Genomic DNA, 246,620 nt, shown 5'->3' on the forward strand with positions numbered 1-246,620 from the left:
TTGAACAATTTAGGAAGGCACTTCTGGGGTGTGCATCAGGACATCCCACGCTACAGAGCGAAAGGACTGTGGTCCAACTGTAGCTGATCTTTGTGGATCCTGGAGCCAAAACACCACTGAGCAACTGGGAGGCGTTCAGAGAGTAGCAACATCATTAAGGAGAACCTGGATGCCGGGAATAATTGGAAGAGCTGTGTATCTCAATATCTCACACTGGATTTGAGTACACAAAAGACTCATTAGTGGCTGGATAGCAAGAGCTTTGTTGTTCAGTTGACCCAGTCTTGTAGACACGCACTCACACACACAGTATTTGGTTAGAAAGGTTATTTGCAAGCTGCAGTGGTCCCCAAAATAGTAAGAATATCCTGTCTTCCCAACCGGGATACCTAATAGTTGTACCTTAGATGTTAGCAAATCCATCATCAATTACTAGTCATATATTAATATAAATTGCAAAGTGGTTTATATGTTAAAAAAATCACACCTGAAATGAATCAGATTCTGTCTACGGGACTGTGAAGCCACTGACTGTTGTTTTCTGAGAATAGGACAGTGCTATGCTCTTTTCTCACCCTCTACAGGTAAATTTAAGGCTACTGGAGAAGTGGAGCTTGGAGCCAGCAGCCACTGTGGTTCACCCAAATGGACTGGCCATCCAAATGTTGCTCCCTTGGGGGGGGGGGGGGGGGGCTGGCAGAAAAAAGGGTTCCTTGGGGCAGGAAGTGCTTTTTTCATGGTGAACATCACTAAAAATTGATGCTCATAATCTCATGCATATCTCAACTTCTTCCAAAAGGAGTAGCCCCAAGTACTGCTCGCCTTCTACAACTTCTCACTTTCAGCACCTCTTTTCAGCTAGAAAAGATCATGATCCACAGGAGGAAGCAGATCCAGCTGAAGATTTATCCCGGGAAAGAAAAAAAAGGTCACTATTCACCATGCAGGCACAAAATGACTTGTGCTGGCAGGATCAAGATGGCCCCTTTCATGAGGCAGGTCTCAAGACAGATTAAATTTTTGACTATCTGTGACCTTCATTCTGACTTTTAGTTGAGTCCCAGCAAGGATTTGAGAGGACCCCCTTAGGGTCATGTAAGTGCTGGTTGCCTTAGTTCAACAGCACCTGCCAGTTCTCCCACCCGGGCAATCAAGTATATCTCAAGTATATAGGAGCCTGAGATTGTTTGGCTTTTGGGGTATTTCTACATTCACCCTCTTGCTTTACTTTAGGATATTTTTAAACAAGTATTGTCTTAAAAATAGGCTGCAATGGTTCTGGCACTATGATTCACAAGAATTAATTTGAGAAGTTTAGGTTTTGTTTTTCATTTTTGTTTGTTTAATGATGATGGCTTGGTTTTCTGCTTGGAAAAGTCCATTTCACTTGCAAGAGGCCATGTACCATCCATCGATGAGACAAGCCCATGTGCTGAAACCACAAGTCCGGTTGCTGCAGCAGCTGTCCTGGCCAAGTGAGATCCTGTGTTGTATGGGCAGAAAATCTGAGTACTGTTAGAATGGAGCATGGCTAATTTGGAAAAGGGGTGGATGCCACAGTGCCTATCAGCAGAGGGTCTAGACTGAGCAACATCTCTTCTCACCCAGAGTTGTTGTCACACATGCTTACATGGCAACCTCATATGGATGAGCTTGACGGGACTTCAGTATACAATGCTTCATCTTGGAAATAGGTGGAAAAAGGAGTAAATATCACTCAGAACTGATCTCTAGACTAAATGTATGTTTACATACCAGCATCATCATATGAGCTTGGTGTCTAAGCTCCCACGTGAGAAAGCAGAGAGAAGCACAGCTCTTCTGTTGACTAAGTAAACTGAATTCCATCCCTCAAATTTAGAGAATGGAGAAAAAACCCCCATATTATGAGTGGAAGATGAGAGATCTCTGCATATGACAGCTGATCTGAAAGAAAACATCCAGACTTAGGAAATTTCTACACAATAAAAAAGTGACCCCCTTCCCTCATCTTTTTGGTAATTCAAACCTAGAATGAGTAGCAGGATCCAAAAAACTCTTCTCTTTCCTCTTATTTTCTTTACCCTCTTACTTCCCAACTGCATCCAGAACATCGAACTGAAATTCATCTTGATTCAGCTCTGTTTAGAAAGCACTGCTCCATCCCAAGCAGATTAACATGAAGGCCATCCATTCCCTTGCAGAAAGGTACCTTGATCTTTACAACGGCAGTCACAACACTGTCCTCTGTCCTGCGCTTGAGGCTAAGGGTTATGGAGCACACACCAGTGTGATCCTAACAAATAAAGAAGGGCAAACTCTCACTTCCCTCCTCATCAGCCACTCAATAAAACTCTACCCATGACTGTACAAGCTAAGGCAGGGTGTGTGCATGGCTCTTTCCATGTATAATTAATCAGTATCAGTGCTCACCTGAACACCTGAAATTGCACCCCTGATGGTGCCAGAAGCAATGACCCCTTTAGTGCTTGTTCAGTGGAGCATGTGGTTCTCCATCAGGTTCATGCAACCCACAAACAGGCAGTGTGGGACGTGACAATTTGCCCAGGTACTTGTCTGTCTAGAAAAAAAGTGAATATTGATGAAAGGACTTTCTTTCTGCATCAGAATTCAGCTCCACAGTCAGATCATTGAGTTTTGTTTTTAAAACACTCGTGATTCCCAGATGAAATTATGTCATTGGACCCACTGACCCTGGTGTTAAGCCATCAGGCAGGGTATATGGAAGGAACAGACTTGACTGTGAACAAGCTGAGACTGGAAATTAGGTTTCCAGCCATTAGTAGTGTGAAGTTTTGGGGATTTATAGGGACAATGTGTCTACATGTTTTAAAAAGGAGTGTGAAAAGCCTATGGAAGGCACTGAATTAACTTGATATTTGATGTTTGTGATATGAGTGTTTAAGCATCTGATCGGGTGAAGACTTTGAAGAGTCATATCGTTGCTGTTTGTTAATCACATCTGCTTATCACATAGGTTATTATAGTAAACTTATTCCCCTGAGCTTCCACTGGTTCCCTTCAGGAGACATAAAAAGACTTGCATTCTCTTCACGGGTATCCTGTTTGAAAGAAGGCCTCTTTTTTCCTTCCTCTAAAGCATCCAAGAACTGCAAACAAAGACAGAGTGCACTTAGTGGTATTAACAGCTTGCAGGTGACTGATGAAAACTTCTTGGTTACACATTCCTCATCATGCCAGTAAGCAATCTGAAGTCAAGAAGGCATTTTCTCCCCAGATCAGATTGGCAGTAAAAAAGGGTTGGTGGGGGTGTTTTCTGTTGTTATTTTTTTTGTTTGTTTTTATTCCTTTGCCTTCCTTTTCCCTCCCTCTGAGATGTAGTCTGGATCTTTGGATTACCTTTCATGTTCCAGAGGTTCTACAACTTATAGAGAGCCATCACCAAGACCTGCAGTCTCTAGGTCTCTTCCTGCATCAAATGGGACTTTATGATAGGCCTAGTATTAAAAAAAAAAAAAGAAAAAAAAAGAAAAAAAAGGTTTTATGGGAGATCTAAGGTTTGTCTTATGATGGCGGGAGGCGTGTTGTGGCTGATCGTGTAAGAGTGTCTATAAATTAACTATCTGTGACCTGCTTTAAACATCTACTCATATTTGCTGCAGCTCCCTATAAACATTTGTAAACGTGTTTTATAGACCCACCCTCCTGTGAATTAAGGGAGGTTAGGAGGGAGATCCAACTACATTTTGGATGCTGGTCTTCAACCCATTATTTGTGAAATAGGTTTCTGTCTTTTGTAGAGCAAGTCTGGTGGGAAGGTGGCCTCACGTCTGCACAGAGCTGTGGGAATCCTGCGGCTCTTCAGGATGGATTTAGGAGCTGGGCTGGAAAATAATAGATCTAAATAAAGCTTGCAAGCTGCATTGTACCTGTTGATCAATCCGTGAGGCCAGGTTCACTTATCAGGCTCTATCAGATCTCTAGGAAATGATTAGGCTGCCTTGTATTACACTCCCTGACACTTAATGGAACAAGGAAGTTAGTTTATGGTAATTAGACAACATCCACAACCTAATCTCCCTGAAACAGCTTATAAATGTTTTTTGGATAGGCAGACCCTGTTTTTCATCAAGTAATTTCTGATCACACTGGATGAAAATCCCTGAATAGGATTATACTTTTACTTCCCTTTCAAAATATACAACAAATAAGTTGCTCTCATTCATCTCAGAGAGGATTCTAAACTCTCAGATCTTCAAAGAGGAAACATGACAATTTTCAGGATTCATTTCTTCTTTGCTATCATTTTTTTCAGAAATGTAATTACAACACACTTCAAAATGGAAGAATACCTTTAAAAAGGAGAAGTACATTTTTCTACACAGCCTAAGATCCAGACTGGTTTGTTTTTTAGAGATCTTCCTGTGTCTAAAACTCTACACAGCAGTAGGCACTCCAGCTTGATGTAGGTAATCAATGAAGACTAAAAACATAAGAGAGAAAAAAAAGATTAGGTTTCAATTTTAGTTTGAGTGTGCTTCCCTTTCTACCTCCCTTATGTTCAAAACCAAATAATAAAAATAAAAAAAGAATAACTATGTTTGGACTACAAATATTTATGGGGAAAAAAAAATATCCAATGCAATTCTCAGTTTTAACAGCATGGTTTACAATAATTTCACAGGGTGTTTGATCGTCATCATCTTTTCACAGGGAGACAGCATCCTCTCTGTTGAAATAGGCAACAAAAATGGTACTTCTATTGTTCAGTGGTGTGAATCCCCAGTGTTGAAGCCATTCAAGTACATGAATCATTTTGCATAAAAGTATTATTCTCATTTAGTGAATTCTCAAACAGAGATTTGGAAATTTGCATCCATTATTTGCTATGAGCCATTATTAGCACAAGAAATGGATTTTTTGTCATTTTTTTTGTGGGACAGAAACTGTGAGAAAATTCAGTGAAAAATATCATACTGTTGTGTCTCAATAATTCAGTTGAAGAGAAACATCGTAACTTTCCTGAAATTGAAATGCTCTAGTTTGACTTGTTGAAATGAAACTTTGTTTGGGGCTTTTTCATCTTTAAACTGTGTTTCTCTGATGTGGTGTGTTAGAGCTAGAATCTCCAAAACAGTCTGAATCTTTTTCTTTTTGTAGGAAGAAGGCTTTATGGTCAGATTACATCTCTTGTCATGCACCAAGTAAAACTTTGTCAAAAAAATGCATGCCTTACAGTAAGCACACGGTGAGAACAGTCTTCCAGGCAATTCGTTCTATAAGAGTGAATGAGATTTTGAACTCCAATTCCCATAAAGCAACGCCTTAATAGGACAATACTATTGAACTGATTGGAAACAAAGTACCTCACAACAGATCAGCGAAACAAAAACATTCTGATATGATTTGCTTCATAGACATTGATCATCAGTACGTTTGCCAACTTCTTCAGAATATTTCAATTTTACAGGACTGTATTTTCTGCCCAGAAACCATTTAGCTGGAAAAAAATGTGACTGTCCCTATCTATTTCAGCCTTTTCAGGGTTAAGCTCCCAGGAGAGGCTATCAGTGTAAGAAGTATAGCTAATAGTCTATAGACACTGTGTTTCTATATATGTTAGTTTTACACATGTACATAGATATTATGTATAGTACTACAGGAACTATATCTATATATTTGTACTGCATCTGGTATGAGGGGATCACAGTTATGAATGGAAGCCATAAACATCTCAGTAAAATAATAATTAGATACTTAGAAAGTCAAACTTCTTCCCCTTTACAGCTAACAAGTTGCTCCTTATTCAGTGAATTTTCCTTTGCACCAGGAATGGGGTTACTTAGGCCAAGAAAGGGATTGAAACTCGGCCCCATATTCTGGGGCTGGGATCCTTGAGTCTGAGGCTTGAACCAGCTTTGAAAAGTTTGGAAGCAGATGCCTTTTGAGGAAGGGAAAAAACTCATGGTCTGATGCACCGGACAGCTACTGGAGTATGGCATCCACCTATGGCCGTGTGTGCAGGAGAGCAGCACAGCTGGGAACATTCACCAGTCACTGTGTCCCAATCTAACTTGAACCACTGTCAATCTCCCATGAGCTCAGGGAGGGAGAAAATAGCATCACCAGGCAAGTTCCTCTCAGGTCACTTACGTGAAAAAAAAATAAGGGAGGCTGGAAAGGTGGACAAGAGGATCCTGGTTACAGCAGAGTGTCTGAAGTGTTTCTCCTCAAGCTTTGCCAGCAGCAGGAGAGAGTGTTGTGTTTTGTTCCTATGCACAGAAGTGAGATCTTATTGAGGCTTGGATTGCCCTCTTAAAATGTACAAAAATTCTTGAAGAAAAAAACATACACACACACAGAGCTGGCTGGCCCTTTTTTTCTAGGTACTGGAAGTCAGACTGTCATCTGTGTCAGATTTCCTCTTGGCACCAGAGCTGGCTGGCTCTCCCATACAAGACTGCTAGCCAATGGCAACAGAAAATTTATCATGACTCGACTTCTAATTGAGTTTGCCTCTTCTTTCTGCTGCAGCCACAGCAGGCTTGGTCTGCTGGTTGTGAGCGGATTTGCAGATGACACCCAAAATGTTCCAGAACAGCAAATCTACACAAATAGGGCATAGTTTCTTCTGTTTTTTCAGTCCCAGAAATAATAATAATAATAATACCCTGGCTGATTTATAAATAGAAACTGGAGAACCCATTGGAATTGACTCCATATCTGCTTCAACTGGATGGATGCAGTGTTTATTCCTGCTGGAAGCTAAAAATCTAGGAACATACCAGGAGTTGCAGCAATGGAGAGGAAGATGGGAGGAAGAGGGGCTCCTGGGTGGGGGAAGATATTTTTCTGCTCTGCCAGCTGCTGTTTCTGCCATGGCTGCTAGTGCCTGAAAAGGGGGAGTAGAGATTTGTCAGCCAAAGAGAAGGGAGTAGAGGAACAAGGGAGAATGAGAGGTGTGCTGAGAAGGTGTTCAAGGTGACGGAGACCAGAAGAAGTGGGGAAGATGTCATTCCCAAATGTCTTACTACAAGTCTTCATGTGCATGGCTTATTCCTCAATATCAGGATTTCTTCTCTTTCTAGGGGTGGTGATGATAGATGCCAGCAGGGAAAAAGGGAAGGAGGTTGCTTGCATCCAAAGCAGAGGGCAACATACTTGATAAATAAGTTCTTGGGACGTATAGGGAGCAGGGTGATGACTTACAGAATGGGAGAGGTGTCAGTGTAAGGGATGAGAAGTGAAGGAGAATCTTGCAGGTTCAAGCAGGGGACTGATTAACAACATGCAGGGCCAGAATGTCCTCCCTTTGCACCTCTGCATGTTGTCCTGGTCAAAAAAGAAAGCAGTGGTGTTACTGGGATGGCTGCAGGGACAGGAGACTCTTGGACTCAGCTGCTGAGCCTCAGGACCCTCTCTGAGGCAGCTGAGAGGCAGAATGGACAAAGTGCAGGAGAGGCACAAGGTGCTGCTCAAGGTCGTAAGAAAGGTCAGTGAAACTGAGCAGTATGCAATCTCACCGACATTTAAACATGAGGCCATGCTATTTAGTTTTCATGCATGACCCCCTCTCCTTCCCTTTCCTGCTTAATTATGCGGTACATAAAACATGTCAGGCCCTGCTTTCTGTCCCTGAGGCCAAGTTACACATCATGACTCATGTCCACACACAGAATCTCTTTCCCTCCCCCTCCTCCAAATAAGAAAATGGCTACATGCAAACTGTCCTTTAGGAATTGTCTCTGGCTCCTGCTACCTCTTGAGCAAGGGATCTTCACAAGTTCACAAAATCATGGTGCCTATGTCCAAACTATGTCTGTTTTATTTGCTAACAGATGTGTAAGCACTATGTCTTTCTTTCTGGGTTAGAAGGAGACAGTTGCATATGTGGTCTCCCTGAGACAGTAACCCAGTTATTTCAGTTCGAAAGTCTTCCAATGTTTCACAGCAATGAATGAATGAATATCATTGTCCTTATTTAATGGGTGAAAGCCATCAAGGGTAAAGGGATTAAGAGATTCATTCAAACTATATAAACTCTAATTGATGGGGCAATAACTAGGATTCACATCTCCAGACTCTTAGACAAATCCTTATTTACTAAAGTATGTAAGCACTTTTGCCACCTCAGTGTTTCCCTCCCAACTTCAATAAATACCCAGACTGAAATCACAAACTTTTTTTTTTTTTGAATTGCTTCTCTGCCCACATCCTTCATATAAGTAAGGATGCATGTTCACATGGTTATATATGATTGAGGAAATTCCATCTAGCAAGCTGTACATTATCTCACGAGTAACAAGTTGCTGGCATGTTCTCAAAAGCTTTAATATATGCAGTCTAAATGCACAGCATTTAAAATAAGGGACCATGCTCTATGACTGCAACGGATGAGGAAGATGTACACAACTCATTTCCTAGGGCTCAGCTGACACTTGATAACCTGACATGCAGTTGTGGCAACATGGTTGATGATGGGGAAAACATGTTCAAAGCCAGAAAAGAGTAAATAAATCAAATGATTTATCACCAAAATGATCTGCAGGAAACCAGCTTCTGGAGTGTCTAAGATAGGACAGAACTACAAAGCCAAGATTTTTTTGGATTTTATGTGAATTATGAGAGATCAGAGCAGGAATGCAACTCTAAAATAAGTAATGAAAGATGGGTTTCATTTGGAAGAATGTACATTGATTTTTATCTCTGTCTAGTTTGACTTTCCCCTGGATTATTCACGATCTGTTTGACAGCTTTCTCTGAATGTGTTTTGCAATGACAGGCCAACCAGGGAGATGCTCATGAGCACAAAACTATGGGAAATATCAAGAGAAGAGCATGTTCTCTCTGGCAGCTCACGATACTGTAATTTTTCTGGTTATTAAAGTCAAAGTTATTTAAGTGACTCCCTTACAAAAAGCTGGATTGTTTGGACTTCAGCTGACCTGTGCCAGTTTAATCCAGCTGAGGGGGTTTTATTTTTCTCAGTGTACTTGTCAAATATTCTCTTCTGACTGCCTCTCAGCCTTCCCCTCACCATGTCTCAGTGTTGCATAATTTTCTGCCTTTTCTTCCATACCTTAAGATGAGAAGGGTTATCAATGAGGGAGCAGAAGCACAATAGGGCTGAAGAACTTCACTGAAGTCACATCTTAAGTTTTCAGCAGAGGCAGATGTGTGAAAAGGGTCCTCTGGGACCAAAACTGATGTTCCATTTGTTGCTTACACTTTCATTGCATCATCCAGCTAAAAGTAATTTTGAGAATACACTTCCAAGAGTGCCTGGAAGTCTTGGTCCTAGATGAAGTTGTTCCTCTAAAGCTCCTCAAAGACTATAGGTGAAGCAAATAATAAAAACAAGACAGCAGAGAAAAATTATTTCACTAAAGTTGCAAAGTGGGGTATGAGAGTATTGGTTCCTCACAGGCCCTCATACCAGTGTAATGGCCTTTGGATCTTCAAATCCCCTTCCTGAATTTAAGCCTGTGGACATCAGTTCATCTCTCTGAGTAGTTTAGCAAAGGCTTTTTAGTTGCACCTCTATGTTCTCTTTTAAGCCTTAGTACCTCATAAGCCTTAAACCACATAATGTCAGTGCTCAGGAGAACAAGCTGAACATAATAGGAAGAGAAGACAAGCAGTCCAAGCTCTGTGAATGTCCTGCAAAATTAAGCAGTGTGGATCTTTTAAATGGCCCTGGAGAGAAGAGAATTCAAAGTCATAATATTGCCTGTGTGTCCAAAAAAAATGGTTTAGCCACTAATCTCTCAAGCTCTCCTTGCTCTGCTGAGCTGATAGGGCCATGCACCAAGGCAGATGAGCTCTGAGCATGGCATGGCCATGGTCTCAGTAGGCATGGCTGTACATGTTAACCTGAGTGACACCAAGGAGTCAAAGTGAAGCCAGAAAGCCATAGAAGATGATGTCCTCCATCAACAGCCTCGTTGTGCAGCTCACAACAGCAAGCTCTTCTGTTTGCTAGCAGCGAGGACGTGTTGGAGGACAGATTTCCTAAACCTCACACACTAGAACTATCCATTTCTTGTTGTTCTCCACAGGTCGGTGTTCAACTTGCAGTGGCCATCTACATGACATGTTCCCTGCAGGGAGGCTCACAAGAGGACTCCTCTGTAGTGATTTTTGGCTTGTCCTGCACACCTCCCTGTTGTTTGGCCTGATACAAGACTCTCTGGTCTTGTAGAAGGGATGACACAAAAGAGGTAGGTGGTTGCTTTACTCTAAATCTATGGGAAAAAGTCAGAGACAACTTCAAGCTGGTGTGATGATGCATGCTTTTATTAAGATCGCCAAGACTCTTGATCCCAACCAGCAAATACGTACAATACCAACAACTGTCATTCCAAAGCTACAAAACAACAAGGCCTGGAAAGTTCTCTGATGTTTCCAGCATTGATTAGTCACCCTTCTGGTAAGGCTTTGGCAGCTCTTATTAATGGTCAGTCCAACAGGTGGGGCTGACATACCAGGGACCTTACTTCATCCCTCTGCTCTGCCAATACCAGGATGTATCCTTCCTGAGCACTGGGGAGTGCAAATCACACCAGCTTCCAGAGAACGGGGCTTGTTCAGCACATTCTTATGTTCAGGGTGTGAAAACACATGTACAACATAGTCCTGCAGCCTGGCTGCTTTTCTGGTGACATGCAAAATATTCCTTCCTGTCCTTGCTTATTCATGGTTTTTAACGGTTGCCCAGCATTTTTTCAGAGGATGGGTGATAATTTCCATTTTCTGGTTGAATTCAAAATTTTTCTTTCTCCTTAACTCTCCTGTCATTGCCGTTTGATACAATCTTTTCTTTCCCTAGAAATTGCGTCTAAGGATTTAATAAGAGATGCAAGAGCCCTATCAATTTAGTCTGCAGAAATAGTGCATTTCAGTAGTAAGTGACAAGGAGGTTAAATTTAAAAGTACTTGCAATGAAAGTTGAGAACGCTAAGAAGCCAGACTTCATTTTCAGTAACTTGTACCTAACTTGTGACCATATCGCCATGTTTGTGTAACTGAGACATCAAGCTTTTCCAGATCAGGAAATACCAGAAAAAAATCTTCTCCCGTTACAATTCCATCTTCAACCACATGGTCCCAATCGTGTTTGGGACCCCAGCCCATGTTGTAAGTATGGACTTGGCTGACACTCACTGCTCTTGTCTGACCCTCTTAGCCTGCAGAAGGAATGTCTCACCCAACATCATTAAACCACCCACTGGGTTGTGTACCACTACCCCATCTCCTCCTTTGTCCCACTGTCAGCCAGGCAGTCCTCCCCATCCTTTCTGCTTCCTCCAACTCTCTGCAGAGCTGATTTAACTCACTAAAATGGCATAATAATTACCTCCTTCTCCTCCACCCTTGTTTAGTATTTCGATGTTTCAGTGTGTTAACCTGACTTGTGGAGGAAGGTGGTGAATGCAAAACTGGCTCAAGGTAAGAGGTATGAATGTGTGGCAGCAGTGTGGGTGGGTAATGGGAGCAGGTGGGGGGAGTGAATTCTACCTTACCCATCTGGAAATAGTGAGCTGGTATGTTGGCTCACTTAAATCTCAAGAAACTGCACCCCAAACCAGACCAGACCAATTGTTCCTTGTTTCTCTCCAGAGCTATAAAGAGAACATTGGACTCTCAATATCTGAAGTACCTCATTAATATTACCTGGCTGATTTTCACAAATGACCCTTAGAAGAGGGTGTGTTATTAAATGTGGTCGAATACATGGAGACTGCAACATGTACAGAAAATATCCAGAACTTCCCAGGATTTCAGGTGGTGAAATGTCTAGGATATGTTGTTTCAGAGTATTGAGCTTTTTCAAGCTCAGAGCACAGCTCCCAGATGAAAGCTACATTTTTCAGTTTCCCATCTGTTTTGGAGCCCAGTTCTTCTTGGTTTCACTGTTGTGGTTGTCAGGTTGAAGTACAGCTCTGCATAGTTTAAACTGAGAATGTTAATGGATCCAAGTGCAAAATCTGTTTACCTTGGAGTTTTTTAAATGTCATGCAGCCGTTTCCATTGCTGTGGCTTTCAAAGTTATTATTTTTAATAGTAATAACACTGTTGCATACAAGTGTCCCACTTTACAACAGAGACTCATTATCTCAAGTTCCTACAATAGTGTCATCCATCAGTTTTGGAAATTCAGAAATTTATCTGTAAAAAACAGAACAAAAATGGGTAGAGAGTTTGTTGCTTTTATTGTGCTATTTGCTTTTATTTGGCTTCTAAATTTTGAATTTCAGGGAAATCATATTGCCAAGCAATTCTCTGCAACAATTACACCTAAGTGAAGATCCAAGAAGGCATTTAGACTCCTAAAGAAAGCAAGAGTTAGAAGCCCAGGTGTTCATTTAGTTCTCTTTATTTCATTGAACTGAAAACTGAGTCTGAATTTCTTGTTAAGACACTTGAGTCCAGAAGACGGGGGTTTAGATTTCATCATAAAAGGCAAGACTGAAAAACTTGGAATGTTCATTACAAAAGTAGTGTTACATTTTATAAGAATGCACTCAAAGGATGAGAAAGAAAGTGCTGTTACTTAGATTTTCATGGATGGATCCTCCTAAGAGCTTGGTGTTCAAAAAAGGGTCAGGCTCTTCAAGCTATTTCAGGGCCTCAGGGATCATCTTCTCTTTTGCTTTGCAAAGATGCTTCTCCGGACATGTTGGGAAAACAAGAGTGATAGGCATAAACTTAGATTTGAGTATATTTCTTTATTCTGCTCCCACTGAGAACAATGCCTGTCTTCCTGTGTTGATTATGAACAACAGGAGCTAGGCACCTGAAAGCTGAGATAGAAGTAATTAGGTAGATATGTGTCATGTTAGCAATAGATGAATTTTTCCTTCTCTTCAGGATAATTTTGAGCATTTTCACTGTTGCACTCTTCCCCCTGCAAGGCAAGAGAGCTCAGTCTGTGAAAGAATTACTTTCACAAAGATCAGGCTATTTTCTGAAAAGCAGGCATGGTCTACAAGAAAGTCTTTTGAACTGTCAAATCAAGTGCTTCCAGAAGGAGATGGCACAAAGTTGGGCACTATCCTTAACTGCAGGTTCAGACTCCCTTTCTTCCCACATGCTCACATTCATTCAGGGCTCATGCTCTTTGGGTGTTCACATTTTTAGAAATCTGTACCATCATTAAGGCTCACGCAGAACACCCAGTGACAGAAAATGTGATGGCTCAAATGAAAAAGAAAAAAGGAAGCCACAGCTTTTATTTTCTTAAGCTGCAACTTCTTTTGTGTCTTTGATCCTTGTTCCCCATCTAATGATTTAAGTTGGTGAAAAGTGCTTAATATTAGCAGTCAGAGGCTGGAAACTGCTCAGCTGACGCTGAGCTTTTGCTTGACAGAAATAGTGTTCCCATGAAATTCATCACCCATTACAGCCAATTTTCAGCATAATGCACTAATAGACATAGGGCTGCTGCTCAGCATAAGTGAACAGAGTGGCAAAACTCATTTAAACAAAAGTGAAGACCCCTCTTGCAATATCACAGGCAAGGTTGGTACAATGTGTTTGCCTAAACAAAGGTGTCCTGGGCTCTTCTAAATGTTTTAGGACTTCTGCCAGACTTCCAGATGCCTCTTTACCTGGCATAGGTCTCTGCTTTCTCATCAGTGCATGCAAACTGACAGGTTACAACTGTGTGGGGCAAAGGATCCTTGGAAAGATTTCCCATCCGGATGGCAGATGGTGGAACTAATGGATGGGACATCATGAAAGTCAGGATTAATTTGCTTAGATATCAGTGTCTAGTGCCATTTGCTACCCTGGGATGTTTCACCTGGCCTCCATCTTCCAGCCCCAAATGGTGTCGTGTCTACAGACTCAATGGAACATTACAAAAACAGGGGCACATCTCTCATGCTGTGGGGCATCAATGCCACTGTCAAATGAGCTGAATCACTCTGGGCTCTGCTTGTGGTATTGGCTGGATCTGTGATGACTGAAGCTGAGCCACAGATACCCCAGACACAAGAAGACACCTGCACTTACATTTCTTAATCAAAAACTGAACGCTGCATACAAAGGCTACCTTTTGCCATCTTTCTCAGAAATGTACTTGAAGATATTTTATGCAACATATTTTCTGCATTGTCACTTTTGCAGTCAGGCCTCCCACTTCTTGAAAATACACCCAGAAGCTCCTCTGGTATTTAAGCCAGTGAGTTGGGAGTCATTAGCACTCCAATTAAGTTACTTAGATTTGCTACAGACAAATTTCTGCATAGAGCTAACTTTGATGTAGCACAGCAAATACAGAAATGACAATTAACTTACTTCTAGTTCTATTCCAGACACTGTTTGAGTTTTCCTGCTCAGCAGATCATGGCTAGGACCCATAGCAGTTAACAAAACTGCAAAAATTGCACAGGTAACAACACAGTGCAATGCAATATGGAAGAAGCAGCAGAAACTTCCTGACACCTGCTAGCTGTTTTATGCTTTAAATATCGTTTTGCTCTGCCAAATCCATGTTTTCTGCTTATCAGGATGATTTCTCAGAACCAAAACATATTGTAAATCTTTCCAAATGTGTTGTTAAGAACCTAAGTGGGGCCCCTGAACTTTTTAAAGCTTACCAATCTCTTTGGGTTTAGAAAGGAGCAGAGATTTAGATCCATGGAAAGAACATGAAAAGGTGATGAAATTCAGTGCTGAAAAAAAAAAAAAACCAACCCAAACCCCAGAAAGTACAAGAAATCCCTGTTTACTAGCACTGCCAGATTTTCCAGAAGTTTCTTAGATTTAAATATCAATGTAAGTTGTGTTACAAAGCCCTGCCAATATTACAAATATGTTTTTACCTTTAAAATGCCATGAACATGGAAATTGGTTGCCGATTTTGCAGGTGTTTCATTGCTGATAAATGCGCATGTGTATGTTTATTAAGAGATGTGCGGATGTGTTTAGATGCTGTATCCCATCCATCATGGGGAATGGGACGTTATACACCCCGTAAGTAAGCCTCAGACTCACAGTTCAATATTCTGTTCATACCGATCCAAATTTTGCTCATTTTCTGCTGTTGGTGGTTGAGGATTTTTAATTGTGTGGAGATTCAAGAATGTCAAGTTTTATAAACTCATGTTTGTTTCCTGATGATTTTGACAAGATCCAAACTCCTTGCAATAAGATGCTTGTGTCTTCTCTACTCACTCCATCACCTACTGCTAATGACATGCGATGGCAGTTCTGATCAGGCTGTCATAGGACACACAAAAAAGTAGCAATCCAACAGAAAATAATTCAATTATACATATAAAAATGAATACATCTTCTCCCTATCCCCCACAACTTTTGCTAATAATTTAAAATGAATAATGCAGCAAAAAATTTAATGTGGAAGTGGAAGAATGAGAAGGCTTTGAATGGCTAAAAGGCAAACATGAAATTATCTGGGATATGACTGGGATACCCAGAACTCTGAAACTTGTTAGCCAATATAAAGGAAATAACTGAAAACAGTAGAATTTCATTCTCTGAATAGGTGGTGAGAAGTTCACCACTGACCTCAACAAATGTGGGGTAGGGCCAGGTAACTGGACAACAGGAGGCAATGTTATTTCCTATATTCATAAAAAACATTTTTTGATAGGAAGTGAAAAAAGAAGCCAACAGGAATCCTTGAAAATACAGGCAGATATGTATGTGATTTTCTACTTTACTTTTTTTTTCCTCCCTCTGGTGAAGGGATATTTGTTATGCAAAAAGTGCTATTCTGTAATGCTCAGTGTGTGGAAAGCTGAATGTGGAAATGATGAACGAGAATTTTGGCTGCCTGGACTTCCATGTGTGAAAAGACTTAAGAGGTTTGGATGTCATCTTGTTTTTCCTTTGCTGAGTGAGGAATCTGATCCAATCTCTTAGTGAGGTTTTTTCCGTTTTAGATTGGCTGTGGAAAATAAAATATCTTTTGAAGCATTTGAAATGGTTTTGCTTATGATTGTCCCATCAGTGAAGGGGATGCACCCCCTTTTGCACCCCTAAATAGGACTGGCAGACCAACCCAGCAGCCTTCCTGCTGGCACATGCAAATGTATCAGTCTCCTAAAATGTGGGTTATGAGCAGAAAAATAACAGCCTGATATGTGTGTTATTCAATGAAGTTGATCATTAGAATCACAGAATCACAGAATTGTCTAGGTTGGAAAAGACCTTGAAGATCATCCAGTCCAACCATTAACCTAACATTGACAGTTCCCAACTACAGCATATCCCTAAGTGCTATGTCAACTCTACTCTTAAAGACCTCCAGGGATGGGGACTCCACCACCTCCCTGGGCAGCCCATTCCAACGCCTGACTACCTGTTCTGTAAAGAAATACTTCCTGATATCTAGTCTAAACCCTCTCTGGAGCAATTTGAGGCCATTCCCTCTTGTCCTATTGTTTATTACTTGGTTAAAGAGACTCATCCCCACCTCTCTGCAACCTCCTTTCAGGTAGTTGTAGAGGGCAATGAGGTCTCCCCTCAGCCTCCTCTTCTCCAGACTAAACAACTCCAGTTCCCTCAGCCGCTCCTCATACGACATGTGCTCCAGACCCTTCACCAGCTTTGTTGCCCTTCTTTGGACACGCTCGAGTCATTCAACGGCCTTTTTGTAGTGAGGGGCCCAAAACTGAACCCACTCATCGAGGGGCGGCCTCACCAGTGCCGAGCACAGGGGTAAGATCCCTTCCCTATCCCTGCTGGCCACGCTAGTGCTGATACAAGCCAGGATGCCATTGGCCTTCTTGGCCACCTGGGCACACTACTGGCTCCTGTTCAGCCGGCTGTCAATCAACACCCCAAGGTCCCTCTCTGACTGGCAGCTCTCCAGCCACTCCTCCCCAAGCCTGTAGCGCTGCTGGGGGTTGTTGTGACCGAAGTGCAGAACTTGGCATTTGGCCTTATTGAAACTCCTACAGCTGGCCTTAGCCCATTGCTCCAGCCTGTCCAGATCTCTCTGCAGAGCCTCCCAGAGTGGCAGAGACTTGTGTTTCAATGCTGAGTGTGTCAGGTTCAGCTGGCACAAGTAGGTCAGATCTCCATTTGATAAGTCTCTATAACATCCTACTCTGAGGAAGAGGCAAGTCATTGATGCTGACTGTAAAACCTTTCTCCAACCTTAGTTTATAACATTCCCCATGACACCATCCTCCTTATACTCCTTGCTGTCATCATTAGTAATAGGGTAACGTGTTCTTCATCAAGTCATCGAGCCACCCCTGTAATCCTGTCCTCACAGTGCTTGCAGGATTATTAACCAACATTGGGAACTATCATCACCCCCCATCTTTCTTACTATCATTGAGGAAATTGCAGCCAAAGAGAGAGGTGTTTCTGAGTTATAATACGTTTATTTTATGAAAGATTTTAGTGTGGACAAATATGAGGTTGAGAGCTATGCCATGACTCTATCCTGCTCTGTCAACTCCCACCATTCTCAGTACTGTGGAATAAAACTGGAATCCAAAAGAAGAAATGTGCGATAGTCATTCATTTTTTTTATATTTTTGTCCCTTACAAAATGCAAGACGGAACCAGGTTTGTTGTTTTAGCAAGTATGAAGGGACCTTTTGAACTTTCTGTAACCTTGAAGTATATTCAGCCCGTAATGTGGAAGTTGTTTGTAGCATACAAGAGTCTCCTGAATATGGCCAAGTGCCAACAGGTTATTCCATTCTTAGTATTACATACTAGGATATGAAGTCTCAAAGTTTATGTTCCATGAGACAGTACCTCCGTACCAGTGCTGCATGGACTCTGTGTTTGGTTTGTGTCTGGAGGACATAGTGCCCATGCTGACAAGTAGAGAAGAGATCTTTTATCCTGCAGGTAAGTCGCAGTCACACAGCTCTTACCTTTACCTCCAAAAATGTCATCTTCTTCCACCCACTGGTTTCATGGAGTTTTGAGTTATCAGCAGACTTGCTCAGTGTATGCTCTGCCCCATTAATATCTTAATGAAGATATTAAATAGGACTAGACCTTCTATTGACCCCTGGGGTACACTGTTAGTTACTTAGTTATGATGTTCTTGTACTTAATGTGCCTAGAAATGTTTTTCAGAATCAGCTGCTCCATCACCTTCCCAGGGATCGAGGTAAGGCTGACCAGCTTGTAGTTCCCTGGGTCCTCCTTCTTGCCCTTCTTGAAGATAAGAATGACATTGGCTTTCCTCCAGTCTTTGAGCACTTCTCCCAGTTACCAAGATTGATCAAAGATTATCAAGAACAGCCTTGCAATGACATCTGGTGGCTCCCGCAGCACTCACTGATGCATCTCATCAAGGTCCATGGATTTATATATGTTCGATTTGCTTAAGTATTCCTTAACCTGATCCTCTTCCACCAAGGGTACATCTTCCTTGTTCCAGCCTTTCCCCTTGGTCTCTGGGACCTGGAATTCCTGAAGGCCAGTCTTGCTAGTAAAGACTGAGGCAAAAAAGGCATTCAATACCTCAGCCTTTTTCATGTCCTATGTAACTACGTCCCCCCTCTTATTATACAATGGACCCACATTTTCCCTAGTCTTCCTTTTGTCACCTATTACTTATAAAAGCCCTTCTTCTTGCCTTTGACAATCCTGGCAAGATTCAGTTCCTTTTGGGCTTTAGCTTTCCTAACTGCATCCCTGGATGCTCAGACAATGCCTCTGTATTCCTCCCAGGCTACCTATCCTTGCTTCCAGTCTCTGTATGCCTCCTTCTTGTGTTTGATTTTGGCTAGGAGCTCTTTGTTCATCCATGCAGGAATTTTTGACTGACTTATTTGTTGGGATGGAACACTCTGGAGTGTAACATCACCTTGTACTCTGCCTGTCCCCTCTGATCCCTCTGATAAGGGTGTCATGATGCCTCGAACTGTTTGTGGCAAAATGAGGTTTCAGGAATCAAGACAGAAGATTTGCACAGCCACTGTAAATCAAACTTCCTTATTTTCCCTGCTGCTTGAATTACAGTGTTTCCAAATTACAACAGGGCCCCATTGTTAATCCCAGTCCTGGATGTCATCAACACACTCTCCCTGGGCTAATTTTTCAACACGTTCCACCACCTCCTCATACATAATTTTCCTCTTAAAGACCTTATAAATGCAGCAATTTAAGATCCAGCACACTCCTTCTTCCTCTGATGAGGCTCTTTAGGCAAACTCTTCACACTTTAATATTACAGTAGAGCCACTGAGAAACTTGAACTTCTGGAAATAACTTTGGCAGCCAATTGGCAGTTAATGACAATTTGACTTCATACTATAGAAACATGTCCAAGAAAACAAGCACAATCTAATGGACATTTGTTTTTGCTACTATTGCCATTTAAAACATTTTGTTGAGTTTTTTTCAGCTTCCTCTGCTTCTATCTGAACAGCGTCTGTTTTTTTTTTTCTTTTCCCTTTTTTTTTTTTTAAATTACAGTAATTTTTAAAGCATTTGTGAATTTGAAGAGTTATTATTACAGTGTTTCTTCTTCAGATCAAAACACTGAGAAATCAATGCTTAACTTTGATAAAGAATAAATCTTGTCAGATAAAGCTTTGGTATGATTACTTTCTGTCATGAATGAAAATCTTTTATTGTAATTTTCAAAATGTAGCAAATGGTATATGGCATAACCTTACACAGACATTTCTTTTTGTAGCTCTAGTTACATTTGGGAGCAGTGTAATGAAACAGGCATGGTACTTTCTTGGTAGTAAGGAAATGCAATTTCTAGTTCTTGTACTACTTTCTGAATAAAAATAGGTACAGTTTCTCTGATCATACATTTCTTCAGGATAAAGCCTCTCTGTTAGTAGATCTGTGAAGGACCTCTCTCAATAAGAGCATAAACTCGATATTTTGCAGAGTTGCTTGTGATGTGAATGGCAGCACATTCTTTAGGTCTCTGTCCCACTGAGATCGGGAGAGACGGTCAGTATCAAAGGCTAGAAAGGAGAAAGTCACCAGGAGGACATCTTTCCTATTGCCTCAGGGCTGCCTTGCCCACACATCCTACATCCTCCTCATCTCCATCGCTTGACTCTACAGAGCTCTCTCCCCAGTTTAGAAAGGATTTCCACATTCATTCCTATGTTCATCTCTACTGCTGGACATGAAAAGTATATCCTAGAGTAGTGGAATGGGAAAGATCAATCCTGATTTGTCTACTGGCCACCACTTCCTGAGACATTCCCTGATTTTTGCCAGATGGCATTGTATGTCTATTAGATTGAGTGAACTTTTGCCTTCAGTCTGGTTTTATTGCCATGAGGTACAGGACAGTTTGAGGGAAGAAAATAGGACAGCCCATATATATGGGAAGTATGGGTTTATGGTGAAAGTTATGGGCATCTCGACCACTTCATGAACGTTGACTGCTTTGATACATGCTGTTAGATCATATGATACTGTGTAGTACCCCATCTCTCCCTTCCTAGACATCCCATACACACTTTATAGTACAATATGGTGCAGATGATCATAATAATCTCTTCGATGTCTGATGTCTGCAGAGGGGAGCTATTTATTTAATCTAAATTTAGCTGTTTGCAGTGTAGAGAACTTTGTCTGAGCTCATCTTCCCAGACTCCCTTCTTATTTGATAGCAAAGGCAATCTTAACTCAATTCACCGGAACTACTAAACTTCAATTTGAGACAGATTGCGTCCTAGGTCCCGCAGACTTCCCTGGCTGGATCATCACTGATGTCCATTTAGTGACTGAATGACCATCTGAGACGAAGGTGTCAGAGAAATCAGTGTTTCATTTCTCCAATATGTGCATAACTGCCATTCCTTCTAACAGCTGGAGCAGTAGGTAGAAAACCTCACCCAAATCCATTAGATACAGTATTATCTGATTTCTCTTTCTCTTTCTCTTTCTCTTTCTCTTTCTCTTTCTCTTTCTCTTTCTCTTTCTCTTTCTCTTTCTCTTTCTCTTTCTCTTTCTCTTTCTCTTTCTCTTTCTCTTTCTCTTTCTCTTTCTCTTTCTCTTTCTCTTTCTCTTTCTCTTTCTCTTTCTCTTTCTCTTTCTCTCTCTCTCTCTCTTTCTCTCTCTCTTTCTCTTTCTCTCTTTCTCTCTCTCTCTCTTTCTCTCTCTCTTTCTCTCTTTCTCTCTCTCTTTCTCTCTCTCTTTTTTCCCCTTCATCACTGAATTTATTCCTCTAAAATAATTGCTGGTACCATTTAATTCATTGTCATAATATTTTTCAAGGGAAAATGAATTTTGATCATATGTAAATTAGATATTTCTTCCTTTCTGTAGTAATCACAATTTTTTGCTCTGTAATAGACTCTAATTAATGGCATTTGCTCTTTTTCCTCTGCCCATCTACTCAATTAATTAATGTAATTTGCTTTTTCAATAATAGCATTATGTTTTTAGAATGGTTACTACTAATCTTGATATGTTCAGCCTGGGGAATCCACTGTGAACAAACTTGACAACACTTAAAGATTAATTAGCTACAGAATGAGAATAAGCCTCAAAAGTCACGCAGAATTTGAATGAACATTCAGACATTTTAGTTAGCCATTGCATGCCTTGTTTACGAATTTTGTTGAGAGACAGAAGTACACAGAGATGGATGGCTTTCAAGCAGGACTAAAAAAGCACCAAAAACTTCAAGGAAGAGCCTGAAAACCTGACCTAGACTTTCCATGCTGACAGATCAAAGGCTTCTGGATAAGCATCTGGATTCTTGGTTTTTTCTATCTGAGTCAAACTCTCCTTTTGAGATTCTCCTGTGACTTGTAACAATGTCTGCGTAAAACTCAGCTTTGTTTCCTCCTCTCTTGCCTTCCTTCCCCACAGAATAAACACAAAGAAAGAGGCCTATAGATCCAACTGCACCTATTTTCAGCTTGGATCAGTGCTGGGGAACTCATCACAACTGGAGCTTGGCAAAGGATCTCCTAGCTGGCAGACCAAGCATTTGGCAACTAGCAGAGCAAATGAATGGCTATGGCTGGCAGCTTTCCTTGGATGGCTGAGCCAGCCAGCAGTATTGTGTGAACACGGGAGGTAGAAGGCCAGCTCACATTGGACTGTTATTCCCTGAGTTGATGATCTCGATGATCTTGTCAGCCTAAGAGTCTTCATCCATTGCCACTTGACTTTGGAGATGTGGACATTAGCTTAGAGGGGAAAAATGACTTTAGGAATCAGGACAGTATGAGCACTATGTATCAGATGACAAGAAAAATAATACAGAAATCTGAAAAATGTTAAGGGCATTAGCTTATTAATGGCACAGCTATTACAGCACTAAGCAAGCACCTTTCCTGACCTCCAGCTCTGATGGCTGCATCCCAAAGTGATGAGGAGACAGCCTGGATTTAGTCAGCAACATAATTGATTCTGTGCTGGGAAAAAAAGCAGTCCAACTTTTTGCTTACGTTTGAGATCTTGACAAGAGAAAGGGCATGTACCCATGACAACAGACATACCCAGTACCATGGGATGCCACGTCAAGCTAACAGGCTCTGTTCAAGGAGAAGCATTTGTATTCCTGATAAACAAAAGCTTACATATCCAATTGGACACAATACTAGCAGCCTACAGAACTGCCAAGAATAGCATCCCACCACAGACAGTCAAGATTCTTCTCCTAGAATGACATCTAATCTATTACTCTTAATAATACAACATTTTGTTCTGTGGCAATGTCTACGAGTTTTTACTCTTAATTTCAAACGCGTCTGTCCATCTTTTCATGACATTTAAAATATTATGAACTCTGGTGATGTGTGGAGTCTTCTGAGAAGCTTGAGAGTTGCCTAAATATAGGCAAAAAATCCTTTCTGCAAATAAAATTAGATGCACTGATGAATCTTCACCCAATACTTGAACATATATCACTTTTCCTCTCACTGTTGTCATTCCTGAATATCTTTTTTCCCTAAAGATCAGAAGCAAAAAGTATAGAAGAGTATGGAAAACATGGAGAAATGCAGCTTCTTTAATTCTTGGCCAGGCAGTAACTGAAAGAACATTTGGAACCGAACACTTGTGTATCAAGCTTACACCAACCTTGTAAATTTGTTAAGAGAAGAAAGTGCCTTGACTTAACTGAAAGCCTAATTAGGTAATAACTACAAAAATCACCTTATTAAGGTTTTCTTAGGTATGGTGCTTCTTTGAGCTTTCTGTGCTGCTACATTATCTCTTTGATACAAGCTGTTATACTGTCTTGTGTTACAGAATGAGCTGCCTGAGGGCCTTAGTGGAGGATGATTTAATTACCTGGAAATCACTGAGTTTTCTAAATCATGAGGTAGCACCAGAAGCATGTTTTTCCTCCAGCCTGTATTGTATATCTAGTAACATTCTCTGGCAACAAAATTAAGCAAAGCCCTCTCTTGCTATTGGTCCTGCTGTTGTCTCATTCAAACTAGGATTTTCAGCTTGTCTGCAAATGCAGTGCAAGAGTATTTGTGCCTCCATAGGAACTCTAGAGAACAAAGCTCAAGTGCAAAAATGGGAATAGGACTGCCCTCGGATAAACACACTGTAGCGGAGGTCCCAGTGGTCTTTTCTGTTTGAATGGCTTCCTTCCACCACCTTAGCAGGGGAACAGCTTTCATGGGATGCTGAGTGAGAATGAGTGAGGTTTTCTAGAGGTCTGGTGGAGCATGAAACTCTTCCCTCAGCCAGAACTTCCTCTGGAGCCTGGGCTGTAGGTCAGCTTGTAGGTCCAGACCACAACGCCTCCAACAGTTTCCTGACCTCACCACCCTTTTCTAAGGAATATATTCCTTCTGCATTAAGGAATTTGGCCTGCTTTACCCCGAAGAACCTAGTCTCAAATTGTTTTCCAAACTGCAAACTTTAGTTAAAACAGGACTTAGGGGAATGACTGTTCCATGAGCGTGACCAAGGTACACCACTGGATACACTTGCTAGGAAGCAGAGATGCCGAGAAGGGCTGGAATAAGGGGAAGATCATTTAACACATCTGTCTTGCCATCCAGCTCCCCGTGATGTGCTACACCAGGTTGCTAGGAACACACACCTTCAAGGGAACAGAACAGCTCTAACAATGATGCAAACCCACAGCAACAATACTGAAATTGAGCCTTCTGCGAGAGTCAACAGACTGCCTCATTGAGGCCTTAATTTGTAGCTGTAGCTACAAAATGCTCACCTGAACACACAATGTTCTGGCAGCATGAGTCTAATTACCTTCTTCTCAGCCACTAATTTGTGGCTATCATTAGTGCAACAGTCTCCAAGTTTGCTTTGAGGCGGGGAAGCTGACGGGTAATTATACACTTCAGCTCATCTTCAGAGGAGAAAAAAATGATTGCTTGAGGAAAGTGTCTGTGTGATGGTTTGGTTTGTTAAACATATGCTTCAGCTAGCCTTGTGAGAAAACAGTGCTGGGGGAACAACCTCAGCTGCATCCCAGCAAACCAGCAACATGGGTATTTCATTCCAATTAACTGTGGTCTGAGACTTATTTTTATCAATTATGAGTTTTACGTAAGTCTCCAAGATTGGTAGTTTAGGAATGGCAATGGATAATGCAGGGCCAGAGAAATACCCGTCTGGTCTATTATCCTCTTTTGAAATGGCTGATAACCAGCTACTTCAGAGGATGCTGCTAGAAAACCTTTAGTGTCACAGCATCCCGCAATTTTAGTGAAGAGCCTATTTTGGAGAAAAGCACTTTTCTATTCCCACTCCTTTGACGGAGGAAAGATTATATGTCTTGAAGAATGGGGATTTACTTGGCCTTCAAAACCAGTTTGTTTTTAATTTACTATTTTAACTCCAGACACCTGTCTCTGTCGACTCAGTCATCTTTTGTCTCACGCGGTAGTAGCAACCTATGGTTTAATTTAACATTAAACTACATTGTTCCAGTGAACCCACAGGCTAACTATTTACTGTGGGCATTTTATTTTTTTCCCATGAGTTCTCATTTTGCTTCTTATTCTGCACTTGTTTTCCTTAAATACGTTTCTTCTCCACTCCCTACACCCCCAAACTTGGTATCTCTTGGCTTAAACAAAAAAGGAAAATAAATACAGTGAAAGAGGAAGTTTTTGTGATGTTACTCTCCTAATGACCAGCATGTTATGATGTCAAATCTGAGTAGTAGCAGTGACATTTAAAATAAAATTTAACTCATGGATCAAGACTTAAGTTTGGTGTCCATATGTGTGCTGGATGTCCCAGCTTCCACTGCAAGAAATGCAGAGCTAACCAACAATGCTGTTCTTCCTAAAGAAGATGATCATAGAGGTATTGAGCTGACCATATCTAGGCATGTAGTATCCACATGAAATGCCCTAGGAAACCTAATTTGCCTTCCAACTGGCACTGCAAGAAGGCATGGGTCTCACTTAGCTCATGCATAAAATTTGGCAGGCCTGTGTGCATAGCTCACGTATGCTAAGGTGTTTCAAATACTACCAGATCTCTAAGTTTAGGAAAGTCAGTCTCACTCACACTGTTGCATCTTGTTGAATCACCCTCTAAACTCTGATAACTTGGCTTTCCCCTGATGATAATGTGAACTTGCTCTCCTAACTCACATGCAGACATCTCCATATATCCACCTCCACTTAGGTATCTTCCTCTGCAAGTTGTCTGCTACTCCTTAAGCCAAAAGGCGAACATTCCCTCTGTCCTGAAGTGGTGATTTCCAAGTAAGCTACATATCACATTACAAAATAGGAATGGACAAACTCAAGAGCTAGAAGTTTCTCCTCTTTTTGGTAAAGAAATCTGGACACCCATTATGAAAAGCCCAAATGGGTATTGGGTCTGAGCTCTGCTCTGAAAAAGGCTGTGTCTGTGTGAGCCTGTCACCTTTGCCATATATGTAGAAGAGATGCAACCATTTGATATTCCTACCATAAACATCTATTCTGTAGTTGTTTCAGGGCTGTGTTTGGGCCAAGAAGTTTTGGGATCCCAAATCTGTCTGCATTCCTGCAAGTAGATGTGACCTTAGTTCTGCTTCTTCCATTGGGTATTGTCCAGCCAAATAATTTTGCTCTTTGGAATAAGGGTCGTCTCTAACATTTTATTTGTAAGGCACCCAGCACATTGGGCTCTGATCTTGGCTGGGAACTTCACTTGTGGTTTCATTGAAGTCATCAGTGTTATTTCATAATCTAAAATATCTGTGGAGGAAAACAGAGGAATTATGATACAATATTTCTAGCTCCTATTCTCATGTCTCTGTCCGGGGCTAGAGTCTGTAAATAAATAAATATGTATCTGTGTTCTTCCACATATTTATTTCATTTTTTTTCCTTTGCATTTATTTCCTTTTCCATATGAGCACTAAACCAGAGAAAGTTTGGAAGAGAGGCAATTAGATTCCTATTAACAGAAACAGCAGAATTTGTTTGAATTGAATTTTTAATCCCTTTTTGTAGTGAAAAGAAGGAAGGATGATTCGTTTACTGACCCCAGCTGGCAACACTATATTTTAAAAAAAAGGGGGACACACAACCATGACAGATGATTTGTTAAAGTCTGCGTCTCTATGTATTCTTCCTGAACTGGTTATTGAGTGTCAAACGTTGGAGACACGCAAGCATTGAACCTGCTGCATGAGATTTTAATGACTGTATTTTATTTTTTGGTATTAAATTAAAAATTAACTATCAACTCCACTCTTTATTATGCAAGATTTGTACAGTATTTGGATAATAACAAGCATGTCATGGATTGAACCGTATTTGGGCATAATCGTTTCCAAATAATCCTCCTAGGAGCACACCCCAAAAAAAGTGCAAGAAAGACAGACAAAAAACCACAGATTAACTATCCCTTTTTGCATGCTTCTACTCTCCAGATGATTATTTAATTATTCAACAATTTTTACATGCAAACTGCAGGAGCAGGTCAGAGAGAGGAGTCTAGGAATCAGAATATTCCTGTTGAGAGTCCTAATCTCTTGGATACTGTCCTGCTCCTCCTTCCTTGCTCTCCTTCTAGACCCAGGACAACCATGCGTGCCTTCACAGTCAGAGGCACAACTTCAGCAAGACGGGATGATGTGTGAGCTCTGGGTGTGAAATGTAGAAAAAGTTAAGTAGCTGTAGAAAATGTTAAGTAGCAGCAGAGGGGGTTAAGTACTCACTATTGTCCCAAATCCTCTTTTCGGTACTTATATGGGCATTTTCCTAATACATTTCTCAATGGTTTCCCAGGAAAAGGAGGTGGGTGTCTACAGACTCTATATATTTTTGCATATTATACCTTTCCTCTCTTTCCCAGTTGAACCTGCAGGATAGTTTTGGTCAGCACCCAACTGAAGGCAAACAGAGCCACTTATTCACATCCTATTAGACAATTACTGTGATAATTGATGACTCACAAACCCTTCTGAAACCAGGCTCTATCTCTGATGCATACAGCTCGGAAGAGATCTGAGAAATGAACCTTAATCATTTAGCTCAGAACCCAAACTGCAAGACCACCTTTTCTTTCTCCCAACTGAGCTGGTAGAAATGCTGTTTTATTTTTCACGCTGGTGTTTCACGCACATTTTTAGAATGGAAGATGTTGTTCCAGATAAATTTAATGAAGCAAAATACCTGATCACCTGCAATTCCTTCTGATGAAAATGAGAAATACAGCACATTCTCTGACAGCAACTGTCCAGATCTATTTCTTACAGTATTTTCTGTAACAATTCTCCAAAACAAAAATGACCACTGAAGGTTGGATTTATTACCAAAACAGAAGAGCAAAGGATGAGTGAAAGTTTTCTTCATTATTTACTGCTGTCATGAAAACCCACGTAAGGACCAGAGAATTTTAGCGTGGCACAGGCACTCACCTTTTTGTGATGGACATGTCAACTTCTCAAAGATATTGACACCTTTACCAAAAAAACCCAAAAAACCCAAAAAACACCAAACCCAAACCCCAACAACTGTATATCAAGTCTGTTGTTAAATCTTGCAGTTGTGAGATTCCTCTGTCACTCCCTGGTCAATTTATACCAGAATTTATATCAGAAGAGAACCTCCATTTTTCAGCACTCTGGAACCAGTGGACAACTACATAGTCCTCAAGGGGAGAGAAAAAAAGGGAAAAGAACCTTCAGTTTCTGTTTCAGTTGCAGTCAGAAACTATTGACAGCTGAAGGCTTTTTCCATGTCACAGGTAGGCAGCTGTGTTTCTCGTCCTTAGGTATTCTCCATATAAAATTGACCATGAGGCTAGGTCAGGCCACCTTGCAGGCTATCTCAGTGAGGACCACTGAACAGCGGAAGCTGACCTGTTCTTGAAATTAAACTTTGGCACCACTCACCCTCTTTTGCATGGGAAGATTTCACTTCCGGACTTTCCAAAAATGTGTTCTCCATACATAATTTATTCTCTGTTTGGGCAGTGGGGAAGACAGGCTAGTGCATTAGCAATAATGCTAGCCTGTGGGAGATCTGCATACCTCTTCCCAGTTTCTTCTCAGACACATCATGTGACTCTGCCAACTCCCTTTGGGTGGGATTCATCTTGTCCAACTTTATATGTCTGCAATACAGATGTCTACAGCTTCACAACTCACACTTGGCTGCTTCCACAGTCGATGGAGACAAATCACATTTTTAAGATATGGTTCATCTGACTTGTTTTTGCCATCTACTTTAGGATGATGCCTACATTTGGCCAGATAAATTCCACTGCTGAGCCTCAGCTGTGTCTAAAATAGGGTCAATATTGTGGCTTTACTCTTCAGCTGAGTGTTAAGGGACACTATGAAAGCTTGGATACTGTGTAAGGTGCCATGTAAAGGTAGGACAACATCCCAAAATCTATTGCTTTAGTTCCTAAACTTGCAATTGTATGCACCGTAGTAATACATTATGTACATCCTGGGATAATTGTCCCATTGAACTCTGGCAATTATGAAATTCCTAGACAGAGACACTGAAATTTGGAAAAATCAAGTACTGGTGGCCAGCTGGCAGCTCTTGAGCTTCACCAGTAGCATAAGAAGTTCAAATCCGGTACTAGCTAGAGCCCAGCTGGCATAGGGTACACAAATCCCCGGTTGTGGGGGAAATAAGCCAGCAAAGGCTGTTGTCACTGGGCCATCCTGAAGCCTCACCATGCTCCACCCCACAAAATACTGGTGGAGACCTGGAGAAACACGACCATCTCTCACCTGTGAACGACTCTGAGCGATTCCCCTCACTTCTGTTCCCCAGGGTGTGTGGCACAGGTTAAGCGTTCTTGGCAAATACAGCCGTTAGGCTTATACTGTAAGGCTGGCTTCGTACCCAGACCAGTCAGGAGCAGGGGAAGGTCATAAAGGACACCTACACCCTTTCCACTGTGATCCATTCTGAGCACTTCTGGAAAGCCCTGAAGATAGTTCAACACGTACATTTTCAAAAGAAAATTGCCAAGCCAAACAAAACATTTATACTCACATAAATGAATTCCACATGCTTTTCAGAGTGTTACTTTAGGAAGGATCCACAGATGGTGTAAATCAGAAGAATACTGCTGATTTTGAAGGAAAAGCATCAGCTGACCTCTACAAAGGAAATGCCAGATCTACTTGTTGCAGCACAGTTGGCAAAACACATTTTACACTAAAACTTTTTTCTTTCTTTTTTTTTTTTTTTTTTTGCGCTAAGGGAGAAGAAAAAAAAAATCTATATAAATAACTATACTGTACTGCTCTGTCTAAAAGGTCAGGGAACATTTTACAAGCCGGACTCCTAGCCAGAATTTGTGACCTGTGTTTTTCAAATGCATCTGCAGATGGGAGCTCTTTATGCAGTAGTTAAAAAATGTGGGAAAATAATAAAATGAGGAATGTCTCAGTTTGAAAAAAAAAAAAAAAAGGCAATCCAAACCCTCTAGTCTGTATTCCTAGTTTTTAATGAATTAAGTACAGGGGAAGCATTCTTTAATTTGTGTGTGCTTGGAAGGGAGGGGGAAAGTTCTAAAGCTACCGGAAGAATTTGAGCATTTAATTAAAAGCAGCTGAAAATAATAAAATTTAAAATAAGAGTAAAAAAAAAAAAAAAAGGTAAGTCCAAATACTATCACTGTTATTACAGTTTACACCAATCTTTTTCTGCTTGGGATGCAGGATGACCTGGAAACTCTCCTGTGGCCATGACCCAGTTCAGGGAAAACTTAACAGAAAGACACCCTGAGAACTTGGTGCATCTCTGGATTGAGCATTATATGAGGTATTGGTCTTCTGGAGCCTGACTTGCTTCTTTACAGAGATGGGAGACACTCACAGGTTTAGATGCGTCAGGTCACTCAGTGTGAGATTGCAGAAGATGGTTTGTATCATCTGAGACTGATTTTGCAGCAGCTGTCTTCCTGGGGACTTAATCTAAATAACTTGATTCATGTCAGGGAGACCAAGAGAAGAAACTGGTCCACAAGACCAGTCAAAAACATTTCATGGGAACAAAGTTTATCTTTCTCACTAGATTTCTGGTATTTATTGTTTCTGGCAGAGGTAGAAGTAATACAGGAGTGGTGTCCCTTGTGGTATTTCTTTTGTCTGACCACAGATGGGTTTTGCAGATGCCACCATAAAAGAGGAAAGCTACCTGAAAAACTTTAAAATTCCCACCACTTCACTTTCTGCAAATGGCATATTTCTTCCTGATAGAATGAAACAATCTACCTTTTAAGTGTAGTTTGTAATCAAATGGTAAAGTCTCCTTTAGCTGTGCTTGTAGCGGTTTCACCTTCAATTACCAGGGATAGAAACTTGAACATCCTACCCACACCATCATTTGAACTGCAGCACTAATTATGCCGTATGAAAACACCTGTGTTATTAGCCATGATTCCCTTTATCTTTAGATCTTTATCCCCTCTACCAGTGGTCTGGAGCAGATGTTTAGACAGTCTCTGTATGTACAGAGTTTACGTAGTGTGACTCTTTTTGTGGCAAAGGGTTTCCAACAATCAAGACCTTGGAGACTTCCACAGATGCGGGTCATCCTGTCTAACAGTCACCAAACATTATTTCTTCCATGAGTATTTCTAATTTCTTTTTTAGGACCATACTATATTTTATGCCCCAATATCTTATGCCAACAAGAGTGACCACTGAATTATTCTTTATATGAAAAGAATTCTGTGTTTCACTTGTTCTTAAACATGTTTCATAATTTCACAGATGTCTCCTCCCCCTATTTTTTTAATTTAAGGAGAAACAGTATGTGTCCTAACAAGCTTCTCAGTTCAATTTATGATCTTTAAAAACTCTATTATATTCTATTTTAGTCATATTTCCCCAGATTAAAGTGCTGTTGTCAGTTTACTCTTTGGATGAAAACTGTCCCACATATCTCATTTCCTTTTTCTTCTTGTACGCTTCATATAATTAGAGGATATTTAGAACTCTTCCAGAAAAAGGAAGGAGTCACTGATACTCTGGAAATTTACTTGTCTACCCCAGATAAGAAAGGCCCCTCTTTTCTTCATTGGAACACTCCTAATTTACAAAAGCCAAACATCTGTGGTCACATGCAGTAATAAAAATGTTCATGCTTTGGAGGTATGGTGCTAATCTGAATGTTTTCTCCTCATGACTGTACCCTCTTCCACCCTCTGTTATTTTCCATGACTACAACTGATCTATGTCACTCCAATATTTTGTCCTTGGGGACTTCAATTGTTTTCTCCTACTAGCAGCTGTGTATCAGACCTACCTAGGCCATAACAAATGCTTCCAATAGCTGTGATTTCTGGATAGAATGGGCTTAACTGATCTGTCTGATCCAATGACACTCAGATTACAGGTCCATGAAATGTTTTCAGGTTGGTTTTTATTGACTGAAATGAAATGCATTATTTTATTTTATTTTGAGGAGGCAGGATGCTTGCTTCACAATTTGTATTTTTAGAATTGGGCAGGAAATGGCTTTCTGGTTCAGTCCTGCAAAAAATTTTTGACATTTAAAAAAATAATTATTTGCTGTGAAGTGGGATGAAACAAAAACTCTGCGAGTATTTTAATGGAAAGAAAACGGAACTCAGAATAAAATGTTGAGACTTCCTTGGTTGTCATGGTGACTGGAGTACTCAGTCAGAAGGTTTCATAATTTTGCAGTGTATAAGCTTTTCCTTAGTTATAGATCCAAACATATTTTGCAGTGGAGTTGTAATCCTGACATAGAGAGTTTAAGTTTATGGACAAGGTGATTGCTTTTTATGGCTTCTTAGAAGTAGCTCCTATACCTCAAGAGCTCCATAGAAAAGCCTCCAAGCTAGGTCTGGTTCTTGCTAAGCTGCTTTCCTGAGTCTGAGAAAAGAGGGGACATGCTTTCAGTCTCTTCAACTGAAAGTATTCTAACTTACTGAAAGGGCAAAATTATTTGAGTGAGGATTTATAAGTGCTTCTCTACAAACTTCAGGAATGTTATTGCCATCAACTTACAGTCACCTCTCTAAGGTTTTGATCTTATCATGCAACCTAGAAGTAAGGTATCATTTCCAATGACAGTTTTATCCTTTAAAAGTCTTATATAATTAAATTATTTCCAACAAAATCCCCTTTCAAAGAAAACCAAACAAACAAAAAAGAAAAAGCTTTTGTCCAAAAGTTCCCTCGATCTGGAAATGTTCTTCCTGAAGGCAGAACTTCTAAAGAAATGAACGTATGGAATGAGCCATACAGTCATATCTCTCTTGATAGTATCATTATTGTATTGTCCCAAACCCAGAATCCAGAGTCCTGAAACTATTGTGTATAGAAAGCAAAGTCAATGTTGAAAGGCTACTTAATATTCTTTAAGACTCACTGGAGCAATTTCATGTCCTGTGATTGCTTCTGGGCACAAATCAAAATTTAACGAGGTGCAAGGCTGAGAAAAAGGAGTAAATGGAGGTGACATGTACAATACCGGGATTTTTTACTGCTGTTTGGAAAATTATTGGGTAGTAAAACTTTGAGCTATTTCATAAATGTGTCATGGTAAGATAGCATCCTTAGAGCAACAATCAATCTGCAAGCCCGTCAAAAAGAAATTTACAAAAAGGAGTCCTTTTCCCTTCCAGGCTAAGTGTAAAGAGCCAAGATTTCCACTCAGGTCAGCAACATAACGTGCAGTTGACTACTCACTTTGGCCTGAAGTTCATAGTCCTGTTGAGCTGTTCAGTGACTAAGGAAGAAATAGGGTGGGAGCTGTCTTAAAAAAAGGCAGAGTAGTCTATGAAAGTAAAGCTTGCCCTAAAGGCCTGAAAACTCTGGATTTAATTCATGGTTTCCCTTGCTTGTGTCACTTATTTTTGTTTCAACTTCCTTGTCCTTGAAATACTATGATAACCCGTAAAATTTCCCATTCTTATTAAAAATGCTGATTAAAAGCCTAAATATAGCTTGACCTCAGTTTCATTAGGTTGATTTTTTCGATTCTCTTAATCAAAACCTGAGAGATCATGTTCTGGCTTCTTTCTTCCTGAATCCTGGAAGGACATAATCTCTACGGTCTCAAATTAGCGGTCCCACTTTCCTGCATATGCATTTGAGATCAAAGGCCCTTTGTAGTTGATACCATAAATATTGTCAGAGAAACCTAGTCTCCAACATATAATGTATTCTCTAAATAAAGAGAGACTATAATGTGGCAGCAATAAAAGAAGCCAAAAAACTTGACCAGAATTGGAGAGAAATTGTGCAGTAGCGTCCAAGTCATCTCCATCTCTATATTCTTGGACATCTCTATATTATTCTCTCTTTAAGTGAGCTGTGAATTATTTTTTGTAAAATGTCTGTTATCCACAAGATGTACAGAGAAACAACAAATTCATCTGCATAGAAGGGCTTGAGATGAGGCAACTGCTCTGATTTCTGGAGATCTATATTCCAGTATCAACTGCACTATATATTAACTATCTGATTTCCTGTATCTCTCTTTCTAATTCTTGCACGTTGGTGATGGTAGTTTCTTGAATTCTCTCAGCTCTTTAGGTCTTTGAATCAGATGCAGTGAAATAAAAGGATATAATTAAAAACAGGAGACAAATCATCAGGAGACACATACACATGCATGCACACATGCATGAATGCAGGCAAGAACATAACTGTCAGTCTTGCATGTTCCTTTGGGTGCCCTATTGGCTTTGAATGTTTCTTTGCTCTAACATTCATGTAGTTCTTTTAAACAGAATATCAAGGAGCTGCACAAACTTTTAGCCCCATAGCATACCCATGTAGCAGAGGAAAAGATTTTGGCCTTGCTTCATGGATGAAGAACTCTTGAATTTTTCTCTGCCTGTACCTCACTGAAAGAACTGGAGTGGAGCACGGGGTCTACCTCCATAAGGACCCCTCCATCAGCCTTTCAACTTGTACCCTTGACCAAAAATGTTCTGTTTCCAAAAAGATTAACCTTAGTTTTTCTCTTGAGGTGAAGCTTGTTTGTTAAGTAGCAGGTGAGAACTATTTCACTCATCATCTTATTCTGAAGTTCAAGGAGACAGCATTTTGACTGAACACCACAAGGAATTTATTGGAAATATTCTCTGCAGAAGATCCCAAAGAGTATATTGCTTATTGATAATGACGCTCTTAGTCATATGGTTTAGTTTTAGGTAGTCCTGTGAGGAGCATGGAGTTGGACTTGATAGTCCTTATGGGTTCCTTCCAACTTGAAATATTCTATGATTCTATAAATTTATGTACTTGCATAGACTTTGATGGATCGACACCATCATATAGCTTTACCCTTCAGCGTTATGTGTTGCCGTAGAAATGGAGTTCCAAAAATTCACCTCATGATGTCATTCTACAGCACACAGTTTCACTAGTCGTTTGAGCCTGCTGAATGACTTGATTAAACCTTATGAGAACATCTCACCAACAGAACAGCTTAAAGCAGATGTGTCCTTTCCTTCTGTTATAAACAAAATACAAGTAGGGCCGGTGTTTTGTGGGCGATAGATATGCTTGTCATTGCAGTCATTTAAATGTAGATGTACAGGTAATTACAGCCCAGGGTGCAATTATCAGAGAGATGGCATAGGCATGCTTGTGGTCTCTTTACTGCTGGGGAATGGTCAGTCAAATGAAATTTCATTTGTGTGAGTTATTTAGAGGAGAGATTTTGGCCTGTGATCAGTCTTCATTTGTAACCATAAAACATCTCAGGGAAAGGGAGTTATTAAAGAGCATCACTGGCAGCTATGTGTTTGCTAATGAGGGAATCTTTATGGAGCTCCCCGCTGAGTGAAAGGGAAAAGACTGGGGTTTATTTCTTTATATAGCCTGTGTTTGGCAGCTAGAGATGAAACTACGACAGCAAGGCAGGAAGATTAGGCATTGTCAGCAAATTGGACACTACAGACCATAGAGAGCCAGGAATTTGATGGCAGAGGGAGGGAAAGTGGGGGAAAACAGGGGTTCTGGGGAGAGGTAAGCCTGACTTCTCTCCAGAAGTTATCAGCAAATCCATGTTTCACTTTTTTAGTCTGACATGGAGATTTCAGCCTGAAGAGCTAAAAACAGTGACAAAGAAGATACAATAGCCAAAGTAAATGTTACTTAGGAAAAGGCTGGGAGATGGATAGAAGTAATTTAGATATAGTTGGATTATTTTATTTTAACTCATAGTCAACTGGCTGACGTCAAGAAAAGCATTTTGGCTGGAGCTTTCAATTTTGACATTTTTTGAAATGGTATTTTTTGACATTTCTGTTTAAAATAGATGTTTAACAGGTGAGGGGTTTTTTTTGTTGTTTGGGGTTTTTTTTTGTTTGGTTGGTTTTTCTTGTTCTTTTTTTTTTTTTTTTTTTTTTTTTTTTAAAAGATGAAAGAATAGCAAGCTGTCTTGTAAATACCTATTATCGCTTTGGCCCAAATCAGCTTTTTGACCTTCTGCTTTTACTTTGCCAAAGTCTCTGCATAAGACTCTGTCCTGCTAATGTTTTGGTTAGTGTTTCAAGCCAAAAAATGGACTGTTACTTATCTATGTCTAATTTGGAAGAACGTTTTATAAAGACGACATAAATGAGTAATGGGGTAGAATTAGGATAAGAAAAAACGAAGTAGATTTTCAGTACTGAACCCCTAAAATTGAGGTTGATTTTTATTAATTTCACTATAAAAGGACTATGGAGGGAGTCCTACAAAAGGACTAATAAAACAGACTGTGAGAAACATCACTGATATGAACATAATACCGTGAACAATATAAGCCCATCAGTCATCTTTGGTTTCTGCAGATAATATCAAATAAGTTGTTTCACTCTGAGTGTCATAGGGGTATTATTCAGTGATTTATGGAATAGGTGCACTAATAATAAACAATAGGATTGAACAGCATGATCCAACAGTCCTTCATATTTAATAGCTTCACTCACGCGTTTGTCCTCAAATGCTCTGATCAAATGAGAGCTTCATAGAAAAGATTATTCTCTCTTCTCCATATTCAGGTAGGAACATCTTTTGGGAGCTTCTATTTATGTTTTGTTTTTTCTTTGGTATCCATAGAAAGGTTTCCATGTTTAGTACACAGTCTGACAGATGCGAGGAGTTCAGTGCAACTGTTCTTGAACTGCGGTGACATTCAGAAATGGTAATAGCTTCATGAAAGCATCCATGCACTGATGCAGCGTGGCAGCCAGCCTCTTCTGCACAAGGGACTCTGCTATTGCTAACTGTCACATCAAATCATTCATGTTGTGCAAAACAGAATGCCCATAGGTTTGTGTCACTCTATAGACTTTAAATACCTAAACCATCTTCACAGTGATACCAAAGTATGCCTTACAGCCAGACACAGTTCTGTCGAGAGCAGACTGCAAAGTATACCATACCTGAATTTAATCTACCATAAAGGATTATCAAGCAGTTTACAGAGATCTAGCCTTTGGTATTTTCAGACAACTTTATACTGGATACAGACAAATTTGCTCTAGCTGAAAACTTAGGTCTTTTTATATATCACTGTAACAGTTTATTTGGTGCAATAAAAAGAGATCGATTTATCAAAGAAGGATAATCCATTACATGTGGCTTGGGAATTTTGTTTCAGACTTGATTTAGTTTCATGTCTGGACTGAACACAACCATCATTCATGTGGTAAGAAGCTGTCTTAAGGATTAATGATTTGTTCAGACTCTTGCCGTTGAATATTTTCTGTTGGAGGACATCTCTGGAAGTTGCCAGGTCTAACTCCCCACTCAGATAAGGATCAGTTTAGATCAGGTTCCTGGAATTGGTCTAGTTAAGTTTTTAATATGTCAAGGGATGGAGATTCCCTAACCCCTCTTGGACTGTCTTCCACTATCTGACTAACCTTATAATGAATTATTTCCTAATATGTAAAGGGAATTTCCCTTCTTTCAACTGGTGCCTGTTGCCTTTACTCCTATTACTGTGCACCCCCAAGAAGAGTCTGTATATATCTTCCTCTTACTCCTATTAGGCAGTTGAAGACAGCAATCAAGGCAATCAAGTCGAATAGAATAGAATAGAATAGAATAGAATAGAATAGAATAGAATAGAATAGAATAGAATAGAATAGAATAGAATAGAATAGAATAGAATAGAATAGAATAGAATAGAATAGAAAGTTGGAAGGGACCTACAACAATCATCTAGTCCAACTGCTAGAAAAATTCAGGGCTGACCAAAAGTTAAAGCATGTTATTAAGGGCACTGTCCAAATGCCTCTTAAACACTGACAGGCTTGGGGCATTGACCACCTCTCTAGGAAGCCTGTTCCAATGTTTGACCACCCTCCTGGTAAAGAAATGCGTCCTAATGTCCGGTCTGAACCTCCCTTGGCACAGCTTTGAACCACTCCCATGAGTCCTATCACTGGATCTCAGGGAGAAGAGATCAGCACTCCCATGTCCCCTCCTTAGGAAGCTGTAGAGAGTAATGAGGTCACCCTTCAGCGTCCTTTTCTCCCAATTAGACAAACCTGAAGTATTTAGCTGCTCCTCATAGGACATTCGTTCCAGCCCTTTCAGCAGCTTTGTTGCCCTCCTCTGGATGCATTCAAGGACCTTCACGTGGCTTCTCTACTTAAGACTGAAACCCTCTTGTTTCCACGGGAGTCTTAGGGACCATATATTGGGTGTTTGCAGTAGAGCTGTCCTTTTGATTTTGGCTCAAAGGATTGCAGTTTTCACATCCCAAGCCACCCTACTAGATGAAAAAATGGACAATAAATGAGGTGACTGTGGGTTTCAGCACCAAACTGCACATTTACTGCAAAACAAACCACTGTTCTATTTTCCTCCTATAATCTCTACCTTAGTTTTGGAAACAAAACAGTGGTTGAACATCAAACTATAAGTGCTGCCATGGTCAGACTCAGTTTTGGCTCTTCTGAAAGAGTATTTCATTGCTGAAGACCAGCCACTAGAAATGATCTGACTGCTCAAAAGGCACTGGCAGACTTTTACAATGTCTGGGGCCCAGATGATGAGGATGTGGAACTACATCATGTTGAGGAAACTGTGATGAACGTACACAGATTTTTACACTTTTGTGTTTTTTTTAGCAAATCCTTGGCTCAAGTTAGCACAGTCTGCTAATTCTACTACTCCAGCTGCAGCAGGAAGGTCTCCTATGATTAACAGGAACAGCTGAAGGGCCTGTTTTCTTCTGACCCCCATCATGCTCCTGACCTCCAGACAGGAGTTGGGTACATGCAAGTGGCAATAGGATATACCAGGGAGATTCTCTGTTGGACACAGAAATGCTTTCCAACACTTTGTGTTTTCTGAGCAACACTAAAGCGGGATTCTTTGGTTTAATTTTAGACATCTGCATGTCATCAGATGAATGACATGCAGAGACCACAACATGGAAGGAAATATTATCCTCTCAGTATCATTGCAAATGTTCACAAAGTTTTATCAATTCACAGATGTTAGAGCCAAAAAGAATTATTGGACTATTCAGTTGGACTTATTGAATTACACAAGACCTATAATTCACTCCGTTTCCCTCATGATGAGCCACAGACTGATTTTGCAATACAGAAAAAAAATACAGCGTTAAGCCCTGGTCCCAGGCAGAGCTCTCCAGTCCCAGATGTGTCCTGATGCTCCCATGAAAGCAAAGTGTGGTATCCAAAAATTAAATTCTTGCTGTTTTTTTAAACTAAACATTTTGTGGTTGCAAAATGAAACATTTTATCCTAAACCATTTTTGAATAGGAAAAGGTATATTTTGAGAAAAAGATTTTCTGAGTGGTTTGCTGGTTTATTTTTTATTTTATTTTGTTCAAAGCCACTAGTGGTTTTGGATTTCAGTTGCCAAAATCCATTGCCTATAAACTGAAAATATAAACTGGTGGTGGCCAAAAGCCAGAGATTTTTTTTTTTTTTTTCTCCTGTATTTTTGCATTCTTTTTTTCAATGAAAGCCAGAAACTTATTTGGGGGGTGAGGGGTGGGGGGGGTGGATGCCGACAGAGCAGAGAGAACTTTTCTATCCATTCCTTTTATTATTTCTATGACCACAACTTTTGCTTTCTAATGACAGAAGGTGTATCTTCCAATGCCTCTAGCACTGCTAGGAAAGGGTGTTTAATTAGTGCAGAAGGATTTGGTGAGGGTAGCATACTCAGTCATCTTGAGATTGAGATAGTAGGAGGAAAGGATGGTGATGTTTTCACACTGAAAGAGAGGAAAAATTAACTTGCATCATTTTTTGTTATTTATTTTAAGTATCACCATCTGGCTTGTAAATCTTCCTCTTGGCTGTTAGGGAGTGCAGCCTGCCTTTCTAAAGTTATGTTTTTCTGGAGATTTAAAAGCAGTGGGAGGAGAAATATAGCTAAGAACGTAATTTGAATCCAAATACAGATGTCTATTGAATCTAAATACACTCTCAGCTCTCCAGAGGAACTGTCTGGAGGTTTCAGCAGACCTTTTGCTCTAATGAAATTTGTGAATCACTCATGCTGAGCATCTGGATTAACATTAGGGTTAGCATAACAGTGGTGGCCTAGATTCAGCTTGACATCAATAGGTGACTTTACTTTGATTAGCATGAAGCAAGAGACCAAGAACATATTCCTTGTAAATGGCTTCCAGCACAAATCTGATTCATTCATAAATTAACAAACATCTTTTCCACTGGCCTGGGATCAGAAAATGAAGCTTCCTGCTTCTTATTTGATCTCCATTCTTAAATACTATCCTCTTGAAGTTTAGTTGGCAAAAGATGTGGTGAAATGAAGGATGGAAGACAGCATCCAGCCAATCATCCCATCACTGATTGGTTTGGGGGAAACAGCAGTGACATATGAGGGAGGTGGAGGTGCCAGTTTTCCTGGAACCTCTTTGCTGAATGTCATCATTTTATTTTGATAGCAGATGTTGTCTTTGCTCATAACAAGGGAAACCTTGTAGACTTCCCTGATCTGAGAGATTTTAGGGTTTTGCTCTAAAAAGCAGGTTTTTTAATAACTTAAAAAAAAATACATTTCAGGATATGTCCAGAGACTTTGCTGTTATAACAAAGCATAAGAAATAAGGCGCACCTTCATAAAAGCAGCAGGTGCCTAATCAAAATTGAGGCACTGACACACTGAGCAGGCAGCTGAACACAGGCAGAGGTATGGACACAGAAGCAAGAGATGGTTGCTTTAAAAAGTGAATGAAGCTACTCATGAAACCGCTGATCTCTTTTTCCTACACAACCTGTGCTTTCTGCTATTTGCTGACCTCTCTTCTTCATTTTCTCCATTCACAAAAATACACTTGGACTGAGTTTAGTCCTACTTTGAAAATCAGATTATATTTACTGGGGAAGAGTTTAAAAAGGGATTTACTTGACTAGTTTACCTTAGGCAGGTGTAGAGCCCCTGCTGCATACTGTGATGGAAAAACAACCCCCTTTCCACATAGACCTCTGCCCCAGGTGCTAAGGGAACCTGGAGCTATGATGTTAATAAAAGTCTCAATCTCCTATTCTTTGCAATGAGAGGTGGGGGGGAGCTACTGTTTTGAGTTAGTTGTGCTTTTCATTGACTTTGCATGAGTATAAATGGATAGATTAAGTTCAGATACACTTGGACTCTTTTTTTTTTTTTTTGTTATAATAGAATAACAAGATTAAAGTGATTACAGTAGATATAAAATAACTGGTCTGTGCCAAAACATGTTAGACGATGTCTCATGAAGTCATTCTTGCCACATAAATTAAAATCAGCCCCTCTGTGAGCAGCTGCATAGCCTGATCATTAACTGAAATGCTGAAAACAAAGAACAGAGGGTAATGAATCACGCATAATATTACATGACATTGCAGGAAAGCAGTTTAGTGGAATATCCACATGGATCAGTGTTAGTTAACATCCTCATTCATGATCTGGCAGAGAAATGAATACAAGTATGAATGAAATTCACAGATCTTACTCAAGCGGGAAATGCCAAGAATATCTATGAGGACAGAGGATTTGTGGAAAGGAGCCAAAAGAGGTAAGGAGTATGAGCAGCCAACAACAATCCAAAATGATAACCAGTGAAAAAGAGAGCTGGGAATTGTCCATGCCAAAAGAGATGTAAAGGAGATCAAATTAAACAAAACTGCAAAATGTGAATATGCCTGTGTAGATATACAGTGGAAAAGAGAAGTAACATTACTTTCGTGGTTCTATTTCCGCATAAAAGATGAAAACAATCACTAGAATTTAAATAAATATGGGAGACACAAAGATGGTTTTAGTGTCTATTCAGCAACTGTGTGTAGAAGGGATTCCCAGCATTTGCTATCCCAGAAGGTGAGTAAAACACTAAGTATTTCATAAATATATGAAAAGACATTGTAAATTACATGTTTAGAGGGAGAAAAAAAGAGAGGCACTGCCTGATGAGAAGAGTCTGAAAGATCTTTGACAGCCATTGCAATGGGTAAGTATGGGTCTGAATGCCACCACGGTCATGCTCTCCTTGTCTGCGGGCAGAAGTTCTCCTGCAAGTGCTAGTGGATGCTTTTGTTCAGTGATACACAGGCTCCTGAATTTATTCCTCCTGGGAAGCTGCCATCAAAGAAGAGGAAGTTAAGAAAAAGGAAGCAGTATGCTGGGAGGTTTAACAGAGAAACAGGAGGACAATTAATTACAATTTCCATTAAATCCCCTTGGGACTTGATGAAGGTTCCTCTGTGGAAACCACTCAGTAGCTGCCAAGAAAATAAAAAGATTAGACCAGGTTTTGTCAACCAAATGGTTACTTTTCACCCTTCAGTTTCCTGGCAACTCACCATGTGTTAATATCTTGTAGAGATGTGCCAAAAAAGGTGAACTGTTCAGTTCTTAGTCTCCCAGACTTACCAACTCATGAATTTCCAACAACAATCAATGAGTAAGACACATATACAGAGGGTAATAAGAATAGACCAAGGAGAAAAGAAAGGGCTGGAAAGAAAAGACTGCAGACATAAAAGGGGTGGACTGAGAGAGGAAGTGAGGCAACTCTCATTTTGGTATTTTCCTAGACTAACTTTTAAAAGCAGTGTTCTCATGAATGAGTTTAGAGAAGCACAATAAAAAGTCAGTCTTGCTGGACAATTGTTAAGGTTGGTGTTCAATACTGTCATGTCAGAAAATTAAAAAGAAAACATATTTATCCCTTAATATGGTGCAGTCTGTGGACACTAGTTCTTCATGCTTTGATCCTTTGGCTCTGAGAAAACAAATGAGCACAGAAGCGTATTAACAATAAAAGGTGACAGAGACAGAATGTTTCCCATCTGGATATATCTGCAAGAGAATAACTGCATTGAGGTGTATGGCATCAATATGGCTTTAAAATTCAAGATTTTCAGTGCTTGAAGTAAGATCAGAGCTAGACCTGGCTTCTGTAGAGATTTTGATTTGGGGCAGGGGAGGAAGGCATTTCCAAAGCAATGAGTGATTTGATGGGAAATCAGTTTTTGGAGCCCAGTCTTAAATAGCTTTTAGTAATGCAAAGCTCTATGTTTTTCAGAATCAGCTGTCTTTTAATTCAAGCAGAGCTAAAGCAGAGACACCCCAAATCACTACCATTAATGCCAGCTCTCCACACTCAAATCACGAATATGGGTCTCTCTTCATAAGACATGGCTCTGTTTCAGGACTCTCACTACAATATCTTCATCTAGTAGAGAAGGGCATTACACTGGACTTTTATGGCATTAGGAAAGAGATATACATTCTCAAAATCCCTCCAGAATACACATATAAAAATTATTTTTTCCCTGGCTGCTTGGATAGTTTTCTTACGGGTAAGCAGCCACTGTGTCTCGCTTCATCTCCCATTTCCATCTCAGCTCTCTGACTGCCTCTCTGCTTCTCAGCACTTCGGCACTTAGTCTTTCTCCTACAGCCCTGCACCACGGCAGATAAGTTACTTCTTATTAACTTTATAGAAGATACAGGTTGAATCAAAATGGTGGCAGAGTTTTCTGATCACTGTAACTTCACCTCCTCTTGCACAGCAGCAACCCAGGTGAGTCAAAAGGGCACTGAGATCTGGTTCTGAAAGCAAGAACATCCGCAAAATAATATTATCAAAGCTCTTGTTTGGCTGAAATTTTCCAACATTACTGTTTTTCATTGCACAATTTAATTTTTAAATTTTCTATTTTGTAGAAAAATGTAGTTTCCTTGTGTATGTGTGTGTGTATTTCTGTGTACCTGGATTTTAGCATTCGTTATTTTGCCAAGAGTTTATATAGGGAAAGAGATAGATACAGGTAGAGATCTATTAATGACCATAGTATTGTTGTCAGTGCTTGCGGGGAGAGAAAGTAGAACAAGTTTTTTCACATGGTGTAATCTAAATTTCTTTCCACTAGATAAAGGCTGCCTTAGCCATGCTAAGTGGTGTTTAATGTAGCCACTATTTCGTTGGCAGACTGTCACATCAAGTTTACCTCAGATCCCGTCTCCTGCTCCAAATTTTCTCATTATGAAAATTACAGGGTACATCTTGGCCTTGTTTGCCCAACCTGAATGGCTGTTATTCCCTCCCTCAAACACCCAGTTATGAAAATCCTCTCTTCCCCTAACACATACACTCGCATGCTCACACACACATATTACTTGACAGGACTCTATTTTAAATGCTAATAAATGTTTATGGCTGATTTTGTTTGCTTTTCTGGTTAACCATCTTTACTACTCCACCTCATCATCTCTTTTTCCAGGAAGAATGTTCCATGTTGACCCCACAATTAAATTCCAGACAGCCTGTGAATTCAGCACTAGGGGAGTTCTTGGGAGATTTCAGCTATTATGAAAGATAGACGAAAAAATAACAACCATTGGTTCCTTCCAAGGTGCACAAACTATATTTGACCACCCAAACACAAGGCAATGTTCCTTCCAGTTATAGGAAAAAAAAAAAAACAAACCAAAAATAAAAAGCTCAGCTCAGGCACTGTTGGAGCCTCTCTTTTTGGAAAGGCAAACGCTTTTAGTACAAACCAAAACTAGAGGAGTTCAACCCAAACTATGAATGCAAGAAAAGAGGCAAATATGGTTTGCTACTTTTAATAAGTTCCCACTTGATCCCAAGAGACTTGTTTATATTTTAACTACATATGGGACATAGGATCTCTATCACAGAAGAGCAATTTGCAAATTAGAACATCTACTTTGAGGAGATTAAAACTGGATTTAGCTGAAGCATAATCATGCCACCGCCTCTTCTCAAGGTCTTCTTTATGCTCCATTGGACTCACCTCCACAGTCCACTGCTAAGCCAAAGTATCATTTTGAAACTCCAGATGGGGATAGGACAACAAAGCTGACATTATCATCCACCTAAATTTCCTTTTGTTTAGAGCTGCTGTACCCAGAATTACCTGAAAGCATGGGGAAAGGGACTTCCACTTTGTCAGACCAAAGTTGGGATAGTCCTGCCATAGGAAGCAGCCTCACCAGGATGGAGAGTTTTGAGGAAAAGAGACAAGAGAAGGCAAGAGCAGATACTTCTTGGACAAGGTGCTCCGGCTGCCTGATCAGATACCCCACTTTAACACAGCACAGACAAAAGCCCTGTAAATCCTAAGCACAGAACCTTTGGCCCATGAGGCTTCATTAGGAAAAAAAAGGGCTGATAGTACATCTGTAATGTTCCAGCCAGCTGACAGACTGACATGCTTTGCTCTTGAATTTCTTGATCATCTAGTCCAACATCCCGGCTCAGAGCAGGGTTGTCTACAGCAGTGTACCCAGGGTCATGTCCAGCTGGGTTTTTAATTTCTCCACATACAGATATTCCATAATGCCTTTGGGCAACCACTTCCAGTGTTTGTCTACCCCACAGTAAAAAAGTTTCTTCTTCTGTTGAAGCAGAATTTTCAGTATTTCATTTTTTGTTCACATTGCCTCTTCCCTTGTCACTGGGCACCACTTAGAAGAGTCACCCTCAGTCTTCTTCACTTCCCCAATTAGATATTTCTATAAATGGACAATATCCCCCTGAGCCTTCACTTTTGCAGGCTGAACACTCACAGCTCTCAGCCTTTGAACTTTATGGCCCTTCACTGTATTTTCCCTAGTAAGTCCATGTCTCTCTTGTACTAAAGAGCCCAACACTGGACCATCTGGTGAGATGTGTCTCACCAGTGCTGAGCAGAGGGGAAGGACCAACTCCCTTGACTGGCTGGCAACACTCTGCCTAATGCAGCCCATGATGTTCTTGGCCTTCTATGCCCCAATGGTACATTGCTTGTTCATAGAATCATAGAATCATAGAATCATAGAGTCAATCATAGAATCATAGAATCATAGAATCATAGAATCATAGAATCATAGAATCATGGAACCATGGAATCATAGAATCACAGAATGGTTTGGGTTGGAAGGGAACTTAAAGAACATTTAGTTCCAAACCCCCTGGCCTGGGCAGGGACACCTTCCACTAGCCCAGGTTGCTCAAAGCCCCGTCCAACCTGGCCATGAACCTTTCCAGGGAGGGGGCATCCACAACCTCTCTGGGTGACCTGCTACAGTGTCTCCCTCACAGGAAAGAATTTCATTCTTATATCTAATCTAAATCTCCCCTCTTTCAGTTTAAAACCATTACCCCTTGTCCTATCCCTACCCAAGTGCTTTCACGCAAAACATTTTTTTCCAGCTGGTTGGCTGCCAGCCTGTACTGGTATAAGGAATTGTATGAGCTGGAAGTCTCACACCTCCTCAGGATGTCCCATATGTACAAAACAGCCAAATTTACGGTCAAATCCATCAAAACCCTTGAACTCCACTGGACTGAGAATACTGGGAAACATGGCGGTTCCTTTTCTTCTCTCCCTTGCTTTTATGCTGTCGGGAGAGAAATGGTGTTTGCTCCATTTATTGCGGATGTTCTTGTGGCCATCACACAAGGCATTAGAGGCCAATAAGAAAGAAATTTGTGGAAGAACTGAAGTAATGAACAGTATCAATTGGTCCATATATTTTTAATCTCCAAGTAAATATTCCTATATAGGCAGAATTCCTGGATATCCCAGAAGAAATTTACATATTTTTTAGCTCCATATTTTTGCAAACCCATGAAGCATGTCCTTCAAAAAATATTTGATCATTTCACATGTATTCTATTTGACATAGTTGGAAAAGACTAGTATTTGGAAGATGAACATGCTCCGAGATTAAAGTGATGGACATATTTATCAAAGAGGAAGGTAGGTAGGTAAGTAGGTAGAAAGAAAGGAAGAGAGGAAGAGAAAAAGATGAAGAAAAGATACAAAGTTTTGTTCTAGTCTGACTGGATATCCTACAAGAATAGTGTTGAAGATTGCAATAAATTCCACACCACTATCTGAGCAGAACCATGAAGACCAGCATCATAGAGAAGACTAAAACCAAACTGACATTTAAAAGCAGAGAAATTTTTGCTCCACTTCACTTAAAATTTCAAAAGATGACATTACAAGTTTAGCCTAAAAACTTGACAGGGATTCAGCTTGTGACGTATGTTATCCAAATGTATTCAACTGTCTTTGACCCTGAGTGTGCAAGACAAGTGGAAGGCAAGAAGTCACAGCATAGAAGGAATGAGGATCTCATGATTAAGCCGTTAGACCAGGCCCCAGGACATCTGTTCCCATTCCTCAGTTTGTTCAGACTCCCCACATGAATATAGGCAACCGGTTTAATCCCTCTGGGCCTCCCTTCACTTCTGTGATGAAAACATACCAATGATCCAAGTAACTTAAAGCCAAAAGGAGCTGACATGAGTGGCCACTGAGTCTAGTTCTGCATGATGCAAACACTAATTCTTTTATTAAACCGAGTGTCTTTCTTGCCTTGCCTACTAAGAAGAGAGCCTTTTCCATGGCAGGGTTCTCTTATTGCTCATACATAAAAACCCAGAGTCATCCATTTGGCTGTGGGCACTCAAATGAGATGCCTGAATTAGGACCTTACACAATCAAGACTCTTTTTAGTTACTGGAGAAAAGCATCCAGGGCATAAGTCAGATCTCTGATGGGCTGAACCATCTTCAGGACCTACCTGTTTTTCTTCAAAGTATTCAGAATCACAGAATCGTCTAGCTTGGAAAAGACCTTGAAGCTCCTCCAGTCCAACCATTAACCTCACACTGACCGTTCCCAACTCCACCAGATCCCTCAGCGCTGGGTCAACCCAACTCTTAAACACCTCCAGGGATGGGGACTCCACCACCTCCCTGGGCAGCCCATTCCAACGCCCAACAACCCCTTCCACAAAGAAATACTTCCTAATATCTAGTCTAAACCTTCCCTGGCGCAACTTGAGGCCCTTCCCTCTTGTCCTATCGCTTATTACTTGGTTAAAGAGAGTCTGTTGTGATTGCACTCCAAATACACTTATCTTGGTTGAATGTGGAAAACATCCAGTATGATGCATCTAGCATACTACAGCCTTGATGTGTACAACTGCAACCTTGATGTAGTACAAATGTTGACATGCACAGGTATTATATATGCAATCCATGGAGACAGATAAAAATTTAGATGAAGTTACAGTACATGAAGTCAATAGACATCTTTGGATCTGGGATTTTTTTCTCCACCACTAATAAAGATAAAAGAACATGATAAATTCGGAGTCTGATTTATCAAATTAATAAATATTTTTTATCAAGTTTTAAGTGATTTATCTTCTTAATTGTGAATAGGTGAAGGCTGTACTGAGCCCATAGGCTGTTGAGCTCTCGCTCTGTAAATTGCTAATTAGAAGGTACCAGTAAGATCTTTGTCATTATGAGGACCTCAGGCAGGAGTCATGCTTTAATATTGGATATCACCCCTCACACAATTAAATCCTGGCCCATGGCTGGAGCTGGTAGGCTCAATGACTATTTCAGACAGACTACTTGGACACCTGGATTTATGAAAGGGAAAAGCAACTGAGATGTCCAACTCAGAGATATGAGAATGGGTTGCACAATTGGGGAAGGTCAGCAAGGATTTACTTGGACCATCTGTTTCCAAAATAACACAGTCTATTCACAAATTCTATACCAAATCATCAGAAATAGCATGGCCAGCAGGGATAGGGAAGAGATCTTACCCCTGTGCTCAGCACTGGTGAGGCTGCGCCTCGACTACTGTGTTCAGTTTTGGGCCCCTCACTATGAAAAGGACATTGGATTATTGAGCATGTCCAAAGAACGGCAACGAAGCTGGTGCAGGGTCTGGAGCACAGGTCTTATGAGGAGCAGCTGAGGGAACTGGGGTTGTTTAGTCTGGAGAAGAGGTGGCTGAAGGAAGACCTCATCGCCCTCTACAACTACCTGAAAGGAGGGTGCGGAGAGGGGGGATGAGTCTCTTGAACCACGTAACAAGTGATAGGCCAAGAAGGAATGGCCTCAAGCTGCACCAGGGCAGGGTCAGACTGGCTCTTAGGAAGTATTTCTTTGCAGCAGGGGTTGTTGGGCGTTGGAATGGGCTGCCCAGGGCAGGGGGGGAGTCCCCATCCCTGGAGGGGTTGAAGAGTCGGGTTGACCCAGCGCTGAGGGATCTGGTGGAGTTGGGAACGGTCAGTGTGAGGTTAATGGTTGGACTAGGTGATCTTCAAGGTCTTTTCCAATCAAGATGATTCTGTGATTCTGTGAAAGATATTGAACCTGTATGCTGTAGAAGATTTCTGAACAGAGCCCTGTGGAAAAATGACTAATAATATTGACTATTATGGGAGCTTTTAAAGTCCTGTCTTCAGCAAAAATAGACGAAAAATGACACTTTCCTTTAGATTCTCTTTCACCTCCAGAGTCTAAGGCCTCACTTACACTGAAGAAAATATTTTCAAGTCTGTGGCATTTGATAACAGTGGCTTTTTAACCTGCTTCTATCTCTAAGAACTGTCACATCTTAATATACAGAGACAGACTTCTCGAACAGGACCTGTAGCAGTTTTGCAGTTGGCAAACAGTGGACACAAAGTGACATGTGCAGCTCATTGTGTCCAGAGGGTAACATGTCTACACTGATGTCTTCCATCGCTATAATTGCTCTCTGCAAATGACCCCAGGGCTGATTCCAGGATGTTTCTCTCTGACAAGTTGTCAGGCCTCCAGCTTTCTTTAAACATATATAAACAAGGTGAAAGTTGTTTTCTCACCCTTTGGGTGATAAAGCAACCATCTTAAGTCTTCATGCTGTTCAAGGAGAAGAAGAGGTAACATTGTTAGGTGGAAAGGCACCAGGTCTCCCCCTACCCATAGCAAAAGACAGCTATCAGTATTCCTTTGCTGATAGCAGGTTAAAACACTCTAGGTCTCTCCGAACCACAGAAATAAGTCAGGCAGAAATACAGTGGAAACAGTGAGTTTCTTTCTCTGCTCCAGGCTGCACTGATCAGCCAGAGTTCGTGCTGCACAGACTGCGGAACGGCTCTGTTCCCATTATTTCCTTCAGGCTATATTGCCTTTCTGCCCTTTTTCTCTGAAGTTTTTCCCTTTATAATCTCCAAGCTTTCCTGTATGAACAGCACTCCTCTGTTTGCACCTTTCTTATTGCCTGTGGTTTTTGTTACTTTTATACCTTTATTATTTATGATATTGTTCTGCTGTTAAATTTTCTATTTTTTTGTCAACTCTGGTAAACCAGTGTTCCACTCCCCCCCTTTTTTTTTTTTTTTTATTTGTAGTGTCAGGGTGAGCCATCTTCATATATATGACTGCACATTTGTTATCTGTAACATCCTGAAATTTCCTAATATTGTTACCTTAATAGCTAATCCATCAGTCAGGATTTGATATCTGAATACCCTAACTACATGCACTGAACACAAGGAGCCAGCCAGTTGCAACTTCGTCTTGCATCCTCACACACAGAGTTCAAAGTTGATAGTCCTCAATGACCACATGGTCCAGAAGCAGCTTGCCAGCTCAAGCTGTCCTCTGCTAGGTGGGTTTTGCTCAGGTGGAGGGGGACATGTTGGGGGAGAAGTCACAGAGCAGTGGTGCAAATGAGCAGTGAGTCACCTAGGAAGACCCTGCTCTCAGAGGACCCAGTCAGGGCATCTTTCCCCCACGTTCATTCTTCTGCCAAAACAGAAGTTTGAAAAGACCCATTAAGCCTATTCACGTGTCTCGTTTTTCATACAACTGACATCTGGACACAACATCCCTGTCACATGGAGCTTTACAATATAGGCATGAAGATGTTAGTGAAGTCTGGTAAAGAGTAGGGACTGGTTATCACAAGGACGTTGCTACAGAAAGACAAAGAAACCATAGAAAAATGTTGAGGTTTCTGGTGACAAATCCTGAAAAAAAAAGGTAGTTACTCTAATGCAGCACTGCTGGGGCAGGATCAGGGAAGCCTTTCTTTTTGTTGGCTTTTGCTAGGTGACAGACTGGGACAGGGAAGGGTTGAGTCACTCGAAGCGCAGGAAGCTGTTGTTGGCTGGATGAAAGAAAACAGAGGGCTGCCATTAGCGGAAACAGGAGGTGCACAGTGGTGGTTGGAGCATAGATGTATGGTTGCCATGGCACTCAGTTCTCCTTTTTCATTAAATGTTTGCCTGCATATGAATAGTCCCAACATAGATAAGCCTTCATGACCCTTTCAATGTAAACAACTCATTTCAGTCTCTTCATGCTGATGCTGACACTGAATTGTCTGTGCAGAAAGATCCTATGAAGGGATTTAGCTTCTTTATTTAAATAGAAAAATTTAACATGATCCAGCAGTTTCCACAAATAAGGTAAGGGAAAATATTTTGCTTTGCCCAAGTTAAAAAAAAAAAAAAAAAGAAAAGAAAAATTGGAATTTGGAGTCATGTCTCTTTCTAAAATAAAATTCACACACATTTGGCAGAAATATAAGCCTTTGAAAATCGCCCTTTGCATGAGAGATTTGCAACTATCACGTAACTCCTCCATTTCTACTGAGCATACTACTTCCTTACCAGACACTTCTGTGGTCAACCATCTGTGGGATCCGTCTTCACAAGACATGTTTGCAGCCTCACAGTGACCCTTTGGGAGACTTGGTGCATGCTATAGGTTGGATGCTAAACAAATATATCTAAACCTTCTTTCTTTCATTCATCCTAGCTATGCTGCTATGCACTGAGCATGGTTTCAGAGGGCTTTCCCTCCATTTTCATAGAATTGTAGAATAGTTTATCTTGGAAAAGACCTTTAAGATCATCCAGTCCAAGCGTTAACCTAGCACTGCCAAATCCACCACTAAACCATGTCCCTAATCACCACATCTACAAGTCTTTTAAATACCTCCAGGGATGGTGACTCAACCACTTCCCTGGGCAGTCTGCTCCAGTGCTTGACAGCCCTTCCAGTGAAGAAATTTTTTGTAATATCCAATCTAAATCTCCTCTGGCACAATTTGAGGTAATTTCCTTTTGTCCTATTGCTTCTTACTTGGGAAAAGAGTCTGATCTCCACCTTGCTACAACATCCTTTCAGGTAGTTGTAGAGTGCAATAAGGTCTCCCCTCAGCCTCCTCTTCTCCAGAGTAAACACCCCCAGTTCCCTCAGCCGCTTCTCATAAGACCTGTGCTGCAGATCCTGCACCAGCTTCGTTGCCCTACTTTGGACATGCTCCAGCACCTCAATGTCTTTCTTGTAGTGAGGGGTCCAAAACTGAACACAGTATTTGAGGTGCGGCCTCACCAGTGCCAAGTACAGGGGGACAATCACTGCCCTAGTCCTGCTGGCCACACTGTTTCTGATACAAGCCAGGATTCTGTTGGCCTTCTTGGCCATCTGGGCTCACTGCTGGCTCATATTCAGCTGGCCATTGACCAACACCCCCAGGTCCTTTTCTGCTGGGCAACTTCCCAGCCACTCTTCCCTGAGCCCATAGCGTTGCATGGGGTTGTTGTGACTCAAGTGCAGGACCCAGCACTGAGCCTTCTTGAACCTCATACAACTGGCTGAATACAGCCCATTGACCCAGTCTGTCCAGATCCCTCTGTAGAGCCTTCCTTCCCTCAAGGAGATCGACACTCCTGCCTAACTTGGTGTCGTCTGCAAACTTACTGAGGATGCACTCGATCCCCCCCTACCAGATTATCGATAAAGATATTAAACAGAACTGGCCTCAGTACTGACCTCTGGGGAACACCACTTGTGACTGGCCACCAACTGGATTTAACCCCATTCACCACCATTCTTTGGGCCCGGCCATCCAGCCAGTTTTTTACCCAGTGAAGAGTATGCCCATCCGAGCTGTGAGCAGCCAGTTTCTCCAGAAGAATGCTGTGGGAAACAGTGTCAAAAGCTTTACTAAAGTCTAGGTAGACAACATCCACAGCCTTTTCCTCATCCACTAAGGAGGTCACCTTGTCACAGGAGATTAGGTTTGTCAAGCAGGACCTGCCTTTCATAAACCCATGTTGACTGGGCCTGATCACCTGGTTGTCCTGTACGTGCCATGTGATGGCATTCAGGATGATCTGCTCCATAACATTCCCTGTCACCGAGGTCAGACTAACAGCCCTGTAGTTCCTCGGATCCTCATTCTGGCCCTTTTTGTAGATGGACATCACATTTGCTAACCTCCAGTCAACTGCGACCTTCCCTGTTAGCCACAACTACTGCTAAATGATTGAAAGTGGCTTGGTAAGCACTTCTGTCAGCTCCCTCAGTACCCTTGGATGCATACCATCCAGCCCCATAGACTTGTATGTGTTTAAGTGGTGTAGCAGATCACTAATCATTTCCCAATGGATTATGGGGGGTTTATTCTGCTCCCCATTCCTGTCTTCCAGCTCAGGGGGGCTGGGTACCCTGAGAACAACTGGTCTAACTATTAAAGACTGAGGAAAAGAAGGCATTATGTAACTCAGCCTTCCCTCAGCTTTTGTCACTATGTTTCCCCCCGCATCAAATAAAGGATGGAGATTCTCCTTAGGTCTCCTTTTGGTGCAAATGTATTTATAGAAAATATTTTTAGTGTCTTTTATGGCAGTAGCCAAATTAAGTTCTAGTTGGGCTTTGGGCCTTCTAATTTTCTCCCTGCATAATCTCACGATATCCCTGTAGTCCTCCTGAGTGGCCTGCCCCTTCTTCCAAAGGTCATACACTCCTTTTTTCCTGAGTTCCAGCCAAAGCTCTCAGGCCAGTCTTCTTCCCCGCCAGCTCGTCTTTCAGCACATGGGGATGGCCTGGTCCTGTGGCTTTAAGATTTCCTTCTTGAAGAATGTCCAGCCTTCCTGGACTCCTTTGCCCTCCAGGACTGCCTCCTAAGGGTCTCTGTCAACCAGTTTCCTAAACAGGCCAAAGTCTGCCCTACAGAAGTCCAAGGTAGCATTTCTGCTGACCCCCCTCCTTACTTCTCCAAGAATTGAAAACTATCATTTTGTGATTGTTATGCCCAAGACAGCCAGTAGCCATCACATCACCCACAAGTCCTTCTCTGTTCACAAACAACAGGTCCAGCGGGTGCCTTCCCTAGGTGGCTTATGCCCCAGCTGTGTCAGGAAGTTATCTTCCACACACTCCAGGTACCTCCTAGATTGTTTCCTCTCTGCTGTATTGTATTTCCAGCAGACTTCTGGTGAGTTAAAGTCCCCCACGAGAACAAGAGCTAGCAGTTGTGAGACTTCTCCCAGCTGCTTATAGAATATTTCTTCTGCCTCTTCATCCTGGTTGGGTGGTCTATAACAGACTTCCACCATGGTATCTGCCTTGTTGACCTTCCCCCTCCCACCATGGTATCTGCCTTGTTGACCTTCCCCCTGATTCCTACCCATAAACACTCAATCCTATCATCACCATCATTAAGCTCTAATCAAAACACTCCTTAACCTACACAGCTACCCCATTGCTTCTCCTTCCTTGTCTCTCCCTTCTGAAGGGTTTATAACCATCCATTGCATCTTCAGTTGTGCCACGGCGTTTTGATGATGGCAACTATATTATAGTTTTCCTGCTGCACAATGGCTTCCAGCTCCTCATGTTTGCTGCCCATTTTGTTCCTTTGAGATCACAAGGATGACCAGCATTGGGAGGGATGGGAAGAAAGCCTTTCTCTCTTGCATTCTCAGGCTGGTGCCTAGGCAAGCTGGAAAAGAGGAGCACTAAACCTCAGAGATGAGGATAAAAGCCAAGGGAAAAGAAGGTGGCAGAGAAGTGTGGAGGGAGGCAAAGCAATAGGATGAAGACCCCAATCAAGATCAAGACCAGATCAGATCAGATCAAGACCAGAGCTTTGATATGGGAATTACTATGAGGAGTACTCATCCAAGCAAATGTACTTATTAGACATCTATGTCTGGCCTCCCTTTATGGTCTATGGATACTGAAGAGGGGAATTCACCTCCTCTTCCCCCCTTGTATTTATGCAGATTTTCCTTTTATTTTAGAGATACCTTATACCACTCAAAGCAGCAGGAAACAAAAGCAGCTTAATCTCTGTTGGTTTGACTGGTGCCAACCTGCACATCTCCATTGAGGATGTCTACATCTACACATTCCCACAAGTCTATTTGTGGAGCAGCTGAACATTCAAATCATGTCTTTTTATTACCTCTACAATTTTCTGTAGAGTATTAACCTGGTTCGACACAACCTGACGTACTGCTTCCAGTGGATCCTTCTGACTGAAGGATAGCTGAATAAATTGTCTGGTGCTTGGGGCTCCAGACTGGTCTGGCCATAGGGTCCTTGATGACGTTCAGTGAAGATTCACTGAACAGAGGGTGAGATTCATCTCCTCCTACAGCAAACATCTAAAATAGGGCTGATGCAAGGCACCCCAAAAATGTCTATTTCTCAACAATGATTGTAAAGAGAGGGGTAATGAGTTCAGCTGGAGACACCTACATTATCAACACCAAAAGCTAGCTGAAATGACACAGGCTTTTGACAAGACCTTGTGCAGTTTGCTTACCGCCTGATCATACACACATTCACACTTTATTCCTTCTCCTTGGGACTAATTTGAAATGTCAGAAATGTAACTTTCTCTGACATTGCCCTTTAAAAACTCCCAATGTATTAGCTTGAAGCAACACCAAGAGCTTGCTGGTGGTGTTTTCTCTGCAGACTTGCTTCCCTGTGTTAAGCCCAAGACAGGGTCAACTGGTTAATAGCATTAACAAGGGTGAGATTTGCAGTGGCTGTTTAACATGAAAGACGTAAATGTCACGCAAGCAGGGACGAGACCCTAGTACTAAGGTCAATGGTCCCATTGCCTGAGCCAGTGAACCAGCACAGTTTTGTCCCTTATCTCACTGTTTCCACTGGGTTCACATTCCTGGTCAGCCAGGGGGGCAGCTCTGGCAGAACCAAGGGAACAAGACAGTCCCCAGAGCTATGCCTTGCCAGATGGGCTGAAGTGAATGTATTTAGCAGGTGCTGGAGGCAGTTCATGCAGAAATCAACACATTCCCTCTTCCTTTTGAAAAGCTCTTTGCAGACATGAACTTGCATGGCAGGTTTTTTTTTTTTTCCTTTGAAGCAACCTAGGTTTTAACTAATACTAATTTGGCCTAAGATATTTTTAAATACTATATAAAGGCTCCCAAGCCCTGTGGCATGAACTTATTAGAGACCAGCTGTGGTTATATTACATTTTTCAATTTCACAGGACGCGGCTCCAGTAAGAGTGTTTATCATAGAATCATAAAATTCTAAAATTATTTCGGTTGGAAGGGACCTTAAAGATCATCTATTTTGAACCACCTGGCCATGGGCAGGAACACCTTCAGCTAGACCCGGTTGCTCAAAGCCCCGTCCAACCTGGCCTTGAACCCTTCCAGGAAGGGGGCAGACACAACCTCTCTGGGCAACCTGTGCCAGGGCCTCACTACCTTCCTTACATCTAAACTAAACCTCCCCTCTTTCAGTTTAAAACTGTTACCCCTTGTCCTATCCCTACACTCCTTGATAAAGAGTCCCCCCATATCCTTCCTGTAGGCCCCCTTTGAGTACTGGAAGGCTGCTATAAGGTCTCCCCAGAACCTTCTCTTCTCCAGGCTGAACAACCCCAACTCTCTCAGCCTGTCCTCACAAGGGAGGTGATCCAGGCCCCCGATCATCTTTGTGGCCTCCTCTGGACCCGCTTGAGCAGGTCCATGTCATTCTGATGTTGGGAGCCCCAGAGCTGGACACAGCACTGCAAGTGGGGTCTCACAAGAGTGGAGTAGAAGGAGAGAATCCCCTCCCACGACCTGCTGGTCACACTTCTCTGGATGCAGCCCAGGACACAGTTGGCTTTCTGGGCTATGAGCACACATTTCTGGGTCATGTTGAGCTTGTTGTCAACCATCACCTCCACATCCTTCTCTGCAGTGTTGCTCTCAATCCACTCATCACCCAGCCTGTATTTGTGCATGGGATTGCCCCGGCCCATGTGCAGGACCTTGCACTTGGCCTTGTTGAACTTCATAAGGTTGGCATGGGCCCAACTCTCCAGCCTGCCTAGGCCCCTCTGGATGGCACATCCCTTCCCTCCAGCCTGTCAACCACACCACACAGCTTGGTGTTGTTGGCAAACTTGCTGAGGGATCACTCAATCCCACTGTTCATGTCACCAACGAAGATGTTAAACAGCACTGCCCTCAACACTGACCCCCAAGGAATGTCATTCATCACTACTCTCCACTTGGACATTTATCCGTTGACCACAACTTTTTGAGTGTGACCATCCAGACAGTTCCTTATCCACCAAGTGGTCCACCTGTCAAATCCATGTCTCTCCAATTTAGAGACAAAGATGTCATGTGAGACAGTGTCAAAAGCTTTGCACAAGTCCTGGTAGATGATGTCAGTTACTCTTCCCTTATCCACCAGCACTGTGCCCCATTGCAGAAGGCCACCAACTTTGTCAGGCATGATTTGCCTTTAGTGAAGCCATGTTGGCTGTCACCAATCACCTCCTTATTTTCCATGTGCCCTAGCATAGTTTCCAGGAGGATCAGCCTCATGATCTTGCTAGGCACAGAGATGAGACTGACTGTTCCCCGGGTCTTCCTTTTTTCCCTTTTTAAAAATGGGGGTTATGTTTCCCCTTTTCCAGTCAGCAGGAACTTTACCAGACTGCCACAAATTCTCAAATATGATGGATAGTGGCTTAACAACTTCATCTGCCAGTTCCCTCAGGACCTGCAGATGCATGTCATCAGATCCCATGGACTTGTGCTCCTTCAGGTTCCTTAGATGGTCTTGAACATGATCTTCTCTTACAGTGGGCTGTTCATTCTCCCAGTTCCTGTCTTTGCCTTCTGCAACTTGGGCAGTGTGACTGGAGCACTTGCCAGTGAAGACTGAGGCAAAAGAGTCACTGAGTACCTCAGCGTTCTCCATATCCCCTGTAACCAGGTCTCCTGTTTCATTCCAGAGAGGGCCTATGTTTTCCCTAATCTTTCTTTTATCACTAACTTACCTATAGAAGCTTTTCTTATTGCCCTTGATGTCCCAATATTTTATTTGATTAAATAAAACAGATTTAATTCTTTCAGGGCTTTAGCTTTCCTAACCTGAACCCTGGATGCTTGGACAGTTTCTCTGTATCCCTCCTAGGCTACCTGTCCTTGCTTCCACCCTCTGTAGGCTTCCGTTTTGTGTTTGAGCTTGTCCAGGAGCTCCTTATTCATCCATGCAGGCCTCCTCTGAACTGACTTCCTCTTTGTCAGGATGCATCAGTCCTGACTGGAGGAGGTGATCCTTGAATATCAACCAACTTTCCTGGGTCCCTCTTCCCTCCAGGGCTTTATCCCATGCTACTCTGTCAGGCAGACCTCTGAAGAGGCCAAAGTCTGCTCTCCTGAAGTCCAGGGTAGCGAGATTGCTGTGTGCCCTCTTTGCTGCCCTAAGGATCTTGAACTCCACCATTTCATGGTCACTGTAGCCAAGGCTGCCCTTGAGCTTCACACTCCCCACCAGCCCCACCTTGTTGGTGAGAACAAGGTCCAACATAACACCTCTTCTTGTTGGCTCCTCTATCACTTGGAGAAGAATATTATCATCAATGCATACCAGGAACCTCCTGGATTGCTTATGCCTTTCTGTGTTGTCCCTCCAACAGATATCGGGGTGGTTGAAGTCCCCCATGAGGACCAGCGCTTGTGAATGTGAGGCTGCTCCTATCTGTCTATAGAGGGCCTCATCTGCTCAGTCTTCCTGGTCAGGCAGCCTACAACAGACCACCACTATAATGCCACCTGTCCCTGCCCTCCCTTTAATCATGACCCATATTGTTAGTTTTTCTTTTTTTTTAAAGCCAAGTTGAATTTCAATTTGGTCTTGGAAGAGGTCAACTGTCTCACTTTTCCTATGTGAGAAAAGTGAATCTCATACTTTTCTTTCCAAATAAAAGCTTAGTTTCATTCATACTGCTTTCCTCTAGACTTCCTGCTACAGAAGAATAAGGAGACTTTCCTGTATTTCCCCAGTAAAACATCTATTTCTGTCAATTGTTTGACCTGGGCTCCAAAGCCAACAGCATTTGACTATCTGAACAAATCTTTCCAGGATGGTGTACTCAGGTAAAGGGGTTTTGCACTGTTTTTCCCACCTATCCGCAACTGGTAACTGATAATACTATTCACAACCTGGTAAGTGTTGGGAATTGAGGAGGAAAATCACATCGTTGCCTCCCACTGCTTTCCATTTCATGCGATTATGTCTCCTTGCTCTTTGTTGCAATGTGAGCTGGTTCTAACAGTGCAAGAGTCATTCTCACTGGTCTATCATTGCCCAGTTGTGAGTCTCTGTGTGACAGATGTATCTGGTTTTCCCGTTCTGAAGAGTATTTGCTCATGTTTCTTGTTTATGGAGTACTTGAGGGGAAGAGAAGGTGAAAAGAGTATTACTCACTCAAAATGATGCTAATTAGCCAGTCTAGCATCACTGCCCACTACATCATACAATTTTCTTTACATCCTCCAAAGCAGAGGATACACAATGGTACTAACATAAGCATTGATCTGCCATACAAATAAATTTAATGATGTTTAATAACTGTTAATCATATGAGGTTGAGCAGCACACATGCTAGCAGTCCAGTGGCTCAAAATTTATGTTTTTCACCACTTTGTGTATTTATGTGCTGCTATTGTACTGGGTCTAGATTTTGTCTTGTATCAACAGTTGGAACTGATTTATAAGCACTGAAATTCTCTCTCTTCTTCCCCTAAAAAGTGACACTGAAGGGGTTAATCAAGCCAGGAGGCTGGAGTAGACATACCACTAACTTGTTGCCTTTAATTACTTTGCAAGGCATGAGGAAAAAATTATTGCCTCTAGGACCAAAGTGCTTTATGGCAGGACAAGTGGAATAAACAAGGAAAGCAGCATCACTAATTAACTTGCAGTGAGCTGCAGCACAACCTGTGACTTTGTAAGGAGGAACTAAAAGAGCTGCTGAATTGCTCTCACGACCTTGTTATCTGGTGCTTCTGCACCAACAGAGGACATGGGAAAAGGGAGGACTGCTCCAATGTGAATGAAACAACAGGTCAACTATGTCATCTTTAATCTGCACAGGTTTTCAAACCACAGAGTTTTCATATATATTTTGTATGACTTCAAATATACAAGACTCATGGGAAAGACATCAGGTAACGATCGGCAGTTGTATCAATTAGTGTGCCAGTAGAACAGAGTGTAAACTAATTTGGCTCCCTGAACAGATGAGAAATCTGGGTAAACATGCCCATGCAGAGCTCCATGATGCAGAGCTCCATGTTATGGGAGCTAGCTGGCTCCTGCAACCTTAGTTAGCTTATAGTAACATGGTGTGGGTGTCTCTATACCATGTGACAGTATTGTAGAAGTACCTGGGTGGAATTCATCCCACCCAGCCTCAGAATTTTACATCTGGGCTGTTGCCTAAGCCCCTTTTGTACCACTGAAGAGAAATAGGCACTTCCAAGGCAAAATTCATTTTCCTTATTTTACTTATATTCTTTTGGATGAGGTAAATCAAACTATCAATATCTTGAATGAAATTCAGTTGCCCAGATATAAACACTTGGTAACACTTCAGGTATCAGCTGAAACCCTCACATGTCTGGCTTCCAGCAGCTGAAAGGTCCTGTCACATTTGCCAACCCTGTATGGATGTCTCAGTTCCCTCTAACATCTCATGTGGCATTGAGCAACAGAACCCTGTCTTCTCCATTTGAATAACAGTTGGTCACCCATTGCTATGTACATTCAGCTGTTTTGACATGATCAGAGCTCATGTAACTATACCTGAGCTAGCTTCAAAGCAGTTACCACAAAGCCTGCCACCATGTAGCCCTGAGTTTGTGGAACATCTTCATCTCTGTTCAGATGGGTTTTGCTTTCTTCCATGGTTACATCAACAACAGGGCCTGATCTAGATTGGTTAAAATCAGTTTGAGTGTGCCTACCTGATGATGTGTTACAATTCTGAAGTCAAGGCAGACGTCCGTTATAGAAAGGGTTAATTTGTTAGTCCTGACTTTAAAAGACAAGGAGTACATAAATGGGCTGAGGTAGGCATTTTGAGCTAGCTTAGACTGAGAAAGAGAATGCCCAGGTGAGGAACATATTAGTCTTCTTATATCTAAAAGGGTATTTGAAAAAAGAAATAATCTGTTCTCCAGAACCCATGGAGAATAGAATAGGAAGTCATGTTCTTGGAGTAAAGAGATTAAGATTAGGTTTTAAGAAGCCTTCCATCTCTACTGGAGTGAAAAATGAGGCACTGGAAATAATTGTGTGGGTATAGGTCTCCCTTACCAAAAATCTTTAAGGGTAGATTTGACAAACATCTGTCAGAAATCATGTCACTGGGAAGAAGGGGTTAACTAGCCCCCTGGAGGGTTTTCTTCAGCTCTTCTGTGATTCTGCTCTGGGAAAGGGCCAAACCCACAACAAATCCCAAAGTGGGTATTTAGATGGATAGCAAGAGAATCATAATCATATTTAATGCTACTATGAATTTTGGAAGGATTATTAAGCCTCCTAATTCAGGATTTACTTTTACTGGGCTGGTTTACAACTAGATCTCAGCTGTGGCCAGATTATTTTACATATGCTGAATGTGAATGTTATAGAACCTAACATAAGATTTTTAATGAAGCAGAGGAAACCAGTCCAAAGAAAACTTTCTTATTCCTTGCACTCTTCCCTACAGAGGAAAAGAGAAGCCAAGGTCATAAGATCAACCTAGATTCAAAGATGAATTCTCCTTTTAACAGAGGACAGCTGGGAATATCGAAGAAAAGAGAATAGAGGCGGAGGAAGTAAGGAAGTTAAACTTTATATAGTCATAGATGATCCTTTCACCCTTGTCACTTTCCTTGCCAGGGGCAAGCTATGTTTTCTTGACAGACCTCTGCTTTTTCTCGCCCTGATGTTCCATGTCTTCCTATCTGTGGCTCAGAAGAAGTGAAGCATTTAGTTGAGTTTGACAATGCTATTAATAGTGTGCAGGAGCCGAATACTTATTTAGAAGGCGATCTAAGAGGCTTAACTCATGGCTCATTTTGAATACTCTGTGTCCCAACGCTCTTTTGACTTCATTGCAATTAGCTAGGGCTATCTACACTTATTTTCAGAACTGGCTGAGGAAAAAATATGCTTAAGCGGGCGTATTACAGAGCTAATCTACTACCATTTCAATGAGCCAATTAAAGCTCGAACAAGGTAACGATTTTGTTGAGGCCACAATGCAGAATGATTCAGTAGATCAATACAGTTGAAATAGTCAAAATAATACTGTGGATAATGAATTCCAATTATGAGAATAAGACTAAAAAGAGTGTCATGGGGAATCATGGAAGATTTTGAAAGATTATGCAGTGCATGTCTATGTCCTTAGGAAAGAACTGCACTATAAGCCATCCCTGACTGACAATTACCCTGTACTTAAAGATGCCCAGTGGAGGCGACTGCTGCTCCAACCAATTGATTTTACTGTATTGCTATCATTTCTGTTATAACATTTGTCCTAACCACCAATCTGAAACTTTTTTTAGTAATTTATGTCCAAGGCTTCATGACCTAGCCCCCATGGACACAGAGAACATTTCATCATCTTCCACTCTGAAACAGTTTCTGAGTCACTCAAAAGCTGTTTTTGTACCTCCTCCAGCCTTTCTTCTCCAAACTAAGGAAACCCAAATTCGTTCAGCCTCTTGCCTTAAGCCATGTCTTGTATTTGTCAGCCAAAAGCCCTGGGCATTGTCACAGACATTATTATAGGAGCATTCATTCTTGCATACAGTAGTTCTTCTCTTGCCTTCTCTTCTTAGCATATGACTAATTAGATAGATGCAAAAAGTGATAAGGCCACAGTCCCTCCCATAAGGCAATCCTTATGCTCTCCATCATGGTGAAAATGTATACCAAAACTAAGTCTTACTCATGCCTAACCCTTTGCACCACAATTTGTACTTCAGGAACTGGAAAAAAGTCCCAGATTGTTCCAGGTCTGAGCTGTGGAGACAGATTTGGATTTTTGGATGAGGAAATGGTCTTATAACCACATCCATCAGGTCATATTGTTTATACAAATATGTAATAAACCAGCCAATACTATCTGGCCTCTCTTATCACATACTCTTACCAAGACAATTGTTTCTGCCTTCTCATTGCTTAACAAAACACCCTGCGTTTTGTACTGACAAAAGGATAGAGAACTCCTATGAAGTCATAACTGCCCTTTTGTCTTTTGACCAGTGTAAAATTTTTTTTCTTTTTACATTTTTTTATCAGAACCCATACTATCCACAATTAAACAAATAGATTTTTCCTAGGACTTGTTAAATCTGGGCCTATTGCAATAAATATTTCTCAATTTGAAATTAATTTGAAATTCCATTCTCTGTGGGATTTTAAAGTCATATTTCTAGTCTTAGAAGGTTTTCCTGGCTCCTTCTTCAGGCAGTGCAATGACAGTTATATATTCAGAAAGCAACTGAGTCTACTGAGTGGGAGACAATTAAGAGAAGCAGTGAGAGTCACACGTAGAAACCAGCATGTCTCCACGTACTTCTCATTTACTTATTTAGACTATCTGTTCCCTTTTGACTATGTTGACTTTCACCTCTGCAGAGCAGATCATCCCACCTGTTTCAAACACTTGTGTCAGGATGAGCTCAAGTGTGTACTTATCATTACTCCACTGACTACAAATTGTGTCTAGACTCATTATCTTGCACGTTTTTCTGCATGGCAGTTAGGCAATCTTAAATAAAATTAATCCTGTGGTAAGCATTTATATGTATGTTCATTGTTTCATGTGATGGATCCTCATCTCCACATTGTTTCCTAGCAAGGGTAACAGAGATGAGAAGTAGCTTTTGTAGCCCAGTTGAGTCTTTTTTTTTTTTTTTTTCTCTCATCTTCTTTATCATCCAAGTTCTGTTTGAGAGATGACTGTGGCAGGTAGCAGGCCAGGGTGAAGAGCTGGCAGTATGAATATCTTCAAATACTGTATCTAGATTCACCATGGTTCATCTGTTAAGGTCCATCCTTGTTTTGTTTTGAACTTGCTACCCACTAGTTTTCACGTTATTTCTAGTCTTTCTAATTCTTGCATTGAAAGAAATAGTAAACAAGAATATCCTACACACTTTCTGTGGGCCATTCATGCTTCTGTCACATCCTCCTCTGTCATTTCTTTTCCAGGAAAGAAAGCTCACATAAGTTTGAACCTTTCTTATGCAAAAACAGTTCAGTAACTTTACTTACCCTTCTCACTCATCCTTGCAGACAGTTCTGGCTATAGTTTTCCTTAGCCTCTGTCAGCAGGAAATTTACCTTATGGATAAGACAAATGTTTAATATAACAGTAGAGATTATGAGGGTCAGAAAGAGATCAGTCTTCTGGAGGAAGGCTGCCAAGTACACTAGAATATGTCAAGTGGTCTTACAAGTTAGCCTCAGTCTCTCAGCAGCAATAGTTCATCCCCTGCTATTGCAGTAGTACTTATTCAATCTGGTTTTCATAGGAGAAATCAGTCTCTGCTTGAGAAGAGACTTGACTGCAGCTGGGAAGGTGCAATGAAAAATTTTCATTTTGAGCAATCAGCATTTCTGGATGGAAAAAAATAAGAATAAAAAACCACCAACCAACCAACCAAAAAAAACCCTGAAAACAGAACAAGTCACCACAGCAGCAACCTGACTGCTCACCTTGAGTCTTGTAGTTGGGCTCTGGGAACAAGAATAAATGCAAACCCTCTTTTACTTGGAATGGGCTTCCTGAGTTTTTGCAAGGTTTTGATGAGATCATGCTAAATTTGATCTCTGCTGTGGTTTTGATAATGGGCCCTAAAAAAGAACAGGATGGAGAAAAAAAAATAAAACACCACAACTGGCTGGCTGCTACAGACAAACACTGCCCATGACATTTGTAAATACTCAGAGGTGAAGTGAGGCAGAGAACAGACTTCATAGTTTCCTGAGCACTTGTGAGAAACAGACTTGGCTCAGAGCAGATGAGCACGATGGGGATGATGGTCTAACTAGTCTGAGATCCGGCCTCCAGATACTCCACATGAAGGGGAGAGATGCCCTCTAATGGGTGATCATAGAATAATCTTTTTTTCAAACTTCCCTTTTCCCCAGTCTTAAAGGCTTATGTATTCACTGAAGTGTGAGCCCATATCTCTCAATACCCCTCTTTGGGGCCTGGAAAGGGAAAAGCAACCACAGAGGATCATTGCTCAGTCAGACCTCTTTCATTTTTCTGGCCTCAGGTCTCTTTCAGTCCCTGTTTTCCCTTCTACCTCTCTACTGGGAAAGTTGACCAAAGCCCCTTTTGAAGGAAAAAGAAGAGAAAGGTTGGCCCCATGGAACAGTAAACCTCTTGTGAGGCACAGGAAAAGACATTGCGCTTTAATATGCATGACAAATGAGTGTCAATGCATATTGGGTCAATGCATATTTGGGTCATATGATGGGGAGGACTCATGGTATAAAGCTCCAGCAGGTGTCTGAGTTCTCAGGGGGGACTACGGTTGTGTGGGTTGCCCCCATAGCAGACATAGTTGGCTAGCTGATCCCAAATTTTGTACAACTCATACTTGTGCAATAAGGAAGAGTCTTCACATCTGGATGTCATAGGTGGGAGGTGTGAACCTCCTTAAGGATGCTTGAGACTTGAGAGGACTCTCTAGGACATACTCAAAAAGAATAGATTTCTGTCTCTTTAATATTTTGTGTTACTAAGTAACATGAAGGTGATTCATAGTCTGATAGGTTTTGACCTCCAAAAAATTTCTTTCAAAAAATCTGTGCATTAACACAGAAACATGATAATACCAGTGTTACAGCCTTCACTGAATATCAACCCAACACTCCAGACTACCTAGCAAGGATTCAGACATTTAAGAGAAGCCTTTCCTAATCTTACATTCAAATGAAAGCTGATTTTTTTTTTCTCCAAGGTTTTTTTCCTCCAAGTTGCCCAGCTGATTTGACATTGTTGAACACTATTAAACAATTTACATTCTGTGCTTAAACAAGGAAGTTAGAGCTTCTGTTTTTAGCTAAATAATCCAGAGAAAATTGTGCTTTCACACCTCTTCTGAGGAGGACCTGCACACCCGCCTACTGCTTTGCTCTAACTGCCTCTACTAGTACTGTTTAATAGAGAAGAACAGAAGCAAACAGACTCTTATCATGTCACTGAATCAGTACAATATATCTGATGGCATAAAGGTTAATATGCCTCTGATCATTCCTTTATAAGGTTATGCTTGCCATAATCATCAACACAAACAGCCAAAGGCAGATTAGATAGGACAGGTGGATTTATCTTTGTTTCAAGAGAAATTGTATCACAAAAAATAATTGCTATGATTTTTTTCACTGCTCCATTGGCACATATCCAAAGTGAGATAGGAACAGATTGGAAAAGTGTTTTATGTGTTGTCTGCATTTGATATGTGTGTGTGTCAGGATCCCCACATGGACTAGAGGAGGTTCAATTGAATATTTGGTGCCAATTTATGCTTTCCCTTGTATCTGTAAGATGCCATTTTCTTTGATACTAAGGCTATTCTAAGCTTTTGGACAGTGGACAAGGGTCTTGAGGAAAGTTTAAAATTAATCTGACACCTGCCCTAAGGCTCCTGCAGCAGAGCAGTCTAAAGTAGACACTGGGAAAGTACAGTTTGGGTTGTGCCTTTCCCTTCCCTTCCCCCTTCCCTTCCCTTCCCTTCCCTTCCCTTCCCTTCCCTTCCCTTCCCTTCCCTTCCCTTCCCTTCCCTTCCCTTCCCTTCCCTTCCCTTCCCTTCCCTTCCCTTCCCTTCCCTTCCCTTCCCTTCCCTTCCCTTCCCTTCCCTTCCCTTCCCTTCCCTTCCCTTCCCTTCCCTTCCCTTCCCTTCCCTTCCCTTCCCTTCCCTTCCCTTCCCTTCCCTTCCCTTCCCTTCCCCTCTTTTTTTTTTTTTTTTTTTTTTTTTTATGATCAGAAGCATGAAAAATTCGAAAAATTATGAAGTTCTGCAACATGATGCAACAAACAAAGGAGTCTTTTAGGTTTCATCACACTTCAAGGATATATCTCTAAGAGAATTAGTATTAACTTGGGCAAAAGGATTACAGGGTTTAGTCTTACATCTCACACCATGCACTGAGTTAATCCAGACAGTAGGCATTGTGACTCCACTCAGAAATTAAGGAATCAGTGTAGGTGTTTCTGTGCATATCGGGCACCCAGTCTCCACTGCAATCAGTGGAGATGCAAAGGTGAGCTGAGATGCCCGCGTACTGTTTGAGTTGACTTCATGCACCCAGTCTGACCTCCAGTTGTCAGCGCAGGATACAAAGGTGTCCATAGGTCCCGTGCCATATTTGAGAGTTCCCTGTGAATGTCTCAGATACCTTAGTGTGTCTAAAATGGCACTAGAAGCAACAGACTCTTATCGTCTATTTCAGAAGCCATGGAGCCTAGAGATAAGATCCGCTCACCCATATGTCACCAACAACATTTGATTGATTCAGGCTGCTTTGACCATTTCAAGTGAACCTCCATTGACTATAATGGGAACTGACACACCCAGCGTATGCAGTAACACCAGTTAGACATGCACCTTAATTTGTGAGCTGATGCCTACCTCAGGTGACATGATAATGCCAAACATTTATTGACCATCTCCCTTTCTAGCCTCACAGAAAATTGCTGACAGATTTTTCCCAGTGGTCTTCTCCAAACAGAGAACAAATATATGCAAAGTGTGTGAAAATCACAAGCCATAGGGTGGAGGGAGAGTGGGACAATGTCTGCAACATCCTTCCAGGGCGTGGGTGGTGTGAAGTTGTACGGTTGGCAAGGACTTGCACTGTGCTGGCCCTGGCATCAGCAGGAAAACTGGGTCACAAGGAAATGCTATTTATTCTGAAACAGGGCATCTCAATGCCTGTGAGAAATAGCAGTTCTTTGCTTTGCTAACTTTCACTTGGATGAAACATCACCAAGAGCAACTCACTCCTATGTAGGAATTGAGTCCAGGGTTTGGCTGTGTCTATACCAACAAATTAAATTGTGCCAGGGCATATTACACAGACTCGATCAGTTATATTTTTAAATTCTTAACATTGTTCCCTGGCATGCTTTCGACCTGTGCCAAGCAGTGCTCACCCTGGCAATTTGTGGGCTTGGTTTCGGTGTTGGTGCAGGGCAGAGAGCATTCCCAATAGGCAGTTTGGACGTGGTCACTTCTTTTGGGAGAGTAAGGGAGTTTAATAATGTGGATGTGGCTGGGTCCTGCCAACTGACATTAGGACAAGACAATGTGACCTGGTCCTGTTTAGGTTACTATTATAGATGTCACCTTTTTGTGCAGATGGCATAAGGAGGATGCCAAGACTGGTTTTGAGTGGTTGTCCAACATTCCTGAAGGAGTGGAAAGCAAACACTGGATTCTGCTTTAAAAGAGCTGGAGACTTTCTCTGAGTGGACACAAGGCAGAATTCAAGAGCAGATGATGTTTTTGTAAAGACAGAGCCTTTACCTCTGTGCCTCTGCTAGCATCCAGGTTCCTCATGTTGTTTCTTCCCGTCAGATGAGGAGTGACCTGTTTGAATTCCTGACATACTACTTAGTCCGAGGTGCAAATAGTTGGGTATCACCTGAGGAATACAGAAGGTCTGCAAACTTTCTTTTACCTGGATCAGTTTTTCAGGGGCTCCATGTTGGAGAGAAGCAATGAGACTCACGTTGCCTGATGAGGTGCACTGATATCTGTAGATATTTTTAGCATCTTTGTATTATTTCACCCAGAGCACTATGGCTTAAAGAGTGGCTCTGATTTTTTACTGCATTTAGGGGCCCTAGAGAATGATACAGGACTTGTGTAGGCTTCAGATCTCCTGAGCAATCAATAATTATGGGCTAGATAATAGTCCATGCACTGTATATCTGTCTAATGATAGGGTACATTTGGAAAGAAGATTATATGTAATTTTGTTGAAGTTATTCTTAATTTTCTCCTAAATTTAGGATATCAAGAAGGATTAGAGAGGAAGACCACACTCAGTTTTCAGAAGAACCATCCAGATACACATTGGTAAAGAAAGAACAATGCCAAAAAAAAAAGTTGACTTTTTGCAGCTCACTTTGTTGCTCTCTGAAGTTAGAACATTCCTCGTCCCTTTGTCGCTCTATGACTATTTCTGTTTACATAAGTCAATTCAATTATACAGATCCACAGCAAAGGCATCCTCAGAGATGTTAATTCATAAAATGGTCTTACGCCACATCTTCAGTATTTGCTCCTTAATTTCCTCCTCCTTGAGTGAAAGCAATAATGACAAAAAAAAAAAAAAAAAAAAAAGACAAAAGGGAGCCAATCCATTTTCTCAAAGTAATATGTTATTCACGAGGTGCTTTTAACTTACTGTTTGATAGTTTCCACAATAACCCATGAGAATAAGCCATGTGTTCTGTCTCACAGCACTGGAAATTATAAGGATATGCATCCCACAAGAGGGACCCTGTGGATGACACCAGGAGGGAGACAAACCATAGCTAAACCCCAAACTGATTCTCAGCCTGCTGTGAATCTTGTTCTGGTGTGCTGAAGTCTTCCAGGTTCCCATCCTTACTCTGCTGTTGTGTTTCTGGTTTCATGATATTTGACCTACCTTCTGGTTGTGATCTCGGTCTTTGCTCTTTACTCTATGTATTTTATCATTCCTCCAGTTGGAAATCTAAACTGTAAGGCAAAATTATCATTTTGGTCATCACTGAAACAAGGTTCATTTATTTAAGGCTGCTTCACTTTCCTTAGATAAAAGAAATTCCAGGAAAGGCTGGCCCAAGATCCAGTGAGTTTGGCAAGCTGGTTGGGATTGAATCAGAAGAAAAAGTGGGTTTGTCAAATCTATGACAAGTCAGCTATGGGAAAAAAAGAGATGGCGTTTTCCCAACCACCTGAAGGGATATTTTCCACAAAATGATAGTTTGACAGCAGTAAAGCTCTCTAGAAATGGTTTGATGGATGCACAGGGGCAGGTCTTGTAATTAAAACTAACCTTGTAGAGAACATGTAGAAAGACATTGCCAGTGAATGTCATAGCAACTTCTATCCTATAGAAAATATGGCCAGACTTTGCATTCTTTGGGAAAAGAGAAGGGAATTAAACCAAACTATTTTCTTGATCAGCAAAAGAACTTGAATTTGCCATTTCCCCCTCCCCCAATATCTTTATCTGGGCATTTTTTTATATTTGCAATATTTCTTCTTATTTTTCCCTAAAGGTGGTAAGTTTTGGAGAAACCTCCATCTCTGAATGTTTATTCTTCTTGGCTTTGCACAACTGGTTAGAAGACAACAATTGTGTCTAGGTACTGAAGAAGCCAGGAAAGCAAAGAGAACTGTGATAGCTACTCATGAAGCCTGTCAGCTTGGGGAATAAACAAAGAGCAACAGTACCAGGTCACTTCTGCAACAGCAAACCCTGGTCCACTGTGCAAACAAGGTGATAGTTTCATACATCCCTTCTGCCTGGAGAGCTGGAAAATTGGCAGCCTGAATCCTGGTCTGGATGTTACATAGGTGGCTGTGATGCCAGAAAGCCTGGGAAGGTGGGCTGGCAGGAGACCAGCTGACTAACCTAACTGCTCACTTGAAGAACTCATCACATTCCTGCAGAACATTGCAGCACTGCACAGACAGCATTTTCCAATGGAAAACTCCTACCTGAGAAACTTGGACCAACTGTACAATGGTGGGAGCAGACTAAATTCTTGGAGGGCTGGTATTGTATTGAGTTTGAATCATAAAATCATAGAATCCTAGAATGGTTTGGGTTGGGAGGGACCTTAAAGGTCATCCAGTTCCAACCCCCCTGCCACAGGCAGGGACACCTTCCACTAGCCCAGGTTGCCCAAAGCCCCATCCAACCTGGCCTTCAACCCTTCCAGGGAGGGGGCAGCCACAGCTGCTCTGGGCAACCTGTGCCAGGGCCTCACCACCCTCACAGGAAAGTATTTCTTCCTTCTATCTAATCTAAATCTACCCTCTCAGTTAAAACCATTAACCCTTGGACTATCCCTACACCCCATGATCAAGAGTCCCTCCCCATCTTTCCAGTAGCCACTTTAAGTACTGGAAGACTGCTATAAGGTCTCACCAGAGCCTTCTCTTCTCCAGGCTGAACCCCCCCAACTCTCTCAGCCTGTCCTCATAAAGAAGATCTTACCATTTGCCTGTGTAATTGTGTGGCTTCAAGAAGCACTAGCAAAGGTTTAGAGATAACTTACATATACTACTGGGAAGGGAAGATGGTGGCTAGCTGTAGAAGAGAAACAAGCTACAGAGAGAAGTGAAAGGTGGAGAGGTAGAGGATGAATAAACACTGGGTATGAAGGTAAGGCTGGAGTCGTTCTCCATGCATCATCTGAAATGGTTGGAGGCAGAAATGCTAGTGAGTGTAGGGTAAGTTGTCCTTGTGGTGTAGTGTCTTTTTTATCCCATGCCCAGCAATGCCCTCCTGCCAGTCATGGGAAGAGGCTGTGCAACTCCATTAACACCAGGGCAGCTCTGTCAAGTGAAAAAGGCAAACCAGCCTTTAAGTCTGAGTATTTTCTATCCTGACCTACTGAGAGGCAAAGGGACAGATAGGGTTACCTGGTGCAACAGGTAACAACAGGTCTTCCAGCAGCTCAGATGTATGAGCCAGTCAGTACGACTTGGTGGACCATCTCCCACCTGTGGTCTGTGTTGCTATTCCTGTGTGAAAGTTCTGGAGCACTTAACAACTTGAGTGGTATTCTTCAGTTAAGAGTTTGTAAAGGGGGGATTCATCAGTCAGTGGGAGATGCTCTGGTGTGCAGGTATACTTTATAGCACCACCTTATAACATTTGTGTTGCTCAATGTACATTCTAGACAGCTTCAAGCTAAGCTTCCAGCTGTGACTGTAGCTAATTTCTCTTGCATTTAGGGCTTAGGTACTGAATGGAAGCATAGGCTCTAACAACTTTTTAGTTGAAGTGAAAGTTTGAGTTATAGCACAATATTAAACAGATGAATGTTATATGAAAAAAAAAAGTGTTGCTTTTACATATGTTTTAACAAAAACAAGTGCAAAATTTAGCTAGCATGAAAATAATGAAACAGGAGACTGACATAATAGGACTGCAGTGAATTTAACGGTTTGTTTCCTTTTAGCTAAAAAGTATTTTTGTGACCCTGTTGGATTACCCACTTATCCCTTGCTTCATCAAAATAGCTCTTTTACAAATGAAAACTTGTTGTCAAGAACAGATGCTGAGAGCACACAACATTGTTCAACTGTATTAGCACAGTATTTAAGCTCTGCTCTGTGCTCTGATTCCTGATCCCATGACAGAGAAGTAGTTGGACTGACCAAGCAAAGGTCAAGCTGACCAGGGGAACAGAGAGGATGAATGGACATTATACTGCAAGGAAGATCACAGCTCTGTGCAGCTAACACGCAATGCAATGCTTTTAAACACTTCAGTAATAAGATACCTGAGAACATGAATTTAAGAAACAAGTCTATGTCTCATTAAATGCTTTTCTGGTGTTTAGCTGAAGAGGTGGGTAAAAGGCTCCTGTTCCTATTAAGTAGTGGAGTTGGTCTGCCGGCTTTAGTGGAAGCGTTTGGTACGGTAGCAGCATTAAAAGGCCTTAATTTGAAATCTGCTTGAACAATCATGCTGGAAGTTGCTATGTTCTCAGAACAAGGTGTTTTTGGCTGTAGTTGCTCAAAACAGGAAACAAAATGAGGCAACTTTAGCTCTGCCTTCAGTCTCACCATATAAGCTGGGGACAGGTGGTGGGAGGGAAGAGCTTTTTGCCACCTTCCCATGCAGAAATGTGAGCATCTTAAGATGAGCACATCTGATAGCTGTTGCTACTGACCACATCCTTCCTGTTCGCTGAATCACCACTTGCAGACTGTGCTTGGGGCTTCCTGTGCCACCACTGGTAAGACAGAAGAGAGGCAGCTAGCTGCCTGCCCTGCTGCTTCTCTGCACAGGGAGCCTATAGGCACACATGGTAGGGCCAACATGTCTGTGGGGTCCCTCTGATACCTACCAGCTCCCCATAGCAAAGAAACAGGTTTTTCTGTGCAGCCTTCATCCGATACAGCAAGTGCAAATATCACAATGCCAGATTTATAATGTATTTGACAGATATTTACCTGGGGTTTAAGAAATTGAGGAAATGTAAGGCAGATTATCAGCCCTGTGGTCCAATGAACCCTGAATACCATCTCTGACTATAGCTGTCACAGATGACAATGATCAAAGTAGGCATCTGAGATACAGCGTGGGATCCCCCCAAGACCTTGTGTCTAGTATTACTTTTAACATTGGTTATTGGAAGCCTGGTTGCTCTACATATGATGGAAAGGGCCCATGGTGGTTAAGGCTGTGGGTTGGACTGCAGCCTCTGGGGTCTCTCCTCAGCCCGCAGCCCATGGACTTGCAATGGTGAAGAGTCCCTTGACCAGGCCTTGGCATTATGGAGATGTCAGGGACCTCTCCCACACATTATCTGAAAGGGAATGACTCTTTACCTCTGTACTTCGTCACCTCATTTCTTGGGTTTCCAATTTTAGGCCTTCCCGTGCACTTCAGAAAGCCACAAGATATCCCGACATCAGTTGCCTGTTTTTCTGAGCTTATAATGAGCAAGCAGCTGTGAACAGCCGTGGAGAGGAAGTTTTCCACAGTGAACTCAAAAAATATGTTTGCCAGTGCTCTGTAATGCAGCATTATCAGAAATATTTCCCAGGTGACTGCAGGGGGTGTAAAGAGATAATTTTATCTGGGAGCACTATTTTCTTGATGGTGTCTATCTACTGTAGTAGATAGACACCATCAAGCAGTAGCCAATTAACTGACAGATGTAAATAGCTCTCAAATATCTTGCCTGTCAGTGTTTTTTGACTTATGCTAAATTTTATGTTTTAGATACTCAGACCTCTTTGGAAGAGACAGAACAAAAATTTACTGCAAATGGAAACGGAGAAGGTTGATTTGGCTAGGATGTTGCTGTAGAGCTGCTTTTTATGTTATACAAAGTTTGTTCCCTCTTAGAACACTTGTCCTCTGTTCTTGTATTTAATAAAAACCAGGGACTTATTTCTCCAGGAAGTAATCTTTCTGAACTAGCCAGGACATAATACATGAAAAAACAAAGCAAAAGAAAGAGGAACAGTTTGATAGGATTTCAAAACATGCTGCATAACACAAGAGAATATAGAAGCAGCCTGGTTGTCACTATGTGCTTGAGACACCATGCTTAAGCTGAAGATATTGATGAAGTCATCATACCAAGCGTACCAGTTTTTCAAGACTACTCTACATATTTACTGTTCCTGGATTCAGTGTCATTGATTTACACTGGTTTTGTGGTCACCGTGATCACCTGGCCTTGAAAAGCACACAAGCTGGAGAAAACACAGCACAGGAAGAGAAAAATGCATAGAACTGGAGAGGGAAGCATAGAGTAAGGAAGATGATGCAGGAAATGAAGACAAACATCATTACTTGTTTGGAATGGGCTAATCATCTGAAGGTTTCAGAAAGATTTCATTTGGGGATCAGAAAGACATCACATGCCAGAGATTATGGAGTATCTGCACTGAACCCTGCTCACCCAAGAGAGATGCGGGTGTTGTCCCTGGAAGTGGAAATGCATCTGCCCACGTGGACCTACAGCCCTGCAGGATTTTGTTAGCTCAGGTGCTCTGTCACTCACCTGTGCCATTGCTGAGAACCCATGTGCCACCAATACAACATGTTGTCAAGATGCTCCAGTCCTGCCAGTGCTGATTGGAGACACTGACTCCTGCCGTGGTCCCTTCTTCCCTCATTATACTTGTCAGGATTATCTCCAGGAAAGCATGAAGAGATGCCCAGCAGTTATGAACAGTGCTTTCATAATAGCTTTTCACAGTAGTCCCATCCCTGAACTTCTATCCTTTGGTCCCCTTCTGCCTCCCTTTCCAAAAGAAGGTAGGATTCAGGCAAACAATTTGATTTCTGACTTTCTGGTGTCACAGCCCAGAGTTTTCATTTACTGGTTTGTCTTATCATCAGAAGGGGCTGTCAAATATTAATGGGAAAAATAATGGAGATTTTCCCCCTCATCATTCAGATCCAAGAGCAAGGACCATAAGGAAAGCCCTGATATCACAAGACTTACAGCTGTGAGGAATCTGCTTTTCTTCCCTCAGGGCTGAACTGAGACTTGGCTAGCTTCTTTTTTTCCCCTTTCAATCTTCCCTGCCATTTTCAATCAGAGGTATGATATTTCATGCACTGCCCTTAACCCCAAGTGGCCAGGCAACAGCTCCTTCATGTGCAGCCTGATGAGCATAGGAAGTCTGTCTAACTTCATATTATTATTCATGAGGATTATAAGCAAAGACAGTACTAAAACGCTCATCTTCTTGTGCAAAAGACAAGTGACTCTCCAAGGCTGGAGAGGTGGAAGCTCTAGAGCATCATTCAGATCCAGTAAGCAGTACCTAAAAGATACATTTTGTCAAGCAAAGATTAGATGTCTCTTGCTGTTTACTTCTTGCAAATGAACCCTGCTAATCACTCTCAAGTACATAGCACAGTTGTGCCAGAAAATGGGTTAAGTGATTAAGATCTGTAGAAAATGGCCCATGGAGAGTGCAACAAGGTTTCATTATGAATCTTTCCATCAATTCTAAAAGCTGAAGGGTTGTCCAGATCCCTTGCACTTAAAGATGAAGCGCAGCATGAGTAACTCCAACTTTGTTAAGAGGAACACCTTCTCTCCTACAATTCACAGCACCATCTGTCAGAGGTGCCAGTTGGGTGCTGAGGATTGAGGTCTCTGCCTCCTGTACCAGAGTGCTCTGAGCCTCCTGGGTTGTGGTGTTGCAAGCAGAAAATATTGGTAAGTTATATTCAGACAGACTAATTAGTCCTCAATTAAATCCACCTCTAGAGTTCTTTGAAAGATTTCTCAATTATCCTGGTGTTCTTCCATTTTCTATTTCTCAGTTCACCCATCCACGTGCTTTCTGGAAATTTGTGAGTTATTCACTCACTGGATGGGCTTCTATCCACAGAGGAGCAATTTTTTGTGCTGCCTCCCACACACCTGTAACTGAGGTCATCTTCAGCACCAAAAAGTAGGACAATGATCCACGTTACCTTGATCAGTTTTCAGTGCTGATTTTGGTTTTACTGTTACAATTTTATACAGTACTATCAAGCAATGACACCCATATCTCATGGTGCTCAGAGCTTTAATGGTTCTGTATGACCTTGTCCTGCTTGCCATAGACACATGGAAGTTTTGGCTGCCAGACTGTCTGCCTGCCTGAATCGCCTGTCTTTTCAAAACCACTGTGGGTTGATTTCAAACCTCAGAGGAAGACCTAGAAGAGGAAGACCTAGGAAGACCTAGTCCCTAATCCTGTTGTTTAGGAGAGTGTTGGAAAATTCTGATTCCCTGCTCGGAGTTCTGAGAGATGATGGGGAGAGTCTGATGTTTAAGGACTATGTTAACAAAAAAGCTGTCAAGAATAGTGTTGGTGTATTTGATGCTAGCTGAAGGGGGACAAATAGACTGGATGACTGCTGAGGTCCTTTCTACCCTTTTTCTTTTCTGGAGCTACTTCTTCAGGCCCTTGTGTGAGCAGATACTGTGTTCAACCCAGGCACTGGTTCCTGGAAATCCTGCATGTTGTGTATGGTCTGTACCAGCGGTTAGCAAAGCTTGTTTAGAATTCTTTCTTTACAGAGAATTTGTATTAGTTTTTCAAATTTTTGTAAATCGGTTAATTGACAAGTGTTTTGTACCTGATCTAAATTCCATTAAAGTCAGGGGAAAAATTTCCTCTCAATTTCAGTGAGTTTTCAAAAGGTCTTTCTGTGTTTTCTTATGATAGATATACTGACAGCATATGCCTGACACTAACAAAATTGCAATGCCCCAGTCTCTTTGTGGAAAAACTACAAATGTTTCCTTTATAATTATGTTGTCAAATCAGCTTTGCTATCTCAGTACAGCATTAGTGATTTGTGTATGGGTAGTCACTTCTGCATACTTTTTTCTTGCCTCCAGAATTCACATATCATGGCTTTCATTTTTGTGATTGCAGATTATTTCTAACCACCTTCAAGCCATAAAAAGAAACAAATCATCAAAACACTTTGCATGAGCATAACAGGAAACCAAACAGGAAATCTTCTGCCTCTTACAAATGCAGTACCAGAAAGAAGATGTTTTAAAGCAGCAAAATCTCTCATAACAACAAGAACAACATAAAATGTGAAAGCTGACACGATTCAGAGCAAGGTTACTGATTCCAAACCTCCTAGCACATCACAGGGGGTTTGATCAGCAGGCAAAATACAAAACCTGAGGGAAAAGAGATTAGAGGGGATTTTTGGGTACCAGACTATGGTTTAAAGTCAGCTGCAAAGCCAGGTATGAGCATATTTCCCCTTTGAGATAATGGTGATAGGTGTGACTCAACCTGAACACCACCTCCAGTCTTCTTCTGAGGTCGTTGCTTTATTCTGATTCACCCACACACAGGAAAATGCTTAAAGTTTGCTTGAAGTTATATAAACACATGCTCTTCCATAGGAAACGAGGCTACAACCAGTTTCTGCCCTTCTTGGTTCAGCTTTCTGCTCCATCTGACATGCAGTGATGAGCCAGGCTTTGTCTTTAGGAACAATAAAGATATCTTTCTTCTCTTTCGGTGTAGGATTCTTGTGCAGGAGTCAATAAACAAGTGGATAAACGCACTTGTTTGGTATTCCAGGGCCACCACATGGAGCTGTAAACTGACAGCTGCCCACATTAGAAGAGGATAAACTTTGTTTAAGTCTGTTCATCCTTGGCTACACTTACTGGAGATAAATAATTCCTCAGTGGGTGCCAAGCATTACAGCTTCCTGAATTGTAAATGAAATAAGATGTAAAGCTCCCGCAATCAGTTATACCTCCTGAGAATCAGCCTTTTGGAGGTGTATTTGCTTTGAGAGAAAGACTGTAAAGCTATTTGCTCTGACTCTTAATAAGGCAGAAGCAAAGTAGCAACATCTGTGTGCTCTTCTGCCAGAGGGAGTTATCCCCACCAAGGTATGTCACTGGAGGCAATCGTTGTTCGAGGTGAAAATAGCAACATCCATCCTACTTTCGGAGTGCTTCTGATGTCCTGATGTGGTGAATTTCCTGCTTCACTCTGCACTGTGGCCCTCATGCATAAAAATGTATTAAGGAGTAACACTGAATGGTGGTAGAAATCCCAGTTTATTGCAATTGTTACTTTATTTTTTTTTTTTTAATGAGAAATATTCTGTAAGTCATGCAGTTAACTGGCCACTACTGGAATTAAGGGAATTTAGAAAATGAGATCAATCGTACCAAGAAAAAAAAAAAAAAAAACAGAAACAGTCCTGTCCCCGCTCCCAACCCCTGGTAGTCCTCGAAAGCTACAGTAGAATTCTGAACTCCTGAAAACGAGAGATTGGAGGAACTCAAAATAATCAAAATGAATTTTGATTTCATAATCCCCATTGTGTATAAATTTATTTAAAAATAAAGAGCTGAATTTAAAAAAACAAAAGGAATATATCTTAATGAATATTACCAGCTATGTCTAGCTGATACAAAGAAAGTGGAGCTCCAGAAAAGGAGATGGTTTGGGCATTTTTTTCTTTTTATTTTTCATCCAAGGGAGCAACAATATTCTGTATTTTAAGATGTTATTTCCTCATTCCTTCAAAATCATGCCATCAGCAAATTCTTCTTTCCTTGCATCATTTTAAGTTAGAGAGATCTGGTCCTAGTAAGTAAGTTATCTATCACATGCTGCATCCCTAGGATGAAATTACTGGCTGAGATACAATGCCTACAGCCTAGATGATTCCTAGCCCATTTTAGTTCATATTTGTGGCCGTGAATTCTCTTGATTCTGTGGTTTTGATTGGCTTCTTAAACACCAATTAAATCTTTACAATCGTTATGAAAAAAAGCCCAAACAAACAGAAAAACTTTGAAATATCTATGTGTATGTATTGCTGCTTTATCAGTGCAACTGGTATTTTACAGTCAAAGTTTAAGGTCCCTAAGGATATCCTGATCCATGATTTAATTATACATCTATAACTCTGAAGAAAATAAGCAGAGGTTTGGTGGTTGTTTGGTTTTGTTTTTGTTTTTTTCCTTAAGTTTGCTATTTTTGTCACTCTAATAATGGCAACGGTCTTCTCTTCAGATAATTACACCTATTTTGCTGAATGCTGCTTCTCATTCACACTTTATACCCAGCCACTGGGTTTGTATTGCTACCAGCTATTACTGCAAAACTTTGAAAAACCAACTCACTGTTCCATCTCCCACGATTGTTCATTAAAACAAGGAAAATCTTTGACATTTGTCAGAAAAGGAACAGTGTGTTGGCTGCAAGTTTTTCTAGAAGTTCTTGAAATTTGTGCTTAGTCAATTTTTTTGGTAACGAGAAAAACAAGCAACTGGTTGAAATGTTGTTACTCGAGTTTGAGAGAGACTGTGTTTATAGACAGGAACAGAATTTTAACCTGGTGGCGGTTGCAGATTAAGACAGATTCATCCCCCTCTGTCACGTGCTTTCCTCTCTGTATGGAAGCACCAAGTTCTGTATTTCTGCAGGGATTTTCACCCGTACAAATGCAGGATGTGGAACGGCTGGTTGAGGTCTAGAAGGGAGAGTGGATCCTAGGCTCCCCATATGTCTGCAAAATGTCACAGATGCCACAAAATCCTACGCCACACTGAGATCCACTTTAGGCAAAAGCAGCATCTGCAAGACCCATTCCAGGGTCCTTTAACTCTTCTCAGCTTTGGGTATGGCCCCAGATGTGGGGCCAAAAGTGATGGAGCAGCAGTAAAAATTATTTACACATCTGAAAGGGATTGTTCAGTGTAGAGATACAACCCTGAAAATATAAGGGTGCATGCCTCCAGAGGCAGTCAGCTAAATCACTACTAGTGTTAGCTGATCTGAGAAACTTCCAGTTCCAGGAATCCCACATCATTTCTTGGTCTTTATCTTAGGGCTCCTCTGCTCCAATGATTAGGAAGTTTCTTCTAAAAACTGAAATGATTTTACCTGCAATTTCAGCCTTTTCCATGATAATTGTCTTTAAACGAGCAAAAGGTGATTCTTAGTGAGGCAAACATCTCATCTCTATATCCCAAAGAACAAGCCTTAATTTTTTCTCCAGTTTTCAAGAAAATTATACTTATTTTTCCTTTTTTTAATCTAAGACTACAAGATCTCTTTTTTTTACCCCATAGTGCAATCAATCAAGTCCTAAAAGTGTTTATACTATTAAAGACGAAGGTTTGGAGGAAAAAAAATTATTTCCTGTTACAGATTGGGAAGAAAGTACAAGCTCCTTAGAGTTTTAAGTGACCAGGCTGTGACAGATGTGTGACACCAGGCACCATTTCTTGTGCCACTGAAGTAATATACTTCACTAATTTTAAGATGTAAATTCTCTTTAACTGGAAGTTTGTATCTGGCAGCTTTGGAAGAAAATATTACTGTCTCTGAGAATTTCTTAAAACTTATAATTGAGTCATATATGATTACGGGATCTGACTCTGGCACAGAGAAATTAAGAGTGGAAACTATCATGTAAGCTAGGACATCTAATTTATACAATTGAATGTGTTTTGAGTAATTAATCTGTTATTAGAAGGATCGATCGATCTGGGAAAATATCTGATTGCTCATTTGAAGGCATCTAATGCCATTTGAATTGCCCTAGAGGATCCCTCCTGATTACTGGTTTCTGGTCCAAAAAGTACAAACCACTGATGTTTAGGTAACTGAGTAAAACCTTCTGTGTCTATAGGAAAATGCAGATCTGATGATCTGTGAACGCTGCTTGTGTTTGCCTTACCATCCCGAGGCTCCACCTCATTTGCTCTCTAGATGACCTGGTCCTTGAAAACATTTTCTATTGCTCACTTTCAGACACAAAAAAGTTGCTAATGCATCACCTTCCTGTGCTTTAAATTTATATACTTTATTATTTTTTCTAGCTTCCTCTTATCAGACCCACATTGTTACTGACTTTTTGTGTAGAAGAAAATGTAGATGTACTGATTTTATTTTGTGTTGCCCATCCTGGGTAGCTCTTGTCTTTTATGATTTAATTGCTTTTTTTAAATTAACGCAATTTGCATTAGAGCTGAAAGGTAATGTATATCCAACAGACGCTGTGCATGAATATGTAATGAGATTATGAGATTCATTTCAAACACCTCGTGTGCTGTGCATTAACTGAAATGTCTCCAATGAATTCATAAAATCAAGGCTGTCCCTGTAAGTAACTTCTTAACAATTTGCATGGTATTTTGCATATTAAACTCTAGGCCTGATTTTATTGACACTGCTGATATATTCACACTGATAATTATGCCTCATGATTGGTGGAGTTTGTTTTGTGGTGGGTGTTCATCTCAGCTTACAAAGACAAAAGCTCAAAGTGATCTTGAGCTATGCCTATGTTCTGCATTAGACAACTGTTAGACTCAAAATCTCTGAAAATATCGCAGCAAGGATCATCCATCAACCTTTGTTGAGCCTACAAATGCTTCTTAATTTGTCTCTCATTGATCTATTGCTATTTGCAATAGAAGATTCAACAGGAAGGACAAAAGATCCCCTTGATCAGAACATTTTCTCTCCTGCTAGTTAAGAGGTGGGTCTGACAAAGCCTAGATTTCAAGGTTCCCCACACTGGGAAGTGCTTTCACCTGGAAGCTGTTAAAGAACAAGAGGACAGTCCCTCCTCTTCAGCCTTGTGTTTCGATCTGACCTCCATGCCCTCTGGGTTTTCCCAGAGTGAGTAGGGTCTCTGACACGAAAGTGAGTGTGAACTCCTCTAGCTTTTGGATCTCCCATGACTCTGATGAGAAATAGTCCTTTAGCTGTGTCAGTTCAGTCAAGAATGCAGAGATAATGAGCAGGCACAGAGCAGAACACGAGGTGAGTAAAAATTTGCCAGGAACAGGATATACCTGTGAACATCTAGATGTTTAAAGTGGTTGTTGGTCTTGCCTTCTTCCACAAAAGCCTCAAATCCTCTACTCCTGATTATGAGGCATGAGTACCATTTGGGGTTTCAGGTCTGTACCTGGTTTCCTCTTTCCATGGCCAGAAGTGTGTCCCTGAATCAGTGACACAAACAGATGTACCATGTGGCAATTTTTCACAGATTTGCTGGTTCTCTATCTGTTTTTTACAGCAAAGAATTAATTTAGGAAGCAAAGATTAGAGATGCATTCAAAAAAAAAAAAGTAGACATTTCACTTAAGACATCTGAAAAGTTTCCAATGTAAGAGCAAACGTAAAAGCTTAAACTCTAAGTCTTGCCTAGTAGAATACTCTCCTTAAGGTTTCACAGCTATCAGACCCCATTCATTAGCCTTCAAAACGGCAATCACATGCACTGCCTTTTTGAAACCTTTTAGATACGAATGTTATTTTTATTGAACAAGTGACAGATGAGTATCCAAAGTGAGATAAGGTGGCTCATTAATAAAACAGCTTTAAGCTTGTACATAATTTTTCATCTGAGGACCTCATGGAAAGCTCTGAACATCTGTTACATATGTGTCAATACACCTCACTATCTTCCTTAGAATAAATGTTGTTCACCTCCAGCCACGTTTTGGTATCTCAGCATAGAGCATCCTTGGGATGACTTAAAAGCTACTAAAGCCAATGGCAATCTTTCCCTTGTCCCTTCCAGACTTTGGTTCAGGATGTGTATTCAATACTGTCTTGTAGCTGTGATGGTTTAAAGATATAAACAAGACAATTTTTACTTTGTATGAGATTGGCTGCTCCTATTTCAGTCCTGAAAAAGGTGTTGAGTCTCTGGAAGCTCCTTTATTTCCTGCTGTATGAGTTGGTCTAATAAAATATATCAGCCCTTAATACAAAATTTATATCCTGTAGACCAAGCAGACAGATTTTTGATATGTCCTGGACAATAATCAAGGCTACAAAGCATTTCTGAGAAGGCAGGTCCTTGGTTGTGTTCTCAGAGCAAAACAGAGATGAGATTAGGCATTGACACCGTAGCCTTGGTGCAATGCAGAGAACTAGAGGAATGAAAGCAACATAGCAGCAGGCGGTTGGAAAGGCTCCCAGTCTCCAGAAGGACTCAGAGCTTCTGAAGAGTTTAAGCTTCCACTCCAGAGCAGACCTTGAGCAATGGTCAGTGGCTTGACTCACTTGCTGCCATCAGTGCTGGTTAGACAACTGCTTTTAGCAGGCACTCCAGTGTCTGTTGCCTTTACCAGCTCTGTCTAGACATATCCATAGAAGCAACTCACACATTGTCTTTCCTGGGTGAAAGAGGCAGTCTGAGACATCTCCATCCTCCACGGACACAGCCTCACACATAGTCCTAGTTAGCAGTCCAGATCTGCTTGAAGGACTATGCTGCAAATCTTACTGAGAGAAATATGTGCATTAAAAATAACCCTTCAATGTGAAGAACAAAGGTTTGATAAGAGCCCAGATCCTCTCCCTCACTGGGTTCTAAGAGCACATATAAGGTTGGCATTCCACAAACACTAAATTAGCATTTCTCTGAAAACAAGTAGGTGATTTTATCTTACATTTTTTTAGACATGTACTTGATCACAGGGAGGATCAGCTTTCTGAATCTGATTCTAGAGGGAGCCTCAAGTGACCTGCCCAGAGTTAGATTTCTGGCACCTAGATATCTACCATTAGCCAAGATAAACCTCATATGCAGTGCCAGGCATGTGACTTGTCAAGCTGTAGCAGAATTCTGTTCAAAAGGGCATCACAAAGTGTTAACATTTTCATTGCACAGATGACTTAAGAATGAAAAGGAATGAACCGGCAAGAAGATTATTTTTTTAAATCTCCTGATATAAAGTGGACTTGCCAAAAATTTTCTTGGCTTATAAAGGCATTTGAACAGTTTAGGCAGCTGCCAGGCAAGAAAGAGAGAGGAAGATTTCCAGCTATCAGTGGAATGGTAACGGGATACTTTTTTTTTTTTTTTTTTTTTTTTTTTTTAAGATAATGCCTTATTTTTGAAGCCAGAAAGCAAAAAAATGAACATTTCATTTGAACTCTGTCAGACCACTTTGCCTAGCAATTTGTATCAATCCTCAGGCTCTCTGTTCCTTGCTGTCTCATCAATTTTGGAATGACCTTTAGGATTTCAAATAATGAAGACTCTACCACAGGTATCCCCAGGAAAATAAGATCGTTGCCAGGAAGCCCTAAGACCCAAGCCTGGGTTTTAACAACTCATGACAAGATATAGAGGAAGGTCTCTAAGCAATCTTTTTTAAAAAAGTCTGCTCACAACACAGGACTGTCTTTTTCTATGTCATCTCCCAATGCTCATTTTCCATTTCCCAAAACTGAATGTGCAGCTTCAGAAGAATGGATAGGAATGAGTTTTCCTAGGTCAGTTCCCCCATGGGTGTTGTTCATGAAGAAGTTCTTAAAATGGAGCAGTTCAAAGAAACTCAAGGTGCTCTATTCCAACAGAAACGAGGCATACATTTCCTCATAGAGTTTTCAGTACCCAGTGGGTTATAACAGAAGGTAGAAGGCTGTGTAATAAGGGACAGATCTCCAAAGTGAGTCACCCAACAACTCAATTTTTGTAAACCTCTTGCAGCCTGGCTAGTAGCACAGATTCCTGAACAGTGAACAGTTTCTTCTTGAGACTTCGACATGACCGAAGAGCTACTGTCCAAGTGCTTTGAAAAAGGTTGTGCAAAACCCTAGAATACATGAATAGATGTTGCATAGAATAGCACAACAATCCAAATCGAGTTAAAAGGTATAATTAAGTCTTTTTCACCTTTGTTTCAATTTGAAGTAAAACACTCAAAATTGAATAAATTTAAGAAAGTTCATATAGATTTTATCAGGGATTTACGCTTTCAACTTTAATTTATCTCACAGAAAAGATACAGAACGATTCTTGGTGTTCAGTGCCCAGATGAGTTCATTGCCATTGTCAGTTGTGAGTTTAGACCCCAAAGAAACCTCATCAGCCTTGTGCACGCACTCCTAAGGACATGTCTGTGCATTGAAAGGGTTCTGGTTTTTTTGCCTTAGATATTTCACTACAATACAGTTCCTTATGCCCCAAATGGAAAAAGAAACAGTACTGTGAGGAAGATCCTTCTCATAACAGTGGCAGCTGGAGGAGAAATAGGAAGCACCAAAGTAGGAGGATCTGAACATCACAAGTTCAGACCCAAGTGATTGGGTCTATCATCTCTTTGCTGGCAGAGAAACTGCTACTTTACTGCTGGCGCCCTGAAGACAGCAAAAGTAGAACTGTTGGTCATGCGAACAAGTCTGTTTTTACATTTCCTATTGGTGGTTCTGCTCAGCCAAGCCAAAAATCTGTATAGCATGTCCAACAATGCAATGCATAGGGAAAGAGTGGAAGAAACATGGAATGTAAAGAGTGATCCTCTGTCTGGAATAACCTCCCAGGATCTGACACTACAAAGCTCAGAATTTTCCTGAGCTGGAAGTTGAATCCAGACCCTTGAATTTAATCCCGTGAGATGGATCCACCATGGTTTTGTCTTTATTTTATGAGTCTATCTATATATTTGGACGCCACAGCTTCCTGTGACTATAAGTTACAGGATATGAGCTTGGCAGAAAAAGGCTTCCTCTCATTTGTTTTTGAAGTGTGTTACTCCAAATATTCACTGAGTGCTCCATTTAATTGGTAGAGGTTCCTGTTCACTTTCTCCCACCTCATCACCCTTCAGGAATTTACAGACCTATTTCACTATTTAACAAGCTGAAGAGCAGGGGGCCTGTTTTCGGATGTGACCATATGATTGTCTCTGTCACCCTTCTCTGAACCTTATCTGATCCCAATGTGTCCTTTCCTAGGTGGAGGAGAGGAGAACGATAATTGCCAGAAGCATTCAGGATGTGGGTGCACTATTTAGCTATGTGATGTTTTTGTCTTCTTCTAACATGGAGATATTTCTGTCATCTTCTCTTCAGCTCAGTGTTTTTATAGTCACTGCTAATATTTATTGTGTCCATGAGCACTGAGCTGATTTACAGAGAAATCAATACAAACTCACTTAACCTCTGTTCCTCAGTCTAAAAATAAAATATCTTAAAAATTCTCTTGCCCTGTAAAATGTTTTAATTTAATAAGAGAAAAGAAACTCAAGAGCAATTTGACTGAAGTAAGTAGCGTTACACAGAACATAATTAAGCTCACAATCTTATGTTAATAGTACTGTCAGGGTTCATATCTTCAAAAGATGTATTAAATCAGAAAAAGGGGTCATTAAAGTAAGTAAAGCAAACTTCCTACTACATGACCCTCAAGCTGCTTGGGTCAAGTGGCCATGGGGTTAGCTGGCACTGAAGCAAATGCATTAGAGACTAAGGAATTTACCAGTTAAAATGCACAAGAATAATAGAGCTAAGGTCTGGGAACGATGATGATGGTGACAGGTCTGCAAGCACGAACCGAAGAGGTATCATTAACAGCTTTCCAGTTCATCTGAAAAGAGACTTGAAGCCCAAGAGAGATTGAATGAAGAGAATACTTCCAAGCTGTACACCTGCCTTTGGGTCACCATCTCTGCTGAAACTAAAGGCACATACATTTTACTCTGATTTCCTCTGGAACTCCACAGCTTCTGGGGTGCAAGGGCTGCTAGCTCACATTCTCCATGCAAAATGGGAAGAGAATGTGGATACAGGACACAGAGGGCTTCATTAGACTTAGAGTCTAAATCACTCTGGTATCCCATCTCTAATAAACTGCAGAAACTCTTTCAGAATAAAGTGAGTGAACTCTGCATAAGATATCTAGGGCATCATCCACCCTAGACAGGTTTTATCTTGGGCTCTTGCTGCTTCACAGAATCACAGAATCGTCTACGTTGGAAAAGACCTTGAAGATCATCCAGTCCAACCATCAACCCAACATTGACAGTTCCCAGCTACACCGTATCCCTAAGCGTTATGTTGACCCTACTCTTAAACACCTCCAGGGATGGTGTGGTGGCTTAGGCCCTGCCGGGGTCCGAGACCACGCGGCCGCTGCCCCTCCCCCACAAAGGGAGTGAAATACAAAGCCCCGGGGATGAGATAAGGAGAGGTTTAATACAACAGTGCAACAGCAACAAAACAAACAGCAACAATAACAATAACAATAACAGTAATAACAATGAACAGAGCAAGAAATATACCGATACAGCAGTGAGGAGAGCGATTGCACAATACCACGGGTTCACCGATTCTCCTGCGCTTGGGCACCCCGGACGTGATGTCAGCATGGTATTGAATAACCTGGCTAGAGCTTCCCCCCACTGCTGGGGAAACTTAACCCTATCCTAGCTAAACCAGGACAGATGGGGACTCCACCACCTCCCTGGGCAGCCCATTCCAATGCCCAACAACCCCTTCTGGAAAGAAATACTTCCTAATAGCCAGTCTGACCCTGCCCTGGTGCAGCTTGAGGCCATTCCATCTTGGCCTATTGCTTATTACTTGGTTCAAGAGACTCATCCCCCCTCTCTGCAACCTCCTTTCAGGTAGTTGTAGAGGGCAATGAGGTCTCCCCTCAGCCTCCTCTTCTCCAGACTAAACAACCCCAGTTCCCTCAGCCACTCCCCATCAGACCTATGCTCCAGACCCTTCACCAGCTCCGTTGCCCTTCTCTGGACACGCTCGAGTAATTCAATGGCCTTTTTGTAGTGAGGGGCCCAAAACTGAACACAGTAATCGAGGTGCGGCCTCACCAGTGACGAATACAGGGGTAAGATCCCTTCCCTGTCCCTGCTGGCCACACTATTTCTGATACAAGCCAGGATGCCATTGGCCTTCTTGGCCACCTGGGCACACTGCTGGCTCCTGTTCATCCGGCTGTCAATCAACACTCCCAGGTCCCTCTCTGACTGGCAGCTCTCCAGCCACTCCTCCCCAAGCCTGTAGCGCTGCTGGGGGTTGTTGTGGCCCAAGTGCAGAACTTGGCATTTGGCCTTATTGAAGCTCATACAGCTGGCCTTAGCCCATCGCTCCAGCCTGTCCAGATCTCTCTGCAGAGCCTCCCTACCCTCGAGCCGATCAACACTCCCACCCAATTTGGTGTCATCTGCAAACTTACTGAGGGTGCACTCTATCAGTCTGACTACTAGTAACTGTTCAGCCTTGAATTCTCAAATTGTTTCAAACTCGTGAGCCAGTTTGGCCCACATGTCTTGTAGGTTTATCTATGAAATTATCTCCATCACTCTCTATATCAGGATCTGGTCAACACATTGACTTGTTCCAGACAAGACCCAATGGAGAAGACCATCGGGAGGTGCAGGTGCTTGTTCCCCAGCCTAACACATCAATATAGGCACAGACTACTGACAGGTAAAATGCAAAGCATGACCCTCAGGACCTACTCCCAGATTTTCTCATTTAACTATAACGATCTTACCTATTCAGGGTAGAAATAAACATGGCCAGCTTCTTATTTAATCTAAGCTCTAGGACTAAAAAGCTTCTTGTCCTTATCCTCAGTCCTAAATGTCTAGAGGTCATGAAAGAGCTCTGTAACTATTCAGTAATAAATTGGGATTATTTCATATTACTGTAGCTATCTAAGAATTAGGTATCATGTCTAAACTGTGATGTCTGAGATTTTAGTCTACAATTAACAGAGAGAGAACCATACTGCTGCGTTTTCTTTCTTTTTTTTTTTTTTTTTTTCCCCCTATGGCAATCAAGACAAATTCACAAATTCTTTGACTGAAACATGACCTGCCCTAAATATCCCATCCACCAACTTTATATAAGATGCTTGGATAAACCTTTTTATTTTCTATCTCATTGTAAACTCTTTCTTTGTGTGTGTACTGCGCAGACAGTTAATGGAAACTTTTGGGATAAAACACAGGTGTATTTCCAACCACCAGCTTCTGTGTTGAATTAATGTCCATATTACCTGCAGTAGCGTTTTTACCTTTGAGCTTCTTCTGGTTGCCAAGTGAGGGAATTTGCAGGAAACCCAAGACAAAATAGTTTGAAAAATGTCAGTTGCTTATAAAAGTATAAAACTGCAAATATTCTTATAGCCAAGCCGGCTGTTAGGCAGTACCAAAATGTTTCACTAGGCGTGTTTACAGTTTCACTGTCAGTGAAATCCAAATAAGTGTCCATTCTTAAGACCACTGTCACACGCCCACTTTGTAAACCCTCAAGACTGCTTCAGGTCCATAGTCACAACTTTTAAGGAGACCATCTACTTGGGGGAAAAGTTTGAATTCTGTTGGGGCTGAACATGTTGCATGTTAATGCAGCCCAATGCCTATCTTAAAATCAGCTCTTTCAAAAACACTTGAGCACTTCCAACGTAGCCAACAACAAGGCCATCGGGGTTCAGAGCAGGGATGGGATTTCTCTGCCCTGTCCACCACTCATCTCTGAACAGAGACCCAACCCCTACAGATGGGTGCTTGAAAGTGGAGATGTTTCCTGTCTGCCTATTTATTTATTATTTTTGCTATCCTATTTAGATTTGTAGCTATTCAGGGCAGAAGACAGTTGTTAGTAAAGGTTTATGCAACACAGCATCATGGGGCCCAGATCCTGTTGGAGGGCCCTGAATGTTGTTGTGGTACAAATTATTATTTTTATTTGCTATGTGAAGTTATTGCGTGATGAATGATTCTGGAGTAGACCCAACGGCCAAAGCACACACAAACATGCACACAGATAAAAGCAAATTCTTTGGATTAGCTCTGCAAAACTCACTGAATAAGTGTCATTGCTCCTCTTCAGCCAAACACTGCTGGATGCTTAATCTTTTTTAAATGGTTTTCAAAACATAATTTTGATCAGCTGCAACTTGCTTTTTGAAAAATAAGGAAGTGGTATCAGATGGGGGGCACATTTCTATAGCATTGTAGTCACATCTGAAATAAATGATGTCTCAGATAATTTCTTGTGATATCTTTGGACACTGCAGATATTAACATCAAGATGTGTCTCTACAGTAATGTACCCCATTAATGCACTTAGAAACAGTAAGTGGCTAAACACCAATCTGCACTCTACTGCACTCTGATCCTTCTGGAACAGGGTGACTTACTTGCCAGTGAAGGAGATGCAACCAGAGATGCAGTGGTCACAAACCAGGTTTTGAGAATAGGTTTTGAGTGAGACCATGCCACCACTGGGAGAGGAAATCATGTTTCAGCCAAGGTTGCCACAAAGGACCTTGAAAGAGAATAATCATGTAGAGTCATCTTTACCATCTTTTCCTGATTACCCAATGGATCTGTGATGGGATTGAGCTCTCATGAGCACTGAAGGAAGAGCAAGGGGCAAGCTGCTACCTCCAGTTTAGGAAAGGACCTCTTGTATTACCACCTTCTCCACTTCAGGTCTCCGTGTCCAGGCAATATGAATGTCCTCCTCAGTGCATAACTTTATGAAGAACTTTAGCCTTTTATTTCCTTTTAAATCCAGGCAGAAATACACCAAAGGAGGAATAAGAAGGTGGTGGTAGCCTCCCTGTTAAGCACCACCCAATATAGCAGTCTTTTTGCATAAGGTGATAAACACTAACAACAAAAGTGTTCCTGCATTCTGTGTGGCCTCCAGTTCCCTAAACCTCTAGCCTCACCTAGGTCCTCACTAGTCCACACCTTTAAACACACTGCCTAACACACACCCAGAATATATTTTGTCTTCCAAAAAAGAAACAGTCTTCTGTCCTTCCACTCTCTTAATGGAGTCAAGGACTCGCAAAAATTCAAACAATGCCCCAACCCTGATTGTTTTAAATTTTTTTAATCTGTATTTTAGTCAAGATCAACATTTTATGTAGAGAAGAAAAAGAAAATAATCTTGTTGACAGACTACTCAGTTGCTTGCTCCAAGTTTTTCAAGGTCCTTTGGAGGTCTGAACCTTTGGACTCTTGACTGTCTGTAATAAGATACATAAGATTTTTCTATACAGCTTTGAGAACTGGTATGGTTATAGTTAGGAAAGTGATTCTCTAGGAATATAAGCCCCTTTCCCCAAAGATCTGTTTCATTGTGTCTTTGAGTCATAGTGGATTCTTTAGCAAGAGAAAGTAATATTTTACTCCTGTTGGTTCTGCAGAGCCAAAGCCATTAATGGAAAAATCATCTCCATTTGGTTCCAGCTCATGCATCATCAACAAAACGGTTGGCCAAATTCCAATGGCAGAACTTTTGGGGAGGACTTAAGAAGCATACACAAAAGGTTTTCATCCAAAGCTGAATTTGTGTTCCTGGTAATTAGGGGAGGAGGGGAGCATATATTTCATTTTGTAAATCAAATGGATGCAATCTGGAAGCCATTGAGTGAAACCAGAGAGGGGGAGAGAATTTTGAACTTCACCATTTTTATCGAGCCTATTTTCTGATGAATAGCTAGACTGCCATGTGAAAGCTTTTTTGTTCTGGCTTGTGTAAGGCTGCTGGATGTGGAATGAAGGATGTGGAAATACATCTGTGCCCAGAGATCGATGATATTCATGGCTATTTTCCTTTTGTTAAGGTTGCAGAATGGTGACATTAAAGAACACAGATGGGCCACTTAATGTTTAAAGGTTGGATATAAAAGCCTGGTGTTTCACTTAAATGAAAAGGCAATGCTTGTTTTCTTGTAAAAGAATCCAGTCTATATCATCCTTCAAAGGCTTAAGCTAAAAGTCATCCCCCACAGCAAATATTGTGATTCTTTTTATGGTGTTTAAAGTTTATGAAGTACTCAGAATTCTGGGTTCTTTGAGGTTGCTTTTTTCGCAGGGCAAGGCAGAGCCAGAGAAGAACACAGGAAGGTCTGTAAGTCCATTAATTCCCTTGTTGAACCTTTTCTAGGGCAGGGAGGCTCCCATGTTCTCTAAACAGGTGGTCAGGGTTTTAGAGGGAGGCAAGTTCTCAACAGCAAGCTTCTTTGGATCATCATGTCATCAACTAGTAGGAACTGCAACCCGGGCAACTTGATATTGGAGGTTTCCTTCCCTTTCCCTTTCTTTCTCACATCATCACCCTTTAGCAATGGGTGTTTTATCATTAACCCCTCAGGTTTAAGAACCCATTTTATGTTTTTGGATCTTCCACACAGTTTTCCAGGCTGTCTCAGGGACCACAGTTTCGGGATTCCCTTTACTATCCAAGTGTGTAACGCCGAGATGAATATCCCAGGGCTCTGTGGCATTACTCATCATCGCTTCCTGCTACGAGTGCCAGACCTTGCCACCCTTCTCTGCATTGCAGTAGAACACCGCATGGAGAGAGGAACCTCAAATGCATTTAGATTTCTACAGTGTAGCCACACGCCTCTGGTCTAGTGACCCTGGACTCTTTTTGTAGTCACTAAAAAGAAATAGAGCCTTTTAGGGAGCAATTCGTTTGATCTAGTGTCTACCTTAGAATGAGAGGACCAGTGCATCAGGAGCATTTATTTCTTTTAGCAAGCTGTAAAGGAAGCCTGGGCTGCCTTCACCAGCTGTAGATATCGGCAACTCAGATGTCTGCACTTAGTTACAGAACTCCTGGTTTTGTGCCTTAGTTTACCCAGCACCAGGAACCCAAAGACCCTGGAAGACACTGGAGACTCAATCAGTGATTCACTTTCTCTCCCCAAATTGCATTGTTTAAAAGGGCCAGCTTCACTCAGAACAAAGCATCTGCATAGCTGGCACCCCTCGTGCCAAGAGCTAAAGGGTTTGAGAGCAGCAGCAGGTTAACAGTCTTATGCTGGCTGACTTGTTTGAAATCTCTGGGATATTTAGCCATTGGTTTCAATAGTCTCGTCCTTACCAACAGTTTTCCAGGTGTCTGTCACATTATTTGAACCCATACAAGATTAAGATTATTCCCAAACAAGCTGAAATTCATTATTTACATCTTATAGAGGCCTTACCTCATGCCTTAGAGAACACCTTTCTCCTTATCTAGTTAGACTATTTACTTACCAATTTGCTCTCTTGCTTGCTCCCAGGCTCCATGTTACCTATGTCAAGTTGCCATCTTGTTCCCTGAGTGAAATTAATTTTCATCCATACTGATGCAGTTCCTTCACTGTAGTAAATGGATAGCCCAGCCCTCAGACCATTCTTTACAACAAATATTTTCTGACTCACATCTAAGAGTACTGCAGGGAGCCAACACTTATTACATGGTGTTCTCTTGACAAAGATTTTATTGGCCTCAATGACTGGTGGCATCTCTGGGATGTGAACTGGTAAATATTATTACCCATCAGTGCCCTGGTAGGTAAAGAAACAGCTATAGCAATCAGTTTTTAAAGCAGCTCCAGAAGCATGTGTCTGTGTTACAGTTCACCTGACTTACACCCGTTCAGTCTGTGAATCTTCACCAAGCCTAAAAGTTCACACTAAAATATTTAGGTTCTTTGTAGTCACCTGACGAAGATTAATCCTTCTAGCTCCACATTAGTTTTAGCACGGCTATGGACAGCTAACTGCATCTGGGCCTGTATGTATGTACTGTTTCCAATTGCTCATCTTTGCACCCACCGGATATCATGAAAACCTTTGTAGTCTGTCAGTTGAGTGTAATTGTTTGCCACTCTGCCTAGGGCAAAAGCAACCAAGTTAGCCTGAGCCATGGTTTTACAGTCATTAAAACCCTGTCTGTGTGCTGTCGGATCACACAGAAGTGCACGGACCCATAGCCACATTGCTCTTAAATCAGGCAGGAGTTCAAGGTGTCTCAGCTGTGTGCATGAGTGCCAGCTTCATATCACAGGGTAGGAGGTGAGCTGATGCCCAATCCACCCCAAAGCCTGCAGTTATAAACTCACACTACCCAAATGGTCAGTCTGAGAAGAAAAGAACTGAGAAGGGTCTAAAAAACCTTGAGCAGCTTGAAAATACCTATTTTCACTGCCTTCTCCATTACAAGAAGTAGGGGACAAGAAATGAAGCCCATAAGAATTAGTTTTGAAATAAACAAAAGACAGTGGTTCTTGACATAATCAGTAGTAAACCCGGGTAATAACTTTCTATCAAAGGGCATCGTGGATGCTGAAAGCTCACATGAATACCAGAAAAGACTGGGAAAAAACAAGGCAAAAGACGCATTCAAATGTTCCAGAGCTGAAAATAATGTCGCATAGATTAGACCTATTCTTGTTCTTCCTTTCTACATGCAAAGGTGTAAATTTTCTTTCTTCCTGTTCAATCCCTACATACTTTTTCATACTTATGATCCTGGTTTGTTCTTGACCCGTTCTGTAGCAACTGTGCTAATGTAAGAGAGATTTAGCTTAATGTTTTCTATTTGCTGGAAAGGTGACTTGGACAGAGACTTGCTCATGGACACTCAGAAAATGATTTCCAGTTCTTGGAGCAGGAATGGTATGCTTGCGCTGTTGGGTAGGGCCACAAAACAAACTAGATACCACATCCTTCAGTATTTAGGACTCCAGAACCTATCTACACTCCTAATCAGAAACAGTCTTTGAAATATCTGATAGGTGGACGCTTCAGTATGAGCTGGGGTGACAACAGGAATCATCACCAAGGAGTCTTTTCATTTCACTACACTCAAGCATGTAGTGCTGTTTGACAGGTTCTGAGGTGTACAAGGCAATCCCACGATGTTGGTAGATCATATAGGAGACTCAAAGGTACCTTATGACACAGTTGCTCTTTCCTGGTCCTCTTTTCCGATCTCTTCCACTTGCCTTTTTTCTCATTAGCCTCTCTCCATAGTGTGCCTTGGTATGAAATCCCACATCTGAGAAACCTATGTATGTTTTCCCAGATAAGAAATGTCAAATGCCTTTTACAAAATCCCACTGAAAGAGACAGGAGAAGAAGAGAAAAAACCCTAAGACAATGACAATAATCAAAACCCCTCCACCTCTGAAAACACAGGAGATTAAAAAGAGTGGAGATAGAAGAGGTGAATAAACACCACTGCAGATGGACTGGAATTGGTAGCAGCTTTAAACCATTTTGATGCCAATCTCCACTTGAGGTTAAATTCTCTAACAAGTGACACTGTATTTCATCATTTTTATTTTGTCAGCATTTTATCATTGAGTCAGACAGTTTCACAAAGCATACATGCAAAGCATATCTTCTAAGGTTTTCTGATTCAGTTGGCAACTTATTCAATGCTGCTTTAATAAGCAATGTCTCCCTAAAAAGTCTTCAGAGATTTATTCTGTGACTATTCAACTCTGTTAGAGTATTGCTGCTTTACACTTGCCTCTGTATTTCAAGGTTATGCAAAAAACTCTCCTTCTCCCTGACTCTGTTGTCTTCAGAATATCTGTTTCCAAGATAGCAAATTTGGTGTCTGACAATGTCTCTGATTTTTGTCAAACATTTATCACCGTGTTGTGTGTGTGTCTAATATCAATGACTAATTTGGAAGAATGGAAGTCTGACAGCAATAAAATGAAACCTTCTACATATATTAAGAGAATGGGAAGCACTAAATTATGCTGAGGCTATAAATATTGGATCTGGCTTGTCCCTTGGAAGTGCTCCAATGGTTTCATGGGTCTTATCTATACTTGTAAAACAAAAAGGAAGCTGGAGAGTGAGCCAAGACAGGAGACTTCCATGTTCTCCATTCACATTCTTTGGTATGATCCTGACTCCAGGTATAGATACATCTGAATCTGTAAGTAAAATGGGCCAGGGTCTTTCTGGTGGTCCTGAGGCCAGCTGGCACAGCGCAGCCTACAACCCTGCAGCTGGGTTCTTCTACTTTTAGGCCATGACAACCTGAAATGGGATATCTTAATGTAGTACATATTAGGAACAGTCTTTGGCCTGTGCAAACCTCAAAAAAGGTCCAGGCATTTGCTGGAAGGATGTTAATTGACATTAGTCAGGGACAAAAGAAATTAGCTATATGGATGACAGTATTCTTGCACGGGACGGGGGAAGTCCCTTGTTGTTCTTTAACTTATTAGTATAGACGTAAACAAAACCTTGGTATTACCAGTTTTGAAGGAGGGAGAAGTTCTTGGTTTATTCTTTTAGAATTTCCAAGCATTTTTTATACATTAAGGGTGAGTTTCTCGCCTACATGATTATATTTGGGTTTTCTTATTCAGCAAAGTATGCCACTCTAAACAAATACAGCCCTTCAGGATACTGCAGGAACAACTTCTAGAGCTCACTTTCATGTCAAGAGCCTGCTTTAAGCATCTTACATCCTCAGATATTCTACACCTACCTTGAGAGTGATACCCTACTTGAACAGTGACCATGATTGAGGGAGCAGAGTGATGAGGCAGCTGGTTTGGGTGAAGGATAGACATGGAAGGAACAGTGACTCTGAAGAAGCCTGTCTGGGATCTTTCAAAAGATCAAGGACTTCTTCAGTCTCTCTAAGGGCCACCCTGGGAAAAGCTGGTCCAGGAAGGAGGAGTCAGGGGGAGTCCAAAACACATATGAAAAAAGTGGGTACACAAGATACATTTACACTTATGTTTTTGAAGATACTTCTTGGTTATAGGCCAGGCTGGTGAGATGTTGAGTTCCGATTCATGTTGTTTGAGCTCTTAGGTTTGGCAACATGGAGCATCCTAAACCAGCCTCTAACAGGTGATGATGAAGAGTGTTGAAAAATGATTCAGAAAGAACACAATATTTAAGGTTATAAAGGCAAAACGGCTTCTGGGAAGCAGGAGAATGAAAGTTATTTTAGGAAAGAAAGGACAACAAAGTCTTGTCTACACTGTGAGTTTTCCCCAACTCCCAAACTGGTCTGAAAGCTGTCTGAAATCACTGTGTAAATAAATTCGCAGTTACCCTAATCAGTGTTACCACCGTTTAGTTTTAACCAGATTTCAGAGGGCTTATCTGCTCTGTTTGCCAACAGGACTGCATCCTTGAGTTGTAGTACGTTGTTCCTCACCAATAGCTTCATGAAACAGAGCAGAGCTCGCTCTTTCCCCTCTACAGAGACAGCGGTCACAGCACAGACAAGAGTAATTATTCAAAAATGAAGTATGTCACAAAACAGGGTTTTGATCCCAAGATTTGAGCCATTGCACTACCTCATTCTAACTGCTTCAGATCTTTCAAAAACTACTTAAATTTTGGAAGGACAGATGACTTGCATAAAGAAGATGTTATTTTTTGCCACAAAGAAGACAACTGATAGATTTCAAATCAACTTTTAAACAATATTTTTTTCCATCTTCTTTGTATTGGAAGAACAAGGCCTGGAAATATGGAGTAAGAAGCTCTGAAAGCAGAAAGTCCTAGGAAAAAAAGGCATCCCCAAAACCATACTTTTAAAAACTATTTAAACGGGTCTCATAACTTCTAGTCTGAACTGGAAATCTGGCACATCTTGTGTGTGCAAAACCAGCACCTTTCTACTCAAGATATTGTCTAGTTCTATGTCACAGCCCCAGTGTTGAATCAGCTCCACCTAAATCAAGCATGACTTGCATCTAACCTGTTCTTAAAATCCTAAAATGAGGGAGATTTCAATACTTCATTCCTCTCATTATGTGGAGTCTGTTCTACCTGTCCTAAATGTCTGTTTCTATAATTAAGTTCATTTTCACTTTTTCTGTCAGCAGTGGACCAGGAAAACACAATATTTCTTTGATCCAGTTAGTGATCTTTGAGGTTTTCGAAAACGATTTCCAGGCTTTTCCTTGGCATTCTCTACAGTAAAACTTTGTTTCATTTTTCTTTGCAGGACATTATTTCCACTTCTCTGATGCTTCTCCTCACCTCTGTCTGAACCTCTTTGACCTTCACCATTGTCTCCAAAGGGATTGTAGGACATGTCAACCTTCTCAGATATTCACAGTAATTTTTTCTTTGTTTCAGCATTCATTAAACCCTTGCCCATCATTTTCCATATTTTCCACTCTTTTACAACGAAGGAGTTGCATTCAGCCACTCCTTTCCTATTCACAAATGTGTGAATGTTGAAACAGTGTTCGGAAAAGTGTGTTTATGTTGAACTGAAGTAAAAGAACCAAATAAAATACGGGTTTAATTTTCTCCAAATCTTCTTTATTTCCTCTTAGTCATTAGCTTCCTGCACCACCGAAATGCTTCTCTGAAAGTCCTCAGATTGAACTGTTACATATATGCCCAGTAAGTAGAATAAAATGGACTCTTCTTTCTGTTTGTCTCTTTCCAATACATAACAGGATAAAGTATTCAGTTTGGAGAATTTGTCTGAAAAGGTTTGGCAGTCTTCTGAGATTTTTTTGGGCAGTGGGACAATCTGATCTGGCAAACTAGCTAAGAAGTTGTTGAAAGTATTAAACCGTATTATTGGATCAGATGTGATATGGCTGTTTTGCCAGAACTATGTTTTGGAGGTCTCATTTCCACTGGTGAGTATTTTTCAAATTATACAGGCTAGGTGGTTTTCTTATACATGTGTAGTTAAAGGTCCTTGGATCCCCCACACAATAAACATGTTAGTCTGAAATGAAAACGGAGCAATTTTCAAGCATTTTTTTTTTTTTTTTTTTCTCAGAAGGTCACGTTAAATGTCTAAGTCATTAAATATCTAAGTCATTAGGCCTCAATTCTATTGTAAATTTACAGTTTATTTTATGGGTAAAATCCCAGCAGACAGCAGGTCAGTGCTTAAATAAGTCACATTTCCTTTATCCTTGCCAGTTCCTGTGCTTGGTTGAGTTTTTCAAGTCTGCAGAGGAGAATGATTGCTGTCTGAAAGACTCAGATCTGATACTTTTACTTACCCCTTTTCTGTGGACAGGAAACTGCATCCCCTTGAGGATTTTCCATGAGGAATGTGTCCCTCAAATCACTTTCATGCTTGAAAAGGTCCTAACTGGAAGAAAAAGTGCTGTTTGGGAAATGTAGGGCATCAGTTACAGCTTATACTCGGCAACAAAGTCACACTGAGACTTATACATGGACTAGGGGGACAGAGGTTTCTTGAAGAAAGTTTGGTCTAGTTACCTGGGGTTGAACCTATTGTCTTTGGTAAATGCAGGACCTCTCATGCACCAGATAAAATGCTCAGGTCACTTGTGTCAGACTTTATAGTTCTTCTTTTAAGTCGTCTGAACCCCCTAATGAGAGAAAAGGCCACCTTTTATTCCAGCACGGTTCCACTGTGTTCAGCCTTGGCTTCTATTCAGTCCTTATGCTAATGCTTCATCTTTAATTAACATCTAGGTTTCGTATGTGTCAGAATTATGTAAGAACATACATTCATGGAAAATCCAGTGGTTTTATATATCTTTTTTTGCTAGGTAGCCCTGTTTAATGAGATTATCCTGGAAATGTACATAAAGGGCACCTGTGACAGGTGGATATTAACTCAGATGTGTCACCAATCCAAAGTCCTCCATTCACTAGTCCCCTCATTATGATTTCTGGCAAATTTATTATGCAGCCCACATTTAGCTTCCTTGGAAACAGGTTATAACCTGCCCTATAGTTTCATATCTCTAGAAATGAGAAGACCGAAATGTGGCCCACCTTCTGCATCACTCTGACAATCTCCCAAATTTTAGGTGTAAACCCAAACCTTAGAAATGCACAGTCTTTGCAGCACCAAGGCAACGGATCATCTCAGTGACATGGTAAATAGCCCAGCAGAGCAGTTTCCGAGTGTCCTCTTTCTACAGATCTTCCTTGTGCCCCTTGAATGCTGGTAAACCAAAATATAGGCCACCTTCCCATATTTTCACTGAATGCCCTGTAATTATCTGGCTTTGTTGCCTGGGGGATTGTACCCGAGGCTGGTGCTCAAAAACTGCTGAGTTCTGTATGCAGGGATGTGAAACACAGCAGTTTATTCAAGCTCCGCTGTCTTCACCATCTCTTTCACATCAAAGTAAGAAGTCTCAGCAGCCTTTTCTTTCCTCTACAACAAAGCTAACAATATTCTGAAAGTGCAAATAAAGCTTTTCAATACAGGAACACCTCCAGAAATGCCCTAGGTGGGAAATTTTTCTAATATCTAGAGCTGGTACATGACAAACCTCTGGCAATCAAGGAAATTCATGAGTCACTATTTCCAATAACTAGAGGACATGAGGTCTCAGAATCTCCTAAATAGGTTTCTTTCCAATCAGACATGGACAAATCATTCTACTGAAATAACTTCCCATTTCCCCTCAAAAAACCCAAAATGTATTGTTCTTGAGAAGTTATATTTTTTCCCAACTGTTCAGAAAAAATCTGGATGGAAATTTTACATTAAATTGAAGCCTCTTCTTTATCTTGAGGTTCTGTTTTAGAGTTGCTTTTCTCAGGATGCCATCACTGGTCTCTGAAGAACAATCTTATGGGCATCAGAAATCACCCATAGGACTGCTCTTGGACACACAAATGGATGAAAATTGGGAATTAGGCCCAGGATACTTCTCTGCTGAAGAAAGGAAAAGGAGGAGAGGCAGTTGATTTATGCTTGGCAGGCAGCCATTTGTAGCATGGGCATATCTCTGATAGGTGGTGGGGAACCTTAACAGCTAAGACTAGGCTGATGTTACATTGCTCTGTGGGAAATGGTGTGGATTTGCAAAGCACTGTACAAAAAGCAAAGGTTTTGACCCAAAGTATCAGGGAACAACATACCTAGTGAGCCCACAAAAGAAGAGAAAACCCCATGTGTGGGGGGTCTGCCATCATCTACAATTTCCATCAGCAGACTGTTAGCATTTACTGTCTTTATACCAGCAACTCAACAAGACCAGGAGATGGGCCAAACATTGTTCTAATACCACCTATGCTGTTCATTTTTTAGCTCAATCTCTAACATGGTTTTGGTCCAGGTTAACTAACATTTTCCAAAACTATTCCTGGGTATTGTTCAGACATTATCACTAGCCAGAAATCCTTCCAAATGCACAATTTGGATGCAACCAGACTGTTTCAGATTTCAGCTAAATGGATGTATGCCCTAGTGGAGCAGATGGCTTCTGGGCCAGGGAATGGATGCTGGCTCATTTCTTTACCAGCATAGGTGTGTCCTCTGAGTGCAGTGAGAACAGGATTTATGCCCAGAGTTGACAAGTGTCTATCCTAAATTGGACTGTGCTTCATTATGTTATGGCCATAACAGTGGGACTGTGAGAGTCAAGCTGTTGGATGTTTACATCCATGATTCTACTATTACCATATGTCTGGATCTTTTTTACTTTTTATGCCTGGAATTTTTTTCCACATATATGTCAGGCTGCTTACTATATCATTCCTTGGATCGGCTGACTTCTTTGCCCTTTCCCAGCTGTCTGGCCTAGTGAACACTGTTGCTTTTGAAGATGAAGTTGCAGTTCTGCCCCCTCCAGCTCTGAATTTCTAGCTTTTCCCCTATTGTTTAGCTCTGAAGTTCTAGCTTTTTTCCTATTGTCTAGCTCTGAAGTTCTAGCTTTTTTCCTATTGTCTAGCTCTGAAGTTCTAGCTTTTTTCCTATTGCTGTCCAGCTCTGAGGCAGGTTCTTTTTTACCTTGCTCCTACACAGCTCTGTCTCGCCTGGTGTCCCTTCTCCACTATACACACCTCAGGAAGGAGCCAGGCTAAGGCAACGAGGATTCTAAGCAAGTCAACTGTGTTCAGTTTTGGGCTCCTCACTACAAGAAAGACACTGAGGTGTTACAGCATGTCTAAGAAGAACAAGGAAGCTGGTGAAGGGTCTAGAGAACAAGTCGTATGAGGAAGACCTAATCTCTGTCTACCACTATCTGAAAGGAGGTTGTAGTGAGATGGGTGTCAGTCTCTTCTCCCAAGTAACAAGTGACAGAACAAGTGGAAATGGCCTCAATTTGTGCCAAGAGATGTTTAGATTGGATATTAAGAAAAATTTATTCACAAAAAAGGTTGTCAAGCACTGGAACAGGCTGCCCAGGGAAGGGGTTGAGTCACCATCCCTGGAGGTATTTAAAAGACCTGTAGATGTGGTGCTTAAGGACATGTTTTAGTGGTGGACTTGGTAGTGCTGGGTTAAAGGTTGGACTTGATGATCTTAAAGGTTTTTTCTAGCCTGAATGATTCTATGCCTCTTTGAAAAGCAAATACAACTGTTTAACCAAATGAAAAAGCTTTGTTTCGCCTCCTTGATCACATCACACCTAAACCTGACCAAATCAGGGCTCTGAGCTCTGCCTCCCTGTCCCTCTCAAACCCTCCCTTAGTAAACCAGGCTCATTCCCATGCTTCTCACCCATTCACCAGCTCCCCAGACCCATGAAACCAAAGTCCTACCTGCCTCCCTATGCCATATATGACTGTGGACATCTCCCTTTCAGTGTTTTCAGGTGCACAATCCAGCACAGCCACCACAAGCTGTTGTTCTGCTGTTAGGAACAGAGGCCTGGAAAAGGTCACATCTTTTGGGTGCCCCAAATTATAGAGCCCCAGACATTTGCTTGTACCTAAAGCAAGTTCTGGCCCAAGTCCTGTTGGTTCAGGGAACCCTCTCTGGAAGAGGGCTTGTTTGCAGGCTGTACTCCTATGCTCCACATCTGCCTTTGAGAATCTGTATTCACAGCCTCCCCATCCATCTCCATTTCCTCATAGCTGGCTGTTATAACAACCCTGCAAGTGCTGATAAGGACCATTCCAGCGAAGAGGTCAGCTTGCTTCTATTTCTGCAGTGTCCATGCTGACTTGCATCCATTCCTTATTTTCCTGCCCCTTGGAGCTCAAAGGCTCTGTAGCTTGAAGCTCACTTATCCATCATGCAACTGGTCCTGCTCAGGGAAGGTGGGATTTCAGAAGGACCTCAGCATGTGCATCTAGAGACATAGGAGAACATGTGATCCAGCCCTGGTATGGATGGCAGTAGAAAGTTTGTAAGACTCTGGTGTTTACCACAACAATGACAGTATTAAACAATTATTCCTTTGTAGTCTTTCCCTCAACATTATGTCTCCAGAGTGGTAATGGACAGTAACAAATCCCTGCTATATTTCCAAACGTGCATGTGAGATAGTAGTTTTTGATCCCCCCAAAAAGGTCTGGGGCAATCAAAGCCATGTCTGTTTCTTGTACAGGGTGAAGATGGTCCCATGGAGCACACATCTTCTGGAAAGTGCTTCATGGAGCTGAAGGGCTGGTACTCCTCGGGTTGTGTTTGCTGTTGCCTGATAGTCTGTGTTCCCCATGTGAGAAGTTTCCCAACAGCTATGGACATCTCCCTGGTATCTCTCTCTCTCAACCCCATGCCATCACCCAGTGGGTCAGCTCAGCACAGGTTTCCACCTCTCTGGCTAAGAGAGAAAATTAAAAGGGGAAATGTGTGTTAAGCCCTTTCATTAATAACTAGAAACACACAACACAAGTGACCCTCAGTGAACATGTCCCCCCCCCCCATCGTCCATGTATCTGCCATCCCCAACAACTCACCCCTGCTGGCACATTCCAGCCAGGACAGGACTTGTGCCCTACAGAGCAGTTCTGTCCCTCTTCCAGCTCAGCAACTCATCAAACAGAAAGCCACAGAAATTAAATGATTAGTCTTTTTTTCTATACACATGGGGCATTGATCCTAGGGTTTGTTTTATGGGCTGGGAAGGGGGGAAATGAGATGGGGACAGGGTGGGGGAGACCATGAGTGTGTTTCATTTATAAAGTCAAGCCCTGTTCTAGTGAAAATCGAAGTTCCTGTTTCTTTCCCTCTGTATTAGACTCCCTGTCCTCTTACAGGAAGTCTTAATAAAGTCTCCAGGGATGTTTAAAATAAATTTTTAAAAATCATAATCCCCATATGGAAGCATTGGCATCAGTAAGATACACCACTGTGTGATAGCATGGAGCCAGGGAATATGTGAAAGCCTGTAAAATAAACTCATTAAATTGGTATTCTGAATGCATTGCCTATGGAGAAAACCCTCCATAAGCTACTTCCTATCTCTTGAGCAAAGAAAAAGATGTGACTGAGTTTAGAGTAGAGCTGTTTGAGGTTGGGATGGAGGGAGAGCAGCACTACATTATGTGGGAGGGACAAACAGCAAGAGACAGACCCTCGCTGCAAAGCACAGAGCTGACTTTCTGCTTCAGGGAGTTTTGTTTCAAAGCCATCCCTCCTCGTACCAAGGAACAAACAGTCCAGAGCTCGTGTTGTCAGCTACAGACAGACTTTTCACATGCAAGGGGATGGCAAGAGGTCTTTGAATGCTAGAAATAGTGTCAGCTAGAGACCACCACAATGGGTCTCAGTTTTTGAGAAACAGCAAGGCAGGACCAACCACCAAAGTGCTTGGAAGCGATGGACGCAAATGGCTGCAGACCCCAGGCAGCAAGCAAGACACACTACAGTGGATCATAAGTATAGGCTATCTGTCGAAAGACCACCAAAATCCAGTATCCCTTCAGCATTAGACTAGCCAAAGCCCAGTCTCTTGTCTGGATCATAGAAGAAAAATGCCCAGGAAAGGCAAAAAGAACACGTCAAGTATGGACTGAAGATTTCCTGGAGGACTCTCCTGGTTTTGATGTAAAAGGAGACTTTTTCTTCCCTAGAATCAGAGACTTGAGAGCTGTGAGTAACAGCTCAAGGAAAGGCAAAATACAAAAGTCTTTACGTTTGTTTTCCTTTTCCCTTCAGTCTCCTCAAAGCAAAATTAATTCCTCCAGTGCACTGTATCACCTCTTTAGTTTCTCAACAGCAAATTTTGAAAGTGAACATGCATTTCTATTGTGTCTTAAATAGGAGAATTTCTATTGTGTCCTATGACTTCCCTGCAAATGACTTTGTTTTGACAGGCAGTTTTATAGTAAGAGAAGATAGCGAAGTTCAGGGAGGCTTCGCCACTATTATTTTAGATCAAATCCCTGGAGCATCTTAAGAAGGAAATGTGCACAAAGCCCTGTTTCACAAGATCAGTGCTCAGGTCCCATCTATTGTCCCATATTTTGCTTCTGACATTAAGCAGATTGCCTTTTGTGCCCCAGTTACCCTGTATGACACTTCTTAGTCTGCAGGAGTCCAGACTAAGGAACTCAGTACATCAGGGACTCAGCAAATGAAGATGTATTTTGCTTAGCCAGAAAAGATTAGGACCATAAAAGACTTTTGGGTCTCTGTGTAGAAATGAGGGGAGTGCCATGCAAAATGCCATATGAAATTAGGAACAGTGGAGAGCCAGAGTTATCTCACAGTCATTGTCTGATGCATCTCTAAGACACCTTAGGGGTTTTGGAGTTATACTTCATGAGGGTGTTTAGCTGGCTGGTGCATTTGCAGGAACATGCTCAAAGGACTCCAGTTTCTCCCTCCATCCCCGTCTCAAAAAAAAAAAAAAAAAAAGAAAAAAAGAGGGAAAGGAGAAGTTTTACAGCTCTTCATTTCTGAAAAAGACCCTTTTCTTTAAGCCTACAAAACCCTGTTTCTTTGAAAATGGCCACCCATATCAGTAGCATAAAGCCCAACAGATGAAAAGCTCCATCTCAAGTCCTGAAAATACTTGGGGGTTGATCCTTTTCTTTTTTGGTCACTGGAAGGAAAAAGCCATGGCTTTAACAGCTCTACATCAGGTTTAGGCCTCCACATGTCACCTGCTGGAAGAGGAAAACTCCCAGTCCCAGTGAAGACCTCGTTTGTTCACCATGTGCCTAACCATGTGATCAGAACAGCACAGGTGATCCAGATTGCTTCTTGCTACCTCTCAAAAGGGAGCTGGGCACAGAGTTTATTTTCTGAAGGCAGACCCAAGACACTTCTAATATTTAGATCTGTGTTATGAAATAAATAAAAACCAGCAGTTCTTATTCAGACTCCCACTGTGTAAGAAGTACACAAAGAGAGGGGAAAAAAAAAGACCATATTTTTCCTTAAGAGCCTCTGGGGCAGCTGTAATTGCTCCAGAGGATTTCATCCTGTGGAGAAAGCTGCAATTTAATGGTGAAAAGCTATTTTGACATTTCCTAGCACCTTTTGTGTAGTATCTCCTGGCAGATCAGTACAGAACTTACGCTTAGTTTTTCACTGCTTTTCATTAATACTAAAAGGAAAACCAATGAGGAAAAGGGAGCAGGAGGAAAATAATGTGGACAGCTTTTCCGTGGGCTTCTTTCCCCAGTGAGCCAGGAATGAAATTAAAAAAACTTCAGCTTCCCATCTCCTCCTGTTGACCTGCTCATCCAGACTTATCCTCGCCACAACTCCTTGAGGACACCTAGTTACACTGACTTAAGTTTTATCCACCAAAGCCAATGACTATTTTCTTGATATGTCTTACATCAGTGATGTCCTTGTGGTATTAAGCTACAGTCAGTTGAACTCTTATCTCTATTAACCAGTGGAAGAACAATAGTGGAAGCAGATGTGATGGCTCAGGTAGATAAACCAATGCCATGGTATAGACCAGAGAAATGTTACCAAAGCCAGGCTTGATTTAACACAAATGAGACAAAATATATCCAGCACAAACTATCTTTAAAACTGTCTCCAGATATTACAGAGGAAGAACAAGGTCCCCTCTAGTGGAAAGCTATGGAATATGTTGAGCAGGAGATCCTGCAAGTCATTCCTTGTCCTGGCTCTGCAGTACCTCGGTTTGTTTTCTCCATGCCACCCTTTCCATGCACACACCATCAGGCTCATCTAATGAAAGCAGAGCTACTGTCATTACTACCTGGATGTCTGAGCCTTGGGTCTTATATCCTGCTTTTAGCCTCTGGGATTTGTTGTTGCACTTATAATTTCAGAGAAATCGGTGTATCTCCAAACTTGTCATTTCGCAAAGCTCCAGCAGCTGCTGGTGTAATTTTTCCAATACAATTTCTCCATCTGGTGGTGTAAAAAGCAGCTCCCAAGCTGTTGTTGGTCAGTGTGCTCCACTCCAGCAGTGCTCTTTTACACCCACCACGATCTGGCTTTCAGATTTCACCTGAACGTGGTAATATGAGCTAGGGGAAAATGCACATCAGTTTTGGACCATACCTGTAAATTTATTTCCCTTCATGTTCACTTCAGACATTATGACAAGTTTTGTTAGGCAGGATGTTTCCCTGGAAATCTGTAACCTCAGTAATGTATTCCCTTCGTTCCACCCACAGTCACTCTGACAGCTTAGGAACAAGCTGATACATCCCCTCAGGTGACACTGGGCTCATTTTTCTCAGAGGAGAAACATTTTTTTTTTTTAACAGAATGTCTTTTTTTTTTCAGTAAGACATGACCAAAAACTAGTGTGATCCAATATGTAAGACTGAAGGTATTTGCTGTCTGATATTGGTAGAAATGAACTAAGATCAATTACAGAGTCTCCAGCAGTCCCAGATTCAGTTTGAGCTTTTTTTTTTTTTTTTTTGGTGTGTGAGGGAAGGTGTTTGTATTGGGGAGAAGGGGGTTAAGGGAAGTGCTATTTTACTCTATGATAGTGAGCTAGATGACAAAATGAAGGGGCAGATTTTCTTCATTGAAGCTTTCGGATCAAGAACATATCTGTCCCTCTTCCCTCTCACCCAATAGGTACCGACTGAGTTGGCATCCTCATTCTGCACGTCCTAAGGAGCTTTAACAGCAGGATTAACAGCACCACATCATATTTCCAGTCACAGGACAGGGAATTCATCCTTCCCACCCAAATCACAGCTGGATCCCATCCTACAGCTGCTTTACCTGTGAACTGGAGTTAAAAGACATAAGTATCCACTCAGTCCCCCTAAAATACACAGCTGAGCTCATGCAACCTTGTGCAGGTCCCAGGGAGTGACATCGCTGCAGGCCGGCAAAGAGTATGTCCTGAATATTATTTTAAATATCTTTTTTCCTTTATTTTCTTTGTGACTCCTTAAGAAGGAATCAGTTAAACAGGGAGAGAACAGCAGAAAGCAGGTAACTGGAATATAATGATTGACACCTGTCACGTTTCTGTGTGTTGGAATCAATGTGCTTTCATTAACTCTGGCACTAGGAGTCTCTGCAGATCCCTGAGTGAAGATGTGTTAATAGGAACTGATACCTCATCAGGTGTTAAACATGCACATACACACACAGAGGCTGGATTACAGACCTGTTGTCCTGCAGGGTTGCCTCCTCCCCAGTTGGCTGTGTGAGTCTTGTATTCCCTTTTGTTCCAGCTGAAAAAGTGGATAAAAGTCCTTTTCCTGGTCTTACGTACATCCTGGGCCATAAACCTGAATGTATGAGACCTCTCAGGCTGAGGAGGGAATTGAAAACAGGACCCTTGCTCCAGCCTGGAAGATGCAATCCCCACTCATCTTCAGCCTTTGAAAAATTAGGGGTGGGACTGAGATTCAGACCTAAACATAGATGTCTGTAACATACATATTCACACTCATCATTTGGTATCATTACAGTGGATGGAGATTTAGGGGTCCAACCACTTGTCTGCATATAGAGGCAGAATTTCTGACCCTGACATCTCTCCGTACTCCTCTAGCATGGCAGATCATACCAGGAGGAAGTGAATTGTCACTGTTCATGCTCTGAGTAAATATTTCCGTGGTTGTGAACATCTTTCCTATCCTTGCTCCTCAAGTCTTACACAACCTCTTCAGTAGCTCTGGTGCTTTTGGGGCCTTTTATGAACTGATTGACCTCATTAACTCAGCAGAACATGCTTTTCATTTTGCTGGGTTCATTTTCTACCAGGATGGGTTGTGTAAGAGAGGAGAGAGGATAGGTGGGACAAATGAGAAATATCTTTGCAGTGATAGACCAGCTCTCTCTCTGTGTTGAAACCACAGGGTGAATAGAAAGTGGTTGGATTAATATGAATCTAACTCATGGAGCTTGAGGTGAATAAACTACTGGACATAACTCCCTTCTTGTCCCATGGAGTAGACAAAGCCATGCCAGTGTATATACTCAGAGATGGTGTATCCAGCAGAGACAATAGGTAGAGCTTTAGCCATCATAGAAGCTTGCAAACTATCCCCCATTAGCTTTTTAGCTAAATACCCCATGGCTGTTAATATTAAGACATAAATTGCTGAGATATTTACAAAACACACTAGGAGAAAATCTGTTCCTGCTAAAACTACTCTTCAAAATTTTCCAGGAGGTGAGAGAAATAGCAGCCACATAAAAGCATAGCAAAATCCCTGGTTTCGGAAATGCTCAGGGAGAGCAAAGACGTGAATGCACTCAGCCCGGCTCCCCTGAGACCCTGACTTTCTGTTTGCAACATGCCATGCACCTTCACCTCCGCTTCATCCCAGGGGGCTCTTCTCGTCTCCTGCCTTCCCTGAAGGAACGATGAACTGAGGACAGCTACTGCCTACAGCAGCACAGATGCAGTCTGCTTTTTTGTATTTTGTGCACATCCTCCTACAGCTTGATTTATTTGTCTTTCATCAGAAAAGAGAAAAAGGTGGATAAATATTCTAGGAGATATGCAGTTCTTTGTATTTCCTTCAGCAGTTCAGAGAAAGAGACACCTGAGAAGGAAGGAAAGCTTTCTCCCCTGTGTCCCAGCCACCTCTCAGAAACCACATGAGCTATGACTTAGAAAACTCCATTCTTTGGGTTTTAGCATCCAGAATTTACTTGATCCCTAAAATTTCCCACATGTAAATCCTTGTTAGGAGGAGATGAGTGCTAGTCAATATTTACCAAACTCCTTCAGGTCCTCGAGAAGAACAAATTTTAAATTAATCATGTCCTCCCATTAGTTTAGATCTTCACCTCTGTGCATTTCCATGCTTATCCAAAGTCCTGATTCTCACTCCAGGATGGTTCCAGTTGTTGTTATCATGTAGCTCTGCACAGTGCATTTTATTTACAAGATACTGTCCAGAGAAATGCCCAGGTTTTCCTTTGGTGGACAAAAAACCAATGATGGTCTTCAAAAGGTAATAAATCCATATATCCAGTGGCACTCAACAGCCTGAGTATATAGAGACAGCATGTCCTATCTGCTCCCAGTGCTCTACCCACGGCAATTGACAGTGTCCTCCCTGAAAGACTGCCAGCACTGTCTTTTAGCAAAGTCACTTCTTCTTTGCTGGAGCTTTGGCATTCCCACCAGCCTTGCCATTAGTTTTGGTGCCTCCTCCTGATTTTACTTCTTCACATTCTTTTCCACCTTTCTTCCCACCACCTTTCTTGTCAGCATTGTCTTTTCCCCCCTTTTCTCCCTTCTCTCCCTTTTCTCCCTTCTCTCCCTTTTCTCCCTTCTCTCCCTTTTCTCCTTTTTCTCCCTTTTCTCCTTCTTTCTTTTTGGTTCCATCCTTCCCTTCTTTCTTGGATCCTTCTTTCTGGTCCTTTTCACCATCCTTCTTCTTGGAGTCTTTGGATCCATCTTTCTTACCCTGAGCCTTGTCCACTTTTTCAGATACAGTGGGGACTTCTTTTTTTTCTTCTGCAGCCTGACCTGTATGCAAGGATGGAAAAAGAAAACAGGAAAGAAGTAAACTTGGGTTGGCACTAGCCAGGAAGAGGGCAAAACTCCTGCTCACTGCTGGCAAATCTTGGACAAAGGGAAAATACTTCTACTGGGTCTTTGTCTGAACAGCTGTTTTGCTCACTGACTACCAGCTTTTCATGTCTTTGTTTTGAGAAGATAGACTAATGGGATAAAGCAGAACTGGTAATTTCAAGAGCGGACTTGTGGATCTATTGAAGGAAAAGGCGCGTGTTGGTAGGAACTGATCCACGAACATTACAAGCACAGTCCGTAAGCACTTCCCCATAACGATGTTCAATGTGGAGTTGTCTGCTTCCACAAGAAGGAACATAAACACCTCTCAGGCTATTCATTAGAGACCTGTCTTGGGCTTGGGTTTTTTTGGTTGGTTGCCTTTTCTAATTCTTTGTGTATGGGGTATGTCTCCTACAGCTGAGAGTGGACAGTAAGGATTCTGATGGGGATCTTTACTTTTAGAGGAAGACAAGCAGAAGATTGCTTGCCCAGCACAAGACTACAAGGTAGGCTTAGCTTATGTCCTATCCATATCCAGTCACCATGGGGGCTTCCAACCTGTACCACTGTAATTAATGGCAGCAACATACCATGGGCATATAGCACTTAACTCTAGTGCATAGCTAGCCCTCTTTTGGTATGTTTTAAAAAGCCATATTTGTTATAGGAAGCTTATAATATCTTTACTTATGGAATATTTTTACTTAGGAATATCTTGGATTCAGTTCCCACATTTCAGGTGAGAAGACTCATAAATATCACACTGACTCTGCAGACTTTAATTATTTTGAGAAATGATTTGGTAGCAGAAAACTTTTCCTCACCTTTCTTATTTTTCTTCTACTGGAATTGGTTCATTTTCTCAAAAGCATTTCTGAAGTCAGAGCTTGATGCACTAAACTCTTATCTCAAGCAGCAATTTGACACTTAAACACATCATATTTCATATATTTCTTGTGGAATGTTTTTCCTTTGCTCAAGACCAGCAGAGTATAAAGTTTTGCAAAATCAAGCGAAAACATGTTAAGTTTCCCATGACCTCCTTCTCTGAAAATCCCGAGTATAGGACTCATATGTGAATAGACAAGCATGTTAACACAACTTAATAATTAAAATCAGCCAGGATGTAGCAATGACCTGGGAGTGACCTCAACAAATGGAGGATGATTGGTCACTATTTAGCTTTCTTCAGCCAGCATTTAGGCTAAGTCAAATTATTTCATGTTTGTCACAGGCTAAGAAACAATGACAGTGATCTGGAGTAGGAGGTAATTTGGTATGGACCTTTGGTGAGATGTCTCAACCTTTACCTGGAGCCATTGGGATCCAATATGTGTAAGTAGCCCCAAATTTCCCGTTGCTATGGATGTCTGCAGTGTCACTTCCAAATCACAGTGGATCAAACCTGAATTTTTTACTTTTACTTAACATATTCCTTCAGCGTGCACAATAAAATAAAATGCCATCCTTGGGATCTGACGATTCATTTGTACGTACAAATGGGAGTAGAACGATACAGACTGTTTCTTACAATCACAGGGAAAATCCTGACATCTCATATAAAAAAAAAAAAAAAAAAGAGAGGGAAGAATAAAAAAAATGCCACTACATTGTCTGCTTCCTGGACAAATATGGTAGGAACCAGGTGAACTCCCAAAAATGTCAGCTGGAGCATCCTCAGACCAGAATATCTGAAGATCTCTCAGGCCATGGACCCAGACAGTACATCTCCACCCAGAGCAAAGGTCAAGTTCTGTTGGTACTTCTCCCACAGACTGGGAGACAGAGCACAAATGAATCACTTTGTATATAACATTTTATACACTGAACCCTAACGTCCATTTTATTTATGTCCAGTAAAATGGCTTGTCATATATGACACTTAAAAAAGTACATGGAGAGCCATTTGACAGTTAGAATATTCCATCATAGTAAATGCGAGTAAAATAATGCCAAGAAATTAGAGTATTTAAACATTGTAATATATCAATGATTAATAACATTTGACACTTACAGAAATCTTTACGCATTTAATGGCCACTCAGTAATTAAAATCACTCAGGTCATCTCTCTGGCCTTGACTGGGTCTACCAGGGGTTGTCACAGTGTTAGTATATAAATAGTCGACAAATACATACATTATATTTCATGATTGCATAAATCAAGGTGATTACGAAATGTCAGTGGGACAACATGGCAGAGCATCACACTCTGTACAGATGAAAATAACAGCACAGAGATGGAGCCCAAAGGTTTGCACTTTCCACTGTAATGCCTAAATCATGTAGAGAAACATTTCTGGGGCCAGGATGCCCACAAATCTCAAGAGGGAAAAGCAGTGGGTTTGATCACACATAGCTTTTACATCTAACAGTTTAGGTGCTGACAGCTGAGTCAGTCCTTTTGGGTCCCCAGTGTCGGAGACATGGAGGCATTCTTAAGGCACAATTTACCTCTTCTACTTTAGCACCTCCCCTACCATGAAAAGAATCACATCCTTTTTATTTTCCACCATGGATAAAAGAACTAGTGCTGATGCAGACTTCTCCATAGATGTGGATAATGTACTTGTGGATAGATGACTCAACCCCAGTACCAGTTCTTTCAGGGAAACTTGGACAGATCTGCCTAGTCCCAGAGGACTAGGAACTTCAAAGAACACGGATTCACGAGCCGTTACCAGATATCACCAGCCACTCAGCAACATGTTATTCACCAGCCTCCTACCCTGCACCATGCCAGGACCATAATTCTGGGATTCTTAAATGTCAAAGGGTGGTCAAGTACTCAACTTACACGTTTACCTGGTTAAAAGTTGGTCAAATACTCAATTTATACATTTAACTGGTTAAAAGTTTAGGTAGTCTTTATGGTGCAGATGACTTTGCATAAATTGCTTTCCTCTAGCAATTTATTCATGAGTTCATGCTGCAATAATTTACCATGGTCTGATTAAATCTACACCAAAGTAGCCAGCCTTTGAATGGAGTACATGTACATGTTTGTGGGATGTAAAGGCTGCAAAGGATGTAAAGGAGATCAAAATTATTAACATTCTGGGGTGAAATGGCCATGCTGCTGTCCAGGTACCCTTTCTGTCTCTTCTGGATATTCTCATGCTTAATTTATTGGTTTTCCAGAAGTAACAGCTAGGCAGGAAGAGGATGCAGCAGCAAATGAGTGAATTTGGCTGTCTGCTATCTACAGGCATGATCCTTCACACCTTCTGGGATCTACCAATAGGTGGTCCTTATGGAGTCAGAATTTGGTGTTTTGGGCAGGAAATCAAAGGATATAATACTAAACACTTCCATGTGTGTTTGCTTATACATATAAGAGTGCACTAGCTAGACCTTTGGATGACCTTTGACTTCAAAGTAGATTAAGAGAATTTAACTGTACTGACAAGGGCTTATTCATGCCAGTTGGGTTCAGCTCCAGAGACTGGTCTGGCCATCCTCAGTATAGGCATAGTCTGATGTCTAAACACCTCTGAAATCCTGAGGTATACGCAAGTTCCTACTGTTAAGCACTTAGCTCTGTATTTTGCTGGTGTAGGACTAAATTTCTACAATTATGTTATCTGCCTCTTTCACCAGTTTCATGGACTGAAGCATCACATTTTGAGTTAAGGAAATTTCCAGTTTCTATGAAGTTATAGATCACAGGGCTTGCAGAGGCACAGGAAAGAGAAGAAAAGTTCATTAAAAGGTATTGAGAAAAGAGAGGTCAAATGCAGAAAGGGAGTGGAGAAGCGGAGAGTCTAAGGTATGATGGAACTCATCAGAAAAGAGAAGCCATAGACAGACAGACAGGAAGGCAGTCCCCTAATTTCCTTGCAGGGCCATTTCATCTTCTTCTTTCACCACAGGCAGAGAGTTGAGAGGTCTGGACTGGACAGGACCAGAGAGAGTTAGGAGAGTTTCAGTAGAGCCTAGGGTACAGAATCAGGAAAGATGAGTGAGAGCAGCAGAGACCAGTGACAGAAATACTTGCCATCCAAACAGGGCAAGCCATTTATGGGTAGTGTGAAACTCTAACAACTTTCTTCCTACTCATATCCCCCAACCCAGGAACTGACCCTTAAAATGAATCAGACTCTGGAAATTTTAAACATGAACTGCAAAGGAATGACCCCGACTTGTACCAATGGAGAAACTGTTCCTTTCATCTAAATGACTGTGCCTGCTGCCACAAATGCTGCAGGTTTAGTGCATGTGAATGGGAGGGGTTTAACAAGTCATGGCAATATCTTAATGGTTGTGCCCAAGGAGCCACACTGATTTACACTAAGGGAGGACCTAGCTCTTTGCATTCATGCATACAGAAAGCAACCCCAAAAGAAGAGATGAGTCTCATGTGTAGGTGTGGGCATGGGAGGTACCTCCAGGGATCTCGGTCAGCTCGTTGAGTGGTGGAACAGTCTCCAGTTTGTCTGCATATGTCTTGGCTGCTTGCCGTTGAGCATATCGTGCCTCAATCTCTTTCCTCGTCCGGGGAATCCGACACTTGAAGATACAGCACAGTGTGATAACTGGGAGAGGAGAGAGGGAAGCAAGAGCATGCAGTTCAGTCAGCAGATCTCTGTTTAGTACAGGCTGGCCCATTTACAGTGGGGAGACAGCAGGAAGAAAAATTAATTTCAGAAGAGTTTCTTCCAGTGGGAACTTGTAGTCATTTACCTCAGTAGAAGTACCTGCCTGGGGGATATGGTCACAGTCTAAAGCAATTGAGTTACCTGAAAATAAAGAATTACCACTCTTCAGGTGAGCTGTGGTAAAGGACTGACCATGTCCTTCCCACCAAAACCGATGTAAACCATTGCCTTAAATCATATATGCCACTGGTGTCTCTGAGCATCAGAGCATCAACAATTTAAATTCATGATCTCTTTGGAAATGGTATCAGCAGTTAAGGTGTACTGCCACCCTTCAATGGTGTGTTATTGCTAGAAGATCCTGACAACACATCTTAGCCGTTCATTTTTGTGGTAGGTAGATGCTGGAGCTGTGGACCTCCAGCTGAAGAAAGTAATGAGGAATTTGGCATGGAAACCCTCCAACATAGATCCAGAACAAGAGGTCAATATATGCCTTAATTTGCTTTCATGCAAATGCATTTAGGGCAGGCCTAGAACTCAGGTCTCCTAAATCTCCCCATCATGCGCTTACTATCCCATCATTCTCCTTTCCATGAGCTAGGCTTCTTTACATGTCTTAAGGATTCAGATGATGCTTTTTCTCCTAGTAAGATATATTATTCCTTCATGCTTAAACCTACATATTATTTCTGAATTTCCATCTGCAAATCTAATCATGATTCAGACAGTTCATTGTAATGAAATCAATATCGGTTTGTTTCCTAGACTAGGAATGCACAGGCTTGAGCAGATCATTGGATTCATCCATGTACAGTTTTCGACAACAACAAAGAAGCAACTTCAGGGAAAAGATCAGTGAAACTCAGAAACAGGTAATCATAAAATTAGCTGGCCCACAGGTCATAAATGCAGGTCAAGAAACATGAGATCTCATGGTCTCCTGGTTTCTTTGTGGGCATCTTTGAGGGATTCTTCAGTTCTAAATAAAAGCTCAACTTGCCAACCTACATAAATTCATAACCTTGCTTATATACCTTATGGAAATGGGTTCTGCAGGCAGGCAGAGCCTTGTGCTTGGAAAGATGTTGTGTTACCAGTTTTACATGGTCTATCTCTCATTTTAACTGGAGTTCCCCCATGCCACACCAGTGTTACGAGAAAGGAGCAAGCATCCAACTTTTTGGACACTTCAAAAGTCATGTAATCTCATCTGGCTTTATATCATATGAACAATGTATTAGACCTTTGAGACTCATCCAAGGAAATGAGAGAAATAATCTGTATGTTTGGTTCCAAGTGTGAGCATTTCTCGTTCACCAGAAGTAAAACCATTTTGCAGACAGCCTCCACAACACAAGCATTTGGTGGTGTAAATTTTACTCCCTAAAAGTTTGTCCTGTAGCTGTCCAGCCTCTCCTAAGTAAAGAGGGATCATGTTAACCAGAAACAAGCTCTGCATGACCTCTCTGTATCACAAAAGAGAAAAGTGAAGTAGTAAAACACTTCTCTCAGTGTTTTGAGGTTGGTGTAAAGTTACCGAGCAAAATGTAGCAGCTTCTCTATCCCTTTTCTGAATTTTGCTGCCAAAAATATCACTCCCCTTAAATAGTTTGCTGCGGAGGTGCTGTAGTGGAATCACACTAAGGGCCATCTAAATGTCACAACAGGATGAGACACCTGAAGCTGATGTGAATTGCCTAAAAAACCATGAAATTGAAACAATCTGTAATTGTGGAAGCAATCAAGATGCTTTTATCCCTGCTCTTCCATGAGGGTCATCAACAAGCTGAGGGTAATTGAGTTTTTATTTGTCTTACAAAAGAAAAGCAAGGTCCCCATAAGGCATTATTGGCGGCACAACACTGGCAGCCTGAAAATGGGTAACGTACCACATCTGGAAAGCACAAAGCTGGATCTGCTCTGCTTTCAGGGCAGTAGGATTTTGTGCACCTGCCCACAGAGCCGGCTACAGCTATGTCACAACCAAGGGACAGCACAGACCTTTTCAGTCTAGCAGATAAAAAATTCCCAGTAGCTGCGCAAGGACTCAAGGCAAGGTCAGACTAGACATAACCGCATTTTCAACTGTGACAGCAAGCAGGAAGACAATTTACTGGGGGGAATAGGGTATGTGCTTTTTCTCTAACCACTTTTAAATCAAGATCTATTGTTTTCCTAAAAGCACTCTGGAATTCAGCCAAGCCAGGAAATCCTCTACTCACATTTGAGAAAAGTTTGCCAGGAAACTTAGCACCGTATTTCCTGGAGATTGATAAACAATAAGGCTGTCAGCTTTCAAGTAAAGCACAAAGAGATTGGTCAATGCCCTTGAAATCAAGGACAAAATACCTGCCAACATCACAGTAGTTGGCTTAGCCCTGCAGGAAAGAGTAGGGGTTGTTCTATATCTCACAGCTCTACCAAGCACAAAAATGGTCGTTGCTATATGACAATCACGAGCTGGGCTCTATGTTCAACTTTCTAATGGAGATGAAGTGTTACACTGAGGTACTGGGGACTTATGTTGCTTTGGGGTGTGAAATAATTCATAACCAGCCACTGGAGCAAGAGGCTTATGTGAAAATAATACAGTACTATTCCTATCTCCATCCCCCTTGCAAGCTGTGGTTAGTGTAAGGTTCAAGTCATGCAGGGGGGTAACTATTTGACTGAATGCCATTATTGTTTTAAAAGAATAGGCCGGTGAATAAGCTTTAGGACACTGAAACTAATGCCAGGAATGATCACTTCATTGCTAATGGGAAGATATTGCCTGTTGGATATCTTTGTTTTTCCCACCAGGTCAGACACAGGAGACAGTGGGTGGAATTCATCTGCTCTGGTTTGTGTGTCCCAAAGCTAGAGATTACAGTCTCAGTCACTCCAGGCTCCCTTTATTATTGATGGAGAGAAAGAAACATCTCTGCAGGGTGATTAATCTCATCTTAAAACAGAAATTTAAGGTATGCCAAATAAATCATACTCTGAAGCTGCCTTTCTCTCCATTAACTACAAAAAGAGCTTGGAGTGACCAGTCTGACACAGGTGGGTGGAAGAGTTGCGATCCCCTGGAGTGAGAGCCAGAGGCTGGAAAATGTGCCCTAGGGCTTCCCAAAGGGTGTCAGAGATCGGGTGCAAATTGTTCCCTCAGTTAGAAGAGGTGAATCTTATATTTTGGCAGTTAAGAGTGAAATGTTTGTTGCATATTAGAAGTTTGGAGCTTTCTTAGCATCATTTCTGTTGTGCCTGGTAGATATTTTAAGATTTTTCCTGCTTCAAAATGGTGAGATTATATTTGCTCCACTGATAATTTATCTACCAAGTGAACCAGAAAGCAGTGTAACCTGTAATGTTTCCTGGGCTTTTGTTGATGCCGAGGTTAACATTGTATTCCACTGGAAGAGCAGAGATATTTTTGTTCTGAAGATAACCTGGGAAACTGAACATGCCTGTAAGGGTCCTCACCACCATTATGCTTTCTGGGGTTTGGCTGCCCGGGTTCAGGGACACATGAGAAGTAACGCGGCTGGTGCCCTTCAAAGGAGTAGTTAGAAGAAGCCTCAGTGGAGGTTCCCCTTTTCTATTCTTGGAGTGACTCTTAAGCTGATGCTCTCATGCCTGGCCCTCATTGGAGGTCCTCTGCAGTGGATGTTGTAGTTGTGCCCATGCCTGGCCATATGTCCCATTGACCCAGACCCTGACCCATGGGCATGGCTTTCTGGTTTCACCTCAGACCTGCTCCATCACTACCAATTTGGCTGCATCTGATGCCAGTTACACGTCACTGTTGTGTGAGGGTGGTTGGTAATGAGGATTGCTGTTTAAAAATGCCCATTCCTGTAAGATAACAGATCAATAAATTGGACTGTACTCCCTTACATGAGAGTTAAACTTCAAAGCAATACTCTTATAAAAGCTTAGTATGTGACATGGTATCAGCTGAGCACGTTAACTGACAGACCCATGTTCTCGGGGTACAAGAATTACAAAATCTAAAAAAACCAACACTAAAACACTCCATGAGGGTTATATGCACAATGAAAGAAGCTTAAACTAAAAGTTTTTGTTTGGGATACGAATATGCGCAGGAATATTAGTTGCAACTCAGTTGAATAGTGATAACTTGTTCACTTTTCATTCTGGGTCCACAGGATGAAGTATTTGGGGAACCAGTTAGCTTGGATGTAACCCGAGAATTTGTTATTATGCTTTTTTTTCTGGCAGGCAGATGACCTGACTTCAAGCCTTGAATATCTGTTTTATATTCGACATTTACCAATTCTCTGGTTCCTGAGGTGAATGCTTTATTCACACTGCTATCAAGCAATACTTAGTCCCTTTTTTTCATGCTGTGGGTCTCCTTTTCCTTTCCAGGATTTCAGCTTTCATTTTAATTGTCGAGAAGGCTTCTAAAATGCAGCTTGAGTAAACCATTGCCTGTCTGATGCTACTGTGAGCTTAAAGCACCATAAGATGTATCAGTGTCCCATTACCACCATGGAAGGTCCATGAAAATATTCACCATCAAGGCTTGGGATGGTGACATTATTCATGGTTTCTCTGCTATCAAACTACATAAAGCAGAAGAAACATCCTGTGTGACAAAATATAGTGGGGTAATTTTCAATTCTCTCATTTTCTCAGCTTTTCTGTATTAATAATATATGGCCTTGTGATACTGTGATAATAAGCATCTTCCGTGAACCGCACAATTAAAATACAGGCTTTTTCTTCAATAACATTCTGTTTATTGCTTTGTTGTTTAGCTTCTAAATATCATTTTCTCACCTATTTTTTTTTTTCCTTTTCAGTTACACAGTTGAATTTAGCCACATATTCTGAAGGAACATTTCTATTTTAAATTAAAAGTCAGGTCTGATCCTGCACATGGTGTTCTCTTTCCACACCAAAGATTGAAGCTAAAAACGTATCAAATAATTTTTCATTGTTTCTGCCAGGCTGATCATGTGAAATGTAATTTTTCAAGAAGGAAACAAATACTTAGTGTTCCTTTATGAAATGGGTATTTTAAAGGAGTCAACTTTTTGCTGTCTGTGATGACAAAAGAGGTATTGTAAGTGATACTTTTTTGTTCTTCAGCAGATACTCAAAACCCCTGAGAAATAATGAACGCTGAGGCTTGTTCCCTTCTGGATTTTTAGCATGTTATCATTAATTTTACAGGGTGTAATGTCTCCCTAATATTCATATCCAATACTATTCAGGTTGGAGGAGCTGAGAAATGGCCCCAAAAATCTCTCCTCTGAAGTACAGTAACAGAGCAAATGTTAAACACATAATTTCCACCATAAACAATTAGATGCTTGTGACTAAATAAGGGGTGTGTGTTTACTCCCACTGGCTTAAACCAAAACATTTTGTTTTGTAATTGAAGCAAGCTAAGAGCATACACTAAACACCATGAAAGGAGCTCTATTGACTTAAACTAAATATCCATATAGCCAGGTTACCCTGTTCATGGACTCTTTTTTCTTTTCACTTAAGTGAATTTAGCTCATCAACACTAACACAGTTACCTCTAGTTTAGCTGGGCAATAAATTAAAAAAAAAAAACACCCAAACAAAAAACAACAGAAAGAAGAAGAAAAGCAGCAACCTGGTTCTCCTAGGAGCTGGGAAAGGTGTAAATGAAATATCTTCTCCAGAGACCGCTTGGTGTAATATTGCAGCAGAGCTGTGATTGAGAAATGAACAGTTTTATAAATCGAATGGAAAGGTAGGTTTGTTCCCTTTGAAGCTGAAAAAATACAGTCTACTAATGAAGCATTTAATTAACATTTAGCAAAGTAGCCTGTGCTGCTCTGAGTTGATTAGGCAGCCGTTCCGTTAATGCAAGCAATTAATGCAGATGTATTCGATGGCAAGTTAACTGCAGCACTTGTGTTAAGTGCTCTTTGAGAAGCTTGTAGAGTTCCTTACTAGGGGGCTACCATGATGCTTTAAGGAAAGAGCTAGCATATTTTGGTTGTTCAAGCTACTCATGGCAGTGTTAATAGCTGGCTAATTGTGATAATACAGTGATCACTGAGGTCTACTAAACTCCTAAGAAAATTAACTAGTGCTTGGGTGGCTGCTTGTAGGACTGGTCCGCCCCGAGTGTTGAGATTCTGAGACAATGATGCTGCTGCTGGTGCCTGAACCACCTCATTTAAAGATGCCACAGCTGCTACTAGAGATATTGCTGAGATACAAGTGCTTCAGAAGGGGTCCCTGAGCTGGGCGTTCCCTCTAAAGGGTGTGCAATTATCTACAGGGCATGTAACTGCATCCTGGCTGTGGCTCGGACTTGGGATCAGGTTGCGACAATAGGGACTCAGGATCCAATTTCTTCCAGAAAACAGACTTAGATGGTAAAAATGTCAGATTTGAAGTCCAAGTTGGAGATTAATTAGATGCCCTCTCAAGATCCTTCTTGGTCCTGTATTTATCCCACTCTACGGCTGTTCTTTCAGTGGAAATCTAGTACTTGGATTAATGTACTCATTTCCTACAAAGCAAAAATAAGAGCCAGAGAATGAAGAGATCTAGATTGTAGTCCCAATAGCTGTGCCAATAGGACTTCAAGTAAAACATGTTTTCAAATATGTCCACCTTTGTAAAATGCCCTGAGGATATGCTGAAAAAATTGCTTCAAGGTGTCAGGGCCACTCTAATATTTGCTCAGTCATTAAGCTTAACTGTGCCTCTATATATGATATTTTCCTGGTGTCTGGAAATGAGGATCTGTCCACACCATTAGATCTGACCTCTCTGCACATCACAGGTTATTATGTTTAATTATGGCCTGAGTGGAATAACTTGTGTTGGATTGAATCCCACCTTACTCTGGGTGACTTGTTAAGGGGTGGAGAGTGTGGTAATGTTTAATCACCCTCCCTGACACATTTATTTCTAAAATTCTCATTTCAATTGACCTGATTTTAATTTCCAGGCTCTACTCTCACCTCTATCCGCTAGACTAAAAAGATCTTTAATACTTTTTTCTCTTTTCTTCCTGAAGCCCTTCAGTGCTGCAGTCAAGTGGCCTTCGTCCTTCCAACAAGCTAAACAAAGTTCATTCAGTGAGAATCTTGTTTGAAGACCTTTCTCCAGGCATCGAGCAGAGGTGAGGATTTCTGGCCTTTTTTTTTCCTGCAAGTCTTTGTTTTTTCAGTATTTGTTTTCATACATAGGCACAAGCATCTCACTGAGACAACATACAGAGCTCAAAAAATCTTCCTACCTCTGAGTAACCAACACTAATACATTTAAATAACTTCTTACTGCAGCATCACCCTGAACTGTGTTGCTTAACTGATTGCTTTGCTCTGATAATAGTTACCAAATTTTACTAATTATAATTCAGCCACTGAAAGTTTGTTTATTCTGTAGATGCGGTCTACATTGCTTTCTCCCAACCACACATCCTCGCTTCTGCTGTCATTCACTGCATTTTGTTTGAACGGATTCAGCCAGCTCCCTGTGTGGCTCCTTCTACCTTATTTATTTATTTATTTCCTATTCTCCTGTCTACTGGCAAGGAGGATAGCTTTAGCAGCAGCCACTTTGTATTTATTCTGAGCTCACCAGTGAAAAATATGGGTTAGGGTTGGACCTCTCATCAGAATAAATGTTTCCTTAGATACTTTTGGTCAGAGCAGAGTTAGATTTCTGGGCTAAGAAACATTGTGTTGGACAAAAAGAAGCAGGTAGTCACTGGGAGATCCCTGAAGGATCCCTGTAGATCCAGGCAGGGTATCCAGGCCACTTGATGACACAGGTCATCTCACCCTTAGGTAGACGTCTAAAGCAAACAGATTAATTATTCCCACTTTTTCTCTTATCTGGTCACTTTAGATGCCTACCCTGAAGGTATCTCTAGATAGGTGAGATGAATCATAGTGACAAAGTCCATATTAGATGTTTTGGCTGGCAATCTGAGCTATAATTAACACAAGCCCTAAATAAAATAAAAGCTCCTGACTGATTATGCTTTCTGTCTCTTTCTTGGAGTCTTCTATGCCTGGTGCAATAACTCCTAAGGCTAAGGTGGAGCTCCCTAACTTTCTTTCCCCATCATCTTGTCTTAAAGGCTGGGAGCAGGAGTGGGATTTACCATCATAGGCAGTGAGAGGTTTGGGACTGAACCCTTTCCATGGCCTCCATGCAAGGAGAGGTGCTGTCACAAGGAGGAGCCAACACTGCAGCTGTGTGAGGCAAGATCTAGGGATGATTGTTCCATAGCAAGGAGAAATACCTCTTGTGAGGCATTTATTCAGAAAAATAGTCAGTAAGCTGGGCCTGTCTTTTCTGTCAAACTAGAGCTAGCAACAAAACCCAGGATCCCAATACCCACAGCTACTCTTGTGACTTGGGAAGATCAACACTGGATTTGGATCTAATCTGTGCAGCTCAGACCTGTCTACTCCCAGACCTCATGTATCCTATGGATACATACAGGTTTCAATTCATAATTAATTGTGAGCAACATAGGGCTGCTACCTATGCTCATTTACACCAGCTGAGAAGCAGGGATATGGGCTATTATTTACCCTGCCCTGGGAATCTGAAAAATCCCTATTGTTTGGTGTTAGCTGGAATTTGTGTGAGATGGTGGCTTGTGTCTGTTCTTTGCTCTGGATAGAGAAAATGCACTGGGGCAGGGTCATGCATGAAATTGCACATGAAGGGCAAATGGGAATTAGAATTATGATGGTCTATTAAAATAACAATAGTAATAATAAATGAGAACATGAATTAGCCAAGTGGGTTTTCCCAGGAAGGCTGCAAATCTGACTTTCATGTTCAGATCCATAAAGGCATACACAAGTGAGACTTGCTTGTCTCATGTGGAATCCAAGCACACCTGATTCATGCATTGTGCCATACAGCAAAGCAGCCTCTTCTCACAGTCCCCGCCTCTGACACCAGAGACCACCTGTGCACGAATCTGTACTCCATCACCCGGTTGCCTTGACCATGAATGGTTACCAAGTGGGAGGGAGGATGAAGAAGCAGGTTAGGCTTCCAACTGGTGAGGACACCCACACAGAAGCTGTTGTGGAGCCCCACCATGGTCCTGCAGCCCAGTTCTTCCCCTTGCAGATGCCAGACACAGCCCCCTCTATGTGACCTGATAGCTGACATGTTTAAGAGAAGCCAGCCTCAGGCAATGACATCTCCAATGCTTTTTTAGCTGATGGGGATCACAATGACTGATTTTGTAGTAGCCCTGGGCATGTGTGTGTATATGTGTGTGAACATGCACAACAATGGAAGTTTCTGATAACATTATAGTACAAAACAAGAACAGCATAGGTTATTTGTTATCAAAGTAATCAACAAGAAAGAATATTTACTTGTTATTATTTAGAGTACTTAAAATAGTCCTTCCTTTGTAAAAGACACTTAACTTTCTCTTAAGCACCCCATTTTGTGCTCAGCTTGAACTACATATGCTGGTGCCAATAAGTTTGGAGGCCTGGGCTATTTTGTAGGCACACAAGTGCAGAACAGCTCTAAAACAGAAGGAAATGTCTCACCTGTGATAAGAGGCTTCCTTGTGAGAATTTGGGCTGAGAGCAAAAGAGGGGCTAAACCTATTGTCCCCACATAAGAGCCATCCCTTGTCCCAAGTGATGTTCTCTGTGATAGAGGACAGTACTCTCCCTCTTGCATCCCTCTCTGCACATATTATTCTGTGCACCCTGATGAGTGTTTCTCATATGCTGGGCTGCTGGTGATGCCCTGTTTGAAGATAAACAGCTAAAGCCTTTGTCAGAAAGCACCATGTGAAACATCCCTGAGTCAGCCTAAATTATCCATGCCTCACTTGAAATTCTGCACATTAATGGAAACATCTGGGTAGTTTTTCCATCCAAACAGTAATGGTTATTCAATAGTGTAAATCTTTTGCCTGGCATTTATACTTCAACACCCGCAGCAAGCTGATGAATAAAACCTCTAACACTTCAAATTAAAATGCACTCAGTTAATTGCATTCAAGATGTTTAACAGCTTTTTTGATACTCGTTAAATAATACTTGATTCCTGGGAACACGTTTGTTCAGTGTGAGCCTTCTTCCCTTGAGCTCTCACACTATTTTATACTCCTCTTGAACTTCTGACAGGTTCAAGGGAAAGGTTCCCAGTTTATGCAGGGAGATAAGCAAAAGCTTTGCATTCGTGACTCCCAAGCATCCCTCCTGATGACAGACCTGCTTCTTCAAGCTTTCATGTCTGTGGTTATATGTCAGGAGAAAAATTACTGATGCTCATGTCTGGGGCTACCTGTTATTATTTGACTGGCATATGTGAGAATGGGAAAGCATCTCCGGTAGGTCTTGCAGAAGGTCACAAAGATAGGGAAACAGAGATCAGAACTGAGTTCTACTTTTGCAACCAGCTTCTGCTTCAGCCCACTACTTTGTCACTCCTCATCCAGGTAAGCCCTACTTCCCAGTAGTACTAGACCTGGTGTGGACTACATGTAAGGATGTGCAGTGAGAAAACTGTTTTCCGTGGCCCCAGAGCTGTTCTGGTGTTACTAAAACACCAGCACCCAATGAATTAAAGGTCCACTACTCATGGACACAAGGTGGTCTAAAGTCCACAACCAGCTTAGGTAGCTCAGGAGTTCCCCGGCGTGATAACCAGGTATCATCCAAAACAAACTTGGTCTTCGGTTTGAGTTGAGCACAGGGCATGAGCTTATGCCTGGAACACAGCAGTGGGATGGAGAAACAGCTCCGCAGCAACCCCACCACATGTAGGAACCTCCTGCTACAGTTCCATCCTACCTTCTCCCTCACTTCCTCCATTCCATGGAGTACAGATTCAAAACAGGGTGATAAGAAAAGGGGTGTCTCCCTGCCTCTGGTACCTGAAATACATCTGTCATGTATTTCAACATCAAGCTGGCATGATACAGAAGAAGGAGGACTCTGGACAGGAGCTGAGAGGCATTGCTTCCCTACTCCCATCAGCCTCTTCATGCCCTCTCTCCTCTATTCATGCCTTTCACTCCAGAGGGATATGCCAGGAGGGATGTTGAGGCATTTTGCCCTGCATCCAGACCCAGTTGTTTGATTGCTTCTGTAGAAATCAGTGGAGCATTACTGGAAGAGGTACTGCCTGCACCCTCCTGGGTGGGCTGCTGTCAACAGCCCTGGGGGTGTACATAAACAAGGAAATTAGCAGACCTTGAAACCAAAGTAACATCCAGAGAGGAAAATAGCCCCCAGGTCTACTTAAAAACATTGATGGTGGTTGTGATGCCAAAGAAAAGGAGAGCACATGGGGCAAGCCTTGGGCCAGCTACTAGCTTTCCCAGGGATGGGTCAGGGCCACCCTCTCCTCCACCACAGCACTGCAGTTTGCAAAGGGTAACACTTTTGGGGCAAAGTCCTCAGTCTTTGTAGGTGAAACAGGCTGTGCAAGATTCCAAGGTTATGACTCAGTTCCATCCTATCAGGGTAGTAGTGTTGGGTCTCAGTTCCCTTTTTACAGCTTTCAAGGGACAAAAAAAAAAAAAAAAAAAAGCAAGACCAAGATACCAGATAGCAGTGCTTCTGAGTGAATCAGATCCTCCTGACAGCTAATCTCATTTTAGCTGTCTGTTGTCTCATCAAAGTATCTCCAAGAAAGAGAGAGACCGCTGCAATGCTTGTCTCTGCTCCTGCCTGCAAGGGGTCTCTTATCAACCAGCACTCATGGGAGCAATCCAGAGCAACTGAACTATGCTGGGTGCTGAGAGGCAGCGCTTATAAGGACTTCAAGGTACACTGTCAGAACTGCCTTCCTCTACCTTATTCAAATATCCAAAAGGGAAGGTTTCCTTTAACCAAGGACAAAATGACTGAGTTAAAATCTTGGGGCTTACAAGAGGAACAGCAGTGAGTTGACCTGCTGTGTGTGGTCCCTGAGAAACCTTCCTTGTCCTCCCTTTCTTTGCAGATTTTTCCCTGTAGAGGTTGTGTTTGCTTTAAAAATGAGCTCTCATGTGCCTTCTCCAGTTGTAGCAGAAAGATTTGACATTTCTGGTATTTTAGTAGATGTGTAATGATACACACATCCATGAGCATTATGCCTCCAGCATCACCTGAATGATGCTCTGCATGTGCTACTAAGTTATATTTTCTACTGTAGGTTGGTTTACTCCCAAATTTTTTTTTCCTCTTGTGACAAATCCTATCACAGAGCAGAAACAAAGGAAAAAGATAGAGGTGGATGGGTCTGACAGAGAGATGCTTTCATATGGCATCTGAGAAAGTTGGCTATCAATTGCTGCAGGGGAGACAGAAAAGCCTTCTGCTAACTGGTGTGCAAACGTTTCATCTCCTGGTCTCTGATGGGTAAAGCTAGGAGTTGCCCACTTTGGTTTGTAACCTGACCAAAATCGTTTTTATGAGTTAGAAGATCTCCCCAGAGACTTTTTACCCATTTCATTGGTGTGTATTGACAAATAAGATATTTTTATATAGGGTTTTTAAGTATTTTTTTTTCATTTCATAAGGAAATGCAAGCTTTGGCTTTGACCATTTTTCTACCTTTTCTTATGCGATGATGCCATCTTGTGGAAGTTGCTAAGAGCAAGAGTTGGAAACTGCACCTAGATCACACCTATAATTTGGAAGTCCTGTCACTCAGCAGGATCAGGTTTGTGTGGTGGAAGAGCATGGAGGATCTGCCATCCACACTCTGCATTTCAGGTGGGGTACCCCGGTTTGGTCCTGTGGCTGCCCTTAGCAACTATCATACATCTCTTGAGACCTTTCTGGAGCAACTATCTTCTATTTCCATTTCAACTGAAAGGAATCCAGTTCAAGTGCTCCACAATCACCCACAGTGAAGTAGCTAGGGGCATTTACTTTAAAAACATCTCAATTCCCCTCCTCATCCTCATTTACTCCTCACCTGATTTCACATGACAAAGTAGACACACCCTTGAAGCCTTGATAACAAGGTGAGGTGGTAAGCCAATGGGGTCATGTGCAGGCCCCAAGAAGCCCTGGAAAGGATGCTCTTCTGTCTCCCAGTTTCAGAGGGTTAGTGCTGTTAAGGGGTTGTGTTACCCTCTTGCTCTGGCTGGGAAGGTGCTCCTGGAACCAGGAAAAGGAAGGCATACTAAAACTCTTCTCTGCTCTTCCCCCATTAAAAAAAATAGAATGTTGCCTGGTTTTCTGGACTGATACCAAGGCAGTCAGTCTCCAAGAGCCCACTCACAGAGAAACCTGTATCTGCTCCGAAGAGTTAAAGGTTTGCTGGTAAAGCTGGGGAACCATCAATGCTTTGGGGATCGCAAAGCAAAGGAGGAGGACGATGTTGCTGGAGCAGGAAAATTGGTGAGAATCGATTGTATGATTCAGTTATTCTAATGTCAATAAGTTTGAACCTGCCTTGTTTTGACTTGGATCACAGACTTGGTTAAATAGTTGCTGCCTTCACCAAAAGCTTACTGTTTTCATGAAGCTGACTGAGCTGGTACAGTTGTTTTCAAGTCCCTCTAATCATTGGAAGAAAACTTCTTCAAACAGAAAGGCTGTAACAGAGCAGTAGAGCTATAAACTGACTCCATTACACGTTGTGATGCACTGGATCTATTTATCACTCTGAGACTCAGCAAGCCAAAACCCTGTGATCTCCTAGCAAATACTTTCCTACTCTTCCAGTAGTATGTACCTCTAGCAGGCTGACATAATGGTCTAAATTTGTTGAGCTACCTGTGTGTGTTAGTAGGAGCTCAAACCTTAAAACAGACGTTACTTTATTGAATTGCACATAACCTATTTGTTTGCTTGTCTAAACACAGATCCTTTATAAAGTATTTCAGTTTCTCATAATTCACTGCTTTTGGCACTTTAAGTAACTAGTCTGTAACTTTCTTTATATGTTGTTTTCTATAATACATTTCATTTCTGGGCTGTCACTGGTTGAGTAAATTTTCATGGGTGTTTGCTTCTTGCTATTAATGTTTTAGGTAACTATTTTCTTTTCTGCAAGCAGTCCACCATCTGATGCGTTGGTTTGCCAGCATGGCAGACTTTCCATGCTTCTAACCCTAAATAACCTGGTTATGCTAGAGACAATTTCTAACAAACAACAAAACACTCAGCTCTACTGGGCAAAAATTTCTTTACAATTTGATGCCCACTGAACCAAGAATAAACAGCTAAGTAAACCCCTTCACCAGTCTACTTGCATTCTAAAGCTCGTGTTGTTGATTTTGATGCCTATTTCACATGGTGTACAGAGTCACTAGGGTTAAATACTTGGCCACGTTCACTTTGCTCTGTGGAGTTTCTTGTGATTGTTTGCAAAGGGTGTTGTAGCATGTGATGAATTAACATAAGCTTCATTGATGGAGAGCAGGCAAGTTGTAGGAGTAGTTATCCCTCAGACTTTGGATGTAAGGTGAGGTGTTTGCCCAGAAAGGGCAATGAGGGGAAAAGAAAACAGAGGAAAATCCTTGTACTTGCTTTGAAAATGTGAATGTCTGGTTTAAACTGAGCATGGGAACAAACCAGGAAGGTTATCAGGGGAGGACTGATACCTACAGCAGCCAAAGAGGTCATGGCGGCAACACGAAGCAACTTGATTCCCCCAATATCAGCAGAGACAGCAACACACAGACTGCTTTGATTAGATTAGGGCTACATCTAGACAGGGTTTAAGCAGTAAATTAAAAAATAACAGGGAGCGCTAGAAAACACTTGTCTGCAATCCTATGTTTTTAGAGCTGGCCCAGCAAACCCGTGTTCTAGACAAGGACTGCTTGTAGGTTAGGGTTGGCATCGTCTGTGGCTGCTCCCCACCAGGAGCTTGCATGTGGCCGCTGTTTTGGAGAGTGCTCATCGCTTATGAGGAATAAGAGCAGAAGTGATGCAGAAAGCTAAGGCACTCAAGACCTTCCTTCAGTTGTTTTAAAATGCTTCGTTGATCCACTTAGGAAATTGATTTCAACAAGCAATTAGGGCCACAAGCCAGAATGAGAACAGAATGTTAAAAAATGCCTAGAAGCTTTAGATGTATCTAAGTCCATGTGGCTGGATGATGTCCCTCCTGGAGTGGGTAAGGATTTGAGGTGATCTTCAAGTTGGTGGGATTTACCTTCAGAGACTAAGGACAAGCTCTGTCCCTCTGCTCACCTGTCCCTAACAGGAAAAACAGGAGATTCAAGGGAATTGTAGGTGAGTCAGTGTAACTTTGTTTACTGGAAGAAGTGAATTAGTTATACACTTTGCAAAAGTCTAGAGAGTAACAAGAAGATGGGAAAGAAATGGATTTATTACATTTGACTCATATCAAACTGATCTAATTTTTTTGTTGTATGAAGTTATAGTTGACTCAAGAAGAGAGCAGAAGATCCTTCCTTTGAATTTTGATGGGGTTATGACAGTGTCCTAAGTGATATTCTCATGAGGAAGCTCATGATAGCAGTTTGTAATGCACAGTGAAGCTGGCTTACACTCTTCCCAGGGAGTGAGCTGCAAGGGGATGAAGCTGGATGAAGACACTCAGGTGGGGAATCGGCCCTACCCAGATAGATCCTCAAAGTGTGCTGGGAGAGTGTCTGATCCCATCCCATGCAGTCACCAGGTCAGAGCCAGTGGCTTCCTAGTCCCTGGGTCCTAAAAAAGGAGGTTTTTAAGCCCTGAAAGCCCTGCTAAAATCAAGTTGAAAGTCTTGGCACCCAGAATAGGAGCTGGGGATCTTAACGCCAGATCTGGCTGTAACTGCAAACCTCTTGAGGCTTCTTATCACAGCATGTGGGACAGCACAAGAGGAGGTCACACATAGTTGTATGGCTGTGCGACAGGGCAGGACCATGGCTAAAACATGTATTTGGGCTTGAATGTGGTACTGTAGCTGAATACAGTCCCAGCTGTGGCACAGCCCTATGGTAGCTCTTCTTCTCTGGGATGCTACCAGTTAGGACCTGTGTGACAAGATGAAGCCATTGTGGCCCATCTATGGTTCCTTCAAAGATCCCACCTGCCTCTCCCTGCTGCAAAAACCCCTCAGTGTGTAGCCCTGTGATGCCAAAGACCAAATTGCCTCAGCCTGTGACCTCCATGGCCATCTGGTCTGTAGTCCTCCAGGAACAAGTCCCACTTGAGGTGGTGCAAGGCAGAGAATTACAACTTACTGACTGCCAGGACAAAGATGGCAAAGATACCAATCACCTGCCAGAGGCGCAGCCCCCAGATCACCACCGTCTCCGAAGTGACAGGGTCCGGTTTCTTTTTTGGGGGTTCTGTGGTAGCCTGGGAAAGAGGGAAGAAAAAAAAAAAAAAAAGTGTTTTAAGATTTGCAAGGGTCCTTAAAACAGTCAGAAAGATACCAATAGCATAGGAGATGGTGGACCTCAGTTTACTGGCCCTCCAACAATTTGGAAATCTTTGAGGAATAGACTTTGCTCAAGAACTTGTATCTAAAGCTTTTGCCATTTTGAAATTTATTTGTCAATTTTCATGACTCCAAAGCAAATCTTTTTGCTGTTATTTCTTAAAGTCCCAACTTTTTCTTCTGTGGCCAGGAGGACATTGCATTCCTATCTTTAAAAGATATTTTAAAGACTCAGCTGCAAAATATAACATGGCACCTTTTCTTTTCTGAAAAGGCTTCTCCGCAAGTTGCATCGAAGTGGTATCTGCTCTGCTAGGGCTAGGTGAGAAGGGAAGGAGGAAAAAAGCTAAATGTCAAGAGCCAGCTGCTCCCTAAAGATGGAGAGCTGAGGAAGACAACACAAACAGCAGGGCAGAGGTCTTCACCAGCAAAATCCCATCTAACCATCCCCAAATTAGGTAAGCAGGACAAGCCCAGGGTGGCAGCCAGGGTGAGCAGAGAGCCCAGGTCACCAGATCTGTCCATAGTGATGGGGCATGTTCAAGTGTCAGCAGAGCCCATGGCCAGGCACAGGCAGGTGTCAAACACTGGAGCCTTGGCTTAAAGCAGCTCCCACTGGACGGGAGTCAACCCTTACTGCGCTATCTTGCAGTTGACCCCAGCAGCCCAACTTCAAGGAGGATGCTCTGGGTGCCTGGAAAGTAATTTCTGCCTTTCTCCTGAACCTTGGTGAAATACTGCAGTACTCCAAGACCAAATAGGACAGAGGTTATTGTGTGTGAGACAGCAGTCAATGCTGGCCTTTGAGTATGGTTGTGTCTGTTTTTCTTTTCATGCTATATTGTAAGATTTGCCAGGAGAATGGGGCAGCGGCTTCCCTGGCTCAGACTGGCATTCTGGTGCTGAAAGATGCTGGGTCTGTTCCTGTTCTTGGTGTACATTCCCTTCCTGACCCCACACTGGTCCCTTTTTTCTCTGCTCAGACTTTGTAAGGTCTGAGAGGAGGGCTAGGGTTTAGTGCACACTGGTTCCCACCTTCTTTAACTGCATAATAACTATCACAGCCTACAGCTACCCCTGCCTGATGGAGCAGTGCAGGAAGGGACCAGGTAACCTGTCTGCTCTGCACAGGCCTCACTAGAGCTGCTATAGGAGTAGAGAATTTGCCTGTTGAGCAGAGATAGCTCTGGCCATGCCTGGCTCACCTGCCTTGCAGGCAGGGCTGGTTCTGGGGCTGCTACAAGAAAAGATGTGTATCTTGTTTCCAGTTGTCCTGCTGTAGAGCTCCTCCAGGCGTGTACCTCTCTGTGGGCTCATGTCCAAGCTCTGAACATCGGCACTCTGATGTTGCCTTAACCCCCCTTTCTAGGCAGGGAATGCAACTCTGGAGTGGAGGAGGACTCAAACTTGAGTAATCTGCAATTCTGTGGTGTTGTTTCATAGCTGCTTGTCTTTAGAAATGTGAGTGGGGGTAAGATTCAACCTATTGAATATAGACATCTAGCCTTGTCTGAGGTGTTGTGGAGTATCCTCCATCTGCCCACCCAGCAGGGTCTTGCACTGTGTCATATGTGCCAAATCCTGTACTCATGTCAGATACTGTAGGACATCTCAAATGGCAATAGACTTCATAGCAATGTCACAGCAGTGGTCTCATCACCTGTAGGCACCAGAGAAAACCAGGAAGTCTCATATTTATACCTTTCACTGTCTGTCACATGTTGTATGAGCAGCCAGTGCCTCAGTTTCTCCATGGGTAACAGAGGAACATTGCTGCTTCCCTAATTTTGCTCTGAGATATTTTGAAGGCAAATGCCATGTGGTTTTGATTACAGGGACAGATACTGGTGCTCATTTATAAGATCAAAAAGGAGCTTGATTTAAATCCCATTATTGCTGAGGAATGAGGAGTTGAAGGATGCTTGAAAGGCAGAACAATATGTGGGCAGTAATTCCTACACAGCATCTTCTCTAGTTGTCAAAACAGCAAAGTTGAATAAGATGGCTATTTGAGTTGCATTTCACTACTGGGGTTTCAATCATGTTGCTTTAACCCTGTAAAGTTAATATCAGAAAGCACAGATGTAAGATTTCATTAAATGCAAGGAAAAAATCATAGAATCCTAGAATGGTTTGGGTTGGAAGGTACCTTAAAAGTCATCCAGTTCCAGCCCCCCTGCCACAGGCAGGGACACCTTCCACTAGCCCATGTTGCCCAAAGCCCCGTCCAACCTGGCCTTGAACCCTTCCAGGGAGGGGGCAGCCACAGCTGCTCTGGGCAACCTGTGCCAGGGCCTCACCACCCTCACAGGGAAGAATTTCTTCCTTCTATCCTGTTACCCCTTGTCCTATCCCTACACCCCTTGATAAAGAGTCCCTCCCCACCTTTCCTATACCCCCTTTAAGGACTGGAAGGCTGCTATAATGTCTCCCCAGAACCTTCTCTTCTCAGGTTGAACAACCCCAACTCTCTCAGCCTGTCCTCACAGTGGGGTGCTCCAGCCCCCCGACCATCTTCGTGGCCTCCTCTGGACCTTCTCGAGCAGGTCCGTGTCCTTCTGATGTTGGTGCCCCCAGAGCTGGACACAGCACTGCAGGGTGGGTCTCACGAGAGCAGAGCCGAGGGGTAGAATCCCCTCCCTCGACCTGCTGGCCACACTGCTCTTGATGGATCCCAGCACACGGGTGGCTTTCTGGGCTGCGAGCGCACATTGTTGGCTCTGTTTTCTATCCACTAATACCCCCAAGTCCTTCTCCACAGGGCTGCTCTCAATCCACTCATTGCCCAGCCTGTGTTTGTGGTTCAAAACAGGTCATTCTGGGCTAGGTGCTCCAGCAGAATGATAGATTCAGAGCAGAAAGCAGGATATACCATAGGAAGATTAAACAACAGAGACACCATCAAGGAGTCGAGATTAAAGCTTAGACCAGGGATCCTATGGCTTTTTTATATATGTAAATAACAGTATGAACAAACAGCTCTTTGCAATGAAGAACTTAAATAACTCGTATTTGCTGAGAGACCCTGAATTACTTGAGAACACATTAAATGTGTAGAGAAAATCCAGTTGTGCTGTGAGTCAAGGAGGAAGGTCCTGGCTTCTCTCAATTTTTCTTTCACAGGAATACACCGCAAGACTGCCTTCTGGCAATGTAGTGTTGTTTCATTTCTTTTTATGTTGTTGCTTGTAGGTTCCTTTTGTACTTTCATTCATATATACATATATATATATATGTGTATTGTGATCTGGGAAATAATTTAAGTAGGAGACATGATGAGAAATGCCTTCATTTCTTAAAAATATCTTGGTTTTTACAATTAAGTGGACATTTCCTAGCTGATAGTGTACTTTTTCTTTCAATTTGTATTTGTTTCGGGGAAGTAAATATTTTAGTGCTGTTCTCCATTAAACAAAAGTCTTGAAATGAATTAGTAATGGATTAAAATGAAATGTAAAAAAATAACTGAGAGAGTTCTGGTATTTTTCTTCATTCATAAATAGTACATTTTCTTTGCAGTCTTGCTTCTATATTGAGTCTCTAATGACGTTTGACTAACGAAACCTGCTTTTAAATTGTTTTGTAGGTGTTACATTAGCCTGGTTGGCATTCAGAAAATTACGTCTTAATCAGTTAGGTTATTCAGGCTAGCAAGGAGGTCTTTGAATTAAATTCTGTGGCTGTAATGTATCAATGGTGGGAAAAGATGTGATAATTTCCTGCATGTTCACCAAAAGAGAGGGGATTTGGGTAAAGAAGGGAGTGGGTTTGATGAAACATGAACAGCACTCTAGTTTCCACTTCCTGAAAAGGCTCTATAAGTTAAGTGTAAGGGGGGAATGAGAAAACAGGTGAAAAAAATGAATAATAATCATGAGAGTCTTATCTTGTGAAGATGCTGTGAGCTTTCCTTATGTGGTTTAGTGGTGATTTGGTTAGTACTTCAGATGAGGTGAATTGCAGCCTCAGCTCCACTGAGATCCATTGAGTAGATCCTCAACATCTATGGGACGGTCTGGGCCAAATAGCTTTACAGATACCTGCCTTTGGTAGAAGAACAACCATTTAGGTAGAAATGGGATAAGGACCTGATGGCCTCCATAGTAGCTAAATGTTAGACAAACAAGGCACCTAAGTCTCATTGCAGATCTTTTCCTTAGTTCTTGTGTGCCTCAGTTCCCCGTTTCTGAAATGGAATTGAACACGTTTCACAGATGTCTTAAGAGCACAAATGTTACTAGTGAAACAAGTTTTCTAGACCAACTCCTGAGGTCCCAGCGCAGTGATGATATGGTAGGGTCACACACACCAACAGGCAGCATTTCTTCTCTTGGCTTATGGCTTAGAAAATCAGAGGTTAACAACCTCTCACTGCTAATGAACTTCATGTTATGATGTGTTGCGGTGCAGCAAATCATGGAGTTAAAACCTGCTAGTGACCTTTCAGAAGGGTTGTTAGCAAAACACCCTCATTGCCTTGTATCTGAATGTAGGACCTGGTCTGAATTGGCAATAGCCTTTTGATCGAAGCTGAAAACACTTCACTTCTAAAAAAAAAAAAAAAATTAAATAAATCTCCTGAAGAGGCACATCTGATTCCATGCAGTGCCCTTCCCTTCTCAGCCCATGAAAGTGCTGTTAAAACACAGCTGATACCACAGAGTGAATTGGAGCTGGAGCTGCTCTCCAATTACTTGCCTATTTGTGCGATACAAACCATATTTTAGTCTCTTCCTAATGAAGGATGCTTCCTGCCGTAGCTGGAGTGCTTTGTCTCCCAGGGGCATCCTATTCAGAATCCATCTGTGGTGAATAGGGCTGCTGTCTGAGCCTGCCTGTCTCTTCCAAGCTGTCTTGGCTACTCAGCACCACCCGGCCCCACCTCATTGCAATTTGTGACAGCCACCCCTCTCCCATAGTGCAGAGACTGGCCATGGGGCATCTAGTGCTCAAAACCCAGAATTGCTACAGGTGAACTAAGGGAGGAAGAATGTCTGGCCGGAGTAGTGGGGTTTTGTAGAGGCATCTGGGACAATCAAAGAGGTAAGAATCTGTGATACTTGACACTGAAAGATCTCCCTTTTCAACTGTAGGATTTCTTTCTACTCCTTACAAAGCATTCAGCAACAAAGAAAAGAAATTGAAGAAGCTGCAGTAGGCAGCAGCCCTGGGGAGGGATCAGGGCATCATTTTAGGTTCAGAAAATTTAGTGTAATTAGAAGTGCTTGCCCCAGAGATCTAAGTTTACTTCCTGCCGTGGATTCAGCTTTCCTTCCTTACTACTGATCTTGGAGTTAACCTCTAGGGTAGCCTCAATCTGATTCACAGGAGACACTTCATTTGCAGAAGTTGGCATGATTTGCCATTTTGTGAAGCTCCGCTGTCCAAAGGATGGGGTTTTTCTGCCAGACTTGTCTCTGATAGACAACTGAGAAAGGAAGCCAGATATTAAGAGGAAGAATGGTGAGAAAAGGAAATTGTGGGGCTTCTGCTGGAACTCTGCATATCTGGGTAAGTCTTAAGTGCACATCCAGAAGGAAAAAGAGACAAAAGGGGACGTGGTTGGTGTTAGTCCTGCCAAGGTGATACCAGATGGGAGCAGAGGTGAAGGGTTAGTTTTGTAGATGGCTGGAGATGTAAGGCTGACTGTAGCTGTTGCTCCAGACTGCTCTTAGGAGTAAATAACTTAACAGTAGTGTAGGGAGGGGAGCTGCAGCTCTGGAGGTTTTCATGCATGTACTGCCTGCTCAGCTGAGCCTTGCACATTGCCAGTGGTCCGTTCTTCCTTTCCACAAAAGCTGCACGCTTTCTTGACTACAATGGAACGCTCACTGAGAGTGGTGGTCTGCTACAAAGAGTCCTAAGACAAGAGAGAGTCTGTAGCATTACTCTACATCCTCACGATGGTCTGTTCTGAAGAGACGCATGCTTGTGGGTATATTCCCTGTCTACAACTGTGAAGAGCGAACACTTGTGGGTTGTGTAACCTGGTTTCCTGTCTCATGACCAGCCATGGGCTATGTCACACACCAGAACCTGATGATCTTCAGCAGGTTGTTTTACTTTACAGTTGCTAATTAATCAGCAATAATAATAAATATAATGTCCTCAAAGAATCCAGACTAAAATAAAGTAAACAAGGCTGCAAATTGCAGATCTGAAGGTGGGGGAACAAGAATGCACCTTCAGCTCCATGGCTTGGAGGTGATGGTACTGGTTTTCTACAGCACACACAGAGCTGTAGGACCAGAGATCCATGCTGAACCTTCCAGTGTTAGTCTCTTTGCTCTGGGAATCTCAAAGCACCTGATGCATCGTCATTGTTCAACAGAAGAAATATTACCAGTACGAAGTAGAGTAGCTGAGATGGGAAATTAAAAATTATTCTCAAGATGACAGCATGGATCAATAGCTCTGGAAGGGATTGCAGGATCCTGCTCTAACTGCTGCACAATTTATGTAAAGCTGGAACATGTAGTAGGCATTAGTTTGATATTTAAATGTTCTCCAGTCTAAGTCTTGAAGGAATGATGAACAAACTCTTGGACTAGTAAAAAGATGGGGACGATGTAAATAGACAGAAAGGTAAGGGATGTGCTGAAATATTGGGTGCTACAGCAATTATGTGCCTCAACAGGAGGACAGCCTGAGACTCTGGATCACTATAGAAGCATGTGCTTACCATCAGTAGCAGGAAGGCTAGTGATCAGAGCACTTACTACCTGTTTATAGACAATTCTGGAGGAAGTTGTGGATGAGGAACAGCATAACCTTAAACAAGGCCGAAATTGCATTGGAGGGAAGAAACAACAAGATTAAGGATCTCTGCCACTTCTCTTGGTTTCACAAAAATTCTTGATGTGAAACGTACATAAAGTAGCAAAATATATTGCATATTTAAGACAAAAGTGCAGAGGGAAAAAGCATGAAGCAAGACTTCTACAGAGTCCCGACTGTTCATGTAGATACTTTAATCTAATCACCGTAACTTTTCTTCATATTATTAGAGTGAGTGTGGAATGCTAGGGCTAAAGTATGCAGTGAAATTACTGTAGGATCATGGTCAAGCTACAACAGCTTAGCAAAACACCACCTATAAGTTCATCTATGGCAACTGCCTGTGCGTGCATACTGGGACTTGTTAGCGGATGTCTAAATTTGCATTGCTACATGTGTTGACCAGGCAAGGCGTCCAGACTCTTAAGTGGGTTGAAAGATGCAACACTGGCCCACATCTGGTCCTCTTAGCTTTTGGAGATGATACGTACAGCAGGAGGGAAAAACATCTTAATGAAAGTAATTCTTCAAGAAATGAAAGTAATAGCTTCAAGAAATTGGAACTGTTGATTTGTGTTTGGCAATAAATGTCAAGATTTGGAGTTACTGATTTGTGCTTGGCAATAAATGTCAAGATAACTGAATGATTGGATTGGGGACAGAAGGAAAAGATATCAGGAGGTGAAAAGCAACAGAGATGAAACTGTGCAAAGTGATTCTTATGCAGCCCTGAGGTGAAAAATAACCTAGTTCCATCAAGGGTGAACTTGTGTCCTTGGCCACCAATGTGGTCCAGAAGTGGAAGACGAAGAAGTTTCATTTGGTATGAAGAATAACAGCATTGCTTTATCTATGCAAAGAAGCTGCACTAAATGAAAGACTCCAGAAAACTGGAAGCAGGAAAGAAGACTTCTGAAAAAGGTATCAGCCTTCAGAGGAGTCATCTTTAGATGAAGAAAGCTGTTAGGAACAGAGAAAATGCAGACAAGAAGCAGCATTGGCAACACTCAGGTCATAATTCAACAGGGAAAGATTTTTGAAGGTAAGCAGATGAGAAAATATCAAAGAAAATGATGTAAACACACCTGAAGTTAGCCTCACTACAATGTTGCTACCACTTAGTTGTCTAGGCAGTGCCTAGAGGAATATGAAAAAGTTGGGGCTCCAGGAGGAAATGGCATTGAGCAGAAAGGAATAACAAGGAGGCTCTGGGCTGAAAGAGTGTATAAACTTGTTCTATAAAAGAGAAACTTATGGCTTAGTTTAGTACCCTAAACATAAATGTAAAGGAGGAAATGATGTAGGTCTTGGTAAATATTCCAGGTAACATTCATAGAAGACCTGCGCTCTCTGGAGCAGCACCTGGAAACAGGTGGAGTACAGCACAGTGCCTACAATAGGATTAGACTGCTATGTTTAGGAAAGTGAAAGCAACTCCTAGCCAATACCAATAGTGAATATTGAGACCAAAGATGGACTGTTGATTGGGGAGACTCTTAGAGGATGGTGGAATAGCTCCTTAGCCTCTGACGGCATTGACTACATCTCCTATGGAAGCTGAGACACCCAGATCACTTGTTGATGCCAATACTGTAGACACATTTTCATGTCTTAACCTTCAGGCTAAGTCTCTCCCTCTAAAGAAAAAGCATTTAACCTTACTTAAGTGCTTAAAAATGTGTGGTACAAGTAGTTAAGCCTAAGCTAGTTATTCCAGGGTTATTTATATCTGAGAGAGAAAGTGACACTTACATAGGGCTTTTCATCTCATTGAGGAAACCTATCTAGATCTGATGAATAAATGACTATTTATCTTCAGTGATTATTAGTGGAGCCTACAGTGACTAGCTCAGATTTGGGTGTCCAGTTTCTAGATGACCAATTTAGAGCAGGTAAATCCTGCCCTTGACATCCAATTCTTTGCTTGATCTCTGGGAGTAGGAGCAGGGAAGAGAGACAAGGGGATTTTTGGGGTCCCTAAGGATCAGGTGGCTCCCTGGCAGGAGCTAGAACAGGGGCTGGTGGCCCATTACTTTCCCATGCTTTGGGCTGCCAGTGCTTCAGACCTTGTAGGGCTGGCTTGGGGGGGATCTAAAGTAGGAGCCAAGGCTGGACTATGTTCATGATACCCTGGCTTCTCTTCTGCTTTATTAGCTGCCATAACAAGTTTCCTTAGCTGTGGAGGCACAACATCTGCTTCCAGTGAAGACTGGTCTATGCCAAGGACTTGGACCCCAAGCCCTGCCGGATGGCATGTCCCCAGGTGTGGTGGGGCCCAGGCACGTGTTCCCCATCCCAGTGTGGCTCAGAGTTGCACTGAAGAAAGAATCTCTGCTTTGTGTGTAGCCTGAATAACCTTTGCAGCTTCTCCAAATGCCCAGCGAGGGCTGGGAGGAGAAAAAAACTGCTCTGTAAGGAGCTGGACTGACATTGGACATTCAGGGCTGTAAAACATCTATTTAAACCCCAAACCATTAAATCATTTCTAGACAAGTTGCATTTTTAGGTCAGAACAGTTTGACACCAGTTTTTCTAACTGGAAAAAAAAAAAAAAAAAACCAAACCACCAACCCAAACCCAAAGATGATCGCTTTGGTTTTGATTCATTTCAGGCAGGCAGAAAGTGTCAGTGGTGATGGTGGGTGAAGCAGAGGCATCATCCCTGGTGGAAAAGGAGACAGCTGCTGGAGACAGTTTTATTTGCTTCATTAAGCAGCACAGAAGAGAGACTGTAAAAGGCATTGTTTTTCAAGGTCTTTTTTTCTTTTTTTTTTTTTTTCCTTTTTTAAATGTCCCTTCTAATTAGGCTTGACTGGTGTTACTGCTTTGCCTTCAGCGTGACTGGGCTTTGAAAAACTAACAATGTTTATTCCTAATTGCATTTGATTACACGTATCTAAAGGCCACAGGTGGCTCAGGAGGACTGAGCTTTAGATACATACACACACACACTCTCTCTCCCTTCCCCTCCTTCCAACTAACAAGAAGGAGATGGACAATCTGACAGTGGACCTCCATTCAGGCAAAACTTATCTAGTGAGGCCATCAAAATCCTCTGCAGTGGGGGGGAAACCCTGGCAGAGTCCAGATACAACACTGAAAATAAGTAATAATTGATCTGTGGCTTCACAGGACAAGGATTATGTATTTGGAAAAAAAAAAAAGACTGATCATAGTGACTGAATTTAAGTGTGATAGCTGATGAATCTAGTAATTAATCTTAAATTATGATGTAGATATAATTGTTGTCCTGCTTGTGAGGCTTGCTTGTGCCAGGGCTTCTCCTGGGCTGGCCCAAGGGACCCCTCATGTGGACTCAGACCTCCACCCTTCCTAGTTCCCAATAGGAACCTCATTTTTTTCATACCTGTATCATTTCATAGTCCTGTGAACAGCAGTTTCAGATTAAAACCTGATGCCTGTTCTCATCTGAGAGTGGCAGCAGTCACACAAAAGCCTCTTTAGCATAGCTGTAATGCTTAGGATAGTTGTCTATTAGCAGAGACAATAGATTTAGTTATAGATGCAATCTCTCTTCAAATAACTGAAATGCTCTGAGAGCGGGTGTAATTCTTTCCTTAACGTATATGTGGGTTTGGGTCTGTGAGGGTCCAGTGACTTTGTGCCCTGTATAATCTCCATCCCTCTCTCTTGAGCCTGTCTCCTCAGACAGATCATGAAAAGGAATTTTCCAGAAAATGGCTTTTATAATTTTCTATATTTCTAGCTGACCCAAAATACTGGTATCCTTCTTAAAGATGCCATTCTTAAAGCAAACACCTGTCAAATTATTATATGTGTTGCTTGTGTATGTCCTCCTGAACTATTATTTTCTTGTTTGTTCTTTTTTTTTTTGTCAGCTATTGAGTTAAATCTATGCATCCACATGGGAAATCAACCTCAGGAGTCCACTATAACTACTCAGCAATTTTACCTACCTTCATTTAAACTACAATTACACATGAGCATTTTCAGATTATTGCATACAGCATCACATCCATCACATTCACTTGGAGGCTACATATGAGGGTTACTCTCCCTTGAGCACAATATACATCTAAGGGTAGTATAAACTGAACTCCACTTAGCACCCTGTGTACCAAATATATCATTTGTCTAGATGGCAATTTGAAAGTGAAAGGACTTGGAAAACATCTGAAAACCTTTATGTTGTAGCTTTTCCAAGCTAGAATTGATGGGAGACCAGAATCATCTTTATTTTAATTTCTATCTTGATAGAGAGAAGGGGCACCTTTTTCTGGTCTGATAAAGCTTCTGAAGAGTTCCTTTTTTGTGATTTCCTAGGACAGAGTTTAATCTCCTGAATAGGAAGCTCCAAACTCCAATCCAGAGACCAAGAGCTTAATAGAAGTCTGACAGATGCAGAATTGACTACATAAGGGGATTGTTGACTAAACCAGATGCTACATCCCGAACACCTGATGTTCCTTCCCATCCCAGGGTCTAACTTCACACTTGGTGAAATCTTTTAAGAGCTGACCTGCTGCACATTATCCTGATCAGGTCACCCTGATTGTTTTCTCCATGATGAGTTCATCACATCTGAGGCCACAGCACCCTGTGATAACCCACAAGGCTGATGGGCCTAAACTCTGCCAAAACAAGGTGGACCTCTTATAAAACACTGCGGTTTGCAAAGGTTCACTTTTCAGACTGCTATTTATTTTTTACATTTGTTTTTATCTAGCCTGATTCCCTCCTTTAGGTACCTGCAGACAGACTGGAAAGTTTATAACAAAAGAGAAAACCCAGGTAAATCAAATGAGGGCCAAGGAAAGCCTTGGGATAGGAATGAGAAGATAATTATGCCAGTAATGAACTCAATAATGAACCATATGGGGATGACTGGGGAAATGTGGTACATTCCAGCTGCTTTATCAGTTCTTAGTATCAATAAAGTGGCTCACAGAAATTTCCCTGTGCTTTCCCAAAGCAAAGTCCTGATGGTTTTCCTGTTATGCTGCAGAGTAGACTATTCCTTAAGCCGATTACAAACCAGTCATAAAACATTACGGTGCTAATTTTCAGTCCTGTCCCAAAAGAGGGCCAAATCTAAAAAGTGGTGGGGTTTATATTGGCCTTTACAAGAGGAAATTTCTGTTCTATAGGCAGTGGAAATGTTGATGTTCCTCCCTCTCTAACTTGTACTGATTCTATTTCCAGAGTGTCCCTTGAGCGTGTCGAAGGTCTGATCAAGAAAAACAGTAGTAGTATGAATTGTGCTATGGGCTTGCCCTCCTTCCCTGTGTAAACTGTGTGACCCTTGAAATGCAGACTTTACCTAAGCTGGGGCTGTTGGACAAATGATGGGGAAGGTGGAAAGCTAAGGAATGGGCCAGTGCTATATGCATTTCATGTAATGGGTATTATTTTATGGGAGTTAAATGCATTGTCTGAGCAGTCCTGTGCAAGGGGGGGAAAAAAAAAAAAGCCAAAGCTGTGCTCTTTGTTCTTCAGTCTTCTTGGTGCTAGAGCATTGGTGTGATGCTGGAAAATAGCTTTTCCCCAGTCTTCTAGGTGTTTATCTAGCATCTGCTAATGTCTGAGCGTGTGAATGCATTTTAGAGGTCAGGAGGGGTGCCTAGGTAGAGCTACATGGGTGTGTATCTTCACAAACCTGTACAAACTACAATTGAAGTTGGGCAAAGGGCTCCTAGGGAAGAGTCCGTGGCTCCGGGTGAGGTGCAGGAGGTCCCTTACAGGAGCATCTCCCAGCGCCTTACAGGAGGGCTCCTGGCGCACTGAATGGAGCAGCCCATGGAGCTAATTCCAACCTCCGGGGACTAAGAATTCTTCCAAAAGATCTATGAAAGAGGGAAGCTTTTTGTCAATATAATTAAAATCAATATTCAGAGGTTTTTATTGCCTCTTTGCTCCTAAGTGGAAAAGTGTACATGAATCTGCACATTTGAAAACACTTGAACACCATTAAACAAGAGCATCTTCTTGTTTCTTCTCCTTATTGTGTGGGGTTTTTTGGTGACATTTTGCGTTTTTTTCAGGGGGGTGGGGGAGGGGTGTTTGGTCTTTTTTAGCTCACTGAAATGCTCTGATGTCCAGTCCCTTTGAGCTCTCTCTGTTTGCTTTGGTGGGCTGGCTTAGCATAAATTGAATTATTCAGGATAACTACATTGTATAATTATTTGAAGCAAAAAAGTGCCCGCAGAGCTTCAGAGCAGCCTGTAATTCATCTGCTTTTAGAAATACAGAAACTGACTCTTCTTCTAATCTCATTTTTGGATACCTGGTAGTTAACCTGCCAAGCAGCTTGTGTTTCCAGACAACATTTGCTGCCCCTGACATGCTGTAAGAAGTAGAAAAGCTTTCAAGAAAATCTTTTATATGGAAAGCAGATGATAAAATTATACCTGTTTTATAACAATTTTTGTAGTTTTGCCATTTATCTTTGCTTTGGCATGAGGACAATTCCTGTAAAGTGTGTGTCTGAAACATAAGGAAAGAGAACATCTTCTTGGTGGGCTGGATGCTGTGTCTGCATGTTGCCTAGGGCTCAGTGAAGCATGCTTTGTGAAATGTGCACTGTAAGAGAAAGTTCTGCCTCACTTGTCACCTTGAAAACAGCTTTAGGCTGAACAGCTTGGAAAAAGGTGAAAAATACCTACAGCAGAGTTTGTATGAGTTTGCAATTGAGTTTTAGGTTCCTGTTTGCCTTGTTGGGGATGTTATATCGTGGTCAGATAGGATGTATTGGTAGATGTATTTCAAAATCCTGAATTAAGTAACTTTAAAATGAGACAACCAGAGAGAGGGTCAGGGCAGAAGATGGACCATGAGGTGGGTATATGAACTCAGCACAGTTGTAATTGTCTCTGATATGTTGGTGATGAACTGCTAAAATCTGCAGACCAAGAACTGTGGAGATCAGGCCTGGCTTGGTGCAAGGGCAGGTGAGGGGAAGGGCAGCCAGGGATGAAAAAGTTTAAAAACATTGAAAAAACCCTTTTCTTACGCTAGCCCATCAGAGCCCTTAACTTAGTTATACCTGCACGGATGCATTTTTGAGCAGTTTAGCTAAACCCAGAAGTCTGAGCAAAGCAAGTTCTGCTGCAAGAACATGCTGCTCATCAGCACTGCAGCACTGGGGCTCTGACCCTGGACCAACACAGCAGCGCCTCTAACATGGCACAGGCCTTAGGAAAAGCAATGAAGAGGTTGAAAATGGCTGGGCTGCAAAATTTTTGGCAGCTGTAACCCTGGGGGGCTGTCCTGTCAGGCAGGATTCTCACTTCTGAAACTGCTGGCAGTAAGTTACAACTGTTGCCAGGGTGTAGTCCTGGGCTGTGAAGCTGCTTGTCCCTCCTGGTTCATTCCAGCCTTGCTGGGGCCATGCGAGCGCATAGTCATCCTCAGGGGAAAGCTCTGAAACTGAGCTGTGGGTGAGGAACATCACCTCAAAAGTTAATGTTTTTGTTGAACTAGAGGAAATGAGAGAAGGCAGAAGAAGAAAAACGCAGCCCAAACTTTTAACTTGGACAGGTACATCCAGGGGCAGGATCAACCCGGTCATGCCTCGTCCTTCTCTTCTTTCCCTGCGCCTCTGATGTGGGGCACTTGTTGGACATGCAGTACCGGGCTAGTAAATGCTGTGCTGTGACTTTGGCCCTTTGCACTTTGTCAAGCCCTCTTTGGGGCTTAAAGCACCCCTTAAGTGCTGACTGTTCTCAGCAGCAGCTATTGGAATTTAAAAGCACCTTCTTTCTAGTGCTGGGCCTGTAGAAGGCAACAAGCGTCTCCCAGAGAAGCCTCTAACTCCTTGGAGCCACCTTAAATTCCCTCCTGTCTGCCCTACCTGTTCTTCCTGGGTAACATGCATGGAAATGACATATTCCTGGACGCCCCTGAACCCCCAGTCTGTAAATCAAGTTGCTCCTTACCTCGATTAACTGTGCCATGGCAGCTCTCGAGCAGGACAAGAAGAGGGAGGAAGATCTCACCCAGGAGAGAGGATGCTGCAAGGGTGGATCCCACGCCATCTTCTCTTCCCAGTATATCTCCGACTTGTGTGCTGCAGCCCAAAGCAGGGGAGGTTATGTATAACCCAGCCAGCTCTCAGCAGCGTTCAGCATTTACCAGAAGCAGTCGCATGCTGTCCTGGCCCTTCTTTACTGCCTTCCTTTCTTTCTAACCCAGCAGCCACAGAGCTGACGCAGGGGAGTCATTAATTAATTAGACTGGTGTCGCTTACAGGCTGGTCTGCTGTTCCTCAAGCCGGGCTTCATGAAGGGGGGGGACAGGGGGAGCAAAGTAGCACTCAGAGCTCTTGCTGCTTCCCCAGAGGAAGACGATTTACTCGTTAAGACCCTGGGTTTGCTGCTTTTTTTTTTTTTTTTTTTTTTTAACAGCTGCCTGACTGATTCCAGCTCTCTTCTTGCTCTTGTTTTCCTCCTGGCCTGTTGAGAGAATTCTCTTCCCCTAATGAAAAAGGGCTGTAAGCCAAGCTGATGCATCATCAGCATCATAGCTACCCTATGCTAGCAGAATCCAGTGTTACTAGAGATGAGTGTTTCACATCTTGGGATTTTAAAAGCATCTTTCATCCCTGAAGGATCTTGTGGATGTGTTGCTACCATCTGCAACTTCACCCAGACTTGATCTGGGAAGGGAGCAGAAAGCAACTGGAAAGAGGATGTGCATAGCAAGTTGTAGAAGGTAAAGCTGCATGGCCACCATCTCCAGCTCAGCTCTGCTCGAGGGACTCCAGAAAATTATCTGAATCAGATGGACAGGGAAAGCATAGCTTGAGGGTTTGAGGGAGCGTGGGACTCTAATCTGGACTGTTCTTCCACCAAGGAGCAAACAAAACCTTTGGCCATGGAGTGAAAATGACGGTCAGAAGGAGAGTGACTGGATGAACCAGGTCTACTATATTCTCCCATACTCATAATTTCTTGTAGTATCCTTTACTGGAGGAAGTCTGGAATTTTAGTCAAGAAAACAAGCAATGAGATCTAGGATGATCTAGTCACTTCTGCTACTGTGTTCTAGCACTTTTAGAGAACTAAGCATAATTTCAGGAAAAAGAGCCTCATAGCAAATTAATATTTTACAAGCTCAAATAGGCAAGCCAGCTTTTAAGGTTTGCATTACTCATCAGATTGTGAAGATTAGAGGGAGGTGGAATGATGCCAACACGTGCATTGCTCCGGAGGAACAGCAGCCATTCGGTTCTCTGCTGCATTTGGGTTCGCTGCAGACTTACACGGTGACTGCTGGGTTGCCACGCATGAGATGATGGAAGACTGTGTGCTCAGAAAATCGATATAAGAATTAGGTGCTGTGGAAAGGGAACGCAGGATGCGGTGTTACGAGGTCTCATCAGCAGACGACAGATGGTGGCAGCATCGAGGCAGGGAATTATGCATCTGCCTCAAAAGTCGTGCAGCTTGGTCCTCCTTTCCCGGATGAAAATCCAGTCTCAGCTCAGATCCTAAGCAGTGGTTCACCGAGCTGGTTTTAATGTTTTTCAGCTTGATTTCTTAAGGAAATGGGACTTTTGGACATGATACTTTGCTTGCCACTCTACTCCTCCCTCCACCCTACCTTCCTCCTCTGGACTTCTAAAACTTTCCTGTTAACTCAGCTGAAATTCGCCAAGGTCCAGGAGACACTGAGTTTCTGTGCATTTCATTTTTAAAAAAAAGTGTGCTGTTGGGTAAAAAATTAAATCAGTTGTAGTGCCCATGGAAGGAAGAAGGATAGTATGGGCCATTCTTGCTGAACACCAGAGGATCCATGCTGGGCAGAGATGTCATGACAAGCTGAGCCATGGGAGCGTTGGTTAGCATCTTGATAGACACCAGTGAACGCAACCACAGGGCATAAATCCATGGCAAACTGGGCTCCACTCCTGCTGCTTTTTAGGAAACACTGTGGAAGCACGAGTACTAGTCTGCTTAGAGCAGCTTATGGAAATGCACCCGCTGTGCCCTGGGTCAAACACAATATAAGCTCCCTAAGCCTCTGGGCTGCTATTTCCAGAGTGCAGTTTATTAGTAGTGCCTTGCCCATAAGCTGGGAGTTCAACACTGCTCCCATCCTTTTATTTGTGGGTTCTCAAGAGGTGTGGGGTTTGGGGAATTTTCTTTTGTTTTTTAATGCAGTGAGCAAATTAGACTGTGACTTTCCTGCCGCTGATGGGGAGCTATCTACTCTCCGTGTGCTCATGGACCGGGCCTGCTGTGGCATCAAACCACCGCTGGAAAACATTTGTGCCAAGAGTTATGCAAAAACAGCACAAACCAACCCGATCACTTTTTTTTTTGCCAGCCTCCGGATTTCTTATTCTATATGTGGGTGACTGAAGTGAAGCGCTTCCTTTAGTTTTCAGGGGGAAAAAAAGAAAAAAAGTAGATTTCTGCAGACTCCAGACCTTCCAGCATTTTATAATTTCATTTCAGCTTCTTTCCTTGGGACAATTTGAAAATACCTGGAGTAGATCAGAGCAGAACCTCCTGCTGGGATTTTAAATTATAAGATTTCATATTGGTCTGCTATTCCTTTGAGTTTTCAGTTTGTTGTTGTTTTTTTTTTTTTTTTTTTTTTTCTTTTTGTTAGAAGTTTTTTCGTGACAAGAAGGACAAAAAAAACCTCTTTATATGCAAACATCTACTTCTAGTTTGGTGACCTGAGCCATCAAGCTGGATATTTTGTAGAGAGAAAAAAAACTGTTACAAAACTCATGAATTTAGCAACAGTGAGGAAGTAGGCTTTGCAGAGAGAGGGGAAATAGTTGTCTTTTTCAATACACACCCCAACCAGCGATGACCCCTCCCTGGGTAAGGTTGGTCATAGCCCACATTGCACATGCTGTTACGTCCTGACTAGTGGATGACCACCAATCTCTAAGTGAAACCACAGGCGCTGCGAAACTTGTCATCTTCCTATTTATAGCTTGTGCCTTTTGCATCCTCTTGGGAAAGAAATGAAATGTGGCTCTTGCTAAACATGTCACCTCGCCAATCGCTGCGGTGCTGGCGTTGGTGCTACGCAAAACTGTGACAATGCCGTTTGGGAGAACACTGCAGTGTTCATCTGTGAGAGTTTGCTCAGTGTGGCAGCAAAAGGCCCAGGGGTCAAACCACTGAAAGAGGATGTGGCCCTTGCCTGCCTTATCTTCTCCCCCACCATGCAGCTTCTTTGCTATCTGCCTGCATTTGGAGCGATGGGCAAATGGATGAAGAGCCATGGGGGACTCAAGGTCTGGTCTCCCTGGAAATGCACTGAGCATGTAAGAGGAGAGCAGGGAAGTGAGTGTCCTTGCTTTATTCTGGCTTTATTGATAGCGATGTCTGCCAAGTAGCTGGGATTTCTTAATAAGGTTTCTATTGCAAATGTTATGAGGGGCCCTGAAGAGAGAAGTTGTGTGTCCCACATGTGCTCGTGCTCACTTACTTGTGGTAAACTTGTTTGCAGGCACTGTTGACAGAAATCTGAGACTGGACCAGTGGGTAACTTTCGTGCACGTCACAGCTGTTATGCTGCTCCTTCTGCTGGGTACACACTGCTTCCCTTCCTCCACGTGCTTCAAAGTACATTGAAGCCGTGGTCATGGACACTGTGCGGGGTTACAGCATTTGCAGAGAAATAACCCCTTGCCATGAAAAATGCATGTTCCTGAATGAGTGGGAATAAGGGATTTGGGGGAAGACGAAGGGTCTCTTTTCCTGGCCAAGTGTAGGATCATCTCTGTCCAACCACCCCAGAGCCTCCATGCCCTCCACCAATCACTTCCAGGCTTTCTCTGCTCTCCTTGCTCTTCTCCCAGAGCAGTGAGGTCCCAAGCTCATGTGCTTGCCTGCGCTCACGAGTGTTTGGAGATTTCCAGGGAGACCAGGCTCCCAGTTCCCCATCACTCTTCAGCCCAACCATGAGCAAAGAGGGGGAAGCCCCAGGGTGGAGGAGAAGAGCTGGGAGCCAGGAGAGGGGAGAAGCCAGGAGAAAGAAGGAACGAGTCTTTTTAAATACCTTTGGCTGCAGTTTAATCCCCAGAGTGTGGTGAAATGTTTTTCCCTTTATCTTTGCAGTCCCCTTTAGGTAGGCTGCCCTCTGTCCCTGCAGACTGTGGCTAGGAAACCTCCTTTGTTGGAGAAATGTGGAGGCTGCATTTGTTTTCAGTTGGCTCCGTCATAACTTGCCTGCCCTGTGTACCGAAGAAGCATGACAAGCTTTCCCGCAGAGCTGAAGGCAAACTCAGGAACACCCCTAACGCTTGCCTATAGGGAGCAGGAGCCACATCACCCGTCTGCAGCTGCCGTTTCCCTTTAAATTCTCTAAAAGCCATTCAAGTGTTGAGTAGCTCGCTGAAATTTAATGTGGAGACTGGCCAAACGATGGCAGCCTGCCAGGGGTTTCCATGTCTACCAAGAATGTTTTGCAGTGCAACTTGGGAGAGGAACATTACTTCCTTCAATATTTCTTTCTTTTCCCTCCCCTTAAAGTGAGTAAATAAAGCAGCTGAAAAGTTAGAGCAGGCAGCTTTCACCACCAGCTCCTCTTTCCATTCACATGGCTCCATATCCTGGCTGACAGCTCGACCCATGGTAAGGCGGACTTTTTGCTCAGGTGGCATTTGGCTGCTGGGAGATGTTACTAAACCACTGTTGAAGTGGTCTCATGGGAGATTGTGGTCCTATCGCAAAAGATTTGGCTCTGTGCCATCATGAAGATCAGGGGGTTACAGCTTTGGAAATGGGGTGATGTTCAGTGCGTGACTGTCTCTCTCAAAAGTTTATTGATTGGGTGTTTTGTAGGGTTAGGAAAGGATGCATCCATGTTTAAGACACAAGACAGTTTGGGGAGGCTGTGAATTCAGCAAAATCCTGTAATTTCTGCTTCAGTAAAACAGGAATGTTGCTCATTTCCTACTTGCATCAAGGCATTCACAAAATCCGTCCTGCTGCTGATAGGGCATGTGCCGCGGGAGCAGGATATAATGGTGTGATTCACCACAACACTATGGGACAAGGTGCCTTTGTTTCTCCGGCAGCATGTCTCCAGGCGGTTGGACTCGTCATGTAGCCGACATGCCTCATGGTTGTAGGTGGCTTCCAGCCCAGTGGGACAGAGCCTTGCTGTCCCCATTTGGCTGCTGAAGGAGGTTGGACACGGCCAGTGTGGTGTCATGGGATGGTTACTCAAAGGCAAGTAGAAGTTGGACACTGTTCTTATGTCACCACAGAAAGAAGGTCATCTCCTCCTGGTTTGCTCTATCTCCAGGGACAATGTTGCAGTCACTTGTCATTGCTCTTGTGGCAAAGGTGGGTTGCTGATGGGCTGTCTGGTCTATGCTGTTACCTCAGTGTGGGATTTGGGAACCAGGAGGGATAGGAATGGGGGGAAGGCTGGGCCAAGACTCGCTCCACTCTTTGGAGTTGCTTATGTGCTAGCTGACCCTCGTCATCTTTTCTCATGCTGCCTGCGTTTGAGGAGAGCCTTTCCCAGCCCTCTCAAATCAAATGGTGGCTTTCTCAGGAGGTACCCATAAAACCCGTCTGGTGATGGGGGGGGACTAGTCTTGGCCACAAGAAATGTCTCATGTGTTAAGAAAGGAAATCTAGTTGACTTCTGCTCTCCATCCTCCTTCAGGGAGTCTCTCGCCTATCTGTAGCTTGACACCCTTGCTCCTCTTTCATATCTCCACGTGCCAGATGCCTCTGGCTATTGGATTGCTCTGATCTGCCGACTGGATGAATCTGACATAGCTTGCCAAGGAGTGGGAAGAAGGGCCCAGCATTGCAGCTGGGGTTGTGTCACCCTGCTCAGAGTGTTTGGAAGAGCCCTGGTAAAAATCACTGTCCTCCTGCAGCTGAGCACTGTAGACTTCTGTGCTGTTCCCCAGTTGGGCTGTTCTGCAGCCCAGAAGACTCATGCAGTTAAGTACTTGCTTATCTCACTAGTACCACCTCTCTGCTCCAACTCAGACAAATTTTCACATCCTTTTCAGAGCTGGAAGGGTTTTAATCATTCTGCTACAATGAAAGAGCAATATGATTTTTATTATTACAGTTTTCTGGAAACTTATCCATCCAACTAGCCACTGAAAGGCTCATGGTTTCAGAGAACTTTGCACAGAGGAAGAAGCTGTTCTGAGCTGAAAGATGACAGCTTGACGCTAACATAAAAGTGGGTTTCTTTTTGTCTTTTTTTCCTGTTTTCTGGCTTCCTGCACGTACAGCAGCTCCTGTGGAATTGGGACTGACTGACAGAGGCAGTTTTCCCCTTTAGCAAGGCCTTTGGTTAGACAAGCTACCACAGAGCAATAAATAGTTTGGAGTCATGAGTCATGTTTCATTCTTGTAACTAACCAGGCATCCTAGGTTTATTTAAAAAAGGCTTCTTTGTTTCTGTGTTTGTTGTTACAGAGAAGTAATCCTCAACCAAAGTCCCAATGGATTTCTTGGGCTGGCCAGCTGTCACTGTCGAAGGTAGCTGCTCTAAGGACTGGTATTTCTATCTGTTTTGTTCTGCGGAGTAACAATTAGAATTGCTTTAGTGAGCAGTAAGCATATTAGTCATGTAACACTATGTGTTATGGTGTGCCGAATGAGCTTGTGTTTTTGGATATGATGTGGGGCTTGGTGCAGTCGAGGAGGTGCTTGGTATCTTCACAAAGTGTCTGTAAACCATCTGGGCTTTCCAAAGTTCTGAGAGCGATGTAGCACCCTGACCTTTGGATAGTAGCTATGGCCAGATGGACGGGTATCCTGACTTGCCCCTCTGCCCTCAGGGTAGAAGCAAGTACCACAGGTCATGTGGAGGGAGACGCACCTTGAAATGGTGATCATCCCCACCATGACCATCTAGTTCTCCCACCTTGGCAGCCTGATCTCCTGTGCTGGGTAGGACAGGGGGAGGATGGGACCAGTTGGTGCAGCTCATGATGCACAGTTTCAGCACCACCTTGTTGCAGTTGGAGTTTGTCCAACAGGCTAAGGAACTGGTACAGCTTGACTAACAGGCACAAGAAGACATGTTACTCTCGGGTACTTTTTGGTCCTTGGGTCAGGACCAAAGTTTTGTCCCTTATGCTGGTGGCAATTGTGCTCCTGTTTAGTTTTGCCCCTTTCCAGCTCTTCCTTACTCTAAAGAGAACCAGGTGCTACCTGGTGAAGGCCATCAGCCAACAGCTATAGTGTTTTGTTAATGCCTTGGATGACCTTGGACTTCTACAACTTCAAAGTTACAGCAAGTCCCTGCTGGTGATGGACCTTTGGCAATGCTGGTGCTAAGAACTGGGTCTGCCATAGACCAGTCACTGCATGGACATGTCATTAGAGACAATACCGGGACCAACTGCTAACAGAGGAGAGCACAGGTGGAGTGGACTTGCCAAAGGTCATGTAAACAGCTGGGGAAATGGTATTTAGGTCATCTGGCTGCTCAGCTAAGGCTAAGATGTCTAGACAGTGCATATTTCCAGGGATTAACTCCTGACTCTTCAAGCTGAGAACCTGTGTGTGATCAATACTGCGACATTCAGTTTGCATCTACATAAGGAAATGAGTGTGGTAAGGAAAGATGTTGAGTCTATGTTGCTCTTTTCCATGCCTTCTCTCCTTATGCTTGTTCTGTGCCTGTCCTGCTCCTGGCCAGTCTTGTGCTGCAATATGCCCCTGGTCTTGTCTGATTGTCATCTCCTGCTTGTGTGGACAGGAATATAGATGCAGATATATGGCTGTTTGCAGTGCCTGTTACCTGCATCCTGACATGAGTCTGGAGAATTTCTAGAAGTGTTTGATTTCTATACTGATTTACTACTGGATGGTAGCTCAGATGTAGAAAACATGCCTGTATCTATTGTTGATCCCAGTTTCTTGTTCCTTGTTTTCTAATCCTTCCTGCCTTCCATGCCTCTCTTACCCTTTAGGGAAAAGACTTTTGTTGTCTCAGTGAAAAGAACCAGGACAAGTTTGATTATCAAGAAGATTGTGAAACTTCTTTTGCATGAGATATGAATAATTGCACACTTAGCTCCTGTTCCATGCATAGTTTCCTAATGGCATGCACAAATACCCTGTTTCTGGGCTTGAAAGGCACATGAGTTAAACAGTACGTGCTTGGATTGGGCATCCACCTCTATGCTAGAGTCCCCTGGGTGAGTGAATCTGAGTACTTCAGCTTGTTGCTCCTGTCTGGGGTGGGTGCTGTGTTAGATACTTACCTGGCTGAAGTGTAACAGACTCAATGAGGTCCCAACTGCTGTGACTGCCCTGTTCCTTGCCAAAGCCTCAGATGGTCCTGTAGCATGCCTGTAGCAAGGCAGCAGAAATATCAGGTTGGTGTTAGCTGGGATTATGGGCCTGGTGCCATTTTAGATTTGCATTGCCTCCTCTGTCTCCCAACTCAGTCCTTTTAATGGACACTGATGTGCATTTGAAACTCCTGGATGTTTTGAGGGGTAAATGAAGTTGCTGATTTTTTAAAATAACTTTTTGGAAGGAAGAAAGTTTCTTATATGGGGGCCCCCAATATAAGAAGAACACAGACCTGCTTGAGCGGATCCAGAGGAGGCCACAGAGATGATCAGGGGGCTGGAGCTCCTCCCTTACGAGGAGAGCCTGAGAGAGTTGGGGGCATTCAGCTGGAGAAGGGAAGGCTCCGTGGAGACCTTAGAGCACCCTTCCAGGACTTAAAGGGGCTACAGGAAAGGTGGGGAGGGACTCTTGATCAGGGGGGTAGGGATAGGGTGAGGGATAATGGTTTTAAACTGAGGGAGGGTAGACTTAGATTAGATAGAAGGAAGAAATTCTTCCTTGTGAGGGTGGTGAGGCCCTGGCACAGGTTGCCCAGAGAAGCTGTGGCTGCCCCCTCCCTGGAAGGGTTCAAGGCCAGGTTGGACGGGGCTTTGGGCAACCTGGGCTAGTGGAAGGTATCCCTGCCCATAGCAGGGGGGTTGGAACTGGATGACTTTTAACATCCCATCCAACCCAAACCCTTCTATGATTCTATGAAAAGAAAGCTATATAATACTGGAATTTATGCTAGAAGGAACTATCTTTTGTTGGAGGAAAAAAATATATTTTTCTCATATCTTCACATAGCCTCTACCTAGGGGTAAGCAGGAGCTGAGGTTTCTTTGAGTGATGCTGTGGGAACGGGAGGCTGCAGGTTGTTTGCTGCTGCTCTGGGACATGCTTCAGTAACCCCGTATTGGAGCTGGTATAGTCAAGGATATTCTTGTAACTGAGTGAGTCATAAAGCTGCTATTTCCAGAATGGTTGGGTTTTGTAACATGGGATGGCATTGCCCTGGTGATAGAAAGATGTGCTGGCCAATAGAGCTGACTCAGCATTACTGGCCCCAGAACTCAAGCATTTGCCTGAGACCTAGTTTCAGCAGAGAAAATTGGACTATAAATAGGCTTTGGTTAAAAAACAAAACAAAACAGAAAAAAACTCCTTGATGGAAAAGGCAACTTGTTTCAGGGAAGCCGTGTTTAGAGGAAATCATGAGGATTGTGAGATGCTTGACTGTGAGGGTGGTGAGACACAGAAACAGGTTGCACAGAGAAGTTGTAGACGCCTCATTATTGGAAGCGTTCAAAGTCAGGTTGGACAGGGCTTTGAGCAACCTGATCTAGCAAAAGATGTCCCTGCCCATGGCAAGGGGGTTGGACTAGATGATTTTTTAAAGATCTCTCCAAACCCAAACCATTCTGTGATTCTATGAAAGGAGACATTTTCCTACAAAGTATGAACTGGGGTGAGATTTGGTGGAGGTTTCTGTTCTCATGGTTAAAAACCCTAAGCAAGAGGAGCAAGATGAACTCTTTTTCTTAGAGTTTTTTTGATCAAACTTGGTTTGGTATTTCTAGAGAGGTAAATGCTTTTAGTTGCCATAGGTGGTTGAATGCCAATTTGCTGTGTTATCTATTTAAGGGAAGACCTCTTGGAGACTGTATATTTCACAGAATCACAGAATCAACCAGGTTGGAAAGGACCTTGAAGATCATCTAGTCCAACCATTAACCTAGCACTGCCAGTTCTCATATTTGTTGCCACCGCACAGCAACTGCCTCTCCCCAATCCCTTGAGTAGATGTTTCTAGCAATGGTGTTAAGCCTAGCTTTAAACCATGATCCCCAGAGTGACAAATGCAAGCATAGGAAACAAAGATTTAAAACTGAGCTCAAGAAGGAAAGCAAAATATAAAGCCTGAATCATCTAATATTGCTGTCTGTAGACAAATGCTAGTAGCAGCCCCTAAGCTTACGTCTAGAAATGGTATCGTATGCTCTATGTTTAAGATCTGTGGCTGCAAAAAACCAGCAATAATTTCATTAATAACGATCTGATCAGATAACGGGAGAGACACATAGAGCTGACAGGGAAGATTTCTAAAGACTTCCACAGAAAACCACTGTGTTTATTTAATAAAAACTGTTAGTAGAAGCAGCTTAGTTCTGACAAAACTTCAGGCATAGACTACTTTTTTTTTTTTTTTTTTTTTTTTCCAAAAAGAATAGCTGCATCTGTCAATGTGTCCCTGATTATTTTAGTTGTTGTTTATTTTTTAGAATTGAAAGTCTCTCAGGTCTACTTTCCTTTATTTACTTCAAGGTTTGAAACCAACAAGTTCCCAAGACCAGAACAGGACTTTTTGTATTTGGGTTGATCAGGAGCAAAACTCACCTATTTGCCAAATAGGTCTTTGAGTATGTTTTTTCCCTCTTTTTCCCCCCAAATCAAAGCAGGATGGGGAACCAACTGGAGTATTACAAGATGTATGCATGTGGTTACAGTAGTATTACAAGATGTGCATGTCTCATGCACAGCCTTAGATGCTCTTGAAACACCTGTGTCCTCATCACTGTCCTGTCTACTGTAGAAATGTTCTAGACAGCAGAGCACTATTGACACTTCACACACAACAACCACTTAACCAAAACCCTACAGAAACAAGCCACAATGCTGAGCTTGAGGCCCAGACCCAAATGTTCTCAGTGGGCTGAACATGGAGGCTGTAGATGTAAGGTGGGCTCTCCAGTGTCCATCTCCCCCAGCATGGAGCAGAGCTCCTAGGCCTCTCATGCAATGCTGCAGGGGAGCTGGAGATCCCCAAACCTTTGTGCTCAATAGGGAAATACTCAGCACTGGGATCTCTGAAACCCTCCCCCCTTTCTGGAGGGTTGGCACTATCATAAGCTCTGCCAGGGAGCGACCTCCATCTGTCTAGGGACCTGAAGGCTGGGAAGTCCTCCTGAGCTCAAGCATCTATGTAAAGACTTTGAAAGAACTTGAGGTGCTTGTCTGCCATCTAGTCCCTTGTGGGTGAGCCCTCCTCAGGATATGGAAAATTCTGATTTCATTCCAAATTTTGGACTGGAAGAAAAAGGTCGGTAATTGTGCTGAAGTCCTGATCACCAGCTCTTTGACTTCACAGCTTGCAGAGCAGGTAGGAGGCTGGCAGTGAGCTCATTGCTCACTCATCCTTTCCATTCCCCATCTGCATCCTTCCTTGATTGTTCCCCGCTGTGTGCGAGGACTGCTGCTCTGAGGGTTGCTACTCTGCCTGCCTGTGTGGTGTAAACCATTGTGTTGAGGCAGACAGTCAGTTATGGGCACGTCCCTCTTGGAAAAGTCCCCAGGAGTTCGGGAAAGTGGGAAGGAAGTCAACAAAATGCAAGAACCTCGCAGAACAAAAGGTGATTGAAGCATTTCTTGTCTCCTGTTACACCCTGAGAATCCTCGCTGTAGAAACCGACTGATCCCTCAGCCTGCAGTAAGTTCCAGTAGTTTGTACAAGTCCTTGAAATCAGGTAGCTGGGGAGGAGGGAAGCTGCTGAGTCGTAACATGTCGGAGCGCCTGGGAAAGAATGGGGCTTTATTAGTACTCTTTGGCACACTCTGAAGCAGAAGGGGAGGGCATGGGGCTTTCGTCAGGCAGTGTAACTGCTTTTTCTGATGTGGAGAGCAAGTGCACGGTGGTGGCTGCTGCTTTGACAAAATGCTTGTGGGAATTTGCTGTAACTGGGGATCAACTCGAAAAAAACTTTTGTACTTGTAGGAGGCGGGGTGGTGGCTGAGGTCGAGTGGATGGGCTGGGGAGGACTCTGGGTCTCCCTGATAGATGGACTTGGGGGTTTGGGGTTTGTTTTCAGGTTTTTTTAGAAGGAGGGGAAATAGTTACTGCTGGCTGAGGTGTAGCAGAGGACAGACTTTGCATGCATGGTGTGCAGGCTGTCACACGCTCTCAACAGCAGGCTCTGAATAGCAGGAAACGTCCTGTTTCCCAGGGTTTCCATCTGTGAGCTACAGCCAGTGCAGTAGTCGCGTGAGGGGAGAAACTGGCAGCAACAGGAGATTCATTTGGCAAACTGCTATGGGAATGTACTGTAGGTGAAAAGGGACTAGAGCTGAGGAATGGCACTGCACAAGGGAAAATACGTCCTGTCCTTTTCTCTTTCATTTTCCTGTATTTTAAGTTTCCCTAACACATGAGCTGCAAGAGCGTAGATCACAAAATGTCCTTTTAAAAAGGCAAATAACAAATAATTGCTTTAGAAACCCTATTTGCACATATTTCGTAACTGTTTCTCTGGGCTCTGTGGGTGTCTAATCTAATGAACAGGCCCAGATTTGTGTTTCAGCAAACGAGGCGGCTAGACGTGGGAGGGAGAGGTGGGAGGGGAGAGCAGTGGCTCTGACAGAGTATTTCAGGACTCAGAAGCTCAGAGGAGCCGCTGCTGTAGCATTTACCACGGGGGAATTTTAATTGGCTGCTTTATGCAAGGTACGTTGCTCTACGCGCTGGTTGTTTTGGGGTTTTGCGACCAGTGTTCATTGGTTGGTTGTTTTCCCATTGATCCCGAGTCTCAGTTTTATCTTTAGCCATGTATTATTGGAGGGATATAAGACCAGCCTTAGCAGGCTGAAGGGACTGTTAGAGGTAATGTGCCATGAGTAAAAGCTCTGAGGCAGAGCAGTGTTTTCTACAGGTAGAAATTTTACTGGTGCAAATCCCCAAAGGCATGGAGTGCATTTTCCTGGAGTGTAAGATGCACTTGCGTGCACTCCTGTGCTTCATCTAGACAACACATTGGCCTTGCACAAAGAAGGTACGTTGTCGTTAAGGTATTTAATTCCCAGAATGGTCTAGACTTGTGGCGTTAAATCCTCCGCTTGCTCTCACCTTATGTTTTCCAGAAAGGGATGCTGGAGAAGCATGTGCACGTGCAGTCCCTCTCCTGCAGGCAGCTGCCTGATGCTGTGTGTGTTGGGGCTTGCTCCTGTTTTGAGGAAGGGATTTTCCACCCATGCCAGGCAGCCTCGCCTGGCAATACAAGCCTGGTGAAGTAAGGCTGGAAGCTGTGCATTCACACTGGGGTTGCACAGCTTGTCTGGCGCAGTAAAGAAAGCAATACCCAACTAATTAGTCGGGGCAAGAGAGGCAGATAAGCTCGCCTGGGTTTCTGCAGGGGAGGGAAGTGGTCAAAAGCTTGCAGGTGTCTTAGGTGTTAAGTGAAAAGTCTGGGTCAAAGGCCTAATTATAGGGGAACAGTAATACACTATAGACTTTTAAAAAGTAACAAATAACTATGTGTTTAGAGCCAGAGGAGGAGGAGCTGCAGATCACAGGAGGGACTGGTTTTTAAGCTTTAGCTTAGTTTAATTTGGACTTGGACCAAAGCTGTGTCTCTTTGTCTGTGGAAATTTCCTATGGCCTGGAAGCTTCCTAGACCTTGCAGCTGCTCCCTGAACTTGGTAGTTTCATTACCGCTACTGCAATGACTTCAATTCCCAATGAGCTGCAAGACAAGATTTTTGAGAATCTGCAAGGAAACCAAGCAGAATCAAGACCCTGCCTTCAATTTACTAATGCATTTTGGAGGCAAACAATATCAGTGTTGTGGTTTGAGCTCAGAGGACAACTGAGCACCACACAGCCATTCTCTGCCCCCTTCCTCCCCAGCGCTGAGAAGGGGAAAATAAGCAAAAATGCTGCTCACTCCCCACTTATCCCCAGCACTGAGAAGGAGGGAAGCAAAAGACCCAGGAACTTGAGATAAGGACAGGAAGGGATGACCTCATCGCACAGGCAAAACCCAGGCTCATTAGGGGAAGAAAAAAAGAACATAAATTTAATACAGACACTAACAACAATAACATGTAACAGACAAAGTAGGACCATGAGAAGCATTACCACATCTTGAAAACACCTTCTCCCCACCCCTCCCTTCTTCCCAGGCTCAGCTTTGCTCCTGATTTCTCTACCTCCTCCCTCCAGCGGCACAGGGAACAGGGAATGGGGGGTGCGGTCAGTCCCGCTGTGTCTTCCACCTCGGGGGAGGTGGGAACTTCTGGCATTCCTCCCCTGTCCCAGCACGGTCCCCCTTTCACAGGAGACAGTCCTCCACAAACCAACTCTGACGTGAGTCGCTCCCACAGGCATGTGGGTCGCCCCTGCATGTTGCAATCCTCCCAGTGCTGGACTACGAGTGGGACTGCCTCCCCATGGGGTCCCAGCCTTCTTCGGGCACAGTCACCTGGCCCGTCATAGGCCACAGATTGGCATCTGCTCCACCATAGACCTCCATGGGCAGCATGGAGAGGTGGCCCTGCCGTCTCACCATGCGATACAGGGGCGACTCTGCTCCCAGACTCCTCCCCCCCTTCTCCTCCTTTCTTCCACTGACCTCAGTGCTTGCACAGATGTTGTCCTCACATCTTCTCACAACTCCCACAACTCCTCCCAGGTTCCCCTTCTTAAATACGTTATCACAGAGGCACAGCTAATTGGCCCAACCTTGGTGCAAAGACTTGGAGCCAGGGGAGCTTTGAGAAGCTTTTCACAGGGGCGACTGCTGCAGCAGCCTCCCCTGCTGCCAAAAAACCCCCACCACTCACTCAAACAAGGACGATCGGCAAGTTCAAGAGGGATAAGATAAATTCAGGGAGAACAGGTCCATAGGCAGATACTAGGAATAGGGTTGCACCTTTTGAGATCCCTAATGAAACAGTTGTTGGGGCAATACAAGAGGAATGAACTTCAGAAAGTGGCCAAGCTTATGTTTGTTCTCTAAATAACAGCTCTTATTCTTACTGCCAGTCTAGCTAGACTACTGGCATGACCTGGTCAGGTATTGTTTACATTCCTGATGAATTGGAAAGGGCTCATGCAAAGTACTTTGGGCTCAACAAAAAGGAATTTTCGTGTGAAACAGTTTTGTCAGAGCTTTGACCAGCTCTTCAGGTCATCAAAAGACCTGGGTTTTGGCACTCAAAACGCCTCAGTGAACTGTAGCGTCTCAGGTGATGATTAGAGGTTAGGAAGCACTGGTGACTCTTTGCAGGTCTGTCTTGCCTTCAGTAGCTTCTACTTTGTCCTCCAAGAGCACCTGAAGGGTTTTATGAAGCACTAGAAGCTTCCTACTACACTCAGTCTTTGGAAAAGGCCTTGGGCACTAGAGGAGAGGTGAAGAAAAATTTGGCAGTTCAGGACTATTAATGTTTCTGGACATGAGTGTGTTTAAGGAACCCAAACAGAAAGCAGAGAAAGACTGGGTGCAGGGATTAAACTGATCCAAGCAAGTGGGTTTTTTTAATCCTTTCTTGTTCTTTCACATGGACTTCAGCCCTGCCCTATTTCTGGCAGGTGTTGGCGATGCTGTGAAGTGCCTAGGCTATGCATGGGTCACTTGGTAGAGAAGATCTGGGAGGATTTTGTAAGTGGCATTTTGTAGTGACACGTTGTTAGCTTTTCGATAATGCCTCTAGCATAAGCAAACATCTGTGAGATGGGGGGAGAGGCATGCAGTGGTGTCAAAAGATAGGGCAGCTAGAGGATGGATCAGAGCCTCACTTGTGAAAATCTGGTGGAGCCAGCCATCTCAAAAGTTGCTATTGTCACAGCTTTATGATGATTTTCTGTCTTTTAGCACAAAGGAAGTGAAATCCCCTTTAGTCCTACAGAAGTTCTGGAGGTGCTGAGTGGAGAGGATGTTCACAGGGATTACATTACTATACGTTGAACTCCATCTGTGAAGCAGTTCTGCTACCAGCTCTCCCGTTGTCCCAGGGGACACTCCTCTGATATTGTCTGTGCTTCTGGGTTGGTTTCCAGGCTGTAATTCAGACTGATACTCAGGGTCTGACTCAAAACTGCTTTGATGTAGATTATAACACATATTCTAAACCCCAGATGTGTAGCGCTCTGTCATTTTTCTTGCTTTTTGAGGCCACGCTGAAATCCTATTTGCTTTGGAAAAGCAGAGTAGACATATTGGGAGTACGAGGCCAAGGGAGAGGAGTTCCTGCTCCCAGAGCTGTGACACAAAAATTGTCCCTAGCTGTTATCTTCTGTCTTTCCCATATTTCCACTCCAGTGGAGAATGATTGAGTTCTCTCTTCTCATGATCTCCTTTCCTTTGCTGCCTCCAGACAACCTGTAGTTGTTTCAGGTTTGGCTTGGAGTTTCATCCAGTAACATCATGTCGTTCTGTGTTGCATATGAGTTGCTGTGTCAAAATAGTTATGCTTCTGCATGCATAAGCTGCTTGTGAGTAATAATGATAATGGGAGCTACAAGGCCATGGGGGATTAAACCACTAAGTAAACATCATCTCACCTGTGGCCTTATCATACTTGCCTTGCTATTTGCAAAGGCTGAATGATATCCTTAATTGTGGTGAGAATGATCTTCTCTAGCCTTAGTTGTCAACAAGTAAAGGGTCTTATCTGAGCTGTTTAATTCTGTAGCTAGTGAAGAGAGACCAGGTATACCCAAAGGTTCACTCATCTCACTAAGGCTGGATTAAATTGAGCTTCTTATGTGCCTCTTTTTGGTTACAAAGGATGTCTGGGGTGGGTAGTTCAGCCTTCAGACACCCAGAAAGGGCAGATGGATTTTGTCCTTTTGAAGTCAACTAAAGGTTTATGGTTGTTTTTATGGGCCTCAGGAGTGAACTTCTAAAGAAGTGACATAAGCTTCCAGTTAGGGTTTGGAGAAGAAAGAAAAAAGCTGGGTCAGATAACGTTTGTGTAAAGCTTTTGTGTTGCCCGTTTTTGAAAAAAAAGAGAAAAACACATTCCCCTCCCCCACACATAGCTTCCTGTTTTTCCTGTTTTTCTGTGTTAAAGTCTGGGAGAGGAAAAAAAGTTCTCCTTGGGGCTGAAAAATCAACTATGCGATTTCAGTGCTTTCTGAAAAGAGTACTGAATGCTTGTTTGATCCTTCGTAAGCTCCTGGCCACACACTGCTATCCTAAATGTGCGGAGATTTTAATGTGGTTGATATTTTGACAACCTTTCATTGTTTCTTCTTTCAGTGCTTGAGGTCCTGCCATGCAGGTGAGCAACAATTTTATGATTGATGCATGAAATCAGCAGTATCAAGCCAGGTTGTCTCACCTCTCATAATGCAGAAAAACATGTCTGGAAGAGAACACCACAAAACCTGGAAAGGGTTGTAGTAACACTCCCTCTGTATGCGCTTCTTGTCTCCTCAGGGAATTCCTGAGCTGGAGTTGATGCCTTTGTTTTTATTAGCTTTTAACTGAGTTTTCCTCCATGAACTCGTCCAGCTGCTTCTGAGTACAGTATTCGCACAGCAATGACAGACTCGTGGTAGTGAGTTCCATGGCTTAATTAGATGTGGTGAGGTCAAACGTCCTGCTGTTCATCCTGAGCTGCCCCCACTGCTTGAGGGTAGAGGTGGTTGCCCCGTGCTTCAAATGTTTGCTGTATGGCCTAGTCTGTGCATGAACGTGAAAACCTTGTGTTCACGGTGGGAGTCCTGATGGGTCTGTTCATTTTCTTGTGTTTTTTAAACTGTGCCTACCGACTTTCACTGCTGTCCTGCTCGGCAATTTCCCCTTGTAAAGAAAATGTTGAACCAGACCCTGCCTAGTTCTTTCACATGGCTGGCATTGGCACACTCCCTGTACCCCATGCTAAAGCCTAATCCAAATAACTGCTAGCTCTGTTTCTTTTCCTCTTTTTTATGCTGCTAAGAGCTGTTTTAAGATTGGACGTTTTATTGTCTTTCTGCCCTGTTTATTCCCAATTACCTCTTACGTCGCACATTGTGTGTTTTTGTCCGCTTATGAAGAGGCTCCAGTAAGTTGAACGCTAATTCATCCCGAGTCATGACTATCTGAGGTCTGACAAGAGCAGAGTCTGAATGGGAGAATTTGCTCCAGCGTGTTGGTGTTGGTTAAACAAAGTCTGGAATTGTTTTTCCACATGACAGAATGGTCTTTGTCCCAGCCTGAATGCAGACTCAGCTGGAGCATGACACGTAACAGGGGATGTCAGTTGGAAACACAATTAGGATGCATGAGGATGCTGGGCCCCCGGAGAAAAGCAGCAAACATTGGGACGGAAAGAGGAGCAACATCTCGGCGTTGGCCACCAGAGTCTGTCCCCGTGGCCTAAGGAGCTCCTGAGTTTATGGACTCTGAGCTGGCACTAACTACTTGAATGAGGAGATCCCACCCTGCTTGCAGGCATGTTTATATGCTGGTACGTTAAACTATGCTGCAGAATGGATCCAGGTTAAAAAGTAATCTGGCAAAGAAGGCTTGAGTCCATGGTCCAAGCTCAAACAGGTCTTTCCTCTTCCCTCACACCCCTTAAGACCAACTCTTAATGCTAATCCCTTCACCACCACGTCCAAAAAAAAAAAAAAAAACCTACTATTTTTGATCATATTATATACAAATATTGATCTGACCACGGGGAGGAAACAGATAGTTAGGTCTGTGTTCATTGTGGTTTAAGGTCCCGAGGTTTGTCTGTTATGCCACACACTGTGAAATAATGTGAAGGAAAGTGCCGGCCTGTATTAACTCAGTCTAACAATAAACTTTTCATAAGTTTATCTGCTAATTTCTGAGGAAGAAACTCCCTGCTGGCACGTTTTGTGCAGTGCTCTATATTCTGCCCTGTAATGTGCATCCTTTAGAGCTAGACACTGCTTGGGGAAAGACAGTGCTCATGCAAAGGGTGAGTGAGTGCTTTAACAGCAAGGGAGGAATTCTGGGCATCTAGAAGACAGCCTGGCAAGAAGGAAGTTTTAAATTTCAAATGTTTTGGGCTGTAACCTCTTACAAAATAGAGGGGCGTTTACCAGTCCAAGTGTAAGTGCTCATGCTCTATATTGCATTCTTAGATGGTTTTCGATGCTTTAGTTAGAAGCAACACCATTACTGGCATGAGAGAAAGTGACCTAGACAGTGAAAAGCAACATCTGAGGAAGAGTTTCAGGTTTACCCTGACAGAGAAGGATCTTTAGCACCTTTTGGCTTCAATTTGGAACGCTTTTAGTTTCTTCTGAATTAGAGCTTGAACTAAAGCAGCTTTATCCCTGCCTCTGCAAAGGTGATGTACTCACTTTACACCGGCTGTAGGAGGCAGGTACCTCCTCAGCTGCATGGTATCAATAACTTGACTGCCTCTCGAAGGGCAGGGAAGGGAATGCTTGGCCTGTTTGAGGACTGCATGTGACAAAGTGGTGGACTGGCCTCATTTCTGTGGCAGTGGGTAGTAGATCATGAACTGCAAGGATGCGTGAGATTGGAAGGGCTGCAGAGGCACAATGCCTTTTAGGATGGCTGATGTAGGGAAAGAGAAGAGTTTAAGGAGGGGAGGGGCTACAGCAAACATGGTGGTGGCATTTATATCCCACCTGGTTTAGTATTAAAATGTCCTAAGCACTCCCTAAATCTGGCATGATTCATGACAGGTTTCTCCCATCTGAGAAGTGTTTTTGTTGACTGATAATCTTAACTTCAGCACAGAGGGGGATTCCCAAGAGGAAGATGGAAAATGAATAGTCCTTCTGTGGATGTCCAGTTTGTTCCTTAACATACAGGAGCTGACAAGATTCTTTGACTAGTGTGTTTCCATGAGAAACTTTGTGTCACATCTGAAATCTATGGGGCTTTCCAGACATTTTCCTGGTGGAACAGCTGCCTCAGAATTACAGACTCCAGAGTAGAAAGGAGTTCTACGCAAAGCTGACAATGAGGCTGTTGTGGATTAAAATATTTGACACAGTTATGATTTAGTAATAATTTAAGATTATGAATTAGCAATAATTCAAGATGTATTAATAGTGTAAGGTAGATCAAAAGGTTGAACTTCAGTAGCACTTAATGATTAATCAATTTAAAGATTAACAAGGTGATTTGGTAAAATGTTATGATTAAAACAGCGACTTAATTACAGATTCGAGCATGCCAAGAGTCACACTAATTTACTACAAGGTACCCTAAATTGAAGTGTATGTATATATATACATATATATGTATAAACACAAAACATACACACACACACAGACAGGGCAGAAATATTTGGATATCCAGTGAAGCATGTAGACATCCACACTCGTGAAGGCAAATGTGTGTATTCAGGCACATAGATAGGTAGAGAGGTGGATGGAAGAGTCTAGTCTACAGTCAAAATTTCCCTCTTCTTGAGTTTAGAGCAAATACGCACAATGCTTTGGTATTCCTCAACAGGCAGTAATTGAGACTCAAGAAGTCTGACTTCACCCTGGCTTTTCATCAGCTTTGTGGGCAAATGATCTTCAAACCTCGAGGAGTTTGTGCCTGAGAGGTGTCCCACCTCAGGGGAGATGCTGGTCACAGCCCGCTGCAATCCAGGAGAGCTCAAAGGGCCTCACTTAGGGTCACTATTTATAGGGTCTGAGATAATTGACTTTCATCAGGTACTTTTCCATTTCAGCCCAGCTTGGATGCCAAAATACTCTGGTATTTCCCACCCAGTTGCGCAGGCCCAGAACTTGGCAGATCTTGAAGTTCTGGTATCACCCCCTTTGGGCCATGACCCAGGTACAGATGTTCTAGGCGCCAGGTGCATTAAGGGGGTGCCTTAATGCTGTGGTCCACTACCTTTTCCAATTCATCTTGGATTGGCATGTGGCCTGGGGTGTGGGACAGAAATTGCACCAAGCACCGAGTGGCCCAAAAGAAGGGGGTGAGTTGTACCACCACAGAGGCTCAGCATTCCACAAAAATGTCTCTTTGCTTGGTTTCCTATCTGTTCCACCCACCCTTCCACCAGTTTCCTGAAACAGGGTATAGCAACCTGTTGTGGCTCCTCAGGACATGTATTTACTTGCTGTAATGTGCATTTAGCAGCTTTGGACAGACCCTATGGAGGATGAATGTTCCTCCAGATGACCCAGGCTGCTCCCATCTCTTGGATGCTCAGCAACCATTTAGGTTGGTATAAGCTGCTGCATCACCCAGTTTTCTGCCCTCATTGTCATGCTCAGTGGACAGCTAAGAACGTGATGAGCCACAGAGGTCTTGTGACTTCTACAGAAGTTGTTTCTCAAGGTCTTTTTCCCGTTTCTACACGAATACTATTATGTGTCCCTTCTCTAATTACAGACCTGTGCTGTACAGTTTTCTTGTGCCTTCATTTAAGGAGAACAGATGTGTCTCATATTTTGGAAAATGTTATCCTAGGGAGAACTCATTCCTCATGGGAGCCTGAAGCAGACTGGTGGCTGTTTTGTTTTGCCAGTGGAAGTCTCTCCTCAAATGCCATAGACTTTCTGATTTTGACCATAAAACCAGAATGCTGTCATGCTTTGTGGAGCTAGTGGATCCCTCCTTGGAGGTGCACCTCCTTCAATTCTGTCCATCGGGAGTGCATCATCTTCAAAGGTCTTGACTCCCTAGCAGCAGAGCCATGCATGAAGAGCAGACTAAAACCTTGTGAACAGGCTTCAGAGTGGCTCTGCTCAAGCTTGCCTTGCCCTTCAGCGAGAATTACAAAACCACCAAATCACGTGAAAGTTGTATCCAAGACGGGGTGAGACTACATGTGACAGCCCCAGGTTTCTGCTCAGTGCTCCCATCACCCAACGGCACTGCAGTTTGCATTCAGTTTTCACATGTGTGAATGTACAGCATGACCTCCGTGTGCCCTTGGTTGGTCCCAATTGTTTCCTTTGCCTTCTGTGGCTGAGCCAGTGTTGGTTTTGTTCACTGGGTGACAGACTTCAAATCTTCTTTGCCTGACTGGGCTAGAATAAGCGTGCAAATGCTGTTCTCACAGAACGAATGGGAAAAGCCTGGAAATGGAGACGGAAACTCACTCCGACCTTATTGGGTGATGTGATATGGCAACTTGGGTATTTTTGTGGTGCTGGAAGGGCTGTTTTGAAAGCTGGCAGGTGCTGCTCCCCCATTCAGCAAATGATCCCTGACTGTCATATTCAGGCAGGAAGTAGCCCACAAATTTTTCTAGGAAGGGTGAGAACATGACTGCTAAAAAGAAAAAAAAAAAACCACCACCAATCCCAAAACAAAACACTGTTAAATCTGGATCAGGTTATAATGGAAAAGAGTAAATGCATCTGTTTTTTTGCAGAGTTGGCTTGGGTGTCTGTACGGTATTGCTACTGCAGGGGTTTGTCAACCCACTTGCTGCACCGTAGAAATGCTTTGGGGTCATCCCCATAAGGCCTGAGCTCAGATCTTCATAGGTCTTCATAGACCCTCAATGAACCAGCACTGCAGAGGGGCAGGAGACATAGTGTGGGACCAGATGACAGTTGGAAGGAGCAGTACTGCATCCAGATCAGTAGGTCCACCTTGGACATACATAGTTCTTCCAAGTGACCATTACAGAAGTAACAAAGTAATGCTTACGCTGAGGCAGCGATGTTCCTGTGGTGTTGCACATGTGCTCTTCAGCCCTGAGGAGGCTCCTCAGCCTCCTGCCTCTGCTTACAGACTATCATGGTCCTGTAGACAAAGCTTTGGATATCTGTACCCTTGGTTTGAGACATTTGGTTTACATTAAGACATCTGTATGTAACAAATGGGTGGATTCTCTGGTTGTTTTGGTAAGAGTTTGGGGAAGACTTTCTGAGTTTGTCATCTAGCACCCATTCTTTTTGTTTCATACAGGATAAAACATTTTCCTCAGAATTGAATAAGGACCAGTTGGAGACACTCTCTCACGTCAGAGCCATCTGAAATGATGGAATCGTCTTCCCTCCTTTCTCAAAACCAGACAAAATAGGCTTAAAAAAAACAAATAAATAAAATCCACTCAGTGAGCCTAATATGACCCCACTGACTACCTGCTGGTCTGTTGAAGCATTTGAAAACAAAATGCTGTCACACATCCAGCCTGATTTTACTCACTGATTAAGCATGCAACTTATGCTTAGAAGCATCTAACAAGCTTGAGTGCTCTCTAGGACCTGTAAGAAACAACTTTACCTTTGTGTCTACAAGATGGGATTAAGTGGTGGCAAAAAATAAGCTTTTGGATCTGTCTTGTGTTCTTGGTTCTCTGTGTGAGAGCTGGCTGCTGTTTTGTTTTGTTTTTTTCCTGGCTCAGTTGCCTTCACTGGGAGGGTCCAGGAGGAGTTTAGATTCCAGCTTTTTGACCTGTTTGCATGCCTAGAGCTTTCCTCTGGGACGAATCGCCAGTGTTTCTGCAAAAAATAGCCTTATGGTTGTGCAGACCTTGATGTATGAAAACATGCAAACTAATGAGATTATGGAATTTTTTAATGCTTCCCATTTTTCAGAAAAATGAAATTTAAGAGGCAGTGGTTACTAAGGAGAAAACATTGTCATTCATCTGTGCAGTCGATTGTGTCTAGATCTGAACAACCACTTAAAACCAGACCAGCTAACCATTCAAACTGCAAAATGTCCCTTGTTCTGTGACATCATTTCAGCCCAAGCTCCAGGATGACCTGGAAGGGGAGTTCTTAAGCAGAATTTGGTGACTTTAGAGAGCTCAAACTCTTGTTTAGGAAGGAATCCGCCCACGTGTGAAACTTAAAAATGAGGCATTCCCACCTAACTTAGTCACCCCACCCGGGTGACCTTTTTACAGTCCATGCTGAGATGCTCGAGGTATTTCTTCCCATAAAGTAGGGTTAGGCCTCTGTGTCTGACTTCCCAACATCTCAACACAAGGAGAATGAATCTCACCTGTTGTTTGTAGCAATCAGGGTAGAGGTTCCGGATGTCTTAGACTATGCCACCAGCAGATAACCTCAGTTCAGCTCTTCCTGGAAAGAGTGCAAAGACTCTAGTTACATCTCCATTAGTAAATAAATCACGTCTATCCCCACAGCCAAGTGGTTATTGCATAACCTATACATAGCTAATGTCTCCTTCCTCCCAAAACAGCATGATCATGTGTAAGCTACTTGTTTCAAGTGGTCCCTGGACCATACCTTGGAATTGTCGGGGAGAGGCACTAGTTGGCACACATCAAAACTGCGCCGAGGTCTCTGCCACTGATTCAGCAATATAAATCTTTGTAACATAATGCCATAATTGCAAACGTAGCCTTTGAGCATGCACTGCAACCAGGCGAAGGATAAATGTGGACAGACCATATTCAGCCCCTTGAGCTTGCTGTTTTGCTTCACAAAGTCAAAAGAATCTCAGAGTTTTTTGTATTTTTATCACTATTAGTAATATCAGCTGATTCTGCCCATAGTATCTTCACCACCTGGCCTTTTTCCAGAGCAGTCTCTTATGATATGCTATTAGCTGGCTGTGTTCACTTCCTCTGATGCATTTCTTTCAGGAGTTAAGGCTTGGAAGGAGGAAGCTACTGGAATTTGCTCCCCCTTTTTTTTCCCCTTTTTTTTTTTTTTTTTTATTTCTAAGTGCTGCCCACTTCCACATTAGGCAAGCTCTCCTTGTTGACGCAGCAGTTGTGACATAGTACCAGCAGTGTAGTGTCCTACTCAGAAGGGAGTAACACCAGACCTCTGTTCCTCTGGAGGGTTGCATGTTTGGGCATGGCTGGCACGGCTCTGCAGCTCCGTACAATAGCTTTTAATGCCAAAAGATGCAGACTGAGGCACTCTGGCAGAAAACTGGTGAGAGATATGGGAAGAGATGCTCTGCTTCATCCTTTGCTGCCTTGTACTTCAGGGATTTTCTCTGGGAGAACAAATCTGGCACTAACCAGGATTAACACATACCAAAAAGTTTAGGGCCTTTCCGGTCACGTAGAAGAGGTATCGTGGTCTACCTGAGAAGATCTTCAATTTGGGGCATCAGGAAAATGGGCTGTAGCCTTGGTGGTCTTCTGTGACATCAGCTCATGTTGAGCTATTGGGTTTCTGTTTCCTCTTCTAACAATTTCAAATGCTTTTTGGGGACAGCAATTACAGCTCTGTGTGCTGTCAAGCGTAGAAAAGGCTGATTGTTTGGAATGAGCGCTGAAGCCTTGGTAGATGGATACTTTTGCAGGAGAGTTTATGTGTGCCTTCTGTGTTGTGTCCAGGATATGTGCACAGCTGAAGCAACTGCATCTCTGCTCCAAGTGGAGGAAACCTTTTCAGCATGCCTGGCACGGATAAATACACTCATCCTCAAGCCTCTGCTCCAGGCAGGTAGGTCAGAGTAGACTACTTTCTTGTCTGTAGTTTTAGCCTTGAGTCACTGGCACACCTATGAAGGGATTTATAATTGAAACGCTGTGGCTGAGGACTTGCTGGAGGCTGGTTTGCTGGAGTAAGAGGTAAGTAGATTTAAGATAGTGAGCTCTTAAGGATGCCTATGGCCTTTCATTCAAGTCTCGGACTGGTTCCTGTTGTTTTTAGAGGTGAATCCAGATTCTAACCTGTATCAGCCTGTACACCTGCTCCAAGGCTTGTTTCCAGCATGGTGTGTGGAAATCCAAAATACATCTCACACATACGTGACCCCTAAACTGTGCCCATTCTGCCTCCCTGCTCTCAGTCCATGGTCATGCCCATCTTTGAAGATAAAACTTGTGGGTGCAGGTTCTGAGCTGGCAGTAAATCAGAGCAGCTCCACTGAAATAACAAATCCATATAAATATTCACAAGCCTGTCTAGCCAAAAGTGGTATGACTGGATTAGGCCCGTTGGGGGTTCTCTCTCTCATGTCACTGCCTTTTTGGTCTAGCCTCCAAGGAGACTGGGAACAGCCCTTTGGGCCAGGGGTAGAAATTTTCCTCCGCTGTTCATGTCTGAGCTGGGGCTGAGCCTCACAGGCTGCCCTGACCACATGCCCCACAAGAATGGGAAGGACAAAGCCTTAGCATGACAGCCCGTGCAATCACTCACAGGGGCACAACACTAATCATCATCTCTTTTCTCCCTGGCATTGTTTTCCTCTAAGAATATATGTGATTTACACTGAAAAATTGGACTGAGTATTAGACACAGGCAATGTTTTCCACAAGATTTCTTGGAGTTGGGGCTTTCTGATAGCCTTTTCCCCCCATCTTTTCCTCAAAGAGCCTAGTGACCAGAAGGGAAAGGAGAACTTTAAGCTCTTCCTGCTCCTGAATGATCGATTTCAAGCTCTCTGGAACCTCACAGAAGAAAATTACTGCATGCTGAAACAAAAACACAGCAGCTCTGAGTCATTCTGCATCCAGGACATTTACACTGTCTGGAAAGGAGACCTGTTTCTAAGCCTCTACATCCAGTAAGTACAGAAGCATTTTGGAGTAGCATAAGGGACCAAACTTATCAATTAACTGGTAGGTCGGTGCAATTAATTTGTGCATTTAATTTGTTCATTCCTGTCCACTAGTATTCAGTCATTAGGTCAAGAAGTGATTGAATTCAGTCCTCACGACAAGTGCTGCAGAATATAGTGTCTGTGCAGACAGTGTAAGTAGCCTTTTTTGTAGCTGTGAGTATGCTTGTAAGAGGCAGAATTTTTTCATGCAAGTATAGTTTTTTTAATGCATCTTAAAAATGGGAAGAGGACAGGGGGGTAGAATTTGTGCCTGGGGAATTTATGAGAACAAATCTTGAGCTGTGATCAGGAACAGAAAGTCATGCATAAGCAGGTTTAAAGGACTCACAGGGACAAGGAAAGAAGATGTCACTAGACATAGTTCATATTACCTGTTTGTGCCACATTTTTATGCTTTTGGCAAGGGATATGATAGCAAGTGATGGATGTAGCATGATCTGAAAAACATACTGCCACACTGACATTTCTATAATTAATTACGTCTGCTCCCCATCTGTCTGCAACGCAAAATAAAATGTTTACCAAAAGCACCGTACCGTGTGTAACCTGGGTGTTGATGTCCTAGCACAAAAAATGGCATATGGACATCTGAGATGACATAAAGATCAGACAGTGTTCAATCCTTCATTCATCACATTGGCCATAAATGTGGCCAAGCCTTTGCCAGATGGGCTTGTACCGTCTGTGCAGTTTGGCACCCACACAGAAACAGGAGATGGGCACACTGGCTCCTGGACATTGCTGTTCATCTAGTCTTGGTTTTGTTGGGTTTCATGTATGTGTAAGGAAGGAAGAAAGGACAACTTTCTCTTTTGTTTTTACTTGGACAGTATCATTTTAGCAAGTGAGGCACAACAAGCTTTGCCTTTATGGGAATGGGGTTTGGAGAAGTGTGTCTTGTTCGTTTGGGAACTGATTCAGTGAATTAGAACTGGTTTGCCTTATAAAGGCACGTAAAAGATGGAAACTGGTGCTGAGGTTTCAGATGACACAGAGAAGTTTATCTTAAGATCTAATTTCCCCTCATTTTGAAATTAAAACCTGTTTTTGCATGCAAAAATGAGCTGTTTCCTACCCACCTCTGCTGACTCACTCTGTGCTGTACTGATCCTACAGCGTCTCATGCTTATTGGAGTGATATAGGAGCTGTTCAGGGGCCTGAAAATCAGCAGTAAATATATGTCCCTGAAAGATGTAATAAATGGTAATTAGCCTGGACACTATACATGACTTATCTGAAAACAGTACTGGGAGAAAGCATGGTGTTTGCTAACAAAATATGGCTCGATCTCCCTCTAGTGTGAGATGAGCTACATTGGCGTGGGACACCTTGACTTGAATTTACCATCAGTAATACGGACCCGATACTTTTACTTCAACCAGCAGAAATTCATATACATCCAAAGCTGATCTCTTCAGCTCAGCCTTTGCAGGTTTGCTTTCCAGAACAGTTGTGCAAGTTTACTTCTGCTTATGCTAAATGGCAGGATGATTTAAACTTCCTGTAACGACACTAGTGCGAACGTCAACAAGGCAGTTAAGCCAAGGAGCTGGCAAAGGGGACAGAAGGGGAGTGAGCCAAGGTGGGAAGTACAGGAGCTACGTCTCTCTGCCTCCCTTGGGAAGGTGGACCTGACCTGACATTTTCAAATCAGCTTCTTCCCTCTATCGCTTAAACCTCGTAGCTAATGTGCATCTCTAACTCAACTCGTACTTGTGTGTGTGTGTCTGTTTTCTTGCCAACAGATATTTCGTCACTTTTGCAAACTACGTTGTAGTCCGCGGCTTTGAACATGCCACAGAGAGCAAAAGGTCAGTGGGCTGAAAAATGCTTATTGAAGGGGCTAATAGGAACACAGGGACATTGTACGGGTTAAGACACTAAACTGGAGCGAGCAGTAGTGAGCACTGCACCTCACAGGGATCTCTGTTTCCTGGTCCTCTGAAACTCTGTTTCTCCTCTGCATTGGCCATACTGGCTGCTCCTGCCATCTTCTGAGACCATGGCAGCAGCTGTTGGAAGCTTTCCTCTACAGATCTCTCTCCCTCTCTTTCTAGACACACACGACTTCTTTTGTAGGAGGGGAAGCCTGTAAATTGGTGGGTTCAGGTAAGGGTGGGACCCGAGAAAGGATTCTTTGGGAATCTGGCAGGAAATTTCCACTGCTTGTCCCAGATGTTGTCCAAGTCTTATGGAAATAGCAAATGAAAGCATGAGCTCTACACCCAAGCAGATTTGCAGCCACTTTATCTGAATCATCTTCTTGATGTGCAAACCATTGTGAAAATCATGCTATATTCTGTATGTCTGTGGGTGTGGTTCCTATTTGCAAAGACCGCTGGGCCAGAGGCAGGATGGATGGAACTCTTGTTTGCCTCATTGCCTTATTTCTGTGTGGTTGGGGTGCAAATATGTTTGCGCTATGTCATCTCCTGCTCTTTCAAATCTTTCTGTACCCTGTCTGGGAGTGAGGTAGCGTATAATGTTTGGAAGGCAGAGGAGTGGCAATTTGCAGAAAAACTAATTAATGAACCTTTGTCTTAATTCACCATCTTGCAGTGAAGCCTGGAAGCACCATAAGACAGTGCTGAAACAATTCCTCACAGACTTCACCTCTGAGACGTCCATGTCACTGGCCTTATACACTGTTCTTCACAAACCTATCCGAGATCACATTGAGCATTATATACTGCTCCTTACCAAGCTGAATGAGGTTCTCAAAGAGGTAGGAAGCTTTACGTGATATTACTTGACTGGCTTATGCTAACACCTTTTGCAGAGCTGAATCCAATGCAGGTTGGAAGAAAAATGATTTCCAGTGGACAGCTGGGGTGGTACTAACCAGCACCAGTGGAGTGCAGACCACCTGAAGGTCTCAAAGCAATGAACAGTGGCCACTCCAGTGTAGTCCGAGCTACTCATCATATAGAGATGCCTCAAAGGGTCAAGTAACTGGCCTAAGGTTGCACACTTCTGATGGTGGCAGAGATAATGTTAGATTTGGGAGGCTTTCCTTCTTTCAAAGGGAGTTGGAGGGTTAACTCTCATTAGCCCTTTGCATTTAGAGCTGCTGAAGTTTTTTTGCACTGTAGCACAGAGAGTAGATGTCCTGCACAACCGTGCCTGAACTGTTGCTCAAGTCCTGCCTTCTTTTATCAGGGCCCTGAAAAGGACGTGGTTACCAGCGCCATCAAGGAATATGTGAAGCTGGAGTCTTTTGTCAGCCAAGTCCTGGATGAAGCTTGTTTTACCAAGTCCTTATGGAAATCCTTGAGCTACAAATTCACAGTGAGTCATGGATATAGGAACTGGCTTGATGGGGAGATCTTTTGGAGGTCTTACACTCCTGCTTACCCATGGAGGAAATTTTATATGGATCAAGAATTTGAGGCTTGGTTTGAAGCCAACAGAGCAGGGCAATGTGGATGTCCTGGAGAAACCTCATGGTCACTGGGTACTTTAGAACTTGAGTGCTGTGTCCAGTTCTGCTGTCACTGTCAGCCTGTGGCATGAGTCAGATGGCCTCTGCAGGAACTGTTGGCTTAAGTTGTATATCCTCTCCCAAATCCTAATGTTTCTTGATGTTTTTGGTCCTCCATCTTGACCTCTGTGGTTCCCTCTACAGGACATGCTCTGTGTACCTGAAAGAAGGCTGCTGGAAGATAGCAAAAATCTTCCCATCTCTGCCAGCACGAATAGATCGGACCGGATCTTGCTCTTTGATGATGTCCTTGTGTTAATTCAGGTGAGTTTGCAGTCTTTCAGAGAGATTGGAAGGGCAGAGCAGATAAATGACAGTAAATTTCAGGTTCCTTTGATGTTGAAAATGCAGCAGAGCTTGGGTGTTGGCAAAACCTTGTCTCAGATCCATGCACCTGTGGGTTGAACTGGAGAATAAAAGAAAGCCTAATGACAAAAGAATAGAGGAGTATCCACATAACATTTTTCCCCGGTAAATGTGTACTATCCAACCACCACAGGCACCTTTCTAGTAACCCAAACCCATGCCTGCATATATATCTATTGATTTCTGTCCTTGCTTATTCAAAAGGGGCTTGCCTGGTGGGTCAAAGATACTATACTGTAAGCACTCATGCATAGGACTGAATATGATCTCGCATGGTTGACCCTGCTAGTAGCATGGGAGCAGAAGTTACAGGTGTTCTTGGGGCTATTTTAGGGATTTGGGGCCTGGGTGTGGGGCAGACAGGGAGTGTCTACAGGCATGGGTAGCTAAATGAATAATACATGTTCAAAGCTCTTCTGAAGCATGTTAATTAAGTCCAGTTTGGCTTGCTCTGGCTGACAGCACCTGTAATCTAGGAGGGCTCTCTTCATATGCACCTCTCTCTGCTTGCTCTTTAGTCATGTGCCAGCCCCTCAGGTGTCCAAACACAGGGCTGCCTTGTGAGCTGATACATTTTATGGCTCCTCCAAACATGAGCCTTTGTGATAACGCTGAGCAGTCCCACTCAGCTTGCAGGGTCTAAGCCTGAGGATATGGGGTGGTGATTATCTCATCCAACTTTACATTGTAGATTTCTTAGTACTGTAAGTGATCTCGGTGTGAGCAAGTGACCCCAGGCTCCCTTTATAGTCAGGGGAGACAAACATGCGCTGTCTGGGTGTGGTTTATCTGACCTATTTTATATGCCAAAATTAGGATGAGTTGAATCATGTCCTCCACTCCATTGACTAGGATGAGAACACAGGGTAACTAGCTCATACAGAGATTTCTACATTGTAGACGTCTCTGTTCAGTCAACAGTTCCCACCCACTAGGTCTCATCTGCTGCTATGACTGTTATTGAAGGTTGGGGAGATGTAACAGCACTGGGATTGAACTGGTTAGCTTGGGCTGCTAGCAGGAGGTTGCTGGTGAGGGCTCTGGTGCTGGGAATCTGAACTTCTCTCCCTTTCCTTTTCCCCTAAATCTGGTAGATACATCAGTGATTAACTTGTGGTGAACTCCGTAGTGCTAGCACCTAATCTTGGCCAACGACATCCTTACAGACAGCAACTCTGTAGTGTGGGCATCTGGACTTTAGACAGGGAAGGGAAATGTAATATTAAATGCAGTCTTTTCCTAATATTTCAACCATTTTATTTTCTTCTGTTTGGTGTGCTATTGATCAAAATACTGACCCTTTAAATGTTGTGGGCCATTATTGGCTGTGCCATCTGGAGTCCAAATCCTAGATAGATCATAAGCAAAACTAGTGCATACTGGGTGCCAGGGATGATTTAGGAGTGTTGTCAAATGATAGGGAAGAAACTTGGGGAGATAAGTGCCATCTAAGAAGGTCTGTTACTGTTAGTTGTAGCCATGGCATTATGGAACACCACTTCAGTGTGAAACTAAGAACTTTCTTCCTTCTCCTATGTTTCTTCAGTCTCTGAGGTCTGTCATCATAGTGCAGGATAGATGCGTGGACCACAAAAGAGGGAATTTACAGTGCTGCCAGTCTTGCTTTGCTGTTCAATGGATTGACAGAGTGGAGGCAAAGTGTGATGTTTACATCAATAACAGGAACATCTTCTCCCTTTTGTTCCAGGGAAACAGCTTTCAGAGTTTTGATCTGAAGCTTGTGTGGGTAGATGAAAACTGCAGGGAGAAATTGGCTCCAGGACTGTAAGTGAAAAATTTCTACTTGGAGGTTAAAAAAAAAAAAAAGTGTTCAACTTGATTGTGAAACTGAGAAAATGATTCAAAACTTTGTCCCATCTCCTTTCCACACAGTGGGATTGGTTCTGGGCTACAGATAGTTGCAGCACCTCTCAGATGGGATCACAGCAGCTCGGACTTGCATTGCTTGCCTTTACTGATATATTGAAATCGATCAATAATAAAATGGTTTAGGCTCCAGGCCTAGAGAACACAGATGAGTTGACTAGTTGAGTACCTCTTGAGAAGGAAAAACTGACTGCAAAAGCACCATTAGCTTCTTAAGAGTAATGGGAAGAGCAGGAACTGCTGTTTGACTGAGAAATGTGTTTTTCATAGTCTTTGTAATGTCTTTTGCTTCACAGGTACAGACTCCGCATTATAACCCCAGAAGAAACGTTCTTCCTCTCTGCCAAAGACCCACAGATGAAGGTCAGCAGTGGGCAGACTCTTTCTGTTCCATCTGAAATACTGTGCACCAAGTTTTGAAATAGGGGAATAGCATAGAGATGTAGTGGAGGCAAAACATTGACTACTGAGTGGAAGTTGAAATCCCATGAAGTGTCAGGATTTTAGCTTCCCAATCAGAAGACAGATTAGCGGGCTCTGCACCTGCTTAAATGCAGCTGAGGCTGTTCCTCTGTGATTTTTGCTATTTTTTTTAATTATTTAAAGCAGAATAATAAGCAGCGTGGGGTTTGTTGGGTTTTTGAGGGTTTTTTTCCCCCTCTGTGGAGCCAATATAATATTTGATAGTCAGAGGTGGTTTAGGCAGTTGATGGTAGATGACAAATATCTGCGTGCTAGAAGTGGTCTGCCCTGGCCAGTAGTGTGTGCTGCAGAGCTTGGGACAGTACAGTCCCATCAGCACTGTCCTGTGCCAAGGCTGATTAGTGGTGGTGGTGAAAGTCAGGCTTAAATGACATGAAAATGTTGTGCATTAGTGCAGGATTCAACTTGCAGGACACAAGATAACACCTCCTGTTGATGCTGTAGATGGGCCATAACTCACCATCCCAGCAAGCCAAATGGCATGGAACTGATGGGAACCAAACAGCTTCTTGTTGCTTCTCCTGAAGTATCTCTTTTTGGGAGCTATTATGTTTTCTTCACTGTTAGTCCAGCAACCCCTTCCTCTGCCCCCAGGCTGTTTGGCAGTGGAAGCTGAACCAGGCTGTCCGCCAGGCACTGAACGGGAAGAGAGATTTCCCATTGTGGGGTAAGACTGGAGAAGGCACCAAGCCCCCGTCCTGCCGCTTCTTCACCTATGTCTTCAGGCTGGAGGGCAAGTTCAAGAACACATCCTATGAGGGCGAGTGGCACTGGGGAAAGCCGCATGGCAAGTAAGGAGCCTTTTTTGTCCCTTTCTTAAGCAAGAACATGCAAGGATGGCCCTGCTGTCTTTGTGTAGCACTGCCTGGATCCAGTGGATGCACAGGTGGAGGTATAGATGCCACAGAGTGGCTGTGGACATGGGGTGATCCATCCCATGCTGAGGGCCTGGACCACAGACTCTGTGCTGGTGATCCCCCAGGGTGTGCCAGCCTCTCTGGTTCCTGCCTCACTTGTTTCCAGAGGGAAATGTGGTGTTGAGGACAGATTCAGGGGGGCAGTTGGGACACATTTGCTTGATTTCAGGGCTTAGTCAAAGCATGAGTCCTGACACGTGATCTATTGTACTGTAGATGTCTTCCTAGCGATACTGGTTTATGCAGTAAATAGTAAAGGCTGCCCCCAATACTGTGGAAATGATCACCTTGAAAGTGCTGCGTTGGCTTATACCTGTAATTAGGACTTAGACTTGAGCTAATGTTTATTTTCAAGATCTCAGCCTGAGGCATAAAATCTTACAATCATGATGACCCAATAAAAAGCCTTTGCTTGTGAATGAGAGAAAAGCTTTATCCTGTCCTATTAATATCTATTTTAACATCCAAACTATTATCAAGGGAAGTAAAAAAAAATCTAATTAAGTGTAAAAGAGGCTCAAATGCTTTTCTTAGGAACACGAGAACTCTTCATTAAATCCAACTGAAGTTCAAGAGCGAGCTCTGCCAAAAGGGAATGGTCTGTAAAGGTTAAATGGTCCCAACCAAAATCTCTTTGACATAAGGTAGAGCATAGTCTCCATTTTAGTGAAGAAACGTGAAATATGACCAACCTCCTCAGACACCAAAACAGGCTGATTTGGAAGTTTCATATTTCCTGAGTTTTACACGGTTTGTTTACAGTTGCTATTGAAGCAAAAAGGGATGTAGAGATTTGGTTTGAAAGAGCTTTAAAGTAATGAGAATATCCAAAATCAAAAGCTTGATCCTGAATCCTCTGTGGAAGAAATTATGCCTTGCCCCAGAATAGCATTTAATAGGTGTTTAGAGTAGTGCTATGCCTGCGGCAGTCCTTTACATCATCTCCACCTTCCCCAGCACCTGCAAGCCTAACAGAGCTCTGGAAACCACTGCATGCCAGACACAGAAAGACAAGCACCTCTCCTTGCTCTTTGTCTCCTCCTTTCTTAAGGTTGGAGAAATAGGATTAATAAATACCTCTGCTGCTTCAGATTAAGTGACTTGACTGAAGCACCCCAGGAAATTTGTGGCAGAATTAAGTGACTTCAGGTGCTTTTAATACCTAGGTTTTTAATTGCTTAATTGCTTAATCTCACTCCTGAAATTGCTCTTCTATATGACTTGCTACTAATACAAGGTTACAGAGCAGCAAGGCTTATCCACCTCTGAGGGAGAGGCTGGTATGGCAAAGCACATGAGCAGAGAGCTGTGGCAGTGTGAATCAGAGCTCTTCAGCAAAAACATCTGCGTTTTTCACTGTTCTGTCCCAGTACTCCTGATGACCTGGTGTGGGGGAAGGAGGTACAAGTAGCTTAAACCATCCCCATGGCTAGAGCAGGCATTCTCTCTGACTTGCTCTCCTTTGCTGGTATTCATAGTAGCAAAGAAAAAGGAGATGTATTCTATATCCACTTAAAATTAATCTGACCGCTTCCTTGTAAATACCAGAAAAAAAAACCCCTGTCTCATGTGGGTGTTTAAAGCAACTACCTCAGTGAAAGTCAAACAAATACATCATGGTTTTGGTACTGTACCATCTTCTATTGTCTCTGGTTGGTGAATGTGTAGGGAGCTCACTGTGTCTGGGATGATGCAAGAATTAAAACAGTGAGTGGGTGTGGGTGGAGTGGGAGACCGGGAGGGAGGGAAATGCAGCTGGGCATGGCCATGCAGTAATTTGACCATTGCATTGACTGTTCCAGTCTCATTTTGCATTGTTACCTCGTGTAATCATTTCTACAACCCCCACATAAAACAGATGGAAAGATATGATCCCTTTAGGCCAGTCCTTGTCTCTTGTTTTCATAGTGTCTGGCACAATGAAGTTCTGTACCGTGGTGTCATTATGTTGTCTACAGGGATGTGCCACGCTGGAACTTCAGCTGGCTTAATCACATGGTGCACTGCAATTACAACGGGATCATGTGCAAGGTCCTAAATGGATAACCCAGCAATTCCACAAAATGCTTTTGGGATTAGGGAACTTGGAAGAGGATTCCTCCAGCTCATTCCAGGGCATGAAAACATTATGGTGTTAAATCCTTATGGTGCAAACCAAGGCCCCAGAAGTGCCTGGAGAACATCTGTGTGTCTGTTCCCTGAGGAAATGTTTTGACGTTAGGCATTTCTAGGTTGTGCCTTGATACCTTCTGTTGCAGCTCTGAATGTTGCTGGTGATCTCCCTTGTGTGATGCTTGCTTTGAATTGCAGGGGGACGCTGAAGTGGCACGATGGACGCAACCATGTTGGAGATTTCAAAGAGGGCTTGGAGCATGGGTAAGCCTGAAAAAAGGGAATGTTTCTTGCCTTCAAAATAAACTAAGAAATGGTTCCTCCCAGATATACAGGGACACTGACCTCTTGTAGAGGGATTCTGTTCACTATTACAGCCCAATTCATCTGACACCAGGCTTAAGGTTGACTAGATTGTAACCTAGATAGGGAGTGTGCACAGATGACCGGTTCACATGCAAACATTTCTTCATCTGGATGAATCTTACCCCAGATCACTAAATCTGGGTGTATTTATTCATGTGAAATACCTCAGATGAGGGGTTTTCAGGGAAAGGAAACGATACTATGAAATTCAAACATTGTTTTCTAAAACTACTTGAAAATAAGACTTCTAGATTTCTCATTTCTACATGAATTTCAGAATAGGTTAGGGTTTTAAAGGGAAAAAATGTCTCAAATACTTCGGGATTAAGAAAGCAATTCGTTTGCACTAAAGCAATCACTTTGGTAGTCTAACTCAATTCCTAAAATGGGGAATGGGGAGAGACAGGAAAAAAAACAACACTGAAAATAACTCTGTAGAAGAAGCAATGAGAAACCGTGACTGCAATTCACAAGGAGATGAGCTCTTCCTTGGAGCAAGTCTGTAGATACCTGGAAATAGTGTCAGAGGTAGAGCTGACACCAACCATGTAAATCAGCTTGGAAGTCTGGATGGTCCTTAGTTTTTAAACTTCATCTAGCACAACTGAGTCACCTTTTGCGATGCTGACCTCTGTCATATGCACCTTGTAGGTTTGGAATATGCCTTGTCCCACGCAAATCTGAAGACCGGTATGACTGCTATAAGTGCCACTGGTATGAGGGCAAGATGAGAGGCTATGGAATCTGTGAGTAAGTAAAACTCAAAGATGGACTCTGGGGAAAAAGGGGACTCCATGTATTTAATGTTCCCACCTCACTGTGAAAGGCTTAGTCACAGTGTAAAACCCAGGGTAATTCAGGCTCCAGAAGCTTTTGCTTTGGAGATGGACAGTATGGCTTCTTCACAAGCCTGCATCTCATGAGCATTAGAATAGTAAGGGCTTCTCTGCAAGCTGTGACCATTGTAACTACCTGACATAGCATCCTTCGTGCCCTATAGGTGAGGATATAGTTTTGCATTCATGGTTGTGGTTGAGGAGCACAGGGCGCATGGTGTGCCATCAGCCCTGGGCAGCCTTGGTGGAGCACACAGCTCGCTCTGCCTCCCCTGGCCGTGCTATCTGGATTAAATCCTGTATAGAGTAGTTCCTTAATGATGGATGGGATTGTTGGTCTGGGAGCCGTAACTGTTATCCTGAACTGCTGAAGGGGGCTGGTTCCCCCAGTTGGCTTTTTTTGCTCTCTCAAATTCTGAGCTTAACCTCAGAGCTTAATTTAAGAAACAGAGTCTAAGGGTTTTTTATTTACTCATCAAAATGCTTCCGGAAACAGTCATTTGCACACCTGTGTCTCATAGCAATGCTGGGAATTTGGATGCAGTCTGGTGTGTAAAGCCCTGTGTTGTGGGCACATGGTGGTGCCCCAGCCTTACCCACCGTCTACCTTCCATTTAGAAAGCCAGAAATGGCAGCAGAAGCCTGCTCAGCAGGTTGTAGGTATAAACTGGTTTCATTTGCAGCCTGTGGGGTTATGTGGACAAGGCCAGCTTGCTTTGTTTACACAGCAGTGAGCACAACAGCACCCTCATCTTTGCTTAGGTCACACATGGCTTGTAGCCAAAGGGGTTGGTCTGTACAAAGACTGGACTGCCCATACTTACTGCACATACTTACCCCTGCTTTCACTGAGCCAACTGTGGCAGAGGAAAGCACACAGCCCAGCTTTCCAGCTACTTAATAGGGGATAGGCCACCTTCGTTGTTGTGCTCCTTATTTATGCACCAAACTCATAGTACAGGACATGCAGAAATTTCTAGGGAACCTGGAGGCAACTGAGCAGTGCTGAGCTAGTTTCTCTGGTGTCAAGTGTGAGAGCACGTTGATAATTATAGCTGATAGCCCTGTTTAGCGTAAGTGATGTAGCAGTGAAGATCTGCTGGCCAGTATGGACAGAGCTAAGGGGAACTCTTCTCAGGGGAATGAGCCCAGGAGAAGGGGTAGTTGGTGAGCATAGGAAGGTGAAGGTAGACCTGGCTTCCTGCTTGATCTTATCTACTCCTACTCTGGATTAACCAGTGGTCACTGCAGCCTGGCTGGTGAGAGATCAAGGACTGAGTGGCCTCTCCCAGGACAACTGCAAGCCTAAGTGTTGTGTCCTTAGATAATGTTGAAAACTACCTGTGGAGTGACTAGCTTGGGTGATGCGTGTTCCTAATAGTGAACAACTACTGTCTCCAGAGCTATCAGTCAAATATTTGGAATATTTAGCAGGCAGCTGAACCCAATCTACTCAATTTCCTGGCTTCCTACCCCAATAGTAGCTATCAAATAGGCACAGTCTTAAATTCTGTCTGTCTCTCTCCCTGCAGGTATGGGAATGATATGGTCTACAAAGGTTACTTCAAAGACAACGTGCGCCAAGGGTTTGGGATACTGGAGAACTTCTCAGCTGAGCATCCATTTAAATACTCAGGACAGTGGGAAAATGACAAGAAGAATGGATATGGAGTCTGGGAAGACAAAGATAGGTAAAGCTGGTATAGATCAGAGCTGGCTTTGGGTGCCTGACAGTTTTGTCCCTCTATGGGCGGGGTTGAAGTCTCATGTTTTGATGGGGAGACTTGGGAGTGAAGGGGGTATGTGTTCAACCTCTGCTATAAGACTTGAATTCCTGGGGAAGTATTATATGATTTGAGTTTGTGCTGCATGGAGCATTATATCAGGTAAAACTAGCCTCAGTAAGTGATATATCAAATTGACTAAGATTTAATAAAACAGGGAAAAAAAATAATCTGTTTTCTGTTGCATTCCAGAGGGGAGAGATACATAGGGACATGGCTTGATGATCACAAACATGGACAAGGCATTGTAGTAACCCAGTCAGGTGTCTGCTATCAAAGGACATTTCATGCTGATAAAATGGTGGTGAGTACCCATTTTCAGTGGACTCTCTAGATCGATGGGACATGGACTTTCCCATCAAGGACAAAATTAAGATTTTATTTCATAATCTTTGAGAGAAAATAGAAAGCAAGAAAACGTAAGCACTGGTATTTTACTATAATAATGTTTTTGAAGAACAGGGCCTAGATTAAATCTTGTTTCTGGAGGTGCAGGTAGGAACTAGATGTAAGAGTGTCACTTCTCCTTGCTCATGCTTAAGACACCTTATAGGTCTAGCTGTTCAACTGACCATCAGGTCACAATTGTAGACCCCAACTCATACGTAAAGTGCTGTGCCGTTATATATGATACAACATCTATCTTAGAGACCATTAAGCCTTTACCTTTCCCATGTGAGTTTACCTATGACAAGCTGTCTGTCCAGTTCATTGAAAGTTTAGATGTTTGCAGGGAAAGCAAAAGGGATTGGCATCACTAGAACTGGCTTGGAAAGAAAGGCATTTCTTCTCATGAAAAATACGCGCTTAAAAAAACAAACAACCCCTTCCCCACTCACCAAATTAGGACAAAATGTTTAGCATGGAAACTTTGTCGGAAGGGCTTTCCATAAAACCTCCATCTGCGGGAAAACAAAATAAAGCTGTCTTTTGGTTTGCCAGCTGCCAAAGGCTCCTTTAACTTCACAAGGCTTCCGGGTGGGGAGCAGTCACTTCAGTTTTCCTAGTGGAAAATTGGTATGGCCAAGAAGCTTCCCTTGGAAACGTTTTATTTTTGCCAGAAAGGGCGCTTTCCATCAAGAAAACCATTCCAGTGGAAAATGTGTTACAGCTCTAAAAGTGACCACATTTTCTGGCTGTTATGGGTACGTATAAACCTTTGGGCCCAAACCATGGACTAAGCCCCAACAAGAAGAATCTTTCCCCATTGGTTTGAGTTATCCAGTGTCTGTTCTGCATCTTGGTGCTCCTTCCCTGAAATATGCACTACTGTAAGCAGCCGAGGGAGTTGGGAGATAATGGGACAAGTCATTTAATGAACGCTTAGGAGCAGCTCATTAAAGACCCGTTGACTGCACAGCCAGGGAGAAAGCTAATTCTACATAGCAGCTGCCTTCCTCTTTTTTCTTAATAGCCTTTCAAACAATGACACAATTGCCTACAGTCACCTAAAGGTCATAGGATTGGGAGGACCAGGAGCTTGACCCATATGGCAATTCTTGGCGACTGTTCTTAGAACAGGAACCTGCCTTTTATTCCTTCTTCTAGGGAAATAAATGCAATAGTACTGTTGTTTAAAACCTCCTGAGTACCCAGGACTTCTGTGTGCAGTGATGCCTAATGGGTTATCTCTAGAATATCTCCTTGTTTTTCTCTTGAGCATTGCAATGACATGTCGGGCTTTCAGAAAGATTCTGAGTCTGCAGCCCATAAATAGTTCAAGCCAGTGGCTGTTTCTAGATGAATTTGAGCAGATAGGAAGTTAATGTCATAAATTCACCACTTCTGCTTTCAAATGAAGGGTTCTGGGATTCTGCTCTTGGAAGATGACTCTGTCTACGAAGGGAACTTCACAGAAGATCTAACATTTGTTGGAAAGGTGAGCACTTCCTTCATCTCAGCCTTTCTATACAGTTGCTTGCTTTCCATGGGGCTCATGGATTAATCTTCAAAGTTCACACCCTCTCACTCCACTTCCTTCATTCCCCTGAAAAGAACATTTTCCTGGTTTTTGGATATTTATTTTTTTTTCTATTATCAGTCTCATTCACAGAAGGAAGGATGCAGCTGAGAGACTTCAAGTAGCTGGGGGCTTTGTGCATTGTTTTGGTTTTTACTATTTTGTTTATTTTGAGGGGTTTGGGTTTTTTGTTTTTCTGTGGGACATTTTTGGCTGTGCTTCACAGCTGCTGTTGGGATGCTTTTGTATTCTTAGAACAAATGTTTTAGCCTTTGTAGTGCTTGGGAACACAGGAAATGATGTATAAACCAAGCAGAGTTGCAGTACCAGCACTACACTAACGTAACCGAGATGATAACATAGCTGAGGGATCTTGGAAAACATAGCTGAGGGATCTTGGAAGCTTAATTTTGCAATCTGGATGCTGCACTGACATGTTCAGCATTTTGTGGTTGATCTTTAACAGAAATATCTGGTCAAAGTGCTCATAAAGTGCCCCGTTGCAGAGAAGACTATTCCTCCGGCTTGTTACAGAAATCTATGATGAGTCTGACAGGAAGTGTGTGGTTATATCAGAATGAGTGGATGTCAAAATAGACACAATAGACACTTGGTAATGATTACAAATGAGCCCTGTCATTTACTCATTTGTCATGGGAGGAAAAGTTTGTCATCTTCTTCAGCCAGAAGACTTGGGGTAGATTTTTCAGAAACTGATTATAGTGCTTAGATACTGCTTCCTCCAAAATTAATGTTTAGTTTTAGTGGTTAGTCTATAAAATCTGTTCTTTAAAGATGGAGTGCCTCCTGCTATTAGCAGTGAGGGCTTCAGGCTTGTAGTCAAAGCCAGACTAGTTACAATATTGTTTGGCTTTGGATTGGATTTAATTAAAACTTCTAATTTTGAGTCAAGCTACTGCATGTCTTCTGTATTTGCCTCAAGAGACTTTAAGGTTTTTCTTGGTAGCAGCAAACATATTGAAAGCATTTATGATGAATATCATGTGATTCCCCTTACCTGTGAGGCCAAACTTGCTTGTGTTTTTAATGAGCAGAGGAAAAACAGAGGGGAAATTGAAGTTTCATGTGTTCACTCTAGGTTAGAAATAACTATACTGTCAAATTTAAGCCAGAAAATTTTATAACTCAAGATACCAGGTATTTGTAAAGCATAATGTAAATGTTTTACTCTGCAGTTGTGGCAGTCTTTCCCATCCAGAATCCTATGTGTGTCATTCAATAGCAAGGACATGTTTTCTCCAGTGACTGCCACCTTAATGACTCTATTGCTTTGGAAGCTGAAAATGTGCACCTCCATGCTGGAAGATGTTCTTAGTTGCCGTTTCAGGAGCTGGCTCTGTTGAAAAGAGAATTTGAGATCTCGGTCCAGCTTCTTTCCTCTCTCTAATGAGATCTTGGCAGAATAACCCTTTATTTCTCTATTGCAGGGGAAACTGTCATTTGCCAATGGCTTCATTTTGGAGGGAACCTTTACTAACAAATCGGGCCAAGGCCTTCAGACGCACGGCATCCTGAACACTTCAAACGAGCAGCTGGATGACAGGATAACCAAAGTGTGAGCAACAACAGCTGACTTCTTGGGTCATGGCTTGTATTTTGACTCTACCTAGAGGAGTACTGGATCAAACCCTACAGGGATCAAGGCAGTCCTTGCCTGAAAGAGTTGATCTTAAAAACTGGTTTATATGCAATGAAAGGAGAAAAGGAGAGCACAGTTTGTCATTTAATTTTAATGTCACATAGGAAGCAGAAACTAGATAATCTACTCCCATCCTGCCACCATCCACATACTCCCATCCTCAGACTGGAGAGAGTTTTGGAGGCATAACATGTTCAGTGATTTGTGCATGTATGTGCGCACGCACACATTCGTATCTGTGTGTACACACAGGTCTGAAGCTATACAGGCAAAGGTGGGCTGCTAAAATGCATCACTTGCTCCTTTCCTGTCCCTCTGTGCTACTACATGAATATTACCAGCTGATACTGTAGAGGTAGGAAAGCTACTGAAAATCAAGAAGCGAAGCACAGCACATAAAGATCTGAAGAGATTGAACGGGGTAGTGCTTTATGTGGAGGAAGGCTGTGGAGCCAGGATTTGAGCTTCACCAGTCATGATGCTGCTTTGGCAGGCAATGGTGCGAATGCAGGGCAGGAGAAGCTGAGCTGAAGCTATCAGGCCACATCCTTTGGTATAGACTCTTATTCTGAGGGCTGAACCCTGCAAAGGGATGCTCTGGTTGTCAGGGTGGAGAGCCTGGGTTCAGCTGGTTTAACCCAAATGAGTGAGTCCCACTGGGAAAGACAGCTGCCTGTCCTCTGAGAGGAATTCCTCCCACAAAATCCAGTACCTTCCTCTTCTTTCCTCTTCAAAACATTTCCAGTCCAGCAGGGTATCTGTGTGCAGGAACAGTTCCTGTTTCCTGTGCTATTCAGGCAGCAATAGCTACTGGTGGTGGTTGCTCAGCTGTCTTCTTGCCATCAGTCTTTTCTGCAGGCTTTCACTTGAAATAGTCTAAATTTAGAAACATCCATAAGTGGAGCAGAAAGCCTGTGATCACTTCACCAGCAAAGATTCAGATGATAGATGTTCCATGCACCAGGAATTATTCTTCGCCCAAAGTATCTCCTTGTCAGGACAATAGTCTTGAGTTGCTTTTCACTGAATTACCATTTAGGCACTGCCATCTTTCTCTGCTCCCATAGTTCTTGTGTTAATATCTGATTCTGGAGAACCTTCCATATTTGAAGGTAAAGTCTGAAATAATTGAGGAGGGACACAGAAAAACCTAATGCCATGTTATGTTTCACAGTCAGTTGGGCCTCGAGGAGTTCCCAGTGGAGAAGAGATGGAAGGGAATCTATGACCAGTTCCTGGAGTTCATCCATTCTGGTTGCAAAGAAGAAACAGAGGAGTCTTTCACAGGGTTCCACATACAAACAAGCAAGGAGCTGAGGAAATCTCAGGAGTACCTCTTCTGCCAAAAGTATGAGTATTGCCTGCCCTTGTTGCGACAGAGGAGCCCATTTGTGTAGAGGGGATAGTGGTTTACTTTAGGGTCTGCCATGTGTTAAAGTTATAAACCCAAGCATTATCCAGTTGTTCCTGCTCCTGAAACAGAAGGATGAATTTTGAGTCTGAATTTAAGGTTGCGCTGTTGAGACTGATTCTTATAAGTGAAAACTTGGATGGGATTCATTTGATTAAGTGTAAGCATCTGCACATGACCCAGTCATCGCTGCCTCCTCTTGTATTTGGGGGAGGCCTAGCTGACATCATCAGCTGATGCATAGCAAACTCACCTCCCCTTAAGATAATATTTTAAATAGATAAGACAAGCATGTGCAGGATGCAACTGAGGCTGGTTGTAAGGCGAGCCGAAGGTGATGAATTTAGATAATCACAGGTCTTTGTAAGTCAGTGGGGCAGTTCCATTGAAAAGGGTAGAGAAAAATTCATTTGTTCTAATACTCTCACTGCACCCTTGGAATCAACCTGCAATACCACTTGGGATTGATCTCAGTGCTTCACTGTGTGATCTTCCGTCCTCACCTCTCATTTTTCAGGGGGACTGAGGATGTGTCCTGGAAGACAGAAGATATTCTTGAAGAGCTTGTCCAGCACCAGGAGCTGGAGTCACTACAGAGTTATTTAGAGAAGGTAAAGTTTAAAATCATAATGATCCATGTCTGTCCACCAGCCATGGACACAGGTTGTAGCAACTTTACGTTGCTTTCGGTTAGCACATATAACATTGCCACTGACTTCAAGAGTCTTCCCTAAATTATGTGTGAGTACCTATGCTTGTGAAGAAGAGGGTTATCCTTCATGCTTTTTGGACACTTACTTTATGTACAGCTATACAGGCCAGGAAGTGATGATAAAGCTTCACTCTTGGTTCTCAAACTGTGTCAGGGAATAACCAGCTGCTGGAAACATCTAATAACCTTCCATGCACTCTCGGCAGTTGTTTTTCACTCAACCAGCCTTTCCCTGAAGCAGCCTTTGCTCTCTCTTGAATATCACAGCAAATATCATCAGAACAGCAATTCTACTAAGCACATTTCTGCCTAATAATGGGAGGAGCTTGTGGCAGCAAAAATAGACCAAAATTACAGTTGATTACCTCTAGGCTTGTTCTCCTTTGCTGACAAGAGAAGGTTGGGTGGCGTTTCAGTGTTATCCTCTACTAATGGCAAGGGCTGACTTGTAAAATTTAATTTTTCTCCATCATGTAGGCATTGAAGTCTTCCCTGCACCCACTGGGAAAGCTGCTGAAGGCCTTGACGATAGCTTTTCAAGCAACATATTCTGGGATTGGGGCCAACAGGCACTTGCTGACTATGGCACAAGAGGAAGTCAAGTACTATGCAAAGAAAATATGGGAGTTTTACCAGTAAGTCAAGCACACTGACTCCTTCCAATGGGTATGAGCATAGAGGGCTTGTGGATTTGGGATCACTTTTTCAGGTGACAGGGCTGCTTTATTTCACAGCCTATTTCCTCAGAGAGTTGTTTCAGAATGGTGGTAGTTAAAGAGTTACTTACAGTAACTGAGGTTATATGGACCTAGAAAACTTTTATTATTCCCATTGCTCGGTACATGATCCAGGGGCTTCAATGTGACTGAATCTCACTGAGTTATGGTAGCTCAATGAGCTGTTGCCCATAATAAGACTTCATCTAGACGAGCACAGATATGAGCAATAAACCTCACTAAGTAACCAGGACAGTGAAGTATATCAGAGCACACAACAGTGGTGTTCGATATCTATTTTGAATAAAAAATAGCTTAAGCTTAACATGCCTCAACTCAACAGGAGTTCAGAACATGCAGTGTAAGCACGTTGTTGAGGCTTGGCTGATGTGGGTAGTGACTGTAAAATGAGGTTTTCAGTTGTGTGGGTAATTGAGGACTGGATCAAAGGCATGATTGGGGTCCTGTTGCTGTTTGAATATCTTTTAGGAGAAGATACAAGAAATGACACAGTAGGCAGAGGTGGGGAACTCTGCCTCTAGCTGCACTCAGTGTGGTATTGCCTTAAAAATAAGATATTGGATAAAAACTCTGTTATCAGTGGAGCCTTGTGTGCTTGAGGAAGGCTGCCAGCTCTGTGATGAGGGGTTGTGTGTCCTGGAGCAGTACAGCTGATGGGAACAAGGCAGATTTGATTCAGTCCATCTGAGCTGTGTTCATGAACAGTACAACAGAGCTGACACCCTGAGCACTGGTTCATGTGAAGGCACTTCTGAGCTCAGTGCATACCTTGGAAACCTTGGTTCATGTCTCAAGACCTTTCAGATGCAGTGTGGGGAGGAAGACCCACCTTGCTCTGCTGTGCCCCGGCTAAGTTTCCTAGGCTGATACTTCCATACCAAAAAAGAGGCAACTTCTCCCTAATCCCCATTTTAAGATTATGAAGTTTTGGCTTGGAACTATCAAGACAAACCTAAGCTACTTTTTCAGAGTATGAACATCCTCTAATGTTCACAGATGGTTTAGAGAATTGGATGGTATGAAACCTCATGTCCCTTAAGTGGAAATACAAGGAGATGGTGCTCAATGCAGACCACAGTTAGGATCTCCAGAGAGACCACTCTACTCTTCAGAAGCTATGAAGATTTTTGAAACACTTATTCATTCCTGGCAGCTTCTGCTGGTAATGGAGAAAGCCCCCAAATAGTGGAACTTGATTACTGAAACAACACTGCAAAGATTACAGAGAGCTTTAATAATACTTCACTTGATTCTGGGACAGCTGAGCTCCTCACTTGTGAATAACAAATTACCCTTAAAAGAAGGAGGAAGGGAACTAAACCTTGGTTCTGCTCTTGTTTTAGGGGTTTGCTCCATCTGGCACTGGAACAGAAAGGCCAACTGCCCTCAAAGTGTATGGATGAAGATACAAGGTATGTGTCACCGCTTGTTGTTTTATCTTAAGCTGCTTGGACATATGGGGCATCTTCTAAAATACATTAAGTGCTGAACTGATTTGTCCATTTGAGTTGGGTTTAGTCCCAAACTTAGTCTCTGAGCACAAAGCTTTCAGTAGTTCTGCTTGAAGCATGAGAGCAGCTTCGAATCATGTTCTGTAGCAGAATAGAGTGGTGGGTTGGTGGTGTGTGTGGTACAGAGCCGTGCAAGATTACCCACATGAGCTACTGTGAAGTAACATGGTTGTGTGTGAGGTAGCAGTCCCAACCCTATCACGCGCTTTGCATTAGTCACAGGAACTTGTTCATTGTGGGGATGGTGACTTCCATACCAGCACTGAGAGAAAGGCAAGCCTGGAAATAGGGAGTACAATGTGGGGAATGTGGCAGAGAAGGTAGAAGACATGACGTTCCTGGAATAAGAAGGTAGGAATAATTGTGTGAGACCCAGGTTTAGGGTTTTTGGGGATGGGAAGAAGCATCTTTGTTCAGCTGTCCCCATTTGGTCTGGATTTCTCTTTGCTGTAATGTGCAGCCATCCACACATGAACGAAGTCAAGAGGTTGGTGGAATGGTAAGCAGCTGGAAAATGGCTTTATCTGAATTTATTTTGTCTTTTAAGAAATAACAAATGCTTTACTTATACCGCTCAGAAAGAACAGCTGGAGATAGGTGCTCCAGGTTTCTCACAGTGACTAAGGAGATCTTGTAGAGAAACACTACCCTGTCCTGTCCTTCAGCATAAGAGACACTTGCATCTTCAGCTTGTGAGCGTGAGCGCATGCATGAGAGTGTTTTAGAGGTCACTACTGTCCAACTGTGACATTGAACTTGCAGGTGGAGGGAGGGGAGAACAAGGAGGACACCTTGCAGTCTCAAAAGCTGCCTCTTCCGTTGTGTGCCGTGTGGTTCAAGGTTATAGGTCTCACTGTAGGACTTTGCTTTTCTCTGCCACAGTGACGAGAAGGCATGCAGTGTGGTCCTGCCGCTGATCTTGCCCTGCTTCTACCCTGAGCTTTTCATGCTCTACATGCTCTATCATGAGAGAGAAGATGATCTCTACTGCCAAGGGATTGTGGACCTAAGTCTATTTCCTGACATCAAGCTCCTAGAGTTTCTGGATGTGCAGAAGTAGGTGACATTTTTTCATCCCAAGATGCAACCCCGTGACACCAGTTGGGAAGGTAGCAGCCAGGAAAAGCTCTGATGGCACGAGAGGAAAGGACATATAACCTGTTCCGGGGTCCATCATTGGCTGTAGCACTGAAGCTTTTCCTAGCCTGCCAGAGGATGTCCTGTCGTGGAGTGCCTGCAGTACTATCTGGAAGGACAACATTGACTAGTGGAAAGCTGCTATTATTTATACTAATTTCCATTTTTGTGTAGCAAAAATCTTTTCTAGCTCATCAAACAATTGGTTTGCTCCAGTTCAGGGCCAATCAGACAGAGTTTCTAAATGTGTCTTAGGAAGGGCTATAGTCCATCCAATGGTATCTGCTGTAACAATGTAGGCATACAGTTCCAAGACAGGGGAAAGGCTGTGGAGCCAGATGTTTCCTTCATCCATTCCTGCAGCTAGATCCATCTTTAGAAATGATATTTGAGGACCAATGACTCAGACTCAAGAGGCATGTAAGCTTTTCTAGCACAGCTCAAGGACTTAAGGAGGATAGTAGGACACCCAGAGTCTCAATTTGGCAATTTGATTCAGTCTAGACTTAGTGAGAAGAATTGAATCTGAAAGTACCAAAACTCTCCATTGTTTGTTACTGGAGCATTTGTGGGTAAAATGAACCCAGGTTAATGAGTCTAAGCTATTAATTCTTCCTATAGCAGTGTAATGAGAGGAGCAAAGTCAGCCTCATGCACCTACAAGACTTTAGCATCACCTTAAACGAGGAGATAAAAACAGTCAAAACTGACTAAGGGTTGAGTTAAGACATGGACATCTGCCTTCTAAATGTTCTCCCTGTAATCTCCTTCCAGACACCTCTGGCCTCTGAAAGATCTCACCCTGACAACCAACCAGGTAAGAAATAATGCTAAGATCTAGCTTTGGTGTGTTAGTGAGATGGCACTGGGGCTACGTGTTGGTGCTGGCTAACGTTGGAGCTTCACCTAAGTAACCACAGGGCAGACTGTACTCAGAAATCAGACCTACATGACATGTGTTGATTAGTCATGGTCTGTAGCTACTGTGTATGAATTTCCATGGATGGAAATATGAGCTTTGCATAGGATTGCTTTGTAATGCTCTATTCAGTGATGTTTCAAAGACACTGGTGTTCAGAGTGGCATTGTAGCCATCTGCGTGTGTTCAGAGTGGCAGTGTCTACAACAGCTTTATTTTGCCTTCTGTTCTGGGCAGAAAACATGCTTATTTTGGGTCCAGCACTGAGGAGCTGTGTGGTGGCTCTTGGAGAGATACTCTTACAGAGGCACAACTCTTTGTCTTCCTTTCAGAGGCGGTCCCTTATCAAAGACAAGTGTTTCCTGTCTGCCACAGAGTGTTTGCAGAAGCTGATGTAAGTCATTGTCTATAACCTCCAACCAGGGATTTTCTGTTTTCTGGGGAATGCCATAAATTTACACCTGTTTACAAAAGCATTTCTGGGTCAGCCTGCAAGAAAAGTTGTTTGTGATATTATTTCTGTTTAAAAGGAAATGTAACATCTGTACAATTATTTTTGTCCCCCCAAAAAATCAAGACAACATTGATCGTGTTTAAGTACAACCCACCTGGGGCTAATATCTCCACTTAATTTTTCAGAGATATTCCTACGCAAAATCTGACTTTGATGAAATGGAGTTCACTCATGTCAGTGTGCATAGCAAATTGGGCCTGGCTGTGACTGCCTGGTCATGAGAGAGCCCATTGCTCTGGACACATGGAGCTCCACGAGGGTTATCCTTCCAGTGTGGCATCCCAAGATGTTAATGTAGCAAAGCAGAGGTCAATTTAAGAAGCTCAGCTTGATTTATTGGCTTGAAGTCAGTCCAGCCTAGGAGATGGTACTGCAGTAACGAGTGGGAGGGAAGTTAAAGGGGAGCAGGGAAGTGTTGTGACATCCATCAGACAGGAGCTCTCAGGTCCCTAAGTACACTAGTCCTGGTGAGAGCCTCCCTATGGAAGCCAATGTGACTTCTCTTCTGGGGAAGGCAGCACAGGCTACGTGTACCTTTGTAGGACATTATGGGCAGAAAAAAACACCTTACAAACGTGACAACTGTTACTATTCTCTTGATAGAACTGCCCAAAGTGATTTGTCCCATGCTTTTATTTTAGGGACTGACTTAGGGTAGTCCTGTCTAAAATGAAAGACTGACACTAGGGTGAGCAGGTCACACTCAGGACTTGGGAAGACTCAAGGTCCATCTGAATGATGTTACACCCTGGTGGTGCCTCCTGGCACAACCTTCTTGACTCTTTTTTGGTGCAGTCATTTGAGATGATTGATGGACTTTATTTGTAGCGACAGTCTGCTCTGTATTTTTTTTTTTTTTTAGTTCTGCTGCTTTATCTCTTTAGCTGTGTAGAGGAAGCATCTTTGACATGGCTGTTTTCATACTGACAGTACCACAGTGGATCCCCGGGAGAAGCTGGTGATCCTCCAGAAGACGTACGAGGAGATAGAGAGCACAGTGTCCCGGGTGGTAGAGAAGGACTACAGGCTTCCCATGGATGACCTGTTGCCCCTACTGATGTATGTTGTATCCCGAGCAAAGTAAGTGGAAGCTTTTCATTTCCCAGTCCCGTTGTTGTGTGATACCTCAATCAGAGAAAGGATAGCCATGTTTCCAGGCCAAATAGTTTAAATTAAAAACTGGGGTTTGTGTTTTAACGTGCTTTTTCCTGAGCTGTATTGGGGTTTCTGTGTGCTACTGTCTGCCAGCTGTGGTGTGATGGTGTTGGCCATGATATGAAGTGCCCAGGGACTTCCTGAGTGTCCAACTCTTATCCAAGAGGATAATTCTGGGTTGTCATGGGAAATGCAGTCTTACCTGCACTTCAGATTACTGTAGAAAATACGAACATGAAGCCTTTGAAGGCCAATTGTTGATGCCTTCAAGGCATCATTTATATATTGTACATCTTCTATTTTCCATTCTCAACGGGGCACTGTGATTCAGTTTGGAGACTAGGAAGGTCTTGAACACTGATCATCTACTAATTAGAACTTTCCTGTGTAGGAATGACTGTGAATGTAACATGTTTCTGCCAAAGAGGCTCTGTCTGTGCTGCTTTCACTGTAACTACAGGATCCTGCTTACATTCAGTAGAATGAAACCGTAGTTTTTTTTCCTGGCAAACTTGAGTCAAAATCCTTGACTGACTTCCTGGATATGCTTGGTCTCCAAACAAGGGTGAAATGTTTAAACTTGGGGCCATGAAAACCAGAAGTGGTTGTTTGGTTTGGGTTTTTTTTTGTGTTTTTTTTTTTTTTTTTCCTGCAGTCATGTTGGGTGATACAGTTTTGTTTGCTAGTCAGCTTTTTTGACTGTAGATGAGAGAGGAGGGGAATAAGTGAGACTGAAAAATGGAGGCGTTGAAATTTTATGATTGAACTTTTTTGCTGAGATCCAGTCATACTGGATACCTCAAGGACACAGCCTCCAGAAGATTAAGGTGATGCACAGGGAATCAGCAATGGACTTCCAGATCCATGCCTCCTTCTCTCCATAATCTGAGTTCAAACATATGCCCACAAACACTGGTGCCCAGAGATTTGTTCTAGTTGTGACTACTTTTTTTTTTTTTTTTTTCCTAGAATCCAGCACCTGGGAGCTGAAATCCATCTAATCAGAGACTTGATGGACCCCGCCAATCGAGGAGGACTGTATGACTTTCTGTTAACAGCACTGGAGGTAAGGAAATGTTTTCAACAGCGACAGCTGGAAGTTGCAGTAGCCTTTCTTGAATAGTAGAGATCCTGATGGGCTATACTCTCATTTAATTTTAGAGAGCTGTTTATATGCCCAGCACAGGAGGTTATTTTCCTTCTAGTCTAGAGAATATGCTTATTGTTCATTTATAACAATAAGCATTGGAATGGGCTGCCCAGGGTGGTGGTGGAGTCCCCATCCCTGAAGGTGTTTAAGAGTCGGGTCGACATGGCGCTGAGGGATCTGGTGGAGTTGGAAACTGCCAATGCTACGTTAACGGTTGGACTAGATGATCTTCAAGGTCCTTTCCAACCTAGATGATTCTGTGATTCTTATAATGCGCATTTAATCCTGCCTTTGGGGGGCAGTATAGCTTTGCTTTGTGTGCAAGAGACCAGATTTTGGCCCAAAATCCCACAATTTTTCCTTAATGGCTTGCTCTCTTCCTTGACCAGTCATGCTACGAACACATACAGAGGATGAGACTCCACCAAAGAGAGAACTGCCATGTGACTCACAGCTCCTGAGCCCAAGGACCTGAAGGGAGTCTCCTCCCTGATGCACTTTCTTGACCAAACACTGTTGGATGAAGAAGCAATCATGTCACTGCTGTTCTGGCTGCCTTTAAGGGAAGAACGGGTATTTATCAGATGAGGGTTTCTTGCTGGGTTTTCTTTTAGACTAGCTATGATCATAAAGCACAGACATACAGATGCTTTGGGCTAAACGCCTTCAAGACGCAACCTCAGCTTGTGTTTGGGAATCTCTTTGCGGAAAGTGGCCAAGGTTTCTTTTGCCTTGTAGTTTTATTTCACTCCCCTGCAAACGGCAATCTGCCTTGAAACCTGGTTTAACTGTTCTCTCAGATGTTGTGTTTGTTTTGCACTGGTGAACAGACATAAGGGAGGTTATTTTATAGAAAGCGGTCAAATGAAACCACAAGAACTATTTTGGTAGGACTGTTTCTGGTTGGCAGAAATGTGGCATGGACAGGAGAGGCCATCTCCATGCTCCTAAACAACCTGTTCCTGGACTGAGGTGGCTTTTTCTGCATCCCTCAGAGGCAGGCTTTTCCATTCCTCTTCCTACCTATGCCAAACTCCATACCTCTCCAATGCATCGTAAAGCTGCTATTGACTAACTTCCTTGTTTTATAATACTTAAAAGTGTATGTATATTTATACCCTGCAGATTCCTGTTAAATCTCAGGGATATCACACGTGCACCTTGAATACACTAGTGCTGCTTTGTAATTCTGCAGGGGTTCATGTGTGCCCAAGAGAAAGGACATAACGTTGTCCCGGGATGAGGAATTTCAAATCCTGGTGAGAGAAAACATAAAACCACCTGGCTTTCTGCACTGACAGAGCTGCAAAACCAGTTTTTTCCGAGGTACACAACTATGTGCTGACAGACCACCCACTGATGCCAGTGGGGTACAAAGCAGATTAGAATCAGGCTGGGTTTTACTCTGCCTTTATAAAAGGCAAATGGATATTTGGTGTCCTGTTCCCATCAGACAAAAATAGTACTGAGTTGCATATTTAGAGCAAAACTTCTTTTGAACTAGATTTTTCCTGCTTTTTTTTTTTTTTTTTTTTACAGTTTGATTTTAAATTATCCAGGTCTTTGACTTCAGGAAGAAAAACAAAACTCTACAGCTATTTCCTCCTGTTTATGACAAGTATTATGCTTTAATAAATAGTACACTTATTACAATAGTTAATATATTGGCATGAGAGTAACCTAATATATGTTTTACAGTAACTTTGTTTTTAAATAAAGCTGTTTAATTTTTAAGAGAGATTCCAGGCTTGCATACTTCTTATTCCAATCTTGTTGCTGTCTTCAGGCATTTGAGAATTTGCCTTCCTCTCTTTAACTTTAGAAAATATGTGGCTCCCTTACTGCCTTGATCATTCAAGAAGAATTCTCAAGGAGAATTTGAACTGCAAATTAGTTTCCTAATGTAATTGTAAGACAGACTTAATCAATAAAACTAGTTTTTGTGCTTCTGTTCCCTGCCAAATCAGTAAGGAGAATGTGGCTTAAAAGTTTATTTCCTGCAATTAAACTACTATTTTTTACCCCACTGTCTGGCACTGATCACACTAAGCCTCAGCAGGCCTTATGAAAGAGGGCTGTTACACACCTTCAGAGCTGAAGATGCTGTGGTGCAGAGACAGCTCAGGTGAAGAGAAAGCGAGAGAGAGTAGTTGAGACCCACATTCCTTCACTTGAACACCTCTTTAGCCACCCCACCATGCTGGTCTAGCTTCTTCCTTCCTTAACTATATTCCACAGGGAAGAGGAACGAACTGCGGAAACGATGCCTCTTCCCTGAGAACTGCTGCCTGGATTTTTGCGTCACAGCAAACTCACACCATCCATCCACCTGAGGATGGAGTCTGCTGGACAGTACCATGCCTAAACTGATCCTGGGTATGTTGAGACAACTGGGTTCTTGGTGTAAAAGCTAGACTTGAATTTTTGCTGGTTTCACACAGCAAAGCCAGGCAGTTCCAGCTTCATGGGACATGAAATGAAAGCTACTGTTCATCTAAGCAAACCCTTTATAAAGTTGCAGTGTTTAAAGTGGTTGGTGCCAATACCAGTTGCACAGCATGCAGTGAGACTGGCGAATACAAGACCGAAAAACATGCTTTCCCACCGATACCCTGTCAGCTTTAAACCCTTGTTCTTCACCTCTATGAGATCTCACCTTACTCATGTAAGGCAGAAAGCTCCAGCTGCCTGTCTTTGAGAATGCAAACAGCCATAAGCAACAGCTGTGAACTTTTAATTTCAGAGTTGCTTAAAACTGGCAGTTTTCCAGTCTAAAGAAACACCCTGCCAGAAGGTTGAATCACTGAGATGTAGTCACAGCTGTTAAAAAAAAAAAAAAAAAGTCTGTTTTCTCCATACTGCAGTCTTTCATGCTCTAGGTATTGATTTTAATTTCAGGTACCCCTTCCTACTCAAAATGCAGAATGTCTACTAGAAAATAGGACATGCAAAATGCATGCGTGTACGAACTCCACAGGATTATCTAGAAAACAATGTGATTTTTCAGCCTACTGAAGATTTCTAGTATTGCACTTTCTAAACATACGGTTAGTAGTTGCTCTTACTGGTCATCTGGCTGAAAATTGAGGAGGTTCTTGAGCTATAATTCAAGCAAGCCCTAAAGGGGCAGCTAAGTTAACAGTGTGCAGCCATTTGTGCTTCTAGGCTTTCTCACCAACCAGTAAAAGCAAGAGGGATACTTCACTGGCAATACTCTTTTAGCCCAAGGGTAGCATTCACGTTGCAAATTGTGCTGTGTAACCATGCAGTAGTGCTATTTGGTGTGTTAACAGCATGGCTTTTTTAGGAGATAATATGAGGCTATTTGCTAGCTTCCCTGATTAATCTCTGCTTGATAAAATACTGCGCCTTGAAATAGTGTGTAGAAATGTGAGAGTACATTCAAGTTCCTCCTTTTGAGCTTGGGTGGATCACATGCTTAAATTATTGGTGGCAGATCTTCTATCTGCACCAATTTGCAATCAGGACTCCAGCTTCCTGATTATTACGTTAAATTTAATCCTGCAGGCCCCTGGAGCACAATGAAGGCTGACCCTACCCAAGACTTTCAGCTTTAGAGAGATACTGCTGTACAGGACACTAGTACAGTCAGCTCTTCCACATCCAGGCTACAGCTGTTGAGCCAGCTCAGGCTTCAAGGGAAGCTAAGCCAGGTCCCCTAAAAAAAAAAAAAAAAGTATCATCTGAGCTGCACCAGAAAGTGGGACAGGTCTTAAACTAATTTAGCTGTGACCAAGCAAAGCAGAGCTTAACTGCTGGAGTCTGCAGTGCAGGTTTGCTGTCTGAATACAGTGGTCTCAGAAGCAGAGGGAATATGGTGCAGACCACTGCAATCTCAGTATTTAGCCTGGACAGACCTAAGCTTGATCCACAGAATTTCTGTTGCCCTGCCTTGAATGCACACTCACGAGCAGGGCTCATAAGATCATACTAACATGATTTGGGTTTTTCCTTCATCCGAGATATTTTTCCTGTCCAATTACTCTAGATACTCAAATGCTGTCAACTTAAGAAGTACTCAGTCTTGTTATGAATGCACTCTCTCCCCACTCTATATTAAGGCTCTTTGTACAGCTATTAAACAGGGAGGAGTCAGTCTTCTACAAACACCCATTTTGCAAAAGGTTCATTTTACAAAGAACTGAATAAACAGGAAGTTAGAGTAGCGCTGTATCTATTGCTGCTTTCAAGTGGTGGAGCAATGCCTCCGGAGGTGGAGAAAGTGACGTCAGGTCTAGTTTCTTGAAATCTTCATTAGCACTCAATGATGTTAACACCTTCACAGTCCTCTTTAAATCAAACACTGCATGGAGCATGCCCAAGGTGGAAATGGCAGCTTTTGGAGTGTTCTTTGCCGAAGCTTCATCATCAAGGCCATTTTCCAAGACAGAAATCCTGTTCTCTGCAATAACTTTGAGGAAGTTGTAGAACTCCTTGTAGTCTATACCCGTGCAAGACTTCATGATCAACTAGGGGGAAAAAAAAAACAGCATTGAAATGGAAACAACTCTCTTTTATAGTAAGAATTACAAAAACATATTTTATCAAGCTAGTAACTATCTGAAATCATAAGTAACCACGTTTAATCATATTTTTGTAATTCCCCCATGGCACTAAAATTCTTTACCTTACTTGAAATGCCACTAGCCCCAAAAGCAACACTCTGTTTCTTCCAAGTACTAAATGACTGCATTGTTTTGAAACTATTTTTGAAGGTTATCAACCTAGCAGCAGCAACAGCCTCCAGAAATAAACTTTACATTTGTTTCACGCTTAAGATTTTGGAAGCATCCAACACTGCTCAGTAGAGTTACGTGTTCTGAGAGCATCACTTTGCAGACACAGAAACTGGCTGCCACCTTCACCTTAATTTTGCTTGTTTCAGATTTGCTGTTTCATCATGTCTTCAAACCAGTTCTTCTGCATGGGGTCTGTCTTATCAATTCTTCTGTTTACATGAAAAACCACTTTATTTTATAAAGGGGAATATAAATATTACATAAAGGATTGATTTCAATACTAATGCTAACCTTGACAGTTGAAGAAGAGCAGTTGAAGCATTAGTTTTTCAGACAACGTCCTAACCTCCTCGACATAGTAAATATGTGCTGGCACAAGCCCTTCCCTGTCTTACTAAAGTAATATTTGATTTCCTGCAAAATGAAGTTATCACCAGTTCCTACTTATGAAAAGTACTAATCCCAAGTATGAGGATAAGGACTTTTGTGTCTTAAGAGCTCTAACAACGTGGTGCAATGCACCCCTAAAATGTATGATCCTCTAATAAAGGAGTCAGGCAGCCAGCATCGTGTCGTTATACCTGGCATTGTAGATGCCAATCATCCATAGGGACTTTCCACTCACTGATTTCCCGCTGGACAGCTGCTAATTCATCCTGCAGGAAGCACCACATTATAGCCACATTGCAGCCATTCACCCAGTTGTGGTTAATGGAAATGGTATCCTCCTGAAGAAGTAATTCAAATGGTTATTAGGCTTTACGTAGGAAAGTGCAAGAAAACAGATGTAACATCACTGATGCTGAAAAATGTAAAATCGTATTTCTCAGCAAGGGAAATGCTTCTCTGGCATCAATACCACCACCGTGCTGAAAGGCTGCCTCTTTCTAATGTCCCTGAACAATCAGATCTTGTTTCACTCGGTAAACTGACAAATGTCTCTAGTTGCTCTGTCTGAGCACACATTTTAAGAGCACAAAGGTGGGAGAAGGTGGTGGGAAGAAAGGAACAAGGTGGTTAATTCTGGCTTGTAATCATGAAGACCAGTTTGTTAGCATTTTCCATTACTAAATTACAATTTACAGTTAGAAACCAAGATTAACAGCCTTACCATAAGTCCATCTCACCTAGCATCCTATTTCTCAGTGACTAGTAACATCTGATGATGAAAAGCGTAAGAAAAGGGGGTGCAGACATCATCTTCAATTGCACACTCTTCTAGCTTCTAGTGGTCAATGACTCAAGAAGCTTAAGAGTTCAGGCTTGCTTTTAGCCATCATCTTGAGTGGCCACTGATAGACCTTTCCTCCATGAATCTCTCTAAACTTTTTGCAGCCCAATTAGACATTTGGTACCCACAGCATGCTGTGGCAATAAAGGTTTGATCTGATTCAAGCCTGCTGCCTGATTAACAGAATCACAGAATCATCTCGGTTGGAAAAGCCCTTGAAGCTCCTCCAGCCCAACCATGAACCCCACCCTGACCGTTCCCAACTCCACCAGATCCCTCAGCGCTGGGTCAACCCGACTCTTCAACCCCTCCAGGGATGAGGACTCCCCCCCCTGCCCTGGGCAGCCCATTCCAACGCCCAACAACCCCTTCTGCAAAGAAATCCTTCCTAAGAGCCAGTCTGACCTTGCCCTGGCGCAGCTTGAGGCCATTCCCTCTTGGCCTGGCACTGGTTCCTTGGCTCAAGAGACTCATCCCCCCCTCTCTGCACCCTCCTTTCAGGTAGCTGTAGAGGGCCATGAGGTCTCCCCTCAGCCTCCTCTTCTCCAGACTAAACCCCCCCAGTTCCCTCAGCCGCTCCCCATCAGACCTGTGCTCCAGACCCTGCACCAGCTCCGTTGCCCTTCTCTGGACACGCTCGAGTCATTCTCTCTCTCTCTCTCTGTTACAAAAAAGTTGGTATCAGTTATCTTACCAGATTGTAAACTTGATGATGCCATCCACTGGGGATGAAGACTATCTCCCCTGCTTCCTGCACAATTTCAACAGGGGGTTGACTTTGGTTGTAGCGAGGGTAAACACTCCTGTCCTGAAGACCAGGTGCAGTCACGTCAAAGGGCAAGTTGCCATGGCGGTCTTTCAGGTACTCCTCCTGTCCCGCGGGGTACAACAGCCATTTCTTTCTCCCACATATATTGGCTGACCAGCTATAGGAACAGAAGACATCAGCATGGAATGGAGTCCTGTGGGGCAAATCAGAGCTTTAAGTAAAGACAGCGCCTAAAAGCTGTTAGATGAACTAAACTCTCTGAGAATCAGACATACACACAGAAATCAACCTTCACTATGCAAACCCGATCCCAAACTGTCAGCCTCTTAATTTATTTTTGACTGCTTTGAATATTGAAAGGCCACTATATCTACATAGTATTGCGGTGTTTTACGGCCTCTGTGCTTCTCCATCAGCTAGTTTTGATTCTGCCCCACAAATACCTCAATGGCAGGAGATTCCTGTGAACTGATGAGGATACTGTAAACGCAACTTTATCACTAACACTGGGCTTAAATTTTCACCAGCAAAATATTTGATCAACACATCAGCGCCCCTCCAAGGCTCCTGCTGACTCTGCAAATTGCAAGTGGCTGATGATCCCCAAGGAGTTTCTGCTCTAAAACTTTAGATGAGCTAGCTGTCAAGTTTTGCAGATTCTGTGGGTACAGTTAAGGGCTTTTTGAAGCACGAAAGCACTTTAGCTGGCTGCATAAGGACAGCTCACATCCAGAACCAAAGGAGCTGCTTGAGAACCAAGACTGGCTGGGTTCAGGTACACCACTATACAGTACGGCCACACTGCCTCTGCAGCATGATGTTATTCTGAAGGACAATGTGATAATCCCCTGTAATATTAATCTTAAAAAACCCCACACTGCCTTACCATGAACCTTTAGGTCCCATGTAGACAAACCGGTAATCATCCACAGCTATAGCATCCCAGTATTCATTCAGCCAGTCGGATGAGAAATACACAGGGGTTGTATAAACATCTTGCTCGGGGAAGGCTCTTAAAAAGATAATGTGTTGGAAATGGGTCTCAGAAAAATGCAACATTGCTCCTTCTACCTCAGTTTCCAAAACCCAGATGCAAAGACAAATCAGGTCTCTAGCAGGGCATTAATCCTTAGCTGCTATCTCTTTTATATCACTGACAACTCTGAGTTGTATGTAAACCACACGCAACAGTGCTTTTTCTGTCTCCTGGGAAAGCTGTGAGGGTTAACTGCTATTTGGGAGACAACTAATTATGGCAAAGACAGTTCCTAATAAACATTCTTTTTAGATGAGACACCGGCAAGACTGGCTGTCCAACTGGATGACAGGTTGAGGTTGTGGGGGTTAGGAGGGAAGCCAGGCTGTGGGATTTTGACAAGCGTGTGGCCTTCTCCCACAGGATTTGCTGCCCCTTTCCCATCTCAGGCTGCATGTGCAGACTTTCTGCAGCAAGCCACAGCACCGGTGTCTGGGAAAGCAGACAAACAAGGAGGCAGAGACTGACAAACTTCCTCTATTGTAAGTCACTGGCACACTCAAAAATGAAAACAAGAGCTGATCACAAGAAATTTGGATTAAGAGCCAGCTACATTTCAGGAAGAAGAGATTTGAGTGAAGAGACATAAAAGCCTACACAGACACAGGGAATGGCATCCACCTCACAAGCAGCAGACTGGAGGAGAAGGAAAGCCAGAACAGGGTGAAGAGAACTTTAACAACTGGGAAGGTTAACAGAAAAGAAAACAGATAATAAGGGATTATAACTCACACATGCTCACTGAATTAAACATAATTAGAAGTGTTCCCCTTCTTTTTAAGAAGTAAGGTTTGCACTGCAGCAGTCAAACAAAAGCCAAATGTTCCAGGCACACAGTTTCCACAGGGATAACATACAGTCATTTAGAACATAGATGAAGAGGGAAGCGCTCAAGAATGTCAGCTCCCTCAGGAAACAATGACCTGTTTAAGGATCTTGTCGTGTGATGTACCCCAAGAACAGTGCAGTCTAACACTGATATTTTGGTGGGCACGTGCTTACAAACAGCACTGGTGGCGTTTGAACACTCAGTCCTTAGAGAATGAGCATTAAGGCTCTGCAGCAGCTCTTTGCTGTGCGTGGCATGCAGGGGTTCCCACAGCACTCTCTTACCTGCTCAGGTGCCAGTCCTTTAGATAAAGGCACCCTCGGGATGAACGGTAGTCATTTTTAATGTACTCTTTCCAGTAATTTATATACTCCTTGAAGGGGAGCTGCTCCTTCGGATTAGAATTGTACTCCTTGACATCACAGTTGGCTACAGGTACTACAGCTTCTCCTGAAATATAAACTCTTTGAGCACAGGCGGGGACAGAATAAGTGATGCTGAAACTGAACTGCCTTAACCTTATCCACTGCAGCAGCCTCTAATATTTGGGCCCTATAACACCAAGTACGGTACAAACACATGAAGCAACAATCCCTACCCCAGCTCTCACTCCCAACACCATCATTCTAGGCGAACATGAATCTGAGCAGAATTTATTTATCTAACGTGACCTGAATTTTCCTCTTAAACTACATCAGAAGTGGGGTATTGATTCCTATTAAATATTGTAATACTTTACAGCCTGAAGAGATATTTCTCTGTAACTATAAAATACCTTCCCCTTGCCTGGGGAAAGTGTCCCGCTGCTCTTCTGGTTAATGTTAAGCAGGTATATAAATTGGTATGGTTAAATTATACAACGCTTTTTATTTTATTTCAAAACATAGTGTGAGTAAGTATAGAAAATTAATGTATTAACTTAGAAAAAAGTCTGGATTTGCTTGGATTTGTCTAGCGGTTCTATTCCCAAGATTAAAAATAAGGTGTGTCATTTAGCATACACGTTTTAATTAGGTATTAAAAATGCCATGACTTACCAAACTTCTGCAGAAGGTGATCAAAGTTAGGCTTTCCATCCCAAGTGACCCAATTTCTCCTGCTGCCCCAGTCTTCAGTGAATTTAGCTGAGAAAATACAGGGATGATTGGGAATCAAATAATCCCGGAAAAAATCTGAGTAGGTGAATGATTCTACTTTTTCAATAAAGTCAACGTGTCCTCCGGGGAGGCAGAACGCACCCTGAGATGAACTGCTGTAGTCACGAAAAAAGGCAGTGGAACAGGCGAATGTTGCCCTGTCCATGCAGACTGGATACCCTTCCTGGCTTAGCCAAGACAGCATTGACCAGATGCTATCCCATTATGCTATGGCAAAAAAACCTGCTTGAAAACATGACTTGAGTCTCTAAATCCACGAAAACTCACAGGAAAGTATAAATTTTCCAGAGGTAAAACAAGAAGTCACGCGGGTGCATCCCACCACATTGGGCTAATTAGGATCTTCCATAGGTTATAAAGTTTAATGCTGGTGGGATATCTGACAACAGAGTCACCCTACGGATGGTGAAGATGTTGCTTTTTCCTTGTCACCTTCTTGCTAGGGCAACCACGCTCTCTGGGGACGACCAACGAAGGCTGGTTCCTTCTAAAACAGCAGAAACATTAAATTCAGTGGGATATCCCTGCTAAATGAATTAATTGCGGGGGTGGAGAGAAGGAAATGTTTGGGGGTCCTGGGAAACTGCTGCAGCCCAGAGACTGCACCGGAGCTCGCCCCGTTGTCAGGACATGATATAAGCTCTGGCACCACCCACCCTCCCCAGACTTTTCGTTATGGGCCAGACAAAAATTACAGGTTTAAAAAAAAAAAAAAAAAAGGTAAATAATAGTGAATAAGAGAGAGATACCTGGGAAGGGAAGAGGCCCGAGGGCAAATGAGGCCACATGCCCTGCAGAGATGGGCTTCGGGAGAGGGGAGCCACCCCCTGAAGGGGGTGAAGGGGAGACCAGGGCGCTCAGAGGGAGAACAGAGGCCGCCATGGGGCGGCTCCCGCCTCACGCGGCTCCGGGGGGGACCCGGACGCTACAGGGCGCCGCACACGCCGTCCCCGCGTCGGGCTCTCGGTCCGCCCGCGCGTCCGCGGAAGCCGAGAGGACAGCGGGGGATGGATACTCACCCCCGCCGCCCGCGGGGCAGGACCCCGGGGAGAGCGGCGGTGGCGGAAGGGCCGGGCCCCCGCGGCCGCTGGCGGAACCTCAGCGCTCGGCGGGCGGGACCCGGGGGGGGGGGGAGAAGGGGAGCGCACCCGCGCGCGGCTCAGCCAATAGGAGCGGGCGGCGGGCGCAGGCGCGGAGCGACGGGCCGGGGTTGCCGAGGGGCTGCGTCGGAGGAGGTGGGTGCGGGGCTGGGCTTGGGGAGGGGGCGTGGGGGCACGGGGGAGGCTGGGAGGAAAGGTGGAGGTTGGTAGGGTCTGGGTAGGGGTGTGCGAAGGGTGGTTTGGCCTAAACTTGAGAGGAAGGTGAAGATGAAGAGATTGGGGGTTGGCCTAGAGGGAGGAATGGGGATGGGGGTCTGGCTTAGAGGGGAATGGGGATTTGGGTATCATCTGACTTAGAGATAGGGAAAAGGTAGACACGAAGAGGGAGTGTGGGTCTGGCCCTGGGGAAGGTGTGGGGGTGTGAATAGAATAGACTATTTCTGTTGGAAGGGACCTACAACAACCATCAGGTCCAACTGCCTGACCAGTTCAGGGCTGACATTAGTTAGAGCATGTTATTAAGGGCATTGTCCAAACGCCTCCTAAACACTGACAGGCTTGGGACATCAGCCACCTCTCTAGGAAGCCTGTTTCAGTGTTTGACCACCCTTTTGGTAAATAAATGCTTCCTAATGTCCAGGCTAAACCTTCCTGTGGCACAGCTTTGAACCGTTCCTGTAAGACCTATCACTGGATACCAGGGAGAAGAGATCAGAGAGCTCTCAAGACCAGTTTGCCCTAGAACTGTGGCAGGGGAGAGATGAGGATTGTGGTGGAGCCTGGCCTAGCAGTGAGGGAGGGGAGGATTTGGGGTGACTAACCTATGGCTTTTCCTAGTAGGACTAGAGAAAGAATGGGAGCTCTGCTGGCATTGGGAAGAGGACAGGGACTGGGGAAAGATCTGGTGTAGCAGGTGGCTGTGTTTGTGTTTGGGGTGAGGAGGAGGGATAAGTGTCTTTGTATTGGGAAAAAGGAAAAGAAAGGGATGGAAGTGTTGGGAGGGAGGAGTTCTAGCTTGAGGTAAGGAAATAGTTAGTCTTGGGTATGGCATTGGGGAAGGAAAAGGGAGCAAGTTGTGGGGGGAAGGAAGGGCTCACCCCTGAGGTGGGGCAGGGCACCCTAGGAGTGCAGGGGAGAAAGGTTTGGGAAGTGTAGATGTGTCTGTGTTTTGGGCTAAAGAGGTTGAGACAGCATCAGGATTGAAAGGAAGGCTGATGAGGTTTAACCTGGGTGCTGCAGGGGCTAGCGTGGGTTAAAGGGTGGGGACTGAAGCGATCCCACACTTACATGTATTTGGGAGAGGTTGGTGGGACTTTGATCTTCTGTAAAGTTGCTTTGTGTCAGAAATGGAGTGGGATCAAAATGTTTTTTCCATAGAAGGATGGAAACATGTTGATGTGGAGAAGCCCCTCAGTCTTGAGCTATTCAGTGCAGATCTTTTGAGACAAGGGGCACTACATTTCTCTGTGTGCCATAGTAAAGAGGTACTTTGTATTTGCCTGCTGCACCTCTTGGAGGGTCACCCCTGTGTACTTTGTGTCATGTAACATCATTTGGAGAACTGTGGACTTAGAAACCTGGTGGAACTGCATCTTAAGCCTTCAGTTAAAAAAGAGGGCTGAGTCACTTGATGGGCCTTATGAGCATTTTTATTATGACGGTTGTTGGGCTCACAGGAGCGTTAAACTCATCATTTGCCAGATGGTAGCTTTGGGAATAAACCACCAAAGATAGAAACCTTATGGAAACTTCAACCACGAAGGAGGAGAAAAAGTAAACAAACACCAACACATCAGAAACGTGTGCAGAAATGTTCTGCAGATAATTACCAAGGGCAGATGAGAAGAATCTGTGACTGTTTTGGAGGCTCTGAGGTGGACGTGTTGCAAAGGGACGCTGTTCTGCTTGTGCTGACAGCACCTTCTCCCAGTTTGTGTAGCATCTCCTCGCTCCTGGCATAATTAGTAATGCTTACATTTCATTGAATGATCTCAAAGTATTTCACAAGAGAAGGTGAGTCACCTTCTTTTTATAGAAGCAGCCACTGAGCTATGTGTTAGCTAAAGAATTTATACAATGTTGTGGTGATGCTGCCGGAAATAAAATCCATATCTCTTTGCTCCTAATCCTAGTTCTTGCTCTAAGCTGCTGTGTGTAGCTGTGTATAGGACTGCACGTGGTTTGGGGGGCAGGTGTGTCAAAATGACAAACTTTGCTAAAAAAAGAGGTGATTTACAGGATGTGGATAACGTGTTGGTGTTGGGGAGCTCAGATTGGGAGAGACTGCATGTGTCATCTGGTCTGTAAACAAATGTGTAGGCAAACACATATTTCTTTTAAAAATATGAAGACATTTATTGTGAAATCATTTAGATGTCTCTTCCTCTTCCGCTGTGTACAGGGAAGTGGATTAAGGACTGTAACCCTCTCAAGTTTATAAACTTATTCTTGACTGTATTTACAAATAATTTAAAGCCATTTGTTTATTTTCTTTTTCTAGTCCTTTGCATGGCATTCAAAAGATTTAGATCTGTTCGTTGTTGGGGGATTTTTTTGTTTGTTGTGGGGTTTTTTTTCTTTACTGGGTGGGAATGCTGAAATGGCATGTTTTATTGCAGGTGAGGCTTTTTTCAGTGTATTTTACAAAACTATGAATATTCCATGTCTTGTGATGTAAGGAATTTCTAGTCTTGTTTTAGGAGGAATAGAACGGTGAGTGATGTAATACTGAGCTTCAGGTGGTGGGGTCAAATTAAAGTGATGGGAGGAGGAGGGGAGAGGGACCCTGAATTTTGAGCAATAGTTCCTTATAGTAAACCAGCTGTGTAAGTGGCAGAAGGCCTCTATCTCAATGTTTCTGAAATGGGATTGTCAAAGCTTTAGGAAATACGGGGGGGGAAAAAATCTTTTCATTTTAAAGGACAGTAGCTGAGCTATTTGGTCTTTAGTGGCGAGTTTACTGTTTACATCAGAGATGAAATCGGTGTCTTTAACGTTGCTTTTCATTGCACAGCTCAAGTATGATGAGGCATCCTCCATGTAGGTGCTGTACAAGCTGATAAGAGAGAAGCGGAGGCAAAATTCTGTTTTTTATAAAAAGCAAAGTGCTGCCAGTAGATGAGACCGAGAGGAGAATGGAGTTACAAAAGTAATAGGATAATGATGGTTTTTAGCCGCTCAAAAATCGTAATCACAGGTTAATCCCTGACATTACACGACAATGCATGAGCATCATAGGTAAAGTACCTATATAATGCCCTTTTCCAGTTAACTTCAAATAGTTGGGACCATTTCTTCTTTTGTTTTGTTGGTAAAATTTCTCATATGTTTTAGTTGAACTCTTTGAAGTCATGTGTTAAATTATAGTATGCTTTTGTATGTTTGTAAATAGTAGCTATGTTCTACACTATTGATGACTCTTTTAATTGTTGAATAAAATCAATCTTGGTTGTCCTTAACTACATCTGTGTTTCTGCAAGGTTTAAATTTCTTCTCTGTGAGAGAGAGAGAGAGAGAGAGAGGAAAGAAAAAGTCACACAGTTCTGATGCTAATGGGGCAAAATATGCTGGAACAATGAATGGATTTAATTACCAAATAGATTTTTGCTTGGAAATTCTGGCCTCAGGCACAGAAAGGAGCTGACTACCAGGCAAAGCCTTTAAGCTCTCAGGTGAGTCAAAAGTCATAAGACCCAAGGCTTGTGCACATACATATACACACGTCAAGTGACTGCTTCGTTTCTTCTCCTGGACTGAGAGGAGTTGTTTTACTCTTTGATCCAGGGTTAAATATACATTCTCTAGTATTTATATATTTTTCCTTTTGGTAAGGGGCATAGTAGGATTTTTGCTTTAGCTTCAGGATTTTTTTACCTGCTCTTTTGGACTTTGAAGAGAAAGAAATAACTCGGGGAGGGGGGAAATTCTACCTACGGATAGACAGTTCTGTAAAAGCAGCAGCCCGCAAAAAGCTGCCTGAGAGTTCTGCATCTACGGATAGAGGTAAGGAGCTTGAGAGATGGTTTAGGAAGATCTTTTTTTATGGCGCAGTCGTGAGACTGCAGCAGGCGTTAATATTTTCACAACCTTAATGGTACAGAGCAGGCTGAAGGGGAAATGCTATCCTGATGGGGAGCTAATGGTGGTTGGAGAGAGTTTGTGGAGCTCTTAGTGTGTGAAAATGGGGTCTAGCTGAGATTTTACAAAAGTTTCAGTCATTTCCTTGTTCACAATTTCTCCTTGCCTCCCTGGTAGAACTGTGCCTGGTTGAAGGTGGCTGTTGCTGTTAGCAGGGTCTAGGAGTTGTTTTTCAGATGACATTATGTTCTGTGGTGCCTGTCCCAGCAGTGAGTGTTGAGAAACCTGTGTTTGGTTCCAGGTTTCCCTTGTGATCTTCTGCAAGGTGTATAATCTTTCGGTGTCTTGGTTTCATCATTATGTGTACATATATATACATATATATGTACATCTTTTAGCAAATAAAATCTCAGGGCAACAGCTTCTTGTGAAAAGATATTTATGAGATTTTTAGAAACTAGTCTAGTGTAAGTGGCAAAGACTTGCAGAGGGTGGGGGAAGGGGATGGCAGTTAATTTATTTGGGCTGAGATCTGCTGCTTTCCTGAATGTGACGCACTGTTTTGTCAGTTGGGAGGCTGCTGCTTAATTTTTTTAATTTTTTTTTTTTTTCCCTGGGTCTGATGGGAGCTTTTTCAGTAAATTTAGTTTGCCTCTGCAGTATGTTTAGGCTACTAGGAGCTTGAGGGTGTAACACAAGATGTTTATTTTTGCTTATCGCCTGTTCGCTATTGTATTTACTTCATATCAAGGCAGTGTCAAACAGTTAAACTTTGGATTTGTAATTTGTAAATCCTGATTGATAAAGCTGTAACATGATTTAGTTTCAGCTGTCATTGATTTCAGCACTAATGTAATTTCTGTTGCTTAAACTGACACAGTTGTCAGTAATACAAAAAGTATACTGTTACTAGCACAGAACTGTGTATCCATATTAGAAACATTTTCCACTTCAAGTATCCTGTAAAAGCCGCTGTTCTGCTTCTGACTGTTGTGGAATCCCACTGCTGATGTTCTGTTTCTCTGCAGTCACATTTGAGTGATCGTTAAAAAGTATTTTCTTTTCCTTGTTTCTTTGTGTATGTCAGAAAGAAAATAACCTTTAAATAGAAATTATAATAATTGGCTACTTGCAAAGCCCAGTCAGGCTGGAAAAAAATTTCTCTCCATCAGGTATGTCTGATCTAAACTTGCTGTATTAGAGGAACTGCCTTCTTTTTCTAGATGGAGGAATTGAGGCCGGAGCTTTTAGCTTTTTCTCCAAACTCTGAAATTATGTAGAAAACAATTGAGAGAGAAACAATATTTCCTAGAACTTGTCATTGTTTTGCTGGTTACAGCTACTCATTTAAATCAGATTTCTGTGGGCTTTTCCCCCATCTCTTTGACCCATAGTACAGTGCGAAGTTATCTCTCTGCGAGTGAGGTTTTATTAGGCTGAAACAGATTGAAAATTTTCATGTTAAACTACATCTGCTTCCTAAGTTTATAGCTTATTTGCTATTACTAAAATTGATAGTGCCATGGAAATAAGGTATGAAAAGCAAAGTAAAGATTTTTGTGGAATATGACATGCCATGAGTAGTCTTTATATCAATAATACTGAAGTTTTGAATATGTTTAATAAAAGACATCATTGGAACTGGACTCAGAGTTGGAGCACTCTATTTGAATGGTGCAGCAGCCTGAAAGCACTAGGAGATCTTCAGCGTGTGCTATAGGAATTCACACCAGTGCTACCTAAAAAAGGTCAATTAGCTTTTTTATTTGCATTAGGTTTCTTAGACATTTCCTTAAGGGGAACAGACCATATGAAGCCAAAAGGTGTAATTTGTGTCAGTGTTAACCTAACTGGGGATTTTGCGATGGAGATGTAACTTTTCATTTATTGCTCTATACAAGTAGCAGGACACCTTGAGATAATGTTATTGTACTAATCTGTAAATTGTGCTGTGATACATCAAAGGCTTTGAGAAGATAATGGATATGTGAGTAATTAAATCACCATTACACAATGGGTGTTGACAAAGTAGTTGTGGAACGTAATTGGTCTTCAGTGTTCATACTGACAACTGTAGTATTATGGAGGAGATGTTACAGGAGACAATCTGTCCCTTGGGTACAAGAAGCCTCTTTGGAAGTGTGGAGAGATGCCACTCCAGATATTTTTCATTTAATTTACTGTTCCAGATTTGAGATTGTTTTGATGTAAGCAAGCCAGGCCTCAGGCATATGACAGCTCTTTGTTTTCTTGCTGGGATTCCAGATATCTGTGAGCAAGTCCGATAGGATTAATATTATGTCATCAAATAGCATCCCCGGCTCCCGGGAAAACATGCCCTGTCACAGAGGTGCTATGAAGTCACCATTGCCCTGAACATTGTGTCCCTTCGTGCTGAGTGACCAGAGTCAGTTCTGCTGGCTCTCTTAAGCCAGCCTCTGCCAGCTCTGCTGCAGCATGCTCCGCTATCATGTGTGTGGAGTTGCTCAGCATACCAGGCTAGCGACACCTCTTCTGATACCACTATGGCACCTTTTTCATCTTAACTTCCACTTGGGTCAGTTAAGGTTTTCCCAGCAGCGCTGCTATGTTTTTTCCAGTTCTTCCCAAACTCCTATTTCCAGACATCTTTGATAGTAATGGAGCAACAATGAGTATTTCACAGAACAAATACTACAAGTTTGGTGGGTTTATTTTGGCTGTGGTGTTCTACCAGAAGTTCTAGTATCCACTTGAATTTTGTAAGGTAGGTGTTTTTGTACATTTCTTCTGACACCAAGAGTGATGGTCTGAGATAGCGACGATTTCTGAAGAATATTTATCCATTTGTGGCTGGGTGTTTCTGCTCTTTAATGATTGTGGGTTCTGGTCAGTGGTGATTTTAGTTTCACCTGCACTGTTGAATACATTGGATAGATATTCTGGGTGTGTTCTTAACATTCCTGGATGTTGAGATATCAGAGTGGAAGGGGAAGGACCAGTTATTTATTGTGATCGTTGTAGATACATGTTGATGAGCTTGCATTTTGGTATATTCTGGGTTTTCTTCAGTACCTGTTGGTCTATGGGAAGCTGCTCCTCATGATGAGGTTTGGGAATGGAAAAATTTTCATGTGATCACTTTCCAGTAAAAAGAGGTATGTGAAAGACTCGGAAAAGTTACTAAAAGGTTTTCATGATTCTGTTATTGCTAGGTTTCCCTCCACCCAAAAATATGAGCATATGCATGTGAACGTATAGACTAATTAAGTTATAAAGCACCTCCCCTGTCCAAAACTGCACAGCAGTTACTAAATACCCAGGGCATTAATCCAATAGTCATTTGAAGTTTGTGCTGTTGTAAATCACGTGCTAAAAACGTAACAGTACTGCCTCCCCTTTTTATAACGGAGTGGGCAATAATATTGACGGCCCTGTTCGGAAAGGGTGAGCGTTTCTGAAGGAAATATTTGGATAGTTAGAAATGGTTACCCAATTTTGTAACCCATCTGCAACTGTTAACAAATCTATCTGGGGTATGCACCTGAAAGGTTACAGTGAAACTACTGGAAGCCCATTGTGGATGGGATTAATTATTTGGGCATGTTTTAATGTCAGCTTTTATATGTTGCTAAGGATTCTTGCTTTTTAAATTTTCTCTCTTATTCTAGATTCTCCTTCTGGCTTTGAGGGCGTTGCTTTTGAAGAAGAGGATCTGAACGGCGAGCTGATGAACGAAGACATACGTATCCATAGCTGGCCCTGTTCTTACTACTTGGACACCAGAAAACAATGGGTCGCTGGCAGACTCTCGCTGACTCCTGTTGCAATCAAATTTACAGCTGACAAGACTGGGGAACTTTTGGTCGACTTCCATCTTTCTAGTGTCAGTGAGATCAAGAAGGAATCTTCAAATTTAATCTTCAGCTCCCTTACCATCTTAGAGAATAACACCAAGCACTGGTTCAGTTCTCTGCAACCCAACAGAAATGTGGTATTCAACATCCTTGAGCACTTCTGGAGGGAGCAGTTGCTGTCCAGCCAAGGTGCAGGAGCAGAAGCAGCAGCTTTGCAGTCAACAAAGGGAAAAGAGCTGACGGGGTTATTGACCGGATCACAGAAACGACTGGAGGACACAGCAAAAGTGCTGCATTACCAGGGTGAGCAGTTTGATAACATCATGAGAGGACTCAACAAGATCGAAGGGGATATGGATGTAGCGGACAGGTACGGTACTGTAGCATCCTCTGAGCTAAGCACTGGTTGTGGGATTGTATTGTTAGACCTGAAATTTGTGGGGCAGATCCACAAAGGTCTTTAGGAAACTAAACTATTGACTTTCAGCAAAAGTTTAAGCCTGTGATGGTCTTTTGTGGATGTAGTTCTTGTTAAAAGATGCTTCTGTATTTCTGTCCTCCCTTCTGTATGTCACTTTTTCACCCTGGTGAAGTTGCCTGTGTATATATACCTGTCCTCTGTCCTTCAAATAACTTTTCAAGCCCATGTGAGTTTCAACCACAACTGGCAGAAATGGTAGAGGTCTCCAGAATTTTAACAACCTATAAGTTTTGAGAGAATAGGCAACTAGTTAGGGGAAAGAGATGCAAATTAATGTCCCCACTAAAGGCCAAGGTATGGCATTCACATTTTTATTAGATGTCCTAGAATATGCATAAATGAAAGATACTGGAAGTTGGGTTTGGTTACTTTTGCCAGTCTTGGACCAGCCTGTTTTGCTGTTCCACAGCAAACACAACCACAGTTCTGCTTTTCTGGTTCTTTTCAAAGGAAATGTTGAGTATGGCAGGTGGGCTGCTGGCTTGGAGACAGTTTCTTAGAGTTAGCAGGAGAGAGCTGCCAATTAATCTTTAATTCAAGTAGATTGTACTCCTTTCTCTGTGCATCAAAGTCAGCTCTTAAGGCTGCTTTTTGCGTACAAATTGTGTGTAGTTGAGGGTTTTACATTTGCCCTTTCCTTCACAAGAACTTACTTCCCAGCTACACACAGCAGTGAGGATTGGGTCTGCGGTGCGGATGTAGTCAAGGAAATGGCTGTAGAAACAGTGCTTCTTTATTTGTGCTATAAAACTGCACTGCTTTTAACCTTACATGGCTTACTCCCTGCCTTTAGGTCTAGGTGGAATAAATACATTTTGAAGAAAATATGAGCAGTGTTGAGCAACATGGAACTGCTTTGTCTGCAAAGTGTGGTGGTGCAAGAACGGGAGAGACAGTACTAGACTATTTGTGGTAATCTCAATCAGGCACTTTAGCCACTGTATTAAAAAAAAATTAGCCACCAAGTGCTGCCTTCAGACAACTGAAGTAGATTTGGAGAACATTTGAGACGTTGCTTAAGTTTAGCTGTTGCAGAACTCAGTGTGAATAGTAAATGGTTGGGGTTGGTGTCTTAATCAGAATGTTATGACTTTCTATTTAATGATTAATATTCTAAGTGAATTACTGTATGCTATTTTGTATGATGCAGGTTGGATTCGGTAGCAGTCCAAAATAGACAGTAAGGTTAAATTAGTACTGTAATGTTTGAAGATATATAGCTATGAGTGTCTTCGTATAGAAGCTCTGACACCTTCATGAAGAAACAACCCAATAAAGTTCAAACTAGTTGTTTTTGGAAGAAGCATCTGCTTTTAGATGGATATCATGTCTAAAAGAAAGTGTTGATTTCACAGTGATTCTGGTGATATTCTCCATACCCTTTAAAGAAAAGCCAAGATAACCGAAAACTTCAGCAATAGCTTTTAAAGTTCTGTAGCAATAAACAATGAGTAGGAAAATAAATACCTGCTCATTGTTTTTGGAAGAGAGTTTTGTTTTGGGTTAAGATGTGCTGGGAGGTATTATTTGTTCTCATGAATCTGAAGAGCTAGATACTTTGATTTAAAAATGTAAAAATAAAGGAAGGCATTGACCAAATGTTAGCTGAGATTCTGTTTTATCTACAGCGTGAAGAGTTTGGCCAGCTTGCTCGCAGACTAAAACACAGCCCAGAAGCCATTAGTGAAACTGTGTTTTAATTGCACTGTGTTTTTTGAGGAGTTCTAACACTTAGTTTTCTAGCATAGTCTGTGTGTGTGTGTTTTTTCTCATAAAGGTGCTTCTCTGCCAAATTCTTCTCTTAAACTGATGACATCTTTCTTCACATCCCTAACCAGTGTAGAAAACGAGGAAGACTGTGATTGAAAGTCATTTGATTGGTACATGTTAGGTAATTCAGACTATTAAAGGCTCTTTGACTCTTGCTTTCTTTAGAAACTTGATGAGATGTAACTACATGGATAATATCATGCAGGACTATTTTGCATGTGTAGCAGAATTTGTGCTGAAGGAAACTTTGGTAACAAACTTTTCTATCTGCTCGTTCAAGGTTATATGAGCGACACCACTTTGATGGTGGTGTCTTTCATAAAAAGAACCAGGCCCCTTTATCTACTTGCATATGTTTAAAACTTAGATTAGCTTTATTTTGCCTGTATGTGTGGGCTTTTTTGGATTATTAATTCTGTTCTTGTGTATGCCTGGGTATATACAGCTGCTTTCAGTGGACCTGCGTGCAGATAAGCAGAGCTGGGTCTGACGTGCTAGCAGATGTTCAAAGACCAAAAATAAACAGAAAGCCAGATTCACTGATTCCTTTCTAATATATTACAATTAGAGGACAAGGTACTCTGGTTGCAATTTTTCATTTGTATACAAGGACCGGTCGTATAGTTTGTTGATACAGAGGGGTGACTCCTCCGTGGAAGGCCAGGGAAGTTGGCTGGAGCCTTTGTTAGGGCTGTGCAGCAGAAAAATCTTGACTGTAAATCAGACATTGCACAACCAGCATGTCAGTCCCTGGGGAAAGAGGGGAGGAGATGGGTGAAGGGATAAAGAGATGAAAATTAAGGCTCAAAGCTATCCAGAATAAGTTACTACAATGTAAACGGAGGTTTAGACTTGTCACATTGCAGCTGCTTTTCGGTAAGTGAATGCACATGCTTTTCTCACGGTGAATTTGATGAAGCGAAACCATATTGTGGTAGGAATTTAATGACTTTTCATAGGTTAAGACACAGGCATAACCTGTTCTTGTCCTGAAGTACCTTGTTGTAACTCTTTCATACACCAAGAGGACAGAAGATGTGCTTTGCGTTCCGTAGAAATGAAATCAGGTCATTTGTTTCCGTTTAGTTACTGCAGGTAGGTTAGAACGTGGCTTTTAATTTTGGAAGAGGGTGTGTGCTAGCAGAGCCTAGGGCTTTTTCAGTCGTTCTCTGTGCTGAACTTAAGTTGAACCCCATAGTTTCAGAATTCATCCTAAATCTATGATACTGTGCCATTTCAAATTCTGTTATTGTAGAACTTTCTGTTACATCTCCTTTGGTCTCCCCCCCCCCCCCCTCCTTTTTTTAAGGAGTGTTGCAGCATTTTCAGAGGGCAGTGAAGAGCTCCAGACCCATTACTCATGTCGCATGCTATCTACATAAATATCTGATGTTCATGGTTTAGTTGGGAGTACATTCTTGGAACAATTCATTCTACCTCCGCTATCCATGAATTCAGTGGTTGACTCCCAGTATAACTTTTTCTCCTTTTCCTAGCAGATGAATTTCTTTAAGTAGGTCTGTTTTGAAGCCAGTGCAGAACTTTGATGACTAGTAAACAAAGCATGTTCAGTTAGAGCTTCCTCTTTCAGATTAGACCTTGTCTGCAGCCAAATTAAACAGGATTTTAAAACTGCAAAATCTTCTGTATACAGACTCTGATTCTCTCATGGAAAATAAATCATTGCAAAAAGTATCTTGAGAGCAGCACTGCTGTGATGCCTATTTTATTAGGCAGTACCTTTCTAGAGTAAATTTAAAAGCAAAATAAATCAAGCTGGCTCTCCAGAACGGCAATGAGACTTTGTATTTTGGTCTGATAAGGCTTACATCTCTAGGATTTAAGTCAGTAAATACTCTTGTAGCATCAGTAAGGTGACTGTTTCATTAAAGGTTTTGTTGCATGTGGTCTGGCTTCATTAGAAGCATCTACTACAACTACCATGCCAGTGACACATGCCTTATCACTAGGTAGCCTTTAAGGTATTTATGGGGTGGAGGGCACACAATTCTGATCGGGGTTGAACTTCCTTAGCGCTTTCTTTTTGTTTGGTTTAAACTCTTCGCTCCTGTTAGTTGAGAATCCATGCGTGCCTCCGGCGATGGCTTTGCTGTTCTCTTCAGTGACTGAGGGGTGGGCTGAGAAATCTCCACTTAAAACATCCTGATCAGACTAGTTGCTTGCAGGATGGTTTGGTTTGTGGGATGCTTCCAGTCAGCTCACTGCTGTTTCCAGGGAGGACTGGGTAGGGTAGTTTGAGCAGTGGATGCATCCCAGAGGGTTGATTTGCCTCTTCCTATATCTGCCTGCAACTGGAGACGGGCCATTTCAGCTCAGATGTGAGGTGGGTACCAGAGGCTGCTGGTGGGGGACAGAGGTGGCTGGTTGCACAGTGGGATATGAAGTTACTGTACAGGGAGATGTAGTTGGCCCCAAAATTTCTTTCCAGCCACTGAGGCTGAGTCGTCCTGACTCAGGATTGTCTGCTGGGAGGATGGGTTTGGGTGATGGGCAGGGGATGAGAGGAGAGCGGGAGAAACGGAGTGTCATAGGTGCTGACTGTGGCTCTGCTTCTAACTCCTGTCTAGACTTGGAGATGTTAACAGATAGGCAGCACAGCACATGGAAAATCAAACCAAACCCACCACCTTTCCTCTGTTTCCCATTTTTTTTGGTGAAAAGAGTACTGGTGAGGCTTCGACCCAAAGAAATCTGTGATCATGATCCTTTCTTGGGAAAGGATGTCAAGAAAAGCGGAATGGGCTGTGCTGTTAGAAAATACGACAGAAGGATCGTGTCCTCTGTATCATTGATTCTTCCTAACAGCATGTTCCATCTTTCTTGCCTGCAGCTGATAAACTTAGGTGCCCACTTAGGTGCATCTTCTTGCTTAGAAATAAGGGGATTGACTGCCTGTGTTATTTCTGGCTATATAGTGGTCTTCACTGGGACCAGTTGCTTAGTTCCTCCATAAAGTGAGTTCAGTTACCTTTAAGCTAAGGCACCAGTTTCCCAGCAAGGAGGCTTGTCTCCTTCAGGAGCTACACCAACATTGATGGTGAGGCAGATGCTGAATGCCAGTGGGCAGTCTCTGCTGGACTTTTCAGCCTCAGCCTTGCACTCTTTATAACTGGCAATGGGAATTTGGGAGCGGAGGCAAAGCAAAAGGTGGCATCAGACTATGGGGCTGAGGTATGAAAGAATAGAAAAAGGCAGTGGTGGTGACGGCCAGGTGTGGAAACACTGAGGTAAAAGGCAGTGTTAGCTGAAGAACAGATGGGTGTAAACTGGCCTGAATAAATCCAGTTGGAAGTTGGATTTCTTGCATCAGAACAGTGAGATTCTGGGACCGCTTTCCAACATGTTAGCAAATGAAGAAAAGCTGTTTTTTGTTTTAAACTGATGGATCCTAGTAAGCTGTGAATAGGTTTGATGAGTGAAATAAGAAGGCTGGATTCAGTATTAAGAAATCTTTGTGTCTGCAGTAATTTGCTTTGCACTGGTGGGGTAGCATGACCCTCCTACTGGCTTTCACTCTTCTAACACTCTCTTTTCTCCCCTAGGTTGTTGACTGAGCTTGAATCTCCTTCTTGGTGGCCATTTAGCAGCAAGCTCTGGAAAGTGCCGTTGGAAACGAAGCCAAAGGAAACCGCCACAGTTTCCGATTCGAAGAACCAGGAAGGAATCATAATTAGAATTCCAGTTATTATCACCCACAGAACAGACTCAAATGTCAAGCCAGGAAAACTCACACTCTTCGCTTCTGGCCTGGAAATCAGTGACTGCAATTCTCAGGTCATTCACCGGTTTGAATCAAAGGATGTAGATGATATCAGAGTTCATACGCCATATGAAATCAGTGTCCGTCAGAGATTTATTGGGAAGCCCGACACCTCTTACCGGCTCTTGTCAGCAAAGATGCCAGAAGCAATCCCCATCTTGGAGATGCAGTTTAGCAAAAAGATACAGTTTTTAGAAGATGCCCTAGGATTTGTTGGTGCCAGGAAATCTCCTCAGGTAGATTTGGGGACCTCCATTTGGCAAGCAGGTATGTGACAGACAAAGCAATCCACCTGTAAGCAGTAACAATAAGCATCAAAAGTTTTCAAGTGGTTTTCAAACTCAGAATAGTGTATAATATTTACAAGGCAAATCCTACCCCCCGCCCCTGCCCAAACGGTGAGACCATGCTGATGATAAAATGCAATCAATAACCACCAGGTGACTTTAGACCCTCTTGCCAAGAGAGAGGGGGTAGAGGTGACAGAAGTGTGAGGCCTTGTTTTAGTTTAGTCGGATTTACTTTCTCCCAACTACATTAGCAAAACCTGTGACTGTAGCTGCTGAAGCTGAGTGTCCCTCAGGAGCCTGACAGCTGGAACTTGCCAAGCCCTCTTTAACATTGTGCTCTCAGCTGGTGTTGTCACTAACTCCACACCACTTTGTGAATGGATTAGCTTAATTTGAGTTTCAGCTACTGGCCTGTGTTTTAACTCAACGTCACTCTTTTTCCTGTGGTTACCAATTCCGTATTGTGCCCCTCTGTGAGGAAGGGTCATTAGAAATCCATTCTTTTCTCCTGACTGCATGCTTCAGGATCCTCTGTCATTGCTATTTTTCCTTTGTCAGTTTGTAGCTGGAAGCATATTTATATTAAACCTGTTGTTCAGTTAATTGTGGAAAGCTTAAAACAAAATTCCAGTCCGGGAAGTTTATAAATAACATCGGATAAACATCATGTTAATTTTCATGTCTTAAAAAATGGAATTTTGTTATTGGGCAAGTTCAGGTGTTTGTATTTAGTAGATTTTAAGTCTCAGATTAGGTGAATGCATAGTTTAATCGTTTTAAGATAACACAGTGGAGACTGAAACTCTTTCACAACAATAAGTGACATTCCTTACCACTATTACTTCTAAAATTCCTGGGGGGGTTGTTTTTTTTTGTTTTTGTAATCCAACCCTGGATACATTTGGAGAGCTGGTGAATTTTTGTCTGTTAGGAATTTATTTCTATGAACACACCTGAATCCTTTTTTTTCCTAAAAATGACAAAAGAACAAATTGGTGGATGGATTTATTGCCAGTATATTAAAAATAAGTAGAAAAGTGATACAATAAAACAATAGATTAACCTATTTCTGTGCACCAAGCTAAAACTGGACTTCAGCAGGGAGGAAAATGTCCTCTTGTTGATGAGTTGTCAAGGGCCATAGCTTGGAAAAGCTTGTTAATTTTTAAGGAAGTAAGTCTTGGGCATCTGGCACTAAAATGTCAGCACAACAACTTAGAGGAAAAACAACCTGCTGGTTTCTTAAGCGCTGAGTTATTCCAGCAAATTGGTGTTCAGTTCCTGATGGTCTTAAGACTGGTTACATAAAATAATTGGTTATACAGCCCTACTGTGCTTAATTTCCCACTGCTCTGCTCTGTTTGCATCTGAGTCAGTGAGTCAAGGATATTGCTCTCCTACCCCCACCTGCATTTTGACTGTTTAATTTGGAAATGTCAGTTAAGAAAACTGGAGGTTATGGAAATCCTGACTTCTCCAGCTCCACCAAAACCCTGTTTGTTCCTTCCCCGGAGTCTGTCACCGTCTGTCTCTGTCACAAGATGGCAGTCACGGACTGTGTTTGAACCTCTGGGGTTTTTCCATGGCTGTTCACATGGTGGAAATACTGATTTTTAATTTTTTCTTTTTTTTTTTTTTTTTTTTCCTAAAAGCAGGGAGGGGAGGGGGGGAAGTCTATATTATGCATGCCTGCCTCTGTGTACACATAAAATATATGTGTCTATTTTCAGATAGCGAATGTTGATTCAGAGACTTATAGGAGAAATATCCTTGCAACGGAGGTATGTCTGTCTCTGCAAACTGGCTCCGAGCGTTCTTTGCCCTCAGTGGTGCAGCTCAGAGATGTGAACTTTTCCACAACTGTCCTCGTCTCATCTGGATCCTGTCTGTTTATACTAGTCCTGCCTTAAAGTTGTGCATATTGCACACTTGTATAAGTAAATACAAAAAAACCCCTCGTCTTTCCTAAGAGTTTTGGCTTGATTCCACCTAGAAGAGGAATTTGTGAAGAGTTTTAGACACACCAGATTATCTGAAAGTATTCTTAGTTCCTTTGCATGTCTTTCCTGACTGTATTTTTTCAGACCAAGCCGCACGGGGGTTTAAATGCTCAGGACAGAGCAGCGAGGTTTGTTTTATAACAGAGGTTCTTCTGTGCTGGATCAAGCCAGTACTTTCCTAGCCAATAATGTTCTCAATAATGGCTGATAACAGCTACCCAGGATTAAAAAGCACAAGAAATCCTACAGTGCGCCTGCAGTATAACAATCTAGGGCAGTGCTGTCTCAATCCTATAGCCAAAGACTGGCATTCACAGTCTTTTATCCCTTTTGAGGCTGCTGAATTTTTCCTGCTTACCCCTGTGACCGAATATTCTCATTATTATGAGTTTCCAGCACTTTGTGATTTGAGATTTGGTAGCTTCTCGTCCCTCACGTGGTGGCAGCGAGTCTCCCAGTCCAACTGGGTGTAACACAGATGAAACAAAATTGCTTTTTAAATGTTTCTGCCTTTCTATTACATTCTGTCCCCTTTTTTTAAACTAGAAAATTGCTGAGAAATGACAGATCTCCTTCCTCCTGCCATTCTTTTTGTGTGCGTCTGTCATATCCCACTCCTGTTGTTGTCCTCAGCGATATTAGTGGAGTGGAATGGATAGATTTCTTGTTTTTAATGAAATAATTAGCATATGGTGACACTCAGCTGATAAACACAAAGAATCTTGTCTGGCTGTTTGCTGCCGTGGGAAGGTCTGTTGTTCCCTCCCCACTTTGTCCTCTGAGGGAGACCATGACAGTAATTTACCATAAGCAGCATTTTTCAGTGCCTGGCCCTTAGGCTCTCTGAATACGAGGAGCATTTGCACAGGGTAACACTAGTAGAGTGAATGACTTGCTTGTCTTAAATCTTGATGGTGTCCGAGTTCAGTGACTCGGGCTGATAACCGAATAATTGCAGGGATTATGAGTTTGCAGTAATTACTTGAGAGGGATTTAGGATTTGGTACTTTGGGTTTAGCTTTTGTCTCCCTTTTCGTGGGGCAGTAATGCTATCCAAAGCGGTCGGGTGTACGCTGTCAGTTGGCCAGCCAGCTGGGCACCAGCTCTTCAGCCTGGCAGCGGGCTCTGGCATCTGATGTTCTTTCTGTCCTGATGTACATGAGAGCCGCTGTCATTGTCCTGCGCTGGGTCAGGCCACATGCTCACAGGTGGCAGCAGTAGCGTTATCTTCCTCCTTGGTACCTCTTTAAGGGGGAGAGCTTTGGAGATGTTTGAAGCGCCTCTAGGAGCCAAGCTGTGTCTCGGGTGTTTAGCACCCATCTGCATTAGAAATAACAACCTTTCCTTGCAGCACGTCCCTGCTACCCTACTGGGTAGTATCAGATACTGCAATAAGAGCTGATGCTTTAAATAAAGGACAGGTGGCATGTTACATGAGGGATTGCGTCCACGCCGCTTAGCTGGGGGTGGTTGTTAGCGTCAGTGTTGCCCTTCTGTTTCAGGGGTTTGCTGACTTGACTCTTGGGCTCTGTCCCTGATCCATCACTTTTAAATTCTTTAAATAAAAAGATTAAAGAGCGAAGAAGCAGCAGGTGGAGAATCCTCATTTATCTGATTGGGAGTGTGTTGCTGCTTCTTTGCTTTCTGTTCAGATGAATCCCCACAGCCCAAAATCAACCCGTTCTCCAAATGCTGCCTTTAATAATAAGTCATCTCTCGGCAGCCTGGTCACCTCCAGGTTAGGTGTTGTACAAAATACAGCTTGAATCCTTTCTAGAAGAACATAGCTTAACGAGCAAGGTTGGGTTAGGCTTCTCTGAGTGCGCTTGTCCCCTCGCAGACTGCTTTGGAGCAAAGTAGAGGTCAACCAGTTTGATAGTAGCACTAGTCCTCCCCATGGGTACAGGAGATGGCAGTCTGACCACGGGAATTTCTCTTGCAGCCACAGGACTCCTGGGAGGCGTGGTGCAGCCCTGCTCTCTGTTGGGAGGTGGAGAAGGGATGGACAATGACGAGGTTCAGCTGCAGAAGCAAGAGAAGATCTCCCAGGAAGAAGCACAAGAGCTTAAACAGGTATAAACTGAGATAACTTTGATAAGAGTTGTTTCACTCCCTCTGCTTCCCTAATAACATGCATTTTCATCATCAGAAGCATAGTCATTGTCCTTAACAAAATATTCTTCTACCTAAATGTAGATGGGCATATTAAAAAAATTAGTTAATCAAGCCTGTGATTAAAGTACACTGATAACTTTATATTTCTTTTTAACTGTTTTGAACAAATCAGGGATTATCAGCAAAACGTATTAAGTGATAGAATTATAATCCAAGGAAAATCCTTAACCATAACCTGTTTTTTCTGAAGAATAAGAGGCTTAACAATTAAATAATTTTCATCTTTTTTGTGTTTTCCCTATGCTACCTTATTCTTTTTAGTAAGGGGTAGCAGTTCTGTTTCAGAAACGTCCACAAAGCTGAACAAAGAGAGAACTTGTAGTTAGAAAATAAGTATACAGTCTAGCAAATTAATAAAGAGGATATAGGTTGAAGATTTTATTAGAAAAAAATATTTATTTAAAGTAATCCGGTCTGATATTGTTCCTTTAAATGACTCTTTAAGGAATTTATCTCATAGCTGACATTCAGAACTTTTAGTGAAGAAACCCTCTTCACTAGTATGTGGTTGATCTGGAAAGAGTGAACTAACCTGAAAAGCAAAGGAGTACGGTTTTCATGGTTTTTCCATTAAAATATGTTTAGTGGTGGTGATCACAGCCACATCACAAGATGTGATTGAAGATTAAACTTTATTTTTTTTTTTTTTTTTTTTTTTCCCCTATAGCATCTTCTTCTCTTTGATATTCCACCTGTAGCTTGGTGATAGCATTATGTGAAGTATTTGCTAATTCCATTGCCTCTTAGCCAAGACTGCAGTTTTCCAGCCTCCTTCTTTTATTTTATAGTTGGGAATTAGAATACAGCAACTTCTGTTAGCATGAGTACATTTCAGAGCCACAAGCACTTAGTGGCTTGAGTGGCTAAAAATGAAAGCTTCTTGCAGGAAAAATCTATTTATTAAAATTAAGCAAAACAGTTGGATAAGTAAGAGTTTAGCTGGTGCAGAAGGTTAATTTCAGAAATTTCTGAAATGCTCTGTGTTGGATGGTAGACTAGAAACAGTGTTAGTTGGCCAGTGTTATTTAAAACAAAACAAAACACTTTCAAAATTAACTAGAGCTCAAAAGACAGGTCTGGTGTTTATTTATACCACACCAAGACAAGACTTTTTAAGCCAGTTAATGATTTGGGGTGAGCTTGTGGGATGGTGTGGGTGGGGAGAGGATCTGAATGCCAAACTGACAGGCCAAGAATTAGTCTGATTTTTTTTCCGAATAACTGCTGAGCACCTGTTCCCTGAGAGTCAGGCCTCTTTAATCATCATTCCAGTCATTAACAATTTTAAGGTACATGCTGTAATTCCTATAAAACTCCTGTTAGTTTTTCTTACTAGGAGTCACCACATAAATGCACAGTTTTAGACCAAAACTTGCTTCAGTACCAAGATATAATCAAGAGCTTTCGACTGAAATATCTTATTTGGGCTTTTTGAAAAACAAAATGGACTGTTCACCATTTAATCATTCTCCCTTCTCATCTTTTAAAGAGCTTATCTCCATAATCTACCATTTCATCAAAAAATAAACGTTTTCTGAAGCAGCGTTGACCTTTTGGAGGATCTTGAAGGAGAGTATTTCTCAACTGCAGTTGTACAAATATCAGCAATCTGTTATTCATGCATGCATACACTTTGTGCAGCTGTTATGTATTTAGAAGGACTAGTTGTTCCTCCCTTAGATGTGAGCTTTTCAGCACTATAATTCTGATTTGCAGCCAAAAGCAGAAAAGCTAAATGCGTTATGAAGGGTTGTTGGTCATGGGCTACAACTGAAGACACATTCTGCTACACCTTGCAGAAGAGACTCTTGAGGAATTGCTTCCCCAGGGCCAGTTCTTGACGGTTGAACACCAGCCTTTGTTGATGCTTGATATTATCAAAGCAGTTGGCTGTGACTGGAGAAGGAGAGGATAAGGGAGTTCAGCGTCTTCCATCTTGTGACATGGAAATGAAGGCTCATCTTGTAGAGACTCCTCTCTCCCCAGCTGCTCCCCCCCGAAGCATTGCTTTTTCTCATTGCTCTAAAGCACAAAGCAGAGTGAAATAGCTCAAGATCTTTCAGTTCTGTTAAGAGAGAATGTGGTGAGGTTTAGAGGGGAAGTGTAAAGATGTGGAAGTGAAGGAAAACGTGATCGAAGGGGGCACTTCCTACCAGTAAAGTCAGATTTGAAAGGTATAGAGGTTGGGGATGTATTCTAATGGGGTTCAAGGGCAGCATCATGGTAAACGCCGTATAAAGCCTTTCTGGTATTGAACCCCTAGCAGCGTTGAGGTAAAGATCTTGAAACTACATCTGAGCAGGACATTTAATGCTTCTCTAAGGTATGTCAAGGCTTTATCTAAGATTGTATTTGCCATATTCAGTCATTTTATAGATGAGAAGTGGGTTAAGTCCATAAATACAAAGCAGGGCAGGGAACCAGGAGCTTTGTCTCATTTTGAGCTGTGTGGCCTTAAAGCAGTCAGTCATGAGCTAGGTTGTAGGGTGCTCCTTGCTGAGGTGTAGCCTCCTGCTTTGTCCTTTTTTCTCCAAACATGTCTCACCAATGAGCACTGCCTATAGTCTCATAGTCGCTTAGTTTTAGCCTGCAGCCAGGGCTTGTCTTTCATTGATGCAGTTGCTCCCAGAGAGCTTCTTTGCACTGCTTCAGTTCAGCTTTCCATTTGGGAAGTGAGCAGGATGATGGTTAATCACATTTGCAAAGCATTTAGAGAGTAAAGGGGGAAAACAGTTGCAAGTGCAAAGCATTAACATGCATCGAAGAGAACGGTACTTGTGGCATCATACTTTCGTGAATGAATGAAAGGTATTTGAGGTCCCTGTGTTGATAACTACAGTGTTTTTCTGAGCAGTTTCCTCTCTTGAGGATTATGATCTTTTATTCTTTGATTATCTGTAATGCCAGCACTTGTTGTTTTTTTGTTTTTTTTTTTAAAAAAAAAAAAATCACAAAGCCCAGAAGAGCTCGGCTTTGTCCCCCTCATTACTTGTGATGGGGGTAAGTCCAGCAGAACTTTTGAAGTTGGAGAAGTAAGAGGAATTTGTGATGAACAGACAAATAGATGTTGCTCTTCCTCTCTCCTCAAAGTACTTGCAGTAGTAATAATAGATGTTTTGCAACAGGAATTGTTGAATGATGCTAAATTCCTTCCATTAGAGCTGGAAGCCCTGAGATTCTGCAGTTGTGATTGGGTGCCTGAGTAGCAGACCTCACCAGGACTTCATGAAGGGATGTTTATGTTAAAAAACACAGAGTTTGTGGCAGTGTGAGCTGTGATCCTTAGCTGTGCTACAGAGATGGAGAAAGAAGCCTACGAAGTTCCTGTGGTCTGGCTGAGTCTCTGCCCATGGCCCCGCTGTGGCTGACATAATGGCACCGGGTGTGAAAGGGGATATGGTAATATTAGCTTAAGGGTTGTGGTCGAGTGGGGGAAATTCACTAAATGTGAATTTATTTTGCCAAACCAGTGCTTTCCAATTTCTGAAAACGTTCCTGCCAAAGAACTGTTGCCCTGATATTTACTGTCTGCAGATTGCATATGCCATGAAAATAGAGATAGTATTAAAGAACTTAATTCTGTAACATCTGGGAAAAAAAACACATCCCGGTGCATGTCTTTTTGACGTTTGCTTCCTCGATGTCTTCTTGGGTCTAGATGGTTCCATTTCAGTCCTTCGCTACTTTCAGAGTCTCTTCAGTGTTTATTTACCCTTTTATCATGCCCTCAACTCAGGAAATGGCAACCGTTAGGTCAGAGAAAAAGCTTTTTGTTGAGGAACCATTCATTCCAAGTGCTAAATAGCAAATTTGCTCATAGGATGGCCTTGTTCCATGGCCTATAGCAATCAACAGACAACTGATCTTAAGAGACACGTGTAATGACCATGCCTGGGATTTATTTTTTGGAAAGCACAATACAGGGAGAGAACTGAGGTCCTCACAACTAACACTTTGTATTTGCTTGTGTGTAACTTAAGTATTTGATGGTACCAAAATAAAAGGTGGTAGCTAAGCCTGTGGAGCTGCTTGAGCATTTTTTTCCAGACAAGACCAGTGATAGTGGCACCATGAGTGCTTAGTACTTTCTGAGAAAGTAAATAAAAATCAGACTTCTATATCAGCCCAGGGAGAAATCAGCCACTAAGAATAAGATAGTAAACAGTGACCCTTCCATACTGTCCAAATAGCCACTGGCTCAAAAGAGCTGATCCTTTAAAATTTGTCCGCTTTTGCGTGCTTCAGATACAAGGGACCTGCTGTCCTGTTAAACTTGCCTATTCCCATGTTTTCTGTGCTCAGAAGTTTTGTGCTACAGGAGACAGCCTGATTTTCAAGAGCAGGCAGAAGCCCTTTTGCAAGTGGCTGGTGTAGAGCTTGGGTATTTGTACACCAGACACAACTTGGGATCAAGCAGAAGGAACGTCTGTGCTTTGCATAGCTACCGGCTGATAACAGCAATCCCAAACAGGAAGCATGTTAAAGCGACGTAAATTCATAGATTTTTGTTACGGCAAGTTGCGCTTGTCTTGTGAGACATTGACGAATGCCCTCTAGTAAATTGTGTTACAGTGGTTTAAGATGTTTCCACTCTCTACTGTCTCCTTGCCCATTTCCAGGTGCTACAGGAGAGCATGTGGACAGGCCTCTTAATATTTTTGGCAAAAGATCACTCAACCCCTATTGTGGGCTTGAGTTTATGATGGGACTATGAATTGTAATATTTTAGGTGTTGTCCTTGCTTCTTGCTCACCTGCAATATGTTCAGCACAGAGGTGAAGCACTGTATGAAGTCATGATACGTTATCACTGTGTTTGCACCCTGGTTCAGAGTACTGCAAATGGCAGTTCTTTGTTTCCTCATAACAGGTGAATTTGGCTGGGAAAGCTGCACTCATGAGCCATTTCTGGTTATCTGTGCTCTGCTTCAACATTCGGACTTCAGTTGCACAGAGATAATGGAATGGATCTCGGGGAGGATTTCAGGGAGTTCAGACTACAACTGGCAATGCCTCCTGCACAACGATGCTTTCTGTATCTTATTTTTACTGCTGGATACTCAAATGTATTGAGAGGGTAGATCATATTTCTCAAAGTTTAGCTAAATTATGTTATTATGATGGCATCTCGGGACCCAAACCAAACTGAGGTCTCCATTGTAAGATCTTTAGGATACAATCTTTGTTTGTACAGTGCCTGACACTTTGAGTTTAGCTCTTCAGGTGGTGTGGCAAAATGAGAAAGTAGTAGGGCTAAGTACTGAGTAGGTTCACGGGCTTGGAGTCCTCTCCCATCATCCCATTTGTGTCTCTGCTCCAACTAAACCGGTTGCTCAGCTCTCACTTGAGCCAAAGCAGAGAGGAATGGGCAACTCTTGAACTTCAAGCAGGTACATAAAATAGAGCAGGTGAATCATGACCTGAAGTGCACTGCGTTGTCTAGGTCCCTGTAGTCTGTGCGAGGATTTGAGGTACAGAGCTTGGATGGACACCTCTCCCCCCAGCAAGGCCCAAGTCTGCTGTAGTTGAACACTTGACACAGGGCGGATTTGGAGAGCAGAGTGCTTCCTTGTTTTTTACAGCGAGAACTCTGCGTGGGAATATTAGGTAACTTGCCTGGATTTGCACAGAAAATCTGTGGCTGAGCCACAAGGATAAATCAGACTTTCCAAATTATAATCCGGTGGCATAAATCTGAGGTTGTCTCAACGTGAGATTGACCAGTGCCTGAGGAAATGTGCCTTTAAAGTGAATCTTTGATGGGCTCATACCTGCTCTTTGGCTTTGTGTAACAGATAGAGTTTCACGCTGAGTTTTTATGGCTTGGTTTGCTGTCCAAATTACGTGCTGGCACAGAAGGCACTGCTGCTCTGAGCAGCTGACAGAACTGGAGCAGTGATAACTAGACATCTTGCCATCATTTTGCTTTGCAAAAATAGTGACCAGCTTTGGCCAGACTTCAGATTCCAGTAACTCTTTCCAGCAAGCTCTGTGGGCTGTGCTGGAAAAGCATGTTAACCATTTCAGGTCCCATTGGATTGAGCAGCTGCACTGAACAGTTGAAGATGCTGACAGAGAAAGGGTTAAGGGATTTATTACCAAACTCTCTTAGGCAAAGCAAATTAACAGATAAAAGTGAGCCGCTTGTCTTTTATTTTTGTGTGTGAGTAACCACACCGTCATTGCCTGCTTCGTTTCAAGGCAGAGCCTAATTGGCAGGTGAGCTGAGCAGAGCCCTGTAGCTGACTGAGCTTCCATTTTACTGCTTTCATATTTTAAAAGCTTTTCTGTTCTCAACAATTGTGTCTCTTTCTGTATTTTAAATGTTGTAGTGAATGCTATCAAAAGTAATCTGGTTTGAAACTAAAACTGGTTTTCCTGGTAAACCTGGGCCTTTTCTGGCACAATTTTGATTTACAAATAAATTGGGTGGCTCTTGGAGAGGTGGGGAAGGAGGAGTGTCCCTGCTTCCTTTCTGCATCCTCTCCTGCCAACCCCTGCTTTGCTGCATGGCACTCTTGGAGGCTTGCACCACATGTCACCACGTTGACCTTATGTGCTCGCCTCAATGAATTTCACAAATTCATGTGCTGGGACACGGCTCAGGGAAGTTGAACTTACCACACTACTGAGGGTGCTCGGTGATAAACCTCCAGAAGCATGTGCCTTAGTGCAGCAAAAGGTGGAGGTGTTGAACGGCCAGAGGGACCATCCTGGAGCACCTGTCGAGCTGAGCCGTGTTCTAGAAAGCGTTGGCAGCTGCTGCTGCTTTTGTTCTGCTGTGCTGGAAAACAAACTTTGGGATGCTCTTGGATAAAACTTTTTAGTAAACTTGCTGAAAAAATATCAGTGTGAACCATCTTTAAATCATCTGCAAATGATGAAGCACTTGCTTTTCACTGCCATCCTTTAGGATATACTGAAGGAGTGAGGTCTCTTCTCTCTTAAACTTTTAATTCTTTATACTAGTTTATTGGAGTGGAGGCTGAAACCCTGTAATCTCTCAGCTGAGCATTGAAGCTGGCCCTGCTCTTACTTGGGTGGAGTGGACTAGAAGACCTTCAGAGGTCTCTTCTAATCTTAATTATACTATGACTTTATGAATAGTAGGAGTTATTTCATGTAGCAGTGGCTACTTTATGTATTTATATGTATGTCTGTATATACAAAATGTATGCAGAAGAAGCTCAAAGGAAGGCTTGAGGGAGAGCCACCTCTGAACTTCCCCTTTCCAAGTAGTAGAGTTACTTCTTCAGGAGAGGCAAGACCTTATTCCAGACCTGTGTTCTGAATCATATACGTGATAGATTGGATCATGTAATTTTTCTTTTTGGTGCGTATCCTACACACGTCTACCACCTCCAGTTTGGGGAATTCAGGCTCACTTTCCTGTTACAGTGAAAGAACCTGAAGTGTTTCATTTGGAAGAGAAACAGAGGGGGTTTTAGCTTGTAGTTTTGGTAAGAACAGAAAAAGGTAGATTAAGCTTGATCCATGGTTTGTTTTGTATTTTTGCTTTGGCAGCCAAATTGCAAAACCAGTTATTCACACAGCCGTATTTCTAGCTGCTAGTGATTTATGGAAAGAGCTGAGAGATATTTTACGAGATAAATCTCACTACTGTGGCTGACGTCCAGCTTTAGTCAAAGCATTTTGTCTGCGTAAAATTCCCCTGCCATTCCAGCTAGATATGATATTCCTCACTGCTTTTCTCAAACCAGTAACTTTCATAGCTGCAAATGATGGGACTGCTGTGGAATTCAGCCCCACATGTGGATAGAGGGGTTGCTGATGTTTCACAGCAGCTTTCTGGGGTCTGATTATATATATTCTAGAAGGAAAACAAGAAAACAGAGTTTGCCAGTTATTATGAAAAAAGTAGAATTAAATATGTATAGAGCACAATTCTTTTTCCCTATTTTACCAATAGCCACAGATTTATTTTGTTAGACAGGCTGCAGTTCTGGTATCTTCAGTAACGTTGCCTGGATGCTCATGTGTCACAGCAGTTGATGTTGTGGGATAGCGCTGGGGTAATTCGCTTTCTTGGAGACTGTTACTGCGATTGATTGGATAAACTGCTCTTATTAAGCAGGCAGAGTGGAGATATCCTCGTGGCCCATCTGTGGATGCCAAAGGCAGCAGATCATGTAGGCCAGCAGAGACAACCCCTTTATGATCTGAAGCAACTGAGAAGCTGGATTTCCAGTCAGGATGATATGGTGCTTCCAGATGTCCCTCTGATACATCCGAGGGAAGGCAGCTGAGGCTTGCCTGAAAGCAGGTGCTTTCAGTTTGTGCAACCAGGCTTGTTAAGGGAGTAGCCACAAGAGGGAAGAAAAGGCAGTGATATATAACTCGTGCCTGGGACTGCTGCTAAAAGGGACCAGTGTTACAGGGTAAGGAATTAAGACAGATTTTTCTTGTGTTGTTTGGATCTCTGCTCTTGGACTTGGTTGTGTGAACTGTTGAAAATTAAAGATGAGCAGGCCCCATAAGCCATAGGCTATCGGCACGGATGTCTCCTAGCCTTAAGAATTCATTAGCCTGGCTTTCTCCTTTCACTTTAGAGGCTTCTGCCTTGTTTGGACCAGTATCTACAGGCTTTTTCAGACAACAGGGTCTCCTCACAATCTTGGAGTAGCTCAGGGTGTTTGCTTACAGTCCCACGTATGAACAGTAATTTGCTAAGTGTAGTGTAAACCGGTTGATATGTAATATAATGCTTGCAGCCTGGAATAGAGCTGTAGCCAGTGCATCTGTTGTTTCTCATCTCGGGTACAGCGTGAGCCTCTTGGCTGCCTTGACGTCCATTCATACCACACCACCCTCTAGTCCCTTGAAAATTATTTGTTTGGTTGCCCAAGTCTCACTTTTTCCCTTCTGCTCCATCCAATGACGCTTCTTTCTTTAGTGGATTGTAGTAAAACATTTTCTGTCCTTTGACCTGGTCCCTGCCTAACCTTGCTACGCCTTCAGCCACGTGATCCCCTCCTGGCTTTGCACCAGCCGTGCTCTCTGTCTGCATTGGCTCTCAGCATGCACAACATCTCAGGTCATGCTACTGCTCTAAGATGCAGACGTACCAAGGAGATACTAACAGACCCAGCAAAAAGCTGACGTTTACACTGATTTTTACTTCTAATTGATCCCCCCCCCCCACTCCCCAACCCTAACATTTCAGATTTGATTTTTCTGGTCTTTTGTTCATTGTTTAGTTCATCTCGGTTCAGCTTATGGGAGCAAGACCTGTGTCTTTACACCAGTATGCTTCAAGGCAGACTCCAGCAAATTATTTGGTCCTTTAAAGCAATGAAATAACTAATTGCCATGGGTCTGTTGCCTTTGTCAAAGAACTGGCTGGTTGATCGCTGAAAGCTCTCAGTCTTTTCTTCTGACAGATACTAAAGAAGCTGAAGGGCCTTGCCTTGGAGACAGAAGCCGAGCTGGAGAGACAGGATGAAGCTCTTGATTCCATCACTACCTCCGTGGACCGCGCGACGCTGAATATTGACAAGCAGAACCGCAGAATAAAGAAACTAACGTAGCTCCTGCAGGAGCCACAGGGGATGGTATCAAGAGGAACGTTCGGGGAACCGTATTTTTCCAAGACTGTTTCTTTAATAGACAATTTGATTGCATGGGAGGTGTTTGCAATATTGTCTGGAATACGATGCTGCTATTGTCGAGTTCCTGAGGGTTTTGAAAATGTTTCCAGACTTGAATGATGTTTGAAGGCTGGTTCAGGATTAAAAAGGCCAAGACTTTTAATTGTGGTGAAACAGTGATAGTGGATTCTTTACTACAGAAAAACTGTAAATATGAAGGGATGTGATACAAATCTGAATCAACTTTTATGTGCTTTTTTATGTTGCTGCTTTTGAAAGTTGTTTTTTTTTACTGCAACGAAGAAGTGAAGGAGAAATGAACTGCATATGAGACTACTTTAGATGATTACAGCCTATTAATTCTCTCTCAAGGTCTTTCTTTAAAATAGTTAATAGCTGAACTAAGGGCCAGATGTCCAACTGCAAGTCATTGAGGCTTTTTTGTGTAAGTTAATGCTGAGGTGAGCAAATGATGGTGATAAAACCTTGTGTTCTCTGAGCAAATAGTTTTAATAGGTTTCAATCATTCTTTTAATGTACCCAGAAATTTTATAAGAGTAATGAAGACTTAGTGGCCACAGCTGTCTGTTGCCATATCCTGGGAAATCAAGGGAAGAAGGTTAGTTAATGTGCATGTATTGGTAGATACATCTACTTATTGAGCAGTTTTTTTTTTTTTTTTGGCCATTCAATAAATGTTTTGCTTACTTAAGTCACTTATAAAAAGTAAGTGTCAAAGTTAAATCCATGCTTCTGCTTTCCAAAAAGGGAATGCTGATCTTTGATGATCATCTATGTATTTGTGGGTGTTTTATTTTTCCCCTTTAAACTGCGGAGGTAGCGATGATTTTAGAGTGGAGGAAGTGATTTTTTTATTCAGTTCTTGGAGTTTGCCATTTGTATATCCCTCACTTGCACACAGTGGGTTTCTATTTTTGGTAATAGTCTGACATGGGATGCAGTGTCCTCAGAGCATCATGAACATAGCTTTCAGTTAGGGTGGTCCCTAAATACCACGTTGGATCTGGGCTGCCACGTCTCTGGTGGATGTTAGTGGAAGATCTCTTGTCCCTTTACTTCTCTGTCCTTCATTTTCCAAGGACCTCCCTACCATTCGTCTCTGACTCTCTAAATGGGAACTTCATGAGTTGTGCTCCCATCATGTGGTTTTTATGTGTCTACTCCAGACTCACAGGCTGAGGGGCCTATGGTCGAAGCTGTAGACATCTGTACAACACTTGATAGTCGTGGTACATCCATCTATCTTGTGGCTTTTATTTATTTGCACTAACTGGTGGTAAAGCATTTCAAGACTTCTTGTAGACCTGTATTTCTAAAATAAAACGGAATACTGTGAATTGTTGTCTGATAGGTTTTGTTGAGTTTACAGTTGGCTCCATGGAGACTACAGGACAGTGGAGACCTTTTCCGCCCCTAACTTAACTTCACACTATATACTAGAGATTCCAGTTAATCCATATATCTATTGCCTGTGGCAGAGAACTCACATTTCATCAGTTCTACCAGCTATTTTAGTTCAAAGTAGCTGTTGTAATATGTCTTTTTTTTTTTTAAAGTGTTTTTATATTAAAAAATTCTTCTTCTATTGCTTTCAAATGCAACACTTTGGTGCAATATTTTTAATTAGTGAAGCTTTCAATTGTTTATTCCACTGATAGTTGGTGTGAAATTTTCCAGTTTCAGAATAATGCAGCCTACCTTTTGAAGAACGGTACAGTAAATCACATAGAGTATGTTGTTTTCAAGATCTTACTCTACCTTGTTTTGTATTACTTCATATTAGTTTGTTAGTATTGGAGTAAAGTGTACTTCTGCACTGCAAGTTCTTAATTTACAGTCCAAGTTGTTATTGGCATGCACTTTACCTACTTGCTGAATATGGCGATTATATATACATACATTCTATGTACTGTGAAATAAAATAATGTCTGGGGTTCTCTTGTTTGTTTCTGATCCCCAAATCACTGTTGGTTTGCTGTGAAAGGAAGATATGTTTACAAAAGTAATTATTTCATGAATTTAAAAGTATACTTTGCACAAAATGTGTGTCAGCTGAACCTGGTGCTGACTGGGGACGAGTCTCTGAACTGAATTAGTCCAAACCAGGATTGCCAAAAGTAAATACTAATTACATGTCATTTAGTTTAGCATTCTTTGTGCCATACTTTTTATTGTTGTGGTTTTTAACACTAGCTGTTGCATCTGATTCAGTATTTTGTGGTTTGTGTTAGTCCAACATGTCCACGCTAAAGCAAAAAATTGTGATATTGTTTGTAAGAAGTGACCCATTCTAGAGCTGTGCATTAGCTGAACTTCATGTGCCCGGAGGACTTTCAATCTGTAATTTCTCCATATTAAATATCTTGGAATAGTGATCTTCTCTCTTGTTATTCACTTGGCTGAGAAGTTGCAGTAAAAATACTCTTTATCTACCCCTTTGTCATACCGTGGAACACAATTTAATGTAGCGCTTCGTGTAGGGCTGGGCTTTAGGATAGGCTTTTTCTAATGAAAAAAAAAAAAAAAAGGAAAATATTGACTGGTGAAATATTATCAATGTGAATGTCAGCTGTCCTCAGCTGGACAGTGAAGGGGTGAATGTCAGCACAGTGTACTCTGTCCTGGAGACTGTGGCATAGGAACTGCTCCAGCTCTTATAGAGTGGACTAAGAACTGCTCGGACATGTCACAATTCAAACAACTTCTTGGTACACGTGTATAAATATTTCACTCTGATCAAGACTTCTCTTACTATGTAGTAATACAGCTTCTGTTATTGACAAAAGTGCTTAGAGCCTCCTAAGTTCCCTTTTACTTTAAACCCAAGCACCATTATTTTCCAAATTATGTCGCAGATCTGGACCAATGCTCCTTAGGGGAAGGTGCAGCTGGTACTGTGCCAGACAATATTCTTGTGCTTCATTCTTCACTGACATGTTATCTACGTGAGACTTAGAGACATACTTCTAGGATAACTTTTGCCTTTTATATGCAGTTTGTTAGTTCTTTGCAGGTCTTTTACTACAATGTGAGAAGTGAGGGGCTTTGTTATTAAGAGATATAAGGAAAAAACTAATAAGAGAGGTTCTAACCTAAAAAACAAATAGCTTTTATTTGGGAAGGCTTTTCAGCTCCTGCAAAACAGAACTAGATTGTATTGTGTCATATGGTGGGTTTATAATCCAATGTGTGTTCATGGCAGGGATGAGTGAGCCTGAAATGCCTGGAGCTTAAAGGTATTTCTGCATAGGAGTTTGAATGTCTCCTGTGGAATCATTGAAACTGGTAATAAACATGGCATTTTGCAATCCTCAGACAAGTGGTGTAAGGAGCTTTTTTCAGGCAATTAATTAACCAAAGCCTCATAATAGCTGTCTGTGTTTCTAAAGCCAGTGCTTTGAAACCACTGGTATGCTCTTCACAGAAGGAAATGGAGCAAAGCTGCTTGCAAATGTTGAAGCCTGCCCCTGGGAAGAGCGCTTGGGAGAGAAATTGGCTGTATTTACTTTTTAATATGACAAACCATGGCAGCAGTATCCCTTGCTTCTGCTTGCTGTGTGTGAACGATGTCAAACCTCAGCCTGGTAGAGGGAAAAATAATTTTGTAATGGTCCTAGTCATAGGTTTAACAGCTGGGCTTTGCAGAATAAACGGTGCTTGGCTCATCTACCGCCCCGGGCTCGTGTGTTTGCAACTCGCGGCTCGGCACGAGGCTCCTGATGGGGCTGCTTGGGCTGTGCATTGTGGACCTGGTGGGAAGTGTGCTGGCTTAGGCTTTGCCCACCAGCCTCATCCCTGTGGCAGCAGTGCCCAGTGAGCCCGTGCTGCCACTGGTGAGCATTTTGCCTCATCGAGGTACTTACACCGGGTGGGGCCAGCTGCGCGCGAGCCAGGGCACACTGAAGACAAAACAAGCACCCTGGATTCAAGCTGCCTCCTGTTTGAAGAGGAAAAGTGTTTGCTTAATGGTTTAAAAGTCCACCCTGGCTTGTGTCAAGTGGTTTAATTTTAAACCAGCAGATTTTAACCCTGTTACGGTTTGCCAGCAGAGGGGTTAAAGTAGTTCAACACCAAAATTAAGAAGCCCAAGTTCAGGATTCTGGCATTTTTTGATTGTTTCCTAAGCGCTTAATTAGATCCTGGATGTATTTAAACCAAATGGATTAAGCCAAACGGATGATGGTGTCATAAGCTATTGCCTTAGAGCCGGCTGCACCTTGGCCATACCAGCCTGTTGCAGCTGCTGGTATGGAGTTAAGGCTTATACTGTCTGGTTCCCAAAAGCGTTAGCCATGGGCGCTGCTGTTCTCAGCTTTCCTGCTTAGCACTGTGGATTTGGTGCACTTTGGAGAAAAAAAAACATGGAGCTAGAACCGCTCTGGCTTTTTGTGTGACAGCTAAACCATTGAACCCTAAGGATGCTCATCGGGTGAGACAGTAGTAAGGAAGAGGGAGAGCAATGGGGCTTTTGCCTCTCAAAAGGGTGGCATAGGTTTGGGTGTAGACCCTGATTTTGCTGGTCGAGAATCTATTCAGGAGCTGACAGCAAAGAATGAGCTTTGGTGGACTGGATTATATCAGGATGGAGGGGGGAAACAGTGCTTGAGATTTCTGGAAGAAGAAATCTGCTGTGCTGGGTAGGATGGGACTGTTTCAGAGAGGAGAAGGAAACTGGAGGTGGAAGATCAGAAATGATCAGGTTTCATTTCTGGTACTGCTACAGGCTGTCAGCCATGCACATTGCTTGGGATTTAATTCAGATCCTCTCTCTTGAACTTTATGCTCACTTTGGGCGTGCTCCCTTTGTATCAACTCAAAACGAGGATCTTCATTCTGGGTGTTTCAATTGCTTATCTGTAACATGGCAATATCACTGTTTCTCATCTCTTCAGTACCCTAAAAAAGCTAATAATCTTGAGTCCTAATTTATGTTAAAAGTGCCCATCCTAGTGTGGAACTACTTTTGTAATTAGGGGAGGAAACCCAGCAGTTCCGGGTACTATGAATGAATGTTGAACCCACTGGAACCTCCCTCTGAGTGAATTATGGTTCCCCCCATTTCACAGGTGGTGGAAACTGGAGCGATGGGCTGAGGCCAACTGCATGAGCTTCAATAAGGCCAAATGCCGGGTGCTGCACTTGGGCCACAACAACCCCCAGCAGCGCTACAGGCTTGGGGAGGAGTGGCTGGAGACCTGCCAATCAGAGAGGGACCTGGGGGTGTTGATTGACAGCCGGATGAACAGGAGCCAGCAGTGTGCCCAGGTGGCCAAGAAGGCCAATGGCATCCTGGCTTGTATCAGAAATAGCGTGGCCAGCAGGGACAGGGAAGGGATCTTACCCCTGTGCTCGGCACTGGTGAGGCCGCCCCTCGATGAGTGGGTTCGGTTTTGGGCCCCTCACTCCAAAAAGGCCATTGAATGACTCGAGCGTGTCCAGAGAAGGGCAACGGAGCTGGTGCAGGGTCTGGAGCACAGGTCTGATGGGGAGCGGCTGAGGGAACTGAGGGGGTTTAGTCTGGAGAAGAGGAGGCTGAGGGGAGACCTCATGGCCCTCTCCAACTCCCTGAAAGGAGGGTGCAGAGAGCTGGGGATGAGTCTCTTGAACCAAGTAATAAGTGATAGGACAAGAGGTAATGGCCTCAAGTTGCGCCGGGGAAGGTTTAGACTAGATATTAGGAAGGGTTTCTTTCCAGAACGGGTTGTTAGGTGTTGGAATGGGCTGCCCAGGGCGGTGGTGGAGTCCCCATCCCTGGAGGTGTTTAAGAGTAGAGTCAACATAGCACTTAGGGATATGGTGTAGTTGAGAACTGTCAGTGCTAGGTTAACAGTTGGACTAGATGATCTTCAAGGTCCTGTCCAACCTAGATGATTCTGTGATTCTGTGAGACAGAGACACCAGACTGTTGACAGATTTAAGGATCAGCCTGCAAGAAGGACTAAGCCATAAACTGCGCTTAAGCCTCTGAAGCATTAGGTTAGGAGCAGGACCATCTTCTAACACTCGGTGAGGCTCATGAGGCTTTTCATTGTTGTGTAGTGTTTATCGTAGTCTTGTAAAACACTTGCTGCTTAACGTTTTGCTTCCAGTTTAGACAACGTGCATGTATTTTGGTGAGCTTCAGTGCATAAGGTCTGTGAGGACTCCTTTAGTCCTTCTGAGAAAGAAAGACCTACTCGGAAATGTTCTGATTTCTTCCATATGGTACTTGTTTTTAATGCGATGCTTTGTGTGGCAGTGACTGTTGTTTACAGCCATGAGAACGCAAACAGCGACAGGAGAGGGTAATTGCAGGTACGCAGCAATGCCAAGGGCTCCCTTCCATTATGGCATCTCCATTCAGCCCTCCCTGTGTTGCGAAGCTGCTGAATGCCAGAGGCTGGAAAACTAATCCGTGTTCGGTGAAATGGTTTCCAGGACTTGAATTCTCCTTTAGGAAATGAACCTCTTGGGCTGCCTCCATTCTTCTTCCTTGTAACTTCTGCGTAAGAAGCAAACCACGCTTCAGGCTTGCATTTTTTTTCTCTAATGCACTGTATTTATCGTGTGTATTTAACACAGGGTTTGGGCTCAGTTTTTGACTGGGCTTGCTGGTTATGCTGCATGGTGAATACCGGAGGGTGTATCAGCTTTAAGTCATCTCACGGCATTCATAAAATTGTGTAAAAATCACTGTCTGCATTGTACAGAGGTGGTAACAGGTATAGAAATTGGTATGTACCATGGTAAGGCCTCAAAATTCATATTTGCCTAAACAGACCACGTGATTTCTGGTACAACTGTTTGCCAAGCCTTTACCTTTAGCTAAATGAATTCTGAACTAGAGATGGTGTTTTATAGGAAGAGAGAATCAAAGTATCAAAGGGCCATCAAGTGATGATGGATGCACCAAACTTCTTGGTCACCTTTTCTCTTGCCTGTGGTTTCAGAGGACCTGCAGCTCTGACAGGTTTCACATGAAGGTGCCTAATTCTGGACACTCTTGGCCAAGCCAATATTTTTAGCTTTCTTATTGGTAATCCTACAGCATACCAATGCCAACCAGAATCGGAGCATCATCTTCCTGGTTAGAAAGCCCGTATCCCATCCCATAGACCACAAGGAGAACAGTTTTCCTTCTGTTCCTTGGACATGTTAGGCTGACTTTAAATGTGATAGATATCTTACTGCTTGCTAATCAGTATGCTGTCTGAATGCAGGCTTTTCAGGAGGCCGTGTTTGTAATGCCTGTACCTCTATGCTTTCGTAACTGCTAGAAGTGATATTGTGGTGAATTTTTTTTTCCATACACATCAAGTGTTCAGCTTGACAACTGGATCCAGTTCAATTTTGAACTACTTAATAGATTCCAGCCTTTTTCTGCTGCACTGCGGGTGGAAATAAAAGACAGTCAGACCTGAGGTTTCATGTCACATTTTTCTGTCCAGTTCCTCCTTCTTCCTCCTGGAATGAAAGAGCCAGATCTTGCAGCCTGGTGGTAAAGCAAGCCAAGGAGCTATCTGAGGGTCTTATGCTGTGAGCTCTCGTCAGGTCAGCTGCTCTGCTCATCCGTTTTCGTATTCTTACCCTGTAGTAAATGTTGTTTATATGTTTATGCCTCTTGATGAAGACTAAGATATTTGCATTTGATGGGATAAGCAAGCACGTACAACTACCTTGGAGCTGCAGATGTGCTGTGGCTCATCTTGTGTGGAAGGTGTTGAGTCCCAGCCAAATCCTTGCTGTATCAGGTAAGGATCAGTTTCTGAATCTAGTGCCTCTTTTTCCATTCTTGGCAAGAGTTCATAGAAGGAAGTACAGGAGGGAGGAAGGAAGAGAACTGAAGGAAGGAGAAGATGGACATGGATGCTAAAGGGACCATTTCTTCAGTATCTTCGCGCAGGCTGAAAGGCTCCTGCCGAAGTCACATGCTACCTGTTTGTAAACTCAAGCCTCCGGTGCCATCAATGGCACTACCTGTTTAAACATGACCAGGTAATGATTTTCACTCTTTTTAAAAGTGTGTGAATCATTTTGGATTTGATTTTTTTTTATTTTTTTATTTTAATCTTCAAGCCCTGTTTCTCAGCCACGGGAAAAGCTGTGCTATTCCACACCTGCTTTTGCTGAAGGCTAGTTGGTTCCTACTATATCTATGGACAGATTACAGCACAAATTATCTTTACAGTCCTCAATAGCCTAATCCCCTTCTCTCTTTTTGTTTATAATTTCGGTCTGTGGCTTCATACCTTGAGCATTTTATATAGAGCGTCCCCCATCCAGTGCTGTCACTCCGCCAAGCTAATGTTCATGAACAGCATGATGAAGAGGAAAACTGTTTGTTCCCAGGAGAGGAAGGAGCTTCTGGGTTTGAAGTTGATAATTAAGAGAAATCTATATCCAGCCCCAGCTTGATCGGAAATTTCCTGTGGGATCTTCCCTGTGTATTGAAATGCTCTGTGCCTCGATTCTCCCATGGTCAACTGGGTCTTATAATTCATCCTTAGCCTGTCTTTAAGTTATGTAATGGTAAACCTTTGGGACATAAAATCACCTGTTCGTTTGTAAACACCTAGTACACTGGGATGTCCATTGCCACTGTAGTATGAACAATAATCGCAGCTGAGCTGTTAGTAAGTTGTTGGTGGAGGTAGGCCCTGGAGCAGCTACCCACGTCTCAGTGTAGCACCTAATCCAAAAGTTCCTTCTTTTGTCCTTGACCATATTAACACAGTGCTAATATTTGTCTTCAAATTATACACTGCTCCTGTGTGAGCTAGCTTTGCCTGTTCAGGTGTTCAGTGATCACGTTGGGTTTTGTGTGGATGCAGCTGTGGAAGAGATGAGAGTTTATTTCACTGGACTTTCAAGAGGTATTTTAAAGAGGTAAAATTTTTCCTTGGACACTAGATGTTCCTATTGCACTGGGATTCGTGGATGAAATTATCCCGTTATCGTACTGCTAAGCTGTTTTTCAGGGCTGGTATATAGCCAGGATTCCTCATGTTTGGTCTTAGGATCTGAGGTGCATGGATTGTCATCCTGTGTTTCTTCTGTAATTGTTGGGGAGAGTCATGGGGAGAGACTGACACTAAAAGGCTCTTCTTCTGGGTCAGACTCAGATGTCTGCCAGGACTGATGTCTTCTACTTTCACATCTACTTCTTGCAAAATCCTCTGCATGATATTCGGGTCCTGTTTGCTCTTCCCATCCCACCTTGGGGTGGGGAGTGGAGATGCCCTACTCTTTCCCTATCTCCCTTGTTCTCATCTCCTCCATTTGCATTTGACCTTCTCCAAACATCTACAGCCATATCCTCCTTGGCTGTCAGTAGGTGCAAAAAGTAACAGTCTTGGAGTCTAAGGCAGTTTCGATAAGTGTTTGCAGCTCTGTGCAATGAAAACACACATACATGCATAAATTAAACACATTAATATGAGAATAAAGCCAGGCACCCATCATGGTGTTCCCATGTTCTGGAACATGCTGGAGCATGTTTGGGTTTATTTCACAGCATTTCTCTCTCCTTCAATGTGACCCATGTGTCTTGCTCAGGACAGAGCCACAGGTAATTTCAGGTTTGTCTTTTGACAGTTCATCTTCCTAATTCTACTCCAAAATAGGATGGGCCCTTCAATATCAAGTCCTTACTCAACTGTCCTGCCCGTGCTGCTCTGTGCCTCCCATCCGAGGCACTCCTGGGGAAAGAGATGCTGTGTTTGGCAGATTTGAAACGGTGATGGTCCCAGAGGCTGGATACAATTGGAGAGACTGTGGAAACACCAATAGAACTCATTTTTGATCGCTCTGAAAAAATTACCATGCAATTAATCTCTGGATGTTTTTATGGGCCTGAGGTTGATGTGTGAGCTTACGCTCCATAATGCTGGGTGGGAAATTCCCACAGCTGGTTGGCAGCCATCTGAGGCTTTTTCAAGTCAGTGTGTTTCTGAGCCAGTCCTGGGAACCTCTCATTTCAGTCCTTTGCGAGGTGGAGTGTGCAGTTTCCACCACAGAGAGCATCGTCAGGAGTCAATGCCTGGGAAGTAAAGGGAGAAGGGAGAAGAAAACAAATTGATTGTTGTGCTTCTGAAGGTGTGGTGCACCATGATGGCCAGGCTTCTTGCTTTTTTTAAAGCTTGTAGCATTTTTCTATATCCAAAGGATCTGGGCTGTCCCTTCAACCAGGGGCCAGATTCTGATCTCTTTACTTGAACACCTTCAGACTTCAACAAGG

At 42.6% G+C, this 246,620-nt stretch overlaps 4 protein-coding genes and 1 long non-coding RNA gene across 22 annotated transcripts; 3 read left to right on the forward strand and 2 right to left on the reverse strand.

Annotated features, from left to right (window-relative positions):
• Positions 1 to 107,547: 107,547 nt before the first annotated feature.
• TMIE (transmembrane inner ear) lies at positions 107,548 to 146,069 on the reverse strand. The gene is made up of 4 exons (XM_074850194.1): positions 145,783 to 146,069; positions 130,890 to 131,007; positions 114,527 to 114,676; positions 107,548 to 110,094 (listed from the first exon to the last, which is right to left on the reverse strand). Exons 1-4 carry the CDS (start codon positions 145,879 to 145,881, stop codon positions 109,712 to 109,714), a joined length of 750 nt encoding a protein of 249 aa, XP_074706295.1. The 5' UTR covers positions 145,882 to 146,069; the 3' UTR covers positions 107,548 to 109,711.
• Positions 146,070 to 149,114: 3,045 nt separating this feature from the next.
• Positions 149,115 to 199,224, forward strand: ALS2CL (ALS2 C-terminal like). 9 transcript variants are annotated; one of them, XM_074845116.1, is made up of 26 exons: positions 149,115 to 149,135; positions 171,154 to 171,262; positions 172,136 to 172,328; positions 174,132 to 174,197; positions 174,946 to 175,111; positions 175,546 to 175,674; positions 176,012 to 176,131; positions 177,942 to 178,018; positions 178,417 to 178,483; positions 179,198 to 179,394; positions 181,831 to 181,896; positions 182,650 to 182,748; positions 184,367 to 184,525; positions 184,811 to 184,922; positions 186,420 to 186,497; positions 188,027 to 188,154; positions 189,413 to 189,586; positions 190,167 to 190,260; positions 190,839 to 190,996; positions 192,442 to 192,510; positions 193,492 to 193,665; positions 194,521 to 194,563; positions 194,998 to 195,059; positions 196,110 to 196,259; positions 197,304 to 197,400; positions 197,874 to 199,224. In XM_074845116.1, the coding sequence occupies exons 2-26, from the start codon at positions 171,157 to 171,159 to the stop codon at positions 197,943 to 197,945; spliced, it is 2,856 nt and encodes a 951-aa protein (XP_074701217.1). In that variant the 5' UTR covers positions 149,115 to 149,135; positions 171,154 to 171,156; the 3' UTR covers positions 197,946 to 199,224. The 9 variants fall into 9 exon arrangements, with proteins under 9 accessions (XP_074701217.1, XP_074701236.1, XP_074701261.1 ...); XM_074845135.1 differs by lacking the exon at positions 149,115 to 149,135 and adding an exon at positions 150,371 to 150,447; XM_074845160.1 differs by lacking the exon at positions 149,115 to 149,135 and adding an exon at positions 152,311 to 152,331.
• Positions 199,225 to 199,722: 498 nt separating this feature from the next.
• LOC141932127 (uncharacterized) lies at positions 199,723 to 206,047 on the forward strand. The gene is made up of 2 exons (XR_012625743.1): positions 199,723 to 199,860; positions 205,644 to 206,047. It is a non-coding gene; the product is annotated as an uncharacterized LOC141932127 (long non-coding RNA).
• On the reverse strand, positions 199,974 to 208,368 carry JMJD4 (jumonji domain containing 4). 3 transcript variants are annotated; one of them, XM_074845212.1, is made up of 8 exons: positions 208,016 to 208,368; positions 207,348 to 207,753; positions 207,147 to 207,233; positions 206,394 to 206,559; positions 205,131 to 205,256; positions 204,170 to 204,437; positions 202,826 to 202,972; positions 199,974 to 201,974 (listed from the first exon to the last, which is right to left on the reverse strand). In XM_074845212.1, the coding sequence occupies exons 2-8, from the start codon at positions 207,448 to 207,450 to the stop codon at positions 201,663 to 201,665; spliced, it is 1,209 nt and encodes a 402-aa protein (XP_074701313.1). In that variant the 5' UTR covers positions 207,451 to 207,753; positions 208,016 to 208,368; the 3' UTR covers positions 199,974 to 201,662. The 3 variants fall into 3 exon arrangements, with proteins under 3 accessions (XP_074701313.1, XP_074701304.1, XP_074701295.1); XM_074845203.1 differs by having other exon boundaries at positions 207,147 to 207,753; positions 208,286 to 208,368; XM_074845194.1 differs by having other exon boundaries at positions 207,147 to 207,753.
• Positions 208,369 to 208,452: 84 nt separating this feature from the next.
• SNAP47 (synaptosome associated protein 47) lies at positions 208,453 to 238,779 on the forward strand. 8 transcript variants are annotated; one of them, XM_074845256.1, is made up of 6 exons: positions 208,463 to 208,501; positions 215,495 to 215,580; positions 216,094 to 216,649; positions 222,094 to 222,578; positions 226,544 to 226,674; positions 236,161 to 238,779. In XM_074845256.1, exons 2-6 carry the CDS (start codon positions 215,541 to 215,543, stop codon positions 236,236 to 236,238), a joined length of 1,290 nt encoding a protein of 429 aa, XP_074701357.1. In that variant the 5' UTR covers positions 208,463 to 208,501; positions 215,495 to 215,540; the 3' UTR covers positions 236,239 to 238,779. The 8 variants fall into 8 exon arrangements, with proteins under 8 accessions (XP_074701360.1, XP_074701357.1, XP_074701336.1 ...); XM_074845235.1 differs by having other exon boundaries at positions 236,177 to 238,779; XM_074845245.1 differs by lacking the exon at positions 236,161 to 238,779 and adding an exon at positions 231,646 to 235,976.
• Positions 238,780 to 246,620: the final 7,841 nt, after the last annotated feature.

The sequence above is a fragment of the Strix aluco genome, chromosome 1, assembly GCF_031877795.1.
Source record: "Strix aluco isolate bStrAlu1 chromosome 1, bStrAlu1.hap1, whole genome shotgun sequence".
Classification (NCBI taxonomy): domain Eukaryota; kingdom Metazoa; phylum Chordata; class Aves; order Strigiformes; family Strigidae; genus Strix; species Strix aluco.

What these genes read in the sequence shown, in the direction of transcription:
- TMIE (XM_074850194.1), bottom strand. Translation starts at nt 145,881, where the DNA reads ATGGCGTGGGATCCACCCTTGCAGCATCCTCTCTCCTGGGTGAGATCT. An exon ending in CCATGGCACAGTTAATCGAG is followed by an intron (nt 131,008 to 145,782) that starts GTAAGGAGCAAC and finishes CCTCTTTCCCAG; the next exon opens with GCTACCACAGAACCCCCAAA. An exon ending in CATCTTTGTCCTGGCAGTCA is followed by an intron (nt 114,677 to 130,889) that starts GTAAGTTGTAAT and finishes CTCCTCTCCCAG; the next exon opens with TTATCACACTGTGCTGTATC.
- ALS2CL (XM_074845111.1), top strand. Translation starts at nt 170,663, where the DNA reads ATGGCTGGCACGGCTCTGCAGCTCCGTACAATAGCTTTTAATGCCAAA. An exon ending in CATGCCACAGAGAGCAAAAG is followed by an intron (nt 174,198 to 174,945) that starts GTCAGTGGGCTG and finishes ACCATCTTGCAG; the next exon opens with TGAAGCCTGGAAGCACCATA. An exon ending in AAAATATGGGAGTTTTACCA is followed by an intron (nt 190,997 to 192,441) that starts GTAAGTCAAGCA and finishes CTCTTGTTTTAG; the next exon opens with GGGTTTGCTCCATCTGGCAC.
- JMJD4 (XM_074845203.1), bottom strand. Translation starts at nt 207,450, where the DNA reads ATGCTGTCTTGGCTAAGCCAGGAAGGGTATCCAGTCTGCATGGACAGG. An exon ending in ATCATCAAGTTTACAATCTG is followed by an intron (nt 202,973 to 204,169) that starts GTAAGATAACTG and finishes TTACTTCTTCAG; the next exon opens with GAGGATACCATTTCCATTAA. An exon ending in ATTGGCATCTACAATGCCAG is followed by an intron (nt 201,975 to 202,825) that starts GTATAACGACAC and finishes TTTTCCCCCTAG; the next exon opens with TTGATCATGAAGTCTTGCAC.
- SNAP47 (XM_074845235.1), top strand. Translation starts at nt 215,541, where the DNA reads ATGGAAAAATTTTCATGTGATCACTTTCCAGTAAAAAGAG. An exon ending in GATATGGATGTAGCGGACAG is followed by an intron (nt 216,650 to 222,093) that starts GTACGGTACTGT and finishes TTTCTCCCCTAG; the next exon opens with GTTGTTGACTGAGCTTGAAT. An exon ending in AAGCACAAGAGCTTAAACAG is followed by an intron (nt 226,675 to 236,176) that starts GTATAAACTGAG and finishes TTCTTCTGACAG; the next exon opens with ATACTAAAGAAGCTGAAGGG.